Source organism: Esox lucius, chromosome 13, assembly GCF_011004845.1.
Source record: "Esox lucius isolate fEsoLuc1 chromosome 13, fEsoLuc1.pri, whole genome shotgun sequence".
Lineage (NCBI taxonomy): Eukaryota > Metazoa > Chordata > Actinopteri > Esociformes > Esocidae > Esox > Esox lucius.
Window position 1 is genome coordinate 21,836,441 of NC_047581.1, and position 205,094 is coordinate 22,041,534.

The window sequence follows — 205,094 nt, forward strand, 5'->3', positions numbered from 1 at the left end:
GGTGGGCTGTGGGCAGTGACAGCAGGAGTTGTCAGGTGGACTTTGGACAACTAAGGATAGTTCAGCCAGTTAGTCCTGAGGTGTAGTTCAAGGGCTGATGTCCCCACCTATGATTCAACAAGACACCAAATTAGAGGGAACATCTCTAAGATCCAAGGATACCAAAGCATATCATTTGACTGACAAAGTAAAAAAAAAAAAAAAATAACCAGGGACAAGACAGGACAAAACTGACCCTTGTTTCTTTTTGTATCTGTGTGTGTGTGTAAGAGAAAGTTCTGGGGACCACTTACTGTACAATGGTGTTGACAGGCCTCTGATTGCTCATTACATCGACTCATCACTACTGCTTCTCCTTTGTCCTCTGTTCTTGACACCACTCATCTGGAAGTCTGATGATTCAGCAACTGTCAACGGATGGTTTGACATTGTCTGGAACTTCATCCAGGGTGGTAGTCCAGACCAGTGGGGCTCTCCAACCTCTAAACTGACCTAGTTCAAGGTCATCCCATGCGCACAAACTAGAATTTCCCTAGGTAGCTACTACTAGGCCAAACACCTGTCTGGGAAAGCTGTAAAACTTGGAACATTTTACACAATGTTCTCCCCCAATACTGTACAGATCGGTTGGAAGACCACATTGAACCTACCTCTGCGGGACTCCAGGGGAAATCAAGCTTAAGCCAATTGATCCAGGGAGTTCATACTTGCCATTCCATTGGACAATGGATCCCAGGATTTTCACACTTTTCCAGGGGGGTCACATTGACCTGTCTGTAATATTGGAGGGTCATGACCCCATCCTCCCCAATTCTACAGCCCTGAATTGTTCATTAATTTATAGAATTTTTTATATAACATATTTTTAGATAACTTGCAATTGCCAGCTTCTAATCAGCAATCTAGTGTGGCTGTACAGTACAGTAGCCTACTTCAGTAGCTAAACATATTAACCAGCCAACGTTTGTGACATTACAGTACGTCTACTCGATGTTTAAGAAAGGTAACTTCAATTTACTAATATACTTTCATGATGGAATTAACCCCAGTCTTTCGTTTATAACCGATTACAATTTCGGACTTCCGTTAACTAGGCTACGGTAGGTTACGTATGCTGAAGTTTCATTTACCCTTTTCGCTTGGAGTATGTGGGCAAAGCGAGGGGTGGAGCTGTCCCAATTTGACTAGAGCGACGAGCGTTATTTGAGCGGGCCGGAACGCTTTCGCCCAATCGCTCAAGGCTCCAAAACCTCTCCGAGTCAGTGGGCGCTCACTTAACTTGCTCTGGCAATGTTCACGAAGCACGCGTTTTTAAGACTCTTGTGTGTTACTTAGCGTGTCCCTCAAGCTGTCATGGAGTTTATGTAAATTCTTTAATAAATAATCGAATAAAACGTACAATGCAAAATAAATGTCAATTACAGGACTGAGGAGAACCCAGAATAGGAGAGGGAGTGCGGTGACAAAAATTCTCTGTCATAATCATCCAAGTACTCCACTGTTGGCTAGCAAGCAAGGGCCTCAAAGAAGCCCAAATAATGACCCGGCCCATTCCTCACTTGACCTAAATCCTATTGAGAATTTGTGGGCCCTTGTCAAACATGAGATTTACAGTCAGGGAAGACAATACACCTCTTTGAACAGCATTTGGGAGGCTATGGTTGCTGCTTCAGGGAGAGTTGACCATGAACAGATCAAGAAACTGACAGACTCCATGGATGGAAGGCTCATGGCAGTTATTGAAAAGAAGGGTAGCTATATTAGTCACTGAATATTTTTGAAAATAAATACATTTCAATTAATTGTTATTTTGTGTTACTTATTTGTTATACTAACTAAAAAACAAGTGAGTTGGGTGAAATGAATTTTTTATTTAGTTGCCTAATAATTGTGCACACCAATTGTTGCCTAATAATTGTGCACACTTATATATTCATTTAAAAATCAAAACTCACTTTTCTTTAAACATTAAGATTTGAGGTTCAATTATATTTTGGATTGATATGAAGCATTGGGATTGTTCAACAATAAAATTAATCTTGATACGATGTGCCAAATATTTGTGCACGTAGTGTATATACATTACAGCAAATATGCGCGATGTATTCGCTGGTTAATACATTCTATTGGCAGAATTTATTGCAGCACTTTCAACTCTCGCTACTGCTCTTAACGGTCTTTCACCACTACTTTCTTTCCATAATCCCATAGTTAAATGCCTTAAATAAAAGAAAAATCTAGTTTCTCTTTTAAACTAACAAGCTATGAAAAAGTTGCAAGGTAGAGTAGATTCAAAAACATTTTTATTCTTCAATTACATTTAGACCTGCGCATACCCAGAATTGTACTGAGTAGGCTCTACACCCAGACACAAGGAGTTCAATCTTAAAGGGACGAGATTCTGCCATAGCCCTTGTCAGGATTAAATTAGCCACCAGGTGGTGCTAGAGACCGCTCGATAATATGTGCTGTCAGATCAGTTCAGAGCGCACCCATTGGACTAGAGGATTCTTCTTCTGACATGACTCCTGCAAACTTTAACGTTGTGTCAGTTCTGCTGAATGAGTGATAGAAGACACATGCGGTGCATTTAGTCGATTAACGATTTTCTGAAAACGTATACGAAATTTATATCAAAAAATTTCACTACCACAAACTTTGTTTTTTTTATTTAATTTAAAACACAAAGAGGGGCTTATGGTTTGCTGTTAGCTAACGTTGGTTGGGCTGCATAAAGTTCATAATCGTAGTAACAGCGGCAGGATGTACTATGAAGAAAAAGGAAATTCACACAAGCCGCGCTATGGAAGTAAGTAAATGTTATACCTAGTCCACAATTTACAGAACTGTTAAATGTTTTGATGTAGGTTACATAAATGATTGTTTAATGTCAAGTGGTTTTGTGTAGGCTGTTTCGGAAGGGCGCACCTCAGTCTTTTGCAGTTTTGCACTGCAGGAAGCTAGGGCAATGTTCGACGATGAGCCACAGGTGTTTAGCGGGTTAGGGCTGCATATGCAACGCAGAAAATATATTGAAATTTTATTCTTTAATTAATTATGTTTATTAAGAAACAATTCGCAACAATGCTTTTTTACCTTAAATGTAAACTTCATAATGTTGTGTAGTCAAACTAGATTTTTATATTAATAGCTAATGCACTCTTCCTGTCAAATATCGTGTCTTGCTCATGCCTCAGAAAAACATTGTCCATCTTCAACAACTCAGTTTTCCTGAATAGGACAGTGATTCTCGCCCCTAGTCATTCCTTTTTGAGATGTATTCCAAAGCTAACAAACCTGAAACAACTTCTCTACACATTTTCAAGCCCTAAACTACTTCATTCAGGTGAGCAATAGTTAAGTTCTTGGGGTTCCCATGAGAGGTTTGAAAACCACTGAAATGGAACATCATAGTCCAATGTTTCCCAACCTGGGGTACAAAGACCACTTTGGGTTACATGACCTTTCCACAAGGTACTTGAGAAGACTCATGAGAGTAGCTTACTTAAACTGCACAATAGGGGGATTCTTTAAGGGCTGTAAAGACAGAGCAAAATTATGTTAGTGATACAGTAATAGAAAAGGATTGTGAACCACTGATGTAGGCTAGTCAACAATCAGGGTCCTCAGATAGACCAAACATTTTTCATTCACAAACAAATTAATGGAATGGAGGTGTAACCACATTGTAATCACAGCTCTCTAGTTATGTGCCACAATGCACTACAGCTGCCCATTGCCCACAGTAGATGACATTGCTAAATGGTAGATGGTTGTGATGGAGTGGTCAAGAAAGCATTTGTGTATTCTCTATGTAATACCATTAGAATAACTGTTTCAGGAATTGTAATTACAAGATATACTGTAATTGTGTACTTGATGGTGAGATTTCCATGGCTAAGCCAGGAACACATTTCTCTTGGGTTAAATATTAACCTTTTTTCTATTACTGCTGTTAAGAAATCCACACCTGATTTCTGCATGGGTATTCCTGGAATTAAAGTCAATATATCTTTTGGAACATTTTGGAAAATACAAAAACATGCTTATGTTTCTAACTGGAGTTATTGACAGGCATTTAGCCTATATACAGCTCCGAGAGCTAATGGCAAAGTGCAATGGTGAAAGATATTCACTGTCAATTATGCAATGAAGTCAATAGTGTGTTTTGTCAGTTGTGTTTTTCCCACTAAGACAAATCAGTAGCGTAGCTGTTTTATCAGCTATGGTGAAACGGTCTCAACAGCTCGGCCTGGCATTTGTTTTGGCTTGTTTAGCATTAACTCCAACTCCATGGGTGGAGAAAGGGAAGGTTGAAGGGAGTATGTGTGTTTGTCATTAATACAAAATGAGGAGTTCATTATTGGAGAGGTGGTCCTTACTCCTTAGATGTTGACAAATGCATTTTTCCTCTTACAAAATGAATGATTTTTAGGCTGATCTTAACCTAGGGAGCAGGTTTTATCTTCAGCTCTGCTGAAGTGTCACATTTAGGAAATTGTACAAAAAAAGGAGTTTAACTATGTTTTTAACTGGGGTTTGGTGCTCAACATAAAGCAATGACTACCTTTGTCATTATTTGTTTTGCCTCTACTTAGAAGTTGTGATTCTTTCATTAGTTGACTCATTTAAATATATTTGTTGGCAGGTTTTAAGGGTTAGATGCTTAAAAAAAGGTTTACATTCGTAAAGTTGTAGTTAGCATTGGCTAAAGCTATCTGAAGTTTGTTTGGCTGTCTAAAGAACTGAACCATGGATTAGTTTATCCTGGCCCATTAACTACATTTATGGTAAAGAAGCGTGTAACAATGTCAATGAATTAAGGGACAGAGAGAGAAACTAACACTAGCAGCACTTTGGGCAACATGGCACAGTGACACTACCACCATGATATCAATCCTATAACTCCTATCCAGTGGATATCTGATGTATGAAGGCAGCAGTGAACTGAATATAGCCCAGCATCCAGGAAGTGTGTGAGGACTGTTGCTAGGGATCCCACGCCTCTGGGGTCAGCGTTCACACACACACACACACTGAACCTCTCCAATAACACAGCTGGCCCAGCAGCCTTCAGACTGACTGGTGCTCCTGCCATAGCTCTCGCCCTGGTCCCACAATGCTCGGAGATGGACCCACTGCGCTGTGTCTGTCCTGTGTCTCACTCCATCTGCTTTCACCCAACCGCCGCATATTCAGGTTTATGACATAATAATTTCAGGGCCGAATCACTGTTCCCACGTGGTGACGAGCTCTGATCTCAGGGACGGGACCAGGCTGCAATTAGCCAGGAATAACAGGATTTTATTGGATTAAGTGTAGTTTAGGTGTGTCACATTAGTAGGTGGATAAATCTCTGCTGAAGTCACTTGTCCCTCTTAGATTCAAACTGACACTCTGACTTCCTGTTCAAGTGGCTTTCAGGCTGCCTGTTAAGTCCTCTGTTCACGTGCAGCTCTGAGAGAGACCCACTTGACCAGGTGATTTATGATAAACCTCTCACTGTCATTTCAGAGGTACCACTGACCTCTGGAATGACAGTATATTATAAAGAAAGTGTCTATACTGTAACAAGTATTCTATTAGTCGCTGATTCAATATAGTCTAGATTTTGTCTTTTTTTTAGTCTTTTTATTCAAAATAACATTTTGTGACAAACTCATCACAACTCTGGCACAAAAACTGAAGAAGGAATTACTTCTGTGCCAGGGTTGAATAAGTTTGTTTTCCTCCAGTTAAACATGCTAGATGTTCAAAGTAAAAAAAAAACACAAATGTAGCAAAATGTATTTTTTTCACTTGAGATCCATTGTGTAACTACTATGCAGGGCTGGCCCTAGTCATAGACGTCAGAAGCGTCCGCTTAGGGCCCCCAAATGCCAGGAGTCCCCGAAATGCTAGTGAACCCCGCACCACTAGGGGAGAGGGGGCCCCCAAATAAAATTTTACTTAGGGCCCCCAGAATAAACTGATATACAAAACACTAATTAATTTTAGCTACTAAGTTGAACTACAGGAAGAATCCACAATACAAGGGGCAGAAAACAGCAGCCATATAGAGACTGCCAAATAGAGAGAGAATCAATTGACCATCTACATCAGTTGCGCACTATTAGTCAGGTCGTGGAGTGGTGCCTCAAGCATAACACTGTACAGATGAAACTTCTAATTGTATTGTTAGATCTGACAAACCCCATCCAATATCAAATGTGATTATACTTTTTGTTAGGAATTAGTTTTTAAGGCAACCGCTGTACAAATGCTACAAACAGCTATTCTACTTAGTGTTGCGGGGGAATACTCATCCTGCAGGCCTCATGGTTATCCATAGGGCAAGTGGGTTTAGGGTCCTTTTTAGGATTAAGAGTGGGTGGGTTCCGGGCGAGTGGAACCTTATATGACGTCGCTAGGCCAAATAATTTTATTTCTAACAAACTGTAATTTTGGAGAGAAATAGTCAATTGAATGTTTCTCGGAAATGGCTTAATTTCATCTTCCGGCGCGGTTGGTTGACCTGTGGGCATCGGAGGGCTCAGTTCAAGTGCCTTGCTTATGAACGAGAAGAAGTTGTTAGAAGAATTTTTCAGCTACTTGAATTAGGGAAAGGTATGGGTTTATAATAAGTGACAAATGAAGTTATTTTATTTGCTAGAAATTCGATATAACATTTCCAAAGCTGTCATATCCCTCCAAAAAGGAAGCAGAAAATGATCAAGATATCATCATGGAATGATAAACAACTGGCTCAAACTGGGTCACTTGCAGACTGAGGGAACAGCAGTTCCCCTCCCTCTCCACACTGGCCCGAGTGAATCAGACTGTAACTCTGTTTTCTGTCTGCAGCCATTCAGGACGATGAAAGGCTTTCGGCGGAAGAGATGGATGAGAGGAGACGACAGAATATTGCCTACGAGTACCTCTGCCACCTGGAGGAGGCCAAACAGTAAGAGAAGAGTGGCATGTGGACTGACCTGAGACATAAAGGGGCAGTACATTAGCACGTTTTGAGTGGTTTCTTGGCCTGCGTGTGTACTCTGATCAGATGACAGCAGACTTTAATGTGGCTGATTTAAATGTTTGTTAAATGGGCTGTGTGCTTGAGCAGTTGAGTGTCTTGACTCAAAAGACATGGTCGCCTCATGACAGCTACTCACTCTTCTGTGAATTCAGAGAGCTTGACTTGAAAATGAAATGTTGATTTGTTTTCTGATATGAACGGGATCATTTGCAATAATTTAGCTAACTAAATCATTCACACTGGAGAACTCCCGTCTGCCACCACAACAGTATTCAAATGAGTGTGCACAGGATCCCTAATACAGTTGGTTGAGAAAGTTACAGTTGGTTGTGATAAAACGTTGACTTTTCCTGAGAGCTCTGTTTTGCATGCCTGGTACTGAACCACTTCCTGTCCTCAGTGAAGGCAGCACCTAACGGAACAGGAAGCGGTCCTTTAGTCTTGACAACCCGACATGAGGCAACAGTGTCTCCGGGTTTAGTTTCAATGATGGACTCAGTTGTGCCCAAACAGGCGCCAACCGTGTGCGTTTCTACAGGTTGCATGCAGCATTTAGCTCCAGCTCAGTCTATATAAAGGTGCAGCTTGGGATGTTGTCCAAGGCGTTGTCCTCTCGCAACCTGTGTGTCCTGTAGATGGGAGGGTGTAGCAGTAGCAGCAGGGCAGCCAATCTGTCCTGGGTGCTCATAACTATCTCCCAAGGGACTGCAACAAAATCAGTGATCGGGTTCTAGCTTTGTGTGATTCATCTCCAATACTGACCTACAGTGGTGTGGAAAAGCACTTCCAATCGGCAACTACTACACACTGTCCCTTTGTTTTTTATACAGTCCACCATCTTAGCTGTGCTCTTGTTCTGGGGTAGAATGTGATTTCTGGTCCTCACAATTCATCTTGAACTGACCATTTTGTCAAAATACCTGTCCGATATCAGGACGCAACTTAAGGTTTTCACCAATGCAAAGTTATTATTGGTTGATGCCTGGTAATATGGGAGGATTGATTTCCTGCCTCTTGGGCCCTGTCTGGGGCCTCCCCGGGTAGGGCCACAGTGTCGCCGGACCCCCCCGTCTCAGTTCCAAGGTCTTACGCTGCTATACTATTGTGCTGGGGGATTGGGTCAGTTCTCCTTCCCCACCAAGTTCTCCTTCTCCACTATAAATCGTTGTTGATATGAGAAATGCATTTTCTGAATTTTCCCAGTCTCCTTCCGTTTGAAACTTTAGGAGGACATGAGGTCCTGGTCCACACCTGCAGAGTACCTGGTTTGGGGGGCCCGTTGCTGTCCCTGTCCTTGTCCATCTGGTCATACTTCTGACCTAGTCTAAATTTAAATAGACTCTGGATTTAGCCCACATGCATTTATAAATTATTCCAATTGGACTCTTAATATCAAACCCCGCACAGCCAGAAGAGGACTGGTCACCCCTCTGAGCCTGGGTCCTCTCTAGGTTTCTTCCTAAAATTCGGCCTTCTTAGGGAGTTTTTCCTAGCCACTGAAATTCAACACTACTGTTGTTTGCTCCTTGGGGTTTAAGGCCGGGTGTCTCCAGTCCCTAATTACAATATTCAAAACATTGTTCAGGTTGTATCTCTCAGCCCAGTCAAGTGAAAATACTGTACCAATGTCCAGTGATGAGCAGTGTCACAGGATATTTATTTTCTTCTCTTTGACTTCTGGTTTCTGTCCTTCGTTGTGAACGCATGATTACAGTAATCTGATATGCTGTGTGCAACGAGCCATTAATCCTTTTTCCAGGATAGTTCTTACTTGTCACATTGGGAATTCCCTATGAAAAGCCACTGGCAGTAGAGAGCTGTCAGTGACCCATTCACAGAAATGTATTTCCAAACATAACTCATTTTGGGTGAATTTTGTCATTCATTTTTAATATGAAGCTTTAAAAGTTCCAGAACAAATATGTTAATACGGGTGGAAAATGTCAAACACAAGTCTCCCAAATCATGAAACAGACAATATAGGCAAACTAATCCTTATGGGATTGAGTGGTTTTCAGTTAATGTTAAATCTTTGCGCTAACTTTCTGGGGATTTGATCTGGCAACCTTTGGGTTACGGTTTGATCTGCTAACGGCTAGGCTCTCTGCTGCCCCACAACTATTACTCTAACCACCAGGCTCCTCCAGAGCTAACCATAGTTGATTTGGTGTAATAACGATTTGCATATTTTCTTCATGCTTGTTTTAGAATACTCGCATGGAAAAACTGTTGGCAAATGTATGGAAATCTAAGTGCTGAAAGCAGACTGCACTCACTCACTGTATTGCCTAGAGTAGGGTCTTACCGCCTTGTGTCTTGGAATGCTGTTTTTGGGACTTCCCCACAATTCCTCCACAAGCAAGACAGAAAATCTGCCATCCAACCTGCTATATGTCTACCGTGGCTACGTCTCCAGTCGGACGGGCGGTTGGAACACTAATCTATAAAGTTTGTCGAGGTGAGAGTTCACTGCGCACTGGTATGGCTGTTTTGCCTCCCTGGAGTTGGTTCAGTTAGACTTGCGGAACGTGGACTTTGATTGGGTAGAGAACAGACAGTTGTAAGTAAATTTCAAGTGATTTTATTAGGGTCATAAAATCTGCAGCCCCCACCTGAGGTGTTTTCGCTTGGTGTAGCGGCTGTTTTCCCATGAATGTACTCTAACGCTGGCGATGCCTTTTCTGAAAAGCCTGTCATCTGGGATAAAGATTATGGGCCAGGCTGCTAATCAGACTATTAGTGACTGAATCCGGCAGTGAGATTAGGGCCTGTGTAACGCTTTGTTCCGCCTCCATTCTGGGGTCAGGAGTCACAGGCACAGGGAAGGCATGTAGTCCTTGTCTGGTCAGCCATCAACAGAACCTTGGCAATGGCTTGATTAGAACCCCTGAACAATGATGCCCTTCCCTGATAAATTAGGTTAATGTATTCTTAAGTGTCTGCCTGGACTTAATTTGTTTACTTTGACCATACACCTGTGGCTTGCAGGTATTAGAACTAAGATGGAGACATTGGTAGTTCACAAGTCACAACCATAATTTGCCACCTTGGGCATCAGTACGGATTTGGCTTACTAACAAACACAAGTCTGTACATGTTCATTATCTTAAAATGGGCCCACTCTCTACATAGTGACAAGCACTGCAAAGCCTTTTGCAGCACATAACCTAGCTGCTTCTATGGGCCATGTACTGTTTTACAGGCTCATGAAGTGTCAGCTGAAAGACACTCTTGCTCTCTCATGCTGTCACACACGTAGTAGATGGGGACTTTGTACATGTAGTCCTGAGTAAACATTAGCTGGGTAAACAGTCACCTTCACTTGCAAGTTGTTAGTTTTTTGGGGGGAGTAAAATGTTTACCCTTCACCTCATCAGTTCCATTTTAATGCATGAATACCAGGATGTTAAACTATAAAACTACAAATAAAACAAACACATTTCATTGGGATTTACATTTCGTAGTTCATTCAGAATGTTCAGCATTTTCATATTTGCTTATCCAGCTCTAAAGTTGTAGTTCTGTTTTAACACACTGCATTGAGTTACAGACATGCTTGTGTTGTAAGGGATGGAAACACATTGATCTAAATCAGTAGATTTAAATAGCAATTCCACCATAAATACAGGTCGCTGTGACACATGCTCATAGTTAGAGATCCTCCTAGATACGTTTTGTAAGTCTTTGTGTGAAGGAAGTCAAATGTAGAAAATAGTGCAGCCTGGAAGAGTTTGGAAGTTGGTGACGCTGTATTGGCATGGATAGTTTGGTGTGTGGGTACTTGGCAATGGTACACGTGTGGGAGGCTGTGGCGCAACATCATCTGATGCATACGGTTACCTGTGCGTTTGCATTGTGTATTTAAAATATCTTTAATTTGATGTACAAAAGAGCATATTAATCTGTTTAAATTATTTGCTGCTTTCAAGGAGTAGGGGCTGGGCTCCAGGCAAAGTCAGAGAAAGGCCCTAGAAATACTCCAGCCACCCAAACTATAGGCAGTTCTTTATGCTACCACATGGCAGGCATGATGATAACATGAGGCTGGCTGGCAAAACATTTCTACTATCCCTATACTACACTGCAAAATATAATTACTTGAGCTAACTCAAATAATTTGAGTCAATCAACTCAAAGTATTGCTCAAGATTATAATAATAATAATAATAGTAATAATAATTGAGTGTCGTTACCATACTTATAACTAATCATTTTAAGTTATAATATGTAACTATTTTGTGTTTTATTAACATGGACACAGAGGGTTGAGTCTACACTATATGGCCAAAAGTATGTGGACACCCGACCATCACACCTACTGTATATGAGCTTTTTGGACATCCCATTCCAAAACCATGGGCATTAATAAGGAGCGAACCCCCCTTCACAGCTAGAACATCTCTTCTGGGAAGGCTTTCCAAAATATTTTTGAGTATCTTTGTGGGACTTTGCTCATTCAGCCAAAAGAGCATTTGTGAGGTCAGGCACTAATGTTGGACGAGAAGGCCTGGTTCACTATTGCCATCCCAATTTGCCCCAAAGGTGTTCATTGGTGTCGAGGCTCTGTGCAGGCAACTCGAGTTCCTCCACACCAACCTCGTCAAACCATGCATTTATGGCCCCCGATAAGTGCACAGGGGCACAGTCATGCCAGAAAAGGAAAGGGCCTTCCTCAAACTGTTCCCACAAAGGTAGAAGCGCCCAATTGTCTAAAACCTTTGTATTCTGTAGCATTAAAATTACCCTTCAATCAAATCAATCAATCAAATGTAGATATAAAGAACTTTTTACGTCAGCCGTTGTCACAAAGTGCTTTTACAAAACACCCAGTCTGAAACCCCAAGGAGCAAGCAACAGTGTTGAAGCACAGTGGCTAGGAAAAAAAACCTAAAGAGGAACCAGGCTCGGAGGGGTGACCAGTCCTCTTCTGGCCGTGCTGGTTGAACATTTGAAGATAAGTTGTAGTAATTTATAAATGCATTTGAGATGTGTCCAAAGTCTATAAAACCTTAATCCAGGTCAGAAGCATGACCAGATGGACAAGGATGGGGGGATGGTGAGCAAACTGGCAGTTGGAATTGTCAGGTATCATCTTGATCTGCAACACAGCCAGGAGGACAAGTCTTTAGAGCCTGGTACTCTGGAGGTGTGGGCCTAGACCTCATGTCGTCCCTAATTTAAATGCAGCAGGAAGCAGGATCCTTCATTGTTATTAAGGGGCCTAGCCCAAACCCTGAAACACAGCCCCATACCATTATCCCTACTCCACCAAACTTTACAGTAGGCACTACACATTTCAGTAGGTAGCGTTCTCCTGGCATCCGCCACACCCAGTGAAGTGTGATTAATGTCTCCAGAGAACACATTTCCACTGCTACAGAGTCCAGTAACGGCAGCTGACACTTGGCATTGCACATGTTGATGTGAGGCTTACGAAGAGCTTCTCGGCAATGGAAACCCATTTTGCTGATATCATGCTATGGGGATGCTTTTTTGTGTCACGGCCTGGAATGGTTTTGGAGATTGAAGGCAAAATAGTTTCAGCTAAATACAGAGAAATCCTGGAAGAAAACCTGCTGAAGTCTGAAAGAGACCTGGGACTCCGGAGAAGATTCTTCTCCCCCAGAACAATGACTCCAAACATACTGTACAGCCAAAGCCACACTGAAGTGACTTACAAACAAAACAGTCAATGTCCTGGTGTGACCCAGTCAAAGCCTGGACCTCAATCCGATTGGGAATACGTGCAAAATTATTCCAATTGGACTCTTAAAATCTCACCCGGCACAGCCAGAAGAGGACTGGTCACCCCTCTGAGCCTGGATCCTCTCTAGGTTTCTTCCTAAATTTCGGCCTTCTTAGGGAGTTTTTCCTAGCCACTTAAATTCAACACTACTGTTGTTTGCTCCTTGGGGTTTAATGCCGGGTGTTTCTGTAAAAGCACTTTGTGTCAATTGCAGTTGTAAAAAGGGCTTTATAAAAAAAATTGATTGATTGATTTTATTTCATTATGTAAAACGAATGTGTAAAGGGGGTGGATAATTTTGAGAGCCACAGTAAGTAGTATGTAAGCCTTTCATCTACGTCTGTTGTTAATGAAATCTGACGTGATTTGATTAAAAAATTTAACAGTTTCTGTTGTGCACTGTTCAACTTTCCAGTATATTGTGGTGCAGTTAAGATGTAGTGTCACCTTGTTAAGGTCCAAAAGCTGAAAAAGCCCCAGCGGCTCTAATTTCTCCATAAATACCGGAGCCTCCGCTTGTTGAGGTCACTTAGTGGTTTACACAAGGTCAGTGAAGGCCAATGTGTGGGATGTCTTCTGTCCCAGAGAGCACTAGGTAATATGTTGTTCAGCCTGGCCACAGGTCTGCCAGGAACAATGACAGGAAAGTGTGGCTGGGGTGTTGTAAACACTTGTGTGGGAGTTGTGCTCCACACAGCTATATTCATCCCACAAACCACACTGTTTCACTTCAGGGGTTGCAGCTTCAGGGGCTGGTGAGCTTTTTTACTGACTGAGCCAGGTTGTTGCCCGTTCTCTATTCAACTGATGTTACCCTGTTACTGTGTCATTCTCTCTCGTCTGGAATTACACTGTAATTTCTCCCCTTTCCATGTGAACTAAGATTGCCATGTTTGTCACCAGCCTTGCTGGATATGCATTTATATCAGACCACTCTTCTTTCTCCTCTGTGCCACTATCTCTTCCTCAGCCAGTACAGTGGCTTGGCCCCCTCTCCATCCTTCCAGCCAAGCAGGTAGCTAGCCATGCAACCAACTCTCACCAAGTGTTCACTGTTATCAAATGTACATAGAACAGTGGGCTGCAGTCTCCCTGCCAGCCACCGACACAAAGCCCTGAGCCTCGGGACACACGTCCTGTGTTCCTGATAGGGTTGTTATTGTGCTGTTTGTCCTGTAGCCCCCTGGGCCCGGTCTGGAGCCACAGTTTTAGTGTGTAGAACGTGGCCGTGGTCCTGTTCCAAAAGGGCAGATTAACGTCGGGTCGCGTTAGTGCAGAAGCGTTCTGATCTGACACGTCGGAACAACTCCCAACTCACTGACCGGACCGTGCACTCTGCTTCCAAAAGAGGCTGCTCCACTGTTGCTCTTTGAATCGTGTGTGTGTGTGTGTGTGTTAATCATTCCATAATTACTAATGTGGTACCATCCTCTTTCCAAAGAAGTTGGGACGCTGCATATAAAAACAGAATTAAATAATGTGCAAAACATTAAAACCTGTATTCAATAGAAAATAGTAAAAAGACAACATATCAAATGTTGAAACTGAGATATTCTGTTTCTTTCTTTTATTGAAAACTATAAGCTCACTTTGAATTTGATGCCAGCAACACATTTAAAAAAGCTGGCTCAGGGGCAGCAAAAGACTGGAAAAGTTGTGTAATGCCACAAAAATCCTGCTGGAACATCTCACAACTAAATAGGTTAATTGGCAACAGGTCAGTAACATGATTGGATATAAAAAGAGCATCCAGGAGGGGATGGGTCTGTCAGAAGTCAAGATGGAGAGGGATTCCCCACTCTGCGATAGACTGCGTAATCAAATAGTGCAACAATTTAAGAATAACGTTTCTCAACATTAAATTGCATCTACGGTATATAATATCATTAAAAGATTCAGAGAATCCGAAGAAATCCTGGTTGGCCGTGATATTCGCGCCCTCAGCTGGCACTGCATTATAAACAGACACGATTGTATGGAAATCACTGTATGGGCTCGAACTCTTATGAAAACCATTGTCTGTAAACAAACGTTGTCGCTGCAACCACAAATGTAAGTTAAAACTCTATTATGCAAAGAAGAAACCATATGTAAACAAGATCCTGAACCGCCGTCGCCTTCTCTGGGCCCAAGCTCATTTAAGATGAACTGAGTTGAAGTGGAAAAATTGTCCTGTGGTCTGACATCTAAATCTAAACTTATTTTGGGGAATCATGGATGCTGCTTCCTCCGGACTAAAGAGGAGAGGGACCATCTGGCTTGTTATCAGCACACAGTCCAAAAGCCAGCATCCATGATGGTATGGGTGTGCATTAGGGCACACGGCATGGGGGAATTCTGTGAAGGCACCATTAACGTTGAACAATATACACAGGTTTTTGGAGAAACATGCTGCCATCCAGATGCCAAGTATTTCAGGGAAGGCCTTGCTTATTTCCACAAGACCATGCCAAACCACATTCTGCACGTATTACAACAGCATGGCTCTGTAATAAGAATCTGGGTGCTAAACTGACCTGCCTTCAGTCCAGACCTGTTACCCATTGAAAATATTTGGTGCATTATGAAATGAAAAATAAGACAAAGGAGACCCTGAACTGAAATCCTATATCAAGCAAGAATGGGAAAACATTTCCCTTTCAAAACTACAGGTCTCCTCAGTTCACAAACGCTTACTGAGTGTTGTTAAGAGGTGATGCAACACAGTGGTAAACATGTCCCTGTCCTAACTTTTTTAGAAATATGCTGCTGGCATCAAATTCTAAGTGTGCATATATTTTCCCAAAAACAAAAGCATTTCTAATTTTTAACATTTGATATGTTGTTTTTGTACTATTTTTCCATTAAGTATAGGGATAAATGATTTGCATACCATTGCATTCTGGTTTTCTTAGGAAATGGGTTTGTAGAAACAGAGTATGTACAATATGCTTTAACACTAGAACCGACAGGCCTTTTTTTATCCCCAGTAACTGCCAGAGCCGAATGCCGTTTAGCGTCATTAGCATGGACATTCTCCTCCAGCATCACCATCCAGCCAGAGCATCAGTTCATCCACTAGGTCATCATCAACCTACTTAATATTTAAATCTAAAAAAGAATAAATTACAGATTTTTTTTTATTTTAAATGGTTTATTAATACAAGAATGTGTTTGTATTGAAGGTCTCATCATACAAAAAAAAGACAAAAAAGAATACATAGAAAAGGACGAGGTTCGAAATGAATAGGCTGTGAACGGCGCGTATTTCCTGGTCTGTCCCAGGGGTTGTAGTGGAGCTATCAAGTTGATTTCAATGCCAATGCATAGCTCTGTCTCCTAGATTATTGGTATATAAGATTGTTCTATAGGTGACATAAGTTATGGAAAAACCGAGAAGAGCTATTAAAAAAAGAAGAGGTCCGAAATGAATAGGCTGTGTGTGCTATTTAGTTTATCTTTCCCTACATAAATAATGTTGATTTGATGAATTAGCCTACATATAAGCTGAATATCCTATTGAAAAACAGTAACGCATGTGGTAAGTAGCCTATATCATCTGTATTATGTTTCAGTAATAGCCAAATTACGTTTCCATTCATCTGGGAGTATCGCGCATTCATCCATTGACGTCATGCATTCAGTGAGGGGTGATTTGCACCTGGGTACCATTTGGGTACCATCGCTAAGTGCCGTGGGCTGTTGTCGGATTAAGTCGGAAAACAGGGTAAAAAAACTAAATCGTTTTCTGTTCATTAGTTTAGAATTCTGACAACCGAACAATGTATAGTTGCCTTATAGTTGCGGGTAAGTGTAATGGACGAGGGTTGGTCTGATGGACGAGGGTAGCTGTGATGGATGAGGGTTGGTCTGATGGAGGGGGCTGAGTGTGTCTTTTGTAATAAGACCCTGTAATACCCTGTGTTTGGTGAACATACTCAAAATGGCAGTTTTATTTTAATTACAAACTCAAATGCCAATTGGCGGTTCTAGTGTTAAGTGAAGAATAGGTTACTTTGTTAGTTTATCAGTAACATTGTAACATTTGTTACTGATTGAAAATTACTTGCTTCATAGGTTGAATGATGTGACAGTTTATTCAGTCCTCTTGCAATAATGCCCCTCTTTCCCAGGCCAGCATGGCAGCACTGGACATTCTGATAGCAGAGCCCATCCTAACCTGTCTCCAGATCAGAGTGCAGATTTAAGAGCAGGTTCTGCCTATACATATAATCGTGTCCATTAGGGCTTTAAAGGCACATCTGTTCTTGGTACACTGATGGCCGAGGGTAGCTCTTATGCTTGCGGGTAGGTGTGATGGCCGAGGGTAGCTCTTATGCTTGCGTGTAGGTGTGATGGCCGAGGGTAGCTCTTATGCTTGCGGGTAGGTGTGATGGACGAGGGTAGCTCTTATGCTTGCGGGTAGGTGTGATGGACGAGTTTAGGTGTGATGGACGAGGGTAGGTCTTATAGTTGCGGGTAGGTGTAATGGACGAGGGTTGGTCTGATGGACGAAGGTAGGTGTGATGGATGAGTTTAGGTGTGATGGCCGAGGGTAGCTCTTATGCTTGCGGGTAGGTTTGATGGACGAGTTTAGGTGTGATGGACGAGGGTAGGTCTTATAGTTGCGGGTAGGTGTAATGGACAAGGGTTGGTCTGATGGACGAAGGTAGGTGTGATGGATGAGTTTAGGTGTGATGGCCGAGGGTAGCTCTTATGCTTGCGGGTAGGTTTGATGGACGAGTTTAGGTTTGATGGACGAGGGTTGGTCTGATGGACGAGGGTAGGTGTGATGGACGAGAGTAGGTGTGATGGACGAGGGTAGGTCTTATAGTTGTGGGTAAGTGTAATGGACGAGGGTTGGTCTGATGGACGAGGGTAGGTGTGATGGACGAGGGCAGGTCTTATAGTTGCAGGTAGCTGTGATGGACGAGGGTTGGTCTGATGCACGAGGGTAGGTGTGATTGATAAGGGTTGGTCTGATGGAGGGGGCTGAGTTTGTCTTTTGTAGTAAGACCCTGTAATACCCTGTGTTTGGTGAACATAAATCAGTCTTTGCTCCGTTACATTTCACCTACTTCAGTCGTTGGTCAAATCTGCGTCGGAATACAAACACTGACATAGCTAATTAAATGACAGACGGACACCGAGATGGGAAGTTGTCAATTGGAGGACGTTGACGAGGGAAATTCCCATCTCTGGCCACAGTTGCACGATGTAGCATTCCCGGCTGAACAGATGCAATATACTCTCAGGAACTGATGTTTATAAAAGTATTTCATTTCCATAAAACACCGTAAGAGCTGTATGAACAGACAAACTTCAGACATACTTATTGCATGTAAATACCCATAAACATACAAACCACAGAATGCACATGGGCAATCTAATTAGCCTACGCCATAAATAGTGTGATAATAAAATCTTAAGTAGGAAATCTAAACACTCTTGTAAAATAAATAAGAATACAGTGTCTACATTAATTATTCAGTGAAAATTATTAGTCAACCGAAATATAAACAAATAAACGGTTATTTGGTAACATTTGGTTCAAATTCAATTTAATGGCCATTTACACACGATGTTTCGATTTCAATTTAAAGTACGCAACACAATCATCATGAAATGTTGTCTTTTTATTCCCAAAGACGCAACCATCTCTGCTTTCAAAAACTCATCATATCTCCGCAAGCACATAGAGGTTAAGGTTAGAGAACCGGCTCCCGCTGCTTAGCCAGCTAAATCCTATAATAGCAATTTTATGGGGGGTCAAATGCAGTAATATATCCTAATGTTAATGTAATATTCTAGCTAACATACAAAATATAATAACACTACAGCTTGTTAGTATATTTATATTAGTTGTTCATTGACTCGAACTTTATTTAGTAATGCACTTTAGTTAGCAACATACCCAGTCTAGCTAGCTATATTTTAGTTGAAAGCAATTGCTGCTAACCAGGTGGCTTACTTGCAGTGCAGTCAGTAATTCTACCCAAGACCTGACTTACTAATAAATATTTGTTTGACAAGATGTACTGAGCATCACTACATTAGAGAAATATTTGTTTTACCATTAACATATATGATGCTCTTAATTCACAAGAATCTTATTTGCAACACAGATTAATAATAGAAATAAAGTATTATTTATTTTTGCCATTTATTTAGTTTTCTATTCTGCATGACTATAGGCTGACTCTGAAAAACAAATGCCTATTCAAACATTAAAAATGCAGTTTGCATTTGTATTAAATAATTGTCCTTGTTACTGTGTCACTAATGTCTTGAACAAAATATGTAACTAGTACTCAAGTACATTTTAGGTGTAACAGTACTTTCACTTGAGTACAGATTTTCAGTACTCTACCCATCCGTGTACACTTGACACATTTAACAAGGAACTTTAGTTTTTGAAACCAATCTTGCATTTAAAACGAAATTCAACTTTTTTTCTATCACTTCACTGCTGAGTGGTTTGTCGGAAATGTGCACTTTCAGTTCAGCTTTCAAGACTTCTGGGTGGGGTTACTGCTGAGACAGATGTGATCTAACTGTAAATGGAAGAGCCATCTATCCTCAGTCTCATAGTAAATACATCATATAATTAAAGTATGATTTCAGGCCCAGAATCATCTACTCTGCATAATGTTGGGTTCCTTGAAAATCAAAGCCATATTCCTTTCCCCAAATAAGTCTGTAACTCAAAGCGTTTCTGCTTGCTTCGGTTATGATATTTATTTTTTTTTTTTACGAACTTTTAATCATACTGATCAACTCTAAACAACATCTAATATGTAAAGATCTGTTAGAATTGTTTATATGACCTATTAGTTAGACTATGTACTGTTGTGTGGCCTGTCTAAACACCACCATGTGTTGCCTACTGTTTGGGTCCTGGGAGGCTATGCTGGAGGATGGACTGTGATAGGGGAGTGGGAACAATGGGCTCTTCTGTCTGGACCTCTGGGCCAGTATTCATCTGTTAACGCCCCAGACTGAGGATTTCTCATCAACAAGCCTGTGAGTCTGTTTGGACCAGGACAATACCAGCATTTCCATATTCATTGGTATTGTAGGATGGAAACAAAACACGAAGCAAATTGGACTTCTTCAGGCAAAAAGCCCCAATGTTGGAAACAAACATTGTATTGTCATCCAGATTCACATTTATTTTTCTTTTCTAAGCTGTATAACACTATTCCATACAGCAGGTTTTGAAAGGACCTAGGAGTAAAGTCTGTTTTGTGTTAATTTTTGCAATGGAAAACGTTTTGCAATACTGGTATCATCATATCTGTAGTATTTCTAGGCACACAGTGATGTCAAATTTGATGTCATTATCTACTGTAATTAAAGGGTTGTACTCAGTAATTGATGGTTTGTACCGGGCCTTTACATAAGGCTCATGTTATTGGTTTCTATGTTTTTATCAGATGTGTAGATCTGCATATAGTCAGAATATATAATTGAACTTTTTAGTCTGTATTTTAGATAATGGAAATCCCTTAGAATTAGAGTAGGAACTGGATGCGCAATGGAAAAATACTGCGCTATCAGATGTGTGTGTGTGTATATATAAACTCAACAATGAAAGTGTTGGTCAGGGTAGGGAAGTGCATTGAGCCAACACACTTGCCAACCAACCAAGCGATGCGCTCATGATCCTCATAGTTGAACGTCCAATCAAACAGTTGGAGAATCTGGACGGATTCATTAGAGTTGATTTGTGTTTTTAAGGATTAGCATGTTTTGGGAGGTATTTTCTGAATCGTATTTTTGGCTAATGTCTACCCGCCACAGTGGCAAAGCAAAAAATTATCCGCATTTGGCGTTAATTTCCTACCCTGTTGTTTATTCCATGTTTCATAATCTGAGATAAAGGTCCCAGACAAAAAGGATTCAATCCATGGATTAGGGCCCAATGGATTTTTTCCAACTGACCAATTTCCGTATTGCCCGTAACTCTGTTGCTTTTTATATTTCACTCCAATGTAGCTGTAGTAATACTGACTGATGACAGTTGTGAGTCCTGTTTGTGACGTACATGTTTGTCTGGGCATACATCTTTCGCATATTGGGAAACTTAAACAAAGGCCACTGTCCTTAGTGCCCTAATCCTTCAATACAATGACAGGTCAGGAAGGAAGGAGGACAAGCTCTGCGGATGCAGTCAGAGTTTAAAATCACGTTACATACTGTGGACTGGTACTGTGAACGCTGAGTTTTCTGTTTTGTCCTCTGAGTCATCAGACTTGTAGTGAATTACAACCAGCACCTATGAAGGGTTGGAGTTGACCTAGATCTTGTCCAGGCTTTGCCTTGACCATGCTCCGAAATGTAGGCACAGGGAAAGCCAATATTGGCTCAGTGTGGTACTGGCGTAGGTTGGCTGCCATTCAGTCAGTCAGGTATTGGCTCACATGCTTTTAGGTCCGGCCAGGAGGCAAGGTGAAGGACAGACCAAGGTTCTATTGGCTTTTACCTGCATCTGTAATGACAGCCTTTTGTATTGCGAGTTCAATTCAAGCCCAAGAAAGTGTGTGCAATGTGTTCAGAGTCAGGCTTTTGCTTAGCTAGGTGTAAGAGAATTTTCTGTTCTAATCGCCTCAATGTAGTCATCAAAGAATTAGCTGAACAGGCATTGAGGTAATGGAAGGACTGATGGCCATTTTGAGCAGGAAGTTGTGAACCTTGCCACAGCACTTTTTAATTCAATATCGTGGTGCTAAACCACTTTAGAGTTAGTTTTAAAAAGGGTGGTGGAAAGTTCTGTTTTTTTAACCAATCTGCATAATGATGTTATCATCTTTCTCACAATTTATCTGGCCTTCATGTCAAAAGGGCTGCTGCAGGCATCTTGATCAGTCAAATACACAGAAATGGCAGGCCAGGCATAATACTGCTCAAACTGCTCTTTCTGCGGTATAATATTAATGTAGGAAGTATGATAACAAATCACTCATGACAACACCCAAGCAAAACCTGTAGTACATGTAGCAACCTAAACCTTAGTAATCTGCAGTATTGCATAAAAACAAGGAGTTTTCAGTCAACTTCTCTGTAGGTTTCTAAAGCTGTAGCAGTCTAGCTAGCCGATTATGTTAGGCCTGCCCACCTAGCTGTGTAATTATAGCCCATTTATTTTATCTGGTTTGTTTTATATTCAAGCTTAAATAAATGAACCGTAAAGATTCAACATGTTCAGTTAGGGGAGCACCACATTCTGCCAGCTCAGTCCTATGAGTTTTATTTTCAAATCATTTAGCTCTCTGTATAGGAACGCACTCTGTTATCCTTAATATGTTGCATTAAGCAGTACAATATCATTGCAGTTTCAACCATGTGTCCTGATTAGAAAAACTTGATTCTATCTCCATGGTGAAGTGTGTGTGTGTCCCTCCTCAGGTGGATGGAGGCATGCGTAGAGGAGCAGCTTCCCCCCACCACAGAGCTGGAGGAGGGGCTGAGGAACGGAGTCTACCTTGGAAAACTGGCCATGTTTTTCGCTCCAAAGATGGTGTCTGAGAAGAAAATCTACGATCGTGACCAGGCCCGCTACAAGGTGACATTTGTTCCCTTAATAAAATGGTACCCCAGGATACTCTTTCTTGGAAACTAGACCGGCTGTGCTGTGTGCACAAGTGTGGCAAAATAAATGTACACGTTATTCAATGACTGTACCTAAATCACTTCCTCAAATCAAAGGGTGTTCGCGTTTCCAGACACTGAAATAGAAGCTGGTTCTCTTACCCTGGTTCTATTAAACTGGGTCTTTTGACATGCCTTAATTGACCTGGCTCTGTTTTAAACACTCAACACTCTAAGTCCCACTGTGATTGGTTGACACAAGCATCTCACACAGGTCACTGAATGAAGTTCGAGGGAGTATTCGAAGATATTTAGAAAAAATTATACTGGTGTTCCCTTTTATCTGAGGATTAATCCTTGGAGTAGAAGAACAGGTGATTTAGTGTGACTTAACATTCTACAAAGTAAAACAAAAACACTTTGACATTTAATATTGCTATCCGGCCTGCTTGTCATCATGGAGCCTGGTGAGGAAAGACTAAATTAAATTGTGTGAGATGACCAGCGTCTGAATTTCACGACGTCCATGGCCGTCATTGCCCTTCGCTTCCCCAAAAATCATTTTACGCCACCATGGCCTTTGTGCCTCTGCTACTGTCAAAATCTCACAGTCAGTTTGATGGTAAGTTTGTTTGTAGTTCCCAACTGAAAACAACCACAAAAACAGACTACATGCAGGTAAGCAAGCTAGCTAGTTATTGATAGATAGCTGACTTAGTGCTTACCTGAATGTAAATTCAAGGATTAAAATAATTACATTTATTATGTAGAAAAACATATCAGTTATAATAAATTATTCAAAATATGATATTAAAAATTGAATAATGTCAATGTTTTTATGTCATGCATGTATTTTTCATATCAACAGTTTAAGTTGTTTATTTGTAAGCTCCAAATCCTCTTATTTCACTCCATGTCCTCTGTGCCCTGGCATGTGGCCTTTGTGCCCTAAACATTTTTGTGACACTGACGGCCAAATGACCTCGCCCCAAAAATGACGTTATTCCATGCCAGGTGATGTCTAATGTGCTGTTGGTTGAATTATGGTGTTACCCATATAAACATTCTGGTTTTGTACCAACATTCTGTAAGTTGCCATTTTTATAAAGCTGTTGTCCTGTTACTTTATTTAAAAAATGTTCTGAATATTTATTGAGTTGGATAGACCACTGGGATAATGGTTAACAATCACACACACACACATACACCTCCCCTTTATCTAGATTCCCCCTCTCCCCCAGTCAGGATAGGAAGGGTCTAATCCGAGGTCCATTACAGAATTCCCCACTTCCTGTCAACAATCTCCTAGGTTAGAAAGAGATGGAAGCCCCCCCGCTGTTAGAGCCAGCAGCTGTGTTAATACACACACTTGCACGTTTTCCCTAATGTTTGAGCATACCCATGTGTGATTGTATTTTTTTGTGTTTCTGTTCCATGTTCATTTTGTAAAGCATCTTAGGGTAATTGAAAAGCGCTATATAAATATAATGCATTATTATTAAATGTTCCCGCCATAAACCTGCTACTAGTCATCCGCAAAAGGCTGTGTTTAGGGATCTAATGTTTTTGTGTTTGTCTCCAGCGCACAGGACTTCACTTCAGACACACCGACAACACGGTGCAGTGGCTACGAGCCATGGAGTCCATAGGGTTGCCCAAGGTGAGACCGCACACGCTCACACCTCTGTTAATCTCAACCTGTCCCTTGATCTCGTCATTCTCCTTGTGAGGACCAGCAAATTGTCCTCATGTCTCAAATACTTTGTTGACTTACTATTCTTTTGAGGACTACCTATGAGAGCCAGTAGTCCTCAAAAGAAAACTTGAATGGGTGCAGATATGCACCCATTCACTCGTTCCATTTCAAAATGGACCTTATCCCCAAAAGTCTACCCACAACCTAACCACCTAAACCTAATCGGTAGGCCAGTTGTTAAGCCAGGGATGGTCTTTTTCCCTCCTTGGTACTGGCAGCACGTCCGATTTCTTGTTTTTCTATACTTGAGGAGATTTTCTTATTTTTTTAATATTAAAAAATGAGAAACCAGGCAAGCCTAGTTCAGCCGGCCTGCAATAAAAAGTGTTGCCCTCTCGAGATTCGAACTCGGGTCGCCCAAATGAAACCACTACACCACAGAGTTATACATTTGCCAGCTGTCAGTATAGCCTCTTGTTTATCTTGAACAAACCCTCTTTTGCCACTGGTCGTTTTAATAGTTAATTGGCCATTCTTACTAAGTTAACATCTGCCGTTTTAACAGCGTTTTAGCCAGTAATAAGCTTTACCAGTATCTACTAACTTACTGGAATAGCCATAAGAATTGAGCAATTGCTAGAGAGTCTGCCAAAGCTATTTAGTTTCATGGCATAAGAATGTATTTTTTTCTTTCATGGCATAACAACATAATTTTTTCTTTCATTCGTGAATTACATTAATACAATAACTATCAATAAAGGTGACGATAACTTTTTCATCAAGTGAAAAGACGAAAGAATCGTGGAATCTACCAGAAACAATAAATAAACAACGTTGCTCTCAATTGATTCGAACTTTGGTCTTCCACATGAGAGGCACTGTCTTTAACCACTACGACACAGCATTACATGTTTCAGCAGTCGCTAGACTGAGGATTGTGTTACACTGAATAACGTTTCTTATTATCTTTACCTCTACCATAGCATCTATGGACTGTATTGCATTTGCAACTGGCCGTTTTAACAGCTTATTAGCCAGTAATAGGCTTACTAGTATCTACTAAACTCCTAGGAATAATCATAAGAATTGAGCAATTGCTAGCAAGACTGAAGATGAACTTTTCCATGCCAGAAACAGTTGCAATATAACCGTATATTGCTAACGTATCTATTGTATGTTGTAGGCAGCAAATATGTTTGTCTATCCTGACCCAAAATGCATGCACACTTCAAAAATCCAACAAAAACAGACGTAATATAACTTCGCTGGCAGTTTACGGTTTTCGTCTATACGGAACAATTCATAATGTGTACTTTGCTTCGCCTGCGAGGAGATATGAACTCGGGACCTATAGTTTGCAGGTCCACTTCTCTAAACACTACGCTATTTAACAAGGTATAGTCAGTCAGTCAGTCAGTCAGTAAGAGACATTCGCTTACAAAAATTGTTTTGCATTTTTGTAAGAGGGTTGATCGAAGGAAAAGTGAGTATAGCGAGTGAGCTGAGAAACAGGAGCTCGCATTTAAACCAACTACCTTCCACAAGGTGGGAGCAAATTTGGAATAGCTCCTTTAAATGTAAACCCACAACAACACACAAAGTAATGTAAGAATAGGTTGCTTTATTTGTTTTTCCCTTCCCCCTTATTCACAGTTCTATTCTCTCTGGAATAACAAATTGACAAAGACTGGAGCCCGAAGGCTTGGTGAGAAAGGCCAGTGCAATGCAGCCTGATGGATGTGGTTTACTGGCTCTCTATGCCATCATGGCCTCTGCACTATACAAGGTATCAGGAGACACTAATGAAATACCCATCACTAATGTCTCCTCTGGTTCTGTACTTTTAGATATTCTATCCTGAAACAACAGACGTGTACGATCGCAAAAACATGCCCAAGGTGGTTTACTGCATACATGCGTTAAGGTAAGAGGGACAATTCCAACACAAGATCATTTAGTGTCTTTCTGGATGACTACACCTTCTACTGTGTGGATGTCTGTTTGTAACTCATCTTCTGACATTGCAGTATTTCATCACATGTAATCGCTGTCTAATTGGGAATGATTTGGGGGAAAGAACTCATGTCAATGTTGTGTAAACCTAAAACCAGAATAGGCTGTTTTGGTTTTTGTTTGTGGTTAAAACATGTGCCATCTTCTGCTTTTGACTGAAAAAGGTGTGGCAATATATAGTCATTTCCTATACTTCAATACGCAAATTCTGTGATTGACGAAAATGTATGTCAAAGAAAAAATCTGTAATTGCAGAAGGAACCATGAAACTCATACAAAAGAATGACTTTTGACCATTTATATATTCAAAGTTTAAATATAATTGAGGAGTAGTGTGTATAAAAAGGTTGGTAAGCAAATGAGGTTTTGAGCTATAATTGTCTTACCATAATTTGCATCTGCAATTGGAACTAGTCATTGTGCATATCTTTGTATGGTTTAGCCATGTAATCAGTGTAGTCGTTTTATTCTCTGCATTTCAAAGTGAGAAACCGGTCTTAGTATCACTTTTGATTATCCCTCATTGCAGAGTTTGTGCAATGATAGGTACACCCTTGCTACTGATGGGTACTTCCTGTACACATTAAGTCATTTCCTATCAACAAACCGCTTCAGTGTATTTGGTGTCTCCTTTTGATAATTTTGTCAGGGTCTGCAAGAGATGGCGATGATGTCTTTCTTACAGAGAAGTCTTTAGTGACTAATGGTAGATTGGTAAATCTGAGGTTGGTATACAGGTCTGTTTCACTGACTGCTCTTTATTATTAATATGCCTATTGCCATGTTTTATCTGAAAGTAATCTTCTCATGTACAGTCCTATTGTTTAAAAATTTCTGTTCCCATTTTTTTTCATGTCCCAACGACTGAATATTTGCCATAACATTATACAAAACAGTTTCTGAAAAATTTGGGATGCTGTGCAAAATACTAATTAAACCAGAACGCAATTATTTGCAAATCATCCCTATATTTATTTGAAAATAGTACAAAGACAACATATAAAATGTTGAAACTGAAAAATGTTATTGTTTATGAAAAATACATGCCCATTATAAAATTATGAAGCCAGAGAGACTGAGACAAGGGGTATCCTTTGAAAATGGGAATTTCTAGCCTATAGTTCAAGTGAAATATAAGAAGGACGGTATGTATATTGGGTCATAAAAAAGGACAAAAACCTTTAAACCCTTCCACAGAAAACGGTTTAAAATCCTTAATGGAAACATTACTTGGCTAATGCATGACCATTCATGTTATCTATTAATGTAGACATCTGGAGTTTCCGTGAAGCACTGGCACTTGAATTAGAACCTCATCTTTGGTCAAGTGATGTCAAATTGGAGCTCTTTGGCCAGACACACATCAACCGTTAACTGCTCACACCAACAACGCACATGTCATAAAACAAACAGTACTGCATATTGAGCTACAGCAATCAAACAAGCAGATCAGTGAGTACCAAGAAAGTATCGGAAGAAACCAAAACGGCAAATGTTTTTTTTATTTGGTTTTAATACTTATAGCATTAGGTTACACATTACTGAACGTTCCTGAAATATCAATTGAGGTTACTACTCGTCATCACCCAGAGCACACACACAAATCATGAATATTTGCTGACTGGCATGGTAAAATAGTTCCCAGCTTAAGCCTAATCATGACCATGCAGATCTCTTTGTAGCGTTTAAATGTCAGCTTGTGGGATCAGGCGGCTGTGCTAGGCTAATGCCTGTGGCCATTAGGTATTTAACCATATTAAATCCATAGCTGCCCATCGATGGGATGACTACAATTTTGAGAAATAAAACACTACTTTTAATAGTCAGTTTCTACAACTTCTTCAACAATATACATATTTCGTCACCCCGATTTATCCCTGTATTTGACACGCCTTAAAATATATGCACCTCTCCCACCTATGCAAAAGCAAGTGGATCATATTGTAGAACGGTAAATGACCGACTTACGAGCAAGGGATGGAAAATAGCGGAGAGGCTTTTTTTGTGTCATTGGACGTGCGTTCACTAGTGATCACTACTGCTGTTGCATTCAAAACGAGCGCTGCCATAACATCTGTCTAAAGTGGATCCCTATGGACCTTATCATGGCATAAAAGCACAATGAAGGTTGTCATTGTGCCATCATAAACATTACACAGAACATGATTGGCCAAGGGCTAAGATCTATCAACATACTGTAACAGCTGTCTGTCTCGTGCTTTTGCCACTGAATTACTTGTATCACTGCATTCAGTAGCACACTACTCTAGTAACATCTTCATAAAATGAACAGCCTATAAAACAGGGAAGCCTACACCCTTTTAATGCCCTTCATTTGAGCAGGACCCATACTGGTCTTAACGCTTTCCAACTGTCACATGATCATCCATCTGAAATCTCATTCCACACTGCAAACAATTGGTTAGCTTAGAATACAAAATAGATCTGATTCCAGCCCACTGAAACAGATTGAGGAGTGCAGCTCCCTCCCAAATCACCTGCTAGGCGTTGTTTTGTCTTGGACTGCGAGTGCTGGTGATTTGTCTGAGACAAGGTGAGATCACTTTTTTTAGAAGTGTGATTTTGGAAGCGCCTTGACATTTTAAGGGGGTGAGCATACAATACAATCCCTGTTTCCCTTGAATATGTCATCTCCATAAGGAATAGGGCCCCAGCTGAGTAATAGCCAATCGAATCTCCCCTCCGCTGCTGTAACAGCTCTGTTACTGACATGTTATGGTTGTGTGAGTGAAGGCAGGTTTTGTATACAGTCATGTCATGTATACATGTACACTGTCATTTGTGTGGAGAAGGTTGGATCGTCTCTACATGGGGCATAGGATTGTAGTGATTATGTTAGCTAGTTGGCTTGTTTTCTTTTTAGCTGTTTGATCAGGGCCCATGAGGGTCAGTTTCCTTCCCTGCACACACACACACTTTTCCTTCCTGGTAAGCCTGTCTAACCCCTCAGGGAGTGAGTGAATACATTTTGGCTTTAAGGAGAAGTAGACCTACTGGGTTGTGAATGTTGTTTTGGAGAATCAACCATAGTGCAATTGAAACGGAAAAAAAGAAATTAAATTTGGATCCCTGATTAGATTGGTTTGGCATATATTTGTGCACGTGTTTGTTTCGATAAGTGTGATATTGTGTGTATCATTGATTTGTTTTAAAAGAGGAAAGGGGAGTGGGTGTGTCTGTGTGGAGCGAAAGGGATGAGTTGTTGTTCTTTGTCTTCCCTGCTTATCAGCCTTGTCAGCAGGGTGATCTAATGAAGCCTCCATCATTAGCCAGAGTCTGAGTCAGCTGTTTATTTCACTGCAGGGCTGAGTCAGTCAGTCAGTCATGGATTAACAGTGTTTTAAATCTTGGCCTTAGCTTTGTCTAAGCAAACTTTAAACCATTTAGGAAAAGACCTGTGTCGTTGTTCATTTACATACAGAGACTTCTGTGCTCTTGGAAATGTTTTGACTTTATATAGACAGGTGTGGGCCTTTCTAAAATGTGTCTAATCAATTGAATTTGCCAGAGGTGGGCTCTAAATTCTAGAGACATATCCAGGATGATCAAAAGACACAGGATAGATCTGAGCTGAATTTGGAGTGTAATGGGAAAACGGCCAATAAATTGGCACACATTTCAATTAATATATGTTTGCTTATTTCTATTTGGTTTTGTGGTAAATGGCCAATATATCACAGGAAAGTCTCTATCCAGGCAATCCTCTTGTTCCCTTATCCCTTTCCTGGTGTATATGTACCACAACTGTGTGCCTTGTTCCATAAATAGACACTAGTCTAATTTATCATTAATGCCCCCTTATGAACGTACTGCCATATCAAATTTTAATGCGGTTTCCAGCCACCAGTTGGTTTCAGGCTAGCTTGTCTCAGGACAGGACAGAAACTGCTACTTTATCTGAGCACACAGTGCCCCCCACTGGGAAGAAAGTGACATTGCAGGTTTAGGGTTAATGCTCTCATATCTCAGCGTAGAGCACACAGTTGTTTCAAGGTCATGGAAGGATGGATGTGAAAGGTGAAAGCAATATGGTTCACCCTTTGCTCACCCAAGGATGAGAGGATTTAACCTCAGCTGGAGTGTGTATATGTGCAAATGTGTGTGAATGTTTTCCCCACCTTAGCTATTGATAATCATAGTCACATGTTAGCTTCCTTCCTTTTTTTGTAACCATACCATGTGCTTCATACCATTTGACTAATTGTATTACACTGTTTTCTGACTTATCTGATTGTCAATGGACAAATAAAAATACAAAATACAAACCTGAATTTTGCTACTTTTGTGTTTTTTTATTCCAGCTTATACCTGTACAAACTGGGCATTGCACCTCAAATCCAGGACCTGCTGGGGAAAGTAGCCTTCACAGGTAAGAAAGACCAGGCTGCAGCAGCATTTGATCCACCAGCTCTTCTACTCTATCGTGATAGTGGAAAGAACTCTATCAGTTTGCTTAAACCTTTAGCAATTTCACTGTTCTGTTTTTTCCATCTCCAGCATGTTTTGAGGTTTGAAAAAATGCAGTTTCTGAGGTTCCTATCCTAGGATAAAGAGATTTCCTGATGTGTGAGTCTGGCTGAACTGTTATGTGTCTGTCCCACAGAGGAGGAGATCAGTAACATGCGTCGTGAGCTGGAGAAGTACGGTATCCAGATGCCCACCTTCAGTAAAATAGGAGGCATTCTGGCCAACGAGCTGTCTGTGGACGAGGCAACCTGTGAGTAGTACACTACGCTCATCCACCCAACAAGGGGTGGAAGGTTTGGTTCCAGCCCAGCACTAAAACGCCCATTTTGACAGCAGGCATTGTCAGGCAGAATCATGATCAGTAACGCTTGTCCTCCTGAGATCCAACATGACACCGACGCAGTTAGAGTGCGCCTACCTAAGACCCGACAGGACATGGGGTAATTAGAGGGCGTAGAGTTAAGACCCAACAGGACATCAGATAAGACAGAAGGAGAAATGACACCACACAGGATACCCTTGAACCAGACAGGAAATGGCTCCATCCACGTATTCAAACATAGCCCCGGGGGGGGGTGGGGGGTCTTGTCAGGGACTCAGTCACTGTATGCACAGCAGTGTAGGTTGACATTGTGTTGTATGCACAGCAGTGTAGGTTGACATTGTGTTGTATGCACAGCAGTGAAGGTTGACATTGTGTTGTATGCACAGCAGTGTAGGTTGACATTGTGTTGTATGCACAGCAGTGTAGGTTGACATTGTGTTGTACTGTATTCATTGCAGTGAAGGTTGACATTGTGTTATATGCACACCAGTGTAGGTTGACATTGTGTTGTGTGTGCACACCAGTGAAGGTTGACATTGTGTTGTGTGTGCACACCAGTGAAGGTTGACATTGTGTTGTATGCACAGCAGTGAAGGTTGACATTGTGTTATACTGTATTCATTGCAGTGAAGGTTGACATTGTGTTATATGCACAGCGGTGAAGGTTGACATTGTGTTGTGTGTGCACACCAGTGAAGGTTGACATTGTGTTATATGCACACCAGTGAGGGTTGACATTGTGTTGTATGCACGGCCGTGAAGGTTGACATTGTGAACCTGGCAACAATAGTCTGACGTCCCACAGACAAATATTTACCACTTGGTGGTGCTTCTGCTCGGCTCTGTCCCCAGTGCACGCTGCTGTCTTTGCCATCAACGAAGCTGTGGATAAGGGTCAGGCTCCGGTGACCATGGGGGCGTTGAAGAACCCCAGCGCAATGCTGAGGAACACTGAGGAAGAGCTTGCCCAGGACTACCAGGACACACTAAGGCAGGCCAAGGCCAACAAGGAAGACCAGGCGTCAGGCAGGGTGAGAAACTCTCAGGCTAGGGTTGGGTAATGTTACCATCGACTTTTCACAATGACTGACTGACTACTTGCTTGAGTAATGTTCAGAACATTGTCAAAAAAAAATAAAAAAATATTTAAGCCACAAGGCCCAGGGGGGTGGGGTGTATGCCCAGTATACCATGGCCAATAGCTGCTCTTAGGGACAGCACATAGCAGTGGAATATTGGCAGTTTCCCATCAATCTTATTGTTTTGAGATTTTAAATGTGACTTATTGAATTTATCCATAGGCATAACAGAGTTCCATCTCAGGAAGTTAAGGTGGATGGGATGGAATCATTCTGGCCATCCCCCAACACCAGTCCGAGCCTCCCTGTAGAGTCTCATTTCTCCCTATGCACTGAATACAACCCTCTTCAGTCTGGCAAGGAGGAGGTTATAGTTAGTAGTGTAGTGGCTGTGGTCTAGGGAGACTACTGTACCTGAATCACTGACTCCTCAGCCCTGGTCATGGTAGTTCACTAACACGCTGGTTCCCCCCAAGCCAATCTATCCTCTTAAACTCCTGTCACACTCTGTGTGCAAGGTTGACAAATGATCCCAGCAAAGTCAGAAACTCTCAGCGTGTGCAGTTTCATCAGGCACAGAAGTGAATAAAAACCTTGAAAATGCTTTTAAACTTAGTCTAACAACAGTTTTGTCATGTTTGGCTCCTCCTCAGCGCTCGTCCATAGCCACGGAGGAACGAGATGTTTATGAGGAGCTACTGACCCAGCAGGAGATCCAGAGCTGCATCGACCTTGTTAACAGTAAGGCCTGTACCATCCAGTCTTACCACTCCAGGGCAGACCCACACACAAGCTGAGACTTCAAATCAAAAAGACCCATATTCATTGGTTCAGTTACAAACTAAACTCAGTGACTTTTGCACTGATAGCCTGACTAAGCAGAAATGTTTGGAATTTTGTTTCTGACTGTTATCTAGTTTGCAGCACAGTGTGGGTTATCCAAAACAACGTAGACAGGCATACATACATGTGCACTGCAGCCTCACTGGGAATCGAACCAACAACCTTAGCATTGCAAGCTCCATGCTAAACTGACTGACATGAGCGGGTTTAAAATATATTCTTATAAGGCTGTCTGTATGCTGGCTTTGGTTAATGATTTCCTGATTGTGTCCAGGTAAGAGGAGTTCCTGACTAATCATTGATCTTAGTTAACCAGTCATGGACAATGGAGAAAGGAAAATGTCTGATGAGATGTTAAATGGGCGTCCTGACTGGTCACTTCAGATCCTGTGATACTGATCATAAGAGTAGGGATGTTAACCCAGGTGTCCTGGCTACCTTTCTAATCTGGCCCTCATACTATCATGGTCATCTAATCATCTGCTGCCTTATATTGGCTCCTTATTCCTCTCTACTGTAACAATAGGAATTGTAGTGTGAGGTGCTAAATGTGTGCAATCCATAATGTATGCAAGTCTGTCTGCATAATGTCATCAGCTGAATTACTACAATGTGAATGTAGCTCATCCATCCGCTGATTACTGTTTTGTATAACACGTCTCACTTTGGCACCTAAACAACTACAATGGAAGGTGTCTCAGAATAATGTTGTATGTAAAAGAGGGTTTCAGTTTGTCTTTGTTTGTCAGGCAATCCTTCAACTCCTTCCCTCCTTCTGCCTGTCTATCCAGCCCAAGAGGCGTTGCGGCAGGTTAACCAGGCCATCTCTGCCCAGGACAAGGCTGCTCTTCTGGCTGTTCTCGGGTTACCCGCCCTGGGGCTTCTAGGCATCCAGGAAGCCAACTCTCACTGGTACCTGGAGCGCTTAACCTCCTACTGCCAGGTCACGACTGGGGTGAGTGCGGCCAGCTGTACTTGTTCATGTCAAGTAGATTGTCAGATGTAGGTGTGGGAGGTTTCTTGTGAAAAGAGAGAATAATACTTGAAGAATGTGAGGGGAGGTCTTTTATTTGTTGGTTTTAGTTACGTTTGGGTTACAGAACCTTGACTTTGCTGTTGACTTTAATTAACAACTGTTTGTACTTCACGTCAGGATGCTGGAAGAGCACTGAAGCTACAGAGAGAAGAGATCCAGAGGGTGATAAACTCATGCAATGTCTTCGCTGATGCGGAGAGGCAAAGTGAGCACCCATGACCTCTCCTTCCAGTAACTTCTGAATTCCATGAGAAGGAACATGTTGGTTGGGTATTCGTAGGGCTCTTCATGCTTTGCAGTCCTTTGCATTACGCCTAGATTGACGACTGTGATGGTTTCAGAACTGGAGGCCGTTGCAGCGATCAACGCCGCCATTCGTCATGGCGTAGCAGCAGACACCGTGGAGGAGCTGATGAAGCCAGCGGCCCAGCTTCCCATCGTCTACCAGACTGCTGCCAACCTTTACCAGAATGAACTGTTCAGCCTGCAGTTACAGGGGAAAAAGGTGACACACACACTTAACCTCAAGTTAAAAATACCTATTTCAAACCACCATATTGTGTTGTACAGTTGTTAGTGGGCGCTGGTTGTCACACCAAAGTAGTTGTCGTCTTGCTAGGTTGGCTGGTGTGCAGATAGTTGACTGCAGATGTGTCTTTTCTACAGTTCTGTGTGTCTGTGCAGGTGATTTTACAGTGGAATGACGGTGCTCTGTTTAATTTGCATTGGGCAGGCAGGCCTGGGGCATGAGGAGCTGGCTGTGGCAGTAGAAATGCTGTCAGCGCTGGTTGTGCTCAACGAGGTCCTGGACACCAAGGACCCCCAGTCTGTTACTGAACAGCTGACCGACTCTCCTTTGGGCTTCAGCAACATGGACCAGGATAACCTGCACAGGTAGGTGACGCCATGGAGTTGGAGAGATGACAACTGGAAGAAGCACCGCCTGCCTCGTGTGTCACCTCTCCTGGCCCCTGCTCTCTCTCAGGTATGCAGACACTCTGATCACCCACCGAGCCGAGAGCCTGTCCCGAGGCCTGGAGTTCCTCACCTGGAATGATGTTCAGAAGACCATCGACTCTGTCAACCTTCAGGTCCACGAGGAACACGAGCGTGAGTCAGCTCCTCGAACTGTTTCAACCGTTTATAGAGCCCATTCAGTGACTTAGTAAAAAGGTCAGGAGAGTCTCTTTCAGTCTGGAATGTACATGGGTTTAAGTAGTCCCGAGTTCACCGTCATTAAGCGGTTTCCTGGTCTTTACAACGTCTGTCTGTCTCCCATCCAGGGATCATTGCTCTAGCTGAGATCAATGAGGCACTGAGCTCTGGGGACCATAAGCAGACCCTCTCTGCCCTGCTCCTGCCCACAGCCAAACTGCAGGGTGTCAACCCAGCCACAGCCAAACATTACCACGACGTCCTGCAGAACACCAAGATACTCATCTGCAAGGTACTGTTAGCTACTATGACAGTAGTTACACCTCTGTCTTCTGAAATGTCTGAGAAGGCTTTAATACCCGAAAGCTCAGGATCACAGCTGTTGATCAGATTTAGGTTGCATATCTCGGTTCTCATTTCCCTTACTATAATGCATAACTGTTGACCAGAACCTAGTGTTCTGTAAAAACGTAGTCCTCTCTATTGGGAATAGAGTGGTATTGGGGATCAGACCACTACATCTGTAATCTCGTCCTAATAATACTTCTGGTTGAGTAGATGAGTGAAGATATTGAATTGAGATGTTCAGTAATTAATGAAAGCATGATGAAGCAGCTTCATCTAGAGGACATGCTTTAACCTGGGGAATTGTTATAAATAATGCTTTCTGTGAATGCATTTTGATATCAACGGTTTTAACTATGCCAACACTTACTATTGGAGTGCACCAAACTTTTCAGGCGTAATCACTACTATTACAAAATGTGATGAAGTCGTATTGTTTAATTGTTTTACAAGTTGTTTTCAAATGGGCGCATTCGTTATTATGCCATTCTAGGACACTGAGTGTCTTGTAACTTCTTCAGTGTTGTGTTCAGGATCATGGTCTTCAGTGTAGCCTTGGCTTTGTGTTCAGGATCATGGTCTTCAGTGTAGCCTTGGCTTTGTGTTCAGGATCATGGTCTTCAGTGTAGCCTTGGCTTTGTGTTCAGGATCATGGTCTTCAGTGTAGCCTTGGCTTTGTGTTCAGGATCATGGTCTTCAGTGTAGCCTTGGCTTTGTGTTCAGGATCATGGTCTTCAGTGTAGCCTTGGCTTTGTGTTCAGGATCATGGTCTTCAGTGTAGCCTTGGCTTTGTGTTCAGGATCATGGTCTTCAGTGTAGCCTTGGCTTTGTGTTCAGGATCATGGTCTTCAGTGTAGCCTTGGCTTTGTGTTCAGGATCATGGTCTTCAGTGTAGCCTTGGCTTTGTGTTCAGGATCATGGTCTTCAGTGTAGCCTTGGCTTTGTGTTCAGGATCATGGTCTTCAGTGTAGCCTTGGCTTTGTGTTCAGGATCATGGTCTTCAGTGTAGCCTTGGCTTTGTGTTCAGGATCATGGTCTTCAGTGTAGCCTTGGCTTTGTGTTCAGGATCATGGTCTTCAGTGTAGCCTTGGCTTTGTGTTCAGGATCATGGTCTTCAGTGTAGCCTTGGCTTTGTGTTCAGGATCATGGTCTTCAGTGTAGCCTTGGCTTTGTGTTCAGGATCATGGTCTTCAGTGTAGCCTTGGCTTTGTGTTCAGGATCATGGTCTTCAGTGTAGCCTTGGCTTTGTGTTCAGGATCATGGTCTTCAGTGTAGCCTTGGCTTTGTGTTCAGGATCATGGTCTTCAGTGTAGCCTTGGCTTTGTGTTCAGGATCATGGTCTTCAGTGTAGCCTTGGCTTTGTATCTCGCCGTTTAATCCTGACAGGTTTACAGTCCGTGCGGATAAAAAGCATCCCCATAATATGATGCTGCTGCCACCATGCTTTGCTCTGGGGATGGAGTCCCCAGGAAGATGCTGGGCTGCATTTAGGCCAAAAAATCCCACCAGAGAACCTTTTGCCATGTCTTTGCTGTGTCTTCGACATATCTTGTGTCAAAATGCAAACAGAAATTAATCTGTGTCACCCTTCCAAATAGTGCAGCCTTGTGGAGCATCAAGGTACAATATTATTTGACCGGAGGCCAGTTTCCAGTCCATCAGTTTGGTTGGATTGCCTGTTGTAATAAAAACAACAACAATGTATAATAGTTTTAAGAGTTATTTCTTCTAGTTTACCCCTTACTGGTGTTTTTAATCTGAAATTACATGACACTTTAATTTCATACAGAGATGTACTCTTATTCAACCAGTCATTTGACTTCTGAGGGCAATTGGCTACACCACAGCTTATTTAAGTGTCCTACCTAAAGGGATAAATACTTTTGCAATACATTTTTTGTAGTGAATTAAGAAAACACAGTCTACTTGAAAATAATTGAAAAGACAATGTAATGTAATATTTTGTTGATCAGTGACAGAAAATACAGACTGATAGGTAATAATATTGGTATCTGAAATGGGTGGTTTGAAATGGGTAAGAGATGTTTTAGGTTCATCAAGACCATCAGGTCATATTTGTGACTCAGGAATAGCATATATTTTCATCGTTATATTTTGTAGCTTCAGTCAATGAAAGCTACTATAGTAAGAATAAAACAAACTCTTCATTACAATTGCTGTTTATTACAAATTTCTGTATCCCACTGACACAGTCACATCCAACTGACACAGTGAAACCCAAATACTAAATGTATACTGCTGGCAACTTAGCAGAACTGTTGTTGGGTCACGTGTTTTACAAGAGATTTTTCCAGATGGCTTCCCTGCTGATTTATTTTCGGTTTCTTTGTTCCATCTGTGACAATGGGAGTCATAAGGGGCAGTGGGAGCGCACACACACACACACACACACACGCATACGTCTCTACTCCAGAACAGCCGGTCTCTGAGACGTCCTCTTGGAAGCAGCCGTCCTGGACATGAGAACACACAGGAAGGGGTCCAGGCAGCTGTGAAAACAGCACAGACACACGGCCGCACTGTAGTAGATGTACAGCCCGTCCTCCCGGCTGGTGTACAGCCTCACGTAGTGGGCCATATGGAGCACGCCGCTGGGACCGAAACAGACCGTGAAGATGAGGAAGACCAGTGTACTGGCCCTGATGAAGGGGTTCCAGTCGAGGCCGGAGCGGCCCAGATGTCTCACCACTGCCACATGGGTGCAGGCACAAACCGCAAAGGGCACAAGGAACCCGAGACTGACCAGGACCAGCTTGTAGGGCACCAGCAGGCCGTGGGAGTCCTCCTCCAGGGGCAGTATGTCGTGGCAGGTGGTGATGCCCAGATGGGGCAGTGGGAAGCTCTGCCTGACCAGGAGCTCTGGTGCCGCAGTCACCCCGAACAGGCCCCACGCCCCCAGGACGGTCCCTAGAGCCCAGGCTGTCTTGGGCAGGCGCCGGTAGAGGAAGGGCCGGGCCACCGCCAGGTAGCGCTTGACGCTGACACACGCGATGATGTTAGCCGAGCAGTACACGTTGCCGTAGAAACAAGCGGTGACGAGGCGGCAGGTGGCGTCGCCGAACACCCAGTCGTTTCCGTTGAGGTGGTAGTGGACGCGGAGGGCCAGGGAGAGCAGGAGGAGCAGGTCGGAGGTGGCCAGGCTCAGGTAGAGCACCGCCGTGGAGACGGACCCGGCCCGGCACCTCAGGCACACCAGGACGTACATGTTGGAGGGGATGCCCAGCGCCATGGCCAGGAGGTAGGCTGAGGGGATGAGCCGTGTGCTGAGGAGCCCCGTGGTGTAGGCTGCTGCAGGATCCCCCGGCCTCACGTCCAACTCAGGGCCCCGCGTGGACATCTGGACCAGGCTGGGGGGCCCAGACACAGCTGTGCCCATGTTCTGGACTGTTCTGCTAATCAACGTCCTTGGGCCCCACACAGCTTTCATGGTGACGTTGGTCTTGTTCACATTCTCTGTTTGTGGCGAAAAATGGGGAAAGACCATTTCCAGAGATATTGAATCTGAGGTTAGGTTTTCTACTGTATATGCAGCCATTCTCCATTTAACACAGTGTAACATAGAAACGTCTTAAAAATAACAGGTCAGTATTGTTCAAAACATGTATGATGTTTGAAACGGTTCATAAATATTTGCTAGATGTGTGGTGATGATAAACCAGCAATTATGGCGATGATTTCCTTGCAACCACTTTGTCCAGCCCTGCACCTTGTTGGAGTGGAACTAGTGAGAGACCAATAAGCAGCTCTAATTTGACAAAAAAGACACAAATTTGGTATGAAATCAGTGTAAAAGAAAAGTGACTCACCATTGTTCTGGGCAGATCGTCCTATCATCAGACAGAGGAAAATCCCAGACTGCATACAGGTCATGTATCCCTCCTGTGTCTTCCACATTATTAGTAATACCACTATCACTGTAGTGATTCTACAGACTAGCTATAAACTAGCAGCATCAGTTGGCAGGTTCACATGGTCAGTCAGGTTTCTGTAGTGAAAGTCCCCGCTCAGCCACTGTTGGCACTGATCCTTGTTGTTTGTCCCGTGTGATTCCTGTCCAGGCTCAAAACTGAGTTCCTGTATACTGATTCAGCTTACTGGCAGGAGGCGGTCTTATTAGTACACACATCACATGGTGTTGCTCCTTTGATTTTTGTTTCTCTTTTTGTTTGTTGGTTTTGTTTCTCCACCCCTGTTAGTACCTAAACTTTTAGGGCCAGTTTCACAGAAAGTCTTTTTTAGTCAAAGTCAAAAATAGAAAACTCCATTGAACTTGTTTTTTAGTCCTAGACTAGGCTTAATCTGCATCTGCGAAACTGGCCTTTAATTTTGTTTAGACAATATTTGAAGTCTGTTTTTGCCTAATCTAGAATTCCTGGTGGTTATTCTGCAGTTTTTTGTGATGGTTGTTCTTAGTTTTTATTGTCTTCATGTTATGTCGGCCTTGTATACTTGTGTTAAAGGATGAAGTGACTTTTCTGTTTACATTACATTGTTACTATTTATTTATCTTGTGGCTTCTAATAGAACCAATTTGTTTGTCCTATGTGTGGGGAATTCAAACCCCCAAAAGCAGACCCACTTCCTGACAGAAACCAAGGGGGGTCCTGTTTTCTCTCGACTTCCTTCCTTTGTAGTTGGGGACACAACCTCCCTGCTCCAAAGACCTCCATAATTAGCCTGGGAAATAAATTGTTTGTCAGGCAGCCTACATAAATGTTCAGTGTGGGTTTACTGTTCTGCCTGGTATTTATGTTTGAGCACTTATGAATGGTGTGGACTGAGCTGAGGAGGTTTTGGCCACTGTCTAACAATTGGTGTTTTTATATTTTCCCTCAGGTCTTTTCTCTGGACACAGAGGAAATGGTACACCTTGTTCATGTAGATCCTTCATTTCTAGCTTCTGATGTGCTTCATAGACAATTAACTGTGCCTGGTTTGAGTTTGTTGGGCTAAATAAACCAATAGCACGTACATGTTGTCTTGGCTAGTGCTTAGAAAAACAGAATTCAGTTATGGCTTTATCCTAATTAGAGATCTGTACTTCTTGTTCAACCTCTATTTACCTGGAATTGTTTGTGCATGGCCCAAGTTAGAATTTGACACAGCCGTATGTGTGTTGTCAATTTGTTTGTGTGGTTTACCATTCTGAAATGCAGAAATTGAAAGTGTGTGTTGTGACACAGGTCGTCTGTGTGTGTGTTGTGACACAGGTCGTCTGTGTGTGTGTTGTGACACAGGTCGTCTGTGTGTGTGTTGTGACACAGGTCGTCTGTGTGTGTGTGTGTGTGTGTTGTGACACAGGTCGTCTGTGTGTGTGTGTGTTGTGACACAGGTCGTCTGTGTGTGTGTGTGTTGTGACACAGGTCGTCTGTGTGTGTGTGTTGTGACAGAGATCGGGGGATGAGTCTGCTGTCCTGTGGCTGGACCAGATCCAAGAAGGGATACACACAGCCAACCAAGATGAAGTGGAGGCTCTCTCGTGTAATTATTATTTATTTAACATTCTAGATTTTCAAAGTGGAGAGTGGAGGGTGGTGGTCAGAGGTAGATGGTAGATCATGAGAGAGGTAGTCTGAGGTAGATGGTAGACGATGATGAGAGGTAGTCTGAGGTAGATGGTAGACGATGATGAGAGGTAGTCTGAGGTAGATGGTAGACGATGATGAGAGGTAGTCTGAGGTAGATGGTAGACGATGATGAGGTAGTCTGAGGTAGATGGTGAGAGAGGTTGCCTGAGGTAGATGGTAGACGATGATGAGAGGTAGTCTGAGGTAGATGGTAGACGATGATGAGAGGTAGTCTGAGGTAGATGGTAGACGATGATGAGGTAGTCTGAGGTAGATGGTGAGAGAGGTTGCCTGAGGTAGATGGTAGACGATGATGAGGTAGTCTGAGGTAGATGGTAGACGATGATGAGGTAGTCTGAGGTAGAAGGTAGACGACGATGAGGTAGTCTAAGGTAGATGATGAGAGAAGTTGCCTGAGGTAGATGGTAGACGATGATGAGAGAGGTAAAAAACACGTCAGTCACCCAGACAGACCTACTGGCCCTAGTTCTGTCCCATCTGGACTACTGCCCAGTTGTTTGTTCAGATCAGCAGCAACGAAGGCAAATTTTAAGCACCCGATGCTCACAACCATAAACTCCAACCCATTAACAAATCATTGTGTAGTTGTCCTTCACGTCACCATTCAGTTGTCATCACTCCAATGACTGGATAAGAGCATCTGCTAATTGACCATCATGAGAATTGCCCTAACTTTTAATGTGTGTTTTCTGTGGCAGTGGCTGGAGCAGTGGCGGATATCAACAGGAAGATTGCAGACGGGGACTCCCAGATCACCCTACAGGCACTTCAGTCACCACTGGCTGGGTTAAGAGGGGTCCTGGCTGAGTGTGCAGACACCTACCAGACTGGTCTGGCCCAGCGTCAGGGTCTCAGCGCTACCACTGGTAACCTGGCCTAGAACCAGTTTATTACCCAGTTCAACCGTGCCCTTACAAAATATATGCAGTGCAACGTACAGATTGACGTTAAGGAGCTTGATACGACAATATTTCATAGTCCACTTATCATAGGCATATATCACATGATATTGAGGTGTTTCCTCTGTAGAAGGCAGCCGTGGCTGATTTTCAGGTGTTGTTTCCTCTGTAGAAGGCAGCCGTGGCTGATTTTCAGGTGTTGTTTCCTCTGTAGAAGGCAGCTGTGACAGTGTGTGGGTTAAACACTTGATCAAGGGCAATTATGACTACTACTACAACCTGGTGAGCAGAGAGGGGACCTGGGAGGAACCTGAGGACTTCATACACAACAGCACACAGCTCAGCAGAGAGGAAATACAGGTGCATGTCATTTATGTTGAATACGTTTATTTATCTAAATTCGTATAAAAACATTGTTAATATCGTTTTTACAAGACCACATACAGTGGGGAGAACAAGTGTTTGATACACTGCCGATTTGGCAGGTTTTCCCACTTACAAAGCATGTAGAAGTCTGTAATTTCTTTGTCAAAGGTACTCTTCAACTGTGAGTGACGGAATCTAAAACAAAAATCCAGAACATCACATTGTATGATTTTTAAGTAATTAATTTGCATTTTATTGCATGACATAAGTATTTGATACATCAGAACTTAATATTTGGTACAGAAATCTTTGTTTGCAATTTCAGAGATCATACGTTTCCTGTAGTTCTTGACCAGGTTTGCACACACTGCAGCAGGGATTTTGGCCCACTCCTCCATACAGACCTCCAGATCCTTCAGGTTTCGGGGCAGTCGCTGGGCAATACAGACTTTCAGCTCCCTCCAAAGATTTTCTATTGGGTTCAGGTCTGAAGACTGGCTAGGCCACTCCAGGACCTTGAGATGCTTCTTACGGAGCCACTCCTTAGTTGCCCTGGCTGTGTGTTTCGGGTCGTTGTCTTCAATCTTCAATGCTCTTACTGAGGGAAGGAGGTTGTTGGCCAAGATCTCACGATACATGGCCCCATCCATCCTCCCCTCAATATGGTGCAGTCGTCCTGTCCTCTTTGCAGAAAAGCATCCCCAAAGAATGATGTTTCCACCTCCATGCTTCACGGTTGAGATGGTGTTCTTGGGGTTGTACTCGTCCTTCTTCTTCCTCCAAACACGGCGAGTGGAGTTTAGACCAAAAAGCTCTATTTTTGTCTCATCAGACCACATGACCTTCTTCCATTCCTCCTCTGAATCATCCAGATGGTCATTTGCAAACTTCAGACGGACCTGGACATGCGCTGGCTTGAGCAGGGGGACCTTGTGTGCGCTGCAGGATTTTAATCCATGATGGCGTAGTGTGTTACTGATGGTTTTCTTTGAGACTGTGGTCCCAGCTCTCTTCAGGTCATTGACCAGGTCCTGCCGTGTAGTTCTGGGCTGATCCCTCACCTTCCTCATGATCATTGATGCCCCACAAGGTGTGATCTTGCATGGAGCCCCAAGGGAGATTGGCCGTCATCATCTTGAACTTCTTCAATTTTCTAATAATTGCACCAACAGTTGTTTCCTTCTCACCAAGCTGTTTGCCTATTGTCCTGTAGCCCATCCCAGCCTTGTGCATGTCTACAATTTTATCCCTGATGTCCTTACACAGCTCTCAGGTCCTGGCCATTGTGGAGAGGTTGGAGTCTGTTTGATTGAGTGTGTGGACAGGTGTCTTTTATACAGGTAACGAGTTCAAACGGGTGCAGTTAATACAGGTAATGAGTGGAAAATAGGAGGGCTTCTTAAAGAAAAACTAACAGGTCTGTGAGAGCCGGAATTCTTACTGGTTGGTAGGTGATCAAATACTTATGTCATGCAATAAAATGCAAATTCATTATTTAAATATCATACAATGTGATTTTCTGGATTTTTGATTCCGTCTCTCACAGTTGAAGTGTACCTATGATAACAATAACAGACCTCTACATGCTTTGTAAGTAGGAAAACATGAAAAATCGGCAGTGTATCAAATACTTGTTCTCCCCACTGTATGTTATTAATCCGTTAATACATTGATCCAGTGGATTAGTTTTAATGTGTTCCTGTCCTGTGGTCAGAGTGTGGTCGGAGATGGGACAGCTGAGTATAACAGGGAACAGTTGTGGTTGGCCCATGAGGCCCTGGTAACCCAGCTGCAGGCCAGGGTCAGAGGTTACCTGGTGAGGAGAGCTCACACTCAGAGACTGGACTACCTACGACAGCAAGAACAACATGTGGTGCGACTGCAGGTATAAAACTGTCTCATGTTCTGGCTGGTCAGACAAAGACACGGGAATGGACCTAGTTCACATCTTTATTTTGACGTTTTGTTTCTAGGCTTCCTGGAAAGGCTATAAACAGAGGAAGGAATACAAAGACAGAATGTCTGTGCTAACAAGCAACGTGCAGACAATTGTCAAGGTAACAACTCGTTCAATTTGAACGAGAAAACATTAATTTAATTGAAGTGGCAATATTCAGACGAACAAAACACACAGCTGGTTGTAACATGGTTGTGTTCCTCCCTGTCCAGATTCAGGCATTTGTTAAGATGTGGAGAGCTAAACGTCAATACTGTCGAAGACTACAGTATTTCAAAGACCACGTGAGTAACGCACCACTGATATTTCAAATGGGGGTTAACATCATTGAGATGTAGTGTGGGATATTGTTCTTGTTTTATACAGGAATCTCTTCAATCTTTGGCTTTTTTTTTCTGTTTCTTCTCAACCTGTTGGTCATCCATTTTCTTGTTACTTAGAATGTTATCTGGTAGTTAAAAATAATAGCATTACAATACACAAACACTCATTCCATAAATTGAAATTTAACTCATAAGTAGAATTGGTGTTTCTCACATCATATGCCACGGCGTCTTTGCAAAATACCCTTTTGAATACAGCAATTGTTATCTAGAGTTTTCATGGTCGTTGACGGGCTGTAGCAAAAGGTCACCATAGGGACATTTTACTGGTGGAAGCTTTGAAGTATAATGCAGTTGATTTTATATGATGACATAGTGTTGAGCAGATCATTCATATCTAACAACTCAAATTAGAAATCAAAATGACTTACTTCATAAGTAGCATTAGTGGAGGTTTGTTTGGAGAGCTAAAGGAGAGGAAAAGTTTGCTTTTTCAGTTGCTACTTTTCCGTCTGAAGACTAAACCGGCATTAAGATGGGATGCACAAAAGAAACCAGTTTTAAATGCAGAACATTCCTAAATATCTGCACCCACTAAAGCAGCTTGCTCTACTCGAAATTGTGCCCTGACAAGTGGGTGACCTCCCAACACAAAACCAGTTGTCTTACAGTGGGTGGTCCAATCATTCAGCAAAGATGACTGAGAAGAAGCTGAATTTGAACTTGCATTGGGCATGTTGCATATCATGTTAAAGAGATATGTCAATGCAGTACCTACACAAAATTTGACATATTTTACATTTTAGACATTTAGCAGACCCTCTTATCCAGATCAACTTACATTTTGTGTGTGTGTGTATATATATATAAAATACACACACACACACACACACACACATCATTACTAGTGAGTACACAATATTTAAGCAGGTAGGTATCACCACAGTCCAAGACAGAATCCATGGAACCATAATTCCAGACCGGATTGCTCAGAAGTAATGAGTGTGTTTCTCAACGAACAAACTGAACAAACATTTGTGCATGACACATAGTTCTATGATTTGACTATTGCTTCTGTGATATTTGCTGAACCTTTTTGTTTGTATCTTTAGGAGAAGGACATAGTGAAGATCCAGGCTTTCCTGAAGGCTAACAAAGCCAGAGACGACTACAGAACACTCAGTGAGTTTAGCATTTAATACGTCACACAGTTTTAAATAATTACCTGCCCATCTGTGCAATGCTAATGCAAGGTGTCTATCTGTCTCTCTGTGGGTCTGTCTCTCTGTGGGTCTGTCTCTCTGTGTCTCTGTCTGTTTGGGTCTGTCTCTCTGTGTGTCTGTCTGTTTGGGTCTGTCTCTCTGTGTGTCTGTCTGTTTGGGTCTGTCTCTCTGTGTGTCTGTCTGTTTGGGTCTGTCTCTCTGTGTGTCTGTCTGTTTGGGTCTGTCTCTCTGTGTGTCTGTCTGTTTGGGTCTGTCTCTCTGTGTGTCTGTCTGTTTGGGTCTGTGTGTCTGTCTGTTTGGGTCTGTCTCTCTGTCTGTTTGGGTCTGTGTGTCTGTCTGTTTGGGTCTGTCTCTCTGTCTGTTTGGGTCTGTGTGTCTGTCTGTTTGGGTCTGTCTCTCTGTCTGTTTGGGTCTGTCTCTCTGTGTGTGTCTGTCTGTTTGGGTCTGTGTGTCTGTCTGTTTGGGTCTGTGTGTCTGTCTGTTTGGGTCTGTGTGTCTGTGTGTCTGTCTGTTTGGGTCTGTGTGTCTGTGTGTCTGTCTGTTTGGGTCTGTCTCTCTGTGTGTCTGTCTGTTTGGGTCTGTCTCTCTGTGTGTGTCTGTCTGTTTGGGTCTGTGTGTCTGTCTGTTTGGGTCTGTGTGTCTGTCTGTTTGGGTCTGTCTCTCTGTGTGTCTGTCTGTTTGGGTCTGTCTCTCTGTGTGTCTGTCTGTTTGGGTCTGTCTCTCTGTGTGTGTCTGTCTGTTTGGGTCTGTCTCTCTGTGTGTGTCTGTCTGTTTGGGTCTGTGTGTCTGTCTGTTTGGGTCTGTCTCTCTGTGTGTGTCTGTCTGTTTGGGTCTGTCTCTCTGTGTGTCTGCCCTTCAGCCGGGGCCCAGGACCCTCCTCTGTCAGTGGTGCGCAAGTTTGTACATCTGCTTGAACAGAGCAGCCTGGACCTGCTGGAGGAACAGGAAGTGACACGGCTCAGGGAGGAAGTGGTTACTAAGATCCGTTCCAATCAGCAGATGGAAAAAGACCTGAACCTGATGGACATTAAGATCGGCCTACTGGTTAAAAACAGGATCACCCTACAGGTGACATATTTTTACAGACCAAGCTAACACCACTGACCAACAATGCTCAAACACGAGTGGAAAGGTGAGCAGTGCCTTCATGTCTTCTCAGGATGTGGTGTCTCACAGCAAGAAGCTTAAGAAGAAGAGCAAAGAGGAGTTGGCTGCAGGGGACAAACAAGGCATCAAGAGCCTGAGTAAAGGAAAGAGGAAGAAACTAGAGGCGTACCAACACCTCTTCTACCTGCTGCAGGTCAGTTTCAAACACACACAAAAAAACACACACACACACTGTACGTACACACACACACACCTGTCTTCTCTCCTGCTCTCCAGACCAACCCATCGTACCTGGCCAAGCTGATCTTCCAGATGCCCCAGAACAGGTCCACTAAGTTCATGGATACAGTAATCTTCACCCTGTATAACTATGCCTCCAACCAGAGAGAGGAGTACCTGCTGCTCAAACTCTTTAAGACCGCTCTGGAGGAAGAGATCAAGTGAGTGGAACTTTCCGTGTCCCAAATCGCACCAACACACATCTTGGGATCACAGTTCATTTCTGGAAGGAAAAATGAAATGCCATTCCTGCAGATCAACATAGACAACGGTCTTGGTTTTTATTGTTGTCGGGGAATTATGTTAGGCCTCTCAAATTTCCACTCTTATGTTGTGTTCAGCGTGGTGACATACTGTTAAGTCTGTCAGTCTGACTGATATGATCTACTGGGAAGATTTAAACAATGATGGCGCATCCGCCAATTCTGGTTTTTCGACCACACCACTCACCATGGTACAAATAGTTCCCGGCTGTGGATGTTGACTCTCACAAAAAGACTGAAATATGTCAATAAACTTTATAAATGTGATTACAGAGGGCGTATAGTCTTTAGTTGTCGTAACAGAATAGCCTGACCTTTTTTTATCATACAATGGAAGTATTCACACCCCTTGGGCTTTTCACATTTGGTTCCTTTACAAACTGTGATTAAAATCCATTGTGATAATTGATTCTAAATAATTTATTATTGATAAGTATTTACTGCAAGTCAATACATTTTAGAAATATATTTGGCTGTGATTATGTCAATGTGTTTCCTGGGTAAGTCTCTCTTACATCTGTGTGTTCCCTGGGTAAGTCTCTCTTACATCTGTGTGTTCCCTGGGTTAGTCTCTCTTACATCTGTGTGTTCCCTGGGTAAGTCTCTCTTACATCTGTGTGTTCCCTGGGTAAGTCTCTCTTACATCTGTGTGTTCCCTGGGTTAGTCTCTCTTACATCTGTGTGTTCCCTGGGTTAGTCTCTCTTACATCTGTGTGTTCCCTGGGTAAGTCTCTCTTACATCTGTATGTTCCCTGGGTTAGTCTCTCTTACATCTGTGTGTTCCCTGGGTTAGTCTCTCTTACATCTGTGTGTTCCCTGGGTTAGTCTCTCTTACATCTGTGTGTTCCCTGGGTTAGTCTCTCTTACATCTGTGTGTTCCCTGGGTTAGTCTCTCTTACATCTGTGTGTTCCCTGGGTTAGTCTCTCTTACATCTGTGTGTTCCCTGGGTTAGTCTCTCTTACATCTGTGTGTTCCCTGGGTTAGTCTCTCTTACATCTGTGTGTTCCCTGGGTAAGTTTTAACACTCATGATGCTGCCAAAATGTTCCCTATTTTCCTAAATTCTTCAGGTTCTGTCAAGCTGAGGGAGATCACAAAAAGACAGCAGTTCTCAAGTGATAGATTTTTAAGCTGATTTTAATCCAGCTGTGACTTTGCCACTGAAACCCTGTACATCATTTGTTGTTAAATTGGCTGAACGCCCCTGAAGAGATGGGAATAATGCGGTTGCCTGGTATAATGTCAGCCTCACTCGTCCTCAGGTCTAAGGTGGACCAGATCCAGGACATCGTTACCGGGAACCCTACCGTCATCAAGATGGTGGTGAGCTTCAACCGCGGAGCCCGCGGTCACAACACGCTGAGACAGCTGCTGGCACCTGTCGTCAAGGAGATCATCGAGGATAAAGGCCTGGGCATCAACACTAACCCTGTGGATGTGTACAAGGCCTGGGTCAACCAACTGGAGACTAGCACTGGAGAGGCCAGGTGGGGCTAACACACACACACACACACACACACACAAACACACAAACACACACACATTTACTGACCTAATTCTTGTCCTTTATTCCCACAGTAAACTTCCCTACGAGGTGACCCCAGAACAGGCCATGTCACACGAGGAAGTCCGTGTGAAACTGGAGTCCTCCGGTCAATCTCTGCGGATAGCCACAGACAAAGTGCTTAACTCTATTGTATCTTCATTGGACAATATCCCGTAAGTCTGAGTATTCTTTGTTATAGCATCCTAGTTTTTGCCTTCATAGGGGTCTCAGGCAAAATAAGTGTTCTTTTAAGGTGGGGCTTCAAGGAAGTAGTCCCAGTGGTGTGTTTATGGAAGCTTAGACAAGGCAGTAAGAAACCATGTTTCTTACTGTTACATAATTGCTGTCTGGACAACCTTTGAAGTCCCACTGCAGTGCTCAATACCCTCCACAGGGGGGCAATGGTGTTATTTTATACACCATTTTGAAATGGTATTATTTTATACACCATTTTGTTATGACTCTCCGTCATTAGTCCATCAGTTGAAAGTGTTTTGTGTCTATGCAGTGCATGCTTGTTTAACACCTTGTCCCTGTTTTGTGCATGTAGCTATGGCATGAGATACATTGCAAAGGTCCTGAAGAATTGTCTTCATGAAAAGTTCCCAGATGCTACAGAGGATGAGTTGTTGAAGGTATAAACACGTTACGTATTACATTAAATACACATTTCAAAAATGTAAGGGGACATTGGAGAGGCAACAGCAAGAACGCCCCCAAAAATGGAATGGTTTTGCAGGTGGTGGCCACAGACAACTGCTCTCTTCTTATCCTTCCTGGCTGATTCAACCCATTCAGGTTGTACAGGCAGTCCAGCTCCTCTTTGTGCCATTGCAAGAAGGTTTGCTGTGTCTCCCAGTACAGTCTCAAGAGCATGGCAGGGCAGCCAGAGCTCTACAAAATGACCTCCAGCGGGCTACTGGGGTGCATGTTTCTGACCAAACTGTGCTAGCCAACAGTACCCTGACTCCTGTTAGGTACCAGGATGAAATCGTCAGTCCTTACATTGGTGCAGTGGTCCCTGGGTTCCTCCTGGTGCAGGACAATGCCTGGCCTGAGTGTGTAGGCCGTTCCTGGATGACGAAGGCATTGATGCCATTGACTGGGCCTCACGTTCCCCAGACCTGAATCCAAATTAGAACCTCTGGGATGTTACATATCAGTGCATCCGACGCCTCCAAGTGTTGCCACAGACTGTCCGGGAGCTCACTGATGCCCTGATCCAGGTCTGGGAGGAGATCCCCCAGAACACCATCTGCCCTCTCATCAGGAGCATGCCCAGACGTTGTCGGGAGTGCATAAAGGCCTGTGGGGCCCAAACACACTACTGAGTCACATTATGAGTTGCTATGATGAAATTGGAAGTTGGAACAGCCTGTGATTTCAAATGTTTACTTTGATTTTGGTGTGTTTGAATCCAGCCATCAATCGGTTGGTGATTTTGGTTTCCATTGACCGTTGTTACCTCATTTTGTTCCCAACGAATTTCACAATGTACAGTAAAGATTTTGATCTTTAATATATTCCGTTCATTGAGACGCGGTCTGTGATTTACGTTTTCCTTTCATTTTGTTGAGCAGTGTATTTTGTTTGCCCTTCATATAGCTTCCATGCATGTTGCTGGTCTTGTTAAAGTAATATGAAGTTCCTGTAGTGTTCACGAACAGCCATAGTCCCAATGCATATTAGATATGACAGCTCGTTGTAAAGCTATATTTAACTGAGTGCCGCTGTGACTGTGTCTGTCAGATTGTAGGGAACCTGCTGTACTACCGCTACATGAATCCGGCCATAGTGGCTCCCGACGGCTTTGACATCATCGACATGTCAGCCGGAGGTCAGCTCCACACTGACCAGCGGCGTAACCTGGGTTCCGTGGCCAAGATGCTGCAGCATGCTGCAGCCAACAAGCTGTTTGAGGGAGAGAATGCCCACATGACCCCCATGAACAACTACATCTCCCAGACCTACCAGAAGTTCAGGTGAGAGTGAAGCATTTCATTTCTCAAGCCGCTTGGTTGACATTTGGTTGGGAGTTGTAGTTTTCTGTCTGCAGACCAGGTAAGAGAGAAACAATGTGCTTATTCACAAAGTTCCAATTCATACATAAAATCTTGCCTCAATACAGCAACACTTGAAAAGATCTGAAGCATTGAAACTCAATGCTCATCAAATTACACTGAAAAATTATACGTTCCAGTCATCTATTATTTGAAGTCAACAAAAAAGCATTTTCATGGTCTGTAAAAGTACAACTCTAGCTTCAATAGCTGGTGATGCCCCCTTTGGCTGAAATAACTTCATATAACATTTTCTTGTAACACTGTCAGCCTCTTAAATCAACTAGGAGGTATTTTTGCAGACTCTTCTTTACCGTTCTATTGGAGGGCACGTTGGAGGGCTTTCTAGCATGCAAGGCCCGCTTCAGGTCCTCCAACAGCATTTAAATTAAACTCAGCCATTCCATAACCCTCCAAATCTACTTTTTGACCCATTCCGTTGTATCTTTGCCTGTCTGTTTTCCGTCTTTGTCCTATTGTAAGATCCATGCTTGGTTCGGTTTTTTGACAGATGGCTTCACATTCTCATCAGAAATTCTCTAGTACAATATGGAATTCATGATTGACACTTGATGGCAAGTATTGCCAGGCCCTGAGGCAGCCAGGCCCCCTGAAACGTTAATGCCCCCACCTCCATGTAGGGTTATTCCTTCCTGACCTCCCATGTGGGTCAAGTTTGTATAGTCTTTCTGCCATCTGACTTCAACACCGATTGTGGCAGGCAAAGACCTGTAGCGCTTTCAATGAGCACCTTTCGGTCAGCTCTTAGGTTGTCCAACCAAATTCAGCCTATGTAGATTGTCAGTGGTCTGGACTTTTATCTGCTCCCAGACTCATGGGCATCAATAACCTTTGTCTAAGGCCCTCTGATAGGTCTTTTGATCTCAGCATGATGCGTTGCCACACACCCATGTGGTTAAGACCAAACAAGACCAAGTTTTTAATCTTTATGGAAGGCTGGACCCTCCCCAGTTACTCTTTAGATTTTCTAGTAATTTGAACCTGTTTTGGTGCACTTGATTCAGATTTCTGCCATTTTATGTGATGGTTAACGTAGCAGTTTACTTTTTTCATAAGGACACTTCTGTTCATTTTATTTGCAGAAATGTTATGCAGTTGTTAAACCCTGGGGGCTGTTGGCAGTTCAAATAAGGGAGGTGTTAAACCTTGTGTTACTGAATTTCCCTGCAGATCCACATTGTAGCATTCACAGACTGATGAAAATAGATTTTCATGGGACTGCCATGCATAGAGAAATGTTCCCTCTCATAAATCAGAAGAGGATGAAATGACAAAGAAAAAGAGCAGGTTATAGCAGTTAACACTTGGGTCAGGACAACAGTTCTGTTGACATGGGAGCAGGGGGAAGCTGGTTGGGAGCTGGGATAAAGAGGAAGTGTCTTTGTGTGAAACTACAGTGTCAGCAAGGAACATGAGGTAGGGGGTATTCACTCAAACTCAACACTACGCGCGCGCACACACACACTCACACACTCAGAGACAGACAGACAACGAAAGGGACATAGGGTTATTTTTCCAGAGGACTCTTACCTTCCCTCCTAAACAACATTGACTCATCATTCCTGGAAAAAAAATTTGAATTTCAGACAACAGTAACCAGGATGTTTTGTCTTTAAGCCCTTACGTTAATATCAATATAATTATTAATATTTAATATTATAAAAATATCGTATTCTTTATGAGCTGATGATGGATACTAATGTTATCCATTTGTCCAGTGATGTTCCTTGTGTGTTTAGAGGTCAGCCTGAATGCTTTGATCCTGTCTTGCAGGGTGTTTTTCCAGGCGGCGTGTGACGTCCCTGAGCCGGAGGAGAGGTTTAACGTAGATGAGTACTCTGACATGGTGACTCTGAGCAAACCTGTCATCTACATCTCCATAGAGGAGATCATCAACACTCACTCGGTAAGACCAGGCTACAGAGAGCTAGATGGGGAGATGGAGGGATGGATGACAGCTGGACGGACGGATGGAGGGATGGATGACAGCTAGATAGGGTCGGAGGAAGGAAGGGATGAATGACCGCAAAATAGGGAGGGAGGGATGACATTCAGAAAGAGATAAAGGGAGGGATGGGTGACTAGATAAGGAGAGCATTGGAGGGTATTTATCTGTCCACATTTAGTGGTGGAAGGAGGAATGGCTGAGTTTGGTTTAACTGCAGAGCTGGATGATGCTAGAAAAACAGTGCTGACCTCAAACCATTATCTCACACAGAGCACATGTAACAGAGTTAAAAATGTACATTAAGCTCACTCCAAAACTAGCTTAAAATGGTGTGTTTTATTTGGTGGTAAGCTGGTGCTAACTGGGTTGAGTCTTAGCTGGTGTAAACTGGGATCGTTTACACATATAATGAAAGACTTGTCACTCTCTCTGTCTCCAACTTATAAGGCCAGTTTCTTGTGTTCAGGGACAGTGATGAATGGAATGTCGGCTGAGCAATGGCCTTGGCTCCTTTTAGCAGTAAGAGAAAAAGGCCTCTGCCTGTGCCATAAAACCGCCATAAGAAACTGTTCTCTAGGAGGAAGCTCTTGAACAGCAGTGGGTTATTATTACTTACATCCTACAGGTGAACAGAGCTCTATTCCTTATTGGGAAGAGCATAGTTAACTTGAGTCCCCATATAGCAACCGACATTGTATGATTTTCTGTGTCTCCTGGAGATATTTGTGTAACCTTGCATTTTTAGACTACCTCATAACTTAACTGGGTTGTGTCCTAGCTGCTGTTGGAACATCTGGAGGCCATCTCCCCTGACCACAACGACCTGCTGCATGAACTTCTGGAGGACCTGGGTGACGCACCTGATGTGGAGTCACTGCTGGGTACCAAACACACCCCCACACTATTTCTGTTACACTCCACAGTTCCTCTCAGAAATGTACAAACACCGGACATTGTAAGATAATCATTTTTCTGGTTAAATCACGTAAAGCTTTGAATCCACAGTCTCAGAATGAGTCAGGATGCCTGGAAGTAGAGCTAAGCACTTGACATTTTCTCCAGGTGAAGGGGCTGTAGATCCTACCAATCCCAACAAGGAGAGCACCCTGAGTCAGCTGGCTAAAACGGAGATCTCCCTCACACTCACCAGCAAGTTTGAGCTGCTAGACGGCGATGACAAGGACACCAAAGGCCTTATGATGAAGTAAGATATTAAATGACTCCCAGGTGTCACCATGTCTTAGATGGTTTACCCATTATGGACTTCTTACCATCGATGCTCTACTACCCAGAGAATGCACAGTGAGATGTGTTGTCCTGAGCCGGTGGGAAGCTCAAACCTTTCTCCCTGAGCTCTTTGTTCGGCCTCCCTTTAGTTTCTTGATGATGTGGGAGGGCAGCTCCTCTTCAGACCAGTCAAGACTCCTCAGTTTATTGCGTTCTCTTGTTCCTAGCACTGACTTCTATAAAAAAGTTTTGTGGTGGTTCTGGATCAAAGCATTTGGCTAAATGACTGAAATATACTAAAATATAAATGTAATGAGCCAGAGAAAACACTTTCAATGGTGTTTTATGATGTTAAATAAACAAAGTGACTTTTGCCCATTGACAGCTCTGTGAGCCCCTGCCTGCTCCATTATCACTTCCTGTCCTGACAGGAAGTGGTTACATGGTCAGGGTTATCTTGCCAATGGGCCTGCTCACTTTAGCTAATTTCTTACCCTTCCTTGAGGGAAAGGCCTGAGTTCTTCTGATATTAATGCATACACCATGTTTCCTGTGACGTGCCAATACATCGAGGCATGACTTATCATGTACTCATACCCAGAATGAGTGGTACCGACCTCCAGTAGATGAGATGAGTCGCGTGTTAGGAGTGTCATCCCTCCAGCAATGGGGGTGCAAGGCTATGGTAGGAGCGTCATTCCACCAGAGTGAAGATGAGGCGATATTAGGAGAGTCATCCCTTCAGTAATAATGAGGAGGCCATATAATTAGCGTCATTCCACCAGAGTGAAGATGAGGCGATATTAGGAGAGTCATCCCTTCAGTAATAATGAGGAGGCCATATAATTAGTATCATTCCACCAGTAGTGGAGATGAAAGGCCATGTTAGGAGTGTCATGCCTACCGTTGTGGTCTCCGCCTCAATGTCTCCCCAGTCTTCCTATTGTAGTGCACCAGTTTCTTCCAGGGTTCTTTAAAGGCTGCCCTTATAAGAGGCATTTAGTGTGACTGTGGTCCTGGAGTCTAACATGCACTGGTGCAGGAAACAGGAAGTGTGACTGAGTTGCGACTAAGTAGTGTCAGTGTAACATGTCTGTTGTGTGTTTGAACACAACCAGATGTTTCCTCTCCTGAGGACAGAGCAGATGCCAGAGCTCCACCCACTGCCAGATGTTGTCCAACCTAATCAACAATATGTACACCGTGCAACCGCCAGGAGGGAGAGGCCAATATTTGATCTACATTACTTAGTTCATTGTAGAAGTGTTTTAAAACTCACATTGTACACAGACACCAAGTCGTTTTGTGCTGGCACGTATTGACGGTGTTACATAATCAAATCAATCAATCCAATGTATTTTTAAAGCCCTTTTTACATCAGCAGTTGTCACAAAGTGCTTTTACAAAACACCCAGCCTTAAACCTCAAGGAGCAAACAACAGTAGTATTACATTTGCTAGGAAAACTCATTAAGAAGGCTGAATATTAGGAAGAAACCTAGAGAGGAACCAGGCTCAGAGGGGTGACCAGTCCTCTTCTGGCTGTGCCGTGTGAACATATTAAGAGTACAAATTGTAATAGTTAATAAATGCATGTGGGCTGAGTCCAGAGTCTATTTAAACTTAGTCCAGGTCGGAAGCATTACCTGATGGACAAGGACAGGGACAACACGGGGGAGGGGGAGGTGTCAGCACAGTGGCAGCTGAAATCAAGCTGCAAAACAACCAGGAGGACTTTGGACAGGGACAGCAACGAATCTTTCAAGCCTGGTACTCATCTGGTGTTGGCCAAGAATGTTCGATATAAGGTTTCATACTGAGTGGTCTAATGTCCCGTTTGTTTTTCCGTCTTTCTCAGGACTAAGAAGCTCATAGTAGATGTGATTAGGGTTCAGCCAGGAGACACTCTGCCAGATACCCTGGAGACCCCGGCTTCTGCCCTCCAGGTGAAGTCCTTGTCTTGAGCCCATCACCATAGCCTAGCTAAAATTAACACTGTATAAAAAGGGGGTTTATTTTTTATGCATTGCCTTTTGTGTCATACCACAGGGGGAAGGAGTCATGCTAACTTCTCCTTTATGTTTTTGTGCTGTGCTGTGATGCAGGAATGTGAACATGCTAAGCTGGTGGAGTTGCGTGCCATGCAGGACGCCCAGACCCCAGAGGGACTGAAGAGCAGCCAGGCCGTTTTGGAGGACAGACAGCTTCCTCTGGAGCAGAAAAAGAGGAAGATCCTCCGCAACCTCCGTACCCTGGAGCAGGTTGGCCTGGTTACTGCTGCTAACAAGTACCAGGACCTTATTAATGACATCTCAAAGGTATACATACTAACTTTTATTTTCATTCAAAAATGGATTTCCCTATCCCCTTGCCCTAACCTCAGTTACCATAACATCTCATAAGCCTACAAAAGCATTTTGTACCATCAGGATGTTTCAGAATGTTTTCATTTCATGTCAGGACATTTTAGTGAAAGACACATGATGGCCTTCAGAGTTTGTCGCAGCAAACCATTTTAATCAGTCATGTCCTTTCTAAATGTGATTGACAGGACATTCGTTACCAGAGACGCTACAGACAAAGAAGGAAGGCAGAACTGGTTAAGCTCCAGCAGACACTGAGTGCACTCAACTCCAAGACAGCCTTCTATCAGGACCAGACCAACTATTATGACACTTATATTAAGACCTGTCTTGACAACCTCAACAGGAAGTGAGTGTCCCCTACAAAAACTCATCTTTTCCCAGTAACCATAAGACTGTAATCTGACTTTATCTGAACTTTACATTGACAATACAGGGCCTTGAAAGTATATCAGGATGTCATAAATTAACTATCACAATTTCTTGCCAGAAATATTTTTCCTAATATTGACTAAATTTGAATTATATATATATATTTTCAGTGACTAACCAAGTTTTTTCATTCATACAATGCAACTACTGTAACTGGATTAATTTGAACTCTGTCAAACACAATAAAAGGCATTGCATTGTATTTTTAAAATCATGAAACAAATTCAATATAATTTTTTGTTTAAATTCTTTATATTTTAATGTTCTAACAGCCTGCACAACTTTTATGTTGCATGTGGGTTGCAGACATTTTAGCTGTATTGTCTCTGTTGTGAGTCAGTCAAGACACTGTGCCAGTTTCTTAATTAAATAGTTATTATTATTGGTGGATGAAGGTGATTTGAATGGGGCCATGTAGGCTAGTTTTGAAATGCAGGAATTGCTGTTGTCATTAAAGGGTGATCAGAGAGACATTTAATGTGACGGTATGTGTCTTTCCATGTAAAACAAATTTGGTGTGTGTGTGTGTGTGTGTTCTTCTTTGTCCACAGGAATGCACGGCGGTCCATAAAGCTGGACAAGGTAGAACAGAAGGCCAATAAGAAGGGAAAGCATCAGTCTTTAAAGTACACGGCGGCCCGGCTGCATGAGAAGGGAGTTATCCTAGAGATAGAGGGTCTGCAGACCAACCAGTGAGTGAAGCAGAGCTGCGGACATAATGTTACTATTCTGAAATCAGTGTTGTATTCTTCTCTACACCCGGGAAAAGGTTTTACAACAAACCGCCATGTTATTGTACTTCATGTGTATCGACGGTTGCGTTGTTTAACAACAAAACGGATGCATACGGAAAACGATTATCCATGTCAATGTCTGGAAAATAATTAAGCCATAGAGCATTCTATAGAAGTTAGAGATAAAGTATAAACAGCTGCATGTATAAGGAAAAGTGTACAAATCAATATCCAAGTGTTTGGGTATCCCTGTGGGTGCAGTCTTATCAATAACCAGGAAGTGGAAGCTGCAGCAAACCACCTAGTGCCCTTTAAAACTCAGTGCTGAAACAAGGAGACATGTTGGAGAAGCCACAGCTAGGCCAACAATCACTTGTTGGAGATATAGAGTGCAGTGGCTAGGAGTGGTTCAACAGGCAACCATTTCAAGAGCTCTCCATATCACTAGTTTTCCTTAATAGAGTAGCAAGAAAGAAGCTGTTACTCAAAAAAGCAGTACATCTGAAGTTTGCCAGAAAGCATTAGTGACCCAACTGTTATAGAGCATTTTGGCCCAAATTCATAGTTATTCACGGCACAAACCATGACTTTCCCACACATTAAAACACAATCATTTAGAGTGAATTATGGGGGTTACCGCATCATGCTATGGGTATGTTTCTGATCAGCAGGCACAAAATATCTTGTTAAACTTTAATGAAGAATGAATGGAGCAAAATGAAAGGAAATGAAGAGGCTGAGGTCGGGGGTAAGCTGTGTCAGCTCTGAGTAAGACTGCGAGGAAGGAACACCCTTATTAAGGGGCATTGTCTATACTGACACCCACTGCATTCTCTATCTCTGACTTTTGCTCTCTCCTTTACTTTCTCTATCCATCTTTCCTCCCCCTCCATTTCTCTGAACACTCACTCCTGCCCTTCCTGTTTTGATAAGACTTTTCCAGTGAAGTGATGCTGAAGAGAGCCCAAGTCATCCCTTGGGGCTACTCTGTGGTAAGCCCAGGCCATGTGAAAGAAGAAACAGAGAGTTTGTCCATTTGTCCTCTTTGAAACCATTTAAAAGCACGACAAATCCCTTTGTTGTCAATGCAATTTCTAAAAGACAAATCCCTTTTTTGTCAATGCAATTTCAAAAAAAAAAAAATATCTGGTCATGTCGCTGTGAACAGTTAAAAACAGCTGGATAAGATCAGGTTATTCTCCAGAATGTGTCTTTATCCTTTCTTTCCATTTAACTCATTCAGTCTGATGTTTTTCAATTTTCTCTCAGGTTTAAAAATGTCATGTTTGACATCTCACCTAGTCAGGAAGTTGGAGACTTCGAGGTGAAGGCCAAATTCATGGGAGTCGAGATGGAAAAGGTCCAACTCCATTTCCAGGTAATGCTTTTTCCTAGAATCATAACGACTAATGGCTGTCACAAGTCTCCTTCTGACAGACCAATGGTTCTCTGTCTGTTGTCTAACCCTGTCCCAGGACCTCCCCCACTAGCACTGTAATGTACTGTTTTCTTACCATTTACAAGTCCAGGGCCTTCTCCACTAGTACTGTAATTTACTCTCTGATGCATCATTCCCAGTCTGCAGTATGATTGTTGACTGTCCCTGTCTCTTGACTGTCACTCCTTGTCTCTTGACTGTGTCCATTTGTGTCTAGGACCTTCTCCAGCTGCAGTATGAGGGAGTTGCGGTAATGAAGATGTTTGATAAGGCAAAGGTCAACGTCAACTTGCTTATCTTCCTCCTCAATAAAAAGTTCTATGGAAAATGAGACTTTATAAAACCAAAGAAGGAGGGGAGAAGAGAAATGGGAAATAAGTGTGAAATGATTGTGTGCCTTCTAACAAAACAATGTTTTCTGAAGGAGCTATTTTTGAATGATTGTTTCATGCTGATTTGATTGATCACTTAATACCAAAAATCTTCTAAAAATGATTTGGGTTTGTTACTGGTATTGGCATGTAATACCAGTTGCTTCATTTGTTTGTAGTTCAGTTTTCCACTGGGTAATTGTAAATTGAATATATTTTTTAAAATATTGTAATGACATATATATTTTGTATGTAAGGCAAACACAGCGTTGTCACTTGTAAAAATGAAAGTAGGTTTGCAATGAGATGTGTACAATGCACTACCGTCTAAGGTCAGAGTGGCAGTTAAGAGGCAACGTTCCTTGCCATGTAACAGCCACCGTGAATAGAAGTTTAACCAGTGCCTTTTGAATCTAGTAAATTGGGGGAAGTTGTGCATCTTTTTAAACCAAATACTGAACCACTGTTCTTTCTGGAGTTTGACTGATTTGTAGCCATTGATCTGTCACATATAAAGTAAAATAATTTCAAGTGTTTTAGTGAAGTTATTTATAAAATGTGTATTTGGTTTTGTAAAAACAAACACAGAACTGTGATTCAAAGATGTTTGTTTTACTACCCAGTTTCCAAACATGTTGGGTCACTGTGTACAATACAGAATGCAATGATGTTAGTCATTTATCCCTATATTTAATTTAAATAGTGCAAAGACAACATATAAAATCTTGAAACTGAGAAATTGCATAGTTTTTGGAAAAATACATGCCTGTTTTGAATTTGATGCCAGCAGCACATTTCAAAAAAAGTTGGGACAGGGGCATGTGTAACACTGGTGCATCACCTCTTCTAACAACAGTGAGCGTTTGGGAACTCTGGAGACCAATTGCTGTAGTTTTGATATTTAAATGTTCTCCCATTCTTGCTTGATTTAGGATTTCAGTTGCTCAACAGATTGGGGTCTCCTTGGTTGTATTTTTCATTTCATATTGCGCCAAAGGTTTTCAATGGGTGACAGGTCTGCACTGCAGGCAGGCCAGTTTAGCACCCAGACACTTTTATTACAGAGCCGTGCTGTTGTAATACAGAATGTTGTTTGGCATTATCCCACTGAAATAAGCATGTAATTCCCTGAAAAATACGTTATATGTTGCTCCAAAAATAGTATATATTGTTCAGCATTTATGATTCTTTCACAGATGTGCCAGTCACATCTGTTTTTAATGCTGTGCTGTCTTAGGGCCCGTAGATCAGGGACATCCAATAGTGGTTTTCGGCCTTGTCTCTTGCGTTCAGAGATTTATCCAAGTTTAGTTTTTTAGCATTACACAACTTTTCCAGTTTTTTGTTGCCTCTGTCCCAACTTTTTTGAAATGTGTTGCTGGCATAAATTTCAAACTGGGCATGTATTTTTCAAGAAACAATAAAATGGCTCAGTTTCAGCATTTGATATGTTGTCTTTGTATTTCTATTTTCTATTCAATATAGGTTTTAAATGATTTGTACATCTTTGCATTCTGTTTTTATTTATATTTTACGCAGCGTCTCAACTTCTTTGGAAATGGGGTTGCAGTTGTTTAGAGTGGTTCAGGTACTTCAGTGCCTTCAGAAATGATTCAGAACCCTTCCTTCTCTAGACTTTTTATATGAAATACCCAGTCTACAAACAGTACCCTATAATAACAAGGAGATAACAGGTTTTTAGAAATTTGTGCCGGTTTTTTGAAAATCGAAAACAAATATAATGTTAGGTCTGGAAATAATTTGACACTGACAGGTTTTATTTTGGCTATTCACCAAAATATGTTCATGTTACAGTTAAATAATGAATATGGACTTCATGTTAAGTCTCAGCTTTAATTAGAGGGTATTCACATCCAAATTGGCATTCATATTTGGAAGCTGTTACTGTGAACCCACAACATGCGTTCATAGGAGCTCTCAATGCGAGTGAAACAGGTCATCCTTAGGCAGCAAAAAAAATTATTATATCAGAGAGATAGCAGGAACATTAGGAGCGGCCAAATGAACAGTTTGGTACATTGAGAAAAAAGAACACTGGTGAGCTCTGCAACACAAAAAGGTCTGGACGTCCATGGAAGACAACAGTGGTGGATGATCGTAGGATCCTCTTTGTGGTAAAGAAAAACCCTTCTCCAAGTGAAGAACACTCTCCAGGAGGTAGGTGTGTCATTATCCAAGTCTACTGTACCATAAAGAGAAGACTTTACAAGAGCAAATACAGAAGGTTCACCACAAGGTGCAAACCATTCATAAGCCTCAAGAATAGAAAGGCCAGATTAGTCTTGATAAAAACATCTAAAAAAGCCAGCACAGTTCTGGAACAGCATTCTTTTGACAGATAAAACAAAGATCAATCTGTTCCAGAATGATGGGAAGAAAAAATTATGGAGAAGGCTTAGAACGGCTTATGATCCAAAGCACACATCTGTAAAACAGAGTGGATGCAGTGTGATGGCATGGGCATGCATGGCTTCCAATGGTACTGGGTAACTAGTGTTTATTGATAATGTGACAGAAGACAAAAGCAGCTGAATTTTGAAGTGTATAGTATCTAGTGTATTGACTGCTCATATCCAGCCAAATTCAGCGAAGTTGAGTGGACGATGCTTCACTTTACGGATGGACAATGGCCCATAGTGCGAAAGCAGCCCAATAATTGTTTTTAAGGCAAAAAAGTGGGATATTCTGCAATGGCCAAGTCAATCGCTTGATCTCAACCCAATCAAGCAAGCATTTTACTTGCTGAAGACAAAACTTAAGGCAGAAAGACCAACTAACAAAAACCAAAGACAGTTGTAGTAAAGACCTGGCAAAGCATCACAAAGGAGGAAACCCAGCGTTTGGTGATATCCATGCTTTCCGGACTTTAAGCAGTCATTGCCTGCAACGGATTCTTGACAAAGTATTAAAAGTGAATGTGTTAATCTGTCCAATTACATTTGAGCCCCTGAAATAAGGGGACTGTGTATGAAAATGGTTGCAATTCCTAAACATTTCAAATGGTATTTTTGTTCAACCCCTTGAATTAAAGATGAAAGTCTGCATTGCAATTGCATCTTGGTTGTTTCATTTCAAATCCATTGTGTTGGTGTACAGTGTTGAAATTATGATAATTGTGTCAGTGTCAAAATGTTTCTGGACCTAACTGTATATTGTATTGAGACCGTTTGCTGTGACCTCCAAATTGAGCTCTGATGCATTGTGTGTACAAACCCCAATTCCAAAAAAGTTGGGACACTGTACAATTGTAAATAAAAACAGAATGCAATGATGTGGATGTTTCACATTTCAATATTTTATTCAGAATACAACACAGAGGACATATCAAATGTTTAAACTGAGAAAATGTATCTCTTTAAGGGAAAAATAAGTTGATTTAAAATTACATGGCAAAAAAGTTGGGACAAGGCCATGTTTACCACTGTGTGGCATCCCCTCTTCTTTTTATAACAGACTGCAAACGTCTGGGGACTGAGGAGACCAGTTGCTCAAGTTTATGAATAGGAATGTTGTCCCATTCTTGTCTAATACAGGCTTCTAGTTGCTCAACTGTCTTAGGTCTTCTTTGTTGCACCTTCCTCTTTATGATGCGCCAAATGTTTTCTATGGGTGAAAGATCTGGACTGCAGGCTGGCTATTTCAGTACCCGGATCCTTCTTCTATGCAGCCATGACATTGTAATTGATGCAGTATGTAGTCTGGCATTGTCATGTTGGAAAATGCAAGGTCTTCCCTGAAAGAGACGACGTCTGGATGGGAGCATATGTTATTCTAGAACTTGGATAGAACTGCATTGATGGTGCCTTTCCAGATGTGTAGGCTGCCCATGTCAATTTACATAATAAGTTGCAAATTGGTCCTCCAGCTGTTCCTTATCTGTACATTTAACTTTTCCGACCTGTCCCAACTTTTTTGGAATGTGTAGCTCTCATGAAATCCAAAATGAGCCAATATTTGGCATGACATTACAAAATGTCTTACTTTCAACATTCGATATGTTATCTATATTCTATTGTGAATTAAATATACGTTTATGAGATTTGTAAATGATTCCATTCCTTTTTTACTCACATTTTGTACAGTGTCCCAACTTTTTTGGAATCAGGTTTGTAATTTGATCATACTTGAGATATCTCTAGAACTTGGAGTCCCCTTGTGGTGAATTCAATTGACTGGACATGATTTAGAAAAGCCCACACTGGTCTATATAAGGTCCCACACTTCACAGTACATAGAGCAAAACAAATAAAAATTCAGAGCTGTCTAGCCACACTAAGTAACTAGGCAAGAAGGACCTTGGGCAGGCAGGTGCGCAAGCACCCAATGGCCATTCTAACAGAGCATCAGAGTTTCACTGCATAGTTGGAACAACTGAAAGAAGGCAAACCATCTCTGCAATGCTCTTGGTAAGGACTTCATGGAGTGGTTTGACGGATGCCTCTCCTAAATGTGAGAGGCGTAGGACATGCCATCTGGAGTTTGCCAAACAACACTTGAAGGACTGAGAAAACAATTCTCTGGTATAATGAGCGAAAAATTTAATGTTTTAGGCTTTAATGCCAAGCACTATGGTAAAAACCACACTGTGTTCATCACCTGGCTACTACCATTCCTACGCTGAAGCATGTTGATAGGAGAATCATGCTATTGGGATGCTTCTCAGTGGCAGGGCCTGGGAGACTGATCAGGATTGAGGGAAGGGAGCAAAATACAGAAAGTTCCTTGAAGAAAGCTTGATCTGCACAGTATCTCTGACTATGCACAGACTGGGGCAGAATTCCCATTTACACACAACAACAACCCAAAGCACACTTCCAAGACAACAATAGAGTGGCATTGGGACAAGTCTGTGAATGTTTTTGAGTGACCAAGCCAAAGACTGGACTTGAACATGTGTGGGTAGACCTGAAGATCACAGTTCACCTGTGCTTCCCATCCAGTCTGTCAGAGGATCTTCCAGGAAAAATGGGAGAAACTTCCAAAATCCATTTCTCTAAAGATGGTAGAGGAATACCCAAGGAAACTAAAAGCTGTGATTGCAGCCAAAGGCGCAATCTTGAATATAAAGAATGACATGTATGTTCGTGAGAGATTCCATTTTTTTAAATTTTAAGTAAATTGGCAAAACTTCCTCAAGACATGTTTTTGCTTTGTGATTATGCGGTATTGTGTGTAGATTGAAGGCTTTTTTTTTAATCCATCATAAAATGTGCAGAAAATGAAGGGGAAAAAATATTTTCTGAAGACACCGTTTATTGCCTAGCATGGGTTCGAAATCGGCATGAAAAAATCTTTCCAATCTTTTCAATGCCTTTCAAAAAAAAAAAAAAACATTTTATGGTGGCTCAACTGTCACGGGCGTCACTGTTCCAGAAAAATACAATTTAAATAGTTACTCCAAAATAGTTGTTTACGTCATGCAATATAATTCCTCTGAATCTGTCACTCGGTAGGCGAGGCTTCTTCAAGACACATCAAAATGTTGATTGGAGTCAGACTTCAAATCCCACCAGCTTTCCTTTTGGTGCTAAGCGATGACTAGAACCCTAAATGCATTTTCCGTTCACGTAAGGTGTTTTAAGATGTTGTATTAGTATTTTTATCACACATTTACCGGCACAGTACAATTTGGGAGTAAGTCATATCATGTTTTATCGGTTATTAATGACGTTGGCCTTTTTTGCTCTCCGAACTTCAGCCCATATGCCACACAATGGTAAGTATACATTAAAACAACCAAAATAATGTTTCTGTCTTCGTTTTCACACCGTGGAGAAGTTGGTTAGACTTTTTTACATTTGAGTAACTAATCTGGAACACCACAGGAATGTAAACGGCGTTTAACTAAATGACTTGACTATATATGATCGTTTTTGTCAAAATGATTAAATATTTTACGTTGACGTTTCTATAAAAAAAATGTAATGATACATGTTTAAACGCATTTTAAAATTCAATACCATTCTGTATCACGACTTAGTAAAAACAGCATTGTTCTTCCCAGTGTAATCATGTTTTATTTTATATAGTCATTTTCATTAAAGTAAATCTCAAATACATTTTATAACAAAATTAGTGTTTTGCAGTGATATGTCTTGACTTAATTAGTTGGACATGATGTGCAAAATTACAAATATCCTTTTTTTGTTCTTTACTATTGGGTTACCACCAAAGTCCACTGGATTGTTCCAAATAATCATCATGTTTTTCTGACATACTTAGCAACAACTACACGTTTTGCTTTACAAATTAGCTAAGCCATATCTAGCTAAATATTTTGCGGGATGTATACATGTATAGGAAATGCATTTCATATTCTAAGGGAATCTTAACAACGTTCAACTTGTCTTGCGGTTAAATAGGCGTTAATTCTAGTCTTACGGTAGTTTTTATATATTCAGATTGTGCGGCGACACAATGCATATGCCTATAGCTGCGTTAAAATGTGTCACATATATCGTTTATCAAAGTTTTAAGCTCGAAATTGTGATATGTTCCACCAGCCTTATTACTTTAAACTAATTGCTTCACTAAACTTATTTCACAATTCAGTTTTGATGAAGACTACACACAATGACTACGCAAAACAAGCAGGTAGCCTTCACGAATACCACCACTGTTTAGGCTAATATAGGTGGGACAGGAGATGATACCAACGTCTATTTTTCACAATCTCAAATTAGATGTTTACGCTATTTATTTGAACTTGACTTGCACAGCCGGGGTCTGGACGCAAAAAACGTGAAGCGCACTGAGCATATGGCCAACATTTCTAACCGCCTATTCCCTATTTGAATAGCCTATTTGTTCAACACGTAGGCCTATTAGAATATAACAGAAACATTGAAATTATAGACGAAGCAAAGCACCACGAAACGTCAGATATTCTGAGTTTTTAGATTAGATTAGATTCAACTTTATTGTCGTAGTAAGCCAAGTTGGCTACTGTACAAAGCAATGCAGTTTGCGTCTAACCAAAAGTGCAAATAAGGGCAGAGGTATTAAGTATATGTATGTACAAATGGAGTGTATATATGTACAATGAATGCAAATGCATTACATATGAAAGTTCTAAATGTGCAATGGATGCAAATAGAGGAGGGCAGATACCCACATGTAATTTATATAAGTGGCAATTCTCAATGGCATTCTGAAATTGCAATCGAGGTAAGGAGTAGTGTAGCATGTGCAGGTTTTCCCCCTTTCTGTCATGATTAACCATCAACTTAATACAATTTCAGACGTTGTTCCGTTTGAGAAGTTGCTTGCAAACTCAACAGTTTAACCATAGCCTTGGCTACTATTAAAACCACTTGCCGCAAATGTTACCACGACAAATGTAGACAACTTTTGAATGCTACATATAATTTTGTTAAGTTCATTCATGTCCTTCAAAAAGGCTTATCAGCATGGTTTGTCAGCATTTTTGAGTCTACATTAAACTTTAGGAAAAGCATCTAGTTTTAAAAAATTACACATTTAGAAGAATGTGCATATAAAAAACGTTAGGCCTATTACATATTTTTGTCCAGAAATTTTAAAACACGCAGACATGTTTGGCTGATAAAACAGTCCCGTCCCTTTCTCAGATCCACATCTGCAGTCATTAGTCATTTACCATCGGACTTGGCCATATCGCAAAGCCAAAACATCCTCCAAAAACCGCAGATAATGGGTACCTCAAACATACCCTTACGTAGGTGCCGGTATTGTTTTGCAAATCACATGATTTTCACTATTCTGTTTTGTGATTCCATACCGTAATTTTATTGGGGTTTGATATTATAAACATGGCTCACCTGACTGCTGCTGCAGAGAGCCATGAGAAAAATAGTTTGATCAGTCATGGATGTAGAATCTAAAAAGTGATTTTGATGCGGATACAGTTAAAAATAAAAATGATGCGGTGTTTGGGCAGTCGGCCGCAAGTTGTTTCAAATTCAGGCCACAAATATTTCAGCAAAACCTCCCATTTTAATCGTTCTTCAATCTTCTATCCAATTAAGCATAAAAATCCATATGCTATAATGGTATTATTTACATAAATCTGATATATTATTACCATCTGCTACTGTTGATTCAACTAAAGAAGTGTTGGGACCCTTCATGAACTTGAGCCAATGTGGATAAAAAATAAATAAACAACACAAACAATTAGCAATATTTTGGGCTGAACATAAGGAGGAGCCATATATTTTCTCAAAAACAAAATATTTTATTGACTAGTTAGACTTTCCTACAAAACATAGGTATCTGGTATTGGTATTGGTACAATGAAACAATATTTAAAAATGAAAAAAAACAAAGTGGAGCTGTATTGATGCCTTTTGACTGTTTTCCTGGGATATAAATATGAGGTTGTGTGATTGTGAAATTCCTTTGTCAAACATCTCCATATGTAAAACCAATGAGTTTTCAGCAGAAAGAATATAGATGGTTGCTGACAAGAAATGCTCAGTCTAGTGAGATCTTGTGATTATCAAGTCTGAAAATCAGCTGTTTGATGCCCATTTCAAATCCCGAAACCTGGTTGCCTCTGCCAGGCAATTGAGACTTGGTCGTGAATGGACCTTTCAACAAGACAGTGATCCCAAACATACATCAAATCAACAGAAATAGTTGTGGGACCTCAAAATCAATACTTTACAATGGCCATCTCAGTATCTGGACTTGAATCCAATCAAAACAAACCTGTGGTCTGAACTCAATCAATCAATCAAATGCATTTATAAAGCCATTTTACATCAGCAGTTGTCACAAAATGCTTTTACAAAACACCCGGCCACAGTAGTGTTGAATTTCAGTGGCTAGGAAAAACTCTCTAAGAAGGCCGAAATTTAGGAAGAAACCTAGAGAGGAACCAGGCTCAGGGGGGTGACCAGTGCTCTTCTGGCTGTGCCGGTGTACATATTAAGAGTGCAAATTGTAATCATTAATAAATGCATGTGGTCCAGAGTCTGTGTCCAGAGTCTATTTAAACCTAGTCCAGGTTGGAAGCATGACCAGATGGACAAGGACAGGGACTGAAGAGGGTAGTCCACCAGTGTCACCTTCATATGTTTAGTGAGTTGCCTGTGAGTTGTCTGCTATATATCGGGTGGAAACAGCGAAGTCATGCTACTCCTCTATTAAGCTCTTGATAGTGATGTGGATTTAATGCTTCAAGTTTCAAGGTTTATTTGTCAAATGCACCGAATAACACAGCATCATCCTGCACAATGAAACTCTTGTGACATGGCACCCGACTACTAAGTACTGAGAGTTTAGAAGAATATATAAGCAAAAATATAGCTAGACAGAAAATTAGAATAAAATAAAGCAACAATATACACAACACTGTACACTAGCAGCAGTTTAAAAAAGAGCACTGTAAACTAACAGCAATCTGGGTCATATTATTGTTATAGCAGCAACCTGAGTAGTATTATTGAACATTTAGATGTGGCAATAATATACAAAGAAGTGGGAACTAGCAGCAATTGGTAGAGTTGTTGAATATTATAAATACATATGAGTGCAATAAGCAGTTAATGTAAGTTAACTGGTTTCCTGTTCTCTGTCCTCAGACTCAGGGCTCAACCTGAGGACATTTTCAGGCTTTTTCCTGTCGGTAACTGATGAGCCCATTGACTACATAGGGCTGGATGTACAGGAGGGCAGTGGCTCCGGGATGAACCATGAACCCGTGAAGAATCAGGAGCACGGCCATCATGGCCCTCACCGCTTCACCAAGATCGTCATCTCTGATGAAGCCCGCAGCTTCCTTCAAGGTCGCCTAGCCACGGTCTTTGTCCCCACTGTCTACACCCTGGTCTTCATCATCAGTGTGCCCCTGAACCTGGTTGCCGTGGTGATGTTTGTGCGTCGCATTCGTCCGAAGAAGCCGGCAGTGATCTACATGCTGAACCTAGCCAGTGCCGACCTACTCTTCGCCCTGCTGCTCCCCTTCCGGATCTCCTATCACTTCCATGGTAACGACTGGATCTACAGCGCCTTCATGTGTCGCCTGGTGACGGCGGCCTTCTACTGCAACATGTACGGCTCCGTCCTGCTTATGATGTGCATCAGCATCGACCGCTTCCTGGCTGTGGTCTACCCCATGGACTCCCTGACCTGGCGTAGTCCTCATACCGCCGCTGTGGTCTGTGGGGCCATGTGGCTTTTGGCTATGGGAGGAGTTACCCCCCTCCTGCTGTCCAGACAGACCATCCATCTGCCGGACGTGGGGATCACAACCTGCCATGACGTGCAGGACATAGAAAAGCTGCGTTCCTACTACCTCTACTTCTTCCCCATCTACTCCTCCATATTCTTCTTCATCCCCCTCGTGTTCACAGCCGTGTGCTATGTCCGCATCGTGCAGGCCCTAGCCATGGCCAGCATAGAGAACCGCTCTCGCAAGAAACGAGCGCTGGTGATGGCCGTGACCGTGCTGGTGGTGTTTGTGGCCTGCTTCACCCCCACCAATGTCATCCTCCTGGTGCACTACCTCAAGCTGGCCCATGGACGCAGCGACAGCTCCTACCAGGCCTACCTGCTCTCCATGTGTGTGGGCAGCCTCAGCTGCTGCCTGGACCCCCTTATCTACTACTTCGGTTCGTCCCAATGCCAGAGACAGGTGGCTGCCCTACTGGGCTGCAGACAGGCTGGGCCCGGGATAGACCTCAGCTCTCAGCCATCCAGTACCAGGACGAGCAGGCTGGAGAGCATTCAAAGTACTGTTGGCAGTCATTACAAGAAGCTCATGGCCTGATGCTTTGGGGCTGAGAATTTGAACTCCAGGACCTCATCTCAACAGTTATGAGTGGCTTCCTATCCTCATACACTCCCTTCATCAGCAGTGAACTGAAAATATTCTAGAGTATAGATGAAGACAACCTATGGATGCTTGTTTGCTTTCACCCTTTCTAGTACTTTCATAACATTCAGGTGAAAGTAAGGAGGCAAAGAGAGGATTCTGAATAATCTGGCTTGTAATCTGAATTTGGATACAGCAGTGTTCACTCAATTAAGACTATAAACTGTCTATGCAGGTTTGTGCTGTGGGAAGAGTAAAGCCTATATGTATCATCAAGGAAGTGAACAAGTTAATAAAAGTAATAGAAGATCAGATGTAATTTTACAGTTTTAGTTAAAGTGATAGTTTGTCAGAAGTGTATGGAATTCCCTTTGGGTTGTGTCCGAAGGCCCATGGAGTCATGAGCAAAGTCATTTTTTACTTCTGCCCCTCCCCAGCGTCCAACACATTCTAGACAAACTTTAGTGGCAGTAAAAACATATAGTGCAATAAAAAGAATTGACAAATTACCAACATTTGTTCAAAATGTTTTCAAAGACGTTTACGCTAATAATGAAGCTTTTCCTATAGCAGTCACACAGAATCAATCCATGATTTTTGACAAGGCTAGTCAAGCTACATTTGGGCTTTGGAATGAGTGAACACTGGCTTATTGTGTATTACGACAGCATAGGGCTTCAGCCCAACAAGTTAAGGAGAATTTCAATAAAATAAGATTTTTCTTTACAAGATATCCCTTTGTTCACCTTAACAGCTACACAGTACACACATCAATGCAAGAGAGAGATTAACTGTATACTGTAGTTACAGTCTCCTACAGTAGAACTGGAGTCCTGAGAGCCTGGAGACTCAAAAAGACATACTGAGGCTGGCTCCCTCTGCGTTGTATAGGGCTGAGACAAGTCTCTTATTTGGTGAGGAGTTGTAGCATATGCTATGAACGAAAGATATAGGCCTAAATTCAATCAGGAATCACGTTTTTAAACCCTATGTTTAAAATGTTAATAACTCTGCCATTGCTGAAGTCATGCCACCCTCTATTCTTGTTTTCTAAAGTAGGTTATTAACACATTTATGCTTTTTTATTTTTCACAATCATAATTTGTGTTATAGCCAGTTTTAAGGGGACATTCTTTTGCTGGATGTCACTAAGTTACTTTTTCAAGTCATTCTAACGTCACATGCAGGTATCCAAAAGACCAGACACAAGAGTTTTCAAAAACACTTGCAATTGGCGTATTTTTCACGATTCCCAAAATTTGCTCTATTTTCAAATGTAACTTTTGCATGGTTACTGTAATTAACACATTTTACTTTCTAATAACAGTATACAAAATAAAATCATACAACATTCTTGACATTAACCCAAATATTTAGCTAGTCCTTGTTTGTGCGGATTATATTTTTAGATGTCATATTGATCCATTGTTGAATAAACAGAATTTATGAACATGCTCTTTTTATTTAGATTTGATTACATCAAATGAAAGAAAATGCACAATGAGTTTAAATGTTTTATTTGAATGTCTGTCTGAACTGTCATTTTGTTATATTACTTCCTGTTAGGTAGAAATAAAGGTTGAAATAAAGTTTACGGCATAAATGTTAGCATTTTTTTAAATGTATATAGTTTTTCATGCATTTTGAAGCTTTGTTTGACAGGAACGGTGAAAAAACATAAAATTCTAACTCAACCCAGACCAAAGGACCATTCCAGGATACAATGTTAGCATTTTAACATGGTAACGGCAGAGCACATAACTTATCATGTACATGAAAGAGACAATTTATTGACATTCATATAAAACACATTGAAAGTGCATTGAAGTACAAGTGGTATTTGGTTAGTGGTTATTGTATAAAAGTTCCAGTATGAGGAGGTGTTTGTTGCGCAACACAGGACGAATCTGCTTATCTTGTTCACTCTATTGTCTTCTCTTTAATCTCCTCCTCTGTAGTTTCCTCTTTAGTCTTCTCTTCCTCCTCTGTAGTCTGCTTCTCCTTCATAGTCTCTTCTTTCACCACCTTCTCATTCTCCTTTTCATAAGAGCACAGCTCCTCTGTAGGGCATAACTTCTCTGTAGTCTTCTCCTCTGTAGTCTTCTCCTCTGTAGACTCCTCCTCCTCTGTAGCCTCCTTCTCCTTCATTGTGTCCTCTTTCACCACCTTCTCCTTGTCATCATGGCATAGCTCTGAAATGCAAAGAGGAAGTGTGAGGATGTTGGTTCTAAAGATAAGATACAAACAGCATTGTGTGCGAAGGATGTTTGTTTCCTTGCCATTTCCTGACCCAATTCCATATCCTCTATAATGCTAATTATGTCTCCCTCTTGTGGATTTGCTTGGTTCTGTGACAGAGGGGCAGCTTTCCATGGTGAGCCCATAGATCCCATAGAGCCATCCATCGAATTCATTATGATGCCTGAGATATTCAACAGTGCCAATGAAGTCAGTAGTTGATTCTCTTCTTTGCAAGGATCATTCATTAGCTGTTCTCATCGGTTGGATAATCTTGTTATGTCATGTGATTCTTCCTGAATGCTTATCCCATTTTGTTGTCCCATCTGATTGACTTTTTTAAATTGGTGAAAGACAACATATCTGGTTTTGTCTCAATATCAAATAAAATCTGGGTAATTATGATTTAGTCAATAATTGTCCTTATGAAATTATTTTCCATTACAAATTGTGAAAATGAAACTACTAAAATACACAAGTAAACATGTAGAAAAGTTACAAAAGGTATAATAACTTTTAAGTGAGGAGGAGCAAAAATAATTCTGACCTGTTTTACCATCGTAGGAATGGTGTTTATCTGGGAAGTTCAGACACTCTGCCTGCTTCCTATATGTGTCCAGGTATGTGGGATCCATTTGACCGGTTCTTGCTGAAAAGACAAAGAAAGATGCTTGTGAACTCACCTGTATCAGTATACACATCTTGACTGAGTAATATCTTAGGGTTGTTAACACAAGAGTACGCTCACCGTCCAGTTAAATCTTTCAAAAGATTTCAAAACCCTGCATAGAACTTGCTGGTCTCTGAAATGTTGACGCCAGTTGACAGAGATATATTGTTTAAACAACTTATCGATACAGGGTTTACTCCAGGCTTTCACATTTGTCTGAAATACAGCCTGCCTGTATTTATGAATGCAATTCATCAGAATCAGTGCGTGGGGCTAACCAGGGAGTAGCCCAGATTGTTATGTCCTTAAGCCTGACTAGTTCCAATGGACACTAAACCAATCCATCATTTGGGAATTGGTCTAAGCACATCCTGATATGTTTCTTTATTGATTGGACTTACTGAACAGCAGCAGGTATCTGCCAGTGACGTCTCCATTACGGGTGGTGTCTGACCATAGCAGGCAGTCTGGACAGGTCTCCAGGTAATGACCTTTGTGTTCTGACAAATGGACTGTGGATCCACCAAATAAAATTAAATTGCGTGTTATCCATTATGATCAGGTCATTTGGTTAAAAAGAGTATAGTCCTGTTTAGTTGATACATACAGTACATTAAAAGATTTGGGTCATATCTTACAGAATGGCAGCATTGGTGCTTTCAATGACTACCAGATCTAAATGTAATTATAATAACTGTTATAATAATGTAGCTAAATTTTTACCATGTCATTTTAAAGTACTAACATAAAACTGAGTGCATTTCTGTATTGTATTATATCTTCTATCTTCGTATTTTGAGCAAATACTGGTGAGAATCAGTCAATTGTCAAAACATTTTTTACAGTCCTCTAAAGTATCTTATACACCTTGGACTGGTATAGGTCAAAAACAAAAGAAAGTAGTTTAAATACTATTCAAATATACGTAACAGAAATACTACCAATCTCTACTTGCACTTTTGTCAAGATCCTATTTGGTGTAATACCTGAGGAGACTGCTAGCTAAGCACACAAGACATGGCAGTCAGTCTAGTAGGGCACAGGTCACTTACGCTGAACTGTGGATGTTGTGCCGTTGATTGTTGCAATTGTTGAACCCACGATGCACTTGCCATCACTGATAGATATTTAAGAAAACAGATTAGCATAGTATAACAAGTGGGCTAGGCGCCGATTTGAGACATTATGTATTTACATAAATGTGAAATTAAAATTTAAAAAAGAATTAATTACTTTTGAATCTCCTATGCCTAGATTTGCACAGGTAGAACAATTGAGATTTTTTTTAACCCATTTTTCTTTTTTGACAAATAAATCTTGAAACTTTTAATTATATTAGGTATTTTTATATGAACAGATCTGGAAATATAACTGAATTGGGGTGCCTGTGTAAACAATCTGTGACATTCATTACTGTTCACAGTCACATTCACAACAATGTTAAACTTACATGCGATCTCCCCATCGTAGGGTGACTGCTTTATGGTCAGACGTTGCCGACAGGTCTATCCAGGAGCTTTGCAGAGTGCGTAAAGCATTTTGAAAAAATAATTGATCGGCTGACCCCATCACATATACCCATTTGCCATAGATCTGCCAGTAACAGATAAGGAAAAACACGAGTTACCACCTTACGATCCAAAAGCCAGTTTGGAACATTTGTAATTGGAAGAAACAGACACCATTATAGTAGTTTAGTTAGTATTTAGGTCTCTAGTGCATATTACCTGTCCAAAACCCATTTGTATTGATTTCCCACAAAAAGCCATTAAACATAAAATAAATGGCTTTGTCAAAATTAGATTTTGACAAAGCTGATGGTGGAGGATGATTAGGATGATGGTGACTGAAGCTTTATGTGCAAACACACGTTCCTACTATTATCATGACCTACCTCAGTATGGTCTTCCAGTACCAGGGGTTTAATCAGTTCTTTACAGTCTGGTGTGGATGCAACACTCAGAGACGCCAGAGCCAGAAGCGCCAGGACCAGATGCACAGCCATATTGAGAGAGAGAGAGAGCAGAGACACTGGGAACCCAAGAGCAGTGCAGCCAGAGAAGAACACCCCGACTGCTGGGGAATTTGCCTCCCAGAGGCTTAGACAAAACATTGTTGCATAAGGAGCAATGGGGAGGAGGGGAGGTTCTCTACATGTCTCAGTGCTTGAATGGGTAAATGGGGGGTAAAATCAGCATTCATATCCAGACTTGTCTTATATAACTCTAAAAAACTGTCCCCTCCCTGACCGAGTGGACATTTCATTAGTTAGAGCCCAGAACACTCTAGAGGCTTCTGTATAGGACTACTACCCTCCAGTGAATTCAAACAGACAGCCAGTATACTAACTAAATTATGCTGACCAGTGGTGGAAAGGGGTTCTCTTAACATCTACCATTTGAGAGATCTAAGGTAACTTTTACCAGAAATGTTAAGGCACTTAACAACAAGATCCAGTCTAGAACTCAGATTTTGGTCTCATCTTGTTCTGGCTATGTAATATGTTATTTGTGTATAATCACACCACCTCAGTTAGCCATGGAATTCCAGGTTTAAGAGCAATAATTGGTGATATTAAATGGGGTACAAATTTTAAATTTTTGACATTCACAACTAGTGGCCAAAAGTCCTTGAATGCATGTTTAACGACAAGCAGGTTAGGAATAACAGGGCAGTAAAAGTAACTGTAGCTGGATGAATAGGGGGGGGGGGGGTTGCATGGAATCTCTATACGTCAGGGTTTCTATGGGTTACCTATCAACCAACTCTAACAGCTTTTCTTTCTTTTTGGGCGGTTGGGTAAGCAAAGGTCAGATTGCAAGTTATAAGAAATTTCAGTCAAGCTCATGCAGTACCGCTGCATCATTGTATAATGCCAGGAGGTGGCGCCTCCGAGGGGGCAGGAGTGGCTTTCAAACAAGGGTTCTTCCCTATAGCCCGGAGTGGGCATGACTACGGGGGTGTAGTGATTACGCCCACTCGATTCTATGTTTGTGCATAACTGGTGTTGTGTGTTGAAAGCATTGAATGTGTTTTCAGAGAACTCGACATGCAACATGCATACTGTAGTCACAAAAGCCAAGACCACTACGACAAAGCCCCTTTTACTCTATGAGAAATGCTGTTTTTAGGGACACAGCATTTGTCCTTGAGCTCAAGAAACAGGTAGGTCCAGTGACTGCATGCTCAGTCGGTTGTTGGCCAGGAAATGCTTTCACCTCCAGCATATGCACCCGAGAAAAAGTTTTGGATTTAATGTTGCACATTGAAGGACACATCTGGATCTTTGAGTCTCACTGTTGTCCTCATAAGCAAAACAATATATAAACTGCAGGCTACAACATATGAACTGCAGGACCAAATAAGGCAAAATCAAAGCTAGGATTTTTTATTTAAACCAAAACTATAAAAGTCAAATAATGAAAACTGTAGGATGGATGGTAATTTCTATCAGAGTTAGAAAGGTGCAGTCGAGCAGATTAGGTCCAGTGTACAAAAAAGCTTGAATCCAAGAGGAATCATATTAAAAAAGGCACATAACCCATGGTCCTGTTAGGCGCTTTGGATAAGAGTCTCTAAATGACTGAAATGTTGAAACTGTTCAAGTGGTATCAAGGGCAGAAGTGTTGATGGTCTCAGAGGGAGCTTGTCAGTGGGCGTCTAAGAGAGTCATGACTGCAGCCTCAGCAACACGGTTTGCAAGTTAGCCACTCCTAAACTGTTAAGTACGCATTTAGTGTGAATGTCTATAAAAAGCCCTTTTTAAAATTCTTCGACCAAATTTCGTAATAAATTATTACATCTACTGCCATGTCTCATGGCAACAACTCCCTAAGAATTGGGAAGAGAAGATCATTTAAATAGTTTTAGGGTTACATTATGTCTTCAAGCACCAGAGAAGTTGGAACTCTAATATTGTGGTCCATATTGGTTGATTTATATGTACATTTTGTTCTTTGTACAGTGAGGGAAAAAAGTATTTGATCCCTTGCTGATTTTGTACATTTGCCCACTGACAAAGAAATTATCAGTCTATAATGAGCTGTATAAAGGGAGTGCTCTTAGCGCTCCTAATTTCAGCTTGTTACCTCTATAAAACACACCTGTCCACAGAAGCAATCAATCAATCTGATTCAAAACTCTCCACCATGGCCAAGACCAAAGAGCTGTCCAAGGATGTCAGGGACAAGATTGTAGACCTACACAAGGCTGGAATGGGCTACAAGAACATTGCCAAGCAGCTTGGTGAGAAGGTGACAAGAGTTGGTGCCATTATTCGCAAATGGAAGAAACACAAAAGAACTGTCAATCCCTCGGTCTGGGGCTCCATGCAAGATCTCACCTTGTGGAGTTGCAATGATCTTGAGAACGGTGAGAAATCAGCCCAAAACTACACGGAAGGATCTTGTCAATGATCTCAAGGCAGCTGGGACCATAGTCACCAAGAAAACAATTGGTAACATCTGAATGATTCAGAGGAGAATTGGATGAAAGTGTTGTGGTCAGATGAGAGCAAAATCAAGCTCTTTGGCATCAACTCAACTCGCCGTGTTTGGAGGAGGAGAAATGTTGCCTATGACCCCAAGAAAACCATCCCCACTGTCAAACATGGAGGTGGAAACATTATACTTTGGGGGTGTTTTTCTGCTAAGGGGACAGGACAACTTCACTGCATCAAAGGGACGATGGACGGGGCCATGTACCATCAAAGCTTAGGTGAGAACCTCCTTCCCTCAGCCAGGGCATTGAAAATGGGTTGTGGATGGGTATTCCAGCATTGACAATGCCCGAAAACACACGGCCAAGTCAAGAAAGGAGTGGCTCAAGGTCCTGGAGTGGCCTAGCCCGTCTCCATACCTTAATCCCATAGAAAATCTGTGGAAGGAGCTGAAGGTTCAAGTTCAAAAACGTCAGCCTCGAAACCTTAATGACTTGGAGATGATCTGCAAAGAGGTGTGGGAGAAAATCCCTCCTGAGATGTGTGCAAACCTGATGGCCAACTACAAGAAACATCTGACCTCTGTGATTGCCAACAAGGGTTTTGCCACCAAGTACTAAGTCATGTTTTGCAGAGAGGTCGAATACTTACAGCGGGGCAAAAAGGTATTTAGTCAGCCACCAATTGTGCAAGTTCTCCCATTTAAAAAGATGAGAGAGGCCTGTAATTTTCATCATCGGTACACTTCAACTATGAGAGACAAAATTAGAAAAAAAATCACAAAAATCACATTGTAGGATTTTTTATGAATATATTGGGGGAACTATGGTGGAAAATAAGTATTTGGTCAATAACAAGTTCACAAGTTCTTCTCAATACTTTGTTATATACCCTTTGTTGGCAATGACAGAGGTCAAACGTTTTCTGTAAGTCTTCACAAGGTTTTCACACACTGTTGCTGGTATTTTGGCCCATTCCTATATGCAGATCTCCTCTAGAGCAGTGATGTTTTGGGGCTGTCGCTGGGCAACACAGACTTACAAATCGCTCCAAAGATTTTCATGGGGTTGAGATCTGGTGACTGGCTAGGCCACTCCAGGACCTTGAAATGCTTCTTACGAAGCCACTCCTTCTTTGTCCGGGCAGTGTGTTTGTGATCATTGTCATGCTGAAAGACCCAGCCACGTTTAATCTTCAATGCCCTTGCGGATAGAAGGAGGTTCTCACTCAAAATCTCACGATACATGGCCCCATTCATTCTTTCCTTTACACGGATCAGTCGTCCTGGTCCCTTTGCAGAAAAAGAGCCCCAAAACATGATGTTTCCACCCCCATGCTTCACCCCCAGGTATGGTGTTCTTTGGATGCAACTCAGCATTCTTTCTTCTCCAAACACGACGAGTTGAGTTTTTACCAAAAAGTTCTATTTTGGTTTCATCTGACCTTATGACATTCTCCCAATCCTCTTCTGGATCATCCAAATGTTCTCTAGCAAACCTCAGATGGGCCTGGACATGTACTGGCTTAAGCAGGGGGACACATCTGACACTGCAAGATTTGAGTCCCTGGTGGCGTAGTGTGTTACTGATGGTAGCCTTTGTTACTTTGGTCCCAGCTCTCTGCAGGTCATTCACTAGGTCCCCCCGTGTGGTTCTGGGATTTTTGCTCACCGTTCTTGTGATCATTTTGACCCCACAGGGTGAGATCTTGTGTGGAGCCCCGGATCGAGGGAGATTATCAGTGGTCTTGTATGTCTTCCATTTTCTTATAATTGCTCCCACAGTTGATTTCTTCACACCAAGCTGCTTACCTATTGCAGATTCAGTCTTCCCAGCTTGGTGCAGGTCTACAATTTTGTTTCTGGTGTCCTTTGACAGCTCTTTGGTCTTGGCCATAGTGGAGTTTGGAGTGTGACTGTTTGAGGTTGTGGACAGGTGTCTTTTATACTGATAAGTTCAAACAGGTGCCAGTAACACAGGTAACGAGTGGAGGACAGAGGAGCCTCTTAAAGAAGTTACAGGTCTGTGAGAGCCAGAAATCTTGCTTGTCAATAAATTCATTTAAAATCCTACAATGAGATTTTCTGGATTTCTTTTCTCATTTTGTTTCTCATAGTTGAAGTGTACCAATGATGAAAATTACAGGCCTCTCTCATCTTTTTAAGTGGGAGAACTTGCACAATTGGTGGCTGACTAAATACTTTTTTGCCCCACTGTATTTCACTCATTAAAATGCAAATCAATTTATAAAAATATTTACATGTTTTTCTGGATTTTATTTGTGTTATTCTGTCTCTCACTGTTCAAATAAAATTAAAATGATAGACTGATAATTTTTGGTCAGTAGGCTAACTTACAAAATCAGCAGGGGATAAAATAATTTTTTCCCTCACTGTATTATTCTTGTTCAATAAATCTTTGCATATAAAACGCTAGAATCTCAAATTCTTTTAACTTTAAGAACCATTTCAAAAATATATCTGCAGTATTTCAACTTGTATGCGTGAAGGCTATTGTGTTCTCCATCGCTGCCCATTCAAACAACCCCCCATTTCATCAGGTTTTTTGAAACATGGTTAATTCAAACAAAGATCTGTTTGTACTACCTAGTGAGACCATGCTGCGAAACACTTCCGAGATTGAATGTTGTTTTTAAAGACAGAGCACATTTGTCTTTCTATTGGTTTTCAGTATTATCATTCATATCTTCTGTATGAAGATTGGTAAAACCAAGGGTTTTTAACTGTGTTACACCATCCTTTGAGGGGTCAGATCATACGTAAATATCTTTGCTGATCACTGATGTACATGTAGTACAGAGTAGTGTAATCTGTTTAATGTGTATTGCTGTGGTTGAAAGAAGCTTTCAAAAACTCATTAAGAAAAGGACAACATTTTGAATGAAGAGAAGCTTTATACCAGCATATTGAAAACCCAGGTAGTACTTCTCAGTGTATTTACAAAACATAACACAAGGTAAAAAAAAAAAGGAATGAAAGGGAAAGAAATTTAACACATTACAAATGTAATCAAACATAACCAAAATGTGGAATAATTAACAACTGTGGAAAGTTCAAATTTACAAATGCATCTTTCAGTATTTACACTTGTGACTTTAACATTAAAACAAAGCTCTCTAATGGTGTCTTCTAGGCCAGGGGTTCTCAAACTGTGGGTAGAGGGCATAGGTCCAACATATATACACAAACACAAAATGTAAATTAGAAAAATATATAAGAAATAGCACTATAATTACCAATGACAAGAACAACATTTCCAATGGACTTTGGCCAAGAAAACCATGGAATACATTTATTGGGAGTAAAAACAATTTCTATATCAAAAATGATATTATTATAACCAATAACAACAACAACAACATATTAAATAGGCTTTGGCCAAGTGATCCGTGGAATTGCTTGGTGTAATAAAAAACAATATAAAATTATTAATTAACAGTTTTGTAAGGGCCTTGAAAGTTCACAGGATTATTGATCATTCATAAATTCATTGTGATATAAACTTTATCTATGCCTCATAACAACATAAGTAGGATTGCAGGAATTTAACATTAAAATTGCTAAATGTTATATCCATTCCCTTTAACATGCTCCTTTCAAAGACTTCATTCATTCAAACTGCTTAACTCACCGCAGTTGTTTCTCAATTATTTGGGGGTCCCTGATGAATCCCTGATTAGTCTCAAAATGTGTCCATGGCCCCAAAGTATGAGAACCCCTGCCATAGGTGATCTTCCTCCTCTCTTTCTATCCCTCCATTTGTTAGAATAGAAATTAAACTGGGTCAGATTTGTGATTTTTGCAGGTAGAGCAATGGAAGGGAAACAAAAATTCCAAATCCATGTGATTGTAATTAATATCATAATCTAACATGGGTTAAGGATTGGGATGATTAAAACAATACAAAACACTACTATTTTACTTCCACACATACTCTCCAAAATACATTAAAATCACAGTTTGTCCGGATGACAAGAATAAATAAAAACAAAATGTTTTAACTGCATGTTTTTAAGAACACCTTCACACAAATATCCCTACAACCATTGTCAACCATTGTCAACAATTGCTGCCCTTTCTGGCTCCTTTTTAATTCATTTTACGATCTTCATCAAACAAAAGAAACATCATAGACATTGCATCTTTTGAAAAGGTAGAAAACCTGAAAACAGACAAACAACTTATATTTTCTTTGTTCTCTCCATCTTAGATGTGTAATCATTAGATTGCTGAATTTGTATTTGTTTAGATGTTGATGCTTTTGGTCAAGACACTGAATAGATATGAGAAACAAACATTACTCCCAGGAATGGATACCATGTTAAATCTTACCATGCTCTCCGATCAGTACACTTACAACTTACATTGTAATGCAACAAGCAGGAGTACATTCTCAAACCATTCAAAACATAAGAAAATCCAACAACCAGCCAACAAACCAATCAACCAAATCAAACAACCGAACAAATCAGACAATAATGGAACCAACTAATCAAATCAAACTTCCAACCAAATCAACAAACCAATCCATCAACCAACAAATCAACTGACCAAGCAACCAATGAAAACTGAATCCTTAGCCCATACCTGTCCTGTATAATATCAGAATTTATGGCTCATATCTAAGTCTCTCATTCTTACTCATTTCCTCTCTCTCTTTCTCTCTGTGCAGTAAACAGAGCATATAAGATATGCGTATACAGATGAAAGTTTAATGATTGATGAATGTTCACTAGGACCAACATTTCTAACACTGAAGCTGTTGCCCCTGGTTGTATATCCAATGAGACTGCATTATACCATTACACAGGCTTTTTCCCAGGTTCCTGTATATCATACGAGACTCCAGTGGCCTTCTCAATATCATTCTTCCAAGCATAGACAGTGGATGCCATGTCCATCAAAAAAGATTCATGACAGTAGGTTGGGTGCAATCCCCTCAGATTCCTTTACATTTGAGGGATATAAGTCTTTTCCACAAGATAGTGGAGCATGGTATATATTTCAGTGTTAGCAAATGGATAGTGTTGACACTGACATTCATTTATTAATATACAGAGATTTGTATTCCTTGGTTTGTTCAAATTTACATTTTTCTCTTGTGGCAGGAGTTGATGAACAAAGTAAAAGGTCACATGTGAAGAAGAGGAAACAGAATATAAGAACAGGACAAACACAGATTGTGAGACAAAAACAAAGAGACAGACAAAGAGAGGAAGAAAGACACAGAGAGAAAGAGAGAGGGAGGTCCAAAGGGAGAACGAGGCCTGGGTCCACTGTCCTGGTAGGGAGGGCACAGAGAGGAAGAGCCACTGGGCTTAGATGACATCACATCCTGTCTGTGCTTTCCACAGATCCACACAACTGACTGAGCAATGGGTGGAGCCTTCACACACTCATGGTCATGTTTGGAGAATACTATGGAGAGTCAGAGAGATAGAGTGAGAGAGTTATAGAAAGAATGTAGCTAAACATTCATCTTTTCTAATGGTATGAACAAGCAGGCAGACACATTAAAATGCTCCAACACATACGTATGCCCATGATCAGATTCCTGAAGCATTGTGTCGGTATGTGTTGGAGCATGGGGCATTATCATTTATCAACACTGTGAATAAAAACCCGTTTTAACCAGGAAACAACTTTCATTAACCAGGAAAAGTCAAATTAGATAACTTTTGTTGACCAGTGATTGCAACCTTGCCTGTCTATTCCAGAATGCAGATGGTAGATCATTTATTTAACAGTGTTGATTTTTCTGTCACCCCCCGGCTTGTAAGGATTATAAATGTTGATTGGCCTGTGGCAGTAAACCGCTCCCACATCCCATTCTATTTAACCAGGAAAACACTTTTGGTGAGCAAGTAACCTAACCTATGGGATTTATTGTGAAAGGTTGCTTCTTAATCTATGAATAAAGGTTCAATAATTGGCATGTACAGTAGACATCTTTCATTTCTGCATGGTTTCCCACAACAACATCATTCAGAGAAGATACAGTAGAAAGGCTAAAGAACATTTTAAAAGTTACAGGGGAAAAAATTCCTACTGCAAAAATGTGTGTTGCTGGCACTTTAAATAACCTCTGAGGGTGGTTGGACTCACGCTCTCGTTCTGAAAGGGGTTGAGAAAGTTCCCTCCCATCTCTCCATCCTCTCTCGGGGTCCCAGGCTGATTACTCATACTTAGATTACCAGGGGAGTTCTAATCAGGACCACCACACAACACAATGATCATCTATCTTACATCTATCCAGCACTCTAGACATACTGCATGATATACAGTAGGGCAGGTGAACTATAAATGGCATATATATGGAATATTTTAACCCTACACAACTGCAGAGAAATATCTCCAAAAACACTAGTCTTATAACTGTCCTATCAAAAAGACATACTGTATAGGAGAATGACTTGTCTTACCTTGGGCAGGCTATCCATGTCCCCAGACCCTGGGTGGTTGGAAGAGCAACGGTGACAAAATAAAGGGCATTAGCACTATATAGTACCAGCTTCAAAACACTACTATTGAATATTGAGTTATGTACATTCAAATGGTGTATGTGTCTGTCTGCGTGTGTGTGTACAGTGAGGGAAAAAAAAATATGATGCCCTGCTGATTTTGTACATGGGCCCACTGACAAAGAAATTATCAGTCTATAATTTTAATGGTAGGTTTATTTGAACAGTTAGAGACAGAATAACACAAAAAAAAATCCAGAAAAACTAACGTTCAGCTCCCTCCACAGATTTTCTATGGGATTAAGGTATGGAGACGGGCTAGGCCACTCCAGGACCTTAATGTGCTTCTTCTTGAGCCACTCCTTTCTTGCCTTGGCTGTGTGTTTTGGGTCATTGTCATGCTGGAATACCCATCCACGACCCATTTTCAATGCCCTGGCTAAGGGAAGGAGGTTCTCACCCAAGATTTGACGGTACATGGCCCTGTCCATCGTCCCTTTGATGAAGTTGTCGTGTCCTCTTAGCAGAAAAACACCCCCAAAGCATAATGTTTCCACCTCCATGTTTGATGGTGGTGAAGGGGTTCTTGGGGTCATTGGCAGCATTCCTCCTCCAAACACAGCAAGTTAGGTTGAAGCCAAAGAGCTTGATTTTGGTCTCATCTGACCACAACACTTTCACCCAGTTCTCTGAATCATTCAGATGTTCATTGGCAAACTTCAGACGGGCCTGTACATGTGCTTTCTTGAGCAGGGTGACCTTGCAGACAGTGCAGGATTTCAGTCCTTCACGGCATAGTGTTACCAATTGTTTTCTTGGTGACTATGGTCCCAACTGTCTTAAGATCATTGACAAGATCCTCCCGTGTAGTTCTGGGCTGATTCCTCACCGTTCTCATGATCATTGCAACTCCATTCCACTAATCTTGCATGGAGTCCCAGACCGAGGGAGACTGACAGTCCATTTGCGAATAATGGCACCAGCTGTTGTCACCTTCTCACCAAGCTGCTTGGCAATGTTCTTGTAGCCCATTCCAGCCTTGTGTATGTCTACAATCTTGTCCCTGACATCCTTGGACAGCTCTTTGGTCTTGGGCATGGTGGAGAGTTTTGAATCAGATTGATTGATTGCTTCTGTGGACAGGTGTGTTTTATAGAGGTAACAAGCTGAAATTAGGAGCACTCCCTTTAAGAGCACTCCCTTTATTCAGCTCGTTACCTGTATAAAAGACACCTGGAAGCCAGAAATCTTTCTGATTGAGAGGGATCGAATACTTATTTCACTCATTAAAGACAAAACATCCTGGTTACTGTTGATGCAAATCGATTTATAACATTTTTAACATGCATTTTTCTGGATTTCTTTGTTTTTATTCTGTCTCTCACTCAAAAAAAACTACCATTAAAATTATAGACTGATCATTTCTTTGTCAGTGGGCAAAACGTACAAAATCAGCAGGGGATCAAATATTATTTTCCCTCACTGTGTGTGTGTGTGTGTATGCACAGACATGGACCTGTGTTTAGCTGTTACCTAGAGACCCATTCATGTGATGTGGCTCCATTCCTGCCATCCCTCCCATTGGACCATCTGTGTTTGGACCCATTGGGAACTGAGAAACAAAAGCACACACACAGAAATACAGTAATACACGTAGATTGATATACATACAAATTATCCTAACATCCCTAAAACTAAATCACCCTAAAACAAACCCTAACCTCCAAACTCTAATTTTAACCTGAAATCTATGGCTTGGGTTCAAATCTTGCTTACTGCTGTTTCAGCAAAAGCTCGCTTCTCTATCTTTCCTCACCTCCTCACCCTCACCCTGCCTGGTAAGGCCTATAGGACAGACCTGAGTTCTGGCCAATTGTACGTTTCACCTGAAACCTCATCCCTACTGGCTAAAAAAATTCGACCAGAGTCGTCAAGGCACTGCCAGTCTCCAAAACGTTCCAAACCATGCTATACCGCCAGCAAAAGCTTCACGTATGAATGTATAGATTATATCCCTTGCAATCCTGGCAAATTAAGCAATGAAAACAACAATGTCAAGCAACAAGTTGTCCTAGTGGGGATCACCTGAAAGAGTTTTGTGATTGGATTTTGTCAGGTTTACTATCTCTGTGGAAATGTGGGTCCCTATATGTACAAATAGGCCTATATTTCTCTCTCTCTCTCTCACACACACACACACACACACACACACACACACACACACACACACTATACACAAACAATTATAATGACTGTTGAGTTGTCTTACATTTGGCCTGTTTCCACCAGGGGGGACTGTGTTGATCATGGTGTACATGTTGTCACCGGAGTTAGTTGAGTCTGACAGGAAACAGAGTATGCACTACTGATACAGTATAATAGACACAGACTAACAGACACAGGCACACGCACTCACGCATACACAAACACACTCACACAAACCCATGCATACTCTCAGACAGCAGGCGACCAACTTCAGGTACAGTCACATCAGGCCAGACATAGACAGATCAAATTCGCTAATCAGTTTGTGTCACTGTAAATATGCCTCGGTCCTGTCTGAACTCCCAGACCAGCCCATTCAACACACTCTGTGACAAAGACCACACACACACACACACAGACAGAGAGACAGATGCTACCTGCTGGACTGGGCATTATTGGAGTACCAGGTGGTCCCCCTCCTCCTGGTGGACCCTAGAGTGAGTGTTGATAATGGGGAGATTAATGCCTCCTTCATAGCACAGTTAGCCTAGCAGCCTGCCCTATCCCATCGGTTTTCACCAAAGACGACTGAAATCCATGCAGAAAACATGAATATAAGCTTTTGTGGTCAGGCAGCCTGCAAAGATACATCCCAGCCATTAGCCACCGACATCACAAAACTTACCTAGAAGGATGATACAATACAACAGAGATAAAGACAACGCACAGCCCTGTAACTGACAGACAACAACATACAACCAACTTCCAGTCACGTACCACATAACTCCCAGGAGATGCAGAGGAATAGGGGATCTACAGAGAGAGAGAAAATATTTGTCTAATTCAAATACTTTCTTCAGGAAATATATGTTTGTTTTATGAATTCCTGTATTTCTGTGTCATTACTGTGGTATACATGTATTTAGTAATGGGTCTTGTTGCACGTGTCACTTGAAAGGGGAAATTCACCCTGGGGGACTCTTAGGTGATTTGTCAGTGAGATTTGTTTCACACATAATTGACCGGAAATAGTGCTGGAATGGGATTTTATTGCACTAAAACATACACTCCAGTGAGCCAGAACGTGTAATGAAGGAGGACCGAAATCAGAAAAACAAATGTAGTCTTTCCTCTGACTACAACTCTGTTGGACGGTACATCCCTCCCCAACCCTTCAGCGGGGTATGAAAACATCCCAATAGACTCAGACGGGCCACTTTACATTACACAATTACTCATCATTATGACTGAACATGACTTACATGTTGATATTGAACAATATACTGTGTGTCTGTGTCTGAAACAGAGTTTCTTCCTGATGATATCCAGGTGAAACAAATTAAAATACATATTGAAGAATGTATTTACTAATTGCATTTGGACCACAAGAAAGTCATCAGGACCAAGACAGCAAATAAGTAAATTCTATTGATTTGTGCCTTGCTTCTAACTAAAAGAACAGTGGCTGTGGGAATTAACTTACTGCTTTCGTTTGGCTAGGTTAAGAAGCCAACTATTGAGATCTGTAGCTAGCAATCTTTACTTCATAACATACACTGATTTAACAGGTTTTATGAAGATTGGTTTGATCCTTGCTTGTTGTAAATAATGTATGTGGGAATTAACTATTGAGACTACTGTTGTTGAAATGACAAGCTGGTAACATTTGCATGCTAACCATGCTTGATAAATAAGGTTATGTCTTTAAACAGCTTCAATGCAGTTACTTTGTTGTCATTCCAACATAACATAACTACATATTTAGTAGAACAAACAGTGGCATCTTTACATAGCTAACATTCAGATTTAGTGGAAAGTTCGGAAAGCATGAATTTGTCAAAATGAAATTGTCATTGGAAAAATATATTTCTAATTGTAAACGTGCATTAATGTTCATGTTTTTGCCAACTGTAGCTGGATAACTGTGAAGGAATAGCAAAGAAATATGTACAAAACAGTGCTTACAGTACAGTTGCCCATTATGCAATCTGCTAAGCAAAAGGCTGGATACAGGCACTTTTCTGTGTTTGTTTGTAATGACTACAGCCAGGCACAGTACAACACATGCGTATGATCAATGTTGGTGTTTCAAAAATAATTATTGTTATGTTTTTATTTCATGTCTTCTGGGATCATATTTTCTGATCACCATTTTGTTAGGTTGGTGGCATCTAGGTTAGCTACGAATGCTGGGACTTATGGTATTTTTTTAAAGATGAAAAGAGTAAAACTAGTAATTAATAAGTAGGTGAACTATGTCTTGGTGGATATGTTACTTTAAGTCTGTCTTGGTGGATATGTTACTTTAAGTCTGTCTTGGTGGATATGTTACTTTAAGTCTGTCTTGGTGGATATGTTACTTTAAGTATGTCTTGGTGGATATGTTACTTTAAGTCTGTCTTGGTGGATATGTTACTTTAAGTATGTCTTGGTGGATATGTTACTTTAAGTCTGTCTTGGTGGATATGTTACTTTAAGTCTGTCTTGGTGGATATATTACTTTAAGTCTGTCTTGGTGGATATGTTACTTTAGGTATGTCTTGGTGGATATGTTACTTTAAGTTTGTTTTGGTGGATATGCTGCTTTAAGTGTCTTTGTGGATATATAACTTAAGCCTGCCTTGATACTCACCGAGTTGGCATTTGGAGGATTTGGCCACGGTCTACCACCACCAGGGCCCCTAGAGGGCACAAGCACGCACACACAGACACACACAAACACAGACACACATACATCAGCTTGCTGAGTTCTTACACAGTCAATCTTTTTTGTTCTAATTCCCATCAGCAGTACTGGCAGGAACATATTCGAAGCCAGAGAAACAAAGAGAGGACAGATCTTTGTTTCAGTCTCTCCCGCGAGTGCCAAAAAACCTGGTACATTCTAGATAATCAGCTGTGAAGTTAGTGAATTATGTGAAGTTCGGGTTTTTGTTGTGCTTTTTATATTGAATCATTACGTAACCACATCCATGGGGATGAAGTGTAAAATGATAATGTGCAGTGTATATTTGCAGCGCCGTGCCTGTTCATTCTGTGTGCGTGTGTGGGTGTATTTTTATGTGGGTGTTTGTGTGCGCATCTGTCTGTATTGCTGTAACACAGACAGTTCAGTTCCTTACATTTTTGGCCCTGACAAAAACATGAATTACCACAGGAGATACTAAAACACTTCTACTTCAGCTTCTCTCTTTTCCCAGGGAGTGTTCTCCAATAGGTCGAGATTATCTGGTCGTTGTGGTAATGGCACAGACACAGTTGGTAATTTCAGCAAAGTGGGTATTTTCTCTCTTCCCTCTCACTCACCTATGTCCATCTCTTTCTTTAACCCCAGGAACTCTTTGACACCTCCTAGCTTCTTAATCCTCCACCTCCTCCCCCTTTATCTCGCCACTCTGTGGATGACTTTGTCAAGCACTTGAATAGGTTGAACTCATTAACTCAGCCTATTGAGTCCACTGGTCCCCCACACATAACTACTAAAATCACCTATTCCTCCCTGCTCTCTGCAGAATAAATCCTGTAACTTGCCCGACAACCTGCCTCTTCAACCCCTCACTTCCATCTGTTTCTCCTTACCACATCGCTTGACCAACACCTGACCATGACACCAAAAAAGAAAATTGCTATCCCTTCTTTCTTTCATTTCCAAAATACTTCTTTTACCAAATATTATCTCTCAGAATGATCTCCTTGACCTTAACTGTCATGCTTTAAATGGGTCACTTTACCTTACCTGATCTCATCTCAAAACCCTTTCATTCTCTACAAACAACCAAGCGAAGAATTGCTCCTGCACGTCCATGTGAGACAAGCCTCATACACCTTACCTCACACAGGAAATGGAGCAGGTCCTAATTAAGAAAATGTATATCTCATTTATACTACTGCAACTCAAACCCCTTCAACAATTCTCCCATGTCTCCCAGTCCTGCACACATCTCACTGCCTCCCAACAGAAGCTTGTTTCCATTAAAAGACCTTGGTGTTTTCCCACAGAGCAGCCTGGGAAACTGCCCCTACCTCCCTTCAGGCAAAGCAGAAACTTTACATCCCTACCCAATCTCTTCATAATGCCTAGGATTGCAGCATCCAGTAAGTCCAGTCAAAACGATTCTCTCACCCCAATAGTGGACCCAGCTTCCCTTTGAAGTTAGGACAGCAGAGTCCCTCCTCATATTCCTAAAACATCTGAAACCCTCCCTTTTCAAAAATAATCTGAAATTAGTTGTTTTATGTTTGAACTGCCTCCGCTCATAATTATTTCCCTGAGTAAAATGTCCTTTTATATTGGGATGTGAGGTTGTCCCACACAGTGTTTTTTTTACATGAATGCACTAACTGTGTACATTATTATAAAGCACATTTTTATAAGAGTGCTCACATGTTCATTGCAGGCATCCCAGGCCCAACCAGCGCATTTAGAGGAGGTCTCATCCCTCCACCATAGTTCTGAAAGACAGAAAGGGCAAATGTCAGACTTTAGTAAACCAATACAGGTTTCTATAGATGGTAAGTAGAAATCACATATAAAAACACATAAATACACATATTCATTTTCAAACACAACCAAAAACACTCATGTGACTGGAGTTCTTATTTCAGACCTGGAGATTTCATCCAATAACATACCTGCGGTCCCAGAGGGACCATCCCCCTAGGCGGAGTCATTCGCTGCATGGGTCCTCCCATATTCGGATGACCTGAAAAAGCATCCATGCTTTAGTGCAAGTTGTTTGGTACAGGTCCTCCGATGAAATGTACACATATCTGTACACACCTTGCTGTCGTGTTGGGTCCATTCCGCTAGGTAGCATAGGCTGATTACCAGGGACCCCCATCGCCTAGAACCAAAATCATCATCATCATCATCACAGAATTTAACACAATGTCACTAACATACTACATTAAATATGAGGAGCAACATGTATATTAAACCAGGACAAGATGAATAAAGCATAAAGAGCAGCAGATGAATGGAGTAAAAGGATACAAAAAAGGCTTATAGATAAACAATTAAACACACAATCAGAAATGAACTGTATGCTACAGTTTCAGGTTCATGTATTGCAAAAACATTGGTAAATGGAAATGTGATTGAATTACCCTCTGTGAGCATGGTAGTGTTATTGTAAGGTTGCTGATAAGAGGATGAAATAAGGTAACCTCCTCCTAAACACCAAATTACTTTTTAGTGTTCAAATTGCATTTGTAACCAGTTTATTATTGGAAACAGGCACCTCAGATATTTGTGGTATATGGCCAATATGCCAAGGCCTGATTCAATGTAGTGTTGTGCATAAGCCCTTAGCTGTGATATATTTGTCATATAACACACCATGTTGTGTTGTGCACAAGCCCTTAGCTGTGATATATTTGGCACAAAACACACCATGTTGTGTTGTGCATACAATGGATATAAAAAGTCTACACACCCTCGTGAAAATGCATGGTTTTTGTGATGTAAAAGAATGAGACAAAGATAAATCATGTTAGAACGTTTTACACTATTAATGTGACCTATTATGTGAACAATTAAATTGAAAACCTAACTGAAATCGTTGTGGGGGAATTATAAAAACCTTACAATAACCTGGTTGCATAAGTGTGCACACCCTCTTATAACTGGGGATATGCCTGTGTTCAAAATTAACCAATCACATTCAAACTCATGCTAAAGAGAAGTCATTACACACCTGCCATCATTTAAAGTGACTGTGATTAATCACAAATAAAGTTCAGCTGTTCTAGTAGGACTTTCCTGATATTTTTTTAGTTGCATCTCAGAGCAAAAGCCATGGTCCGCAGAGAGCTTCCAAAGCATCAGAGGGATCTCATTGTTGAAAGATATCATTCAGGCGAAGGGTGCAAAATAATTTCTAAAGCATTAGATATACTATGGAACACAGTGAAGACAGTCATCATCAAGTGGAGAAATTATGGCACAACAGAGACATTACCAAGAACGTCCCTCCAAAATTTATGAAAAGACTAGAAGAAAACTGGTTAGGGATGCTTCCAAGAGGCCTACAGCAATATTAAAGGAACTGCAGGAATTTCTGGCAAGTACTGGCTGTGTGCTACATGTGACAACAATCTCCTGTATTCTTCATATAAATGGGCTATGGGTTAGGGTGGCAAGACGGAAGCCTTTTCTTACAAAGAAAAATATCCAAGCCCGGCTGAAGTTTGCAAAAACAAACATCAAGTCCCCCAAAAGCACATGTTATGGTCTGATGAAACCAAGGTTGAACATTTGGCCATCATTCCAAAAGGTATGTTTGGCGCAAAAACAACACTGCACATCACCCAAAGAACACCATACCCACAGTGAAGCATGGTGGTGGCAGCATCATGCTTTGAGGCTGTTTTTCTTCAGCTGGAACCGGGGCCTTAGTCAGGGTGGACGGAATTATGAACAGTTCCAAATACCAGGCAATTTTGGCACAAAACCTTCAGGCATCTGTTTGAAAGATGAAGATGAAGTTCACCTTTCAGCACGACAATACCCCAAAGCACACATTCAAATCCACAAAAGCGTGGTTTCACCAGAAGAAGATTCATGTTTTGGAATGGCCCAGCCAGAGCCTAGACTTGAATCCAATTGAACACCTGTGGGGTGATCTGAAGAGGGCTGTGCACAGGAGATGTCCTCGCAATCTGACAGATTTGGAGCGCTTTTGCAAAGAAGAGTGGGCAAATATTGCCACGTCAAGATGTGCCATGCTAATAGACTCCTACCAAAAAAGACTGAGTGCTGTAATAAAATCAAAAGGTGCTTCCACATAGTATTAGTTTAAGGGTGTGCACACTTACGCAACCAGGTTATTGTGAGTTTTTTGTTTTTTATTTTTCCCCCTCAAAGATTTCAGTTTGTTTTTCAATTGAATTGTTCACGTTATAGGTCACATTAAAGTTGGAAAAAGTTCTGACATGATTTATCTTTGTCTCATTCTTTTACATCACAAGAACCTGGTGTTTGTAGACTTTTTATACCTACTGTAAACCCTTAACTGTGATATATTTGTCATATAACACACCATGTTGTGTTGTGCATAAGCCCTTAACTGTGATATATTTGTCATATACCACACCCCCCTGGGGTGCAGATGTTTCTTAAGTAGGGCTTCAGTTTATCATCAGTGATCTTACCTGATTGGGTATTCTGAGGGGGGGTCTGGGTCCACCAGGGTAACGAGGTGACATGAACGACTGTGAAGGTGCACACACAATCACACACACACACACACACACACACAGGTTGAGGAAGGGGTAGGGTGTAAAGGTAGATACCATTAGGGAGAGACAAAGTAATGATGTTACAAATGTTACTAAACATGTGTTTCCATTCCTACTGTGTGTGTCTGAGTATCCAAGGTCCACACAATGCAGACTGAACTGTTCCGTGAAGGTTGGGGGTCAATTTCCATCTGAACCAAAGCCACCCATTGAGCTGAGCTACACTTAAGCAGTCCCCATAACATACCACTAGCAGGCAGTGTTTGACTATAAGTTGACATCCTGCCCCCCCCCCACCGCTCCATGCTTTCCTCTGTTTGGATCCAAATATACGTACATCGACAGAGATGATCATGGTAAAAAGAGAATAGCAAGATCAAAGACATACATGTATATGGATGAATGACTCATACGAATGAATGAATATATTATAGCAATTATTTGTAATAATATATTTAGAGTACTGACGTTAGTAAAGGAAAAAGTCATTAAATGTCAATCAATATTGATAATAGAGTCTGTGTGTATGTGTGTCTATCAGTGATTGCCACGCTGTTTGGTTGTTAACTCAGTGCTAAACAAGCATGTATGGCCTCTGGAATAATCTCTGGGAAAAAAACTGAAACTGATGAGTCTTAGATCCTGATTGGCCTTGACAAGAATTCCTCTTCAAAGACTCCAAGCAAAGAATTATCCATTTTCAGAAGGGGTGTGGGTCTGTTCTGTCTGAAGTTGTAGTTTTTTAAAAGCTGATTTGAAAACTGTCCGTGAAGGCTATTGATCTCAGTGTCAGAACTGTCTACTAGGTTTTGACTGTTAATGACATTTAATCAATACACTCACTGCCAACTGTCTAATATTGGACAGAAATACTGACTGACTGAGAAAGGAAGTTTGTTGTATACACACACACACACACACACACACACATACCCTCAGGTTCAGTGCACAAACACAGATACACACACACATTCAGGTCCAGTGCACCAACACAGATACACACACACATTCAGGTCCAGTGCACCAACACAGATACACACACACACTCAGGTCCAGTGCACCAACACAGATACACACACACACACTCAGGTCCAGTGCACCAACATAGATACACTCAGGTCCAGTGCACCAACACAGATACACTCAGGTCCAGTGCACCAACACAGATACACTCAGGTCCAGTGCACCAACACAGATACACTCAGGCCCAGTGCACCAACACAGATACACTCAGGTCCAGTGCACCAACACAGATACACTCAGGTCCAGTGCACCAACACAGATACACTCAGGTCCAGTGCACCAACACAGATACACTCAGGTCCAGTGCACCAACACAGATACACTCAGGTCCAGTGCACCAACATAGATACACTCAGGTCCGGTGCACCAACATAGATACACACACACACACACACACACTCTGTGCACTAATACAGACACACACACACACACACACACAAACACACTACAGACGCTGTGTGACAGGTTCATGTATTGTTGAAACATTCACAAAAGGAAAGAAGATTGAGTTAGTCTCCGTAAACCTGATAAGAGTCGTGTCCCATTGACAAGACCATTAAACACAGCTTTAACACTCAAAATATTTAACACAGCCTCTCCATAAAAACAATTTAAAACAGCTTCTCTACCAAGACCATTAAACACAGCTTCTCCACTAAAACCATTACCACAGCTTCTCCACTAAAACCATTACCACAGCTTCTCCACCAAAACCATTTCCATTACCACAGCTTCTCTACCAAAACCATTTAAAATAGCTTTTCCACCATGACCATTTAATACAGATTTTCCACCATGTTTGTAGTGGAGGTCTATGGAGAGATGGCCACTATACCACTATGTAGCAAGGATCAGTCCATTTCAATCTGGAAAATTCAGCACAAGTTTTCAATTCCCCAATAAACTCCTCGAGCCGTACCTTTCCACAGCTTCCAGCCTCCCACTCAAAACCAAAACTCTTAGAAACCCAATAAACTGAACCACAGTGTATGGCATACAGACGAGCAAAAGAGACAGAGATGGAAGAACAGAGAGACAGTCAGAGACAGAAGGAGGGAGAAACAGAAGACAGGAGGAGGGAGAGACAGAAGACAGGAGGAGGGAGAGACAGAAGACAGGAGGAGGGATAGACAGTAGAGACAGACAAACAGAGAGACAGAGAGAGACAGAGAGGAAAACAAAGACAGGAAGAACTGAGAGACAGTCAGAAACAGAAGGAGGGAGAGTCAGTGGAGAAAAACAAAGACAGGATGGACAGAGAAAGACAGACAGAAGAGAGACAGAGGGAGATTGAGCTGTTGGATAATGTGTTCTGCTGGTTGTAATCTGTAGTTGCTAATCTGGTGGCTGACCTTTCTGTGTCTCCCATACACATACACACGTACGCACGCACACACATATACCCCAGTAACAAAAGAGGAAGTGTATGGCCAACACCATGATGCCATCCTAAATACTTCGCTGCGGCCCACTAAGACACAGCTCAGGGAAGAACCGGTTCTGTTTATGAATTCAACAATGTGTGTGTGTACCTGGAAGAATCCTGGAGGTACGGGTCCCACTGGCATCCCCTCTCCTGGGGGAATGTTCCCAAGGACAGGACTGGGGGCAGCTGCGGCACTCTGGAAGACAGCGTCAGAACGGTTGGATCACATGGGCGGTGTTTAAGCGAGTCAGGAAACACGCCTATCTAACAATGCTCAAAGACATCTCACTATGAGGACACCAGTGCTGCTTGTCCATATCCCAAAATCTGTTGTTATACAGGACCCCCCCCACCCCCATACCATCTCCATCCTGTCTGTGTTTCTGTCCTGGCACCGTGGCATGCCGGACACCAAGGTTATTTTTACTCCTTATTTTGTTTCCCCTTAGACGGGCGGCATAGGCACATCTAACCACTCGCTCAGACCGCTTCCTCTGCTGTTGTACAAACTCCACAACATTACCAAGCCCCAACGCTGCCCCAGAGGTAATGGGCAAACAGGCGGGCAGAGAGGGAGGGAGGCAGGCAGGGAGGCGGGCAGGGAGGCAGCGGGCAGGGAGATGAGACACTTTTAAGGTTCATAGACACAGGAAGCAAGATGCTGGTGGTCCACTAACAGGTTGTCAGACCCTGTGGCGATACTCACTCCTCCAACAAACATTACAATTCCACAGCATTTAAGTCTTAGCAACAGAGAGCGCAGAAGTAATGACTCTTCGAAAATCAACTGTTTACAATCCTATAAACATTCTGGCAAATGCATTTTCTTGCTTTTTCTCCCCCACCCCCCAGAAATTCAACAAATCTCGCAACCTACCCAACATCCTGGCCTGTACCAGAGCCCACTAAGAAGGCTAGCGAAAATGTATATAACATTGTTACAAGGAATATAGGGAACAAATTCAATTTAAGTGATTGTACAAATAACAGCAATTTCTTCTCAACATGTTTGAATAACCTATATGTTGTTTTGGGCTATACAATTTATTTCAGGTACATTCAGATCACAAGGAATTAATGCTAATATTGATACCAGGACTTGGTTGGGATTTGTGCCACACATGCTGAAAGATCAGCATTCGGAAACAATGCCCAACAACACAGAATAATAGTCGCTGTGAAAATGTTTCTATATACTGCCAGCAGGGTAAAAAAATAAATATATATATAAATATGTAATTAGGATAGATTATCCCTTTCAACATATGAAGGTGTGGATGGATGGCTCGGTGGTGGAGAACATTGTTCAGGAACGGTGTTTCAAATAAAGTGTGTGAAAGACTGGGGGTTCGCAAAACTACACACTGGTAGTGCTACGGTTGTTTTCATGCTTTTCACTCCGAAGGTCTGCTGAGTCTGTCTTCTTGGAGGCAGGGAGAGAGAGACGGAAAGCATGAGAGATGCCTAGAGGTAGGGAGAGCAACAGGGAGCGATAGCAAGAGAAACTGAGAAATAACATGAGACCGGGAGAGAGAGAGGGAGAAAGAGAAAGCAGAAAGATGGGTGAAAGAGAAAGAAAGAGGGAAAGAGAAAGGGAGATATTGTTTTTACAATATTATTATCCTACTAGTACCTCTGCACTAAAATCGCATTACAAAATGCTAAGTATTGTCATATCAGCATCCGAGTATGGTGGTAATATTGCATAGTGAAGACCCTGGCAAGAGAAAGAGTGTAAGAGGGTGGGAATAAATATTTACCTAACCTGCTGACGAAGCAGCCCTTTTCATATAAAGCAACAAGAAAAACATTATCCAGATATTCCCTAGCCCTCAGCACAGTCTCTCCAGAAACCATCTCCCAGCCTCAACACAGTCTCTACACAAATCATCACCCAGTCCCTGGCCTCTCAACACAGTCTCTACACAAACCATCACCCAGTCCCTGGCCTCTCAACACAGGCTCTACACAAACCATCACCCAGTCCCTGGCCTCTCAACACAGCCTCTACACAAACCATCACCCAGTCTCAACACAGTCTCTACACAAACCATCACCCAGTCCCTGGCCTCTCAACACAGCCTCTACACAAACCATCTCCCAGCCTCAACACAGTCTCTACACAAACCACCCCCCAGTCCCTGGCCTCTCAACACATTCTCTACACAAACCATCACCCAGTCCCTGGCCTCTCAACACAGGCTCTACACAAACCATCCCCCAGTCTCAACACAGTCTCTACACAAACCATCACCCAGTCCCTGGCCTCTCAACACAGCCTCTACACAAACCATCACCCAGTCTCAACACAGTCTCTACACAAACCATCACCCAGTCCCTGGCCTCTCAACACAGCCTCTACACAAACCATCTCCCAGCCTCAACACAGTCTCTACACAAACCACCCCCCAGTCCCTGGCCTCTCAACACATTCTCTACACAAGCCATCCCCCAGTCTCAACACAGTCTCTACACAAACCATCACCCAGCCTCAACACAGTCTCTATTCAAACCATCCCCCAGTCCCTGAACCACAACACAGTCTCTGCACTACCATATTTATTTATAAAATTAAAAATTTAATTTACTTTACTGCAATTCACATATTATATCAAAGCAGTATTTATTAACTATTTTTATTTTGAAATGCATTTCGTAAGAATTGTACTCTATAAATAAATTTGATTAGATTTTATCTCCAAGCCCCTGCTCTCAACAAAGTCTCAACACTACCATCTCCCATCCCCTGGCCTCAACATACAACACAGTCTTTACACTACCATGCCCCAGCCTCAACACAGTCTCTAGACTACCATTCCACCCCATGGCCTCACCACTGTCTCTACACTACCATTTCCCAGTCCCTGAACACACATCTCAAAACTGCCAGTTGAAACATCAGTGATGTTTTTGTTTTTTTTTGTTTTTTCAGATGTACAAATCCCTAACGAAACAAAAATATTCACTCCCTTGGACTTTTCCACATTTTATTGTGCTGCAACATTTAATTAAAATGTATTCAATCAGGAGTTTTTGCAGTGAAAAACAAAATATACAAATTCATTATAAATATAAAAAAATAAAATAATTGATTGTATTCAGCCCCTTACTATGAATCCTGAATTTGATGTCGTGCAACCAAATGTCTTCAGAAGTCCCATAATTAGTTGAATGGAGTCATCTGTATGTAATCAAGGTGTTTCACATGATTTCTGGACCGTCCCACATTTGGTTAGTTCAATTCGAAAGAACATTCAAAGCACATCCAGAGTAAGGTTCTTCAAAAACCCCAATCATGGGTAAGATATAAAAGAAATCTGAGGCATTGAATATCCCCTGGAGTACAGTAAAGTCCATTATTAAGACACAGAGAGAATGGCACAGCTCCAGAACAGGTTGTCCTCAAAAACAGAATATCGAGACAAGAAGGGCACAAATCAGGGAGGCCACCAAGAAGACTGTGGTGTCTCTAAAGGAGATAGTCTCCCAGGGCCGAGCTGGGAGACACTGTGTATACTCCAACAGCCTGGGTGCTTCACGAAAGTGGCCTTCATGGAAGTGGTAAAAAGAAACCATTTGCTGGAAAGAAATCACATCAAATCTCAGCTAGGACTTGCCAGAAAGCATATTTGAGAATATGCTTTCTGGCACTTTCTGAAACACTGGACTTTCTGACGGAAGGACCTCCAGCTGTGAGATATAGCAACAACACCATTTCCTCTGTGAGTCAAAAACCCAAACGAGTGTCCTCAACTCGGGTTTTACACCCTGTCAGCCCAGGACTGCGTGGCTCTGCACAACACCAATTCCACCACCAGGTTTGCTGACGACACTTTGGTTGCAAGGCCTGATAACAATGTCTACAAGGAGGAGGTAAGAAAACGGGCATTGTGGTGCCAGGATAACAGCCTCTCCCTCCACGTCAGCAGAATACGTTGTCGGTATAAGGAAGCATAGGAGGGAACGTGCCCAACCCGCATCAACCAAGCTTTAGTGGAGTCAGATGTTTGAATTTCCTCTGTGATCACAAGACTTTGAACATCAACGCCACCAAACGCTGTCGAAAAGGCGCAACAGTGGCTCAACTCCCCAAGGAAACTGAAAAACACAATGCATGGACCTTCGACGGAATCCTGATTGACTGCATCACAGTTTGGTATGGGAACTGCTCCGAAGACCTCCACAGACAACACGGTCTCACTGTGAATTTGCACATAAATGCACAAAAAGTTATGTTGAGGGTTGTGTGTGTTTAGGGCGTTTTTGGGACACCCAAAAAACCACTAAAATCCCCATACAACTTACACATTGACCCACAGGTTTCCAACACACCGGGTTTCATGGTTAAATACTAACATCCCTGTTGGTCTGGTCTGAAGTAGTGCAAACTGCCATAATAGGGAATACGATACAGACACTATTTAATGTTAGGTAGAACGTCTACCTCAACATAATGGATCTGTCATGATATAACGGGAGGCATAGATAATGAGCAGCATTCAGAGAAGGAGGGACATTTGGTCCACACACTTCACTGTTCATTCAGAGGAGGGACATTTGGTCCACACACTTCACTGTTCATTCAGAGGAGGGACATTTGGTCCACACACTTCACTGTTCATTCAGAGGAGGGACATTTGGTCCACACACTTCACTGTTCATTCAGAGAAGGAGGGACATTTGGTCCACACACTTCACTGTTCATTCAGAGAAGGAGGGACATTTGGTCCACACACTTCACTGTTCATTCAGAGAAGGAGGGACATTTGGTCCACACACTTCACTCTTCATTCAGAGAAGGAGGGACATTTGGTCCACACACTTCACTGTTCATTCAGAGAAGGAGGGACATTTGGTCCACACACTTCACTCTTCATTCAGAGAAGGAGGGACATTTGGTCCACACACTTCACTGTTCATTTCAAAACCAAAGTGTGGAGCTCTTCATAATAGGCTTGATTATCCTCATGATCATCTTCTTTTTTATCACATGGACCAAGAATTTAATTATGCCAGATTAGGTTCTAGGTATCTCAGAGATTACATTTACACATATCAAATGCCTGCCTGCCCAGAATATAGTCCAACATTTCCTATACCTCTGTATATAACCATCTACATTATATCTACATTACAGTCTTTCTAACTATACTTCTAATACTTGTATGTATAGTTATTCTTTTAAATATGTTGCACTGTTCTGTGTAATTGCATTCTTTGTTCCTATGCTTGTGTGTCTGTGTGTGTGTGTCTTTAACTGTGTGTGTGTGTGTGTCAATAAACAGTGGTGTTCTCAGGAGTATTGCACCACTGGGAGGGAAGAACTCATGTCTGCTGATTACAGAAGAGACTGAAGAGACTCAGAGACGTGAGTGGAATCCCAACAGGCACAGTCGTCTCTGTCTGTTTACCAATGCTGACTCACTGTCTCACTGTGTCTCTGTCTCCAACACAGCACAACTGTCTCACTGTGTCTCTGTCTCTGACACAGCCCAACTGTCTCAGTGTCTCTGACTCCAACACAGCCCAACTGTCTCACTGTGTCTCTGTCTCCAACACGGCACAAATGTCTCACTGTGTCTCCGTCTCCAACACAGTCCAACTGTCTCATTCTGTCATTATATCCTACACAGCCAACTGTCTCTATTTATCTATATAATACACATTACAAATCTCTCATGAATTAGTTTGATCTAACTGTATTCCTCATGTAGGCCTCCATAAGGTCTGTTTGGGTTTGTGAACAGATCCCATAGCTAGCTGGACTCTCTTCTCTATGTTAATCTCTCAGTAGCTTAAAGCTTGGGCATGCAAAGTTTAAATATTACTATAATTTAGCTGGATTTGGATAATTAGTGGGTATTGTCCTAATTCATCTCTGCATGCATAATTTGAGGTTTTGCATTGTGCACTCAAAAAACTTTTGCAAAGTACGGCATGCAGAATATCAACAGGGTGTTTGTATAATTCATTTACCAAAGTGGACCCCAGACCTCACAACCATAGAGGGCAATGGATTTTATAACTGACTGTAGTTAACCTACACAAACATGCCCCAATCCCTGATCCTAATTGGGATGGTGAGTTTTATGTTATTTTTGATGGTCTAGAAGGCCATTCGTGCCATGTCTGTTAGCTCATTTACAACCCAGTTGAAGAATGTCATTATTTCTTTGCTTTAGTGAAACACTGTTTTTTAATCAATATTAATTTATTAATTCAAATCATGAGAAGACCTTGCTTTTGTTTTGTTTAATTGTCAGTTATGCTGTGCAGGATGTATACATGGCCTGTTGTGTGGTAAGGTAAAATTGGCACATTTATAATTACTGGGGTCAAATTTATCTCAGCTTTTTAGGATTTTGGTTCCAAAACATTGGGGGAGATACCAGAGCAAAGGATAACATTGAAGGGTTTAAAATGGCTTTATATTTGTGATTGCTGCTATAATTTTGTTTAGTACACCATCAACACTGCAGGCATTTATGTGTTGAAAGATTTTTGTTTAATGTGATTGGAGAATCCAGTGGATTTTTTTGATAGTTGTTAACAGCTGATCAAAATTTTGCATTTGATTCTCTTTCTTATTTTTTGTCATACGTAGAAGTAGTTTATCCATTTTGGAAAGCTAGAATCTTGTGTTGCTTATTTAGTGTTTTCCAATTTTCAAAGATGTTGTTTGATTCTATTGACTGTTCAATCACAATATCTCTTTTCTGACATGCAGTTCCCTAATCATATTATTTGTGTTTTTTTGTATTGTTTTTGTTTTTGTATTTTTTAGGTTTTTACATTCCTTGTGGAACAATTTCTCATTGTTCTTCATTTGATTACCTCTTCGGCTTAGATTCTTTTTCAATATTAAATTGTAGCTGGTCGAATATCCCATTCAGGTTTCCTACAGCTAAGTGTATAACTTCACAGCAGCAGAGAAACTATTTCTTCAGGGAGTTGTGTAGTAGGGATTACATTTTCTCTGTTGTGATCATTTCTTTAGTTATTGAAAGATTTTTCTGTTTTGATACATTTAATAATAAATGATGGAGTCTGTGACCTCTGCTAGTTTGGTGGACGGGACTACCAGTTTCTGTACCCCAGATGGCAACCAGTGAGTTTCTCTCCTTCATATAATTTCTTGTGTAGGATGAGAATATCTATGTTTCCAACCTTACTGCTAAAGTCTGTGTTTAGGCCATAGGACCCAAGACCTTGTATGTTCCAGGATGATAACATTCTCTATCTCGCTTCTATAAAGCCTAACTCCATCTCACTCTCTCCTAGACAACAGCTTTCTTCTATACAGCCTAAGTCTGTCTCTTTCATATACAACCTTCAACTAATCCAGCTCTTCAACTATAATCTGTTTCACCCGACTGTAACCCAGTTTATCTCTTTTCCTCTTACTGTCAAGCTTCAAGATTTAATAGTTATATGAAAATACTAAACAAAGCAAACTATACAACACAATACTTTGCCTGTCAGCTGGTTGGAACACAACCAGGAATGCAGTCTAGACCAGTGGCTTTGCAAGTGTTCACTCTTTATAGTGTCCCTCACGTCAGCCTCAGGGCAGGCACACCTTGTTGTCAGGACTTAATATTGTCAGACTCAAAGAGTGTAGAATGTGCTTAGGGAGCGATCAGTATATCTAGGCAAGCTAGTTTTTGCCTTGTCCACGATGGCATGTAGTCCTTGTCACATGAATCTTAAGCATGAGTTGTAGAACATAGATTTGAGCTTTAGTCTTTTATTTTTGCCTCTTAAATGGATTTGAGGACTTGGAGGATTTGAGATCCTGAAGAAAGCATCTCTGAACATGGTCTGGTCTGTATTCTCAAAGCAGTCTAGCAGCATAGAATACGCTAGAGTCCACTGCTTCACTGTCTTATACATTGGTGGCTCTCGCTCGTATTGCTCATTGAAGATAGGGAAAAGAAAGAGGGGAAAGTGAGTTTAGGGTGTGGAATGGCTTTGTGCCCCTTAAATTGGTATACACACGGTCCAATATATTTTACCTTTAGCATGGCATAAACCGTATTGGTGATATTTCAAACGATTAGCTTGATTAAGGTCTCACGTGACAACAAACGCTATATCCGGTTGAGAGAATTTGTGCTGGCTGACAGAATTTTTGCGTTAGATCCTCAAGATTGTGAGAGCAGTGACTTGCGCTGTTCTTAACGTAGGGACCAGAAAGAAATGTCCGGATCAAGTGTCTAGTTCAGAGTTTCTTTCATTAGTCGTGTTCTATAAGAAGGCTTCAGTCACGTTCTTCCGTGACTGAAGCCTTGTCCGAAGACAACAACTGAAGATTTGCCAGCAGGAAACCGGGTGCAGAGGCTGCATAGTTTACCTACTGAGCCAAGCTTGGAGCACCTCTCCCACCCTCCACTACATCCCCGGCCAGGACTCTGTCCTTCCCAGGTCGGTTCAGGTGGATCCAGATCTGGTTCCAATTTGTCATCTAAAAGGGTTTGTCGTATGAGATTATTGCACTTCCTTTTATAGTGAAAAATGCAATAATTAACAAAAGTTGAGTGGGACTTTGCAAGACGCTCACCCTACTTAGAACAATTGTCTTTCCTTCTCCATTACTCTCACTCCCTCTCTCCCTCTCTTGCTATGAGTGTACAAAATCAGCGTGGAGATTGAATGTGTACCCCATACCATCCTGACATAAACAACTCTCCATTCTACAACTGATGGAGACAGTCACTTTTTGAAGTGTAGATAGGAAGTCTGCAGCAGAACCTCTGGTAACATGCCTGTCAGCATAAACATGGATAGATGTTTGGGGGGAGTCATGGAAAGAGGTAGTCAGGGAAAGAAAAAGTCACTCTGGTGGGACAGGGAGTGTGTGTATGTGAAGGGGGTGGTCTTACTGGTTTCAAGGCCACAATTAACACAGGAAATACAAATGACACAGGAAGGAACTCACTAACAGCTCCCTCCCTATCTCTTCCTCACATTCCCTCTCTCTCTTACTCCCTTTCTCGTCCTCCCTGTCTTTCCCTTTCTCTGTCAACCTCTTTCCCACTTGCTCTCCCTCACATTCTCTCTCTCTACCTCATTCTCCTCCCATTTCTCTCTGCACCTCCTTCCCTTTAATTCTGTTTTCACCTCTCTTTACCTCTCTCCCTCTTTCCTTTTCTTTTCACTCACTCCGCATTCCTGGCGCTTTTCTCTCTCTCTGCCTCCCTCCCTCCCTCCTTCCCTCCCTCGTTCCTTCCCGCTCTCTCTCTCAAACTCCCTCCCTCTCTCTCCTGTTCTCCCTTCCTCATTCTCCCTTTCACACCCTGCTCTCCAACCCCACTTCTTTTCCTCGCTCCCTTCATCCTCTCAAACACCATTAGTCCACATCCTGAATGAGGGGGAGGAAATGGAGAAAAGATACCCCTCTACACGAAACACAAACACATACACTAATGCACATCTGGTTTGGCAAATCGGAATGGATTTTGTCGAGGAAAACAACTTGGTGTAAATAACAGTATCATGTTTCTATTTGGTCATTACTCTGTAGACTAATGGCGTGTGTGGGAACGTGCTTGTGCGTGCTTTGGGTCTCCACTGATTTGATTGTATTATATTAGGACCCCGAGAGGATGGAAACCAGTAGTGGTGGAAACAAAACTTAACATTAAGCCAGGAAAGAAAATCGTGTGCTTCTCTGAGAGATGAGAATAGTTTTCCCCTGCTTTTACCATGCATTATTCACTGTCTCCCATGGCGACCAGACATCAGCACGCCGTGCGATTTACTTCTGAGCCAATGGTCCATCACTCACTGCCTGATTCATTTTACAATAGGAAGAACGTTTCAAAATACATCCTGATATTGACAGGACCTTGCCCAAACGACTGTTAGATAGGCAGAGAGTAGGTGCCTACATTTCAACAGAGAAGCCTTCTATGAGCACTTCATGAGACGTGTGACTGTGTGAGTGTGTGAGTGTGTGCGTACAGTGTGCATGTGTGTGTTGTTTCGCTCCGTGCCATCGCAGCCAGTGGGAAACACTAACATGTTGAAATGTGAATTCACATGCTCCTCTTAGATCTCTGCTGTTTAGCCAAAATATCCGGCTCAAACTCCAGCCAGGAGTAAATATTTATCCCGTTCTGGGTGCACGTCCACACAGAGCAACCACAAAGAACCCTAAAGTTAAATCCTCTCTTATCGGTCCCTCTACCAGAAATAGAGAGAGACTGAGAGAATGCCTTGCTAGCACAGCCTAGCAAGAGAGACTGGTCGTCACAGGCAGATGTGGCTACCCAAAGAGGAGACGCTGTGTAGAGACGCTTTTCTCCTACACAGAGAGAACTGTGTAAACTTAGAGTACATTTCATTCACCCAACTAAAATCGTACAAACATTTCAAAAGTAAAACAGAAAAGCCAATATGTGGTGAGGAAAACCTTTTGTGCCATTCTACATGTAAAAATGTAGCTTCCTGCCACGCCCATAAGGACAGTCAGCGGAATAACCAACCAGGACAATAGCATTCCAACCTTAATCACTTTTTAAATTGTATTGTTGTCATTTATTTTCTACTGAATCGCCCTGTTAAAGATGTAGTAGAAGATTTTTAGCAAATTTAAATTCCAAGCGTGAAAGCAACTGGTTTTGATGATATGAGGCACATATCAGCACATATATGACACACTACACAATTTCCGGGGTACCTTTTATGGCCCAACAGTGCCACTTTTACAACCAGTTGCAAAAACCCCGGGAAGGCAGTTTTAATTGTCATTACTTCAATTTTAAATAATGGGATTCTTTCTTATCACATCTTTCCATTTCTCTAAGACTCTCTTCTTGTCCTCTCTCTTTCCAAGTATCATACTGCTCTCCAGAGTAACAACCCAAAATGCCCAATTGCACTCTTCCATCATTACAAGGCATTAGAATCATCATGGCCCTAATCACAGGAACAGTACAGTACAGTGAGCAAAATATTAGCCTAAAAAACTATCCCAAATCCCACTGCATTTCCACATACTGTAGAATTGGGTTTTTACTTGTACCTTCTTCGGGAAAGTATTCAGATCCCTTCAACTTATAGACTTAATTTATTATTTAATGAGTTAAAACATTTACCATTAATCTACACACAATACTCCATAATGATAAATCATCGATTATTTTTCAGATTTATTGAAAATGATCAACATACAGTGGATATAAAAAGTTTACACACCCCTGATAAAATTTCAGGTTTTTGTGATGTAAAAGAATGAGACAAAGATAAATCATATCAGAACTTTTTCCACTTTTAATGCAACCTATAGTGTGAAAAATTCAATTGAAAAACAAACGGAAATCTTTGAGGAGGAAAAATGAAAAATAAAAACCTTACAATAACAATAATAATAAGTGTGCACACCCTCTTATAACTGGGGATATGGCTGTGTTCAGAATTAACCAAACTCATAGAAGTCATTACACATCTGCCATCATTTAAAGTGACTCTGATGAATCACAAATTTCAGCTGTTCTAGTAGGATTTTCCTGACATTTTCTTAGTTGCATCTCAGAGCAAAAGCCATGGTCCGCAGAGAGCTTCAAAAGCATCAGAGGGATCTCATTGTTGAAAGATATCAGTCAGGAGAAGTGTACAAAAGAATTTCCAAAGCATTAGATATACCATGGAATACAGTGAAGACAGTCATCATCAAGTGGAGAAAATATGGCACAACAGAGACATTACAAAGAACTGGACATCCCTCCACAATTGTTGAAAAGACGAGAAGAAAACTGGTCAGGGAGGCTTCCAAGAGGCCTACAGCAACATTAAAGGAACTGCAGGAATTTCTGGCAAGTACTGGCTGTGTGCTACATGTGACAATCTCCCATATTTTTCATATGAATGGGCTATGGGGTAGGGTGGCAAGACGGAAGCCTTTTCTCGCAAAGAAAAACATCCAAGCCCAACTGAAGTTTGCAAAAACAAACAATCAAGTCCCCCAAAAGCACATGGGAAAATGTGTTATGGTCTGATGAAACCAAGGTTGAACTTTTTGGCCATAATTCCAAAAGGTATGTTTGGCGCAAAAACAACACTGCACAACACTGCACATCACCCAAAGAACACCATACCCACAGTGAAGCATGGTGGTGGCAGCATCATGCATTGGGGCTGTTTTTTTTCAGCTGGAACAGGGGTGGAGAGAATTATTAACAGTTCCAAATACCAGGCAATTTTGGCACAGAGCTGAAGATGAAGGGGAAGTTCACCTTTCAGCACGACAATGACCAAAAGCACACATCCAAATCCACAAAAGCATGGCTTCACTAGAAGAAGATTAACATTTTGCAATGGCCTAGCCAGAGCCCAGACCTGAATCCAATTGAACACCTGTGGGGTGATTTGAAGAGGGCTGTGCACAGGAGATCTCAATCTGACAGATTTGGAGCGCTTTTACAAAGAAGAGTGGGCAAATATTGGCACGTCAAGATGTGGCCTGATTGATTGGAGTGCTGCAGAGATTGTCCTTTGGGCAGGTTCTCCCATCTCTGAAGAGAAACGTTGAAGATACTTCTTGGCCAAAACCTTTTAGATAAGGCCAGTTAAAACAGCAATTGATTTTAATCTTGCGTGTTGAAAACTGTGCCTGTGAGAATAAACTTTTTGGATATGTTGCTACCTATTTACTTTAAAATGTATTGTCTACTCTTTTTAGATACGATTACAGCTGTTATTCTGGCTACTGTCAGAACATTTTGTCCAAGAAAAGTTGGCATCTTTCATAGAATTACCAGATTTTCTGGAAAGTTGAGCAACAATACATATTTCTACTGGTAAACAATATTGCTACAAATACCTAAACGGTACAAAACTTAAAATTGACCATAAGAACAAAACATGAACAAAAAAGATGTACAGAAGGAATGGAATCCAAATAATGTCACATCAAGAAAAAAGGAACTTGGGACAGTGATCAGGAACAAAGGTGAGGGCAATGACAAAACTAAACAGGTGTCCTAGTTCTAAATGATGATAGTTACCTTCATGTAATCCGCTAGGCAAATGTTGAAAGAATATGAATTTGCTTTATTTATGAAAAGCAAGAGAGCACTTTTCTGTGTTTGCTTGTAATAACTACAGCCAGAATTATATAACTTGCGGAATTTCATGAACAGGCAAGTAGAGAAGATCAACCTCAAAACTCAAATTTGCTGGTTCAAGATTGTGTTGAGGAAGTGTTCTGTTTTCATAACACAAATGTATCTTTGCTAAAATGTGTAATTAGCACATTAAGTATGTGGCTATGATAAAATGCCTCTTTAATTAATGATTATGTACTTGCAAAACCATATGCTGAACAGACGTCTGGAAATTGCACTGTACTGTGTTACATGATGCAAGAAACCACCCTTACAGAATATACTGTTTTATCATTACAATACAGAATATTAGACAATGTAGGCCATTTGATTATTGACCTATTTGCATATACAAGCCCATCTCGAAATACTGCTTTAAGTCATATTTTAGATTTATTTTAGATTCTCTTTAAAAAGTTTGTCTCTATAGTTTTTGGAAAATGGGCAGGGATCCTGCGTTCCTAGTTTTAAAGGGAAGCATTGGGGTGTCAGGACAGAAAAGGGTTTTGTCTGGGCTAAGTGGAAGCAGCCCTCCCATAAGGCTGGGATGGCCAAGAGACCAGGGGTGTCAGAACAAAGAGCTAGGGGATGTGGGATGTGGTGTTTCGGCATAGCCGGACGTTAGATGCAGTTCCCCATGCTGCTCGGTAGGGAGGCACCATGGTTTCATAGTGAATAGAAACTTAGAATTAACTTGGCATTTGCAATGTAAATGGGCCGATATCACAATCATCTTTTCTAAACAAATAGGCTGAACACAGTGAGCTTTATCATCGTGCCTGTGTGCATGCTGGCTTGTCTTCTCTGTGGTTGCATGGCCCTGCTAACGTGAAGCTTCAAAGGGAACACTGGCTAGGACCCTGACTGACTGCATTACATTTATTCCTGATGTGAAACACCTCTCAGCCATAAAGACATGGTAGTATAGCGCATGCACGTGGGCACACAGAACAACACACACACACACACACACACACACACACACACACACACACACACACACACACACACACACACACACACACACACACAGCGGTATAATAAAAGAAGTTTGTCTGTGGAGAGATTCTGTTAGAGCCACCCATCCATAGATTTATATTAGTGTAAATGATAGGACCGGAGGGCCAGGAGCTGCCCTACACCGCACTACTCCTCTACTATCTGACCTGGCCTTCCAAAGCAACATGGAGATAAGAGATTTAGACTGAGTACACAGGCAGACACAGGGACTTAACTCCTAGTCAGGTGGATTTAATATCAAACATCTTCAGATGGAGAAGAGATTCTGTACTGGGAGGATTCTGTGCTAGTATGAATGATGGATTGATTTTATGTCAGGGTGGGAGAGAAGGGAGAGAGAAGCAAGGAGAGAGAGGAGTGAGAAGCAAGGAGAGAGAGGAGAGAGCAGCAAGGAGAGAAGAAGGAGGAAGGGAGAAAGACGAGGGGGCGGGGGAAAGGTGAAGGAGAGAGGTGGGTTTAGAGAGGGCAGTGAGGGGTGAGAGATTACGAAGGAGAGAGGAGGGGAGAGTTCCATTTGGGACACAGATCCAGTCTGTCAGACAACCCCCCCCCCCCAGCAGCTGAGCAGCTGAGCGTGTCTACGTATGACGCACAATCGTGCCTGCCCGACATGTCTAAACATGCGTGACATGAGCCAGCACGACGGCAGTGGAAAACACTCCTGAGGACAACACGACTACTGGCTTTATAGAACTACACACCACCAAGAGACAAGAAGGGAGGAAGGAGAGACAAAAAGAGAAAACAAAACGGAGGGGAGAAAAAAGGGTTGTGGAAGGAAAACATCTGATGGAGAACAAGTAGCTGGGTATATCATTTCTACACTACAAACTGACCGCGACTCATCCCAAAAAGGGATAGAAATCCTTGCATACCTTGATTACATTGAGACATGATCATGTACTCTCATTTTAATGGATGGGATATTTGTGAACATATTTAGTTGCCTAAAATAAAGACATTTTTTGGTAAATTCCTGGTGATTAAATAGAATATTTGGACCAAGAAAATGTAACCCATACAGATTTGTCCCACGGGCAGCTTTGCCCACAGTCATAGTTTAACATGATACTAAAACAATTGTAGATAGTGGATCCAAAATCAACACAGTGGCTACCAGCTCCTCAGGTGTTATCTCCTATGGTCTACAAACTACTTTCAATGTTAGCACTCCTGTTACAAGACAATCACTATTGTTAAAAGACAATCACTACTTGACACAAACCGCCAGCGTTCACCAGCTCACAAGTGTGCAGCATGGTGAGCGACAAGCAGGGCAACATGCCAAATTGCTTATTCCTTTATTTCTCCACCAGCGATTGGCCATAACCTTCATGTTCAGAAACATGCAGCATGAAGTGTATACTGGCCTAATGGAGTTTTTTGAAGTATTATAGTGAGAGAGACAATTCCCAGAAATGTGGGGGGAATTCACTCTTTGAGAAGTAAAACTATACCTTGGTCATCCTTTTCTGAGTTAAAATGCAGGTGGAGATCTACCATCTAAAAATCATGGACCGCATCTTTAAGCAAATGCGGTTTGAGCAGTAGGCTAAAAGCCCAATATATTAACACAGAATACTGGTACTGCAGAAAAGTGGTGGTTTTACAGAGATGTTTGCCGATCAACTGGGAGTGTATTCCGAGACTTGATTTCAGTTCTCAGTGGTACAGCATCAGAGAAGACATGTTAAACTGAACATTTCTGGTTCGGTCGGCTGAGTGACTGACGACCCACAGTGTCTCCACGCCCTGGGCCAGCAGAACATTGTTAATATCAGACCCTGGGCCTCGGTAGATATAGTTGTGGTCAATATTTACATAGTTACAATATTTACATCTGTAATACCATTGAAAGGTTTAACATCCTTGAATTGCGTGAGGTGCACACGATACAGCCTTCCACACATCTTGTCGAGTTGTCTCACAAACAACTTTTCTTACAAGAGCTAAGAGCATTTACAATAAAGGCAACAATTATATAGTATAAACGGTCATGTTATTTATGCATTCGTTATAACACTTGAAAACAAATGTTCAAGCACACATGTCCCCCCATAAATGCTGCTTTGTCATTATGGGGTATTTATCACCATCAGTATATAACAGAACAATGTGGTGGAGTTGAAGGGGTCTGAATACTTTCTGAAGCCGCAGTATATCCAGTAATTTCCCCATCATCAACTGTATTCTGCCAGAACTAGAACAACTATTCTCTCATGCAAAATCCCCCTATCTACTCCTCCCTCACTCTCTGTATCCTCTCTCATTCTCCTGTTTTTCTCCCTTTACTGTCTTTTTCCATCACCATGGCGATGTCTGTGAGTCACCCCCACACTGCTCCATTTGAAAACAGAAGAAAAGACTGGAAGAGAGGAGCTGAGAAGGTCTCTGTTGCCATGGAAACAGACAGGGGGTTCCTGCGACCCCCCACCCCACATTGGTCCCACACGCAGCTTGGCACCCACAATGCTTAAGAGCTGGGAGATCCAACAGAGCCTGCATGAGAATGTGCTTATGTTATATCTACGAAATGTAAACACACACACAGTTTCTCTCCCTCTCTTAGAAGCATAATCACACACACACACACACACACACTTATTTGATGTGCGTGTTGTGTGTATGTACCTGTGTGTATGCATAAAGGATGTGTTCTCATTCTAAGTACATTGTGCCCTGGTATTACCCGGTGATATCATGACAGAAGAATGCAGTGAGGTGTTGAGGTCATTACATCCACAGAAATGCACTCTGGAAGACTTGTCCTAACAGGCAGGAAAACTGGCATCCTCTAGGGCCATGGGATGTCTCATACACACACACACACACACACACACACACATGCACTCACCTTAAAACACATCACATTAACACACACACACACACACACAAATGAACAAACACATTAACACCACACATTCAGAAAGACACATGTGGTACACACAGGCAGGTGAAGAGTAGTGTCACTGAGTAACTATTATATGTGTGTGTGTATGTGTGTGTGTGTGTGTGTGTTTGTGGGAGTGTGTAGGGCACAGTGTCACATCTGGAGAGGGGTGTTTTCAGGTACCCAGAACAGTGTCAACCCTTCAGCAACCACACCCTACTGCCCATGGAAACCTGCCAGAGGACACACACACTGTCCCTGCCTGCTCTATCTCAGTGTCTGGGTGGGTGTGTGTGTGTGAGATCCAGGTCTAGCAATACACAGGGAGACCAGAAATTCAATGACATCAAAAGTAAACAAAATGGTCCAACACACGTTTTTTTGCAGGTCCCCCCTTGGAAAAGGGTTTTACAGCCATGTTTAGGGTACACTTGGTGTTAAAATGGGGGGTCACTTTGTAGGTAAATCTATCCATCATTTCCTCCTTTCATCCTCATTTCTCCCCCATCTCATCTCCCTCTCCTCCCGCTCTCTCATGTCTCCCTCCTCTCCCCCCTCTTTCCTCCTTTTCTCCCTCCTCTTTCCTCCTTTTCTCCCTCCTCTTTCCTCCATTTCTCCCTCCTTTTTCCTCCATCTCTCCTCTGTTTCTTCTCTCTCTCCATCTCTCCCTCCTCTCACCTCCATCTCTCTCTCTGACATCCATCTGTTCCTCCTCTACCCCACCTTCCCCACCTATCTCTCCTCCATCTTCTCCTTCTCTCTCCCTCATCTCACACCACACTAGACTACACTCAATACAGTTCTTACCAGCCAGATTAGCACTTGTTCTTCTCTGGCTAAGAAGTAACCTTCTATGCAGTAGTACCACTGCTCACACACACCAACACCTACAGACATACAGTACCTATGTGGACGTGCCTTTGTACAGCATGCAGAATTTTGAAATAAGAAACACAGAGGAAATGTCAGTTTCCAACCCAAGTTTGCTAACATGCTTGGGTTGCTTAAAAGCAATTTCATGCTCGTATGATTCTCTTTCCATCCTGTTTAATTTGCTTGTGTTTGTGTTCAACACCATGTGATCACAAAGAAATGAGCTGTGATAACAGTGTTATATCAATAAGGCAGAACACCAACAAACCTTTTTCCTGAAAATGATAAGGATTACTATGATTTAGGGATGGCAGTGAGTTAGAGGAGTGATAGCGTTCAATTAGAGTGATAGTGATCAGTTAGAGGAGTGATAGTGGTTAGTTAGAGGAGTGATTGTGGTTAGTTAGAGGAGTGATAGTGATCAGTTAGAGGAGTGATAGTGGTCAATTAGAGGAGTGATAGTGGTCAATTAGAGGAGTGATAGTGGTCAATTAGAGAAGTGATAGTGGTCAGTTAGAGAAGTGATAGTGGTCAGTTAGAGGACTGATAGTGGTCAGTTAGAGGACTGATAGTGGTCAGTTAGAGGAGTGATAGTGGTCAGTTAGAGAAGTGATAGTGGTCAATTAGAGGAGTGATAGTGGACAATTAGAGGAGTGATAGTGGTCAATTAGAGAAGTGATAGTGGTCAGTTAGAGAAGTGATAGTGGTCAGTTAGAGGACTGATAGTGGTCAGTTAGAGGACTGATAGTGGTCAGTTAGAGGACTGATAGTGGTCAGTTAGAGAAGTGATAGTGGTCAGTTAGAGAAGTGATAGTGGTCAGTTAGAGAAGTGATAGAGGTCAGTTAGAGGACTGATAGTGGTCAGTTAGAGGAGTGATAGTGGTCAGTTAGAGGAGTGATAGTGGTCAGTTAGAGGAGTGATAGTGGTCAGTTAGAGTGTTTGATGTTTTAAGTGGAACTCTGTATGATGGAGATGCCAAAGTTAGGAACCAGAGCGGTGCTTATCATGGGTTAAAAAGGGACATGGATTCATTTACATGAAATTGGGTTGAAAATGGGGGGTAAGAGATGCTACTGTACATGGACCCCTTTACACTACCAGTCCAAAGATCAAACTAACAGAGTACGCCTGTTATGGCAGAATAATGAGATTGTTGCTGATGATTTGATTAATCTCATTGACCTGCATGGATCGAAGTCTTATTCTTGAAAGACAGAAAAGCAATATGCTGAGAGTTTAATTGGTCCATTTCCGGACAAAGAGAAATAATGTAAAAATAGCTTGTTTTGATGACCGCATGTCCCTGCTCAGAAGGAATTTGTTCATTTAGCTTGGAGAAGACAATTTAAAAAGCACTTAGCATAATTGTTCTGCTGTTTCCCAAGCTGAAGATGGAAATCAATACATAAGACTCCTCCATTCATTCATTCATTCCTCTTTTCTTCCTTCACTTTTCCCTGGAGTTCCTGGAATACTGGCTAACATCCGACACATACTTTATACACACAGCCATGCATGAATGCAAGTGCAGGCAGGAAAGCCACACAGGTACGCATACACACACAGACACACACGCACACGGACGTACGCACACACACGCACACGTGCGCGGATGCACGGGCACGCACCCCTACAGACTCAAACAGGACTATATATTACAGTATTGTAATACAGATGGAGAAGCCTTGGCACCATGAAATGAGGTGAGAAAAGAAAGCATGATTTAAAACCACTTTAAAGTCACTCAACTCTCTCCATTACTACCAAAACAGTAATTAACTTTTTGAACATAATTACCCAAAATGTGTCATTAGCCTTAAAGTCAAATCATTTTTAAAAAACAACAATCTGCATCCAAGCAAGGTGTTTTACTTAACCAACATTGTCAACTATAAAGGTGTCTTTTACTCTGTGAACAGAGTAACTGTCTTTCTGTGTAGTACAGTATGTTGTTGATATACAGCAGGCAGTTGAAGGGGGTTGTTGTTGACATGCCATTCAAGCAGGCAGGTAAGGGAGGAATGAGAACCCAAATCTTCCTTCTTCTGACCCTCTTTTCTCTCTGTTGATATTCATCATTATGTACATGGAAGCATCTACAGGAGCCCTGGTATATACAGGGCCCTCCAGAATTATTGGATCCCTCTGTAATATTGGAGTTTGCTAAACGTCACTGAAACCTTTATGGCACCAGGTTCTATGATCAAATTGAAACAAAAATAGAGCTTTTTGGCCACAAACAAATGCTGACCCTCACTCAAAATGAAATACCTGACCATCAGATGCTTTCGGGAGACAAAACTAGCCCAGCTTCTCGTTCTTTCTCCATATCTCTCTCACTCTCCATAGCTGTCTTCCATCAGTCACTCACACTCCCCACCATTTTCTCTCCCCCTCCCTTTCCATTCCTCACTCTCACTCCCACTCCCCCACTCGTCTCCCCCCCTCACTCTCAGGGCTCAGAGGTCGGGCTGCCCTCCAGCTGCTCTCCCTAGAGCCAGGATGACATCATAGTACTGCATCCTCGTTCTTCAGAGAACCTATACATCCTACAGCCTTGTTCCTCAGGAGCCTATACATCCTACAGCCTTGTTCCTCAGGAGCCTATACATCCTACAGCCTTGTTCCTCAGGAGCCTATACATCCTACGGCCTTGTTCCTCAGGAGCCTATACATCCTACGGCCTTGTTCCTCAGGAGCCTATACATCCTACAGCCTCTTTCCTCAGGAGCCTATACATCCTACAGCCGCGTTCCCCAGGAGCCTATACATCCTACATCATCATTAACAGCATCAGCCGCATCATCTGCCTGCACCAGCAATGCAACTCAAACGGACACACACACACCTCTTCCACACACACACACACACACACACACACCTCTTCCACACACACACACACACACCTCTTCCATATACTCCACCTCACAATATTCCACATCCCCCCACCCTTTTCCCTTAATACATACAATACCTTTCTCTTTCTGTGGCCTCTCCTGTGTCTTTGGTCTCATGACACTCAGTGGTCTCTCTTCTGTCTCTTTGTTGTCTCTCTGTGGTCTCTCTTCTGTCTCTCTGTGGTCTCTGTCTCTATGTGGTCTCTTTTCTGTCACTCTCACTGCACGCTGGGAGTTTGGTGTGTACAGTAAGTGCTGGTGGTAGTGACACTAAGACTAGCTCAACATGCTCACGGTGGGAGAAAAGTGGGTCATGTCAACATATTTTCAGTGACCCAGATGACCAAGGCTGTTGTGGTGTACACAATGAAAATGTAGCTAATTATGCATGTTTGTTAACCTTTACGTTAAGCGTGGGGTGACCCTATTGATTGTCCGTCCGTCCCTGTTTATCCCAAACGATGATATTAAACACAATCCTTGTGTGTTTTGGAAATGTTACCATTTCAGTAAAAATTATTTCGCTAGAATGTAAAGATGACTCACTTAAGCACACGTCTTCATTAATGAGTGGGACCGTTTGGAGCGTGAACATTACAGATAACTTCCCAGTTGAACATTACAGATAACTTCCCAGTTGAACATTACAGATAACTTCCCAGTTGAACATTACAGATAACTTCCCAGTTGAACATTACAGATAACTTCCCAGTTGAACATTACAGATTACTTCCCAGTTGAACATTACAGATTACTTCCCAGTTGAACATTACAGATAACTTCCCAGTTGAACATTACAGATAACTTCCCAGTTGAACATTACAGATAACTTCCCAGTTGAACATTACAGATAACTTCCCAGTTGAACATTACAGATAACTTCCCAGTTGAACATTACAGATAACTTCCCAGTTGAACATACGTTTGTGACGACAGTGCAGAGGATCCAGAGAGATCACAATGTTGGTGGGACCAATGAAACATTCAAATTTGCACAGAGCAACTCTAAAGGACATAGTTAAACATAAAGTTACCATTAAATCCTCCACAGTAGAGGAACTGCATCAGAACCACATCTTCATACCCTCCAAATACAAGGACGGTTATCTGGTGTCCATCAGTAACAATACCCAGGGGGTGGCGCGGCTGTTCGACCTGGAATAATTGCAGTTTCACTGTATGGACAGATCAGTCGGAACAAAAGTCTGATGTCGCTGAACAAGTTCAAGCCCGAGTCACTCTGTGCTGTTAGCGATTGATTTGACGTCAAAAGGACTGAACATTCTACATGTAGGCTGAGTAATTATCTACGACAAAATCCGCAGAGTAATGCGAAATACCAGAGAAGGACGACCTGGAAAACCGACTACATTTAATACACAGCAGCAAAAGAAAAGCCCCACATGAGAGGAAGGGAGAAGGGACTGAGCATACAAGCTGACGAAGACAGTTCAGTGTGTTGGCGGGTTAAGGGTGTTCATTCTGATGTGGATAGAGATGGGGATTAGTGGTGTATTTTTAACATTTGAATGAGTGACGTGTGGGTTGATTGAGTGAGTGGAGAGTGGGCATTTCATTTGCTTTTCATTGTTATTTTTGTACATATAGTATAATTAAGGGTGCAGCAGTGCACAGAAGTAGCGCTAAAAAACCTCCTTCTTTCTCCTTCTGTCAGTGCTAAACTCAGAGTGAGAGGGGATACGTAGGGGGAGTAGGCGCCCACTAGGCCTGCAGCAGGATTAAGGCAGGGTGAGCCAGAGAAGAGAACCTTGCTGGGGTAAGCAGAAAACTACAACCTGGTCACTCCCAAAAATGCATCTGAATAAACCATGGAACTCAAAACCTGATGAGTCAGAGAACAACAAATTCACCAAACAGGAGAACAGTCGCCCTCCTCCTCAGCGGGAGAAACGACGGAGAGGTTCTGGACATGCTTACAGGACTTTCCCTGATACTGGACAGGATGTACAAATGAACACGTGAATCCAAATAGCATTTGCAGAAAGGTTACCATAACAATATTGTCATTAGATTCATCTTAACTAGGTAGCCTACATCTAGCTACCTACTTAGCACCTTTCCAGAGTATATCTAATAGAAAACCGTGTCAGACCACTCTCAGTGTTTCAGCTTGTCAGGTGTCAACACCGCACTCTCAGTGTTTCAGCTTGTCAGGTGTCAACACCGCACTCTCAGTGTTTCAGCTTGTCAGGTGTCAACACCGCACTCTCAGTGTTTCAGCTTGTCAGGTGTCAACACCGCACTCTCAGTGTTTCAGCTTGTCAGGTGTCAACACCGCACTCTCAGTGTTTCAGCTTGTCAGGTGTCAACACCGCACTCTCAGTGTTTCAGCTTGTCAGGTGTCAACACCGCACTCTCAGTGTTTCAGCTTGTCAGGTGTCAACACCGCACTCTCAGTGTTTCAGCTTGTCAGGTGTCAACACCGCACTCTAAGTGTTTCAGCTTGTCAGGTGTCAACACCGCACTCTAAGTGTTTCAGCTTGTCAGGTGTCAACACCGCACTCGCAAGTCCGCAGCCTAGCAAACAACTATTGGCTGGAAGCGCTTGATCTGGAAATGTGTCACAAAAACATTTCCTCTGACAATAAGGTGAATAATACACTCACTCTAGCTTGGATTCTCGTTAGCTAGCTTGTTATTGTATTAAGAACTTGAATTATTACTTTTGTATGTAATTGGACTATGTACTGTATTGTTTTTGTCAATGCTATATAATGTGATCTAAACAATGTTTCATCTACTTTGTGCAAATAGCTACCTACATTACCATTGTCAGTCACCTTATACGTAGTGGGCTACGTATAATGTCGTATTTGACCATTATTGAGACTCTTTTCAATCATCCATAGTTTTTGTGCATAATGGGTATTGTTTTTGGATAGACTATTACATTTGACCTTTCTTTCTTGTAAAAGAATCGCCAGCAAAATCACACACCATCATTCCCCACATCGTATCTTGTTGAATGTTCTGTTTTAATTTTCTTCTCTCTGGTGAACTTCCTGGCAAGGTATCCAATAAAAATAACTGAATATCAATCTCTCATCGTCTCGTCATTTTAATAATGCACAAATGCACCTACAGTTGTCTTCTATGACGCTCTTGTCACCATGCAAAAGAGATCATTCAAGTTCAATGTAAATTCTTCAAGCAAGTGTGTGGAACCACAGAGGGGGGTATTCTCACAAAGGGAGTGCTCTTTGTTTTGTTGCTATACAAACCCATTGCCTTCAAATAGGTAGCTTAAAAAGACATCATCTTATCTCCGGTATTTTTGCTCAGGTCAAGACAAGATTTTAAGCAAAGTACAATGTTGTTTGTGATTAGAAATAGACGCATTATTCATAAACATTACAGGCATCCTCATTCGTTATCTTTCTTTTATGGTGTAATTGGGTGAAAACAAATTTTGTCTGGTAAACAGAATCTGAGAGGCTGGTAGAACATAAATTGCCCCTGGACTCCCCCAGGACAACAGTTTCCACCCACTGCTAACATAGAATCCTGTAGGAAACACTGCGATGCATAATAGCCTGGGGATGAGGTTAATGATTAAGAAACACAGGCTGGAATAATTTAATTCCCAAGTCAGCTTTGCCTGGACTTGGTCCGTCACCGTCGAAAGCTGTTGTTGGCCCCGGCCTCCCGAGAACGCGATCGGGCCCATTGGAGAGACAGGCACACTCTGTTGCATGGAGTCCCATTGGCCAGGGTGTCCTTTTACATTCCGGTTTATACGGATTCATCCCTGACTGGCTGGGGGGACGTGCCAATGCCAATGATTCGGGATGGCGATGTGTTGGTGTGGTCGGACAGCAGTACAACGGTGGCCTATAGCAGTTGCCAATGTGGAGTCAGATCTCCTGCACTCCCTCGGTTGGCACAGGATATGTGGAGTTGGGCTCCCGAGCACCTGCGCGGGCTGAAGGCCTCTCACCTTCTTGGTCACCTCAGTGTGGGCGCAGGAGGTCCTCGGGACGACGAGTAGATGCTGCACCCGGGGGCATTTTTGACGCGCTGTGGAGCCGGTTCGGGAAAGCCGAGTTAGAGTAGTTTGTTGCCTCGAGAGAAGGCTTATTGTCCCCCGTGGTTCTCTCTGAGGAAGAAGGATGTTCCGCCGTTGAGGGCTTCCACTGGGAAAGGGAATGTCGTCTCTCAGTGGTGTGACGGCTGTTCTGTGGACTCAACGTGCTGTGAGGTAAGAGTTTTTGCAACATTTGCACGATGAGTGGCGCTCACCCTTCTAAAATGAAGGTGCATGAGTCAGCGATTTTGATTTGTCACAAGGGCTCTTTCACTCTCATTGTCTGACCCCAGGTGTGTGCATTCAAATTCTCAGGTCGGCTGCCCCAAGCTCAGCAAGGGTAAGCTTTAAACCACTAGGAGCACAGCTCTATTTAGGCTACAAAAGCATGGATTTGAATAAACCATCTGTTCGAAGCATGTCAATATCCAGGTTTAATTACCTGTTTTTTACAGGAGGGATTCAATTACTGAAAACATGGGTCTAGAGAACAAATATATTATTAAATGTAATATCACCCATTGGTCAAAGGAGGCATTCTTAATTGGACATCCTAGGTAGTGTTGACAGGAACTCACATAGTCATGGAAGGCCTTGGCCTCACTGGAGTGCTCACATGTCTCTCTCCTCTCCGGCGCTGCACAGTACAGGTCCCAGAAGACACTGCAGCACATGGAGGGAGACAACGACATGTTTATTACTGTGATCTTAACGGAATTTTACCAGGCCCTGTATTCACAAAGCTTCTCAGGTAGAATGGACAGGTCCCCCTGTCTTTTCCTCATCATCTCAAAAAGGGACCACTGAGATCAACACTTCTGCTCTGGCAAGTTATTTTAGGCCAGCTAACTTATTGTCATTTCTAACCTGTTGTAATAAAGTGGATAGGATGTAGAGGAAGGAGAGGGTGAGGGTTTGGAGAAAATGACATTTATAATTGACCTTTAACAGGCTGTCCCACTGACACCAAAGGAGTCATGGACATTACATTATTATAACAAATGACACTGTAAAAACACCAGAATAAGGTGGTGACAGACTACTGTACTCACCACCACCAAGAGTGGAGGAACCCTGGGGGCTCTCCAAGCGTGATGTTCTTCTCCCATCGGATCTACCAGAGAGACAGAGTTAAAGACAGAGAGAGACAGAGAGAGAGACAAAGAGAGAGACAGAGAGAGAGAGACAAAGAGAGAGACAAAGAGACAGAGAGAGAGACAAAGAGAGAGACAGAGAAAGAAAAAAGAGACAGAGAGAGAGAGACAGAGAGAGAGACAAAGAGAGAGACAGAGAAAGACAAAGAGACAGAGAGAGAGAGAGAGAGAGAGAGAGACAAAGAGAGAGACAGAGAGAGAAGTAGAGAGATGTTTCAAAGATGGTATATAAAGTGCAAGTAAAGATTCAACTGTGCTGTAATGTTAATGCCTTATGTGTGTGTGTGTGTCTGTGTGTGTGTGTGTGTCTGCGTGTCTGTGTGCGTGCGCATTGTACACCTACAGGGCCCACAGTCCCAATGTTAGTGGTGCGTCTTTGTTCTTTGGACATGCACCAGCCTGAGAGACGATGGGTCCTTTGTACAGCCTACACACTGAAGCCCCATAGCTTTCTTTCCTCTTTTTTTTCCCACTCGCTCTCCCTTTATAAACTGTGGCATCTGTAGTATACGCCTCTACACAAGTTCAATGCATGCAATGACATCCTCCTCTGAGATATACCTGATACGTCCACATACGCATAGCGCACACACACAGGCACGGAGATAAGCAGGCACACTTACATATACACACACACAGTAAAATCATGTGACAGAATATGGGTGTAGAGTCTAAGGAAACTGTATAGGACGGGTTGACTGGTATTGTTTAGATTGGCTTTGGGTGAGATATCACCCTGTTGTACAAGGTCTACAGCAACTCCCCCACCTTCCTCCTGAAAAAAAAAACTCTCTGTCAGTCTCTCCATCTCTACTTAGGAAACAAACAACATCCTTTAGTCACCAGTGTGACATATTGACAGTGTGAACAGAGAACAGTAGGCCCAACCCATCCAGCGTATTTTCCCTCAGCAGTGGAGCCAGCGGCCTGCCTGTATGTGGCCTACCTGAGGTGGAGTTGTGGTTGTGTTGGGTCTCACTCTGGAGGTCTCTGTGGGGCTCTACAGATGTGTGTGGTAAAGGCAGCTCTACGGTCTGGATAACAGCTCATTAGAGCTATGTTCCTCTCCTGCTCTCTACCCCACTAGGAGCCATGGTGGGTAATGTTGTGCTGTGTTTATACACGTCCCCCTCCCTGCTAATGCTTTCAACTCGCACACCCTGCCCACCGCATCCATCTCCTGTCCTTTCATTTCCAACACTGACCTGGTGATACGGCATCAGTCGGTAGAGAGGAAGGGTTTGTTTTGGTGTCCATGGGGGGGGGGGGGGGGGGCATCAAGAGTATTTACCCTATATATTATTTTTTCCTTTCCTTCTTTTGAATTTTTATTTACAGTAATTTTGTTTGGTATTTCAAACCAGTTTAGATGTAGCTGGTGTATCGTAACTCCCTGGTTTACCACATGTTGGGATGCCTGAATAAAAAAAATGAAAAAGAAAAAATTTGGAAAAAGATTTGGCTTGGTTCACAAAGAAGGAGTCACTATATAATGGCTAAACCTAGAAAAATAGAAAAGCTGAGACTCTCAGAAACAACGTGTCATAGTTTTTCTTTCATAATATTACTCAACATTTCTTTGAACTTCCCATGCATTTTCAAATATCATATTTTATTAAAGTATTACCAGGACCCAAAAAAAACCCTGACAGACTTTTATAGCTCCAGTAAAAGTTCTTGATTACAACAGTGTTTTTTCATCAAACTGTGGTCACGGCTGCTGTAAATGAAGGCTAAATGCTGAACCCTTGTCTGCATGTGTGTTGGCTTGCTGTTCTCACTCTGCCAGCTCAGCACGGTGCTATAATTCAACTAACAACACACTGGACACTGCATTGGAAGGAGAATCAGCACACAGACACACATCTCACACACTCTCACATCTCACACACACACTCTCTCTCACACACACACTCACACACACACACACACAAACACTCTCTCACACACACACACACACACTCTCTCACACACACACACACTCTCTCTCACACACACACACACTCTCTCTCACACACACACACTCTCTCTCACACACACACACTCTCTCTCACACACACACTCTCTCTCACACACACACACACACTCTCACACACACACACTCTCTCTTACACACACACACTCTCTTACACATACACACTCTCTCACACATACACACTCTCTCACACATACACACTCTCTCACACATACACACTCTCTCACACATACACACTCTCTCACACACACAGACACACACACACCCACTCACATTCACACAGACACAGACCCACAGACACAGACCCACAGACACACACACAGAAACATACCTCTGAGAGGAAGGTCTGTGCTGACTTCTGTGCCCCGACGTGAAGCAGATACTCATACACATAGAGAGCGAGCCTGGACAGAGAAACAGGAGGACATTTCAGGAAGGCCGTTACTAGAGAAGAGTAGTGGAGCCACACATTCACCAATATTTAAAGAACACATTCTCAGAATGTAAAGATGACAAAAATACACAGTATGCTCAAAATGCCATGGCAAAGGGCTGTTATTAGGCAGGCTCAAGACAATCATGGTATACTGCCAATATTTCATAAACCCCAGAGGTACAATTATTGTTACCAATGCAATTAGCACAGTCAAAAGTATTTTTTGTCTTACCCATGGTACACAGTCTCTTATAAATTGGATGGATTGAATCATGAATGATGATTGGCTGATGGCCATGCTATATGACACCATATACCACTGGTATGACATCACCAACTAATCTAATTGCATCTGTAAGTGGTTTATAAGAGCAATAAGGAATCTTATAGTGTTTTCTGAGGTATTGTCAATATACAACAGCAAAGTTTATGTATAGTGCATCTATTGATGAGCAGTTAACGTAAAGTGCATCTATTTAGTTAGCAGGTAACTGTTTGGCTACAGTAAGAGTCAACCGTATAGCCGTTAACAACACTGCCAGGAAAACACAGTCTGTCCTAGCTGATTTCATAGCTCAAACCTCAGTCCATAGGAGTCTCATCCAGTAAGCAGGAAAGACTATCCTAAATCTGAAAACACACAGCAAAAAGAACAAAAAGCATGCTGAGATAAGTTGGCATCAAGTGAACACACTGGAAAAGCTTCTGTTTTACCCCAGGCTTTCAATACCTCCCAAAACACAGTGCTTTTCTCACGCTGGGAATTCATTACACACTTGATTAATTAATTGATTCTCTACTCTGTACTGCTCTGTTGATCAAACTAACTTGGAGGGCAGACAAGAAGGCAGTCTACCTGATCCACAGATAAAATACATCCATTGATCAGGTCAGGGATTAATGCTAGATCAGTCAGTCTCTTAACAGTAATGACTGGGTCTGGGAGTTACAGAACCAGTGAAACACGGTCTAGAGCCTAGAAATCTCCCTCCCGAAAAAATAAAAAATGTCAGTCCTCCCAAATTCGTGGAAGGTCTCGTAGAACACGCCGTCAAACTTGGCCTTCTTTAGCCAATCAGAAATTCAGCCTCAATAGCTTTGTCTAAAAGGCCAGGTTTGGTTGCTTTCCCAGATGATACGTGCTGTGTGCAATAGCCTGGGGAAGAGGTTAAGAGGCTTGTGGCTGACGGGTCACACTAAATGTCAGAATTCAACAACAACGTCCATTACATTTTAATGTCATGGAACAGAGCAACAATGCATATTACCCAGACCTCCAAAAATCTAAAATGTTCAACTGTGCAGCCATTGAACATAGGGTTGCTAGGTGTTACATAAAGGTTCTAAATAGTCACTAACGGGGACGCAAATATTGGCTAATGTATTGTACTTCTATTTCATTATTCAATATCACTGTTATCAATGTTTTTTGATGGATTTAAAGATTGCGAAACAATAATACAAACAGCAACAACATGTTGTCACTCTTTAGCAATGCCATGCCCATCTACACTCACCTGAAGAATTATTAGGAACACCATACTAATACTGTGTTTGACCCCCTTTCGCCTTCAGAACTGCCTTAACTCTACGTGGCATTGATTCAACAAGGTGCTGAAAGCATTCTTTAGAAATGTTGGCCCATATTGATAGGATAGCATCTTGCAGTTGATGGAGATTTGTGGGATGCACATCCAGGGCACGAAGCTCCTGTTCCACCACATCCCAAAGATGCTCTATTGGGTTGAGATCTGGTGACTGTGGGGGCCATTTCAGTACAGTGAACTCATTGTCATGTTCAAGAAACCAATTTGAAATGATTCGAACTTTGTTACAGGGTGCATTATCCTGCTGGAAGTAGCCATCAGAGGATGGGTACATGGTGGTCATAAAGGGATGGACTTGGTCAGAAACAATGCTCAGGTAGGCCGTGGCATTTAAACCATGCCCAATTGGCACTAAGGGGCCTAAAGTGTGCCAAGAAAACATCCCCCACACCATTACAACACCACCACCAGCCTACACAGTGGTAACAAGGCATGATGGATCCATGTTCTCATTCGGTTTACGCCAAATTCTGACTCTACCATCTGAATGTCTCAACAGAAATCGAGACTCATCAGACCAGGCCACATTCTTCCAGTCTTCAACTGTCCAATTTTGGTGAGCTTGTGCAAATTGTAGCCTCTTTTTCCTATTTGTAGTGGAGATGAGTGGTACCCGGTGGGGTCTTCTGCTGTTGTAGCCCATCCGCCTCAAGGTTGTGCATGTTGTGGCTTCACAAATGCTTTGCTGCATACCTCGGTTGTAACGAGTGGTTATTTCAGTCAAAGTTGCTCTTCTATCAGCTTGAATCAGTCGGCCCATTCTCCTCTGACCTCTAGCATCAACAAGGCATTTTCGCCCACAGGACTGCCGCATACTGGATGTTTTTCCCTTTTCACACCATTCTTTGTAAACCCTAGAAATGGTTGTGCATGAAAATCCCAGTAACTGAGCAGATTGTGAAATACTCAGACCGGCCCGTCTGGCACCAACAACCATGCCACGCTCAAAATTGCTTAAATCACCTTTCTTTCCAATTCTGACATTCAGTTTGGAGTTCAGGAGATTGTCTTGACCAGGACCACACCCCTAAATGCATTGAAGCAACTGCCATGTGATTGGTTGATTAGATAATTGCATTAATGAGAAATTGAACAGGTGTTCCTAATAATCCTTTAGGTGAGTGTATAACTGTTTTAGTTTTAAATCAACCAATCAGTCAACACTATGAACGTTTTATTTTTGACTCTAAGTTTCAAATGGCACCCTATTGCCGTCATAGTCCACTATACAGCAGAGCCATGTATATCCAGGTGAAAGATAGTTCACTAACAAAGAGAACATGCTGCCATTTGGGCCTCATCCTGTCGGTATGTGCCTTGAGGCACCTCAGTGGTGCAGCAGCGCCTCAGTCCAGACTAACGTCTCCTGACTGGGATAAAAATAAACCCTCCAGACGCCTCTTGTCTACCTGTCTGAAGATGATGGACTGCACCCCTCTCCAGACTCTCTCTACCTCTCTTTTCCTCTCCAGACTCTCTCTCTACCTCTCTTACCTCTCCAGACTCTCTCTACCTCTCTTACCTCTCCAGACTCTCTCTACCTCTCTTACCTCTCCAGACTCTCTCTCTACTCCTCTTTTCCTCTCCATTCTCTCTCTCTACCTCTCTTACCTCTCCAGACTCTCTCTACCTCTCTTACCTCTCCTGACTCTCTCTACCTCGCTTACCTCTCCAGACCCTCTCTCTACCTCTCTTACCTCTCCAGACTCTCTCTACCTCTCTTACCTCTCCAGACTCTCTCTCTACTCCTCTTTTCCTCTCCATACTCTCTCTCTACCTCTCCAGCCTCTCTCACGCTACCGCTCTTTACCTCTCAAGACTCTCTCCATCACTCCAGACACCCTCTTTACCTTTCCAGACTCTCCCACATCGCTCTACCTCTCCAGATGCTCACAACTACGTCTCTACTTTTCTCACTCGTCACTTCTTTAAATTTGTCTCACTCTCTGTGTTTTTTGATGAATGTATGAGATAGGCTGGAGAGCAGAAGAAGCTTGGGAAGGGTTCTTAAGCATAGAAAGGTTGGTGACTTTTACAGGGACAATGTTAATAGAAAAAAAACTGTCCTGACAAAGCGTTTGACATTTTTCACAATACCAGCGGTACATATTCAAAGTCTCTGCAGCCTATTGTCCAACGGCATATTGGGTCTGAACCCGTTCCATGCCCCATTGTTCTGCAGCCTGTTGTCCAACAGCGTAGCGGGTCCGAACCCATTCCATGCCCCATTGTTCTGCAGCCTGTTGTCCAACGGCGTATTAGGTCTGAACCCGTTCCATGCCCCATTGTTCTGCAGCCTGTTGTCCAACGGCATATTGGGTCTGAAACCGTTCCATGCCCCATTGTTCTGCAGCCTGTTGTCCAACGGCATATTGGGTCTGAACCCGTTCCATGGCCCATTGTTCAGCAGCCTGTTGTCCAACGGCGTATTGGGTCTGAACCCGTTCCATGCTGCATTGTTCTGCAGCCTGTTGTCCAACGGCGTATTGGGTCTGAACCTGTTCCATGCCCCCATGTTCTGCAGCCTATTGTCCAACGGCTTATTGGGTCTGAACCCATTCCATGCCCCCTTGTGCTGCAGCCTGTTGTCCTACGGCATATTGGGATTGAACACATTCCATGCCCCATTGTGCTGTAGCCTGTTGACGGCCGGAAGTAAACTGGGCCAGTTCCAATACATTTTTATGGCATGGGAAACTTTAGTTTACAAGCAAGTGTAAAAAAGATATAATGAATAACAAGAGAAAACTTTGTTTTAAGATTTCTGTAAAAGTTTCCCTTGACCACTTTGCGGACACTGTAGACAAGCCCAGCCTGGCTGGTGAGAACCAGCTGACAAACAATGCATGCACCTGTTCCTATTAATTGCTCTTGTTTCTCTGTCCTGAAAACAAGGTCAGGCTGGGCATTTGGGGTTAGAGGAGGCCCGTCCTGATCATTCTGATGAACCCTCTATGTTACAAGGAGCGAAGACGACAGGAGAGGAAGCAAGGCTACTGCTAAGGGTCTGCAGCTCTCCCAGGCCACAGGATTCTGTCTCTCGTTACCATAGAACAGCTCTAAGTGTACAGCAAGGACAAAACGTTTGTCGTTCTGAAACCTGTCCCTGGCATCACATAAAAAATGGGCATGTATTTCTTCAAAAAGAAAAACAATTCTCAGTTTCAATATTTGATATGTTGTCTTTCTACTATTTTCAATTAAATATAGGGATAAATGATTTGCACATCATTGCATTCTAGTTTTATTCTCAGTGTCCCAACTTTTTTGGGAAACAGAGTTGTAGTTCCCCTTTTCATTTTCTCAATAATTTGTTGGGTCTATCTTGTTTCCCTCTGAGGGATGTATTTGGGTTTGGGAGTCCCGAAACCATCTGGCTTAAAACAGTCTTCTCTGGGTTAATCTCTCTGTAGATGAGGGCTTATTTATGAAAGGTTTGAGGATCGCTTTCCTTTCAGTGGTTGTGAAATTTAACAGATCTTTTCTGAATTATGATATGTTAACTACAGTGGGGAGAACAAGTATTTGATACACTGACGATTTTGCAGGTTTTCCTACTTACAAAGCATGTAGAGGTCTGTCATTTTTATCATAGGTACACTTCAACTGTGAGAGACTGAATCTATCCAGAAAATCACATTGTATGATTTTTAAATAATTAATTTGCATTTTATTGCATGACATAAGAATTTGATCACCTACCAACCAGTAAGAATTCCGGCTCTCACAGACCTGTTAGTTTTTCTTTAAGAAACCCTCCTGTTCTCCACTCATTACCTGTATTAACTGCACCTGTTTGAACTTATTACCTGTATTAAAGACACCTGTCCACACACTCAATCAAACAGACTCCAACCTCTCCACAATGACCAAGACCAGAGAGCTGTGTAAGGACCTCAGGGATAAAATTGGTCAGTCTCCCTCGGTCTGGGGCTCCATGCAAGATCTCATCTCGTAGGCCATCAATGATCATGAGGAAGGTGAGGGATCAGCCCAGAACTACACGGCAGGACCTGGTCAATGACCTGAAGAGAGCTGGGACCACAGTCTAAAAGAAAACCATTAGTAACACACTACGCCGTCATGGATTAAAGAAGAAGGATGAGTACAAACCCAAGAACACCATCCCAACCATGAAGCATGGAGGTGGAAACATCATTCTTTGGGGATGCTTTTCTGCAAAGGGGACAGGACGACTGCACCTTATTGAGGGGAGGATGGATGGGGCCATGTATCGCAAGATCTTGGCCAACAACCTCCTTCCCTCAGTAAGAGCATTGAAGATGGGTTGTGGCAGGGTCTTCCAGCATGACAACGACCCAAAACACACAGCCACGGCAACTAAGGAGTGATTCAGTAAGAAGCATCTCAAGGTCCTGGAGTGGCCTAGCCAGTCTCCAGACCTGAACCCAACAGAAAATCTTTGGAGGGAGCTGAAAGTCCGTATTGCCCAGCGATAGAAGGTCTGTATGGAGGAGTGGGCCAAAATCTCTGCTGCAGTGTGTGCAAATCTGGTCAAGAACTACAGGAAACGTATGATCCCTATAATTGCAAACAAAGGTTTCTGTACCAAATATTAAGTTCTGCTTTTCTGATGTACCAAATACTTATGTCATGCAATAAAAAGCAAATTCATTATTTAAAAATCATACATTGTGATTTTCTGGATTTTTGTTTTAGATTCCGTCACTCACAATTGAAGAGTACCTATGATAAAAATGACAGACATTTTAAGTGGGAAAACCTGCAACATCGAATGGCTTTTAGATGGCTTCTCGCCTTGACTCTACAGTCCTTCACATTATAGTTGAACTCTTCTGTTGTTATTATTGTTTAGGCCAGTAAGTGTAAATAATTAGGTAGGTGTAAATAATTACACCTACCTTTTTACACCTAAGGTAGGAGTAATTATTTGTTTTAGGGAAATACTTTCTAGCTGCAATTTATGTTTGTTGTCCTGGCTAAACATGGAGAAGCTGCATTTAGCACTTATGCTGTACGAAACTGGAATAAACGAAGAAGATCTTAGACGTACCCCAAACGTATCAATCTTTAAATCCAGGTTAAAAACACTTCTCAGGTGTCTATGACTGAGCACTTAAACTTAACCACACTGTTCAGCCTTATAGCTTCCCACTTTTTATTGTTAGCCTTATAGCTTCCCACTGTTTTCTTATTGTATTTTTGTATTATTATGATGTATTCATTTGCTTTGATGTTTTCATTTGAGTATTTGTTTTTATGTTATTGTTTTCATATATTTTTCTTTGTAAAGCACATTGAATTGCTTCGATATATGAATTGTGCTATATAAATAAACTTGCTTGCTGGCACCTGGACCTTATTTGAAGAGTTGTTGTTTTATTTTTTTTGCTACTGTTAGATCTCAGGGGTGCAGAAGATCTTGTCTGTCTGAAAATCTTTCTGTCTGGGCTGTATCACCCACAGTTTTCATGTCCCTGTTGAACAGACTCCCGCTTACTCAGTTGTCACCATGTGAAATGTGGTGGGTAATCAATAACAACTGTGTGGCCTGAAAACACACGATGGCTGGGAAACAGGAAAAGGGGGAAAATGATGAGAGGAGATTAAAGCAGGATCGTAGAGAAGGTGAGACATAAGAAGGAACTAATAGAGAACTATGAAGAGATGAGAAGAAACAAGGGAGAACTGAAACAGATGAGGTGAGATTAAAGGAAAGAGAACAGGAATAGAGGAGAAAAATGAATGACCTAAAAACCCTAGGTTTAAATACGCTGAGGCTTGGCAAAAATATACTTTGGAATCTATTAAAATTGCCCAGTCTGTTCCTCAATATATCAACAAATCACATTACATTTGCCCAATGTATTCTTCAATTTACCCCTAAATCACAATAATATGAACATGCCTATTCCTCAGTTTACTTATAAATCAAATACAAATTACCCTGTCAGTTCCTCAATATACCTATAAATCACATGAAAATGGCCCTGTCTGTTATTTAATTTATCGATAAATCAAACAGAATTTACCCTGTCTATTTTCCAATATACCTATAAATAAAATTAAAACTGCCTTGTCAGTTACTCAATTTAACTATACATCAAATAATAATTGGCCTGTCGATTCTTTAATTTGACTATAAATCACATTACAGTTAACCTTTCTGTTCCTCAATTCACCTATAAATCAAATACATGTGCCCCTGTCTATTCACCATTATACCTATGAATCACATTAAAATGACCAAATACATTCCTGTTGCTCATTTGAGCTTCTCCTTGACAACAGTACCTCAGAGCATTGAGCAGAAATAAAGTCTGAAGCTTAAAATGTCTGAATGTTGTGCAGGGTTAGTCTGGGTCAATGGACTGTGTGGGATAAAGAAAGTAAATGCACAAAAAGCTCTTAGTATGACTTAATAAACTCTTCAAAAGGTTTATTTGGCCTCATCTGTTAATATAGAGTAACATCAACAGGAGCTATTAGACATTCACGAAAGAAACCCCATTTAGGTTGTAATACGCTCAGGCACAAAAGGTTTACCCGATTGAAGCCACACTGAAATACTTCTGTTCTTTGTTCAACACAGCAATGTGCTACCATGACCAATGGGTTAAGCCAACGAGCACCACTTTACATGAATCATGTTGAATGGTGACTGAAACAGGATCAAGTGTTAAGTCTATCTAGCGTTTTACTCTCTCTCCCGTAATGCAAACAAGCCCTTTGTCTCGTTGTCAGAAGTGCATGTCTGCCAGGGGGCGCCTGTACCTGACCCCTTTCTCCTTCAAATTCAACTGTTGTCCTCTGACACATTTAATTAAAGTCTTACATTGGTAGTGTGCTCCTATGAGACTAGAGCAGTACAGCAGGAGTAAAAGGCTAGAAGAAGGATGAAGTCAGGGAGATGAAATGCTGCTGATTCCCCATTTTCCTTTCGTCACTAAGGAGCACTGACAGAGGAAAGGAAAAAGGGGTTATTTATCAGTTAGCACATAACTTCCAACTGAGATTTAGCATCTTCATTTAACCCAACCCCACCAATTTGGAGTGCTGTGAGCAGCCACTGTGAGCAGCCACTGTGAGCACACAGGGAGCAATTAGGGTTAACTCTCTTGCTCAGGCACAGAACACCATTCTTCAACTTGTCACTCCCGGGACTTGTTCCAGTGATTTTTTGGTAACTGATCAGATGCTCTAACCATGAGGAAGAATTTGGGCAGGTCTCCACACCAGGGCCTGTGATGTTAAACTACAATATCAGCCAATGAAACCTTCCCACATACCCTGACATTTGACCAATCAGAGATCAGATGGAAGCGGTACAGCGTGACGTTTCAACTGCATTGGAATTAAAACATCATGATCTAACTCATTCAAAATCTAAGGTCAAACATAAGGTCAAACAGCTACCTTTTGACTCTGTCCAGGAAATAAGCTGATCAGTCAATGTGATACAATTACAGACCTGCCAACATGTTTAAAAATATCTATACCTGCAATACTTTCATATACATTTCAAGAAAGTATATAGAAAGATTATATAAAAATGTATTTATTTGTTCCTGTAATGTACTTAGAAAATATTGGCATATTTGGAAAATAAATCAAAAACACTGACTCAAATACACAGCCATTACCCAAGTACTTTTTTGGGGGTAATATGAGAAAGTACAGTAAGAGTATGACAACAGAGTCCTTAGTACAAGTACAGCCTCTAAAAGGAGGATCCAGTAATCTGGGAATAGCAACAGTTAATTGTCCACAGATTTGCAACAGAGATTAAAGAATCTGGAGAGAGGATGAAGGGGATGAGAGAGAGAAGATGGTCTGAAGGAAGGGGTTTGTGGGTGAGCCCCAGGATGAAAACACTAGATGTCTGGAAACTTTAATAACAGTCAGAGATCTGACATAACAAGCGCTGGTCTGGCCAGGCACCCTGATATGTTCTTCCGCAGATGAACACAAACCTACACTAACAAACAGCAAGGAAGACAAGGCTATTCCCTTTCTCACTTAAAACAGAGCTAAATATACACCCATCAGCCAAAACATTATGACCACTGACAGGTGAAGTGAATAACACTGATAATCTCGTTATCATGGCACCTGTCAGTGGGTGGGATATATAAGGCAGCGACTGAACTTTCCGTCCTCAGAGTTCATGTGTTAGAAGCAGGAAAAATGGGCAAGCGTAAGGATCTGAGCGACTTTGACAAGGGCCAAATTTTGATGGCTAGACGACTGGGTCAGAGCATCTCCAAAACTACAGCCATTGTGGGGTGGTCCCGGTCTGCAGTGGTCAGTACCTATCAGAAGTGGTCTAAGGAAGGAAAAGCGGTGAACTGGCAACAGGGTCGTGGGCGGCCAAGACTCATTGATGTACGTGGGGAGTGAAGGCTGGCCCGTGTGGTCCGATCCAACAGATGAGCTACTATAACTCAAATTGCTGAAAAGTGAATGCTGGTCCTGTTAGAAAGGTGTCAGAACACACATTGGATCGCAGTTTGTTTTGTATGGGGCTGCGTAGCTGCAGACCCGTCAGGGTGCGTCTACAATGGGCACGTGAGTATCAGAACTGGACCATGGAGCAGTGGATGAAGGTGGCCTGGCATGAGGAATCACGTTTTCTTTTACATCACATGAATGGCCGGGTGCGTGTGCCCTGTCACAAAGCAAAACTGGTTCACTAATGGTTTGAGGAACAAACTTGGCCCCCAAATTCCCCAGATCTCAATCCAATCAAGCATCTGTGGGATGTGCCGGACAAACATGTCCAATCCATTGAGGCCCCACCTTGCAACTTACAGGACTTAAAGGATCTGCTGCTAACGTCTTGGGGCCAGATACCACAGCACACCTTCAGAGGTCTAGTGGAGTCCATGCCTCGACAGGTCAGGGCTGTTTTGAAGGCAAAAGTGGGACCTACACAATATTAGGCAGGTGGTCATAATGTTATTGCTGATCGGGGTATATGGTATTCCAGTAGTATGGAAAACTGTAATTTCCATGCCTGTATACATTTGAGTGAGAGCAGGAAGAAGGTAAGAGGGATGACATTCGTACAGTCTAGTCAAAAGGTGTATGTATGGCAGAAAAAAAACTATAGAAATGAAAACAGTGCATTAAAAATGTTGACATCAACACTATCATGTCTCACTATTAGCACAAAGAAATTTGGTAACACACTGGAATATATTTGAGGTATTCAAGCTAAAATACTAAACGTGTACCTAATTTAAATTTCAGATTGCACAGCAAAATACGATTTTTTTTTTGCTGTGCAAAAAAGAAATATGATGGGTATCAGGCTATAAAGGAAAGCGGAGAAGCAATGAAAGGATGAACAGGGTGAGGATGGAGTACTGCCTGACCAAACACTTTGTGTGATTAATCAGAGCCCAGCAAAAGGGCTTTATGTGCCATTAAAAACGGTAAATGACTGGACTTCATTAATTAGAGAGGAACATCCTCTGCCAGAAAACGGCTCTGTCTGATGGACAGAAAAATTATGTCAGAAGAAGAGTGCAGGGACACCGCACAATAAACAATCACAATATGTAAAACGCCATGTGAGCACTAAGACCATGTTCATCAGAAGACATTACATTTGGGGTCAAATGAAAGCTAAGAGTCTCGGGCAATTCCACAAAAGATCAACATAAGTATCAAGAAATAAAGTTATATGTTTCTAAATGAAACCTTTCATTATTATCCTTGGGGTATATTTATTTGTATAACCTGTATGTTGGAAAATGAATGAATGCTGTCCATTACAGAGTAGGTTGTGTCAAATGACACATTTCACTCCATCATATCTCATGGCTCGAAGAGCTTGTATTGTCACACAACTGTCTCCAGATTTGTTATGAAGATGCCATATTAAAGATTCAGCACCAGACCAAATGGAAGTGTTTTATTTGTGCATTCCAAAGTCTTGTAAAGATAGGGGGTTGTGAATTTGAATACAAATATAATGTCTACTATTCTGAAATCACCCTCAATGCTTAGGAGAAAATAAGACATACTCTATATACATATTTTCAACCAAGAATAAACTAATCTTATTTCAGGTCAAACACATCATAAAGTCTTCTAAATAAATGAAAGGGAAATATTTTGAATTATATCAAAATAATAATTGAAGACCACGGCCAACATCATAATTACATTTTTCATTTTAGTCTTTTAGCCAGTGCTCCAATCCAAAGAGACTAAAAAAAGCAATTTGGGTTAAGTGCCTACCTCAAGGGCACAACGACAGACGAAAAAATTTTGGAACAAGAACTAGCAACCAATAGTTCACTGGCAACAGCCTTGACCACCGAGGCATCTGCCGACCCACTAATGCATATTTAGATTTCATTTTACATAAATTATTTGCCTTTTGTAGTGTATGTACTCCTGCTTGAGTTTTATAATTCTGCAACCAAAACCACATGTACTGAAGGTTCACAGAAGAAACTTTTAAAGGAAGGCCTAGCCTACCAAATAGTGAGGAAACACAATAACCAATTGGTAGGCCAGGTTTCATGGTTAGGGTTGAGCTCATTAGAGTAATAGCCATTGTCAACAGCAAAATGTTCTACCTTGGTGCACTTATTTAAGGTACGTCACTGTGAAAATAATTAAGTTCATAGTAATGTTTTTCTAAGTACAGTTCAGGGACCCTATAATGGCATTCTATCACCATAACTCTGTTAAAGAGTTTCAATTGACTTTTTCCACACTATAGGGCCCGGATGCACGAACACAGAATGAAGAATCTCCGATGACCGGGATTCTTAAGCCCCGGAGTAGGCTTAATGTGTCCGCGAAACGGGCACAAAGAGTCATATCCCAGTTGAAACCCATACTTTCGGTTGACATCTTTTAATCTTAATTTTGATTGGATGTTTTGTTTTTGGAAAACATTACCACTTTATATCTACACTGCTCTTCAAGTAGGCTTAAGCAGGTTTTTTTGTCAAATGTTCAGTGGAAAGTAGTAATTGTGCATGCAAGTGTATGGTTTACTTAACATGTTTTTTCTTTGGCTTCATGAAAAAGCAGAAACATTATCTCAGCTGTGTTCTGTTAGTCCAGAATTGCCATGACATGATGAATAATTAATATAATAGAGGGAGGGTTGCACAACAACAAAAACCACAGAATTTATTGAAGGCCTATACTGTAAAAAATTATAATGATAAATATGGCTAATAGATGTTACAGAGAAACATAGTGTTTGAGAAGGTATTTTCCCAGGCCCACATCACCCCAGTGTTTAATCTGTCTGAATGCAACTTTGCCTAACGTCCTCTCTCATTTCATTCGATTGTATATTGTCTTAATGGAGCAGTGGAGAGCAGCAGAACAACCAGAGAACAAGCCTAGTGTTGTGATACATTGCTGAATGCATCATTAGTCTCCTGCACAGTCTACCTTTCTTCTATTAGAGCAATTCCCCTCATTCTCCTCATCACTACAGCCACATTAGGAAAGGCCTTATTGAAAATCTCTTTCTCCCTCTCTCTCTCCCTCCCACACACACACACACACACACACACACACACACACACAAACGAATAAAACAGACTAAACCTGTTACACAATTTCTATAGTGACTCACACAAAAATGGCGAGCAATGAGTTATAAACTGAACAAGGAAAACATAGAGAAGATGAAGCAGATAAAAAAGTAAGATGTGTGCTGATAATATTAAGTATATACTGAGAAACAGTGAATGATTAATGATGAGGGTAAGGTAGGTGAGGCAAGGTCAGGGCAGAGCATGAAGGAAAGGACTGATGATGTAGCTAGTGAAAAAACAACACTAACATGCTGGTCAGGAACTCTCTCCTTACCCCACCACGGGACAATATTATGCCCCAAGGACATAACCATATAAAGGGACAGTGTGTCTAAAAGAAAAGATAAATGGACAACATGCCTAAAGGAAATCGTTAAAGGACAACATGCCTAAAGGACATTGTTAAAGGACAACATGCCAAAAGGACAACATGCCTAAAGGACAAAATGCCTAAAGGACATTGTTAAAGGACAACATGCCTAAAGGACAACATGCCAAAAGGACAACATGCCAAAAGGACAACATGCCAAAAGGACATTGTTAAAGGACAACATGCCTAAAGGACATTGTTAAAGGACAACATGCCTAAAGGACATTGTTAAAGGACAACATGCCTAAAGGACAACATGCCTAAAGGACATTGTTAAAGGACAACATGGCTAAAGGACAACATGCCTAAAGGACAACATGCCTAAAGGACATTGTTAAAGGACAACATGCCTAAAGGACATTGTTAAAGGACAACATGCCTAAAGGACATTGTTAAAGGACAACATGCCTAAAGGACAACATGCCTAAAGGACATTGTTAAAGGACAACATGCCTAAAGGACATTGTTAAAGGACAACATGCCAAAAGGACAACATGCCAAAAGGACATTGTTAAAGGACAACATGTCTGAAGAACAGCACGTCTAAAATAAGTTGTTTAATGGACAACATGTCTAAAGGAAGTAAGTCCAGTGTACCTCCCAAGCCCTACTAAACAACAGGACATAAAGTTGTACATATTTACTTGACCCTTATTGTATATTTCCTATTACATTTTCATTTTCGGCAACGACCTGCGAGCGGCAGGGTAAACTGCCATGCACAGGGACAAAAAGACAGACTTCACATTTACTCAGGGATTTCAACTGGCAACCTTTATGTTACTGGTCAGATGCTCGAAACACTAGGCTGCTCTACCACCATCATGACCTGATGAAGACAACGATCAGACGGAACATGCAGTCTATGCACTGCACAGTAGTATATCACTCTATAGAGGCATTGTCAAGCACATAAAAATGTGTGAAGTGGTCACATAAGCAAACAGGCAGAACTTCTGAAAAACAATATTTAATGTGTATGTATATAAAACACAGAAATTCAGTCACAAACACACACACACACACACTGTGATACACACACACAGAGCTTCGTAAGTAGAGTTTCGCTCTACATACGTTTTGGAACCGGTTATGATCTTCTCGTAACTACGTGACTGTAACGGCCCTCAAGTGAATTCCAAACTGGCTGTAGCTGTCCGTTGATGCATTTCCAATTGGCTGATAGTCACGTCAGATCTATATTCTCCATTATCATACACACACCCCCGGAGACTTCTCTAATGGCTTCTTCTCGAGGCAAACATACAAAGGACAGTTCTATTGGAATATAAACTTGACTCTCATCGGCCTTTGTATATATCTAAGGAGAGATGTAAAAGTTTCCTGTTGAAGATTTACAGAGCGGTCCATAATCCTGCTCAGGACATGCTTGAGTGAACAGAGACAATGAAAGAAGCATTTATCTGTCTATGTTCTCAGTTTTGTCACCACAGCGAGGGGTCCTGGCACGGCTTTACTATGTCAATGTTTGCACTGCTCTTTATCCCTCTCTCTCTGAGCAAACATGTCAAAGCCGTCAGCAGTAAACGCTTGGCCACGTGACAGAGATACAGACAAAACTCCAAAACAGACCTCCCCCCTGCGAGAACACCAGACACAGTGAACACAGTTGGCTAACAAGCCTATACTTGTCTAATGATATAAACACTTACTACAATTAGGCTTATCTATATACACTGGCAGCGTTGCCACAATGTATACATGAGCTCCTGTACATTATGTCAACAAAGCATCACAATCTTCTCAGCAGTTTGTCGTCTGATACAACAATGGTCTACAGTGCACAGAGAACACTGGCAGGACTCTTACAGGAACAGCATATTTCCCAGTCAAACGCCAGAGAGGAATGCAGAGGTTCAGAAGATGCTCCACTGGTCCTGTGCACCAAGGTAAGTCAGGAGAATGGAGCTCATATCCTGTGTAGAGCTGTGTTCTTTGGCGCATCACAGTGCTGCCCTCCTGTTTACGTTTCATTATTTCCACCTTCCTAAATCCCGCATCCCCCTTATGGGGTCACTCAGGCCAAAGGTCTGGCAGACACCATTCACAGAAACAGAGAGAAAAGAGCCACAATGAGGTGCAGAAGGGCTGGGGATGATAAACGGACCTACCCTCTTTCAAGTCAGCTTGGGATTGTAGCCTTGCCTCCTGACAGTGTCCATGACAGTCACTTATTCTAACAACCTACCATTACTCACGCCTAGATCGCCCTGGTGGCCTCCGGTTCAGTCTGGGGTTAAAAGACAACAGTGAAAAGCAGCAGGCCCTACAGGGCAGCCGGTCAGTATCACAGCAGTTCCTACCCAAGAGTCCAACTCTAAACACGCGTTATCATCTGTTCATAATTAACTGGTCCGAAAGGGGAAGCTCTCCCAGGCTGTAAACAGGAGCCTGTGATCAGGGCCAGGGCAACATGTCGGCTTAGTGGTCTGTTTCAATGTGACGGACTACCAAGCCATTTTCTTTCGTTTTCTCTTTCCCTCTCACATGCTCATTTTCTCTCTCAATTCAATTAAAATGCATTTTACTGGCATGACATGACACAACATATTGCCAAAGCCCATTATTAGAATAGAACAAGTTATTAAAAACATAAAATTAACAATAATAACTTTCTCTCAATTGAAGGAAAGCATATTTTATCAAGGGAGCGGAGTGGAGAGGAGCAAAACCGAGAACAAGCCACGTGTTGTGATGCATTGTTTAATACACTGTTAGCCTCATGCTTGGACTGCCTTGCTTCTATTAGAGCAACTCTCCTCATTCTCCACCTCACTACAGCTAGATTGGGAAATACCATATTGTCAGAACACCAGTCTCATCTAGATCCTCCGGATAGAAGAGAAATGAGTTGAAGTGCAATTAAAAACAGACAGAGGGTGGGGGGATGGATACAGTGAAGAACCGCTTAACTCTTTCTGCCATAGACTCCCTAAATGACTGAATGTTATACATTTTCCATGGAATTATAAAAAAAAAATTGGTACAGCACAGGGGGTATAAACCAAGTAATGATGATTGCTGACAGGCTTAAAACTTTGATGTTTCATGATAATATGCACTTGCTTATAGCTCTAATGAAGTTGGTAAGCAGTTTAAAATACCGCCTGAAGAATTATGCTACAGTATATGGACAGTATACTCTGAGGTATGTGGCGCCTAAAAAGGCCTTTGTATGCTGCTGAGGTATCATCCAGTCGGGGGCCAAACTGAATAAAAGAGGAGCCTGGTGGCTAGTTTCCCAGACCTGCCCTCCACTGGATCATCAGGCGACATCATCAACATCCTCTACTGACTTCCTCTGACCGCCTCTCTTCAGTCAAGCCATAAGCCTACCCTGTCCATCTTCAGAGGATGCTGCGTTTGAAGGCTTAGCTTCAGTTTACTCACATCATATTGTTTGTTTATTGATTGCTCTTGAAGCGCTTTAAGATTCTATGAACAAATGCTAAAGAAGTTCGTAGTGGTATTACTATACATAACTCCTTGGCATGACATATTCATAAAATATATTGTACCATGGTCACAACACAAGATATTCACATTCTCTGTTATAATTATGTAAGTAAAGTAAGCAGTTTAATAGCAATATGGAAAAACCCTCAGGACCAACAGAGCATATAAGGGCTGTTTTCAGGTAATCTGCATTGCATTATGCCTTGAACAACCCTACACACACTACTTGGAAAACATTTTCTGAATTCACTCTGCTCAAGATCCTGGACTGCTTTTTAAAGTTGGTCAAGATGATCTGAAAAGACACCATGTACTGGTGTCTATGCTGTGAGTCATAGTTGATGAACAGTCAAGGTAACAGGAGTCATTAAAAGTAAGTCAATGTCTGCCCCTAAATGATTAAAACATATTTACAATAAACAAAAAACTAAAAGAATTTTGCTCTACTTTTTCGGCACTACAATTTGAAACCATACAATGACTAAGAAATTAAGTAATATTAAATATTAAAGTGAATTACAACACATTTGGTACATGTTTCTAAGTAGGCCGGGGTGTTTGTTTACAGAATTAGGCATGAACAACAGAGCTGTCAATGTCAAGTCTTGATTTGAGGATTTGCATTTCCATTTGGAGTGTATTGCAGGTGTCTGACAACATGAGGACCAAAGAAATGTCAATGCAAGTCAAGCAAGCTGTTGTGAGGCAAATAAATCAGAATAAATTGATAAGAGAAAAAGCCAAAACAATAGATTGTGAAAAGGTGTTGGTACATTAACCAGAAGAATAAAGCAAGCACTGGTGAGTTAGCAACGGCACACAACCTGGAAGACCAAGGAAGACCTATCAAGTGGATGACCAAAATATGCTCACCATAATGAAGAAAAAAAAAATCTGTCCAACAGATCCGGAAGACTCTCCAGGATGTAGACATGAATGTATTAACCATTACCATCATCAAGATGGCTGCAGTACAGGCCTGGTAGAGCATCACCAGTAAAGATACCTAGCGTTTGGTGAAATGTATGCATTGCAGACTAACAAAGCATCCAAAACACAACCGACCAAGTACAAAACATGACAACGTTTGTTAAATTACATTCGGTACTCAAAATTGGGGAGGACTACAGTATGAAGAAAAGGTGTGGTACTTTTGAAATTGTTCGTCCGATATGGTGAAAATACCCTCATATCAGAGCTTACAGTCTGCAGTTTAAGAAAACGATGGGGTCTGAATACGTTCCAAAGTATGTAAAGCAGGGTTCAATATACAGTATTTCACAGCAAAATTCTACACTTCCACCAACAACACCTAATATAGAAAGACGTGAAGACAGATGTTGTCTGTAAGGTTGTTCTAACACCTGTAGGTTACATTCAATCTAACAGTTATATGCAACAATATCAATGGTGATAGGAAAAATACTATTAGGACTATGGTATACATGAACATATTATAAAAAGGACACTTGAAATGCATATAATCATAGTCTTAAGCTGATTCTTGTTTTACTGCCTTGGTTGTGAGCTGTGCCTCACACATTAAATGAATGATTACTGTTTTCTTCATGTACTACCAGTGACATTAAAGGTTGAAGGGATGTTGGTCAGACAATACGGTGTTAGCAAGCTCTGCATTGAGATCGGTCTATGATGTCATCCCTGCCTTGTCTGCTTCTCTCCCTGATTGGGAAATAACCTTAAGTAGATCTTATAAATGACAAGCGCTCTCTGACAGCAATTTAGGTCCCGGAAAAGGAAATATATAGCCCTGCACTTTACAGGGTGCAGTAGCAATTATATGTATGTTGGAATGTAAGAGGAGGGGCATAGAAAGATTGATTTATGGAAGATTATAATGAAGAACTCTGTGGCCTAACAACACTCAAACACAGAGGGAAAGGGAGAGAGGGAAGGAAAGAGAGAAAACGAGCGAGAGAGGCAGTTCCTGAGCCTGGCCGTCACACATGCTTAACCTTGCGCTAGTGCTTGGGCGATGCCGCTTGCATATCAATGATGAAGGAAACATCAGAGGATACAAGCCTACAACATCCACTGCTGCAGGAGACGAGGAGAGAGTGTTTGAGTTTTAAAACCTCTTGATTGGTTCTAACAGGCCACAGCACAGCAGACACTCAAGCCAACAACATGTACAAGCCCACTTTCAAAGCACAACAACAAATCATCCTCCACAGTAGCTGAACACAACAATCCCTGAACACCCCAAACACCCACGAACAGCTCAAGGTTCCTGACCTAGTAGACATACTCCGCCCTCAGTCTAACATGCCCACCACGTCCACAGACCCCTGGCCCAGAATACAATTCTTCTGTGTCTTCCAAATTGCCAATTTAGCTGCCACTAACACAAAATGAAGCCAAACGAAAGGTGAAACCACACCTCACCGACTGAAACTACACTTAGGTATAAATATAAACGAAGAAAATATAGAAGAAAATTCACCCATAGCATAGAACAAACCAGAGACCAGGTCCAACAGCCCCTACCAATCTGGGACAGTGCAAAAACAGATGTGCAGACAGTCAACCTTTGTTGACCCTTGGATCGGGGAGAACCAGATGCCTATTGGTGGCCACAGCCCCATGTATAATCCTCCACTGGAAGTCAGCGGTCCTCTTATCAATAGGCAGTTGGTATAAGGAGCGCCAACAACCTATAGGGGAAGCACCAGGACTGAAAGAGAGAGATAATGTGAGAGAGAGAGAAGGGAGGAAAAGAGAGAGAGAGAGATAACTGGAGCTCACAACAACAGCAGTATAGCAGAGGGGTTGCGAAATAGAGTTCCAACTATAGTCACACTAACACACGCGCACGCAGACACACGCACATGCACACACGCACCCACACACGCACGCATACACAAGCACGTGTACACACACACGCGCACAAACACGCACACACAAAAAGCAAAAGCCTTGACCAGACTGACAGACATTCAAATAAACAATGAAACGGCATGCTAAAAAAGAATGACGGATAAAATCACTTGAAGCACAGAAGCAAACAGGACAAATGACAGTAGATGTTTTCTGGACTGAGCGCGTGCCCATGTGCACGTGTTAAGTAAAACTACAGGACAAGGTGCTGCTCAGGTATCGTTTCCCCACTGTCTTTACTTACAGTCGGTTCTCTGGTTACAACTGTGCTGGAGCATCCAGTCCAGGGACACTGGGTATTGAGTGTCACCGTGGGCAACGCAGAACTTCCTGCCAAAACCACGAGCGCTACCACTAACTACCAGCATGGTGAACATGAGACATGGAGACTTAAACGCTCAAACTCACTCTCTCAATTTACTCTCTCTCTCAAACACCCACACACACACACACACACACACACACACACAGTCAGAGTGAGAAGTTCCAGGAGACAGAGTAGGAGTAGGAGAGTCTATTAAAACAGGAACGGTTCCTAAGGGATGTGCTAGGTGATAAACTCTGTCATCCGTTCCCCCTGTCTTTTCAACAGAGAGATCCAAGTTTTTCAGGATCCTACACTTCCTTATTCTTTCTTCTCCCTTCTACTTTCATGCCTCCTGATAGAGACGGGGGGGCTGGTGTTACATCCGAAGGACCCCGAGGCATCCTGTGATGGGGTGTGGGGGTCGTCTCTGAGTGACACACTGACTCTCTGTTCTGACTATGGATGAAGGGCTGACTCTCAGTTAGACGCATCTGCCTTGATAGCTATGGTACATCTTTAGCAGGGAACACGAGAGAAACAATGAGGGCTGGATACAGATCAACAGAGGACTGTGGTAGGGCTATAAAGCAGTCTACTAGTGTTTTCTGTCAAAGCTGCTATCAGCAAATGCTGTGTGGGCCATGTTTCTTTTACTTAAGATTTTTGTAATCTGAGAGTAATATGAGGGAGCGGTGGATCAAAACATTTAGACAATCAAGGCTTTTATAGTCTCTCATATCTGTGTCAATTCTCAAGAGAGCATACAAGCTATTAGCACTAAAATCATTACTAGAGTTGAACTGATCTTCTATTCATAAAGCCAGCCTGTCAGGCAGATGGGGTTTGATGTGAAGGGGTGAAGCATACGGGAAAGTGATGCAATCTTGCCACACAGCAGCTCAGACAGCCTTAATAGATGGACAGGACAGTTAACCAGCAATATGTTTTTCATTGGCCTGAGAGACAAGAGCTTAACGGGTGCTAAAGCTCCCAGTTCTACCTGGATCTCAGCCAGGAGAATCAGCTGTGGTTATGTCTCACAGAACTATGGGTAGATAGATGTGTTTTCAACTGGGGTCTGATGAGCAGCCATTAAAAAGCAGCCGACCATGAGGTCCTCGAGGACACCAACTACCCTTATCGGACCTCAACCACACAGAGTATCTTTCTTCCTCACAACATTTTTTCCTCTCTTTCTCTCGATCATTCCTTTCCACACTGTATGACTCTATCTCCTGAGACCAATGTTACACTGAAAATATAGCTGGGTTTTGGAGCCTGTGATAAGCTGTAAACCTGGGTCCAGCTCATCAGCCCCTCTGGATTTATTTCCTTCTATAGCTAGCAGGCATTAGGCACTATTCTAACTTCGAATTGCTGAAAACGTTTTGTTGCAAAAAATTCTTTCAGTTATAATCCTTATAAATCATGGAATTTTTTTGTTCTGGTTTTACATGGAATCAGTATACTCTCTGATTAACTGAACACTCAACATCTATCTACTGGTTTAAACAGACAGGTACAGTGGGGAGGAACAAGTATTAGATAAACTGCAGATCTTTCAGGTTTTCCAACTTACAAAGCATGTAGAAGTCTGTCTGACGGAATCTAAAACAAAAATCCAGAAAATCACATTGTATGATTTTTAAGTAATTAACTTGCATTTTATTGCATGACAGAAGTATTTGATACATCAGAAAAGTACAAACTTAATATGCGGTACAGAAACCTTTGTTTGCAATTACAGAGATCATACGTTTCCTTTAGTTCTTGACCATGTTTGCACACACTGCAGCAGGAATTTTGGCCCACTCCTCCATACAGACCTTCTCCAGATCCTTCAGGTTTCAGGGCTGTCGCTGGGCAATACGCACTTTCAGCTCCCTCCAAAGATTTTCTGTTGGGTTCAGGTCTGGAGACTGGCTAGGCCACTCCAGGACCTTGAGATGCTTCTTACGGACCCACTCCTTAGTTGCCCTGGCTGTGTGTTTCGGGTCGTTGTCATGCTGGAAGACCCAGATACGACCCATATTCAATGCTCTTACTGAGCGAAGGAGGTTATTGGCCAAGATCTCGCGATACATGGCCCTATCCATCCTCCCCTCAATACAGTGCAGTCGTCCTGTCCCCTTTGCAGAAAAGCATCACCAAAGAATGATGTTTCCATCTCCATGCTTCACGGTCGGGATGGTGTTCTTGGGGTTGTACTCATCCTTCTTCCTCCAAACACGGCGAGTGGAGTTTAGACCAAAAAGCTCTATTTTTGTCTCATCAGACCACATGACCTTCTCCCATTCCTCCTATGGATCATCCAGATGGTCATTGGCAAACTTCAGACGGACCTGGACATGCGCTGGCTTGAGCAGGGGGACCTTGTGTGCACTGCAGGATTTTCATCCATGACGGCATAGTGTGTTACTAATGGTTTTCTTTGAGACTGTGGTCCCAGCTCTCTTCAGGTCATTGACCAGGTCCTGGTGTATAGTTCACGAGGTGAGATCTTGCATGGAGACCCAGACCGAGGGAGATTGACCGTCATCTTGAACTTCTTCCATTTTCTAATAATTGCGCCAACAGTTGTTGCCTTCTCACCAAGCTGTTTGCCTATTGTCCTGTAGCCCATCCCAGCCTTGTGCAGGTCTACAATTTTGTCCCTGATGTCCTTACACAGCTCTCTGGTCTTGGCCATTGTGGAGAGGTTGGAGTCTGTTTGATTGAGTGTGTCTTTTATACAGGTAACAAGTTCAAACAGGTGCAGTTAATACAGGTATTGAGTGGAGAACATGAGGGCTTCTTAAAGAAAAGCTAACAGGTCTGTGAGAGCAGGAATTCTTACTGGTTGGTAAGTGATAAAATACTTATGTCATGCAATACAATACAAATTCATTATTTAAAAATCATACAATGTGCTTTTCTGGATTTTGGTTGAAGTGTACCTATGATAAAAATTACAGACATGCTTTATATCAAATACTTGTTCTCCCCACTGTAGCTGGTGTCCCGGTCACTGGTGTCCTCCTACAGCAGCTACTACAGTAGCGCAGAACGCCCTTCTCCCTACTCCCGGATCTGCCTATGTGGGAGTCCCGTGCTGGTGCAGGGAAAGCCATGAACAGACAAGACATGAACTGAACTGAACAATGTTACAAAAAGGAATGGATTTCAAAACAATGACCGACAGGAAACACTTGGGAAGGAGGAACTTAAATAGGGACAGTGATCAGGAACACTGATGAGGGCAATAACAACAAACCGGTGTTGGTTCTATAAATAAGGGATAGAGGTTGTTGGATCTCATTGGAACGACAGGCCTGTCCTGCTAGAATGTGACAGGTAGACTGACTTTTAAACAGACAGGGAAACTGACTTGATAAACTGACAGGTAGACTCACTTGATAAACTGACAGGTAGACTGATTTAATAAACAGACAGGTAAACTGACGTGATAAACTGACAGGTTTCTGGACACTGCCAACTTCAATAACTTCCGCCCCATCTCCAACTTCCCCTTCCTTGCGAAAACCCTGGAAAGGACTGTTGCCACCCAACTTCAATGTTACCTCCTCAATAACTGTCTGTTTGAGCCTTTTCAATCTGGCTTCCGACCACTTCACAGTACTGAAACTGCCCTCCTCAAAGTTGTAAATGACCTTCTTGTCTCTGCTGATGCCGGCGCCCTCAACATCCTTATCCTGATTGACCGGAGTGCTGCCTTCGACACAGTCAATCACCAGATCCTCCTCACCAGGCTCAAAGCCTTGGGTGTTGAGGGAGCCATACTTTCCTGGCTACAATCATATCTCACCAACCGTATTCACAACATTTCGGTCCATGGTCATAATTCTGAGCCAGCTGTAGTCACACAGGGTGTCCCCCAGGGTTCTGTTCTTGGGCTCCTGCTCTTTATAATCTATATCCACCCCCTTGGTCAGATCCTCCGTCACCTTAAACTGGACTTCCACTGCTATGCCGATGACACTCAGATCTACCTCGGCACTAAATCCTCACCAACCCTCCTCTGTCACATATTGAAACTTGCCTGGCAACAATAAAAACCTGGCTGCAGCAGAACTTAATCAAGCTTAACGGTGACAAAACTGAACTTTTAATACTTGGTACAAAATCCACACTAACCAAAGCCGGCACCTTCAACCTTACTCTGTTGTATCACCATTCCCTCATACATGCAACCTCGGTGTCATACTGGACTCCTCACTCAGCTTCCAACAACACATGAAACAGACAGTCAAATCCTCATTCTTCCACCTCCGCAATATTGCCAAGTTACAGTCTTGCCTGTCCCGCTCTGCCGCTGAAACCCTAATACATGCATTCATTTCTGCCCGTCTTGACTATTGCAATTCTCTCCTTTCGGGCATTAACTCTTCATCTCTCCATAAACTACATCCAGTTCAAAACCCAGCTACAAGACTTCTCACACACTCCAAATCCTGGCAGTACATCACCCCCATCCTACAAGAACACCACTGGCTTCCAATCTCTAAATGCATCAACTTCAAAATTCTTCTTCTCACGTATAAAGCCCTCCACCAACATGCTCCACCCTATCTTTCGAACCTTATTCTCCAATACCATTCCTCCAGGTCACTCTGCTCTGCCACTGCTGGCCTCCTTATCATCCCTCGGTCCAAGCTGCAGAGATTTGGGGACAGGGCTTTTTCACGGGCTGCTCCAAGACTTTGGAATGCACTTCCGCAATTCATCCGTGACTCTAAATCAGTTGCCATCTTCATCCACCACCTCAAGTCTCATCTGTTCAAACAAGCCTTTCCCTAGCCCCTGCCCTACAGTATGTTGTTTGACCCACCCCCCTTTTTTGTTTTTGTTTTGTTAGCTACCATTTGTCTCATTGCTCTATCTGTAGTTGTTTGGTATGTATGTATTTTAAAGCGTCTTTGGGTGTTTGAAAATCGCTATATAAATGTAATGTATTATTATAATTTATAATAGGTAGACTGACTTTTAAACAGACAAGTACATTGATGTAGATTGACGTGCAAAACAGACCGATAAAATGATGTTAAACAGACAGGCACATTCATGTTAAACACAGGTAGACAGATATGTTAAACAGACAGGCACGTTCATGTTAAACACAGGTAGACAGACATGTTAACAAGACAGGCACGTTCATGTTAAACACAGGTAGACAGACATGTTAAACAGACGTGTTAAACAGACATGTTAAACAGACATATTAAACAGACATGTTAAACAGACATGTTAAACAGACATATTAAACAGACGTGTTTAACAGACGTGTTTAACATAGACAAACAGAGTAGCAGGCAGCCGGGGGCTAAAGCAGTATGCCGTACAATGTGGCCCACGGCAAGGACCCCTAAGATACCCTAAGCATCTCCTGAGGTGCATTTTCATGACTCATTGCATTAGACTGAAATAGTCAATGAGTCATAAATCCCATGAAACCAAGTGGCAAAATATAAGTGCAGCTCTTTGCTTTATTCCACCATTTCTTTGTTACGTCCTGGCTATGCCCTTAGCCATCTCTGCACTGGGTTGGGGCCATAGTCAGGACAGGATGGAAAGTGATACCTTTAGCCACCTCTGTTCCTTTTGGCCTCCCCAATTGGAGGCAGGTGTAGGTCGTTGTCGTGTGTGTTGCCATTATATGTAAGTTCACGCTACCGTTGCATGTATTCCTTTTGCTGCTTAAGTCAGCCCTTTTCTTTCGTTGTGTTTTGTTTGTGCTCGTGTTTGTTTGATTAAAAGGGTCAACACCGACTACCTCTGCCTGCGCCTGGTTCCTTACGCCCGCAACCCATGACATTCTTCCATTGGGGATTTTTAATAAAATGTGTTTTGTGCATGCTTACACCACCTCAGCATTTTGATAACTGTGTACAAGGTGACTTAACATCTATTCCCATATTACAAGATTAACATGAGTATCACAACCAAATGAGGAGGGGTAAGACAAAAACAAAACACAGACTTCTTTTAAAGTGGATTTAAAAATCCCCTATGAAGAATGGTGGAATAAAGCAAATGGTGGAACAACATAGAGCGGCACACATGCGGCACTTTCATGGGGATAATGACTATTTTAGTTAATGCTACAAATACCACCAGAAAACAAACTGTATACTGAAGTCAAGAAATAAAGTTCAGGGAGGTACATTTGCACCTCCATCAAGTTAAACTAATTCTAGCAAAAGTAAGCAAGTGGATGCTGTAGAACACAATTCACTTGAACATCCTGAAAAGTTAATAATTAGATCCCAGTCCAAGCTCAGCTTAAGCCTTATCCTCAACCTAAAAGTCAAGTTCATGAAAATTCTACATAGAACATGATTTAAGTTAAATAATGGATTGAAAGGAAATGTTATTTCAGTAAATGCAGAGCAGTAGAATACAACATTACTAGGTTACATATACCTTGATTCTAAAATTACAAAGGTAGAATTTCACTAAAACAGTAAAAAGAAACCAGTCTTTGAGGGCTGAAACGCTAATGGTTTTCATTTTGTCTTAATAATAAGAAACTAATTCCAACCCGGGACACTAAGTCAGTGCAACAGGTAGAATTTAAAAACAGTGATGGGCCCCTTTGATCAAAATGGAAGTATGCCCCACCGCAGACCCTGTGTATGTTACTGCATGTACAGTATTTGATTGAATTAACGCTTAAGTCTATCAACGAATGTGAACTCATTTGGTGACAACAATACTACAGACAACATTTTGACCAAAGAGATTCAATCAAATACTGTGAATCACATGTCAAATAGTGGCAGCTTGTACCGGCCCTGTTGATGACCAGCTCCCAGCATACTGCTCTGCCTTCATTGAAGCAATAGATCCTCACAGCGTAACATTTCACTGAGGTCACATGGGTCCCACTGAGGTAGATAAAACACAGACTTTTCATGTTTTATCACATTGTCCTGCAATTCTGATCACAAGTAGCACAGAAAACCTCTGTCATTGATGCTGGCAACCTGGGGATCCAGTTTCCTCTGCCAGCATTGTGAGCTATAGCTCTGATCTATGAATGGCTAACTGCTCCTGCTTCCCAACATCAAGATCTTGAGCCAACGACCTTGCTGTCGACAATGTTTAATTGGATTTAATGTTCTGAGAAAGCAGAAAACAAATGATTCCCAGCATTTATTCATTTAAAATTAATTGTGATGACATAGCCGTCGCCTGGTCCAGTGCTTATGTTGCTTCCCACTCTGTGTTGTAACCTGCTTCTCATTAAACAAATGCAAGTGTTTGGCTGAGTTTTAAAGATGCATGTTGCCTTCATCTTACCTTAGTGGAGTGTCACAACTGAGTAAAAGCCAGGCTGAGTCCCATGCAAGCTTCATTTTGATTATAGAATATGGTTCCCATGATCAAACACATATGGAAGAGCAGTCGTTTTGACAGTTAAGACTCTACACAGTTCATAGTTATGTTTAGAATTATTTCACTGGTCCGAGATACTAGATTGAAACATTGAGAGCCAACACAATTTAATATCTGCTATAGATTACATTTTTTTTCTCTTGTCTCAGGATGTTGGCTTCCTCTTGCTAGAGCGAGGGCTTTGGGTGGAGCGTCGTCAAAGTTAAACCTATCTATGCAGGCTTCACTTATTATCCATTTTAAAATATCTTTACTGGCCACACAGAAAGGCAGAGCTGCCGTAATCTATGCATGCGATAGGTAAGATGTGCATCAGTCTCTACAAGGTAAAATAACTTTTGTATTGGTGGCAACAATGTGAGTGTCACCGTGATGCGGTCTACTCAATATAGAGAGTTAAGCACAGCAACACTAGGCCAGTTCACTTAGCTCCCGCTTGCTGAGCACTGCTGTGTGCAGTACTGGGAGGGAAGTAGCTCATATCGGCTAGTAGAGGAGTTCAGGAAGACAGTGATTAACCGAAAATGTGCAATTATGACATTAACGTTTATATAATTGTGGGTGAAATATGAAAAAAACTAACATTATTCTGAACTCACTTCCAATCGCCTTCCAAACCGTTGCACCAATCTGTGTTTTTTTTTATAAAACTACGCAACAAGGTAGTGTCCAAGGACAGCATCCAGAGACAGTACAGGGAGGGTCCCACGTGTGGTTATTTGTCATTTGGTTGCTTATCTTCAAAGGTGGATGAAAATAAAAAACACCTGGCCTGAATCACCAAGCAAAACCGTGGTTTGTCTGGCAAGAATAAAACGGGCTAACTAAGTAAAAGAGCTACAGTATAATAAGATAGCCAGCAAGTATCCATACAGGTTAATCAACAGAGCCTTCATTGCAATCAAAATTCTGCATCACGTGAAATTACGCTCTGATCAACAGCAGATATTCAATAAAAAAAAATATATAACTGTGGCTGGATTTAAAACAGGTTCTTACATGAGTAAATGTACATGATATAAATCGAGGACCACTTTGAAAGTGTTTTAATTAATTATTTAAAGTGATATCCCGTTGGATTACATAGGACTTGCTGTACTGTTGCCTTATGCCTTTCACCCAAAATCAAATCTAGGAAGAATCGTTTTTTCAAAGAAAATCATGTAATCATGCAATTAAGGGGCAGTGAAAAAAATGTCATACCTTTCAAAATTGAAATGGTATTGAATTTAAACATTTTATGAAATGGGTCAACTTTCTGAATCAGGCATAGAGAAGTACACTTGACCCCGGTTTGTCCTCCCAGAACACACTGTCCATTACATCAGACTGAGAAAGAGGGCGAGTGAGAGACAAACAAGACAGAGAAACAGACAGAGAGAGGCAGCCGGGGGTTGAGCAGACAGACCTGATTACAGACAGACTTCACAGTCAGACATAAACATGTTAACACCTGCTCCAGTACAGTAAAGTAAGACACACAGAGAGCTACGAAAATGCTACGAAGAAACATGAAGCAAAGCAGTACCATAACAAATTAGACCTTACTCCCACTTCATCTAACATGACTCTAGTAGTGAGAAGAAAACATTCATCACTACATCCCAGTATGCGTAGGTGAATCAGACACACACTGATACAACAACCACTTCTCAGGTCAATAAGATGTACTCCTACACCCCCAGACACATGACTAAGGCCACATAGACCAGACATACGCCTTCACAGTCCAGACAGAGGTACACAGTGATCTAGGTGTACCACTAAACACACCAGACAGAGGTACACAGGGATCTAGGTGTACCACTAAACAGACCAGACAGAGATACACAGTGAGCTAGCTGTACCACTAAAAAGACCAGACAGAGATACACAGGGATCTAGGTGTACCACTAAACAGACCAGACAGAGATACACAGGGATCTAGGTGTACCACTAAACAGACCAGACAGAGATACACAGGGATCTAGGTGTACCACTAAACAGACCAGACAGAGGTACACAGGGATCTAGGTGTACCACTAAACAGACCAGACAGAGGTACACAGGGATCTAGGTGTACCACTAAACAGACCAGACAGAGGTACACAGGGATCTAGGTGTACCACTAAACAGACCAGACAGAGATACACAGGGATCTAGGTGTACCACTAAACAGACCAGACAGAGGTACACAGTGATCTAGGTGTACCACTAAACAGACCAGACAGAGATGCACAGGGATCTAGGTGTACCACTAAACAGACCAGACAGAGGTACACAGGGATCTAGGTGTACCACTAAAAAGACCAGACAGAGATACACAGTGATCTAGGTGTACCACTAAACAGACCAGACAGAGATATACTTGGATCTAGGTGTACCACTAAACAGACCAGACAGAGGTACACAGGGATCTAGGTGTACCACTAAACAGACCAGACAGAGGTACACAGGGATCTAGGTGTACCACTAAACAGACCAGACAGAGGTACACAGGGATCTAGGTGTACCACTAAACAGACCAGACAGAGATATACTTGGATCTAGGTGTACCACTAAACAGACCAGACAGAGGTACACAGGGACCTAGGAGTACCACTAAACAGACCAGACAGAGATACACAGTGATCTAGGTGTACCACTAAACAGACCAGACAGAGATACACAGTGATCTAGGTGTACCACTAAACAGACCAGACAGAGATATACTGTGATCTAGGTGTACCACTAAACAGACCAGACAGAGATGCACAGGGATCTAGGTGTACCACTAAACAGACCAGACAGAGATACACTGTGATGTAGATGTACCACTAAACAGACCAGACAGAGATACACAGTGATCTAGGTGTACCACTAAACAGACCAGACAGAGATATACTGTGAACTAGGTGTCACTAAACAGACCAGACAGAGATGCACAGTGATCTAGGTGTACCACTAAACAGACCAGACAGAGATATACTGTGAACTAGGTGTCACTAAACAGACCAGACAGAGATATACTGTGAACTAGGTGTCACTAAACAGACCAGACAGAGATGCACAGTGATCTAGGTGTACCACTAAACACACCAGACAGAGGTACACAGGGATCTAGGTGTACCACTAAACACACCAGACAGAAATACACAGTGATCTAGGTGTACCACTAAACACACCATGCGCCTGGACCCTGTCTCTGTAGGGGGCCATTCGTAGGTTAATACAACAACACTGTAAACTAATGAGCCAGCAAATTCCCCCAGTCCCTCTTTATCTCTCTCTCTCTGCGTCTGTTGATCTGTTGCTCTGTGTTTCTCCCTCCCTCTGATTCCTGCTGTGCAGCAGAAAGGAGAAGTCAACAGAAGCTGGCTGAGCTCGGAGACAGACACTGCACTGATGAGAAGGACAGTGCGCTTTAAAAACATGCAATTCCTCTGCCTTTCATCCTCTCATCCTCGTTCTTCTGTTCTTTTCCAGTTCTTCTCCTGCTTTCTGTGTCACTTATCTCTTGTTCACATTATCATTTTCATCCAGGAATGTCTGCATTTACCAAAGGGTTCTTAGCTAGGCAGGTAAACAAACATCTTCTAAGATAAAAGACATTTTCATGTCTAGAGTGGGTATTGGTACACATTAATTAGTAATACTGTAGAATGAAGCCCCAGGAGAGCTCAGCTGTGCTGTACCATGTGTCATGAGCCATAGGCAATCATAACTACTATTCATCCCCTTTAGATCGGCTTGCGAACACACACACATATATACACACGTACATACAGAATCTCTCAACTTGTTCAGGCTTAGCTAGCAGAATTGCTGGTACGGTAAATTTTTCATGTATTCAAAAAAGTTTGTTTTTTTCATAGTTTTTTCAACACTAACAATTTTTGGTCAACAAAATTGTTATGTACAATGTAAAACGTGACCTCTCTGGTCTTGGCACCTGCACTCTAGCTACTAGCGCTACAGCTATAACCTATTTAATCTGTTAATTTATTATTTGCATATAAAGGTATTTGCACTGCCATTTTTCACATGATTCATTTTACTGATCAGAAAGATTCTTACCGTGCCAAATAAACAATTTGTCTGTCAAAGTTTCAAAAACTGTACCAACGTATCATGTCTCTATTAGCCAGATTGTGACTGTTTCAGTCAGATTATCCAGCCATTAAATGGTTGGATAGAAACGTGGTTAATCTGATGAAAACATCATGCCTGCTTGTATTTATGCCACATTCAAAATCCATAAATATTTACAATTGAACTACTACTAGTTCAAACATTATAGATCCAGCGTGATGAAGCCATGTTAAAACAATCATTCTACTATCCCTGCATCCTATCTCGGAAGTCAAATGAGGAAGATCTCCATCTTCCCCCGTCTCGCTGCATCTCTTTCCGCCTCCAATCTCTATCTCCCTAACTCCTTTGACCCTTTCTCTCTATACTCTCTCTCTATTTCCTCTTCATCTCCCTCTATATTTCCTCTCCTTATCTCTCCCTCAGTGATAGATGAGGCAGAGATGGAGCCAAAGTGTACAGGGCCATCCCTTTGTGTTGTATTGACCGCTGCTCTCAGGATACCTCAATGAAACCTGGGACTCTGGGGATATGTCTGGATATCCTACTGTTGACAGAAATGAATGAATGGTTTTGAAGTGACAAGTGAGAAATGGTTTGCTGCTATGAAATGAACTGGAAAAGATAGACATCATTTATGTTCTCTCAATCATTCCGTAATGGGAATTATCCTGAATGTAAGCATTTTGAAGCATTTTTCTAAATAAGACAATATAGATATGTAGTGCTTTACAACTTGCCTCATAGGCTAACTGTATCACTATTAATTTCTCAGCAGATATCAAATAGTTTTACCAGTTCATACCCCTCTCAGATCTCATACTAACCCTTCCCCTCTCCCCTTTGTCTCTCCCGCTTTCTCTGTCCCCTCTCCCTCTTTCCTCTCTATCTCTGCTTTCTCCCTCTTTCCCTCTATCTCTGCTTTCTATCTCTGTCCCCTCTATCTCTTTCCCCTCTATCTCTGCTCTCTTTCTCTGTCCCCTCTCCCTCTTTCCCCTCTGTTTCTACCTCTATCTCTGCTCTCTTTCTCCTGATGTATGACAGGGCGGTGATCTTTTAATCAATGACCAAGTTTCCCAGGAAGACAGAACTGGTCTGCCCGTGTAACATGTCTATGACTTCCTAAGCAGGGGTCACTCAACTCAACAGGAAGACAGAACTGGTCTGCCCGTGTAACATGTCTATGACTTCCTAAGCAGGGGTCACTCAACTCAACAGGAAGACAGAACTGGTCTGCCTGTGTAACATGTCTATGACTTCCTAAGCAGGGGTCACTCAACTTAACCTTCTGACACCTAACCTCAATTTGTTCCCTTCAAACTGGACTGAGAGACGCTACCAACACAATGTCACCTTGTCCACTGCAGGTTAGGACTGGTCCATTATGTAGGGCATAGGGCTGGGTGCCTTTTGGGAAGCAACAAGTCTCTATGGACCTGCCTGAATGGAGTTAAATACCTGGAAGACAGGTCAACTCTTCCAAGTTTTGAACGTAGAGGGGCATGTGCCGAATCTGAAAAACCGGGCAGAGTTGTCAGCTTACACGGACAGAGGATGTGTTGGAGTGACACGCATAAAAAAACAGATGACACATGCCCATCAGAGTGAGTGATGAGTGTAAAAAAGACGGACGATGCATGCCCATCACAGTGAGTGATGAGCGTAAAAAAGACGGATGACGCATGCCCATCAGAGTGAGTGATGAGCGTAAAAAAGACAGACGACGCATGCCCATCAGAGTGAGTGATGAGCATAAAAAAGACAAACGACACATGCCCATCAGAGTGAGTGATGAGTGTAAAAAAGACGGACGACGCACGCCCATCAGTGGTTGAGCCTCTGACATAGACCATGTGTTTGCCCAAACTTAGCAATGATATGATACCTTTTACTGTTTTTAAAAGGTAAACTACCAATTTTGGTCATTTTGATACCAGATGCATATTTGTTATGTTATCCCTTTGATTATTTGTTGAATTCTTGTCACTGTTCATGACTAGTTTTTAACAAATTGAAATCATGGGTTTATGTATCTATATGGACTTGAAAACCCAAGCCTTTTGGGTTTTGACAAGAAACATAGAGGATCTGTGAAGATCTATTTTCCCTTGTATTTGCAAAGGAATTATGAAAACTTCACCAAAATATAGGGCAGTGATGATTTTTCAGTCACTTTTATGAAAATACCACAGTATTTGTACAAGTTCCATGGTACATTTTGGTAATTTGTATTTTATGATCTATGAATCATTTACTGTAAAATAAAGTAGGACTATGTTTAAAATGTTGGTGTTCTTCCCCTTCAAATGTGAGTTGCTTTTACCACATGGATGTGAAGAAAGTATTATATTTAGTTCAGAATTCGAAAAACAGCTTTATCAGCTTTATCATACCCACCAAAATGGACTGTAAAAAGCTGAATAATATATAATATACATTGTAATTTTACAGAACATATGCTAATTAACAGTGTCTGTTTTGGTAAATGTATGATAGTAGCCTTTTCAAAAGGTTTAAGTTGGTGTATGTCAGATATGTTAAAAGCATGATATGAGATACAGATTACATTTTGAAGGTTAGATAATTTACATAAAGTCTACATGTGCATCTCCCTACCTGTCTGTATCTGTGTATCTATCATGACTCCCTCTCGTTTCTTATTTTAAGTCAAACACGCACACTTGGGCGATTGGAGGTTTCATGATTAAGGCCAAAGTTGTTGCTGATCTCCAAACCATAAAAGCCGTCCAACACAAGACAATTTAAACAATAAAATTGCAGAAGTTATACGACAGTGACAGCACAACAATGTAACCAAGTTCTCCAGTCTGTCTCACGGGAAAAGGTTTCTTTAGAAATGATGTGCGCCATCGACAGAGACATTCGTCCGAAATAATTTTAAGGACACAGTATGATCATGCTGCATAGCATAAACATGATATAAATGTTTGTCATAAATTACATGTTTACACTGTTAAACTTTGAAAGTATGATAAAAATGGCACTTGCTGTTGCTTAATCAACCATAGGCACAGCGACAAGCGCAAAATATTTATTTTATGTCCATGCATTTTATAACCCAGTAATTACACACATTCCGAAAATGAATCTATGTTTATTGTTTACAAATAGATGATTGTAACATAGTCTATGCAATGTAAAAAGCATATTTGCCATGGTAGCCTAATAAATTATTACGTTAAAGACACCCGCCGCACAGTAGCCTATGCTGTGTATTCGATTCCATGTTCGCCGCTTACTCGTCGAGCTAGTCATGCGACGGGTTACCTGCTTTACATGATGCAAAGACAGCTTCCAATCACAAAACTACATGCACGATGTGAACAAAAGAGCGCGTTAAACTCATATCAAAAAGATTAACAGTAGCCTGTCGAACTCCCTTTTAAAACTCATCCTGCCAGGAGACAGTAACGTTTTTTCAAAGACTCAGCCCACTACTACAGGCTTGCCAATTAACGCTAAACTGACAAACTAAAGATTGATAACCATTACTATCAAAAAAGTATGTCGCTGGAAATTTAGCCTGGTATGGAAAAACGTTTCGTTAGAAATAACAATGAAGTCATCTAAAATATATTATTATATTTCAGCATGTTGTATTGCAATCTTTCTTGCCATATCCAGAATGCATCAAGAAATTGACATGGTCAACTTGTAAAGCCTCCCTAGCAAAGCCTCATGCATGCTTCTATGAGTTTTGCAATGTCTATCCTCTCCAACAACAGCTTTGTGTGTGACGGTCTAGGACGCCCATTTACTTTCCTCATTGCCGTGGTTTCCCCCATGAATAAAACTTACTTTTCTCTGGCTTGGCTGTCGGACGGCACGTTGTTACTCTTGCCTTTGGCGTACATGCTTGCAGAGAGCTCCGATTGTCACGCACCTGTCAACCCATCACAACCTCCCTGGGTACAGCCCAGTCACCATGGTGACACAAGCAGCGTGGCTTGCTATTGGATGTCTTGTAACTTGAATACGCCCATTTTCTTTGGTAACCGCCAGTGACTGACAGTAAGCTGGCCACTCCCTTCCTAATAACTCCCCTGAACCTCCCTCTCACCCCCTCCCTCCTCTGCATCGTCTCTCTCTTTCCTCTCTCTCTTTCTCTCTCTCTACCTCTACCTCTCTCCTTCCATCTGCGTTGACTGTATGTGCCGCTCTCCCTGGCATGGCACCATACACATAGAGAAACACACAGACACACACACACACACACACATATCCCACTCCCTCCCTCCATTCTCCTCTTTCAGCGCAAGGGGGGATTTGAAACCGTCCGAGTAGGATTTTAAACAACTGGCTGTTCCTTTTATAAACAATCACACCCTCTACCGACGCACAGACAGCGCATTGCGTAAACAACCCTCGCAAATAAACTGGAATAACATTTGTCTGTTACATAGTCAATGGTAAACTTATGAATGGTTTTAGAATAGGAAAAGACAGGAAGACATAGAGTCAATTGTTTGAGATCCAAAAACATGCTGTAGTGTTGTTCTATACACTTTTGGAAAAAAATAATAATAATCATCAAAACTGCAAAGTCAAAAGTTTTGAGTAATCCAAATTCGTCACCTACTTGCCCTATCTGAGCTGTTAATAATGTCAGTCCACACTCTCAGATGAACTAGTTGACATATTGAATTATACGTGAATTGCTGTTGGGAACATAAGTTATCATACGTATTTGTTTAATATGAGTCGTCTCTCAAAACATGAGATGAAATGCAAGTCATGCTGTCGGCAAGCTAACAACCGTGGTGCACTTCACTGTCATGATGTACTTATCACAGCTCTACTGAGAGACAAAGATGACTTTGGATTCAGAGCAAATTTGGACCTAGTATATTACAGAAAAATAAGATGCACTGCATCCCAATGGGTAGGCTGTGGAGATGGACTGCTTTTTGTGTGTGTATGTGTTTGTGTGGGTGGCGGATGTGTGTGTGTGTGTGGCAGGGGTTCTGTCTGTGTGTGTGTGTGTGTAATGAGTGTGTGTTATCAAGGGCACATTACAAGGCAGCAGTGTTTACCCTTACGTAATGCTCCGGTGATGTGACCCATTTGGAATAGATGCACACTGTCTCTCTCTCACACACACTCACTCACTCACTTCCCCCATTTCTTTCTTTCACTCTTTCCCTCTTTCTGTCTCTCTGTGACAAACCCCCTCTTTTGCTTCCACTCTCTATTGCTGTCTCATTCTGAATCTCTCTCCCTCTATCACTCATCCCCCCTATTTTTTTAGTCTCACTCTGTTTCTCTCTCACTCACTCTTTTACTCCCTGTCGCTCACTTCATCATTCACTCCATTCCTCTCTCTTACGCCTTCTCTCTGTCTATCTCTTTTGCTCCCTCCACTCTTTGAATCTCTCTGTCAATCACTCCCTATGTCTGTCTGTGTCACTCGCTGCACCCGCTCTCTGTCCTCTTCCCTGTTACCTCTTCTCCTCTTTCTCTTTCTCTCTCCTTTCCTCTGTTTCCCCACACCAGCCCCTCTCTCTGTCTCTGTCTGTATCTAGTGAGCTTCATCCCCCAGGAGAGAGACAGCAGTTCTATTTCAGACTAGCAGAACTTTCGTTTTGGGATGAGTCCCTTGAGGGCTGATCGCTATGACAACGAATCACAGGCGGCAACTTTGTGTTTGAGAAGATAGAAAAGAGGAGAGGAGAGCTTAAAAGTAGGAGTGGTCTGAGGTTTATATTATATAAAGCAGGAGCAGTATGGGGTTCATTTTATATGAAGGGGGATGGGTCTATGTCTCATTATATAAAGATACAGGGGTCTAAGTCTTACATAAATAAAGAAGAGGGGATCTGTGGGTCATATTATATAAGAAGGAGGGGAATAGTTTGCATATTATATAAAGGAGAGGAGGGGTCTCAGGTTCATATTATATAAGAAGGGGTATAGTTCTCATATTATATAAAGGAGAGGAGGGGTCTGTGGTTCATATTATATAAGAAGGAGGGGTATAGTTCTCATATTAAATAAAAGAGAGGAGGGGTCTGTGGTTCATATTAAATAAGGAGGGGTATAGTTCTCATATTAAATAAAGGAGAGGAGGGGTCTGTGGTTCATATTAAATAAGGAGGGGTATAGTTCTCATATTCAATAAAGGAGAGGAGGGGACTGTGGTTCATATTAAATAAGGAGGGGTATAATTCTCATATTAAATAAAGGAGAGGAGGGGTCTGTGGTTCATATTATATAAGAAGGGGTATAGTTCTCATATTATATAAAGGAGAGGAGGGGTCTGTGGTTCATATTATATAAGAAGGAGGGGTATAGTTCTCATATTAAATAAAGGAGAGGAGGGGTCTGTGGTTCATATTATATAAGAAGGGGTATAGTTCTCATATTAAATAAAGGAGAGGAGGGGTCTGTGGTTCATATTATATAAGAAGGGGTATAGTTCTCATATTAAATAAAGGAAAGGAGGGGTCTGTGGTTCATATTATATAAGAAGGGGTATAGTTCTCATATTAAATAAAAGAGAGGAGGGCTCTGTGGTTCATATTACATAAGAAGGAGGGGTATACCTGTTCAATTTCTCATTAATGCAATTATCTAATCAACCAATCACATGACAGTTGCTTCAATGCATTTAGGGGTGTGGTCCTGGTCAAGACAATCTCCTGAACTCCAAACTGAATGTAAGAATGTGAAAGAAAGGTGATTTAAGCAATTTTGAGCGTGGCATTGATGTTGGTGCCAGACGGGCCGGTCTGAGTATTTCACAATCTGCTCAGTTACTGGGATTTTCATGCACAACCATTTCAAGGGTTTACAAAGAATGGTGTGAAAAGGGAAAAACATCCAGTATGCGGCAGTCCTGTGGGCGAAAATGCCTTGTTGATGCTAGAGGTCAGAGGAGAATTGGCCGACTGATTCAAGCTGATAGAAGAGCAACTTTGACTGAAATAACCACTCGTTACAACCGAGGTATGCAGCAAAGCTTTTGTGAAGCCACAACATCCACAACCTTGAGGCGGATGGGCTACAACAGCAGATGACCCCACCGGGTACCACTCATCTCCACTACAAATAGGAAAAAGAGGCTACAATTTGCAGAAGCTCACCAAAATTGGACAGTTGAAGACTGGAAGAATGTTGCCTGGTCTGATGAGTCTCGATTTCTGTTGAGACATTCAGATGGTAGAGTCAGAATTTGGCGTAAACAGAATGAGAACATGAATCCATCATGCCTTGTTACCACTGTGCAGGCTGGTGGTGGTGGTGTAATGGTGTGGGGGATGTTTTCTTGGCACACTTTAGGCCCCTTAGTGCCAATTGGGCAAGGTTTAAATGCCACGGCCTACCTGAGCATTGATTCTGACCATGTCCATCCCTTTATGACCACCATGCACCCATCCTGTGATGGCTACTTCCAGCAGGATAATGCACCATGTCACAAAGCTCGAATCATTTCAAATTGGTTTCTTGAACATGACAATGAGTTCACTACTGAAATGGCCCCCACAGTCACCAGATCTCAACCCAATAGAGCATTTTTGGGATGTGGTGGAATGGCAGCTTCGTGTCCTGGATCTGCATCCCACAAATCTCCATCAACTGCAAGATGCTATCCTATCAATATGGGCCAACATTTCTAAAAAATGCTTTCAGCACCTTGTTGAATCAATGCCACGTAGAATTAAGGCAGTTCTGAAGGAGAAAGGGGGTCAAACACAGTATTAGTATGGTGTTCCTAATAATCCTTTAGGTGAGTGTAGTTCTCATATTAAATAAAGGAGAGGAGGGGTCTGTGGTACATATTATATAAGAAGAAGGGGTATAGTTCTCATTAAAAAAAGGAGAGGAGGGGTCTGTGGTTCATATTATATAAGAAGGATGTATCTGGTGTTCATATTATATAAGAAGGATGGGTCTAGGATTCATATGTAAAGGAGAAGGGGCTGTGTTACAAATGACATAAAAACATATTTAAAAAAAGAAAGCAGGAGTTCATGATTTTTAAGGCATGAGTAAATTATTTGCTTGTTCCAAGGGTCAAGCACTGAAGACTGTAGTTATGACTCCCACTCAGGTTTCAACCCGCGGTCAGATAAGACAGAGAGACAGATAAATCAATAGCGGCCAAATATGTGTGTATATGTGTGTGAGGTAGAGAAAGAGCGAGACAGAAAGAGGGAGATACAGCACTGCTAACATAATAGCTTGAGGCTAAAGAGAACAAGAAGGAAGAGATAGAGAGATACGCAAGGAGAGAGAGATAAGAAGAGAAGGATGGAGTGATCATTCGGTCCCCGTCTCTCTCTCCCTGTGGAGATGGCTCCTATTAATGATGTCACTCCTGCTGCTGAATTTTCTGACTGCTCCTGTAATGAATAGCTCCTCTCTGTAGAGCTCGCCAATAGAGACCTCTCTTCTCTTACTACTTCTGCCACTCTCTTACTTATTTCTTCTTTTACTTTGTCCCCATCCCTCTCTCACTAGCCCCCACTCCCCCGCTTTTCTCCCTGCATTTCCTTCTTGCTGTTGAGTGGCTTCTACAGACGGGACAAGAGAGGAGCCGAGCGAGATTGAAGTTGATCGTCTACCCCATGGAGGGAGGGTCCCTAAGCGGTGTTCCATTGAAGCTGCATGGGTAACGGTTTAAGCCATTGTTCTGAATTTAGTAGTGCAGTTTTAGAAAGAGTGGCAAAAAGTACAAAGTAAAAGTAATCAGCTGTGTTCACAAGGTAAGGGAAGTTCAATATTATTACATAAATGACCTGGTAAAGTGAGATCATAACCAGTGAATTACACTGGCCAATAAAATAAAAAGAAAAAAAGGGTGAAAATCCCCTGTGCATCTAATGGGATGATTTTGACCCCTGTTGTCCAACTTACAAGTACATTTACCAGATGTGTAAGAAGTACAAAGTACTTGGCTGTGTGAATGATGTCACGACACTGTTTGGTTTAGGAGAGACCAATTCCTATTGATTTGGTCGAGGTCTCTAGACCATCCTATTTTCAATTCAGATCTGTGTACATTAATATTTTAACAAATTGTTTCCTAATACCACATGACATCACTGAGCCTTTGAAGAGACAAAATTATATAACATTTGGGGAGGTCTGGAAAACCTTTCCATTTTATTTGCTTTTGGAAGCATTAGACTATTGGTGGTCCTGTGAATTTTTGTGATTTTTTTCTTGCTTACATTTGCCTTTTACGCCACTAGATAGCTTAAGAAATATAAACCATTAGCAATCCTGTATATGTCGACAATCCACATACATTCAAAAACTGCAAGGGTCTTGAGTTTTGACACCTAAATGTAGAGAGTTTATTGTCAGAGATGGATTTCATTAAGATTTTGGTATTTCATTCTAATCCAGACTTGTTTTATCTGAAACTTGTTTTTCTAAGAACACAGATGTGTCATGATAAAATGGCTGCAGGACAGATGCACGAAGATTCTGCCAATGAACGCAGTTTTATCCAAGAACAAACATCAACTGAAACAAGTCAACGGCACACCAACATCAACAGCAATAATGACCAACAAGAAACACTGCGGCAGGAGGAACTTAAATAGGGACTAAACAAGGGGTTAATGAGACACAGGTGAAAGCAATTCACTAACGAGACTGAACATGGAAACAGGAAAACTAGAATTAAAACACACAGAACATAGAAATGAAACAACCGGCATGGAACAGGCCGTGGTTGGACATTATAAAAGGATTGAGATATTACACTTGGTTGGTACATTGTATTTTGAGCAGATAAGTTGGGGGGAACAAATCATTTTTCAGTCTCTTTTCTTAAGTCTATCTGTATTCATAAGGAATTGGAATTGCTTGCCTTAAGTGTTAAATTAGGAAACAAGTGTAAATTACAGTTGTTCAACTGTATCACCCAACATCACCCAACATCATCACTAAAATACATTTCAGACATTTTAGTGAACAAGCTTTTTACACGACCTCTCCCAGTGTGATTCTGACTGAATTTCAGCCATTCCAGAGGCTTAACTAGCACTACAATATTTCACTAGTGTGTTTATAACTATTGCAGATCAACACGCCTCTTATGTGAGGATAAAAGTCAAGAACAGATCCATTCTCTGGTTTAAATCTGGTATGAAATATCTGATGCTACTCACGAATGAAGTGCGGCGTGGGCAAATGCTAGAAAAACTACTTCTAGCATGGAATGGACTTTCATGACGTTGAGAAACCTATGTAAAAGGTATTAGAAAAGTAACAGCAGACTACTATGTAAATACGCTATCTAATGGGTGTCCTTCCAAACTCTGGAAAACAGTAAAAACCCTGAAGAACAAGGCCACCATCGCACCACTACAGATTGTGCGGGACTCTGTACCTACCTCTACCTCTTAAAGCTAGATCCAGGGTCATTGATTAGTGCTGCTCCCAATACCTCTAGAACTCTAACACTTATTTAATCTAACGTACATTTTGGGGGTTATCCCTGAAGTATGGTTCCCTCATGTGCTTCCACTGCATAAGGGTGGGGACACTACTGTCCTTGATGAAAATCCTCCTATCTTCAAAAATCCAGGAGGCATTGGTAAATAAACAGGAATTTGTTCAAAACTGTATTTTGAGCAGATTTCAATCTGGCTTTATACCTGGACTCAGTACAATCACAACTACATTAGTTGTAAATCATATTGTCAAAGCCTTTGATGAGAAATCAATCTGTCTTGCTTTGTTTGTTTACCTGCCGAAGGTGTTGGATGACGTAAATCATTCAATCTTATTGAAAAAGTTGTCTTCATTGGGCCTGGCCAAGGACACTTGCCTTAGAGACAGAACACAGGCAATTGAGCTGATGGAATTAAACCTATATTTCTTGTATTGCACAAAGGAATTCCACAGGGAATATATTTTGGGTCCTGTATTGGGTCCCATATTGTTCACTCTATATCGATGCTCAAAAAAATTAAGGGAATACTTAAATCACACATTGGATTTGGTTGAACGAAATATATTAAAGATCAAAATCTTTACTGTACATTGTGTAATTTGTTGAGAACAGGTGTTCTGGGGGATCACCTCCCAGACCCAGATCAGGGCATCAGCGAGCTCCTGAATCGGTGGCACAACTTGGTGGTGTCGGATGCACAGATACATAACGTCCCAGAGGTTCTCAATTGGATTCCGGTTTGTGGAATGTGAGAGACAGTCAGTGGCATCAATACCTTTGTCATCCAGGAACTGCACACTCTGGCCAGATGAGGCCGGGCATTGTCCTGCACCAGGAGGCAGCATAACATTCACCATGGCGTCTCCAGACTCTTTCACGTATGTCACATGTGCTCAGTGTGAACCTGCTCTCATCTGTGAAGAGAACGAAGCGCCAATGGTAGACCTTCCAATTCTGGTATTCTCTGGCGAATACCAATCGAGCTGTGAGCACAGGTCCCACTAGGGAACGTCGGCCCTCATGCCACCCTCATGGAGTCTGTTTCTGACAGTTTGGTTAGAAACGTGCACACCAGTAGCCCGCTGGAGGTCATTTTGTAGGGCTCTGGCAGTGCTTCTCCTGTTCCTCCTCACACAGGAGCAGATACCATTCCTGCTGCTTGGTTGATGCTTTTCTACATCCTTGTCCAGCTCTCCTTGTGTAATGGCCCATCTCCTGATATCTCCTCCATGCTCTTGAGACTGTACTGGGAGACACAGCAAACCTTGCAATGGCATGTATGGATGTGCCATCCTGGAGGAGCTGGACTACCTGTGGAACTTGAAGGGGCTGCAGGTACTGCCTCATGCTACCAGTAGTGACGAGGACACCAGCGAAATGCAAAACTGGAGAAGAATCAGCCAGGAATGATAAGCAATTTGTCTGTGGCCACCACCTGCAAAACCATTCCCTTTTTGGGGGTGGTCATGCTTTTGCCTCAGTTCACCTGTTGTCACCTGTTGCACCAAAACAGGTGACACTGATTCACAATCATTTATGCTTCCTAACTGGTCAGATTGATATCCCTGAAGTTTAATTTACTTGGTGTTGTACTGTGATGATTACGTGTTCCCTGAATTTTTTTAAAGCAGTGTACAGTATTATGTCACTCTTTAAGATATTGTGCATTTCATTTTTATGCTGACGACACAGTAATATATACTACAACACCTCTAAAACAAGCTGCATAACTGCAGTCTGATTTCTAATTGTTACAAAAATCACTAATGGACGGTAGGTTGGTACTAAATGCAAATAAAACTTAGTGCATGCTATTTTGTAGGTCACAGAACCTAGCTTTGGATGACCCTAAAATGACTACCCTAAATGGATCTTCTATAGAACATGTTGCCTCTTATAAATACCAGGGATTTGGTGAGATGAAAATGTGTATTTCAAAACATGTTGGAGAAAAGGTTAAAGATTATAATGTGTTTCTTTTACAGGAATAAATAATGTCAGTCACATCAGCATAGAAAATATATTGTGCAAGTTACTTATATGTCGCTACTGGATTATGGTGACATACACTCTATATATGCATGCCTCAGCTTCTGCAGTCAAATCTCTAGATATCTGGTTCAGTTGGCTAGTCAGTTGAGATAGTTTTTCTTAATATATGCTTTATTTGCATTTTGTATGTGTTTTAAATACAGGGCTCAGCTGTAAAAAAAGACAGTGGGTTCAGTTCATTCTCTATATAAATAAAGGTGAATGAAATGTGACTGAGATAAAAAATCAGGGTGTAAAACAAAGACTGTTATATAATTTGCTTCCTCCACCCATTAGATATTATGCAGTTTCAGTTGAACTTATTTAATTTTCTTTTAAATGTTTTACCAAAAACTAAAAATATGGCTAGGAATGTCAATACAGTTAAAGTAGTGAGGGCAGTTATGATAAAAATAAATCAACACTCATCAGTGATAACATAACTAGCTAATATCTATTTTTTCAGAGCATAATAATTTTATGCGAGTGCTGGTCATGGACTGCCCATTAGGAGCACCAGGAGATTTCCCGATGGGCCTTTCCAACTGTCCGTGGGCCTTTTTTTTTTTAACACAGTCTTTAACACACTCCGCCAGCCCCAGTCTGGATTAAAAACAAATTATGATCGCTTGCCATCATGTCGTCGCTGGGTGTTGTGGCACAAATGGCCAGCACCCAATGAATTAGTGTAGCACCAATGCAGCCAAAAAATGGAGCAGCTCAGGGCCGAGGACAGAGAAGGAGATGCTGTACAGCCCCAAAAGTGAAGACAGTTATTTTGGGTTGTAATCTTTCTTTGTCAGGGGGGAGGGTGTGTCATCTTTTTCCAGTACGACGGGAGTGTCATATGAAAACATGTCAGTTTAGGAGGGAGTTGTTCTTGATGTCTTTAGTTTAATCAGATCTTTATTTTATTCACCGAAACAGCAAGAGAAGAAGCTTTTATTATTAACTAATGATTGCTGCTATGCATTGGTACAAGACAAAATTTGGCCAAATAAATAGTGATATCTTGTTAAGTTGGCACCCTGCCATTTCAGTATAGTGATGTGCTATTCCTAAATGAGAGACACACAGAGACTGTGAGAAATCTCAAAATGTTCCATTCAAAAAATCTGATATGCATTTTCATCGTGGGGTGAGTCTGCAAATATCTAAGCCAACATCTTTCTCACTCTTTCTTTCTCTCTCCATCCAAGACATTTCCTTCCCCCTTTGGTTTCCATCAAGCAACATTCTGCAGAACGTAACCCACAGTCATAGAGGTCATCTATTTCAGGGTGTCTAAAAGTTTCTGTCACTTACAAACACACCAACTTTTTAAATTAGATTTGTGGAAAGGCAACACATCAGAAAGCAATATTACACTTGCGAGCGCAGACCAAGAGACAAACACAATGGATCTGTTGCCTGTCTTTCTACAAATGCCTAAACATTCAGCAAAAGGCCTTATTTAACAAGCAGGTACATATGTGATTATATTTCCACTGAGAGTGACTGTTAGCAAGGACACTAATTAGCAAACGATAAAGCTCTTACACGAAAGACCTGCTAGAGATTAATTGGCACAGACGTTTACAAGTGCTCCAGACTCGGTAAATAATTTAGTCTGACCAGTAATATACCTTGTCAAATGCCGTCTTCATTTTGTTAAACACACAAGACACCACTGAAAAGATGTCATTGTATAATTCTAACAACTGGGTGATTGGATGATCATGCCATGATGATTGGATGATTGTTCTGGATGATTGGATGTTTTTGTTGGTTAACGTATCAATAAACTGTCATAAAAAATGTTTTTTACCCAATGTTGCGAGGAGAAAGTGTTAACTAGTCCTGTAGTATAAAAAAGTCAGGTTTGTAGAAGAAGATAATACTAATTTAACTGGGCCTTGGCAAGGTTTTCACTCAATCTGCAAGGACCTATGTGGTCTGCTGAAAGTGGAAGTCCCAGCCTGGGGCGTCTTGAAACTGCCTGCTCTAAACAACATTTGCTGTTCTCCCCTCTCCCTCTCCTCCCTCCGCTCAGTGTCCTGACCGGAAGCTCCTCTGGTGTGCAGCCAGAGTATTTTTTATTTGTTAGAGCGGGGAAGTTAAAGCCAGGGCTTCCTGTCTTTGACTGTGGTGGGCATGCTGATTATTGTAATAGACCAGTATGGAGAAACATCCAACAGCAAGCAGAGCAAATGTGTTTTTTGGTAGTTTAATGTTATTATTGTTATGAAAGCATTTAAGCATTTCGATTATTTATTAACTTTTCTACCACTGTTTGGACTGAACCTTGATGTAAGAATTTAGTGGTGGGGGTGAGGGGTTCTCTTCTTATTATATTACTTACTCATGTTTGTTTGAAATGCCAATAATTATATTGTATGCTGGGAATTTAGAGAAATACAAGCAACCATTGGACTTTACTATCATAAGCATCATTCAGAACATCCACAAGAAATGTCTATATATGGGGGGGGGGGGTCTGATTGGGACTGTTTTTAAAATCTGTCAAGTACGGTCTGCATTCAAAATTGTAGGGATGGTGGCTCTGGTGAAGCCATTTTGAGTTCCAGCTTTGCTACAAATAAGTACCTGTAATAATAATTACCTGTCATTTTTTGGGAAGAACCTAAACTTAGTCCTCAGCAGTGTGAACAGTGTACAATCATCCCCGGTTCATCTAAATCTCCATCACACTGATGTTAATGTGCTTTAACGCTTCCCAAACATGTGGTTTACATTTACATTTTAGTTATTTAGCAGACGCTCATATTCAGAGCAACTTACAGGACTAAATAGGAACTGAAGTACTATTGTTTTTACATTGAAATGAGTGATATCAAAACCTCCCTTATTAAAAATGCAAAACAGCATATTCATTTATCGGTGGAACATGTTTTTCCCTGTTAATTACATTGGCAAGATGAAATAGTAGTGCTTCCTGGGACTCAGCAGAGAAAAGGCTGATTGAACAGGGGTGGAAAAACTCCTATTAAAATTAAATGTATGCACAGCCTTCTTCTGGATTCAAGGCAGGCTTTCCTTTGGTGAAATTCCTGATGATTTGAGGCGGACCAAGCGTGCACTGGGTGCTGATGTGCCTGGAATACATTGGAGCGCTGGAGGGCCAGGCAAGAAACCACAGAGGACTCTGGGTAATAAAGCCACAGATGAGTGTGTGTGTGCACTCCTGCACATGTACTGTATGAGTTAGTGTGTCCTCATTCACAGCTGTTCCTCGTCTCTCCTCTCTGTCTAATGGGTTCTTACTGACAGACACTTTCCTCTGTGCAGAAACAGACTGACCAGGCCCTGTGGGGGTGTAGCCCAGGTCTTGATGTGTAGGCCAGACTGGGGATATAAAAAGGGTGTGGCTGGAGGTTGTGCTTGTTAGAGTGCCCATATGGCTAGGCTCACCTATCTTCCAATTTACAAGCCTGGATGATAGATGGGACTGTGTGGAGGTCAGGACGGGAAGATGTCCCATGTCCTCTCATCTCGTCCTGTATAACTAAACCATCACTTTATCCGTTAAAGGTTTACCTCTCAAGGTTTCTCTTCTGCTGAAACACAGAGAACATTGGCCCCAGGGTAGGACAGCAGAAAAGTCACTGCCTGGAATTTAGGTGCGTCAATGTGAGACCAGGGTTCAAATCCTGCTTGTGGATTCTGCGGAGGGCAGCGTAATTGGCCAGCACCGTCCAGGTTGGGAGGGTAACTGAATATGGGTGCACTGCCTCATTGCTCTCTAACGACTCCTTGTGGTGGCCAGGAAACTCAATCCAGGTAGAAGGGTGGAGAATGCATTCCTGACTGCGTGTAAGGATTCCAGTACAGACTTCATGGTTGAGTGAGCAGGTCTGCTTGGAGTTTCAGTGATGAAGCAGGCCAAAATCACTAACTGGAAATAAACAAAAAAGGATGAGATGGTCATTGGTCAAAGGCTGGAATTCAAATGAATCCTCCAATGCTACAGTATGTGTTGCGGTAATGCACTGCACACGCTTCTTGTTGTGGAGAGCCCAGAACCATTCTTTGATTTTATTTGACCGCGAATACATGTGGGTTTGATTGAATTGAAATTTGGACCTACTGTTCCATGGTGATTTCATGTGTTTCAGATGAGTGGGTTAACTAGCACCTGTTTGTTCACTGTCCCTGATGCCTCTTTATGTTTACCGGTCATTTTCCAAAGAAGCCATTTCAAAAAGGACAACAGTCCTTTCCCTTGTGCAATGCCATATCCATTGTCCCCAAGACAAAAACCCTACAACCTTGTCCCGCCTTATTCTTTTTCTGCTTTATATATCCAAACAATAGTTGTGATACGTCTCTCTGCACACCAAGCTGTAATGAAATGTCCAGGCTTTGGGATGACAGTTGTGAGCTGGCCACAGCTTAACCACGGAACTACTACCAGGACATGTTCATCTCATCTCCTGTTGATTTAAAAATGTGAATTATTGCACTAATAGTGAAGTTATTCATCTTCAGGCATGTAGGTAGTGTAGTCGTTATGAAGGAAAGCGTTCCAAATGTACTTGAAACAAACGGTAACATGGAGGAAGACGTCCTCCACGGTTTAGAAAATCAAATGTATTTCTTGATTAATCTCTCTTTTTCTTAAACAACCCTACTTCAGTTAGTGTCCCTGCTATTTTCAGTATAAGCTGAAAAACAAAAAACAAATCTTTACTAAATAATTCTGGAGGGTACAGATCTTTCCTCTATCCTTCCGCAGTGCAACTCAATGAGTCTAAACAATTATTCATAAAATAAAATGTTGTTGTGCTGCACATGCACACACGTCTGCACACAGATACACAAACACACTGGAATATTTAGTCCCAGATAGAAGAGGGGGAGCCTTTACCCAGGGTGCACCACAGTCAGCACTGCCAACAATGGAAAATCTTAGTAAACCTAGAACATTTTATTTGTTGTCTGTTTTTTATTCCTTTGTGTGTGTGTGTGTATGAGTGTGTGCCTGCGCCTGTGCATGTTTGTGTGTGTCAAACACCCCTGCCGGAATTTTTTTAAAGGATCTTTTAATAACAACAGTCAAGATGAGAATGTGTACAGTACAACACTACTTATTTTTCACCAAATGAAGAATACCTAAACACTTCTCATTAGTGTTTATTTAACCTTTTACCATATCCTGAATATACCAGATAAATGTAAAGCATAGCATTTCCATTTCTTTATTTAACTCACACTTTGACCATTTTGCAGAATGGTGTTCTTTTTGCTGGGTCTTGTAGGGTGATCAATGCAAATGAATAAGTGCAGGGTCCTTGGTGATGGCAACACTCCTGTGGAAATTGGTTTTGCACCTGGTGTAAAGTTGAGCTGGGGGAGGATGCAGACATTTGGAGAGTTGAAAGTCTTTAAATGTAATTATTTATATTATCAATTATGTACAATATGAGTGAACTTGCTTTCCTTCCTAACTGTGTTTATAAAGTATGTTAAAAAGCAGCTTTTTCTTTGTATGAATAATGTGAGCGTACCCCAACAACAGAATAGTGAGGGCATATACCAGTCATAAAAGATATCTTATACCCTTTTTGGTTATTTATATTAGAAGACTAAGTAGTGACTCGATTCACTGATAAATGCCAATAAAGAGGAAACTTGATATGACAATCTGGATGGAGAAGGTTATGGGGTGTATTTTACACATATATTAACATAATATATTTAAATATCTTTTATGTATTTCATAAACGTATTCAATCATTATTTAAATAGATTTCTGTTTTGTAGAAATGTACTCCAATGTCTTATCAGTGTCCCCCAGAAAACCAGATACATCCAACATTGATGCCGACTGCAGAGGCAAGGCAAAGGTTAAGGTTAGGTAAAGGATAAGGTTAGGTAAAGGATAAGGTTAGGTAAAGGCTTTATTGAAAGTTAGGGTAAGAGTAGGGATTAAGGTTAGAGTTCAGGGTATTGACCTCCAAAGGACCCCGTATAGCTCTAACCATATGGCCATACTTGTGCATTCTTACTTCCCATGAAATCAGTGACCTATGACCCATCATTTAGTGCCATCTAGTGTACAGACTATCTGGCAACTACTAACACAAACTATAGACGACAACAACATACAGTGGCTCATGGTAAATAGAAGTCATTACACACCTGCAATCATTTAAAGTGACTCTGATAATTCACAAATAAAGTTCAGCTGTTCTAGAAGGATTTCCCTGACATTTTCTTAGTTGCATCTCAGAACAAAAGCCATGGACCGCAGAGAGCTTCCAAAGCAACAGAGGGATCTCATTGTTGAAAGATATCAGTCAGGAGAAGGGTACAAAATAATTTCCAAAGCATTACATATACCATGGAACACAGTGAAGACAGTCATCATCAAGTGGAGAAAATATGGCACAACAGAGACATTACCAAGAACTGGATGTCCCTCCACAATTGAGAAGAAAACTGGTTAGGGAGGCTTCCAAGAGGCCTACAGCAACATTAAAGGAACTGCAGGAATTTCTGGCAAGTACTGGCTGTGTGCTACATGTGACAACAATCTCCCGTATTCTTCATATGAAGGGGCTATGGGTTAGGGTGGCAAGACAAAAGCCTTTTCTTACAAAGAAAAACATCCAAGCCTGGCTGAATTTTACAAAAACAAACATCAAGTCCCCCAAAAGCACGTGGGATTTCTTTTTCCAAAATTCCAAAAGGTCTGTTTGGCGCAAAAACAACACTGCACATCACCCAAAGAACACCATACCCACAGTGAAGCATGGTGGTGGCATTTTTCTTCAGCTGGGACCAGGGCCTTAGTCAAGGTGGAGGGAATTATGAACAGTTACAAATACCAGGCAATTTTGGCACAAAACCTTCAAGCGTCCGTTAGAAAGCTGAAGAGGAAGTTCACCAAAAGCATGGCTTCACCAGAAGAAAATTAACATTTTGGAATGGCCCAGCCAGAGTCCAGACCTGAATCCAATTGATAATCTGTGGGGTGATCTGAAGAGGGCTGTGCACAGGAGATGTCCTCGCATTCTGACAGATTTGGAGCACTTTTGCAAAGAAGAATGGGCAAATATTGCCATGCTAATAGACTCCTACCCAAAATGACTGAGTGCTTCAATTAAGTATTAATTTAAGGGTGTGCACACTTATGCAACTAGGTTATTGTGAGTTTTTTATAATACATTTTTCTCCCTAAAAGGAGAAAAATGTATTATGTTTGTTTTTAAATTGAATTGTTCATGTTATAGGTCACATTAAAGGTGGAGAAAGTTCTGGCATGATTTATCTTTGTCTCATTCTTTTACATCACAAGAACCTGGCATTTTAACAGGGGTGTGTAGACTTGTTATATCCACTGCACATAAGTTACATTTACTCTTAGATGTACACACAGACATCAAGATCTGATCCATGTTAAGATACTAAAACTGTCTTCAACTTACCTTTATCCTTGTATTTGTTATTTGCGATTTTCTAAATGTAGATACAAAAATAAAACATAACTAACCCAACTAACATTAATAACTTAAAAGCAACAGAATCATCTCATACAATACAATTAAACAGTCTGTCTCAGCACTTGTTTCTGCAACAAAATCATCAAAATGAACGTCTTGTACAGGGATGTAATCAGAGGCTACTGTATGAGCGCCACGTTCCCCAGGCTTGATGGAAGGATAAAGAAGAGTTAGTGACTTCTCTAGTGTGTCCATGCGTTCACGCATGGCTGCTCCTGTTAAAAGACAAAGTGTTGCTGCCTTCCTCTTCGAGGTCTTTGGAAGGTGAATGGTAATTGCTGAGGGGGGATTTAGCCCGACGACGGAACAAAGCGCCTCTTTTGTTTTACCAAGGTAACTCTTATACCACAGAGGAGCACAGCACTTCAGTTGTCATAGTAGCATGTTATTCAAGATTTAAACGTGAATAGTGCAGTGTTGAAGGTTACAGTGTCTGCCCATACATATCCATGATATTCCTCCCTCTTATTTACAGTATAGTCATCCCACAGCAGTGGTCCTGGATTGTACATCTGGATGGTACAGAAAATGGCCCTACCACATAAACCTTTCTAATGTTCACATTCCTCCACAACACTGACTTCATGATGCAATAAGCTTCTCAGGAAATCCCGAGCATCTTTCCTCTTATTTCACCAACATGTTACAGCGGCACAGGATATTTATAACAATGCCAAACCCTGTGGGGACATGCTGAACATCATACCTTAGCAAATACTTCAGGTTAGGGCAGCTGAGCCAACCTAAAATATGTATAAACCAAACAAAGTAACCAAAGCCACTACATGTGCAACAATGCTAAATTGTCACTTTTTCTGTCAAATACAGTAACGTCCACCTCAGGTCAACGCTGAAAGATGCAGCTTTTGACAAATCCTGCAACAACCAATTAAAAATGTTGACATGGGCTTCTTTGACTTGATCATACACTTTCAACTAATTTCAAGCACCTTCAACAGAAGCAACAGTCAGGCTGTGTGGAAACAGAGTGGGTTACCTGACAGATCTACAAGCTGGTTCTCAAACCCTTTCTCTGCACATGATGTATGTGGTTTTCTCTTGACTGTCCCTCCAGGCTTTGGCCGGTCTGATACACCTGTATTTGAAACACTGGTTGTCAACTTTGAACTATAGATGACAATTGTAACAGGCCTGAGCTATACTCTGTAAACTCTGCGATTCGTCCCGCATCAGTATAGCTGTTACATGTGGTATATTGGCTGTATAGCACACCCCTCATGCCTTATTCATTAATTACACAGATGAAGGTTATTGAATGAAGAGTAGATACATTTCATTAATCCAGCGTAGGGCAAGGGCACAGGGCAAGGTTAACAGGAAGCTGACAACTAGCTAGAGTAGCGCTCATCTCAATGGGTTCCTTATGATTGCTGATAATCTAAATACAAAACACACCGTCCAATACATAAAAATAGGTCCCTAAAGGGATGCCCCCCCCCCAGTGTGAGCCCAACTGGCAGCCAGATGGCGCTAATTATGTTGTTTGTCATTGACAGTAATGTGCCCAGCTTGCTATAAGCTCTTATCCTCTGTCAACCTTTGTCCATAAAACATCCTCCACTCAGGGAGCAAAAGTACGGGTTTCCAACTACACTGTAAATGGCAGGTTGGCCAAAAAACAAGGAATACCACCTACTGTGATCCTAAACTAAAATGTTCCAAATGTGTTTTCAGACTTGAAATGGGGTAAAATCTTCTGGAGGTTCCACACCACATTCACGCAAAATGCATTCTGGCAGTCTACTGTTTACCCCTGGCTGGATGTGAGGCACAACATCAGGACAAGCTGCCATGGTGGTAGAAAATTTACTTTTACTTTCATGTATTCAGTTTTCTTTTTATCAGCATGGAATTAAAAAGCACTAAATAGACATTTTCCACCAATTTTTGTGAACAAAATAAATCTAAACAAACATTTTATAGCATTAATAAGGTTAAATCTAAATGTTTGACCTCATGACCAGCCTATGGCCTTGTCTATGAATATTTGACATTACACTTAGTTAAAAATAACATCTTGGACAATTTTACCTAATTCAGGAACTCTGCTTTGTAAAACTAAATAGTGTTCTATTACTTACATATATAGACATGTAACTTGTCTTTGTTTACATCCCTGTGTAAATTCTTTCCTGGCAGCCACAGTTGCCATCTTCCCTGCTGTTTAGCGGTTTTAATGCAGAGAGTAAGACTAATTTATATATCTGCTCAGCTTGCTTATAGTCACCTAACACTTTCTTGATTACATCGATTGGAATGGTTTTCAGCCCATGTGTTGGGTCCAATTGACTTTCCTCTTCAAAAACATCCTGGCAGCCACAGTTGCCATCTTCCCTGCTGTTTAGCGGTTTTAATGCAGAGAGTAAGACTAATTTATATATCTGCTCAGCTTGCTTATAGTCACCTAACACTTTCTTGATTACATCGATTGGAATGGTTTTCAGCCCATGTGTTGGGTCCAATTGACTTTCCTCTTCAAAAACATCCTGGCTAGAGAAAGGAAGTCTCGATCTTGCCCTCTGTCTTGGTCACTCGCAATAGTTGGTTTTTGAGCTGTACCTTGTAGAAGAGCATAATGTAGCATATGGAGGAGCATACATAATATATTACCAATACACAGCCTCGAAAATTAAACATTCACTGTTCAACAAAAACCCAATAAAAAAGACAGTGACATTGCGGTCTGCAGATTTTTTGAAGTATGAAACCTAGGGCCAATCAAGTTACATTATCTCTGTTGAGCCATAAAAGAAACTGAACTATCTCCATCTAGTGGCAAGAAAAGAGCAATACACCTGATGTTTACCATCTGAATGTACTCTCTACAACACTTCTACAAATTCACTACAATTGTTGGGGTTGAGGTCCATTTTGACATTGACTGAGGTACATATAAAAAAAACATTATAGAAAATGAACACAACATAAAGGCTTCCCCTTGTCCTTCACCTCAATCTTGCAATGTTATTGCTCAGAAAACAGGCTGACGTGGCCTATTAGCCAAGTTTATGATTATGATAGTTGGTGGGTGGGCACCAGACTGAGTGTTTTCTACATGACAGAAATCAGTCTGGCTGAGATGAAGGAATGTTGTAGTGTGGCATTAAATACCGTTACTGGGACAGGGCATGGCTTGAACAGCACTAATATAATTTATAAAGAACCAGCGTCACAACATTGAATCACAACCAAAAACTACCGATATTAAAGCAGGCAATTATTATCAAGGCAACTGGAAATAGTGCTTTAATATAAACCCCATTAACTCCAATATAAACTGGAAAAGGAATGGAAGCAAACCAAATGTACTGTGAACGGAAGCAAACACAAAGAGTCAATGTACTGTAATGGTACTGAACATTTCTGAACATAAACATTGCTGGCCTCGGACAATACAGTATGTGCAACCAGCAACACTAGTGGATCAACAAGTAATACGGTGTACATTCAGAGGTGCCATTTAATAAAACAAGGAACTGGTCACCAAAAACAAACTGGGCAAACAGAGAAAAAAGGAGACAGCAGCCCAAACAGAGTCCCTCACTCATCAGGGCTCTCACCTGGCCCTTTCACGAAAAGAGCCTCGTCGGGACAGATGGCTCTCAAAGATACGAGACAGACCCAATCTGCGGTTGATTCGGTTACGGACGTAGAATCGACGGCCGCCTCCTGCGCGAGTACGGCTGCGGAAGTGGGAGGTGGGTGTGACGGCGAGCGGTCTGGGTGAATTGGCTGTGTTAGAGGGCACACTGCTGGCTGTGGCTTGGGTGGGGGAGGCAGAACGACTGGAGGAAGGCCCAACAGAGGGAGCGTTTGTGTCGGAGGATGGCGCACTGACAGTGGCATACCCCTCCGCCGCCACAGCAATGCGTTCTAGGCTGGAGCACATGGAGGACAGGAAGGGCAGTAGGCGTCTGACCAGCCTGGTGTGGCTTGTAGCCATGCGCCTTACAGTCATCAGCATAACACTGAAGCGGAGCAGGCTGCGGCGGCTGTGACCGTCTCCTCTTCCGTGGGGCTGTCGAGTGCTGCCCTGCCTGGAATGGGGGGTGTCTCTGTTCAGAAAGCTGGGGGAAGCGGCAGTGGCAGGAGGAGCCATTACTGAGGGGCTGGAGCTGGACAATACAGTTTTTCCCAACCCCTGGTTGACCTGAAAGCACCTAAAGAGGCAAGATCAAAGGGGAGGTTTAATTTAAATCATAATGGGCTGGTTTCACAGACATGGATTAAGTCTAGTTTAGGACAAAAAAAAATCTAGTTCAATAGAAACCTCCATTGAGCTTATTGTTTTAGTCTTAGACTAGGCTTAATCTGTGTGTGTGTGTGTGAAATGGCCCAGTGTTCCTTCAGTAGGCCATCTCACAATGTTTAGCACATTAACAACCCTCTATGAAATGTATTAGGCACATCCCCTGCTCCACTTCATGGCATTTCATCGTGCAGTACCGACCTGACAAGAGGTTTCAGACATATTTCTAGGTCAACATTCTAATTCTACTGAACCACAAAGATGTTGACATGGATCCAAATCTACTGTAAATACCTATGCTGGCCAGGGCCATGTAACCACCGTTAGTAAAGGTATCATCTGAGTGCACGTTTTTGAAGCAACTTCTCATAAAGCAAACAAAAACACCTGAGATAAACAACACAGAAATTGACCAGTAAGTTCAGTTGACAAAGATAAAAATGACTCACTCAAAGGCTCCTCTTGCTGATTGTTGGACTGATGGATGGGATGATAGTATTGCTTGCTAGCTAGTTTTAGCTGTTAGTAGTTGACGTATCTAATTGTCACTGAAATTAGAGAATATAATTTATTACTTTTGACTCTCTAAATACGCTAGCTAATTAACACACAACAAATCGCCATAACCGTGGGGTTGCACTTGTAACACGTTTTTCGATATACTTTAATTAACTGAAAGAATTAAGGGTTCAATTTCCAATTCAACAACCACATGGATATTTTTGCGCTTGCGCAGCGTGGTCCAGAATTAACGTAAGATATCCTGTTGGAGGAAGAGTAGGACAACACAGCTGGAATGAGCACTCTACAAGGCTGGAACTCCTAAACATCTCTTAAATCGTAATGCAGGATATTGACGGTGGCTACAAGAATCTGATTTACAAGAATAGATACATAATCTGAATTCTAATAAACTGGCGAGCCAATTTGAAGTGTTTGTGTGTGTTATCTACTAATGTGTTCAAGTGGGTACCTGAAGCCCCCAAAAAGATAGTACAACTGTAAAAATAGGCCCTCACAAGTTTTTTGGCAGGTCTCCACTAGGGATATGAGTTTCAGCGTAAAGGTTAGGTTTATGTCCAACATAAGTCTTTTCATCTATAATTGGTCTTAAATGTGGAGAACACAAAAATGGTATACTCAAAATCAAGAAAACAATCCCCCTATCTGCCTCAGATAGTCACATTGCAACACAAGTTAATACAAGTGGTGTCATTAGCACAAGTACTTGGGATTTTATCTTGATTCAGGTCTGTCTTTTCAATTCAAACTTTTTTCTCCAGGAGCAAGTGTTTTTCATTTCAAGTGAGAAAAGCACTTTTTCTGCCTTAGTTGGACTATGGTGATTTTCTGTCCATATAGACAGTGACAATAGACACACTCTACCACTGTGGTCTTAGATTTGTAATAAACTCATTTTGTTACACATTGTTTGCATTGCTTAGTAAAATGGCGAATCTTAACTCTGAGTCAACAAATCTATTGGTATATACCAGTCAAACGTTTCATCACGTTTCATCTTGTTCATTTGGCAGCATGTTCGGTTGAGTTTGATGCTTTGAACTTAATTCGCTCATCTGAAGCGAGCTGTCTTCTGTAATATAGCTAACGTTTCAAGTGGTCGGAGAAGTAAATCCTCTCAAGTTCATAATGTTATAGCACTGGACAGCAAATGTAATAGCACTGGAAACGTTTTGCTAATCAATATAATTTTCAGATAGCACACCACAATTTTTTATAGAAATGTATGGATGTTAAAAATGTTTTGGAGATCGTAAAAATGTCATGTATGTAAATTCTTTAAACAAGTTTCAGTTAGTGAAATTCGGCTTGCGCGACAGACCAGACGTCATGTAATATCAAAGTGATCAGTCTTTTTTTACTTTACCGGAAAGTAAGAAAGCTAGCTACAACTTTCTAGTGGACACTTAAGAGAGGACTAAGATCTGTCATTTGTAATACAAATAAAAAGCAGTTATAATGTAATTCAACAATATAGTAAGGTGGCCAATTATTGCTGGGGACGGTTACTGAAAAGGGGGTCGTATTTTTAACACTGAAAATATCAATTTCCCATTAATGACTTGCCTATAATCATCAGGAACACAGTTGCAAAACTGTGCGTGTTTCACAGATTCATGCTTGTTTGGATTATTGCAACTATTGCAACGTATTCTGTTCAGATGAAGGGAGGTTTTTAAATGTTTCCTTTTTTAATTATGATACATTTTTTACTACTTTATTCTGAGATTAATAGGTTAATGACTAAATCTGTTTTTGAAATTATTCAGAATCATATGATTCAGAGAAATCTCGCTTAGAAACAGAATACTGTATGTAGATGTTCATTTACTATAAACTAGTTGAGAAACGTATTTTGGCTACATTGTACAGCCGTTTTTGTGACTTTTGTTGGTGTTGGATGGATGAAGACAGAGTGGACTTTAGTGTCTTTATTTAGAATTTTACCCCCCAAAACGAGGCTTTGCCCCCCCATAAATGATTTTCTACTGACGTCCCTGGGGTTATGGTTGGGTGTATCTTAGTTTTGGCCATATAGTGTATCTTAGTTTTGGCCATATAGTGTATCTTAGACAGCATATGCTGAGGGGGGACAGAGGCAACACATCTTACTGTTCATTGCTTGTTTTTGCTAATATACCACATGATTTAAAAGCAAAACGGTCAGTAGACCATTAATGACAATACAAAGGCCTAAAATAATGAATTTCATTTTATATTCCACTGATGCAAAACAAAGCCTTTTTTCATGTCATTGATTTTACTACAGCTGTTGGGGCAGATTCAGGCAGCTGTTACATAATTAGATATGGGCAAATGGCACACGACTATAGGCAAATTATTAGAACACACAGCAATGTATTACTATGGCAAAATACACTCCATGATCAAGTAATCTTAATTAAAATGTACCTAAATGAATAGATGAATCTGCAAGGCAACAATAAAATCTAACATTTAAAACACTAAAACAAACCGCAAAATGACATCAAATGTAAACACTGTCAGGGATTATTATATATATATATTTTTTAATGATTAACAACAAAGGCCTCTGGAATGATGGGAATGTTCCCACAAGGTATACTCTTAGAACAATGCTGATCCGCAATGGAAAACAATCATTTGCGTCAGAATGTCATCTGAGCTGGGAATCAAAATGAATGGTTTAGTCAGAATAAGTTGAATATGGTTGAGTTCAGCGGTGATCTACAAGAACAAAAAAACTGTGATAATGTGAGCTCTGAGCTCATCCCCTAAACATCTACAGTAGTGTAATGCAGACACTGACGCGTCGGCCTGGTACATAAAACTACACAATTTAACAGTCTCAAACACAGATCCATTATTTAACAGTCAATAAATACATTGACAAAGACTGATCAATACATTATGAATGAATATATAATATAATTTGTTTTCTTAGTGGTCAGAATATATTACTCTCTATATACCTATTAATAACAGGCTCCTGGGTAGTAGTATTACAGCAAAACTGTGACAAAATGAATATAGTTGGTCTCAGCTTGGCATCTTGCTATGGGCTGAAGGGCCTTGGCACTGAGTAAAAACAAAACACTCCACTAGTTATAATCATAAAACGCATTATAAAAATAAATGTCATATCACAGAAGTAAACATATTGCATAAAAGGCTTGGTCATATTTTGTAAAAATGAAAACCCTTTCCCATGGGCCGGTGTGAGTTACATGTAGTATTTACTACTGTAGCTAGAGTCTCAGAACAGGCAGCAAACACTATGCTTTTACACCAGGATACGACTCTCACTACCATTCAGAAAACTCATAATGACACTGTAAATCATTTATAGAAACATCATTTAGTTATTCAGTCCTGGCTCTGGAGAGTGACATTATGTGCAGGATTGTGTCCCAGTTCCACGCCCGATACGGGGGCTTTGGTTAAAGGTGTATTAGTGCAGGGATACATCATGTAGCTCTTTCAGACAAGGGTTTTGTGACCTAAGTAAAATAATCCAAACAGCAAGGTTATCTGTAAATATATTAGACATTATTCACGACAGCTGGCATTCTGCCTACAGTTCAGCCAGTAGTAGTGTTTTAGTATGTATGGCTGAGTCTAAAATGGCATCCTATTCCCAACATAGTGCCATACTTTAAACCAGAGCTCTATGAGCTGTGTGGTCAAAAGTAGTGCATTATATAGCATTTACATTAAAGCAGACACTCCTACCCAGTAGGGAGGGAATACATTGGCAAACATTTTGGTCCTGGCTGAAATAGGATACCATTTTGGACCCCAGTCTGGTAGCAGGCTCAGATGTCCAGTCACATCCTATTTGGCACATTGAGGTCAGAGGTCAGAAGAGACTACATCCTGCTCCCATTTACTCCGTCTTCCAGATGCCATTAAGAACCTTGACCACCTCCTCGTAGATGATGAAGACGATAGCCACATCTAGACACACACGGCCCAGCCGAGGAACCGTCCCCTTATAGAACCTAGAAAACACAAAACAAGGAGAGTACAGCAGAGAATTCTACGGATGTGTTCCAAAAGAGAGCATATGAAATACGACCGACCAGAAGTGTTTAGTGGTATACTTACGCTCGGACACCCTCGTGTCTCATGATCTTCACGGCACAGTCCAGCGTACTCTTGTACTTATGAGCCTCCAGACCCTTAAAGAGAAAGCACAGGGTTACTCACTGAGGGGAACTTAACCCTCTACATGTTATCTAAGAAAACATTCCACCCTTTCTGCTCTGTAGCGTCTGTAGTGGTACTCTATACTTTACCTGCATCCTGGTCTTAATGACATCTAGGGGAGTGTTCCCGAATACGCTGGCTGCTCCAGCAATGGCTCCAAAGGTTCCTGTCACCACAGGGTTAATACTCTTACTGGGGTTATCCCCTGCGGGAAGGAGAGACGGATACATTCAGTTGGAACACTCAACTACCGTTTCACAAGTGACCACTAGGGTGAGATCAACTCTCCTCCGTTCATGTATTAGTATTCACCGTGACTGAAAGGCTTAAGCTGATCCTAAATCAGCACAGTATTCTGAGTGACCTGGTATACCCCTTGACATATATGGCCCCCTGATGATAATGGCTGACAATGTTGCACGTACCTTTGTACCAGTTCCTGAGGGAGGTCATGACGTAGAAGCGGATGGCCTGGTTGGAGCCCTGCTTCAGGACGGTGGCCGTCAGGCCCTGGTAAGTCCCCCTTACACCTGGAGACAGCAGTAGACAGCAGCAGTTAGCATCACTGGATGAATTAGTTAGCAGCATAATGCATTACCCTCTTTAAACTGTAGATGTCAGTGTGAGTCCACTCATTACATCAACATATCTCAAATGCCTCTGCACAGCACACTACTTGTTTTGGGCACATATATGGCACTTGTTGACTGCTGTTAGGTTAGAGTGACTGGACCATATTGCCCCGACTAAATCAAGTTAATGTAGTAGAAGTTAAACAAACATCTGACACAAGTTTCAACATCTGCCTAAACCTTAACAGTACCAAAAAAAGGGTGGAGGAATTCCAAAGAGATGTTAAATTAGACCCCAGACGAGGGCAATGTCTCCTCATCCTCACTTACCTTGGGTTCTGATGATCTCACTGACTCCATGGTAAAAGCCTCTGTATTTGGGCTTGGCTGAAGACTGGTCATGGATGAACTTAACCTTGAGAGAGAACAGAGACAGTTAGATAGAGCCAGACCAACACCAAATACACACACTCACACACACACAACAAAAACAGCTTAATGTACAGCTTAAAGAGTTTCATCTCGTTGTTTTTAATTTTTTTTACTGTATTATCAGTTATACAGATTACTGACAGCAGGCACTGAGACCAGACAGACAACCTTGAGAGATGTTGTTTCCGGAAGACTGGAATCCACTCACCCAGCTGTTGCATTACCACTCACCAGCCACTTTATTAGGTAACATTTTCTTGTCAACGTAAACAGCAAATATTGTGGCTGCATCTCAGTACATAAAGCATGCAGACATCAAGGGGTTAAGTTATTTTTGGACTAAAGGTTAGAATGGGGAAGACATCTTTGACCATGGCATGACTGATGTTGCCAGATGTGATGGTTCCAGCATCTCAGAAACAGTGTTGGTGTCTGGCAGTGTTAATGAGTCAGTCTGGCAGTGTTAATGAGTCAGTCTGGATGTGTTAATGAGTCAGTCTTGCAGTGTTAATGAGTCAGTCTTGCAGTGTTAATGAGGCTATAAAGAGGATCTGTCTCAGACATACCTTGACTGTTTCCATGGGACAGACTATGACTACAGCCTCCATGACTCCAGCCCCTAGCCCACATAACAGACCCCTGGTGCTGTTCAACTTCCCTGCCTCATCACGAGCATGGTTACTGAGAAACTCAAACACACCAAACCTGAGAAGGAAAGGAGAGGAGGAGAGAGATGAAGAGAAAGACAGACAGACACAGATGAAAAGAGAGAACAGGTTAACATAGAGTCCATTCCATTTGATCCACTGAGTGCAAGTCATTATTATTAACAAGCAAAGCTGCAGTTGCTCCAGTCATAAGATGCAACTGTGATATCAGGAAGAGGCGTAAGCTTTCGTCTCGATTGCCCTGCACAATCAAATTGACTATGGATCGGTCACTGTCCGTCCATTACTGCCTGACCACGTTAGTTAGGTAATGCCTCAGACACCACTGCCAGTCAGTGAGCTAACACAAAGTTACATTGACTTTATAGTGCGGGACAATCATGAGTTGTCTAGAAAAGGTCTATGATGTTCTGGGTTATCTATAACAATGAATAACTCAGTTAATTCCCTTACTGTTTTTAAATGTCAGAGAAAATATATTACCAACAATGCATTTAATCAAACAGTGCCGTATAAAAGGCTTCAATCTAACATCTCTTGAAAAAATTACGGTCATGCAGTGCCTTCGGGAAAGTATTCAGAACCCTTCAGTTTCTCCATGTTTTGTTGTGTTACCGAGTAGATTCATAATTCATTGAACTAAAATAGTTTGCCATCAACCTATACACAATGATGGTAACAATTTTTTCTCATCAATTATAAATCAAGTCTTTTACACAACAACATTTGGAGAAAGTGAAGTGGCCTGATTACTCCCGAAGGCAGTGACAGTGGGACAGACAAGAAGGAGAGCCAGGTCCCCTTTCTGCTCTGCAGGCAAACACAATAGTCACGTAATGGAAGCAAGCTTCAAGTAAATTGACAGTTGGGTACACAGAGGACGTAGGAGAATCTAGAAAGGTCAAGCACCAGGCGGGGTGCGGAATTCTGGATAGGTTGCAGGGGTTTGATGGCACATGCATGGAGCCATATGAACAGTGAGTTAGAGTGATCCAGGCATAAGGTGACAGGCCCCCTGTGTCAGGACTCATGCCACTTCCTGTGTGAGGTAAGCTCGTACACTAACTATGTGGTAAAGCGTGAACCTGCAGGAGCGAGTCACTGTGTTGTGTAGGGTCCCGCCAAGGCTCTTTGAACCCTGGAACGGGGACAATGTGGAGGTTTTACCTGTGATGGACAGCTGTTTAGACAGTTTATGGCAAAAGTATTTTATTGCTAAATCAAATCAACCTACTTTTCGCCCCTAACGGTCCAAGTAGAGCCACCTTGCAGAGGTGATCCATTGTCATATAATGGGACAAGTGGTGCTGTTGGGAATCCCCCCTCAGGAAGGACTGAATGAGAATCCCTGTATGTACTAGCATTAGCGCAGTAACTGAGCGTTTGTCCTAGATGTTGCAGTTTAACTTTACTCAGTGTTTTACATAGTTGCACACTAAACAGTCTAGGCTGGACCCTCTTTAGCTGAGCGGCAAAGCGTGCGAACAAGGTAACAAGCAGTGGAATACAGAAACTGACACTGTATAACTGAATATGAGAAAAGTCTGAGTAACTGCTACATCCGGATGAAGTACATCAAAGAGTTCAACCCACACTGGCCAAGTTAGAGGAAGGGATGTAGGGTGTAATCAGCTATATTCTACGCCAGTTAGGTCTCTGAACAGCATACACTGCTTAGTAATCAGAGGTAGAGCATCCTCCCAGTCCTACGGAAGAGGATACATGAATACGCCTTGAGGTGAGAAGCAAACCACTTCCTTCCATGTCCAGGCAAAGTGAAACAAATGGCTTATGATTCTGAATACCCAGTACAAGGCACCACCAGGTTAAAATATGTCTCCATAATGTCTGATGAGTCAGCACAATGGATGCCCAGCAACTGCTGCCATGGAAGCCAGCTGAGGGTTTCGTCTGTTTGTTATGAAGCACTGCAATCAGTCAGGAGGTGCTGTGCCAAAGAGTCCTTCACTGGGAAGGTTATTTATAGAAGAAATTGGATTGTGGTGATGGCAGGAACAAACATAACATGGTGGAGGAGAGGCGGACCTAGAGAGGGGGTGGAGCAGGGAGAGAGGGAAGTAAGAAGAAGAGGAGAAAGACACTGACACTTAACTTTGATTAATGGTTGGTTTCCTTGTAGCCTGGTAGAGCAGAATGTGATTGCATGTTTAGGCAGGTTTTATAAGACCAGATTTCGTATGCCTCTTCAGGGCACGTGTCATACTGACCTGTGTGCATTTTGGGTTGTCTTACACTTTATAATCTCTTCTAGCGCTACCTTTCTTTTTCTTCCCCTTCTTTTTCTTTTTCCATCACAAAAATGTGTTTTCTTCGTCTCGCTTCAAGGCTCCTGTTTGTTTGTTTGTGTGACAGCCACTTCACAACTCATACTCTGTCTGTTATGCAGAAACAAACAGAAGGCAATGATGCCTTCATATTTGACAGGAGTTTCTGAACAGGTGTCTACTTCACCCCCAACCCCTGCCTTCTCTGTCTCATCCAGCATAATTGGAATCCAAGGAACTGGCGGTATGTTTGTTTTCATGACACTTTACATTGTCCCGTTAACAAAGCCACCATGGAAAAGAAAGTAAAAAAAAAAAACATACGTATAAAAAACAATGATTACATAGCTCCTTTTTGGTTTTAGTCATCATTTAAGTTGACAACACATTTTAGCAATTTTATCCCACTTGGATCTCCATCCACAGATGTAAAAGCCATGGACTGCAGTATGGACCGAAAGAACACTGTCATTCCAACATAATCAAGGACATCTGGGCCCACAGCCATGGTCCAGGATGAGTCACCAGCACGTAAGTCATCACAGAGACCATGGAATGTCTCCTAAAGCCCATTAGGGCTCTATCTGCAAAGTCAGTCGCTCCTCATTAAGAGATGGAGGAAGGAGGGTTGTAGGGAGGATGATAACGGTCAGTGTCTCTCTCTGGCCCCGCCCTTAACACTCCCTCATCCCCTCCCAAGACCTCCCTGTACTGAGCCACTCTCTATGAAACAGGCAATCAGCTAATGGGCCAAGGAGACGCTGGAAAAGGGGGTAGGAGAATGGACTTGTAGAGGGAAAGGAGAGAGAGCCTCCTTTCTTTTTCATAACTGAATTATGTAAAACACACACACACACAACTGTCAGTGGATGAGGTGGCTTCCACTTGTTGCCCGGTCCACCACTATGCCCTGTACCCCTACTGACCTCCGACCCTGGTCTGACTCACACACACATCAGATCTGAATATGACATCATCAGGTTTTACTCCGTATTTCCTATGAGACAATGAATGACAGCTCTACTCTGCTTGGCTGGTTCTGTCGGTTTACTTGACAAGCAGGCTCTGCCCTTTACTACACAAACACACCATCAAACACACATACAAACACATTCATTCACACAAACACACATCAAACACATGAATTCAGAGACAGTGATACGCCAACTCTCCATCGATCTGTTGAGTCAGGCATGGAATAAAACATGCAGGAGATGACATTTCGTCTGTGAGACAGAATAATATAATTACACCGAACCATATGCGTTATGACATTTTAGCTATGCATTGTGGGTAATGAACCAACATAATTGGTGTGTGCGTGTCTGTCTGCATGTTTGTGTTTGTGTGTAAGTGGCTGTGTGTGCATGAGAGGGCTACGTGCCATCCACATACCTGACAGCTGATTTGGGAATGGATCCGTAGAGCAGTGAGCTCAGTCCTCGGTACAGGCCTCTCACCCCATGACCCTTTATGGTCTGCTTCACACAGTCCCCTACACACACACAAATCATTGTTAGTTTTTTTACGATTGTTTACACACTAAAATAAAATTTTTTGCAAAATTCTACTCCAATGAGAAAAACACCTCCACAGATTTGCTCAACATTACACACAATGTCTGCTTCACCCTTTTGGCAAAACATTACACACAGTGATTTGTAAAACTCTACACACATTTTCACACCTTAGACACAGATAAGGATTGTGAGATTACTTCCTTGTCATTACAAAGCCCCAGATTGCCAATGACCACACTAATGAACAAATGGGATAATCACATCCACCAGGTATGGAAGCACACATGAGTTCACCTGTCTTCAACAAAAATGGAAGGAGCTAGAAGAAGAAGAGTGAGAATGAGAGGGGGAGCTCAAAGAGGAGATGAAGGAGGTAGAGGAAGAGGAGAAGGAGATAGAGGAAGAGGCCTAGGTAGAGGAAGTGGAGGAGAAGGAGGTAGAGGCCTAGGTAGAGGAAGAGGAGAAGAAGGAGGTAGATGAAGAGGCCTAGGTAGAGGAAGAGGAGGAGAATGAGGTAGAGGAAGAGGCCTAGGTAGAGGAGAAGAAGGAGGTAGATGAAGAGGCCTAGGTAGAGGAAAAGGAGGAGAAGGAGGTAGAGGAGGAGGCCCAGGTAGAGGAAGAGGAGAAGAAGGAGATAGAGGAAGAGGCCTAGTTAGAGGAGGAGGTAGAGAAGGACTTGAAGAGTTGATAGAACCTGAACAAAGAAGACGAGGACCAAATTTGACTCGAGAAATCCGTGCAACACTTACTGACCATGTTATCAACCATGGACTGACACTGATGGAAGCTGGACAAAGAGTTCAACCAAATCTCAGCAGAAATACTGTTGCGTCAGTAATTCGGACATTTCATCGAGGAAACAGGTAAGCTAACCACACAGTACATTGAAACTGAAGCTTGTTGTACTTATCATTAATATTGTTTACTGTGACATTTGACAGTAGGCTGCATGTGTATTTTTTTTGTATACAGAAGCTGCTTCGATATGATCACAGGCTCCATGGCCTGAATGAGGGGCAAACGGTCACAGGGCCGCAGGTCTTATGCCTTCCCCCATACTCCCCCTTCCTGAATCCGCATGGCGGTGGAAGGTATACGACCTGCGGCCCTGTGACCGTTTGCCCCTCATTCAGGCCATGGAGCCTGTGGTCATATCGAAGCAGCTTCTGTGCAGGGGTGGATTGGTCACACGAGGCGATTCTTCCAATGGTGCCTTGCCAATGAAGACAGCCTGTGATGTGGACGAAATATTATGGGCTGACCCAGCCAGACGGAGAGATGATGAGTAGTTACACTATTCTTGTTGCTTTTACAGTAGTTTTTCTTCAGAGTCAAAGTGTATGTACTTCATGCAGTAATTTTTATTTGTCTACAGATTTTATTTGTTTCATTGATTTCATTGTTGGTTGATTACTGTAACTGATTATGGTAAATACTAAGTATTGAAATAAATACTTGAAATATTCAGTCTGCAGCATCAGTGTTGTGCAGTGCTTGGTAAGTTTATAGTAGGCCTATTTGTGTACATTCCCCCTATATCTCAAACTAATCATGAAGAATGTTGTGGGTTTGTCACTATTTTTTTTTGTCATCTAAATTATCCCATACATAACAATGTCTGGCCAAAAATCTAGCACATGCTATTTCCTACATTTCTTTTTTACAAATGTGTTTTTTATTTATCACAGCAGTGTGAAACTGGCTGCAATTGTGTCTGATCATTGAGGACTGTGTTGGTTAAATGAAAACTAATAGCATTTTCACAAACGTGTGTATGTTTTGACTGAAGTGTGTCATTTTGCAAACAATCTAGGATTTATGCAAATTGAGTGTGGTGTTTGGATAATTGTGATTATATTTTGAAAAAAAGAACCCGGTTTTCAAAATTGCATGTGAACAATTGAAAGAAACTAACACACAACCAGCAGAGTATTCATATTTATTGATATTCACATACTGGTTGATAGCACAGCTAGTTAACTTGTATGAAACAGAGACAGCTGTGTGCTGGGCTCATTAAGATGGTCTCAGATCCTCAGAGCTCCAGCCAACAGAAGCCAGACAGTTTCTGTGTGTGTGTGTGTGTGTTTACAGTCATAAAAACAAGCAGTGTGACAGCCTGCCAGAATCACTAAGGCACCTAAGGATGACGTGTAATTTGATAATTAGATCCTAAGAGGAAAAGAGAGAGAAAATGAAAGAGAAATGACGAAAGGTTGACTGGTTTCAGCAGAAACACTGACAAACCTGTATTTTAGGAAGGTTACATACAGCTCTGTATCTCAGGTAGAGCTAGATACATCAGGGGAGATGAATTCGAGAGGCACTAATGGAGATGGATAGGGAAAGGGGTTGGGGTTGAAGTTAGGATTAATCCAAGGTGTGGAAGTCAGGGTAATGATTAGGTTTAAGATTGATCTGATGTGTGGTGGTTGGGGTTATAGTTAGGTTTAACATTGATCTGATGTGTGATGGTTGGGGTTATAGTTAGGTTTAACATTGATCTGATGTGTGGTGGTTGGGGTTATAGTTAGGTTTAACATTGATCTGATGTGTGGTGGTTGGGGTTATAGTTAGGTTTAACATTGATCTGATGTGTGGTGGTTGGGGTTATAGTTAGGTTTAACATTGATCTGATGTGTGGTGGTTGGGGTTATAGTTAGGTTTAACATTGATCTGATGTGTGGTGGTTGGGGTTATAGTTAGGTTTAACAGTGATCCAAGGTGTGGAGGTTAAGGTTATAATTAGGTTTAACACTGATCCAAGGTGTGGTGGTTAGGGTTATAATTAGGTTTAAAATTGATCCAAGGTATGGAGGTTGGGGTTATAGTTTGGTTGAAGTTGTTTGGTGAGAGGACACACACTGTCAGACAGCCACTTACCAATGCCCCTGTATTTGGGAGGGTTAGCCTTCTCGTCCAGCTGTAGTTGAGTCTTCACATACTCAGTAGGGAAGGTGATGCAGATTTCTATCCCTCCTGCTATACCACCTGGAGAAACAGAGCAGAGGTCACACCAAGCTTTAACAGCTGTACAATAGATTAAGTCTATATTTTGGGGTACAGGGTTTGTACCAGTGTACATTAAAAACAATGAACATATCGATGGTGCCCAAGTCTCAAATAAGGCATATTGTAAATTAAAGTGGAAGGAATGCAGACTAAACTGAAGTGTATTATTTGTGTGTTCAATGGTATTACAAAGAGGACGACTGAAACAGACAATGTAACAGTCACAATATTTTAGGAAAGGTTATTTTACAGCATGCACTTTATATGGCATAATATTGAAACTTTTTAATGAATGACACAAGTAGATGAAAAAGGCTTGCCCATTTCAAATTTCCTAAGAAGCTTCTCTGCTTATTGGCATTCTGAAAGTAATGACTTTTTAGCAGCTAATAAGTATAAATGAGACAAAAAAGACGAATGCCACCAACAAAGGAGCAAATTATGTAGAATGTTCTATAATGTTGATGAGAAAAGCTGTATACTGTGGATGAGTTCAGCTGTAGTGTGGACGAGTTCAGTTCTAGTGTGGATGGATTCAGCTCTAGTGTGGATGATTTCAGCTGTAGTGTGGATGAGTTCAGCTATAGTGTGGATGGATTCAGCTCTATTGTGGATGAGTCCAGCTGTAGTGTGTATGAGTTCAGCTCTAGTGTGACAGAGAAGAGGAGAGAGAGAAGAAGGAAGGGTGATGTTAATTAAATGATCTGTTCTGGTCAGGAGGGGTTCCATTACATAGGCCAAGACCCTCAATTAGCTAAATAACACACACACACACATGCACAAACACGCATATTTCCTCTCTCTCTCTCTATCTGTTTCTTCCTTTCTCTTCAATCTCTTCAATCAGTCTGAACAGCGAAATAATGGACTGTGTCCAGACATGTCATCAAACAGTGATAGCCTCACATCCATCCCACTGTTGGTGTTATTGTAAGCCAAGGCCCTCACTCTCTTTACAGCACTTAGAACTACAGCGTTCTGGAGGGAATCAGAAATATATTTATCCCATTCAGCGTTCTGGAGGGGATGAGAGGTATATTTATCCCATTCAGCGTTCTGGAGAAGATGAAAGGTATATTTAACTCATTCAGCGTTATGGTGGGGATGAGAGGTATATTAAACCCATTCAGCGTTATGGAGGGGATGAGAGGTATATTTATCCCATTCAGCGTTATGGAGGGGATGAGAGGTATATTTATCCCATTCAGCGTTATGGAGGGGATGAGAGGTATATTTATCCCATTCAGCGTTATGGAGGGGATGAGAGGTATATTTATCCCATTCAGCGTTATGGAGAGGATGAGAGGAATATTTAACCCATTCAGCATTCTGGAGGGGATGAGAGGTACATTTATCCCATTCAGCATTCTGGAGGGGAGGAGAGGTATATTTATCCCATTCACCGTTCTGGAGGGGATGATAGGTATATTTAACCCATTCAGCATTCTGGAGGGGATGAGAGGAATATTTAACCCATTCAGCATTATGGAGGGGATGAGAGGTATATTTATCCCATTCAGCGTTCTGGAGAGGATGAGAGGAATATTTAACCCATTCAGCATTATGGAGGGAATGAGAGGTATATTTAACCCATTCAGAGTTCTGGAGGGGACGAGAGGTATATTTATCCTATTCAGCGTTCTGGAGGGGATGAGAGGTATATTTATCCCATTCAGCGTTCTGGAGAGGATGAGAGGTATATTTAACCCATTCAGCATTAAGGGGGGGATGAGAGGTATATTTAACCCATTCTGCATTCTGGAGAGGATGAGAGGTATATTTAACCCATTCAGCATTCTGGAGGGGATGAGAGGTATATTTATCCCATTCAGCGTTCTGGAGAGGATGAGAGGTATATTTAACCCATTCCGCATTCTCGGGGGGATGAGAAGTATATTTATCCTATTCAGCGTTCTGGAGAGGACGAGAGGTACATTTATCCCATTCTGCATTCTGGAGGGGATGAGAGGTATATTTATCCCATTCAGCGTTCTGGAGAGGATGAGAGGTATGTTTAACCCATTCACCATTAAGGGGGGATGAGAGGTATATTTAACCCATTCTGCATTCTGGAGAAGATGAGAGGTATATTTAACCCATTCAGCATTCTGGAGGGGATGAGAGGTATATTTATCCCATTCCGCATTCTGGGGGGGATGAGAGGAATATTTAATCCATTCAGTGTTCTGGAGGGAATATGTGGTATATTCAACTCTTGCAGAAGATAAAGAAAGCTGTTGCTAGCTACATTTACACATTGATGTATGTTTGAGTATTCAATCAATCAAATTGTCCTATGAAGGGCTAAGGCATTTGCACAGTAATTTTTCCAGCCAAGATATGTCTGTGCAGCGCAACAGTCTAGAAAGCTAAGTCACACACACATCTACACACACACACGCATCATTCATTCCAGCTAGCATGACAACGCTTCTACATGTGAATGCTTTTAGGAAAGCAGTGTGCGTCACAAAATGTACACAGGCAACACAAAATGTGCTATACATTTTGCTGATCTGTCATTGTGAGGAATCAGATGAGCTCTGAAAATAAGTTCTTAATTTACTCCAGGAATACCTCAGCAGAACAAGGTTGATCTAGTCATTAACCAGATACACAGAAAACAGAGCATTCATCAGAGAGTACTCTCCCCTCTCTGCCCCCACAGCCCCCATCTCTTTCTCTCCCACACTAGCTCTTTCTACCTCCTCCCTAGAATCTGTCCAGTCCTCAATCCTCACCTCCCTCTCTCCCTCGATGTCAGGTCACAGGATTGATGAGTTTTCATACAACAGTGGCACTTGTTATTAGTGGGAATGGATGTCCCAAGAAACCCGTTCAGCATTTCCTACCAGCTGTCACTGGGAGAGAGATTCTGCAGGGACAGACAGAGTGGCTATCAACCATAGATCTGGCAAACACAGCCAGTCAGACAACCAGGATATGTTGAAAATCGATGTTGCTATTTTCATCAATGTATTTTGTATGAGGAGCTGGTGGGTTTATTGAGCACAATGTGACTGTAAGGCTTTACTTCACAGTAAAGGTGTGTAACACCTTACTCTTAATATATTGACCAACCATTCTCTTTTACAACTAACCCACTTACACTCACAAAACAAATCCACAGTTCAATTAACATCCTTCTGACTTCTCAGCCTGGTACTTTCTCAAATCAAAGCTACTCAAAGCAAATACACATATATGCACAGAGAAATATACACACACACACACCTAACCACTGGGGATGTTGTCAGCATAGCATATGTATTTCTGTGAGCTTGGTAAAGTGGACGTACTGCCCTCTGAAAAAACACCCATAGGCACCTTCCACACCATTACACGCTATTAGATCAGCCATGGGGGAGAGAGAGATGAAAAGGGAGAGACAGGGAGAGCAGGAGGGGTTGAAGGAGAGACAAAGGGAAACGGGGGAGGAAGTGAGAGTTTTAGACAATTGGGGAGAAAAGGGACAGCAATGAAGCAGATGGAGAGCGATTAAAGGAATAAAATGAATGAGAAAGAAGTTCAAGAGCAGAGTGGGAGACAGACAAGAGACAAGGCCTTTGAGGAGCCATCTCCCTGCAGCTGAGGTAACTCTAATGAGTGTTGGCCACATCTGCTGCACATTTGATGAGGACTTCCTTGTTTTGCACTGACAAAATCAGACTTTCAAATCCGCCAACCTGACACGCAAACCAACCCGGCAGCCTCACAGTTTATGGACCAGGGGGGAAATCATCAATACTGCGTAGAAACTATTCAAAAATTCTTCTTATGAATTGAATTTTGAATGTTTGTACACATGGAGAAAGTGTGATTTATTAAACATTCCTAGAAATGTCATATGGGCACAGGTAGTAGATCACCACTAATGCATGTATGCCAAGGGCTCGTGCAGGACCTTGACTATGTGCACTCCAACGAGCTCCTTATTAACCATATGGTCAAAATGATCCCTTTAAGTCTGTGGGGAATACACAGTACAGATTTTTTTTTACCCTGAAACACAATGGTGCAACCGAAATGGTGCTAGGAAATCAATTTCCAAGATTGAAATAGAGATGTAGTTAAAGTGTTAAAGTGTCAGAGGTTGAGTGGTTTTATTTGACTCGTTATGCACCAGCGGGGAAAAAACATGGCTACAACCATTTCGATTTTGTTCCCAGCAATAGCAACTATACTGTAGGCCTAGTTCAAATGAGTATATAAAACACTAACCAATATGTGTTACTCATCAACAGCTCATGTTGGTATGCACCTATCTAGCAGTGGGTCAGACACCCTGCCTCCAGAACTGCATGACTTTGAGGCATGGACTCGACATAGTGTCTGAAAGGTTTCACAGGCATCCTTGCTGCAGTTAGAACATACCTAAATTTTTTACTTTTACCTCCTTAACTTTGTAACATCCAGTTACTGATTCCGTCCTGATTCTTACCGTACTGATCGGTCCACTACAAAGTTTTGACCAGTTTCGCCATGTGGCAGAGGGAACAAATTCCCCAGCCTTCCACCTCGAGTGATACTGCAGGCGCCCAAGCCACCTTAAGGAGTCGCTAGAGCACCACCAGGCATGCCAACTATATTAGATTACTAACTCCCCAAACCTGGACCTTGCTGGCCAATGTCACTGCCCTCCGCGGGATCCCCGGGCTAATCCATCAACAGGATTAGTCTGTTTTTTTAGGTGATAGGAGTGGAGCCCAGTGTGGTCATGTGTTGCAATTGCCCATCCCTGACAAGGGCCATGGTGGGGAGATCCAAAATGCTGTTGTACAGTAATATGCCGTAATTAGCCTGTTCATTGCTGTCCTGTTCATTTGCACAATTCTGAACTTTTACTGACCGAGATTGGTTTTGGGAAACAATATCTACTGAGCCAAAAATAGTTAATATTAAGGAGTTAATATTAAAATAAACACACAAAAAACTCACAATGTCTTTAACACATTTTGAACATTTACTCTCCTGTGTTTAAAAAGCAGATCTCTGTGTCTTCTACTTGGCACTGTTTGTACACAGTCACGGCTGTGCGTAAACACTCACAAGCAAATGTTCATGTTGATAAAACAGTTTGTGTGAATAGGATATATTCCATATATAGGTTAGACTCATTAAAATGTCAAAAAAATAGATGCATACTGTAACTACCAATTGTTTCAGGCCAACTCATTAATTGAACAATATACGTTTATGGACCTAAACATCATAGTGTGCAAAATCACAGACACAACAATTACAAAGAACCTTTCTATATTTAACCTTCTAGTTTTCCACAGTTATTTAATTGATATGGGGTCTGTTTATTGTGGATTTGATGTCACAAGAGATATAAATACAGTGTAGAATAAAGACAGGGTTTGTTTTGCCAATATTCCCAAACCCAACCTACTGTAGCAAGTACTGTATTTCAGAAGACGTCTCAACATCAAACATGACATGTTCCTACAGTGTTAATATTATGTTTGCTTCGTCTGAAAGATGAAAGGAATTATTAATCGTCTGGCTTTTCCCGTTTAAAACAACACTCCAAAACACTACACTAATGTTTAATTACACACGTCATTTTACATGGAAAAATCTATTGAACTGCTTCCAACCATTTAGCTGGTTGCTTACTGCTGACTGATGAAAAGGAGAATGATGTTGTTTTGTGAGTATTGTTGTTGTTTTTATGTCTGTGTTGCTATTGTTGTTGTGTCAGTTTTGATGTGTCAGTGCTGACGTGTCAGTGTTGTTGTTGTTGATATCCTGGTGCTGACGTGTCAGTGTTTTTATGTTATTAATAATGTGTCAACTTTGTTGTTGTGCCGGTGCTGACGTGTCAGTGTTGTTGTGGTTGATATCCTGGGGCTGACGTGTCAGTGTTTTTATGTTATTCTTAATGTGTCAATGTTGTTGTTGTGCCGGTGCTGATGCTTTAGTGTTGATGTGTCAGTGTTGTTGTGTATTTGTAACATTGTATGTTCTAGGAATGTGTGGGATGTTGTTGCAACTTTCTTAGAAAGCAATTCATAATCGGAGAGGGACAGAGGAAGATGAAAGACAGAGAGGAGAGTGGAAAGAAAAACAATTCTGTCAGAAAAGGCACAATGGATTTGGTGTTTTCATGTCTTGACCCCAAGGGAGCTGCTAGGTTGTCAGTTGTAAATTCAGGGAGTGTGTTAAGTTGTATATAGTGAGTGTGTAAAGTGTGCTAAGTTCTTGATAGTGTGAGTGTGTTAAGTTACTTATACTGCGAGTATGTAAAGTGTGTTAAGTTCTTTATATTGATTGTGTAAAGTGTGTTAAGTTCTTTATAGTTTGAGTGTGTAAAGTGTGTTAACGTCTTCATATTGTGAGTGTGTACAGTGTGTCAACTTGTGTACAGTGTTCTGTTGTAAAGTGTTTTCACTTGGGTACAGTGTTCGGATGTAGTGTGTTTACTTGTGTACAGTATTAGGTTATAAAATGTATTAACTTGTGTAGAGTGTTAGGTTGCAGAGTGAGTTAGCTTGTGTATAGTGTTAGGTTGTAAAGTGTGCTAACTTGTATGGTTTGAGTGTGCAGTGAGTGGAGTGTGAATGAGTGCACACATTGACAAGCCCTCTGAATCTGAGAGGAGACAGCCACTGAAAGGACTTAACTGGCAGCCCTGCGGCGAGAGAGAGAGTGAAAGAGAGAGTGAAAGAGTGAAAGAGAGAGTGAAAGAGAGAGAAAGTTGTTCTAGACATACAAACACAGGGCAATACAAAAGTACTCTTTCAGACCATAATACACACACAAATGCACGCACACGCACACAATAATTGACAGTAAAATGTTCTTCTACACAGGACCAGAAAGCCATTTAAAATCTCTCAGCCTCAGGTCAATCCTTCCTCAAATCTCAGTCTCCATTTCTCAACATCGCCCGTCGTTATTGGCTGATAGGAGTGCAGGAGAGGGAGTAGAAAGTCCCCATACTCTTCACCCATCAAGCAGAAATATGCCTGAAACCATTGTCTGGGTCTGTAAGAGATGTCAGACCTTTATTCCATTAAGCTGTGACTTACGTCCCTGTTCTGTCTATGTCACTTTTACCCCAGAGTCTCTAGGCCCTTACAACAGCCCTATACAATCACACACACACACACACACACATTGGAGGCTGTATGGGGGGAAGCAGCACCAATACTGAATGAGCAGCGTTTCTTTCACAATGATCTAAAAAGACCTGGGTAAAAACAACCATGTCAAATGCCTTGAACGGCAGAGAGCCTGGTGGTTACAGTGCTGAGACAGAAAGGCTGTGTTGGAAGTGCTGGTTTGAATACCCAAGCTGGCAAGGTCAGAAATCGGTTGCTGTGTCCTTAAGCAAGACACTTAACCTTAATAGCTCTTCTGTGTCTCTCTGGAACTTAACATCTGCTTCATTACCAAAAGGTAAATGTGAAACATTTGGTCTTAGGTTCAACAAGGATACACATTAGGATATTTACTTTAGGCGTTCTGCCCAGTTGGAGAGAAAAAAACTGGAGAACAAAATACTTTAGTCCTTGCAGAGGGGAGGCAAACAAGTAGCACACTCTTAGCACTCCAAGTGATGTGACATAACCAGATCTATCTGGGCTGCCATGTATAGGCAATGACAGAAGTGCAGGTCAGATGTATTAACTAGCTAACTGGGTGTCAGGGGGGTTCTATATCTTCTTGGCGTTGAAAAGAATTGGCTTTACTCTTGATTGAGTAATATTTCAGGTCAGAGCAAGGCCCAAGAGCACTTTACTCTGATTACTTTTCTCTCGCTGAGTCATTGCTAGCCCTTCTCTGACAGAACATCAGTTCTTACGGTATGACACTATGATTTCAACACACATATTACAATATATTATACATACACACAATCTGTTTGTTTAAATTATATATAATATTCCACCCTTCCACTGAAATATGCATCCATAGACAGTGGAAATAGGCAGACAGGATAAGTTAGAGGGAAAGACAGAGAAAGAGAAATATTCTGTAGATAAGTGTTAAACAGCTGGTTAATAAAGAGGTGCACAACTAGAAAAACAGGTTAAGAGTTTGGGAGAGAAACAGAAGGGACTGTTTATTTGTCTCACAGCATTCCGGCCACCTTGTCAAGTTAGTCTAGGTGAAATGAGAGGGAGGGGGGCCAGGCAGGGTTCTCCAGACTAGCATCTAGATTAGTGGCATAATTACCTTTGCCAATGTCTGATTGGAGGAGGAAAGTCAGAAGATACTGTGAATGAAATGGCATCATGGGCTGCTAGGGTTGTGAAACGATATGGACAGAGAAGTTCCACATAATGCTGTACCAAGCAGAACTCTATCAAGCTGTTCATGTGGAATGGTATTGCTGCTTCACAGTTGGGACATTACCACAATCCAAGGTTTACCAGAGTTACTGTGGACGCTTGTCAAAATGTCAACAGAGCTGTTTTAAGTCACTCTCCACAAATGGTCCATGTCAAGGTCTTGCAATGTACCAGCATGTCAACACCCACTATATGACCATGTTTTAACTACAAAATGAATAGGGGTCCATGTGCGTTTATGTATTATTTCTGCATTATTAGAACTAGTACTGCTTTACTATAGACCTGGTTCATTATTAGACCTAGTACTGCTTTATTACAGACCTGGTTCATTATTAGACCTAGTACTGCTTTATTACAGACCTGGTTCTTTATTAGACCTAGTACTGTTTTATTACAGACCTGGTTCATTATTAGACCTGGTACAGGTTTATTACAGACCTGGTTCATTATTTGACCTAGTATTGGTTTATTACAGACCTGGTTACTTACTAGACCTAGTACTGCTTTATTACAGACCAGGTTCATTATTAAACCTAGTACTGGTTTATTACAGACCAGGTTCATTATTAAACCTAGTACTGTCATATAAAGGTATGTGTAATGCAAGAATGTCCCCAGATTCCTGAAACACAAATTCAACTAAACCGCATTAAAGGAGTTTCTCTCGCCTTCACCAGCATCTATTAAAACCTCCCCGGTCTAATATAGTTGACATGAGCTAGCAGTGATCACTAGACTTGAGCAGTTATGGAATCATGTCAGTGCACTGACCTGACTGTGACTGTTTGGGGCTACAGTCATCCATTCAGTCAGGATAAGGACGCAAAGTGAAAACACGTTCATTCACTCAGTTCTTCATTCACTCCTGTGACCTCGCTGTAAGTCTGCCCTCTTATAAGTGAACTACTTTTGACCAGAGCACTATAGGCCATATGCACTATATAAGAAATGGTGACTGTTCAGTCATCCAGAGTAATTGGGTTACATCTGATCCGGCAGTGCTTGTTGTTCTGGTCTTCTTTCACAGAAAGATGTGGTGGTTTTGTAGTCAAGGTATTACTCAGTTCAGCTTACAGGTCCACTCCCTTTACTCCATGCATTTGGTAATGACAAGGAGTGACAAGGATTGGAATGTACAGAGAGACTAGTAATCTAGCTGGTGGTTTTGGGTGATTTCATATAAAAGCCATTTCAGTTTAGTTTCCGGGTTGTTGAGAAAAGGCACTGATCAAGAGAAATATGCCCTTTCAGAGAAGGACACACCTCATAAAAATGACTGTCAGCTGCCTAAAAATAACATGGTTGCAGAGCTGGACACGCTTTAGTCTACTAGTTAATTTGTCTCAACTCAATGAAACTGCAACAGATGCTTTATGTCCTCGTAGCAATAGCATGAATGAATGATCTGTCTATCAGAAAACATAGGGAGGGGTGACCATGTGATAATTCCCCAGTCCAAGAGTGAATACTGTTTGCTAGGCAGGGGAAACGAATATGTCAGCTGTGCTGTCTTCTGACAAGCAGGCAGTTCTTCAGTATTAGAAGACTAGCACAAGTTACCATTGTCAGTACAGAAAAGATAATTAATTAATGTTCCCATGATTTGTTGTAGTTCTAAATCGTGTTATCAAGAACATATAAATATATAATAAATGAGTACAATAGTCTACAGGTCGATAGTTCCCTGTTATCAGCGAAACGCAATAAAAGCAGACTATAACTGGTTTTGTGATAAGCAAGACAATTCTAACTAACCGAAGAGCTCAGTTCGTGAACAGCTACAAGAAAAACCTTCAGCACATTAATGGTAACAATCCCTGGCAGTGACATGAACTGGTTTTTAACTTTATTCTACCATCTGATGCTCTTTACATACTGGTTCTCTTTTTTAGGAACATGTTAAATCATATATATTGGCTAAAATAATTACAAAACTTACCTGCAAGAATCGCCTTTCCTGGGTGAGTTAATTTCGCTTTTCCTCCCGGTGCCGCCGCCGCCAGACACCGTGGTCTGTGAAAGGGGCTGATGAATTTAGTGTTTCCTTCCATTGTCAAAAAAGTATAAAACAAATATCTATTTACCTATCAATGTAAGTCTAAGAAATTGTTTTGTCCTTACAACTTGTTTCCAGTATTTATAACGTTCAGCATGGACAACAATGACAGAACAGTGTCGCTATGATGATGTCTGACAAGTGATGCTGTGTGTATGCTACAAGCCAGCCAAAAACCTCCACTGTTTGTGGACTGTAGGCTATTCCACATGCTCAGCAGCCTGCCATTCGAAGAAATAAAGCCTCAACGTATATTGTAGCGTAGTGAGGTTAGACCGGCAGTTTTGTTCCACACCAGGAGAAGGGCGGGGTTGCCTCTCTCTCGCTTTCTACTCGCGTCACATCCTTCGAATCGTGAAACTCGCCAAAAGCAAATAGGTGGAGCACTAGATTAGCATAACCCAGTTCAGATAAACAAACAGTCATGCAAATTAAAGTAGGGGAGGACGGAGATTGTTGTAACATTTTGGAAATGTCTGTCTGTATATTGAAGCTCTTTCAAGATAGTGCTTTCAAAATTGTCTACGAACTAGTTACATGTGTCTGCTATTAGATGGCGTAGCTGATATATCTGTAACACAAACAAAAAATGTGTGGTTTAGTCTCAAACACAAGGAGGGAAATGTTACATTCACCCCATAGCCTGGGTCAGTTGTAACATACCCTGGGGTGAAATGTAACATTATTATGTACCTTGTTAAATTATTACATTACTTTTTAACATAATTGGTGTGTGCGTGTGAAGTATGTTAGTTACTACTGTCAGTCATAGTTGTGAGACATTTGAACATAATGCATTTGAACAAAATGAGCATTACTGAATATCAGTTTGTGTGTTTGTGCTTGTTTGTTACAGTCAGACTAGGCATACTGATATTCAAAGAAAACATATATAGGCCTACAACAAAAATGTTGCATATAGTAGGTTGTAACATTTTAATTGTTGTTACAACTTACTCAGACTCTTGTTGTTACAACTAACCCAGACTCCTATAGTCATGAACTAACTTTACAACTTACAAGTAAAACATTATCACTAACAACTTGCATGAAAGATATTTAGATAGACACACAATAAACATGATTTAAGTTTGATTAATTTAATTACCTAGCTGGCAATACTATCACAAAAAGTTCTTACCTAAAAATTAGTTTTTTCATTTTAAAAATGGTTGTGTCTGCCACAGGGTGCTACTTATTCACATGTGAAATAAGGATT

At 41.7% G+C, this 205,094-nt stretch overlaps 6 protein-coding genes across 10 annotated transcripts; 2 read left to right on the plus strand and 4 right to left on the minus strand.

Moving 5' to 3' along the window:
• Positions 1–2,515: 2,515 nt before the first annotated feature.
• Positions 2,516–60,013, plus strand: iqgap2 (IQ motif containing GTPase activating protein 2). 3 transcript variants are annotated; one of them, XM_020052720.3, is made up of 39 exons: positions 2,516–2,809; positions 6,844–6,943; positions 22,152–22,308; positions 23,917–23,994; positions 25,878–25,954; positions 30,366–30,433; positions 30,668–30,781; positions 31,709–31,887; positions 32,589–32,676; positions 33,570–33,733; positions 33,932–34,019; positions 34,156–34,319; positions 34,548–34,708; positions 34,800–34,924; positions 35,098–35,261; positions 40,172–40,198; positions 40,726–40,816; positions 41,622–41,789; positions 42,037–42,182; positions 43,903–44,073; positions 44,162–44,245; positions 44,358–44,429; positions 45,581–45,650; positions 46,551–46,759; positions 46,851–46,991; positions 47,075–47,238; positions 48,603–48,827; positions 48,919–49,059; positions 49,437–49,521; positions 50,636–50,868; positions 52,741–52,873; positions 53,694–53,796; positions 53,978–54,119; positions 56,000–56,087; positions 56,247–56,459; positions 56,693–56,853; positions 57,488–57,628; positions 58,940–59,048; positions 59,326–60,013. In XM_020052720.3, exons 1-39 carry the CDS (start codon positions 2,764–2,766, stop codon positions 59,437–59,439), a joined length of 5,004 nt encoding a protein of 1,667 aa, XP_019908279.2. In that variant the 5' UTR covers positions 2,516–2,763; the 3' UTR covers positions 59,440–60,013. The 3 variants fall into 3 exon arrangements, with proteins under 3 accessions (XP_019908279.2, XP_012992273.2, XP_019908280.2); XM_013136819.3 differs by lacking the exon at positions 40,172–40,198; XM_020052721.3 differs by lacking the exon at positions 6,844–6,943.
• A 4,916-nt stretch (positions 60,014–64,929) lies between these two features.
• Positions 64,930–71,897, plus strand: f2r (coagulation factor II (thrombin) receptor). Its single transcript, XM_010876479.2, has 2 exons — positions 64,930–65,216; positions 69,067–71,897. Exons 1-2 carry the CDS (start codon positions 65,147–65,149, stop codon positions 70,251–70,253), a joined length of 1,257 nt encoding a protein of 418 aa, XP_010874781.1. The 5' UTR covers positions 64,930–65,146; the 3' UTR covers positions 70,254–71,897.
• On the minus strand, positions 71,800–75,291 carry LOC105014291. The gene is made up of 6 exons (XM_010876478.5): positions 75,101–75,291; positions 74,657–74,799; positions 74,259–74,323; positions 73,608–73,718; positions 73,084–73,185; positions 71,800–72,490 (listed from the first exon to the last, which is right to left on the minus strand). Exons 1-6 carry the CDS (start codon positions 75,209–75,211, stop codon positions 72,219–72,221), a joined length of 804 nt encoding a protein of 267 aa, XP_010874780.2. The 5' UTR covers positions 75,212–75,291; the 3' UTR covers positions 71,800–72,218.
• Positions 75,292–80,540: 5,249 nt separating this feature from the next.
• On the minus strand, positions 80,541–160,123 carry si:ch211-130m23.3 (LisH and SSDP domain-containing protein). 2 transcript variants are annotated; one of them, XM_010876480.5, is made up of 17 exons: positions 159,896–160,123; positions 124,310–124,382; positions 121,902–121,963; positions 121,428–121,512; positions 96,124–96,213; positions 93,482–93,541; positions 91,110–91,173; positions 90,962–91,032; positions 90,714–90,781; positions 88,962–89,010; positions 87,107–87,142; positions 86,767–86,821; positions 86,394–86,464; positions 85,658–85,736; positions 84,086–84,114; positions 83,747–83,867; positions 80,541–83,081 (listed from the first exon to the last, which is right to left on the minus strand). In XM_010876480.5, the coding sequence occupies exons 1-17, from the start codon at positions 159,949–159,951 to the stop codon at positions 82,795–82,797; spliced, it is 1,356 nt and encodes a 451-aa protein (XP_010874782.1). In that variant the 5' UTR covers positions 159,952–160,123; the 3' UTR covers positions 80,541–82,794. The 2 variants fall into 2 exon arrangements, with proteins under 2 accessions (XP_010874782.1, XP_010874784.1); XM_010876482.4 differs by having other exon boundaries at positions 82,952–83,081; positions 83,769–83,867; positions 159,896–160,121.
• A 17,867-nt stretch (positions 160,124–177,990) lies between these two features.
• On the minus strand, positions 177,991–181,909 carry LOC117595420. Of its 2 annotated transcripts, none has more exons than XM_034296349.1 (2): positions 181,805–181,909; positions 177,991–180,222 (listed from the first exon to the last, which is right to left on the minus strand). In XM_034296349.1, exons 1-2 carry the CDS (start codon positions 181,837–181,839, stop codon positions 179,619–179,621), a joined length of 639 nt encoding a protein of 212 aa, XP_034152240.1. In that variant the 5' UTR covers positions 181,840–181,909; the 3' UTR covers positions 177,991–179,618. The 2 variants fall into 2 exon arrangements, with proteins under 2 accessions (XP_034152240.1, XP_034152241.1); XM_034296350.1 differs by lacking the exon at positions 181,805–181,909 and adding an exon at positions 180,761–181,082 and having other exon boundaries at positions 177,992–180,222.
• Positions 181,910–182,800: 891 nt separating this feature from the next.
• Positions 182,801–204,214, minus strand: si:dkey-178e17.1 (tricarboxylate transport protein B, mitochondrial). Its single transcript, XM_010876483.4, has 9 exons — positions 203,759–204,214; positions 193,385–193,492; positions 190,377–190,476; positions 186,595–186,733; positions 185,927–186,011; positions 185,450–185,554; positions 185,114–185,229; positions 184,923–184,996; positions 182,801–184,816 (listed from the first exon to the last, which is right to left on the minus strand). The coding sequence occupies exons 1-9, from the start codon at positions 203,868–203,870 to the stop codon at positions 184,702–184,704; spliced, it is 954 nt and encodes a 317-aa protein (XP_010874785.1). The 5' UTR covers positions 203,871–204,214; the 3' UTR covers positions 182,801–184,701.
• Between the last annotated feature and the right edge of the window lie 880 nt (positions 204,215–205,094).

Bases quoted from the DNA above. Each gene is read 5' to 3' on its own strand.
- iqgap2 (XM_020052720.3), top strand. From the start codon at position 2,764: ATGTACTATGAAGAAAAAGGAAATTCACACAAGCCGCGCTATGGAA. The intron at 48,828-48,918 runs GTGGGGCTAACA...TTATTCCCACAG, and splicing joins ACTAGCACTGGAGAGGCCAG to TAAACTTCCCTACGAGGTGA. The intron at 56,460-56,692 runs GTATACATACTA...TGTGATTGACAG, and splicing joins TTATTAATGACATCTCAAAG to GACATTCGTTACCAGAGACG.
- LOC105014291 (XM_010876478.5), bottom strand. From the start codon at position 75,211: ATGGCTGTGCATCTGGTCCTGGCGCTTCTGGCTCTGGCGTCTCTGAGT. The intron at 73,186-73,607 runs GTAAGTCCAATC...TTGTCTTTTCAG, and splicing joins CAGATACCTGCTGCTGTTCA to CAAGAACCGGTCAAATGGAT. The intron at 72,491-73,083 runs GTCAGAATTATT...TTTGCATTTCAG, and splicing joins TTCCTACGATGGTAAAACAG to AGCTATGCCATGATGACAAG.
- si:ch211-130m23.3 (XM_010876480.5), bottom strand. From the start codon at position 159,951: ATGTACGCCAAAGGCAAGAGTAACAACGTGCCGTCCGACAGCCAAGCC. The intron at 93,542-96,123 runs GTACACACACAC...GCACCTTCACAG, and splicing joins TACCTCCAGGATTCTTCCAG to TCGTTCATGTCACCTCGTTA. The intron at 86,822-87,106 runs GTACGTGACTGG...CACTCACTCTAG, and splicing joins CATCTCCTGGGAGTTATGTG to GGTCCACCAGGAGGAGGGGG.
- f2r (XM_010876479.2), top strand. From the start codon at position 65,147: ATGTTTTATCGGTTATTAATGACGTTGGCCTTTTTTGCTCTCCGAACT. The intron at 65,217-69,066 runs GTAAGTATACAT...CTCTGTCCTCAG, and splicing joins AGCCCATATGCCACACAATG to ACTCAGGGCTCAACCTGAGG.
- LOC117595420 (XM_034296349.1), bottom strand. From the start codon at position 181,839: ATGAACAAGATGAAACGTGATGAAACGTTTGACTG. The intron at 180,223-181,804 runs GTATATACCAAT...TTGCCTCTTTAG, and splicing joins CGTGATGAAACGTTTGACTG to GTGCTTTCAGGTCAACCAGG.
- si:dkey-178e17.1 (XM_010876483.4), bottom strand. From the start codon at position 203,870: ATGGAAGGAAACACTAAATTCATCAGCCCCTTTCACAGACCACGGTGT. The intron at 190,477-193,384 runs GTAAGTGGCTGT...GTGTGTGTGTAG, and splicing joins TCCCAAATACAGGGGCATTG to GGGACTGTGTGAAGCAGACC. The intron at 185,555-185,926 runs GTAAGTGAGGAT...TGCTGTCTCCAG, and splicing joins TGAGATCATCAGAACCCAAG to GTGTAAGGGGGACTTACCAG.